The sequence below is a fragment of the Dromaius novaehollandiae genome, chromosome 14 (genome assembly GCF_036370855.1).
Source record: "Dromaius novaehollandiae isolate bDroNov1 chromosome 14, bDroNov1.hap1, whole genome shotgun sequence".
Taxonomy (NCBI): Eukaryota; Metazoa; Chordata; class Aves; order Casuariiformes; family Dromaiidae; genus Dromaius; species Dromaius novaehollandiae.
In genome coordinates, this window is record NC_088111.1 from 7,986,093 (window position 1) to 8,274,450 (window position 288,358).

General features: G+C 40.9%; 3 protein-coding genes and 1 long non-coding RNA gene across 11 annotated transcripts; 2 read left to right on the forward strand and 2 right to left on the reverse strand.

The window, feature by feature from the left end:
• Nucleotides 1-10,675: 10,675 nt before the first annotated feature.
• TRRAP (transformation/transcription domain associated protein) lies at nucleotides 10,676-113,012 on the reverse strand. 5 transcript variants are annotated; one of them, XM_064520235.1, is made up of 71 exons: nucleotides 112,852-113,012; nucleotides 112,360-112,509; nucleotides 111,954-112,003; nucleotides 108,278-108,388; nucleotides 107,617-107,721; nucleotides 106,807-106,890; nucleotides 106,013-106,069; nucleotides 105,208-105,333; nucleotides 104,813-104,890; nucleotides 104,489-104,577; nucleotides 103,453-103,549; nucleotides 102,938-103,076; nucleotides 99,703-99,781; nucleotides 98,632-98,866; nucleotides 96,829-97,156; nucleotides 96,615-96,712; nucleotides 95,775-95,969; nucleotides 94,991-95,182; nucleotides 93,054-93,219; nucleotides 91,568-91,824; nucleotides 90,329-90,529; nucleotides 88,128-88,279; nucleotides 86,790-86,989; nucleotides 85,799-86,016; nucleotides 85,478-85,675; nucleotides 84,541-84,801; nucleotides 83,396-83,557; nucleotides 81,981-82,077; nucleotides 81,423-81,544; nucleotides 79,830-80,000; nucleotides 78,530-78,598; nucleotides 74,550-74,669; nucleotides 74,107-74,226; nucleotides 73,627-73,791; nucleotides 73,038-73,219; nucleotides 72,578-72,776; nucleotides 72,040-72,168; nucleotides 71,149-71,415; nucleotides 70,381-70,587; nucleotides 68,610-68,768; nucleotides 68,392-68,526; nucleotides 68,080-68,190; nucleotides 66,668-66,814; nucleotides 63,794-64,007; nucleotides 62,940-63,065; nucleotides 60,936-61,082; nucleotides 59,588-59,790; nucleotides 58,757-58,878; nucleotides 57,672-57,885; nucleotides 56,518-56,697; nucleotides 55,976-56,122; nucleotides 54,781-54,900; nucleotides 54,120-54,407; nucleotides 53,134-53,271; nucleotides 52,643-52,755; nucleotides 51,979-52,114; nucleotides 44,987-45,178; nucleotides 40,873-41,068; nucleotides 40,349-40,614; nucleotides 39,511-39,611; nucleotides 35,991-36,192; nucleotides 34,279-34,443; nucleotides 31,693-31,783; nucleotides 29,800-29,999; nucleotides 28,786-29,047; nucleotides 21,265-21,490; nucleotides 20,452-20,669; nucleotides 17,679-17,863; nucleotides 15,232-15,435; nucleotides 13,908-14,102; nucleotides 10,676-11,946 (listed from the first exon to the last, which is right to left on the reverse strand). In XM_064520235.1, the coding sequence occupies exons 2-71, from the start codon at nucleotides 112,457-112,459 to the stop codon at nucleotides 11,662-11,664; spliced, it is 11,514 nt and encodes a 3,837-aa protein (XP_064376305.1). In that variant the 5' UTR covers nucleotides 112,460-112,509; nucleotides 112,852-113,012; the 3' UTR covers nucleotides 10,676-11,661. The 5 variants fall into 5 exon arrangements, with proteins under 5 accessions (XP_064376305.1, XP_064376302.1, XP_064376303.1 ...); XM_064520232.1 differs by having other exon boundaries at nucleotides 40,840-41,068; XM_064520233.1 differs by having other exon boundaries at nucleotides 88,101-88,279.
• Nucleotides 113,013-113,054: 42 nt separating this feature from the next.
• On the forward strand, nucleotides 113,055-124,545 carry TMEM130 (transmembrane protein 130). Of its 2 annotated transcripts, none has more exons than XM_064520237.1 (8): nucleotides 113,055-113,410; nucleotides 115,584-115,874; nucleotides 117,645-117,813; nucleotides 118,957-119,126; nucleotides 119,832-119,916; nucleotides 122,065-122,267; nucleotides 122,990-123,102; nucleotides 123,858-124,545. In XM_064520237.1, exons 1-8 carry the CDS (start codon nucleotides 113,341-113,343, stop codon nucleotides 124,032-124,034), a joined length of 1,278 nt encoding a protein of 425 aa, XP_064376307.1. In that variant the 5' UTR covers nucleotides 113,055-113,340; the 3' UTR covers nucleotides 124,035-124,545. The 2 variants fall into 2 exon arrangements, with proteins under 2 accessions (XP_064376307.1, XP_025971969.2); XM_026116184.2 differs by lacking the exon at nucleotides 113,055-113,410 and adding an exon at nucleotides 113,509-114,341.
• Nucleotides 124,546-222,339: 97,794 nt separating this feature from the next.
• Nucleotides 222,340-233,663, reverse strand: NPTX2 (neuronal pentraxin 2). Its single transcript, XM_026116211.2, has 5 exons — nucleotides 233,059-233,663; nucleotides 231,438-231,654; nucleotides 227,628-227,872; nucleotides 225,771-225,950; nucleotides 222,340-223,985 (listed from the first exon to the last, which is right to left on the reverse strand). The coding sequence occupies exons 1-5, from the start codon at nucleotides 233,509-233,511 to the stop codon at nucleotides 223,758-223,760; spliced, it is 1,323 nt and encodes a 440-aa protein (XP_025971996.2). The 5' UTR covers nucleotides 233,512-233,663; the 3' UTR covers nucleotides 222,340-223,757.
• Nucleotides 233,664-233,828: 165 nt separating this feature from the next.
• On the forward strand, nucleotides 233,829-249,176 carry LOC112992833 (uncharacterized). 3 transcript variants are annotated; one of them, XR_010391598.1, is made up of 4 exons: nucleotides 233,829-234,256; nucleotides 235,306-235,529; nucleotides 236,128-236,230; nucleotides 247,612-249,176. It is a non-coding gene; the product is annotated as an uncharacterized LOC112992833 (long non-coding RNA). The 3 variants fall into 3 exon arrangements; XR_010391599.1 differs by having other exon boundaries at nucleotides 233,831-233,974; XR_003261619.2 differs by having other exon boundaries at nucleotides 233,830-235,529.
• The last annotated feature ends 39,182 nt before the right edge of the window (nucleotides 249,177-288,358 follow it).

Sequence of the window (288,358 nt, forward strand, 5' to 3'; positions counted from 1 at the left end):
AGTTCACAATACTGACATATATGCATATATTAAAAAAAAAATACTTTTCCTATCACAAAAAGATACATCCATGTATCTCCTTTTCCCACTAAGTTTGTTTACAGTTCTCTGAAGCTCTTGCTTCAGGAAATGTTGACTTAGTATAAGCAAATATGGTAAGCTAATTTATTATTATTGCCAACTGATCATGAATGAAGAAAATTAATAGAAGTCCCTATTTGTTTTAATCATCATTTTATATTTTACAGGGCATGCGTTGGTGTGTTGCTGTTGTTGTTCAGGATTATGATGCCTTTAAGGATTATTTTGTATCTTCAGGCTTCAGCTTTTTTGTGATTAAATTCACAAAAGCTAGTGGAATAATAATTACGTAATTTACGTTGATATACTTCCTCCCACTGGCATGCTGCTTCTTGACTGAAATTGTATTTGATTCATGAACAGCTACCTATTAAAGATGGCGGGGACAGATACTGCAAATCCCCATGAGCAATCATGAAATAATATTTCAGCTACACCACTGATGTCAGGTCCATTTGCACATTTTTATCACTGATTCATGTTCTGTAATCTACTCCTTTAACTGTCAGCATTTATCCCTGCTACTTTTGAATAATATTTAAAGCACGTATGGAGGTGAATCATAGCACTCTAAATATACAGTTCCTACATTGATTCAGGCAAAACAGGAAGATAATTATTATCCAAATCTACAGAGAGAAAAATTTTCTAACAAAGGCAATTAACTTTTGTGTTTGTATGATCTTCCATCCAGGGAAAATTGTGCTACCTCAAAAGCACTAAAATAACATGTATAAATTAAACAGAAAGAATTCTGTTAAAGATACAAAGTGCAATGTTTTTCTTCTACATCTGTGTCTAGTTCCTGGTTGATGAAACTAACCATAACTGAATAGCAACATACTATTCCCATAGCAAGGTTGCCTTATGATCTGATCTTGCCTTGGGTTTCCTATTGTGCCAAGCATTGTTCAGGCTTTTCCCTTTACAGAAAAGGCAAAAGAGCGACAGGGAAAACAAAAGCAGTTGAGGAGCTGGAGGGGAAGCAACTTCACCAAGATAATAAAGCTCGTCAATGGCAGAGTCAGTAATAGAAGCCCGATCTTGAAATTTTACAGCCTGTGTCCTAACTCTTGGACACCAGTTTCTCCTTAGATGTAGGCACTATAAACTACGTTCCAATTCATTCAGCTGCATTCCTCTAAGGGTGACCTGCAATTGATGGATAATACCTTATGCAAGTCTTGATTTAATCCACACTTAATTCTGCATCAATAAAAAGGAGATTTTAAGGCCAAGATCTGACAAAGCTACTTCATTCTTCAGCAAATTCATGACCTTCTTTGCTTAAATGACATTTAAAAGTGAGCAAAACACTGGCAACTTGAAGGTAGTATTTCTCATTGCAGAGGAAACATACCAGTTCTGTATCTAATTGGGATCTGGGTTGATGGGTTATGGGATGAACCCCTGGATGAAGGGTTATGCCATTAAGTTGTGTGTATTGCTTTTAACTAGAAGACTGGAATCTGTGGTTCTGTTATTTTATACAGAGCAGGTCTGAAAATTGGTGTGAACCTCCTTCTGCAGCATTGCTTCATTATGCTATGATAAAATACAAAGAGCTACACAAACAAACAGATCTCAACCAAGTATCCAGCCTTATTCAGCATCACTCTAAGAATTACAAATGGATTTCTAGAATAAAGCCTTCAGTCAAGAACTGGGTTTTTAGACACTAAATTGATTTCCTTAAGCCCCAACAAAAGGATGACTATTGCATCACCCCATGAATGTGCCTCCTCTAAAAAATACATCAGTGGGGGTAAAAGCACAGTTACCAAAGCTGAGATCATGTTCTGGGTGGATTTTCAAGAGCGTGACATACTGAGCTGAGCTGCATGTAAACAGCAATTCAGCAAATCACCGTATTAAGGACCTCATTCAGGTCACAGAAAAGAACGATGATGAATCACATAGCACATGAAACCCCTAGACTGAAGGCTAAACTGGACCTACTGATAGCTTTCCCTGGATGAAAAACAGCTTTCTCTGAGAGCTGAGCACAATTCATATCTGGCCTGAACTAGCCCACAGCCTCTACAGTAACATATCTGCCACAAAAAGAATGAAACAAGCACTTCTGCATAATTTTCAATAGTTACCTCATCCACAGCCTACCTGCTTGGTGAAATAGCCAAAGTGCAGGCAAATGAGGCATCATTTTACCCAAACTAAAGCTTATCTTTTCACAAAGGGGTGAAAGGCCCAGGAGATCAGTAGAGGAATAACTTCTTATTCCAGAATCACCAGAACAAAACTAGGCAGCTGATGGTCAGAAGGGGGATCCCCACTATCGACAGTCCCCTAGTGGCTCTGTTTAATGAGCCTTCAGAGTACAAAAGATCACAGCTCATATTTTGACAGGCCTATTAGGAAGTTTAGCTGAAAGAACTGAACAGTCAGAGGTGTGGAAGACCGGACCAGTTTGCATAGTAACTCTTGTGCTATACTGTCTTTCATTCACAGATTAAGGATTAAATTATTGCCCCCCTGCAGTCAATTAAGTACCTCTCATGAGCCGTACATGTTTCAAAGGTCACTCATTTCGTATTTGTAACTACATTCAGCAGCTAAATCTACATCTTCACAGCAGGGTTGGTTGAAGCTCCCTATTGTCAAATTAGCTCCTCTAAAACTAGCACAGTTCAGGTAACTGCCATGTAATTCTGAAGCAGGACAGTGAGATTCTGTGCTTGGGTGAAACTGTGCCAATGATACTTAAGAGTTAGCCAGCTTGAATTCAAACTGCCTCTGCAAGAGAAAAGCATGTTTCCTTAAAGTAGAAACATGAATCTGGGAAACACTTAAATTCAAGCGAAGAAAGTCATGGAGACAAACTCTTTGCACAGAGCAATATGTAAATCCTTTACCAAGGTATCATTCATACATTTCTCTTTCCTCCAGGCACAGCTGTCTTGAGAACAGCGTCACAGTTGCAAACCACAATCAGCAACATGCAATAACCACATATTGCTTTCTAGAAAGTCAGACTTCCATGCACACACTCAGCACTTCCACCAAGAGTTTAGATGCAATACTAAAAAAATTTTAGTCTCTCTGGAAATATCCAAAAGGCAAGAGCAATATATCTCACACAGTATGCATCTAGCTACACATCTGGAAAGCAAATGCAGCCTGCAAAGCAACTTCATCTGTCCCACTTTCTTTTTAGCAGGATCTTGCCATCCCCTATGTACCTGTGCACATGCATATATTTTGGCTCTGCCCACTGTTGCTGAGTATGTGTAGGAAAAGGGAGGGAGGCAGCAAGGGGCTAAGAGAGATCACAGGATACTAGATACAGTCCCACAAAGGTGTCTCAAAACTCATTTAATTCCAACAAAATTGAGGTTGGGCCATCCAGAGTGTAGTACCTGAATAAGAAAGAAAAATATTTTAACTGAAAGCAAAGCCTTTCACCTATGGACTAGAATGTAAACATATTTTACATCCCCTGCATTCTTTTATTATCTGATCAGTTTTTTTTCACTTACTTCATATCAGGAGAGCGTATCACTGAGGAGCTAGACAAGGAACCCAGGAGCTCTAACCATCAGTCCTCTATGGAACCTCACAAAGACGAAGGGTGGTCCCTCCACATTTTCGGGCTGAAGAAAGGAAGGACAGTATAACATTCACTGGACGAGAGGTTAACAAAACACAGTCTTTAAATTTATGCATGCGTTTAATTTACAGCATCTTAATATAGCATCTTTCTTTTCGCAATGATTGGTATTTTCTTTAAAGAAAGGAATGGGGACAGCTATTACACAATGAAACAAGATTTCAGTGACACTACTAGACCTCAATTAAAAGTTCTGTGCCATTTGTATTGCTTCAAGTGATTGTTAAGCAATGCTGACCCATTCTAAAGTGGTTTATGAATTGCTACTGATGAGAATTCTTGCTGAATAAGCAGAATAGATTCTTTAATGCCAATTTCTTACAAACAGCAGCAAGAAGTAAAGGGAGACAATAATTAATGTGTTAGTATCAAGAGAAACAAAGAGCCTGCAAAGGTCTCTGTCCTTTCTCAGATAACAGACTGAAAAGGCTTCTTTAATATAGCCAGCAAAGTAATGGCTCATGGAGGCTAGACTGAGGACAAGCAGCTGTTGATTGATTAAGGTACAATTCTGACAGCATCATAGAGACTAGTTAAATATCCTTTCCTTAAAAAAAAATAGAATTAGGCAGCAGACAGCAAGGGAGACCTGGTCATTAGTGCCTAGGGCACACCAAATTTTAAAAGCCAAAGCTAGTATCATATCAAAAAATCATATATGTCTGTACCATATCCAGGAACACAAAGAATCAGGTGGATTGGAAAAGGGCTCTTACCAGCTGACTTCCCTGGACAGCTAAAAGCATTCCTCTGAGAAACCCAACCACCACCAATTAAACAGCAAGTTATGTATTTGCACAAAGTGCTGAAGATGTTCACATTGTTGAACATGACAAGAAAGAAACAGCTTCTGCCCAAAGGACCTCATAAATCCAGGACGACACTGCTGGAATACAGGACAGGGAAGAAAGCACATACCCTAGCTATTGCTTCTGCCTTGGAAACACAGCCATAGAAGAACATCACGAACCGACTGAAACTTCATCATGACAGTAGGGTTAGCACCTCATTTCTTATGAGAAGCATGTGATCCTTCAGCACTATACAAGGTCAGGACAAGTTTTACAGCTTACCAAAAAAAAGAAAAAACAAAACTTTTCAAGAGCATATTAACTATATTCAGTGCTTCAATAGTGTCAGAGGGGGAAAAAAATCACCTAATGGAAAAATCAGTATTGTCTTTTGCAGAACCCAGATCTCCCTTGCTGAGCCTCCACGACGGTGTCTTCAAAGTCCTGGCTGTGCAGGATCCAGTCATCAGAGTAAATTACCGTGGCTAAAGACATTTGCCAGAATGCTTGCTGTTGCAGGCAAAACAGTCTCGACTCCGGGAATTTCACTTAATTTAACTTATTGCTAATTAACGTAAACTTTTAATTACTGATTTGGGTATTGAGGGAAAAAACACAAACAATTAAACTCGTAGGGAAGCACCTCTCCTGCCCTTGCCAGAGCTCAGCTTCAGCCTAACACCTCTCCTGCCCTTCCCTAACCTCGGCACCCCTCGTTCCGCCGCGCAGGCATTCAGCCCCTTCGCGGAGGGCATAAATAAAGTAAAAGATCTATTAAGTAAAACACTGGATTATAAGAACTAAGAGATAAGTTTAAAAACAGAAAGAGAACACAGTGTGGTTGAACCAATAATAGCGTTTCCTCTGAACTTGTCTTGAAATTCTCAGGGAAAGGAAATACTAATCTACAGCAAATGAAAAGGCCACAGTCAAGATAGGAAATTCTAAGCTAGCAGGTCCAAAGACTATTTTTTTCCAGATTTCACCACCTCGACTCCTCCTTTGAAAGAAATTCCCGGTAACACACCACCGCTGCATTATCGCTCCTGGCTAAAGTCACTGCACACGTGTGCATGCAGGACACAGGCATATTGCATGAATAGCAATAAATCACATATAATACACCAGTTGTTTTACACGTGCTCTCTTGAACCTTTTGAATGTAAAATGCACCCACACTGAGCTGATTAAAAGCTTCTGCAAGTGTGAATTCTTCTGTCTGAATAGGTTTCTACACTACAAAAGAACATTTCACGCATCATATTTGAAACAGATTGGAGCCTTAAAAGCAACTTTATTCTACTGCCATCACAAAACAGAGCTTTCATTGTCTGCTGCTGAAATGCTTTGAGTCATCTTCTTCCAGTAATAACTAATCTCTCTCTCTCTCTCTCTTTGTATCTGACAACTCACGGACAGCCCAATTACAGGAGAGTAAAGCAACATAGCGGTTTTCCAGGGCGGACTCAAACACCCAACTAGTGCTAAATGATTTTGGTTTGGACTATAGCTTATGTAAGCAAATTGATTCTGATAATCTACTTGAGGGTCAACAATAAATGGTTAAATTGCATCGTTATTGCCTAATAAAGGCAGAGCCAAACACGGTTACAAAGAACAGGAGACAAAAAACACCATATAATTCGACAAATCTGACAGCTGTTTATTGACCATGTAAATTCCCCAGGTTACAATTTTGTTTATGGTATTTCATGACAAAAGTTCTCTTTAGCTACTAATATTTCTGTCACTAGAGCAACCTACGATGAAGCCGACTTCATACCAGCTCACAGGTAATTCCGCCCTGCTGAAGTGCTTCGGGCCCGCCGTGCCTGGGGCTCGTAGCTCCCCGCGAGCTGAACAGCAGGAGGTCTACAGTCCCCTGAGCACAGGGGCAAAGATTTCACCCAGCAAAACCTGGAACTCATGAAAACGGAGGATAACTGAGCTCTGTCTTTAGCAGGCTTGGATTGCACCTAGCAGAGTCTACAGAGCAGCAGCAAAACAAACCAATTATTCATATCTACTGCAAAGTGGTTTTTTTTTTTAAGCATATACATGAGGCATTATTTGTTCAAAGTGTTAAGTACAATTTCACCCACCTACCAGCGGCTTTAGCTCAAGAACACTCCTGGGGTTGGCAAAGTAGAATCCATAATATCCTTGGCAATTCATGTATCTGACAACACCTGGACAGCCCATTTGCAGGAAAATGAAGCTTATATTCACTTGCATCCATTGCAAATATTGTTTAATATGAAAATGACTAATTATCGTTTGCAGTTATAGTGACATATGTTTCCTCAGTGGTTGAAGCAAGATTTCTCATATATATTATAGATGGCTCTGGTAATAATAAAACTGCCCGATTCCTTCCCCTGTCAGAATCTAATTAAAATTGCTTGGACTTTGCTAAACTTCAAACTATTTGACATAGCTTTTCTTACACTAAGCGACTGCGTGAAGCTGAGATTCTCTGACATTGTTATTTTTGTTTTGTTTCTTTTGTTAGATGGCATTAGAATACACACACACACAGGCTAGCTAAAACGGGCTGCTTCAGGTATGTTAAAAAAAGTCAAGACCTTTTATTTGGAAAGTATACATATCCCTATGCATTTCATGCAGACTTGAAATATGGCTGGCACAATTTTGGTTTGAAGGACTTGTCATTAGTTACTGTCATGAAGATCCAACATAGCCTGTCCAGAAATCTACAGGGGAAAAAAAACCCAACAGGATGAATTTAAAGAATATTCCATGCCCATGCATACTGTTTCAGAGACTATTTTAATTTTCATCTCTCTTAATTCTCATTTTGAAGAGTAGTAATTCTTTTATAACGTAGGTTTTTGTATAACGTCTAATCTGAGAGAAGAAACCTTGAAGGGAATATTTAGAGCGAATTGGCAATGTATTTCACTTTTATGTATCTACTCAGCAAGATCTATGTTGAGCATATATCTGAGATAAAGGGCCAAAGAGAACCCCTATCTACAATCATGAAAAATTAAATGCGGCTAATAGATATGTAACTTGTTCTTAAACATAATCAGAAACTCCATTTACTGTGCTGTATCAAACAGGTTACCTGCTAATGGACAACTGCTGATCATACAAGATATGTCAGAAGATTTCTTCTAGACTCTGAAGAATATTCATATATAATTAAAACCTTTCATTACTTACCTCTTTGGGGCCAGTCGTAAAACTCTGGGTGAAGGCTGTATAAGCCTTCTCACAAAATAAGGTAAATGCATAGCAAACATTTATGAAAAAAATCCAAGTGCTTGCATGTTAACACTACCAGAGACCTTACTGGAATAATTGTCTTTTCCATATTAGTCCTATTCCTTTGCACCTCATCTTTTCTTTTAGAAGTATAATTGAATAAACAGGAGATAGGTCACACAAAGGGAACAAATGTGGTTGTCCATATAATTTCTATTCTCACTTTTCCATCATAAGTTCCATCATGAACAGAAAAGTGGCTGAATTATCTGATGATTTCCTTTCAGAGAATGTTGTTTTCTTTCTTAGACATATCTAAGATATGCAAACGATTAAGAAAAATACTTAAACTCCTCTGATGTAGCATGTGCCATATTTCACAGCTATAATCATTACAATCTTGAATAAGTAGTAGTCAACAATTCCCTTCAAGTCATAAAAGCACTCAGCTTAGTTGTGAATGACTGCATATAGAGTATGTCGTGACACATGCACGAAGCCTTGTTTTATAAGAAGAAAGGTCAGATTCTTCTCGCCAACACGATTTTGATGAGGAAGCAAGTCTTTGCCAAAAAGGATACATTTTCCAAATTCTTATACAGTCCTCACCACTCTGGTATTGGAGCTTCCACTTTTAAATAACGACGAACAGCATGACTCAATCTATTGCTGCTGTCTTAGATGTGTAACAAGGAGCACACAAACTAAGTGTGGGAATAATTGGGCCAGCTTTATCCATCATACAAGCATACAGAACAATAATCTAGAATAAAAAGCATCTGGTGAGACAGAATAGATTCTCCCTCCCAGCCAAAATCCACCCCAGCTGGGGCCACAGTAGATCTTTTTATCCAGATGAGAACTACGTTAAACAGAAAGACTTGATCCCCTTGATATAAATGCCTGCATCTCAACTCCACAAACTGACCAGCCTATCTGTCATCACCTGCCTATGGCGCAAGGTGAACAAGTTGGCTACCACTCTTTTTTTAAACCTTGGAGGACTGGATGCTTACCACCTGATTCTGCTGGGCCTTATCTGCTGCTGATTCTTCTGCAGTTAGGGAACAAGCAGGTAAACAGCTGGGAAAGTCATGACTCGCTAAGAGTCCCTTTGCCCTTGCCAAGGTCCTCAATTCAACTAACAGGAAAGGTGGTAGCAACTCAGCTGGGAAAAGCTCTGGTCCATCTCTCTCACCTAGGAAAGAATCAAAAATAAACTTGTATGAGAAATATCCTCCAAGTGAAATGATTTTAAAGAAAATGTAGCACATTACTACTGTTGCAGTTTAAGCTAGCAAACAATTATTTCCAACTAGCTTTTGATTCCAAAACTTCAAGGATTAAATTATTACTATTCTGCATAGAATAAGCTAAATTTGTTGCTGTTCCTTAATATTGTGTTGTACTGTATTTTGTAGAGAAAATGGAATGTTCATTTATTTTTGCAGGCTTTTTCCTCTAAAAATATGACATTTTTCTATAAATGCTTTATTAGGGCTTTACTTGTCATTTCTGAGAGCTAAGGGTAAAGCCTTCCTTTTCATTTACAAGTCAATAATGTTTCAATTTCCATTTTCAAAATGGCATTTTATTTTTCCTGCTATATTATAGTTATATCCTGAAGCAAAAAAAAAAAAAAAAAAAAAGTGCATTGAAATGCAATGTAGCTTCATTTCTAATACTATCTATATTTGTTACTATTCGAAAATAGTAAATTCATAAATTAACCTGGCAAAACTATACATGATCCTATATATTATGTTTAGTTGACACATATTGTAATACTTACGCATAATTGACATATAGCAAAGGATTGCATACTGAGTATCAAAGGTTTCATGCCCAGTACAGCAAACTGCCGCATCCCACCTGAAAGGCAATGAAGACTGAGCAGCTGATACCAGGTCGCTGCCTGAAAGGACAACGTGAACTCTCCCAGCCAAGCATACAGGAGGAACCCATTAACACCTAGCCTTCAGATGGGTTGCAAGTCATCACCTCAGCTAAACAATTTTGAGTTCATATTATACTCATGGCTGCAAATTATGTCCGTGTGTGTATTTGTGTGTGTGCATGAGCGTAATGTATGTATGTATATATAGAGAGCACGCAGTACGCTTTTATAAGATAAACAATAGAGAGATGCATGACCTGCATCTTGCTGGCACTCAGGTCCGTATCCCTTAGCTGGTTCTCCTAATGGCTGCAAAGGTGAAAGGAACAGATCTTTCTGTGACTCTGTAAGTAAGATACTTAGGGGAAGCACATGTTGCTTTGCTTTTAGTCGTGACTTGACTATATTCATACCCACTGCAAGCCTTGATCTGCAGGTAGTGCAGATCTTAAAGTGGCTCTTAGAAATTCCCCCTACCTCGTGGATAGACAGGCTCACTACTGAATGGTGATGATTAACTAAGATCATGCCTCGTGTTATTTTGAAATCTCTAAAGAACCTGTTGACTATGCTAAAAAGAGAAAACAAAACCAAAAAACCCCAAAAAACAAATCTCCCAAAACCAAGCTCTCCTTTTCCTATGGGCAGAAATTCCCTAATAGAGTTCACCTCCAGCTATAGCCTTGACCACCGAACAATTTCTTGAAAATTGTGTTTCTAGCAGACATGAAATAGACTATTCTGATTAAAGACAGACTTTTAGGAGACAGATGGTTAACACATTAATTGACTGGCTAGCAAGAAAGACTGTACATTGTGTATGACAAGAATTTCTTTCAACATAGTTCCTGTTTGCAAGTCTTAGAAACAAAAAGTTCAACAGCATAAATGAGTACATCACAGAAAATACACATGTCTATTAACATAGTCATCACCTTGTAGTATTCAGGCTGTTTTCATTTATCAAAGAGTACACCTGCTTGTGGGTCTTTATTTTATTGCCATAGTATTATGCAAATTTTTTCTAAATAAAATGAATACCATAAAGCATTTTACAAAATATTTATTTTGAAAAAATCACTCTGTACAAATTTAACATTCTCAACACTGAAGTTTTATAAAAATGCTAACACAACAAAAAGACTCAAGTGAAACAATAAACCGATCTTTTCTTAAATTACAAAGATACAGATTCATTCTGAAGAAGCTATTGTAATAACAGAAGTCTAAACATAAAAAAAAATCAGAGATAACTTTATAAGTTTTTGCTTTCATATCTGTTACAGTCAAATACATGTATCAATGGATGACTTTTCCCATCCTTTCTATAAACTCCCCCCCCCAACACTGTCCACAACTAAACCAAATACCCTAAATGGCTTACACTTTCACTGTACATAGCTTGTGCTCCACGAAAAGCTAGCACAACTTGATCATCATTTTCTCGGTGCCTAACAAAAAGTTACCTCTATACATTTGGTACAAAATTCTCTGTACAAACCAACTTTGCTCATGTAAATTTCTGAAAGCAAACATAAAGGAAGAGTATTTATTTGTGCCTTCAATCTGGTATAATGAAGGGACAGTGATTAAGTAAAATTTCACCAAGTAAAATTCAGTAACTGGGAATACTGTTTTTTTTTTAATATATAATTATCATTGTATAAAAACTTTATATACTGTAGATTATTAGGAATGGCAAATCCTAAATCTAACAGTGTTAGTTTTATAGTCCCTATCATAAAATAAGATTTTTCTGTACATTATTTAAGTCTCCTCCCTTCATTTTAAGCTACTTGTGAAGCTGTTGTTGCATATTAAACAACCTTTTCTGAAACATGAGATATCTCCTCATGAGATTAATTAAAAACAGTAAAACTGTTATATTCCTGTAAACACGATTAAAATGAAGACTGAAAAAATGCAGTGTGACAGGTAAGCCATGGTTTGAAAAGATTTCTTCACATTTTCCTAACACAATATATGGCTCACAGCACAAACAGCAGCAAAAAAAAGCTATTGAAAATTTCAAGTTACAGCCAGGGGTGCCAGGCAGGATCCATACGACAGAGATTATCCAAGCTATTTGCAGCTGCTACGAGAGTGTTGACTTTGCTTTCCCCTCCTTCAAACTGAGCAAGATTATGAAGTCGAGTCATGATAGCAGTAACAGCTTTCTGAACTAGTGAAACCAGCTGCTGGCTGTCCATATTTTCGGGTTGCCCAGCTGCTGAGAGCGGAGAGGAAGTATCCTCTTGTGTTTTTTTGTGCCAAGCAATTATTTCATCCCGTAGCACAGTTTTTAGGATGCCATCAACCTATATGGAAAAAAAATCAGACAATTACGTTTAATCCAAAGAACCATCAGGAATTATAGATTTAACTAAATTGTAATCAACAGCATTTTGACACTTTCGGTCCTGCTTTGCAATCTCAGCCTTTTCACAATGATTGTAGCTTCCAGTTGTGTTTATTATTTCCTCTCAAGGTTTTTCTTTTCAGAAGAAGTTCTCATTATGAAAACACAACACAATATCCCCTACAGAAATGAAAAATCAAATGAACTATAAAGTATACTAAGATCTTCATAGACAAATACAGTCATATATGTTCCATTTTTAAGTGACTCCATTAAAAATGACACATACACACACCCCCGAGCGCACGTGCACACACACACACACACACGTCATTGTGCAAAGATTAAGAGTACTTTGCAAAGTGGTTTTTTACACAATGATTCTGCTCTCAGGGAATACTGTTTTCTGCCAAAGAGAGAAAGAAAGCTGACTACAAAGTACATATACCAACATACACACATATATACACACACACGTTGTTCTATGATAGAAATGTGTTCAATGATTTACACATTGTTAGCTTGCAGTCATCGAGTTTAGTGAGCTCTGAATCTTACCACTGAATTCTGTGAAGTTCCACACCCTTGTCCATCTAAATAACTGCAGCATATTTTAATGTAATGTAAGGAGTCGTTATCTGCAAGAGTCAGTTTCTTTGGGAAGGGGAACGAGGGATGGCACAGCTAATTCTAGGGAGTTTTTTAGATAATGGATGTTCAAAAAGATATTTTTAAGATTTCAAGCTGAAAGAAATCCCAAGGCTAGCTCTATCACTGGATTGAAAAGAAAAAAGTCCACAAGAAACAGTTTCCTATTTTTTCTCATCACTAAGTTGAGTTACTGACATTAATCTATCAACTCTAACAGTCTTGAACGTCTAAAATAAATTTTTGTGTGTCTAGTCTGAGTTAAATTTACTGTTTGCCCACAAAGAAGCATTTCATAACATACACAGAAATTAGGCCAATATTAAAAAAAAAGAAAAAAAAAAGAAAAGAAAAGAAGAAAAAAGATTTACGAAGAAAATGTTCAAAGTCCAGAAGCCAGAATCGTCTAAAGCAATAATGTCCACATGTCTGAATTGAGTGCTGGGCAGTCATAACCCCCAAAAGAATAAATGGGACACCTGTGCTCTGATCTGCAACAAATCAGTGTGGCAAATCTAATCGGGTATACATAATTCAGATGTTGAAATTACATGCTACATCTGAAAACTCGTTTGCATGTATAGACATGGCTTAGAAAGGTAAGCTGACGAATTATGAAAAAAATCTAACACAGCTTTCTGTATTATGGATAAAGAAAAATTTCATTTCAGGATATTTTTCCATTTTTAAAAAAGTAACTAGCTCACGCTATAGCTACTGTGTGTTCCATGCAATGTCTTTCTGGTGCAAATTGCTGCCTAAGTGCAAGATGCCTCATTTCTGGAAAGCATTAGAATTTAAAAGGAAGTTAGACAATTTCTTTAGAAAACTACACCCTGCTAAGAGCTAGAATCCATCAAAGTAACAATATATCTTTAGCATTCTGTTCTTAACAAAGGGCCAAGACACATTTCTACTCACAGTATATTATGAAGATTATAAATGATGTTGCATTTGTCATTTTACCATTTACCACTGCCAGAATTTGTAAGGATTTATAAGGCTAAAGCATTGAAACAATCAGCCTGAATTAATATGCTTGGACAAAAAATGAAATTAAGAATAGAATTATACCTATTTTCCTCCTATTCTTTCCAAAAAAAGAGGCAAATTACAAAGATTTCAGCTGGCCTTTTTAATGACCTTGGGGTAAGATTTTAAAACTTAAATATGGATTGTTCAGTTTCTAGCTTAACCAATAAAATGCTGTTTAGTTTTATGAACTGCTGAATATAATGTGCATGCAAACAACCTTTCAAAAAGTATACAGACCTTAAAGTTTGGCTGTGCAAAGCAGCGAGCTACTGCAATCATTGATGCAGTCAGTGGACCCGATACTCCAATGGTGGTAAGAAATTCAGAAATGTTTGGTGTGAGCCGGAATGGAACTGGACGATTGGCATCCAAATCACCAGTAGCATCATTAATGTCAAAGCGAAAGTAAGCTACGTTTAGCTTGCCAGTATCCTGGATTTAAAAGCAAGATGCACAAAAGAAATTAAAGGAACAGATTTTCATTAATGAAGCCAAAAGAGAATGGATTTTTGTTTACTATTAATACTTAGAGCACAAATAGTTACAAGTGGTTCTTTAAGATGAATGAATGTATGATTTATTATTTTCATTTTGCTTATATTGTCTTTTTAAAAAAATTAAATATGGAAGCTACCTAAGATAGAGAAATGATTCTTTTTGAAGTCTAATTTAATGCAATAGCTTTTTACTCTTTTCCTTAAACAGTCTTTGAGCAAAAAAGAAAGAAATTAAATGCAAGTAGAAGGTCAGGTACGTATTGCTCTCAAAACATGTGTCCAAAAACCTTATTAAATATAGGCTATCATAATATCAAGCTTAAGGAAGAGATTATTTTGTAGCAACAATCTATAAGGAGTCACAAAGAAACACAAAACTTCATTCTGTATGCATCCCAGCAAAGCACTGCATTGTTCACTCTGGGTAAGCATCTGAAAGCCATGGCTGCAGAATGGAGATTAAAGAATCTTAATTGCTATACACAATATAGCCCTCCCTGCATTAACATGGCATCAAGACTTTAATATATACCACCTTTACTCTACTAAAGTGGCAAGCCTCATTTTAAATGTTCATTTAAAACAGAAAAAAAAAAATCACCACTAATAGGAGTTGTAGCTTGACAGGATGCCAAAGCCCAAGAGATGACAAAGAAAAAAAGAGTAGTTGAAAATGAAAATTCCCCTTTTGGAAAAGGAAACTCAAAATTATTTTTTAAATGCAACTGTTTTACAGTCAGATATATCCAAAGTAACACATTTGAAGAAAGGCTAAAGAGAGGCTTCTCAGTTATTTACATGAACAGTTCCAGTGTCTAAAAATGATTTTACAAACAAAGTTCGCAATTCTCGTATTTTGACCAGAGAAGTTAGAGCTGACATCCACTGATGGCAGTTTAAATTACTATCTACATGCTGTGCAATCATATAATTAACTGAAAAACCTACTGAAATGCATTGTTAATTATATTTGTCAAATTACGTACATTTTGACTCATTTCAAAAGTCCAAATTTCCATTTGATCAAAGACGACAGCATGCATCTAGAACAAACTAAAGCATACCTGGGCAATCTGCAACATTTCAGGGTTGAGTCTATTTAAGTGAAAGATGAATTCTGCAAAGCCAATTAGGGCTAACTGAATAGTAAACATCTTTCGAAATGTCCAGTAATCTGTAGCATTTGGGAAGGTATGTAAAGCCCACTCCTTAAGCATACTACGTGGCACCATGTTACTCTGTACTTCTTTAAGTATATCTCGAAGAACCTACATAAGAAAAATATTAGTTAAAAGAGGTAATTTTTAATAATACACTGCTCAGCAATAGGCAAATATGCCAAAATCCAGCTACGAAACTTTCTCTCTCAACCGCTGTATGCTATTTTAGAAAAACATCATGATTCTGAACTTGGACACATTCAATTCAACACTGTTTTCTGACCTATTTGCCAATATACACCCAAATATTTTGTAAGTCTATTCTTTGCATAGCTACAAAGTATTTGAAAATTTATCTCGAGACTATTTTAATGAAGACAGCTCATTTGATTTTATAAGGGCATCAGAGATCCGCAAACAAGCATGAGACAAAACCTGAGACTGAAAAGTTGTATAACCTGATTGAAGTGTCTTCAAGTCTCTCAAGAAAATAAGCGTACTAAAGTGATGTTCAGCACACTACCCTGCTGCACTTCCTTATGGCAAACTAATGCAACAAACTTCATTATTTTCTAGCTTCAATGCAAGCTGGATATGCATTTCACAGCAATAAATTAAAATCCTCTATTTTAAGTCTTAATATTTATACATGTTACTCATAAAACTTATTTCCACCAACCCCAACACTGGTCACAATGTCAATATACCGAACATTGTATATGAGGTTATGAGCAGCCCAATTCACATTTTTCCACTTTAAAGTACATAGTGTCTCCTCATTGAAAAATCTCCCTTCCTTATTGAAGGATGTAAATATCATTCATAAATCCAATGTTAAAAAGGTTGTCTGGGGGCCAGCTTAACTCCTACCTGTTTCAAAGGGCTTTGGATTAAGCCCTTACTTAAGATGAAATCAAAAAGGTTGCTCAGACTAACACGTTATTCAGGAAAATACAGATCAACAACAGCGATATAAATTCTTTTCATAGCTGTCTCCCCCCCCGAAAAAATGATTCATAGCAGCCTCAGTTTGCTAATCATTATCAGGTGGAAGCAGTCTGTAAGTAGCACAAGGAAACAAGAAGCATAAGAAAAAAATATGCAGACAGATATGGCAGCAATTTGACAGATTTCACTGGAAGGTGTTCCACAAAAAAAAAAAAAAAAAAAAAAAAAAAAAGCAGCAGCATGGCAAGTTTTGAAATTATATATGGGACCTACACAGACAGGAACCAAAAGATGCATTTTTTTGTGGTTTCTTTGTGTACAGGCTAGTTTAACGGAAGAAGGTGGAGGATATTTTTCTTACAGGAGATAGGGAAACACTCTGGGTAAAACAATTCATTTAATGTATTATTACAGCAAAGTTACCTCAAAAAACAGACAGACAAAAGCTGAGAGATGCCTTTGTCTGCTTCTGTAAATGAATACTGTGCTATAGTTTTTCCCTGGGTTTCAAGATCTGCAATCTACCATGATATTTAGATACTGTAGTATATACTAGCCTAATTAATTAGAAAAAGAAATAAAGTTAGGATCTGTTCTATTGTACCAGAAAGAATGATCATCATACTGACTTCAATTAAATGTCTGTTAAAGACAGTTTCATAACCTGAAGGAAAAATTCTCAAAATAGAAACAGATGTTACGTAACACTTCATTTTATTTTGCAACAGTGAAAGCCCGAAAAGATTGTTTCTCTAAATGATGCCTATGATATACATAAACTGTGTATTTCTAATAGCTGTATTTTAAATAGGACTGGCATTTGTATGAGAATTTGCATTAACCTTAAGATAAAAAATGTAAAATAAATTTATCAGAATTGGATATTTCATGGAGGTTACAGTGAGAAGGAGCTTTGTACTTTCCCAGAAGTATTATTTATTAGCATGAGATTAGTGGACTCTTTCTACTTGACTTAGGCGAAACGAATGCATTGCGAGTTTTCAGGGATCTGTTAGAGGAACATGGGGAAGCCTCCATCGCATACCCAACTGTACCCGCTCACGTAAAATTAGGAATGCCGTTTCCAACATTATCAACTGATTATTTTCACAGGCACTACACAAAAAGGGCCAAAAAGCAATCAAATCCTTGTCTTTTCTCAGTTGCAGTTACCCTTAACAACCTAAGTATATCAGATACACCTTTTTGATGATTTTCAAGATTATCTAAAATACCAATTAGATGAGAGTTCCCAGGAATCTATGAAGCAAAAAACAAAACAACAAAAAATCAAAATACCACCTCTGTAAAATATATTTGCCTTATATCTGATGGGGAACACGACAATATAGTAGAGTTCTTAAGAAGAAAGGCTGAATAAAAATCATTTTACATTCTAATACCTGATGGCTAGCTTGCGTCCCCCGTGCTTGGACCGTTGCCAGCCTGTCATAGTAACGAGAAATAGGGTTGTCATGCTCAATGCCTTTCTTGGCACAGCGTTGCTTATAGATCTCCACCAGGGAAAGAGAAGAGGGATTGTCTTCAACCAAACGCATCTGTGGAGAAACTGCGACAACACGAGGAACTAGGGAAAATTTGAGAGGGGGAAGGGAGGACCAGGAGGAGGGGTAGAGAGAGCAAAACAAAGCAGTTAATCCATAATCCAAATACTAAGAGAAGAATTATCATGCAAGTATCAGTCCTTAAAACACTCCTGTGATAATCAACTGAAGTGTATTAAGTGAAGACTATTATTACTACGCTCATAACGAATTCACAAGCTCAGTTAACATGAAAATGAGAGCAGAATTTTTATTTTAACTAAATAGAAACATCTCAACTATCTTAACAAAAAATTGAGCATTCATTATTCTTTCCACAGAGGCTTGTAGCATCTGATTACATAACACTGGTGTCATTTCAATAAAAATGACTCTGAAGAACAAAACTACTGAGGTTAGGATATGTAAAGTGATCCACAAAAACTAGAGGGAAACTTGAACATATTTGAGGGATAGGTGTTTAAATGACGCTACTTAAAAATAACAGAAGGAAGATGCAGCAAAATGTTCAGGAGGAAGAAAATTTAGAGCCACTGAGCTTTCACTTGAGGAGTAATAGGTTACCTTGCAAAAACCCAATTTATACTTTCAGTGATGCAGATGTTGTGCATCTCCCCAATGTCAGCTCTTCCAGTGCCACTACTTCTATTGCTCGACAGTGATCTCTGGTTACCAACAAACCTGTTCCCTCATCATTTCCTTCAGAAGTTGTAAAAATTAGCCTCAGGAATACAGGAAGAAATTGTTTAAATGCATTTAAATAGTTTGATGTAGTTTCTTCAGTCTTAAAGAAGAAAATGCATTTGGAGAAAGAAATGGCCTTAATGAGCTACTTCTTCTGGACTGCTTCCATTAACCTTTGGCAGAAGTGAAATGAATGATCTGCAAGTTGTTTTAAATAGTATCAAGTAACAAGGTACAGAATCTTTTCCAAAAAAACTACAGTTTAAAACCAGCTCTTTGAAGGACATGTTACTTGATTAATCACGTTATAGATGATATATGTAAGTGCCAGCGGCCTTTTCTATAGTATCTTTCAAGGCTTTATCTACTGTATTTCTGTTATTCTGGACTGAGAATGATGTAAAATGGTTGGCACACATATAGAGATACTATATTTGCTTTTTGTTACAACCAATACTTTGGCTTGTACGTTTTTGTCTTTTTAAAATCAGATGTCGATTTTGCATTTCTAGCTCTCTAAGTGCAGCTTACATCACCTAGCCACCTAAGCTCATGACAGCAACTTCATGTCAATAGATACTATGAGCACAAAAAGGAGAAACTGATAAAACTGCGCATTTTTTTAATGAGATTGCAGCACTTTTTAAAAGGACAACAACAGAAAAGCAGCAGCTTTGTCTTAGTGTCTTCACTTAACGCTTCCCTTACCCACTCACCAGCCAAGGCTTATTAGAAGTGACTAGCGCAACGTACAAAGCTCGTTTATTTGAAGTTGGTAAGTGATTCAATGACCTTCTGAAATGAACAGTATTTATATATTAATATGAAGTTATAAGCCATAAGCTGGAACTTGCCAACAACTTAAGTAACTGGAAAACACCAGAAATTAACTGTTCAAAATCATTCTATTTACATTAGTATTTGAATCACAAGCAGACCAAGTATGTTGCCAAGTGAAGACTGATATTTCTTGTATTTCTCACAAGTTAATCTCATGAGTGAATTATTTATAATCCACACATGAAATGGTCACGATGCACAAACAAAGAGAAAGAATTAAGACTGTATGTTCAGTTAATTCACCATTTCTGTTTTGAAATGTTTAAATATGTGACCTTTTTATTACATTAGTATTTTGGCAATTTATACACAAAAACCATATTGGAACCATCCTTACCTCTCCTCATTAAGGCCTCTCTAGCATTATGTTTGTTAATCATGTTTTGTTCAAGCATTGCCAGGTGGTGCTCTTGGCAAAGTGCACTCTCCAAAACAAGTAACCTTTTACAGGATCATAAAAGTACACTCAACAGAAGGCCTGTGTCCAATATCTAGATTATGAATGGATTTTATTTGGCAACAACTAACTAGTCAGTATATATTCCTGAAAGTAAACATCATCACAGATTTCTATATAAAGTTACTTTAAAAATTTCAGAGATATGTTCTCACTTGGATAATTCAGAAATCATCTATCAAATTCAAAGCTCTGAAAAGGAAAAAAAAAATCTTTCTTCTGGTTTATGTAGAAAAGGTAAAAGAAATTAAATATTCACATATTGGGGGAAAACAGTTTTGTTCTCCCCTCCCCAGTTCGCTCTAAGTGTTTATTCTAAAGTATATGCATCCACTTCTATAGTAACAGATCAAATGTGCATGCCTCTGCCTTATATATTGTCATTCATGACTGAACTTCAAACCATGAATGATGTTTGTAACCTCTTCTAAAAACACCATAGATCACATACATCAACTTTCCTTCTTTAGAGTGGAGCCAGAAAAGCCCAAATCACCTAGACACGTGAATTTACTTTCTGAATCAAAAATTTCAGTATCAGTGATTGGTAGCCCTCAAACAAATATAGCAATTATAATCTTTGAGTATAACGTATATTTTAAAACTGCATGAAACCTCTCTTTGCAGTACCTGTAAAAAATAAGTGTCTTTTCGTGGTTTCCTTCCTTTTCTCTAAACAGGGGTTCAGAAGGCGAAGGAGTTGTAATACCCGCTCTTCTCTACGAGACTCCGTCAGGCAAGCATCATTCATTACCAGATATGGGTAAATCTTTCCATTATGGCCTCGGATATAGAGTCTTCTGGCTGCAGTGTTGTGCTTTTGAACTATCTCCACTCTGGGCATAAACCTATTAGGAAGAAAGAGGGATTAAAGCACCTGAACTGATCCACTGTGACATTAAATTAGGACTTAATATATAAAAAAACAAACAAAAAAAATCTACAAATACATAAGGTAGGGTAACTGAATTACAATGTACAACTCTATTATCCAAATAACCCAAGGTTTCCATTTTGTAGTCAAAAATCCTCTCTTCTATGTGTTCTCTTTTTTTTTTTTTTTTTTTTTTTTTTTTTTGAAAAGCATGGTTCCTGAGCAAAATTAATCATTAGATCAGCTCTTGATCACTATTTTGAAGAACAGTCTCTCTCTTGGCTACAATAGAGGAAATACTCTCAATTTACAACATAAAAGAAATCCAACTATAATCTTCACATAAGAAACAGTACGGTTGCCTAGTGAGACAATGTAAAATTACCAAAAGAGAATTAAGTAAAAACTAAAGGTACTAAAATGTCACAATGAAATATGAGTTTAGATACGTAATTTAAATACAACGAAATATTTAGTATATCTACTTTTGCACAGAGTAGATAGAGGAGGCTTTGATTTTCTTCTCCATTTTCAGAATTACAACTATTCTTTCCCCAGTCATAGTTTACCTTGCTATCTTGATGTAATAATGTGTTGGCTTTGGCATAAGGAATTCTCCAGGTATCTCTACTTCTGCAGTTTGAGCTGAAAAATTACTTAGAAAACGACACTTTTCCTCTATGAGGAAGAATTTTGGAAGCTGTTTAGTTTTTGCCTCCAGAATTTTGATCCATTTCTTCAGTTTAGAAATAAGATTGTGAAGTTTCATAGAACCTGGTACACTGAAGTCAAAGTCTAAAAGAAAAAAAATATATATATAAAATATATATATATCCTTAGAATGTCAAATTCCATATGGGATATTTAACTATCAGCTGTTTGAAGTTGGCATTTTAAAAGAGGTTCTTTCAGCCACATGCCCTTAAGCAAAATACTTTAAGGAGCCCCAAATACAGCACACGTACCTATTATGTATTAAACATTTTTTAAAGTATCACACTGGTCTTGAATACTATAGTAAAGTGGAAAGCTAACTACTACAATCATCAGCTTAGCACAAGGGAAAAAAGAAAAAATAGCGTACTACCAAGCAAGTCCATTACAGGGACATGTCTATCTATGAATCCTGGACACAAAGAAAAGGTAGCTGGTTCAGACTAACATAGAAGAGATACAAGAATCATAAAAGAAGAATCAGAGCATAATTGGTATGGGATCACACAAGAGCAATAATGCTAGCACTGTAGGTGCTGAAGGAGAACAAATCATACAATCCAATGGTGCAAACCAAACATACGCACAGAGCTGTACTACCTTTATTAATCAGACTGTTAGATATTTCATTTCATTTAAAAGAAATCTTTTAGTAATATCCTAAAGTTATATACAACTTAAACCTATCAGAATATGCCACCTCTTCTCTGTACACAGCTCTAAAATATTCTCTATTAACTGGTAACTCATGGAATTTCCAAAGAGTTTCCTACTTCACAGTCACATGGGCACTCGAAAAATATGCTGTGAAAATTCTGAATTGTATTTAACTGCCAGACAGACAGCACAGAAAGAATGCAGTAATAAACCAATGGATTAGATTAGATCAGATCATTTAGTGAAAGAGGAAAGTAACTTATTTTACAGCCTAGCACTATAATTTTTTGCCTGTTTCATTAGAAGTGATTTATTTATTTAAACCCAGCAGAGGCTTCTCACTTCTAAGAGATGAAAGAACCTCAACAGAGGATATAATGTGCAATCTGTGAGCAACTCCAGGACAAGCAGTAAAATTGCTGTTACTATTCTTCTTCTATTCGGAGCTGCAAGAATATTCTCTTTCTTCTTTCCTTGCTCAGATAACAATTGCACGCCACCACAGGGAGAACAGATATGACAGCCAAAGCAAAAATGACAACATTATGCAAACAGCCTGCTCTCTCCTTTGCGACATAGCAGCATTCCGGCGTGGCACTCCACTTGAGCACACGTGTCAGCGAGGTAAGAACTTTCTCAAGGTCAGTCTTCCACACTATGCAGATAAATCTGTAAAAATAATCCCTGCAACATCCACCATTTTCTGGGCAAACATCAATGCAATCTTCTCAACATTGCTCTCATTACAGTTTCAGAACACAGCAAATAAATAGATTAAATTTTCCCACAGATCTTTCCCAAAAGAGTGAAAATGAATAAACCACATAAACAAATGCAATCATGGTTTAGCACTTCAATACCACAACAGTGATAGATGAAATACAATCTGCAGGAAGATAAAATGCTGTCTGCGTAAACCTCATTAGTTATGACACCCAAAATTGTGCAAGTTAACTAACAGACTTGATTTCTTAAAATACATTTCTGTAAAAGAGCCTAAAATGATGCCATTTTAAGTTCAACATGCTACAAGTGAAAAAGCAAGAGCAAGAAAGAGACAGAGAACACTGACTCAGTATTTCCAAGTTTTACAGCTAAAGCGGAACAATCACAATCTTCATCATGGTTCAATACAATAGAAAATTAACTCTGAGATGAGCTTGAACCTTATTACAGAAGCTACTGTTCAGCATGTCACATAAATACAGTATTTTCCTAAGCTGACAAAAGTAAAATAAAACAATCCTGAGCACTACTCAGAGGTGAAATAGATTTAACCACACAAATATGCTATGACATCTATCTGCAAATGTGCTAGTAATTAAGTATATGCACACAGCAATTACTGGATATAAAAGATTTTTTCAGCTACAACTAAAACCACACAGAACTGATCATCCACAAGACTTACTTCTACAAACAAATACTTTTGTCCTTTTAGCTATAAGAATTCATATGCTTCTTTGTTCATCCTCTCTTTCTCTTAGATTTCTCCATTTTTCATGTTCAGGATGCTATTACTGAATAAAATAACTTGACGTAGGATTCCTTTTATTTTGCTATTCTGTTACTTAAACCAGAAGTCAGAACACGTAACCTAATATATCTAGAGCAGTGCTAGTACCCATAATACTCATGTTAAATGCTTTCAGGGAAAATCTTAAATCTATCAACCAAAAACTGATCCAAAAAGCCAACACATACAAAAACCTTTCCACTTATACATGGAAAAGAGTCTTTAATGAAAAATGCAGTTCCTTATGATGGATTTTAGAAATTATCATCACTCAGCAATATTCTCTTTTCTTTTTCTACATGGTACGGGCAGTGCATCTATTGCAATATCACTGTAAAACATTTATTATAATCCCAAGCCTACCCTCTAGTGAGCAGCGGGAGTAAATCACTTCATGAAAGTGACAAAGTTATTGAATCATTTATCTCCTGACTCCCTGGAGTGTACAAAAGTACCCTCAAATTGTAACTAGTTTTTGTGCTAATATGGGAATCACCAAAGTAGTAAAAATATGCATCAATATCATGCATTTCTTCAAAAAAAAGTCATTTAGCTCACCATGGGAATACCTCCAGTTTGTTGACATATCTATTTTAGGATTTTTGTTTTGTTTCCTAGTGGCAGATGGGAATAACAGAAAGAGTTCAATTAGTCTTTTCGTTCACGTCACACAGAGTCCATGTGAGGAGAAAAATAAAAAAATCAGCTATGAGAAAATAAAATGTGATACCAGACATTCCCTGTTGTACAAAGCTCCTCTGCTTTGCAGACAGATAAATAATGGCTTTGTTTCAAACAAATCCAGTTTTTCAGTACTTCCTACTGGAGAATACCTTCACAAGATAACATATGTTGGTCTAAAACACCTTACTATTTATACCATCTTTACTTAAAAGGAATAGGAAGTTCACCTCCTCATTTTAATGGCGATGGTCACAGAAGACCATGATACTTTTCAGACTGCATTTCAGCTGAGGAGGCTTGCTTTCCCTGTCCCCAGGGCTGCTATAGATTTTAGGGTGGTATGTGTATTTCAAATGAACACGTTCATTCAAAGCCTTGAATGCCTGAAAAATGACTACCTGAATCTATCCAGCCGAGTACAATTTAGAAACCTCGAGTTCTCACTGCTTTCAACAAAAGGACAAACAGGGAGCATCATTTTCCTGCCAGCGAGACAGACGTGACCTGAAGAAACCTTGATGGTTCTTTAAATAATTAGATAAAACTACAGCTTTTCTGTACAAGCCTAATTCTTTTTGAATAAGTGCTGTAACATCACCTCTCATGAAGCACCACAAAAAAGGAACTGACTTTTCTCAGCAAGATTGGAGGAAAAAGCTCCTCTGTCCCCTCCAAAACCCTTGACCTACAGAACAGAAGCAGACCATTTTAAACAAACAAACAAAACAAAACAAAACAAAAAGCAAACACTTGAGAACACTCAAGACCAAGGATCTCCAACTAAAGGACACCCATCATGTCAGATGCCAGGTAAGACTGAAAAGTAAGTTTAGCTCTGCAGAGTAGTTCAAATCCCTTGTACATACAATACTGAAGAGCAGCCAAGCATTCCCCAAGGCAGAAGAGCTGTCCTGCTCTGTACTTTTCTGAAGTTCTTTTTAATGTCACAGGAACTGTTAAAAAGCACTAGAAAAATATGAAAAATCTCAGTGACAGTTAAGAAAATAGTTCAGAGAAATATGAAGCAAGACTTCTGGCTTATCAGTCAATTCTAGAAACTCAAGACTACAAAGACCAGACCAAGGTCAATTATCATGACAATAATTCCAGTCTCTTGATCTGGATTTTCTGGATGACACCCTGTTATCTAAAAATTAGAACAGAAGTATGGAAAGACCTACCCAAGTAATACTATACTTTTCACCTGAGAGAAGAAAAGTTCCTTTGAAAAGTTGGAAATGAATAACGGCTCTTTCTCCTGCCCTCTCCCCCCACTTCAGAGAGAGACAAAGACTTGAAAAAGATATTTAACTTCTTTCTGATTGCAAAGCTGCTATTCATAGAAAAGAATTCATTGTACTGGGTGCCAAAACTTTCAAGAGACTTACCTTGCCCTTTCAAAAGTATATTGTGGAAGGTTCCGCCAGAATTCAATCTGGGCGGAGAGAAGGTTAGAAAGAAGCACTGATCCAAACTCTAAACTCTATCATCTGCCCAAAAAAGAACAATAGGGGCAGTTTTTCTCCTCTGTTCACTGCTGAGCGAGTTCTCTAAAAGGGAGCAATTCTCAGTATTTGCCTGTTCTTTGATGTCAAAGGTTTAGCAGAAAAGCAGAGAAGGAACAAAGAACTATGTATCTGAAGTTCCAAAAAACCATTCCTTTCAAAGTAAAATTTGTTTTTAAAATATATAATGTTAGGATAGAAAAAGATGACCGAGCAAAGCTCTGGTGGTCCAGTGTGCTTCAGACAAAGAATTTAGAAACTAAGTAATGGTGTGACAGTCCCCAATGGCTCCAAACTTTCCTGCCTGTAATTTGCAGGAACCAAGATGCATCTCAGATGTTGGTGGAAGAGGTTATGAAACTAAACATAGCTGAAAGTGTCTATAAAACAATCCTGTCAACATTAATCTGGAAATAACTGAAGAAAACATTTTACTCTAAAACAGCTCTGAGCTTGGATACTGTTGCAACAGAAGGCAACCACTGCAATTATCTCTCCATCATCTCAGTATAACTGATACTGCGTATCAGAGCACAAAGATTAAAGTTCTGGTGTGACAAAAGGGCAGAGTGAGCATGATTTAAAAATTGTTTCACATAATGTTAACACAGTCTTTGTTATGTTCAGTAAGGTAATTACAGTTCTCTTTATTTAGTTATGCACTTTTTACCATTATTGTAAAATTAATCAAAAACTTGTTTATTTTCTGCATAATGAATTATAAAACTGCACAAGAAGAAGATCAGCTTAATTTCATCTCTTTTCCCACACCTCATTTGTGAATTAAACACTGAGTTTAATAGATTAAAATAAAATCTAATCTAGTACTAAGTAAAATAATTATTTTAATCTGGTAGCCATTCATATTTCATCATAATTGAAAAATAAAATGTGGAATCTTCAGCGAAAGAAGCAGAGAATAAATTATGTATTATTATATTGAAGTTTACAAGGAAATGCTTTGCAATGATTTTACATTATTTTTCTTTGTTATTTTATATGCTGATCCACATAATCCTTTATAAGTGTTGTGATTAGATACCAAACCTGGAAACTTTAAATGCCATTTATAAAGACATGCAGAAAGTAAACAACAGCATGTGGAAATTGAAAAACCTATCAGTGCCTTTTTTTTTTTTAAGGAAAAATTAGAATAGGGTTGTAATTAAGTTTTTAAAATTGGTTCGCTAGAAATGTTTTGAAACCTTACTCTAAATTTTGCAGATTTGAGCCTAGTGTTTTATTTCATTTTCTTTTACAACTCATGAGATCCCAGATCTCCCTAACACTCCTACCTTGAAGGAAAAAAAACAGAGGGAAACCATAGCAGACCAAAATAACTCAAAACCAACCAAAAACCCAGCACACCAACAACATGTATAGCAATGAAAAAGTGCCTAGACTGTTACTGCAATGCACGGACATGTAAACCACTAGTACAAATGAAAAACAAGTCCAGATGTATTTTGTTTCTCTATAATCTTCAGGCAAAGGCACACAAAATGTTTCAACTACCATCTCCTTCCCTAGTAGCCTTCATCCATTAAATTTAATCATATGGTCCAGGACTTTCATTATCCACTGTCATGCAGCTGCTGTGCCTCAAAAAGGACATCATGCAATACACAACGTGCACAAGATATGTAGGTCATATCTACGACTGAGTTACTTTCACAAGATTCCCATCAGTTCACTTTTTTCACAATATTCTCAGTAAATTGCTTGAACAGAGAAACCACACACACACAAAAAACACGCACACGAAAAAACCAAACACACACACACACACACACACCACATACACGCTGAAAGTCTACTTGTCAAACTCCATGAACGCTCAGGAGCTCTGTTGACCTCAAAAATTTTAAGTTAAGGCAACCTTAAGTAAACTTGGAATTCTGAAAAGAATAACTTTTCAATGCAAGATTCACTTTTGCAAAGGAATGACCTTGATGTGGAAAGGGTATGTTTTTCATCAGCTGTGAAAGCTAAGATGAGGGAGTTTAACTCTTGCTAGGATCATCCAGGTGAGACTCCCAGGAGGATAAAGAGAAAAATAGATTCAGAAAAAGATGAAAACCCAGGTTTTCACTGAAATTTTATCTTTCCAGTTGTGAACTACTAATTAGCTTGAATTCTTCTGTTTAGAAAAATTTAACTAGTCCTTTTTATCTAATTTTACAGTCATCTTTAAGGAAAAACTGTTGAGTGTAGACAGGAATCCACTGATGCCAATAAATGTCAGCTCCTGCCATGTATAGCTGACGTGGTCTTAACACTTTTCAGCAAGTATATCAAGCCACATGGTATTGTACAGAGGCTTTTCTTATATTAAATCAACATCAGATATTCATCAAATATGTCACTCCTCTGATAAACAGAAGCTGAATGAAGTAAACAAGCTACTTCTCTAAAGTGTCTTTTTTATTGCAGCTGATTAAAGTTATTGATTCAATTTACCTAACAATTATGTGAACTTCTGTAATGAGATCTTTATAATCTAGCTATCCAAAACACTAAAGTAATCTTACTCATCAGAAGTAGCCTGTTTTGAAAGACTTCACACAATACTGTTAGTTTGGAGTTCTGGGGTGAAAAATTTCATTAAATTCTGTCATCCACCATAAAGTAAAAACCATTATTATCCTCATCTATGGCAGGTAATTCTAGGCAAATTGCAGAAATATTATAATGAACTACTCTAATATAACTTTAAACACATATGTAATTTGATCACAGCTAGGGTAATGAGTATACAACAATATACCACTAAAGTTTAAACTCATTCTCTATATTGTGGTCTTTCTTTCATTGGTTACTCCACAGAAGAAAGTAATAGACAAAATATTCCAGGTTTTGTTGAATGGCAGAAAGCTGCTCTCTCAAGGGAAAAAAATTGGAGGAAGCGTAAAAAAACAAAATGCTTTTCACAGGTAAACTTTGGGGGTGGGGGGAAGAGTGAATTTTCTCTGGAGAGTAAAAGTAAAATTCAAGAATATGTTTTAAAAATTTACCTGTTGTAAATTGTCCTTTTAACTTCTGAAACACAGGATCTTGAGCTGTCGCCTGTGCTCTCCTGGCTAGCGACTCTGAGGCCGCACTGGAAAACATCGTGGACACATTAGACACATTCTCAAGACCTACTCCAAAAGTGCTGACTAACTTCTTGACAAAATTGAGCGTATGAGGAGTGATTTTGGCATCCGAAACTGCTCCACTTTTCTCAAAGGCAACTGAATAGCACTTTGCCAAGCCCTGCTGCAGTTGTCTAAGAACCTACAGATAAAAAAAAAAAATACATATATATATATATATATATATATATATAAATATATAAAAATATATATAGCAAAGATACCCTCTCAGAAACATTTACTTAAAGCTAGCTTACTAAATTGGATCAGAGGGTCGATCAGAATGACAGCACTGATTCTTATTAGAACTGCAAATTAGTAAACTGAACAGCAGAAATACTGCATCACAAAGTGAGCCTCGCTCTTTTAACAGCAGCTAGGTTTTAGATTTTGTGTTTTCTGATAGATTAGAAAAGAATGTGGTACAAAGAAACCTTCTTCCAACAAGTTCTATAAAGTCTGTGCTAGGTAGACAGAACACAACAGCCTGCCACTCAGAGGCAAATAATAAAAACACAGTAGGATGTCCATCTGCTTTCTGGTATCATTCAAACTTTGGACAATAGTTACCATCTATCACAGACCACCAGATCAAGAAGAAACACAGTATCTCCAAAACTTAGCATAAGAATAAAAATTTTTGGTTAATGCCAGCAACAGCTGAAAACCTAAAGTTAGAGGCATTTATCGTACTAATACTTTTGGGAAGCCTCTGTACTGCTTCCAGAAATAAGTTCCTTAAAACCCCAATAAGGACTGTCAGTTATAGGAATACATCAGTTTACTAATCAAAACAAATACTTTTTTTTTTTAAACATAATTCTAGAGAAATATGTCACAACTAACTTTTCCTTAGATAATACATAAATATGAAGTCATATTAAAGCCAAATACCTCTTCATGCCAATTTTCTCTGAACCAGACCATCTGATCTACAATGCCTTCCAGAGAAGACAAAAGTGTTGGATGCAGTTCTCGCTGCATGTGCATAATTCTGCTGCACCGCCACATTGGTGCAGTGGCTCTGATCGGCCCAGGATCGGAGGCAGAGTGGGACTGATTTCCAACTGAACTTGGCTGTTGCTGCCCAGAGTCTGGAAAGTGCAAAAAAAAAAAAATCAAAACAAAAATAAATAATAAAAAACCTTTGATAAACTTGACATATGTCTGCATGAAATAAAAAATTGTTCCAAAAGTTTGCTTTATATTTACTCTAAATGTTAATCATATGTTACCTAATGAGTCACAGAAAATTTAGCTTTTTTGAAAGAAAACTCTGCTTCAAATGGTGTTCAGTGGTACAGACTTCCTGAAGTCAGAGCAAAATAAGCACTCTTCAAAAACACAAGAGGTGTAGCTTTAGCTTTTACACTACTGAACTGAGCTCTTGAAGCAATTGACATCTTTTCATATAGGATTCAATTACTTAAATTATGCTCATTTTGCCACTCCTCCCTTTTCTTGGTGAGTTCTCACATGTAACTGGAGGAATAAACATGCTGACGCCAACAACATGCAAATTATCTTAGAGTGCATCTTTTAGTACAACTCTCTCTTGCATAACAACTATATCATACAGTGATTACACACAGAGTTTTGGCTGACCAAATTATGACCCACTACTTCAAACAACATCAGATTTCAATGATCAGAGACCTCATTTAACCCACCAACACAGCAATAGTCTGTGGCACAATCAAGAGAAAAATATTTTATCAGCTATCACTGTACATCTGGCAATCTGAAGAATTTGGCACAGAACAGCTCTGTTGCTGGATATGAATGTAGCGAAGGAATCAAAAAGAAAACATTTTTAATGAAAATATCTTGTTTTAGTCTTACAGTATGTCAGCATCTCTTCCTACTCTAAAGGGGCACCCAAAAAAAAAAAGACATTCTTTAAATAGTGCCATTTAAATTTTTATGCAGAAATTTAATGGACCGATTCACAAGTGAAACGGGCAATTAACTAAACAATGCACTTTGTAACAATGAACACAGAAGAGAAAGGAAAGTTTTTCAAGTCTCTTTCCTGGGATTCCTAAGAGATTATATGCGACAAAAGAACAAGTAAATTTGTGGAATTGCTTGACATAGTGATTCTGAATAGGATTTATTCTTGAAAAAGTGGTGCGCAAATCCCTCAAAACGTTCTCCCCACTTCCCATACCTTTGCTCAAAACAGAAATTGCTTTTATTTTGTGTTAACTTAGATGCTCATTTTACTTGAAAGTTCCCCATAAAAAGTAATTTTGGAAATGTTAAAGTACAGATTATTCACAGAAAGCAGTTTATCTCACTTGAGCTACATGAACTAGTCTTTGGTTAAATTATTTTTGATGTTTGACTCATTCAAAAGGAAACAGAATGCCACGTGGTTCATGTTTCTGAACAAAATTAGACAAGAACAGCTTACATAGAAAACAATGACTCTCTTCTGTATTTATAATCTAACAATTTTCTGCCTCTACAGGTAGAAAAAGTAAAGAATGTGTGATTCTCAATAATTAACGTGACACGAGACTGAAGCAGATGGAACTCTTCTTGGTGAATATTTTATTCAAGAAATTTCAAGACAGCCCAAGCCATCTGTAGACTTAACTTCACAGAAACAAAAAGAACCCAAACAAAGTTTATCAAGAATTTTTTCCTTAGATTCTCTACAAAACATATCAACTTCATCAAGGCTATTTCCCCAGTAAAGTCAGGGAGAACACACAGTAGTGACCAAGCTACAAAATGGGAACTCCAAAAGAGACCAAACAATGTTATTGTTATCAAGCTCACCGCTTTTGTAGCGCTCTCGTTGCTCTATCTTCAAGGTCAAATAAAGGGTCCTGATAGGGAAGTAGACAGCTTGGGGATATACTCTTCCCACCTATTTAAAGATATACATACATTTGCTATTTTCTTAGTTAACAAAAATGGACTATAGATCAAGTCAACAAGTACAGGTTCTCCTTGTAAATGAGTGCATCAGAAATAATTATTTGCTTGTTTTAAATAATATGGAAAACTAGGAAATTAAAGACCGTTTCAGGAACAGAAACCCAAAGAGGATTAAATGGTGACTCTCTCCACACACAGTTAAGGCACACCTAATTAGGGCTTTCATATCATATTGCCTAATAAATCTGGAAACAACATAATGCTAGAGTACCCAGGCCAGCTCAAAGATCTTACTCACACACATAACAGAAGAAAAACAGATATAATGACACTGTCTTGTGTTTAAATTAGGCCACAATTCCCAGCGCCCAATACTACAGGATAAGCAGGCACATTAGAGAGCAACTATATTCCACCTAATTGCAGCAGTTAATGTAAGGGGATACCAATTTAACAAAAAAAAGCTTCCATTAAAAAAGAAAAAAACTAAACCCTCAGCATTCCCTTTAAAACTCTACAAATCTCAGTATCTATTAAAGGAAAAAAAACAATGTATCTAAGTACTACTGATGATAAGAGCACATCTCAAGACATGATAAGAGGCTTCTCTAGCCACAATTTTATTAAATCATGTATTGTTCATACATCCAAATGCGTATGGTAAACGGTAGAAATTTTGTAATGGCAATTCATTGTTCAGTAATATGATACTGATGACAGACTACTAATATGACATATTATGGTTCATGCTGTCAATCAAGAATAAATTAAAGAGAATTGTAAAGGCCAGGTTCTACTACTTCTGCAAATTTATGGTTTCAAATCAGTAAAACAGTTTCACACCAGTAAAACACAAAACCTGTTTTTTTAATTGTATATTCCTTCTATGAACCCAAAGATTAAAGGCAAGATTATCAAAACTATCTGCAATATTTATAGCCTCAGATCAACCTACAGTAGGACTCACTTATGAAAATTTTACACAGAAGAGCTTATCAAATAAGAAGCCTCTACAACTCACTGAAATAGGTTTTATCTGTCTGCTGTCAGGAAACATTTGAGCACACTGGTGTCGCAAGACGATACCAAGTTATATCAATCAGATGTCTTGCTTTAATTACTTTGCTTTCTCAAGCTGCTTGGGTGCATGGCCTCTTCAAAATTTCACTTTGATTTTACAGAGAGAGGGGTAAAGAGAAAATATATATACATACATATACACACACACATATATATATTGTGTGCAGCAGCAGCAATGCACATGCAAGCACACAAGGGCATATTCTCTCTCTATGAGAATACACATTCTCTTCCCAGAGCTCTGAAACAGAGTATGGGTAAGGGAGAAGTATGAAGGGAGCTGGACATCTCAAAAATCCATCCAGGGTGGAGGAAGGGAAAGAATAATACTGGGTGAGAAATCCAGAACAACAGTTTTCCTTTGCCAGTTTCCAGGAACTGTGGAGCGCTGTAGACAGAAGCAGCCTAGGTTAAAGGCTGTCGGGAGAATTTCGTATGTTCACCTGTGCGTTAACAGGAGAGCTTCATGTGCTCACCTGCATGTTAGTAGGACTTCACAATTGTTTTAGACTAACCTGAGTGAACAATCATATCAAAATGCTTCCAGGGTTTGTGCAAGCTAAAATGGAGCTTAAGCTAGTCAGTGAACAGGTAACATCTCTAAAAACATGATGTTGAGCCCTGTTCACACCAAGCAATAACAAAACTACCTAGAAAACAAATCAACAGAAAAACGTCGCAGATTTTCCATCAGTCTAGGCAAGTCCTAACTAGCAACTTTATACTGAAATACAGGTACACTTTCTTTCTGTTCCGCTGACTCTGCTTCAGAGCAGACAGGAGAAGGCAGTAAAATCTTAAAACCGAAAGCAAGATTAATCAAAGCTCATCTGTCAGTATGGAGGTACAAATCCAGGAAGCCAGATTCTTCATCTAACTCCCTAAACCTTATCCTTATTCTTCTACTCGCTTGACACATTACACTCAGCATGGAAGTGTACGGAGCCTCCGTAAAGCTTCCCGATGGTGACAGCCGGAACACGCTTTTTTAAAATCACGTCTAATAAAAAACAAAGCGCTAACAAAACAGTTTCTCCATCTAATCACTAAAGCAAAAAATTCTTTATTCCTGCTCTTACATTACAAGCATTTAACTATACATTTTCAAATGCATATGTGTACCATAATGTTCACAACATATCGTAAAAAAATTTCAGACGGAAAGCTATAACGTTTCACACAGATATGGCATACAGTTTCACCGGATTTAATCTCATTAAGTAACACTCACTTTGAAAGTAACAACATTCTGCTTACAGAGAGAAAACAACACATACATTTGTTCATTCAACAACCATTACAAATAATAGCATTTTTAAAGCTTGGCATTCTCTTAATTCACTTTTAAAAATATTTATATCTCACCTTGAGAACAAAGAACTAGTAATGATCTTTTGTACCTACCTGACTAATGAGGTTGAGCAGGAGTTTGCCCTCAGAGCCAACCAGGCACGTCAACAGCTGGGGAATCCAGGCCAGCCACTGAATAGGCGGGACACCGATACAGTACTTGTCTACTGCATCTGCTAATGTGTTCTTATCATCATCGAAGCTCAGGAGCCAAAGAACCTAAAAAACAGTTTCAAGAGGACATCTCAGGGCTTAAACAAATTCAGAATGTGTCATTTGGATTATGCAGGAAAAAAAAAATGACATTTTATTAATATGATACTGTTTTATCTGGAATCCTTGCAAGTGTCAAAGCTTACTTGGACACAAGAAGTTGCACTCATTATACCTTGCCAATGTCATTTTTTCTCCTAGAAAGGATGTTAAAGGATATTAAAAATATATGCAAGCGTACTGCAAAGCTAAGAAACAAGAAAGAAAAAAAGCCAGTGAAGTTGACTGCATTCCACAAATTCTTTGGTTTTTTGGAAAACAAAGAATGTATATAGAACACGAACTTTTCAGGTAAATTAACTCTGATGCAAAAACTTGAATATTTGTTTGTTTTTTATTATTATTATTTTAACTGTGCAAGCCTAATGAAACTTTTTCACATGTGAATTTAAATTCAAACATATTACGCACTGACTATTTGGCTTAAGCACCCAAAAATAACTGAAGTAAAACTTGGAGATTTGACAACACAACACTAATAGTTAACAGGAGGACACAAAGGTAGTAACTGTGCTTGTCTAATGTACTAAAAATAAAAATAGTACAGGAAATTTCAGAAAATTAAGCATTCATTTTGTCAGAAGATTGCTTGGGAGAATAAAGATTAAATTAATTACAGCTGACATTGCAGCTGTAGCAATCCATGGTTCCTATCACTGATGGAGACAGAAAGGACACCTCTTTAAGCCGACCCCAGGTAAGTAGCTGGAAAAGGTGTCTATACAGAGCTGAAATGCAAAAATAGAACAAGAGAGTGCTGTTAATTCTGTGGTTTTGACTTTGCTAAATATTTGACTAAATTAAAAAGCAAAAGTAAAGAACACCAGAAGGTTTATATGAAGTTAAAAATCACTTACAATTATGTAACCAGATAAGGAGAATAATAAACTTCAGAGTGCTAAGTAGGCACTAAAAATATTTTCTCTGTTTGTTTCATGTTCAAAACAGAATGACTTCCAGTCCGTTAACAGTTTTAAAATTTTCTTCATGAGGGATATTAAATACAGCCAGACTGAGACACATATAACAGAAAGAACTTTCAGTGAAATTTTGTGGAAATAGAGTAAAAACTTACAGAAAAAGCCTGTTTTGAGTAAAATGCAGTATTGAAGTAAAAGTTAATATGATCATCCATTCCAGTGATAAACAGACACCAACTCATGACACTTTTGAAAGCACCATACCATGCTTTTTTCAGATTTCTCACTGCATCATATAGTAGAAATGCTGAACATGATGAATTTTCTCCCTTTCTCCCACAGAGAAAAAGGATCCACATTTAAAAAACCAGATATCCTGATGAAGCAGAAAAATCCATGATACATGTAATGATCCTCTACGGTAAGCATCTGTAAACTGTCAGCCTAAATTAAAGCTTTCAGGCAGTAACTGAGCCTCCTCTAATTGCACAGTTTGGGGCATATCAACATAATTCCAGTCTCTTATGAAGAGGTGGAGCTCCATTTTTTTTTTTTTTAACATCTAGATCTTACCTTTGCTAAGTATTTTCTTGATTTGCTCTCGTTCTGATGACGGCATGCATGCAGGTAGCAAGTGATAGCAGACACACCCAGGTGGAGCTGACGTTCTTTCACAAAGATATTCTCCAAGTAATCGCCCCACATGGCCCACGCTTTCACTAGCACATCATGCATCTGCACAGCTGCAGAAAAAGCTTTGTTTGCTTCTTCAGACCTGCATTGTGACAAGTATGAATATTCGCTTTGTATCAATACAAAATTATTACATTATCTAAGAGGCAGAAATCTAATAGGGTAACTCAACCACTTTTTTAATACTGAATGACATCTTTCCACTAAGTTCTCTAGCAAGCTCTTATGACTGCTTTCTCTTAGCTCTCCTTAACATTCAGAACCTATGAAAGTAAATGTTTCATAATGGGAACAATTACATAAATGTTTAAGATATCCAGATACACCCTAAAAAACTAAAAAACTTCCATTGTTTAGAAATGATAAAAAATAAATATAGTTTGAAGTGCTCAGCTCCTACCAATCAAGAATAGATATGATATCCAAGCTTAGTAATGAATCTTATCCTGCCACTTATCCTCTTATTCCTTGATCCCATGAGCATCTAGTATACCCCAGACTAAGTCATATTGTAATAATATCCTGCATGCTTGAATTAGTCACTACAGGAAAGAACGCAGACAGTGTTGGAGTATCAAAAAAATGTTGCTTTTCCCTTTCATTCACCTGAGAAGTTCTTTCATTTAATAGCAGCTATATTACAGCTTATATCTATTATCTGAATTACTATAACTGACTCAACCTAAGTCTGTTTCAGTTACATAGGTCAAAGAGAAATAACAACACTTTGGAATTAATAAGCAACATTTCCCCCACCAAAAAAACCCGTCAGCTATAATAGGGCCCTTTTCCATATCCTGGCACTGACCGATTTTGCTGTGTATCAGCATCAGCAGCATCAACTGCCTAGGACTGCATTGCAATTGCAACCCAAACAAGAGAATAAGATACTGGGAGAGAAAGAAGAATAAATGATAACACAAGAGCAGCAAAAGCAAATGCATTAAAAATACTTGAGTAAAACTGGAGGTGAGAAAAAGGCAAAATTGGGAAGATGTCATATTAGCTATTCTTTGGTGGACTACATCTTACTTAACTGTTTACCCACACCAGTCATGAAAAATTTACAATCAAAGTTATCTAGAAAAGGTCAGTTTCTGATCTAAAATGTTTATCTTTCAACAGCAAAAACTGAAGGAATGTGAAGGCTAATCACACAGCTCTTGGATTCAGAAAAATCTGTTTTGGTAACCAAAAGATTATTAGTTTGATAATTCTAAAGTCTTCTCTAGGCTTCCTCAAAAGCTCCTAGTTTAAGGTTTAGCATGATTCATCCCAATGTAAATACATCCCAATGTAAATACAGCCCTTGAATCCATATAATCCCATGGAATATGCATTAACATTTCAGGCACAAAAATAAAAGGATGAGAAAACTCACATATGCATTACTGAATTGAAGGAGCTTTTAAAGCATTCTGGGATCCTTTAATACAGAAATGCTCCACTTTTCTCTTACAGAATAAGCATTTAGATAAACAGCACAAGAGTAAGCAAGGCTTGTCTGTCTCATTCTTAAAAATATAAAAATATTATTAGCTTGGAGGATCATAGCCTGCAGTGACAAACAAATTAAAATGACTACCTATTGGGTTAAAATGATAAAAAGGAAAGTGACTTGACCTGTCAAAGTGCAGATTAGTTTCTAGGTTCCACAAGTACTTTACTTTCTTTCGGTGGCTTTCTGCACCTTCCTTTGAGGTCCTGAAGCACACTACTGCAGGAGCAGCCTGATAAATGACTTGCTATCACTACTTCCCTTTTACAACAACAGGATTTTCCACCAGATTTTCTTTTCTCCCTCTCTACTACCTATCATTCCTGACACTTGAGATGACTTTTTTAATATGGTTTCTATCACCTTGCTCAGAGAAGGGGCAGCTCGGGGAGCTGCAATGCCGCAGGTGACCTTTAACTCCTGGTTTGGCTGGAACACGGGGGAGCACATGCCCAAGGGCTGCACTTAGACCCTTGGCTGTTCTTCCTAACCATATGCAACTGCAGTGTTAAAGAATGCCTGTATTTATTTTTGGCAAGGTTAAGAAACTGTAAATAAATCATAACTGTGTTTTAAATAAAACCCATTACCCACCCTATCCTGAAAAAATGAACAGACAGTTTTAGCTATTTACTTTTTCTGCCTGCACTTAAAAAAAAAAAAAAAAAAAGCGGGGAGGAGGAAAGAGTAGACTTTCTTCTCTTTACACCTCAACTACAACTAAGCTCATTTGTCGTCATAAAAGAGCCCATTGCACTTTTCATCAAAGTAATTACATTCTGCCTATTTAAAATTCTCTCTTGTATCCACAGAAGAAGATATTCATCACTTCCTGACTTAAATTGCTATGTGGAGCTGAAGTGTACAGCTTAAAAGCTGATGGATTTCATTCAGTGTCTACCATGTGAGTGGTAAAGGAGTGATTCCACCCATATGTTGCATGTAGTAATACTGCTATTAAAAATCAGGCATACAAAAAGCCACTGAAATCTGACGGGGTTTTAAGGTATTACCAGGCAAAATCTGACTACTGAGATATTTGTTTATTGGATTAAAGAGAGATCTTCCTCAAAGTAATAAGATGCTTGTCAGCATAAAGCAAAACATTAGAAAGGTAGTTGTGTAAAAGCAATGTTTGCACTTAGGTGTTTTTTAATTGCTGTAATGCAAGATGTCTCCAACACACACCACATCAATCTTTCCAATCCAATTATCTGAAATCAGTTTGTGTCACATTTCCATATTGGATGATACAGCAGATTTGTCTAAGCACTCTGAATTATGCCACATCACCACCTTATGCCTTGAAGAGTTATAGCTTACAAGAGGGACATATACAATATACAAAGAAACAGAAACAAAGACAGAGGTACGCTTGTTTTGTTTAGACAGCTCTAAGCTTAAAGACTGAACAGAATTTTTTCCTTAGTTTTGTATATGTTGTTTACATTGAGAACACAGTTAAAGCCACCTCCTTTTGTCAGCTACACTAAGAAATTACTCAAGTCTTCATCAGTTTGAGTAACAAAGCACTCACGGAATCAGGGAAAAAGTATATTAAGCTGTTAAGCTTTGGGGAGATCCTTTCTCCCTGCTCCTTCCCTTCACCCCACACTCTTCTCCCAAAACAAAACATTAAAAAAAAAAAAAAAGAAAGAAAAGCTGATGCAATGTTTGCTTTAGCTAGTCTTCCTATAATACTTAGAAATATTACCAGTCATTACATCTTTAAACTGCACAGCAGCCAAGTGTCATCTGTACTTTTACTTTCTTCAACAGTTGTGCCAATTTTAGTCTGTATAAACATATGGAGCAACTTTCTTGCTTAAATATTGTGTTAAAGTATGTCAGCTGCATTTTTCTTAAATGTGTGCTAGTGCCTCTTCCAGCCAACACACTTACTTGTTAATCTGTGCCAAGAACATTCCCTTCAATGCATAGAACTCAGCAGTCATCTCCTTGGTGAAGTACTTCAGATTAGTTGATTCAATAACTTCAAGACCCTGTTAAATAAGCCTTAATGAAAAAAAGCCTTCTAAAATGGAACTTTCTATCAAAATGAAAGTGCCATAAAAACCAGCCAAACTATCCCCCTGAAATTTAAACAGCATGAATTTTTACTGTTTTTAACTTATTTTCTGTTTAATTATCCTTTAAAAAAAATGTGGACTGAAACCAACCTTAAGTTCCCATTGGCCTATGCAAAACTACTAGACATTATAGCCAAAGCTCACCAGATGGTAGATTATCATTTCTACCTCAAAGTTGGCTGACCTTGTGTCAGGGTTTTTTGCTTAGTCACAGTTCTTTTTTCCTACCCATTTAAGTCACTCAGCTTCACTTCAGTATGCCAGTATTCATCACCCATACAGTGCAAGTCACTCAAAACCTTTATTTAGATCTTCACTTAGTCCTGTGATAGTATGGTTTCTTTTGCAAATCACACTTAGGAATTCTGTTCCATTTACCTCTTAAAAGATTTTAAAAGTCTGTTTCTCCTTTACTCTTATTTGGATAATTTTTAAAATAATCACAGTATTCAGTTCAAAGAGGACAGTGACTGTTTGCTTTTAACTCTAACAGTCTTTAAGACAACTTTATGCATTTACCCCTAACATGACCAACCAGATTCAGACCCTGTTCTGTATATGGGTCACCTATTCAAATCACTGCAAGCTGCACATGGTGGTCCTGGAAACCCCCCCGAGTTACAACATTTTCAGAGATAAAGCTAACGTACCTGCATACATTCATTTTTGCCCATGACTCCTGCCAGTTGAAGGTAACATTTAACTTGCTGGCGGATCTTCTGAAAGCAGTCCACAATGGGCACAGTGGGAATGGTGTGAATGCGGCTCAGGATATCCAGAGCTACGTTGACCAGCCCTTGCTTTCGCGCTATCTTTCCATACTGGATAATTGCTGATGCAGAAGCATGAACTCCCAACATAGCATTATTGGAACTAGGATCGTGCTGAGAGCTATTCTCATACGCAGTTACAATGGCTAGAGACGAAACATGAAACATTTGTCATTATAAATGAAACTGTATATGCAGCAAAATCTGACATAACAATAAACACACATGAAGTGATGATTGAAGAAAATGGAACATATAAATGGAAATTCAACAAAAACAATCACTTGTTGAAAATCAACAGAAATCTTGCACGGTTAAATAAAAAGAATACAAAGAACTTATTTCAAACAATGTGTTGTCTGGAAAATTACATGATGAATGCATGCTGGACCAGGCAGTTTTACCCTGGTAATGATGTTGTCTCCACATGAAAATGCTGCTCCAATGGGATAAGTCATCTGACACAATAGGTAACCTGTTCCTCCAAGTCTTTACGACAGTCTTCATATCATGGAGGCTGTTGTTCCTCCCTAGATTAGTTGGCTGTAATCCTGCATTTATTTGGGCTGCTTCTTGAAGTTCAATTATTTGTTGTGCTGCCTAGAAGACATTAAACAATATAAATCATCATAAAGGACAGTACAATCTGCTGGCTGATTTCATTGCTGGAAAAAGATCTCAACTAACAACTTCACCTTTAAATCATCATAAACCAGTTTAATCATTAAGCAAAAACAGCAAAAAAACTCCATGAGATTGATTCAACAATTCAGTCATGAAATGTGAAATTCAGCCATGGAGCCACCCGCATAGGATTTCTATCAACAGTGGCCAGTCTTTAAAAATAAAAATAAAAATAAAAATATCAAGGCCATAAAGCACCTTCCTATCTACTTGCAAAGGTCACTGTGTAACTTCAGGCGTCCTCTCCAGGGAGGCAGAAGTAGTATCAAGCCATTACTCCATGCACACCGCTTTCTGAGCCAACTTAACACGCTAACATTACCCAGTTGTGAACAAACATTCCTGATCCATAGTTAATGTCTTCTTCCCATAATACCATGCATTTGACTGAAAGTTTTAACTTTAGCCAACTATGACATGTCTTTCCTTGATAGAATGAAGGTAAGAATTCCCGCATACTCTCTTCTATTTTGAACTGCACATGCTTTCACAAATTATTTCACAAATGGCAGTGTCATATTTATAGGCAGCTTTCCCCCCCCCCCCCACACACACACACCAAACAAAACAGTTTGTTTGAATTTGCACTCGCTCTTCCCCCAACCCCCTTTCCTCCCACATCTAAATAAAACCGATGAGAGCCCCGCACGCTTTGCTGGATATTACAATGCCACAGTCACAGGAAAGATCTCAAAACACAGGATAAAAAAAAATAGCATTACATTGTTATTACTGCCTAGAAATGTAAGCATTTAGGTTAGAATTAAATCCTAGCCCACAGTTTGAATTTACTATATCAACCCCAATCACAGAAAAGCACAAGTGAGGGCGCACACAATCTGCTGAAGTAGCAGGCTGAGGTAGAAATACTGGTTTTAAATATTCCCTTGATTAAAACAAAACTTTTAATAGCATAAATTCCCGGGTCCTTCTCAACAGAAATCTAAGCATACCGAAATACCACCTGATGCCTTCCTGACACTGTTACCTTAAGGCATGCTGCAATGGCCTGAGATTTGGGAATTCACGTGGTTTGAGAATGGCTTTTCACAGACTCACAATATTCCCAAATTACTGAAAGGAACAAACGGAAGATGGCAGCAGCCTCTAACTTACTACCGACACTGCATTAAACTTCAACAACCTGAAGAAAAGGCCCACAAACTTTCAGGGAATTTAATTACCTGTAGTACAATAAAACCGACACAGTATTCTCTGAGCTACCTCTCGGTAGATAACAGCTGTATTCACTGCTAATCAAGCAAATAAGATAAGTTCTTTCTTTTTTTTTAAAAAAAAAAAAAAGGAAAAAAAAGTCACTCCAAATTTACCGAGTCAAATCTCTTGAAACAAACTAAATTAAGGAAGGTAATATTTTCCTACAATCATCTCAGTATCAGCTCTCACAATAGCTTAACCTTCATCCTACACCCATTCATCACATAAATTTAATTTTCTCACAGGTATTTAATCACATGCTATCTGATATTAAAAAAAAAAAAAAAGTAATTACTGCAGTGCAAATTCACTGCTGCATTTGTACCTCTGTCATTCACTGCCTATTTTATCATTTCTTCAAGGGAGATATATACATACATACAAGATTATTTTTAAAAATTGCCTTAATTGATATTTGAAAGCATTTAAATTCTTTATACAGCAATGCTAATCCTTTGACGCTGCAGATACCGCCAATCTTTGGGAAGAAAAAACTTAAAACATAACCGAAAACTTAGCAGGAAGGAATTAATGCCGACATGAAATCCGCCGGCTGCGAGCGAGCGGCTCAAGCAAAGGCCGCTCCCTCTCACTGCTGCTACCCGAGCTGCTCATGCAGCCGCCGGCTCCCGCTCCCTTGCTCCATCCGACGCCGCGGCTCTCCTGGCAGCCCGGGAAAGGTGCGGGCTGCGGCGTGAGCCCTCGCCACCGGCTTTCAGCAGGACGCCGCAGGGCACATGGATGCGGGCACCTGCGAATGGCGCCGTGCACGACACCGGCTGGAAGCACTCATCTCGTACGGCATCACAGAAACCGCTAGGCAGACCAGAACTTGGAAAAGGCAGGGTCTCCCACGTTTCTACCGTAAGGTTTCTGAGCGCTGCTCCACCTAGCAATGCATCCCCGTTATCCAAGTCCCAGGCTGTATCGTGCGGAAATGCTCCCGAGCTTCCCCTTGGAGCCAAACGCACCGCTATCAGCGAAGCTAGAGCGGGGCACAGCCAGCCCTCCAAAGGGTGGCAGATCAGCAGCACGTTCAGTCGAGGTCACGTCCCGCGTGACGAGCCGAACCCAAGCCTCCCCCAGCCTGACTGCCTGCTCCGGCCGCCACCACGCAACGACGCCAGCGGGCACACGGACGCCTCCTCGGAGCTTCTGGACGCGTCTCGAGGCCAAGTCCCATTTTTCTCCAGAAGGCACATAGATCTCTGGCAGATCCCAAAGCCGTGAGGCCAGAGGGATCTATCCTCTTCCGATTCAAGCCGTCCATCCCTTATCAGTTCAGCAAACGGCCTCTGACGGAGGTTACCCTGTCTCAAATTTTCCAGCTGACCTACTCACATGAGCACTCCACTACCTATCGCAATGAAAATGAGGCGATTAGTTGGAAGCAGTAACCTTTCCAACCAGCACCGCTACATTTGGCGGATGTGCACCCACACGTGCGCACGGAGCATTATTGAAATATGGTTTCCCGTGCACAGCAAAGAGATTTTCCTTCCTGTAGCTGGCGTCAAATCACATGGGGGAAGCAGAGATGCCTCTTTTCCAACCTGCAAGACCCCTCCGTCTCTGAAACTGTGGTTCGGCATGGCACTTCTTTTTACAACAGCACTGCAAGAACACAATGTAATGTTGATCCAAGTAACCTACCAGGACAACTGATAAAACTGACGACCACAGCATGAAGCTTCAAGGTACACACATTAGTTTATCTAATACAATCCAGTCTCCTTTATGGCAGTTAAGAAATGTTTCCCGACAATCAGAACTTGTGGAAGTAAATCCCTGTCCATCAGAAATATCATCTACTTAAAAGATTAGACTCTTTCCTGCTTCCTTTCCCCAATGTTCTTGATGACTTCGGCCATACTCCCAAGCCTAACTAAAAACAAAAATAAACCTAAGAGCAATCCTATAAGGTATGCACCAAACAGGGCATTTTATTTACAATAAAAGCTTTCTTGCTACCATTATGTTTAGCGCAAATATGCTCCCAGAACGAGACAGTGAACCCATAAGGGCACGCACGTGGCTGCTCTACCAGTCCAGCTTGAGCACCCGTGAAGGAGCTCGCACCAGCCCAGCCCAGCTGGCCTGCCATAGGAAAGCACTTACGGCCCAACCAGGGTCAAATCGTACTTAGAGAAGGGCAAATCAAACATTTGGTTATATATATATATTTAAATAATACATATAGTTACCTCTGTAGGCCACAAACAGAATGGATACAGGTATAAAAGAAATCCCAATCAAAATGCACATTCTGCAATTTTTAACAAAAAAAAATATATATATATGTGTGTGTGTATATATATGTGTGTATATATATATGTATATATACACATACACATATATATAATTAATATATAAATTAATAATATATATAATATACATATAATATATATATTATATGTACATTATAATATATAATATATAGCAATTATATATATATTATATAATATATAATAATATATAATTAATATATAAATAATTATATTTATATAATTAAGAGAAACCAAACAGTATTGTGCAGTAAAACATATTTTATAAATGTTAAAAATCCCAAAAGCTCCTACTGGAAAATAACCGATAATAAAAAGCTTTTGTTCTTACCTGGAGAAGGGGAGTATGAACATGCGACACCACGTGGGGAAGCCTTCGCCATTCCCGAATAGCTAAGCTGCTCGCCATCTCTACCAGACGCTCGATGAAGTTAAGCTGCTGCTCTTCAGGATGGCAGATTGCTAAATATCCTCTGTACATGTTCACTTTCCAAGCCATCTCTTTTGGACAACTCAGCTCCACCTGGTAATGAAATGGAAAAAGCTCTAGTAAGGATTATTTATGCTTAAATGCAGAAAATTTTGAAAAGAAAAAAAACCCTCTTAAATAAATACTCAATTTTTTTTTAACAAAAATCAGCTCTATATCTAAAAATATCAGACTAAAATATCAAAATCTCTGACATTAGAGGAGTTTCTGCTCTCTTGAAGTTTTTGGTAAGAGTGGGCTAGCAAATAAATTGCAAATTCAGCATAAGAGCAGAAGTGCCTGCACACAATATGCTGGTAGGGTATTTTTATACTGGCAACTATAGTACAGTTCAGAGACAGCTGATCAAGCTGAAAGCTTTCTTGCAACAGGAGCATGAAGCTCACTGTAAACCAATTCACCCTGTACAGAGAAAAAAAGATGTCTCTCAGCAGATGAAGAATTACTACCGTCTGAAACGCTCCAGGGCCCTACGAACAAGTAACGTCAAATTCTCACTTACGAGAGTTTCCTCCGTATCCACAAACACTTTGTGCCAACATTACACTTCCTAGCTGCCTGCTCCAGGCCATTCCTAAGTTTGAGATAATTTATGATTATGATAATTTATGATAATTTTAAAATCATCTAAAACTATTGCATTTGGGTCAAAATAATTTCTGAGAACAGGTGCTAGATTAGGTGAAAGTGCTAAAAAATGATTTAAAAAATTAATTTAGAACCATTTTCTTAAAATCCAGGAACAGTAGAAATATGCCAGTTAAAAGCAGCACTGCACAATTCACTTGATTTGTGTAACCATATGTATGTGTTTTAGAGTAAAAAAGTTACAAAATAAGATTTTTCAAAACAAGTGCATCCTTTGAAACTATGCCCCAGACACTTAATCACCCACTAGCTGATAGTGCAGGCCTGAAATCCAGTCTTTGACCTTTCTTTTTCCCCTTCACAACAAACCCTTCTTGTCTTGATATGCGACACAGAAATCCCTCTGCATTATCTTCTTGTTGATATACTGTATCTTAACCATTTCAAGTGTTATTTTTGCTTATCCTCAACTGACTATTATCTGAGCCAGCAAAGAGGAACTCTCAGGTAGCAACCCTACACTTACACAGTGAAAATAATCTCTTTTTTTATTACATTATCTACTGGATCATTAAACACAATGGCAATGTGAGCAAATGGAAATGAGTCTTGGGTCCTATCAAAGGCCACTTGGTATTTTAATGGCTTAACTTTAACAGGTAGATTATTAAAAATGCTTCACAAGGATTTAGGAAACTGATATATAGCTGCCATCTTTTCTGACCTCTCCTGTTGATCAGCCATGGAACTTCATAAAACAACACATTTAATAGAAGCTTTTGAAAGTCAGCTTTTAAAAAAGCAGCATGAAAGAATATCAATAAAACTGGAGTAGCGAGTATAGCAGCATAGAAGCAGTTATTCTTTCCCATCCTAGTATTTATGCAAACGTGTCCTGACACTTTACAAGAACATGAATAGAGCTACAGAAGCTCCATTCATGGCTTCAGTATCTTCTCCTTAGTCCATTAGTAAATGCCTCATTACTGAAAATATCTCATTTACTATAACTGCAGCTAAAGTGTATCAGCACTTACTCGTGGTTGTCACTTCTACTCTACTTGCAAGCCACCAATACCAGAACCTGTCAGACATGATAAACTTCGCTCCATTATAACTCTAGGCTTAAAATATACTGTACAAAATAGTTCTTATTTTAGGCTTTAAGGCTTTCTCAAAACTGTTATTTGTATAATTAACCAATAAAGATGTATATTTAAATAGTGCACAAAATAGTGATTTTTAAAACAGAAAAATATTAATTAAAACATATATATCACATATTAGATAATTTCTGTATCTGTAGCCCATACAGCTCACTACTTATAGATTTGCTTTCACAATGACTGATAGATGATAAAATCCATCCTTAGAGACAACTACTTAATTTGAATCATCAGTACTACAAACATGGAAAAATTCAATTTCAAGTGTTGCAATGGTTGGACACCCCTAATTTAAGTTCTATCAAAAGACAACACTGCCTTTATTTAATTGAACTACTTTTACTGTTTTCATAGTTTAGCCCTTAAAGTAAAACATATCGATCGCACCTACCTATTTTGCTTTCTGACAAAAGAAATTGTTACAGAAGAATAAACACACTACATTAAAAAGTAATATTCAGCCTGATCTTGAAGAAATTGAGACAGACATACAATTCAGCATATTTATCATGCGAGAATAAGTTGTCACAATGAAACACAGTGTTGGGATATTTTGTATGCAGGAACTTAATCCTGCAAGATACGGGAATTAAAGGATGCTCAGCATTTTTTATAATCATGTTTATCTTTTGCAAATATTATGAAACTAGACAGTCAGCTCTTAATTTGATATGTAATATTTTTTACTGATGAACACTGGTTCAAAACTTGATTCAAAACAGTAATGATGAAACAACAAAACCCAATTATGTGAGGGACTAATTCTTCTGGCTAAATCTCTAAAGCATAAAAATACCGCTGCCAAGGGCTCTGCTCAGAGCTTTATCAGTAAAATTATATTTTAAACATGCAATTCACTCCCCTGTAAACTCTGGCCTCTTTAGCAGAGTAATTCCAGTAATGCCACACTCCATAGCAAAGGAGCACTGCAGACCAGCAACCTCCTTTCCACTCGGGATTTAACACAATACTCTCACCTTTAAGGTGCCACTTCCACATCTGGTTTATGGTTCTACATTGACTAATCACAGATAAACAACTCCACTTACTATGATAAGAGGGTATCTTTTCTTAAAATAATAATTAAAAAGCTTCCACCAATCTATAAAAGAGTGATTCCACTTACAAAAAAAGGAAGAGAAAAAAAAAACCACTCAAAAGCTATTCATTCAAAAATTTCTACTAACACATGATACACAAATATCCCCCCGCCCGACCACCCCCCAAATCTACTGGTGACTCCAACAGAAGAATCTGTCACTAGTCCCGGGAAGGCCGAGATACTGTACAGATTGCCATTTTTATAGCAACCTCACAAATACAATAATCATCGCTGATTCACATGAGAGCATTCTTTAAAAACATGTAATTGGGGAAGAAGATGCTTAAGAGGGGATAAGGAAGAAGTTACCTAAATATGGCCAGTCTTTTGCATGCTAAAGAATTCTTCAAAACTTGCTCTGAGGTAAAAGTGTTTACCTATGTATTTTCTGTTGTATTTTCTCAGAAAATGGAGAGTAACTTTAAGGATGTTTTTCTAGCCATTTAAACTTTACTCACAAAACAAACAAGCAAAAAGACAAAAACCTTCATGAACACTTGGAAAGAAAAAAGACCTAGATTTTAGTCTTGCAAAATGTTATTTTCAGTATGTAGTATGCCCCTGCCTTTAAATTGTTTTATAAGGGTCAAAACGTTATGGCAGATACATTCACCAAGCGCACAGAGAGCGCAGAGCACACCGTCACAAATAAAGCCCAGGAAAGGACAAAAGGAAGGTTAAATGTTTTACAAGTGCTTTTACACGTTGTTCAGCAATATGGGTTAAAAGCAGAACACGATGATGAACTCCATATTGAACCAGGAAGGTCAAGAGCAGGGAGGCGCAAACAATACGTTTTACCCGCTACTAAATGAAGATGACAACCACCTCAGCTGCTGTACCCAAGTTCCTTAGCTCCTAACACAAGAAACAGAATACCGTGCTGCCCTCTAAAACCACAGATAATGGACTAGACACATCTCTACTATTTTAGGTTTCTAAAAGTCGCATATCTAACATAAGCCCAGAAATGCCCTGGCACCTCCATCCTTGGAGATACTCAAAACTCTGCTGGACAAGGAACCTGACCTACCTGGCCCTGCTCTGAGTGCAGCACTGGCATGGAGGACCTGCACAAGTCCCTTCCGACCCCAACTATTCTGTGATCCTATAAGCCTTACGTTAAACTCTAGAAGTATTATCACCAATGCATTAAACGTTGAGGAAACTTTGTAACGTCAAAATTCCACACTCTTATTTTATATGCTGTGGAATGAGAAACCATAAGGAACTTACAGGAGACAACTCCTACCAGCAAAACTTACTCAAGGCCTCAGCACTCTCCATCATAAACTTGCACGTCTAGAACTCTGTATAATCACTCCGATAATCACTTCCAGAAAAAAATTTACCACAGTATGCTGTGATTTCAGAGGAGAGAATAATATTTGTTGTTTTCTTCTCTTTCTTTGGTAAAGACTGTAGATTCAAACAGCTTCACTTCATGAAAGCCTACTCTTCTTTGAAGGTGGTTTAGGTACTTTTACTTGTATGCTTTCTAATATAAAGACTATACACACAAAAAATTGTCCAGGGAATACATTTGAAAGTCAATCATCTCAAAGTTAAACATGCCCTTGTGCTTATGCATTATGATTCAATTTACTTCATTATCTTATTTATGCAAAATATAGTATAAAGTATATTTTCTCCCAGAAGTCACCTACCCCTTCCTAGTAATCCTCATCATTTTATTCAAGTCCAGTCCCCACCTCTCTCACTGCCAAGCAGTTCAAGCCCCATCTCCTGCACAGCCAATCTCACTGATGTCCCTTGCAACATTTCATTCAATGCCTCTTTCTTCTCTGCTAGTTTTACAAAATTCTTTTACATTTCAGAGGAAATCACTTTCCTCAACTTCTTGCTTCAGTCTATTTGCCCAGCTACCCCTGCCCCCCCTTATCAACTTGTTCTCCTCCAACCTCCTTCATCCTCACCTCGTCCTCTTCTCGTTCGCTTCCCAGTATCAGTCTCATTGCGTGAAGTCCTTTGCCGGGTCTTACTGTCCCTCATCTCTTGGACTCCAATCACATCTCCACACTCCAGCCTTAACCACACTTGCTCCAACCCCTGGTGCTTCCAAGTTACTTAAAAATTATGCATAACAGATATGCTATAAAAATCAAAGGAGCCTCATTTTGAATGGAACTAAAGTAGACTCAAAATGAGAATAAAATCAGAAATCTAACAGTTACTTTACAGTAATAAAGCCCTCAGAAAGCAAAATAAGATGGGTACAAGAAGCAATCCCTAGATGTACTGTCCAGGGCGTACCACAGGAAAACATCGTTACTGAAAGAACAGCAAACCTTCTATTACACCTCCACTAGGCAAAGCCATGAAGGTAAGAAAATAAGAAAAAGAAAAATGGCTTGGGCCAATTACGTAATCCCAATACATTTCCCATCATATATAAACGACCTCTAATTTGTCACTGTCTTCATTCAAATAATAACCACTGGCATAATCTGCAACGTACACAAGCCTCTCCAACCAATCAATGTTGAAACTCAAGAGATTTCATGTGCTGCTTTTGCAGGGCGGGGGTTTGCTCTTAACTGCCTAGCAACATTTTGCCAGCCTTAAAAGTCTGCATATTAATGATGCCTACAGAGCAGACTGCTTCCATTTAAGTAACACATGAATGTAAAGCTTCATTTGAAATTATGATTGCTTTAAGTTTTAAACCATTTTTAATTTTTTGTCTGACGCCTGGAAATTTTTTGTCTGATGCCTGGAAGCTGCCTTCAAGTTCTACAAATGCAAAATAGTTCAATAGGGTAGAGAAAGAAGGAAAAAAAAAAAAAAAAAGAGGCGGGGGGGAAGCCCTCACACAATTCTATGGCATTTCACCAATGCCCTTGCCATAAATCCACAGACTTAGAACTCTGTGACTGAAAAGACAGACCAGTTCAGGCAAGAAAGGCAAAACAGCTGCCCTCTGCAATGTTATTTGCCTTTTCACAGCCTGGAAAACATTGTGGTATGATCAGCATCGTGTTCAGCTAAAGAGAACGATGCAACCTAGTATACGCATGTTCAAAGAAAAATTGCCACAGCTGGATCTCTGAAAACCAATCTGAGAGATGTTCAGGAAGGCACAACATACTAACAAAAGACAGGCAAGAGCCATCCATGAATAGCCTGAACTGTCTTAACAAGGATCCCGAAACAGTGGATTACCTGTGGGCAAGCATTCCTCAGATACAAAAAGGCAATTAATGTAAACCAAATTTAGTTGACAATTCCCTGACCTTCACATTTTTATACATTTGTCTTACTCCTCCCTCAACGATAGTGGGGGTGAACAGAATAAATTGTGTGCAACTATTTTAACTTTGAACAGTAAAAGCTGGGAGCACTTTGGCTTTGCCTTCCAGGTGCTGAAACAAACACAGACACCAGAGGCAATAGGCTTTTTCATTTTAGACCTGGAAGCATAGTTATTCTGTCCACTGAGACTGTAACAGATGTATTAAGGAACTTCTGTTCCTGCAAAGGCTTAAAATACAAAAGTGTTCTCCTCACCCTTCTCTAAATTGCATACCTGTAAGTTCAGTTTATCTAATACCTTATATCTGCAAGGGTCCATCATAAGTTCCTCCAGATATCACTGCTGGCACACACCTCTGAGACAAGCACTTGTTGCTTTTTAAAGCTCCATTCCATGCACCACATCTTTTACCTGCCCTGACTATGAAACTGCTATCTAGTTAAGAAATGGAAATTTCTTACATAGCACAGCTTTATAAAGCGACAGAAAAGAGAACCAAGTCTGTCTGTTGAAATAATATGCTTTGCTTGCCAAAATACCCAGCTGCGTGCTGGGACACCAAAGAAAACTCCCAAAGAGCAGTTTACTGTTTCTGTGAAATGAACTGCAATGCTGACTTGCTAGAAATATAATCAGTAAAATGAATAAGGAAACTAAACATTAGCAGAACACATTTTCAGAGTCATAAAAACCCCTCACTCACTTGCACCAGAGCTTCCTTCATAGCAGTCCAATTTGAGACCCTCCACGCACATTCCAGTACTAGGTAGGGATTTATATGTCCTTTTGATTGGCCATATTCTGTCAAAGGTTCCCACTGGTTCAGTTCTTTTGAGCAACTAAGAAAACCAAAAAGAGTGTCAATTCAGTTACCAAAAAAAAAATTAAAAAGGTATCAATAACAGTGACTATCAATGATTTGTACCAGGGTACTATAAGTATCTGAGTTTGTCTGTGAAGTGCTTTGAAGGCACTGCAGAAGTTTTATCCAGACAGGAGGGGGGGGGGGTTTGTTTTTTTTTTGTTTTGTTTTTTACTTTAATTTATTACCAGCTATAATACAAAAATCTATGAAAAGGGAAGAGTTGCATTTGGTGTCTCCCAGGACACCCATTAAAAACAGGAAAAACAAATTCTCACTCAGTCCATCCTGAACAACAGCAAATTACATTTTCACAATGCTTCAGATATATCAGTTCCGAGGGTCTGTTAAGGGAATGACAGTATAACTTTTTTTATTCCCTTAAGTTGCCCCTGTATATTAAAAGTCCTGAGCTAAGTTTATTCTAGTAACTGATGTTTTAAACCAGCAGGGTATTTTACTTCTATTGCAAGGTATCATTCTGCAACAGCTTTTAAAGTCTTACCGAATCCAATGGTCTTCCCAGAGCTGATACTCAGGAAAGATGGAAGGGGAAGCATTGTTCCGTTCATGTTCTTTTTTAGCCTTTTCCATTGCTTTTTCATAAGTTTCTTGTGCCTAAAAAAAACTCAAATAGTCTTATTTTTCCATCTGCTACATACAGGTGAACTCAACATTCTATTCTTTAAAAAAAAGTGGTAAACTTTTATAATTGTAAGTTAAAAAGAAATTCTGTGAAGTGACATTATTTGGCAGCTTTACAAATGTGGTAAAGAACCAAGAGACTTCTGACTGCCAGAAGAACTGCTCAAAAGTCTTACTTTATCTAGGTTTTACACAGCCTTAAACTACTACTTCAGTCAGAAGAGAAACTGTGGCATTTTCTACTTTAGAAGACTGAAGTCAATTATCGATACACAGAATATTTTCGTACTGACCTGAATACTCATCCTGGCAGTAGAACTACTCAGATTGTTTCTAATATCAAGTCTGTACCTGTTCAAAAAAGCCATGCTGTTCATAGGCAATAGCTGTTGCTGTCTCCGGGAATTTGCAGCGTTTCTGCCATAGACCAGCCCACATATCCTCCTCTTGTAACAAAGAGTAGAGCTCAGCAAGGGAATCCAGTATTTCCTAGAATGGTAACCACACATATTCCTCTGCAGTCAAACAGTCATCATAAAGCACAGTGGAGAGCAAAACCACATCTTCTGCACTAAGGCAAGTTCGGAAAGACAGGAAAATAAATGTGTATTATAAAAGCTCTTTTTAAAGATTTAGAAGTTAAGCAGTAAATAACAGCCAAGTACTAAGAGCAACAACTGCACTACATGAGAAAAAGAAACCTATGGTTTGTGTGTGGATTCTGGCTTGCCCTCCCTAATATCTCAGATCAAATCATAGCAAATGAAATTACTTAACACAACTCAGCTTTCAGTGCAGAAAGAATCTGTAATGTTTAACTTCCTCAGATGATCACAAACACAGAGTTGATCATAACTATCTGTTAGACTACTAAACACAACAGCACCTGCTTAACTCAGTTTTCGTTAGCCAACAATTCTTCAAGATCATAAACCAACAAACTTGATTTGTTAGGGAAAGCATCCTTCCTTCAAGAGAAATAGAGACAGTACAGACTTCAATTTGTGGCTTAAAATTAGAGGCAGAAATGGCTTGATTTGGTTTTACAGTGCTGCAGAGAATTGGCGTCAAAAACAAGATTGAAAAGAGAAAAACAGGAATGTATTGGTGACAGGTGAAGAAAAGGCATGAGAAGTAGGTAAGACAGAAAGCGATGTTTTAAGTCTCTGTATTCAAAAACATGCAAGGACAGGAATTTCTTCTGTGAATTCAAAAGGGGCTCAACTTTAACAAGTCCCTAACAACAAAGGCTGAGGAAGCAGTACTACTGTACTACACTGCTACTGTGTTTTTCTCTCCCCATTTCATAAGATACTTCAATAAATATAACACCATACCTGTTGAGGAGGAGTTATGCTTTCCTGCTCATAAAATTCTGTTGTCTGTTTAGGCTTGATTTGTAGGCTCAGTCCTTTTTCAAAGGCTTGATGTTCTAGCATCAGTGTAGAACGGAACCAGAGATTGTGAGTTTTACCCAAGTATTTCAGGACACAAGGTCTGATGGGAATGGGAGGAACACACTGCGACATCGCTTCCACGAAGCAATTCAGGGCACTCGGCTGGCAGTCTCGCTGGACTTGATGGCTACCACTGCACAAGAAAGGGCTTATTTCACCTGCTAGAGCCTGGAAGAAAAGCATAAGGATAGTAGTTATCTATTCACTCAGATTCTTCTATAACTCATTCTGGATTCAAAATGTTGCTAATACAGTATATATCACAGCACAATCATTTGATAAGGGTAATTCTCTTAATAAATTGAAAGGCACTATTTCTTTCAAAAGATGTATGCATGGAGATACACACCATTCGAGAGTCACAAAAAATGGCAAACTTCTCAAAGTGAACAAATTGTTTATCACATAGTTACAATTTACAAAAAAGCAGTCATTAAACAAAGAGAAATTTACTGAGGGAGAGAGAGAGAGAGAGAGAGAGAGAGAGAGAGAGAGAGAGAGAGGGAGGGAGGGAGGGAGAGAGAGAGAGGGAGATTCTCACATGTTGCTGTCTGTCAGACAAGATTTTCCACAATCGTGAAAAAAGCTGGATCCAAGTCTTCTCTGCTAATGGTGTAGAAATATGACATAATTGAACAAAGGCACTCAGCAATGCTCCAGTCTAGAAACAAAAAAGAAATGTATATAAATGGGAAAAGTATAATTCATACTATGGAAGAACAGTTCATCAGTTATACAGCTGTTTAAGCAGTAATGTTAATGTCTTTTCCAACTAGCACGTCAAAAATACATTTCTTTTAGCAATGAAAACTACTGTGAAATGAATTTAGTCCTATTTACATGTTGATCAGGACTGATTCACTACTGTGACTGTTTAAAAAAGAGAGAGAGAGAGAGAGAGAGAGGGAGAGAGAGAGAGAGAGAGAGAAAAGAAGTTGATGACTACTTGGTAACAAGATTGAACAATCAAGTTAATTAGATAGACCTGTTATTATTTTTAGAATTATTTTCAAAATAGCTTTCAGCTAACATTATCTTCTTAGAAATTATTTAAATACAAGATGCTGATATGCTATTGATTCTGTGCCCTGTCTTTGCCATCACTGCTTTCTTAAACAGCTTCTTTAAAGTTAAAATGCACTTCAAATAGAAAATATCTGTCAAAACTTAAGTTAAAAAACTTACTGACATTGTGATTACAACTGTACTGCTCCACACAAGATACAAAAATTAATGCCAGCAAGAATGACACAAGTTTCCACATGCAAAAGCACTTGGAAATCCACAGTAGTTTTCAAATGCCTACATAACAAAACAATTCATAGCACAGCCTTCATTCTAAATACTGAAGTGAAGAGTACTCACTTGGCCTTAACTTGGCTTAACTTCTTATTTACAATTTAACTACCGCTTATTTCAACTTAAGACTATTCAAATGCAGCAGCAGTGACTGCCATAAGACCAACTACTATTAGAAGAAAGATGTCCTCCAAGCAAAATAGATCAAAAAAATAATCTCATCACTTTTTAAGCTCCACTGTTCACTAACACTTTGGAAAGTTTGGGAGAATATTTTTCCCACTAAGTAATAGAGAGGTGGAGGCATGAAGGTGGAGGAGAAAAGTGTAAGAGAGAGCTCCATAAAAAGAGAAAGAAAAAATGGGAAAAAAGAAAGTGTCAGTTTGAACATTTCAGTATTAAAATGAATTGCCAGGAAACCAATCATCTGTACCAACCTTCACTTCCCGAAGAGAATCAAGAAATTTGTCATGCCGGTTGGTCAGCATGTGCAGCTGATTGCCAATGTCCTTCTCTGAGAGCTCCTTGGTTTTCGGGGTGCTCGTCTGGTCTCCCGGCGCCAGTTCAATATCAATTTCAACATCCTGAACAACAGCAAACAACTTCAAGCACGCAGACATTTTAAAGTACATTTATTTTATTTTCATCCAAATAAATAATTTTTAAAAATTAAATCAATTTATTTTGGGTCTCAGTATTTCTTTGTTAGTTTTTCAGGTTCAGAAATGGCATTTCTAGAGCTCTGTAGTACAGAAAGGGCTAAATACAGAATGAATGCAAGTTCTCAGAATCCAACACATGGTTAAAAGGCAATGTTATTAATAGTGATACAAACTCTATTAATAAACAAACACAAGTATGCTAAACCACCTCTGCACATCATCCTCAAGGCATATCCTCCAAACTCGTTTGATGAGAAAATAGGAAAGGCATTTTCATCCAAAAGATTTCTTTTTCTACAGTATTTTCTGAAAGTTACCTCTTCTTTGGATTCACTATTTTCCCTTTCTCGAGGCTCCTGTTTGACATGGGTTACCATAGCAAACGCCGCTCTATCGTGACTGTCAGCAAGGTTGATAACGTTAGTGATAGAAGGCAGCATAGCACCCTGACAGCTCGTCCCAATGGTAGTATTTCTCTCGCACACTGCCAACAGGAGCTAGGTATTAAAAAACAAGGAGAGTTTTTAAATATATGTTTTATTGTAGTATTTCTAAAAAGACACATCCATAGTTTAAATTTATCAACATGAGAAAAAAATTACACTAACATGGCTAAGGTATACTTGTCACCTTTATTTAATAAATGATAATAAATTTTAACCTGATCACATTTTGTCATCATTTTGAAGTCTGTGACTATACTTTCAAGACTGCCTTTCAAGCCTCTCCTGAAAATGCACAAGGAATAGGGATCTTCTATGCCTAAACTCTGTATTTCATACTTTTTAATATATATATTTAATGTCCTCAATCAGTTGAATATACAAAATCTCCCCAATAAAATCAAAGTTCTACCAAAAAGGATGGGGAGAATTAATGCTCTCCCTCATCTCTCTAGAGCAAGGAGTTCTAATACTTTCAAGAGCACAAAGCTATCTGCCAAGGTACTTTACAAACATGTTTTTAATATGTAAATTGTTTAAAAAAAGAAAAAAGTTAGACTTATCTTTTCTTAAATAAACCAACCAAAAAGATTTCATTTCAATGCAATCCCACCTAACACTTATACCATCAGTGTAGACACACAATCCTTAAAGGTTTTTTGAATTCATTTACTGTAATAATTCTTGAATTTTTTTCTAACCACCATCATTTATAAGATATAGGTTTTCCTAAGATGTAGTAATGTGTTCATTAAGCTTTTCCTGGAGGAAATAGATTGTAAAGATTGATATGAAATCCACAAAGATTTATTTTCCAAGCATCAGCTTCTCGTGGTTTAAACACCCTGTATTTATTTTTAAGTGCCATGGGAAGTATCCGAAGCAGCAGACTTGCTATTTTTAGTTATGATACAGAAAATACATATTCCAAGACACACATAGCATAACACTTGCACATAGCCAAGAAGAATGGGGAATATATCATATTTCTAGAATTATAATTGCATTTCTGATAAGAGTATCCCCACCTCTATGCACTGTTTGATCCAAAAGTGATTTCCCATCGCTTCCCAGTTTTGAGAACAGGTCACATAAAGTAGGCGCTCATAAACACGACGTTTCATAGAGTTGTCAAAGACCTCAAAAAATTTGGCTCGTATGAGCGGCTGAGCACAACGCAGACCCGAAAGAAATGCAGGCTCGAGTTTTGCAGTAAGTTCACTACCAGAAAGATTCTCATCCCTAAAACGAATAGAGAAATAATGACATACATATTAGAAGCTATCTAGTCTTTGCGTATAAAACACTGAAATTAAGGGAGGTGATATTTTGAGGGAGCTCTAGTACATCCAGGTGCGTCATTTTGAGAGAAACAGCAAATAAAATATTGCTGCTTGGTAGAAAACTGCCTTAGAGCTATCGCAAATTTGTTAAATTAGGACAAAAGCTCATCCCAATTGTGAAACAAAAATATCAGTTTCAGCCACAACTGTATCCCTATTTGAAATGCCACAGTAACCTTCATTGACGAAAACCGCTGAGTGCCATGTCCACTCCAGGGCTTTGCACAGTTAACCAGCAAACAGAATGGCAGCAGTAGCTGAAAATAATGTGAATCATTAGCACAAAATAAAGCATCTGATACTTTTGATAAGGGAACTATTTTTAGCTATTTTATCATGTTACAAAACCTGCCAGTTAAGCTAACAAAGTAACTCTCCTCAAATTATATTATACAACAAATTTTCAATAAATAATCTTTATACCCTATGGATGAAAGGAGAGAGAGATTTTAGCCACCATCACTGTATCTAAAATATGATCAACTGTTAAGACGCCCTGGTACCTTGGGAGAGTGGGAGATTAGGACAGAGGGATATTTTCACAGAGCCAAAAAGAAAATCCTTTTTGAGGGACTTCTATTTTCACATTTTATCTTCAGATATAGTAAATATATACTGTGGTTTCAATGAAATGAACAGATTCTGGGTTTAAGAGGGGAAAAAAATTATTTAATTCAGAACTAAAAAGAATGATGGCATGTTATAAAGGTCATATATAGTACAAATTATGAACCAATAAACTGCAATAAATGATTAATTGCTATAATTACCTATAGACATAGTTAACAAGGTCTAAGAACTGGGCATTTAATTCAAGGTCTTCTGGAAAACGCTTTTCAATGTAAGTCATCATTTTCACTAGTAAAATGGACTTCTCTCGGAGAGTAGGTGTCTGTGTTAAAAGAAGACATGATTAATTTTTTCAATTCATCTTAAAGCACACAGAACTGGTACATTCAAAGTATGTCTCAGCCATCCTTTACATCACTTTTTCACTCCTGAAGTATTGAAAAATAGCTTGGTGGAAGGTCACAGTTCTTAAGAAGAAAAATAACTCAAGCATTTATACTTCTAATATACAGCTACAGAAATTTAAAATCATGACTAATAACAAGCTTAAATTGCTTAATGATTACAAAAGTCTAATGTATATTTAAAAAGTAGGTCCTTTTATAGAGCACTAGATTGTCAAGTACTCAACTCTCGTACAAAATACTGTAAATTAAGGAGGCCGCACAATGTTACAAGAAAAATATGATTTAAACTAGTATTACTCACTCCCCTCCTGAAGAAACTCTCTATCCAAGTTAACATATACAGTGTGAAATATATTTTATAACTTTTATTTTAAAGCAAGTACTAGGCAAAACAGCCTTTGAGATCAAAAAATAATATAAATCTATAAATTGCGAAGCATCTTCAACTCCAATTACTCTCACAGGGGATGCAAAATATTCAAAACCTTACGAATAGCATCTAAACTTATACACCAGATCCTTGCAAACCTCATCATCAAAAGCTGACAAATTATAATAGTGGCTTAGCTTGTATTTATTTAGTATTTGAATGCAATAATGATTTTATTTATCTTCTCAGTTTACCTGATTAGCTGCCATTGGGGAATTGTTTTTCACCCACTCCTCCACTATTTTTACCACTGCACGAAGAATTTTGGCATCAGTAGATTTTTCAATGAGAGACGTTAGAATAGCTTGTATAAAATTCTTCCTCATTTCCATGCTCATCACAGCCAGGCGAGTTTTCACAAGATCCAAGCTTAGCATTACCAATTCACTTGTACCTGCTACAGATAAAAACAAACAAACAAAAACCAGATTTTATAAACACCTATAAAATGCCTGGCAGAATAATTTTCCAAGATAAACCACTGAAATTTTAAAAACAGCAGCAATAAAAAATGTTACATGGAAAAAAAATCCGTATAGAAAAAAATACTTTCAGAATTACTGCCTTTCAATCTTAAACAACTGGGACAGAGACCTTCCAAAAAAAAAAAAAAAAAAAAAAAAAATCCATTCAGAATCCTATAAGCAAGCCTTTGAGGTTTCCTTTTAGTAAAGCTTTGGTCACTACAGAACACCAATACTAAAAAATTGCAACTCGACATATGAAAGAAGAAATATTTGAAATATTTTACAATGCAGCCTGTTCAATTCTGTTCATTTCCCGACTTGCTTATCTGTCAAGTTTAATAATTTTCCAGTTGTTTCTCAGCATTAGTAAAATTTGCTAGATTCTAATCTACCTAATTGAAATAGGGGCTGGAAATTTAAGATCAGTAGCATTTCTTTCAAAATATTTTCTTCAGTAGCTTATTCACTAGTAAGGTACAGTGCTCTTTAGTAGCACTGACTTTTCTTCTAGGAAAATATCTGAATTTTTCAGTGACTCATGACCTAATTCGTTTGATGACAGAATTCTACTAACTGCAAAAGATGCTATTTTAAGATAAAAACAAATGCATCAGGTCCGACAGGTTAATTTCACAAGCAGTTGCTCTTCTATTATCATATAGGAAGGAGTAAAAAAGTGAAAGCATAAGACAAAAGTTAAAAAAAAGTCAAGCCCCTTCCCCCAACACAATAAATTCTTGACAGATTTCAGTATTTCTACATATGCTGTAGTTCAGCAAGTATTCACTAACCATTCACTAAAATGCTTAGGTTAATACTGAAATTCATGTATTAAGCATGTATTAGGAACTCAAAGTGCATTTTTATCCTTTAATACTTCAGTAATATTTCTCACTAATACTGAACTAATTTTCAATATTTAGTAATGCCCACAGAACTCTATGAAATCATTTTAATCCCTTTGGAATGAAGGGAATTTAATACACAATTATAAGACTTTTAATCATTAACATCATTAGGCTATATAATATAAAGTATATAAATAATATATATAAATGTATATAAAATTTAATACCTGTATTTGCTTCTGCTGTTCCTGCTGTAGCCTGGGGATTTAAGTGTTCCCTGACCATCTTCTGCAGGGATCGCATAAAAACTGAAATCAATCTGTCAATGTAGCTGGGGTTGTTACTGCATGCAGACTTCAGAATCATTAAAGTACCTGCAGATAAAAACAATACTTCACATAGCAAAACTTTTATTGAGCATAATAAAATAGAGGACTTCCATGCAGATGTTCTTGTTCTGTGGAAGAACACAGGAAACTTCTAGCCGTACAGAGGCTTTTGTCCTGCCAGGAAAGAAGCATGGGACTACCCAAGTTAAAGACTTGAAATCTGGATAGAATTTGAAGAAAAGACTAGAAAACTAATACTGTATAGTATTTTTCTTTATACATTAGTTCAAACTTTTGGAAATTTTGCATATAAATGTATGATTTGAAGAGGAAGGAGGCAAGAAGGAGATGGATTGAGAGCAGATACTTCTCCAAGACATTAAAAAAAAGAACAGAAACATATTTAACCAGCTATAAATATTTTAGTAGTAAAAAGTGAACTTTTACATGAACAGGCCTGTTTTTAGTAATGTAAAAATAAAAATATTGCATAATCTTTGGTTTCTAATCTAGAAACTTCCTAGAGATTCATAAAACAGTTACTGCAGATGGAAAATGGCAACACTATTGAAACAGCCAGTTTATGCACATGTAATGCCTACAACGTCACAGTCCAAATTACACAGCTGTTATCAGTGCCTATCCAGTATGAACTTATTCATGTTCATGCAAACCAATCAGTTTTAACAGTACCTACCCTTTAAAATACTTGCCCTTTAAGAGTACATTCTGTCAAAATGTACCCCCTAAAAACCTACAGCAATCCTTTTCCTTACTGCAACTTCACAATTCAAAAAGAGCCCACAAAAATATTCATAGAATTATGCTTCGCTCATTGAATGACTGCTTTGAAAGTTTTCACTTCTTTCCCTGCTCAGACATGCACGAAATTTGGCACACAAAGTTCAGCCTCTTAAACACAAAATTAGTAAGATTTGCCCCACCTAGAAGAAACAACGCAGTCTAACCTTCACGTGAACTCTGCAGAGAAGGCAAGAAGTATCCTTCTTAGTTAGTTTGCTGTACAGCACATCCTGACACATGACAAATAGGCAATTTCCAAAGTGGAATTACAACTACCTACACAGATCACAGGATAGAATAGTGATGGACATCTGCCATTTAAATAAGCAAGCTTCCCAAAACTGTGCGATTTCAGGTCTGCTTTACCAACACAACCAGTTCTGGGCCAAACTTTGTATTATTCCAATATCTCTCTGTCATTGCCACGTGTAGCCTGAGCTCCCTACCAGTTAAATAAGTATGAAAAACATAAAAAAGAAAAACATTTCAGCCCTTGAGAATGGTACATACTAAAAATTCAGATTTGCTCATTCAACAGAAAAACGTAGTATTCTTGTGATTCTTCATTTCGTGAGAATTCAAAATCTATAAATGAATAAATAAATCATTTGACATAATTTAAATCAGTTGATGAGGCTTTAAAAGCAACTGAAAAATAAAGTATGAGGCAATAGCAAGTAGGAATGTTTACATAGATTCCTCGAAATATTCTATCATCTCTCAAAATAGTAACCACAGGATTTCGGCTGTTCAATATAACAACGTTCCAGCAATTTTTATTTTATATTTTGGTTTAGCTGAATGCTGCATCTTTTTCCTATGCACTCTGAATACAGAAGGCTTCTATCCAGCAAAGCAGCAGGTCTCCACTTCCAAGAAGTGCTTCCAAAGCAGGTGCTGCGGGAGGACAGAACGCAACAAACCACCGTCCTGCTCTTCACGGCAGACAGACTTCAACCCAAGCTCACATCTCGAGCTGGGCTCCAAACACTTCCCACAGTTTCTTCTGCATGATTATCAGATTTCAGCTTCCTTATGGAAGATGAAGCTAACGGCCACAATCATACTAATTAACTTCTAGAGATGTGGGAAACTTACCAAAGAGCTGGGAAGGGTTCGCGTTAGTAGCTTTTTCATAATTAGTAAGTCCTTCATAAATAACCTTTCCAACTGCGGCATAAAGGCACTCCAGCTCTTCGTACTTTGAAGCTACATTTGAGGTACCTGCAGAGTTGACAGTTGTATTTACTTGTGGTAATATCAGCCACAGAACAGGCAAGGAACAATTCCACTGTGCATGTCCAGTCACCCATACCATCAGTGGAACTTTAGCTGGGTAATAAACCATAAAAAGGCAGCACAAATAGATCCCTCACTTACATAACCTATTTATTATACAATCAGTGCGTCTTCCATATTAGGGTACCACTACCTCTAAATAACTTGTTTTGGTGAGAATCCTTAGATCACTGAGGTTTTTCTAAGAAAAAAATATTATCTAAATTAGTTTATATCACAACATGGCAGAATATAACTGTCAGCTGTTCCATATTACCTATCTTTTTTTTTTTTTTTTTTTAAAACATCTAATCTCCCTTCCTTGTTTTAACAAAACAGCAAAGCTGAACAACTAAAAAACTGTATTTCTAAAGCAGAAAAATTACAATTGCAAAATACATTAAATTTATAGTATGCATTTCCTGAACCAAAGTTATGACAGCTACAGCTTATTAAGTTTTTATGTCAGTGGATAATGATGTATTCCAAAGGATTACTCATTTCAGCTTTTCTTTTTTTAAACAGAGGTTGAAAGTGCAAGCTATAATGGATCATTAAATGCAGAAATCATAAAACAGAATATTAGCACATTCCAAAACTTTTCATCACCCCTCCCTTAATCACTTAAGGTATGCAGCAGTGAAAGATAAGAGGAGGAAGAAAATACCACATACTTGGTTCTGTAGGAAAAATACCCATTAAGCGAGAAAGCAAACTATGGACTGCTCTCAAAACCTTGGTGTTTCCACAGGTCATGCAAGCTGCTACGCCTCGTTGCAGGGGTTTGAAGCTACTGAGGATTGCAGGGGGCTGTAGTATGGTTAACAGGAAACTCAGGACCTCTAAGCCAGTGCAAATGTTGGCAAAGTTGGCCTGGTTGGGCTGTTCCTAAAGAGAGCACATACAATGAGGCAGTGAGATAGCAGAAAAAATACAAGTATTACACAGTTTATTAAGTCCACACCAAATCTGTTGAAAACCTATAACAAGGTTGAGCTTTCTATATTAGGCATGTTTCACATTTATCTTTCTAGATAAGTCATGCAATTAAAAAAAACTGTAAAATACATGGCTCTATAAAGTCTTCAACCATAACACTCTTACTTCAGCATTTACAGGTATGTTTTTTCTGATGCTTTTTGCGGACCTCAGTTTAGAAACCTGCTTGAAACCTTGCTGATTAGAAATGCTTCTAACAGAAGTTTCTGTTTACCTACTTGTCAACATCTTTCAGAGATAAGAGTGAAGGGCTAAGACAACATATTATAAGACAAGTTAGGACTTGAAGTATAGAAAAAAGGGATAATTGGAACTAAAGGAAAAAAATAAAAAGAAATGAAAATATTCCTAGCACTTTTGTTGTAAACCTACAACATGATCATTTAAACCGTAAATTAGTGTGTTTGCTGCAGAAGTCTTAATCTTGTTTCTGACCCTCTTTTATAATTCATGCTACATATCACAAACTTCAGATACAAAATTCCTATTCCAAAGAGCTTATGTCCCTGTGGTGTGTAAACATGAAGCACATCTGCCTTCCTCAGGGTTGAGGGGTAGTGTGGTGGCTGTTTTGGGATGGAAGGAGGAGGAGTGGAGTGCATTAGATTTAGATTTTGGATCTTCCTTAGATTCAGTTCACTTTGATCACCTTACCCAAACCCTTCATTTACAGAACAAAGCTGAGCAAGGAGAAAATTCATCAAAACTTGGAAAAGTGAATTTTCTTGTAATCTTGGACATATTTCAAAACTCCCAGAAGTAGGCTATATTACTGCTTTATTCAAAGAGGGAAAAAAGTGACTTAAGAGAGCTCCTAAAAATTTAGCACAGTAAGAATTACTAATCTATTAAATAGCATGATGCAAATAAAACAAGTGTAGAAAAACATCATATTGTACAGCAAAGAGCATACAGATAGCACATAGGTGCTATACAGCTAAACCTAAATAGGTTGTACCATCAAATGCAGCAAGCTAGCCTTTGAGTGATCTTCAAAATTACCATAACGTAATCACAAAACCAGTGATCAGTAGAATAATCTATTTATGTTTGCAGGAATTTTTATAATACCTTCAAAAAACAGTAGGTCATCCAAATAAGCAAACTACAACTTATTTCAAAAATTGAAGTAATACTGGAAGCTAATCCACCTGCTCCTAACCTCACTTTAATATCTGCAGGTACTGCAGCGATACAAATTACAGAACGGATGCAGTTCACACACTTCACATAGTCTATGTATTTCACTACAGAGCAGAAAAGATTAAGACTGTAAAAATTAATACCCAGATTAAAATTCTGTCCAACTGGCTTTGTCCCCAGGAAGCCCAACTCAGGTTACGGCAGCAGCAGGAGGCCTGTAGCCTCCCAGCCCCTGTCCCTGGCTGGCACCCTCCCTCTGAAGCTGGCCTTCAGTTTTTCATGCAAGTTCTCTCCTCGGGAAGGTAGGGAGAGGAAAAGGTAGGGACTGTATTGTAGTAATCTTTTGCTCCAAATTCTGCAAAAGGAGGCAGCTTTTCCACAAGAAAACACTTAATTCCCCCACAGTTCTAACGGCAATTTTAATGAAACCTGCAGAAACGCAGAGACTAAGAAATCCTGGATTTTAATTGAGAATATAAGCTAAACATATTTTAATGGTAGCAAACACAAAGAAACCAAATCCCACCTGTCTGATCCTTCCTCATGACTAACTCCTCATCTGCTATTTTGCCTTCCCCACCCTCTAGCCTTGCCTCCTCTCCAGGCCCAGCCTGCCTTCTCACGTCAGCCCTGGGCCCACTGATCCGTAATTACCACACTCCAAGCCCTAGTCCTGCCTCCTCATTTCTCTCCTTGGCAGAGAAGCAGCCTGCTGCTCTTCTGCTGTGCTGCCTGGGATTCAGCAAAGGCAGCATAAGAGCAAAGAGTTGCAGCCTCTGGCCTCTGAATTTAGATTTCTGAAGCTCCAGATGTCACAAGCAACAATTGCTCCAGCCACACAGCCAGACACAGGACAAATGGCATCTTCAGAGAAATCAGTTGTTAAACTAATGCCCTCACTCAGCAAACGCATCAGATTTTCAGAACCTGCTTTTTTATTTGCATCTATCAAGTGCAGCCTAAGAAATTAAAACTTACTTCACAGATACCAGATAATAGAATGATTACAGACATTCAATTTGAAAACTCTTAACATTCATGGTCAAATGTCTATTCTTGGTCGCTGGCTTTACCCTACTCCACTTGGCAGTATAAAGCCACAAATGACTAGTAAAACACATTCCATCAATTTAGTTCCAGATTTTCCAAGAAATGGCAGTGAATGAAATTAGTAATTAAACGGCTTGACATTTTATTTCAAACTCAAAACTATGCTATGTTATAAATTCAATCTAAAAATCAAAGTTGAAATCCCCACAGTAGAAACCAAAGCGAATGCTTACAACCCACACTAGTCAAGAAATATTTAATTGTGAAAGACACCATAAACATTGTGTTTCACAAGTATTCAACCAACATCTGTGCTAAAGAATCCTGAAACCCTACAAGACTAAAAAGTTACCTACCACAGTCATTAGCAGCTTATCGAACCACTGCAGTTTGAGTTCTGATTTTGGCCACATGTCTGGTCGTAAAGCTGTTTTCAGGAGGTTGACACAGCGGCGAGACAACAATTCCCCAGGAGATCCAGCCGTGTTTGAGTTGTCATTTACCTAGCAATTAATCAGATTAACAAAATGACATCTTTTTGTAACCAACTCATTAATTTTTATGAATTCCAAGCAAGCATATAATTTCTTATTTCTGAAATGGATGAGCTTAAATAATTATATCAGTATAGTTGCACAGTATTTTACTGCATAAAAAGGTGACAACTAATAGTAAATATCAAAAATTGCGTCTAGACTGTTAGTTAAATACTTGAAATCACCCAGAGATATATAAAAAAGTTTAATCTGATACATCGTTACTACAACTCTGGACGTACTCAAGTCTGATTAATCTTTTCTATTTGCAAAGTATCCATAAACATATGTAATTCTTTACTCAATCCATATTTATTCTTCTGTCTAGTCTGTGCAAGGGACTGTGGTGTGTGAAATCCCACGTTACTTGCCAACAGATCCTGCTGCAGAAACATAAGCCACAGAATTTGTCAACTTCGAACTATATCTTGCTAATTTCCTCCACTTTGGAAAAATTAATCCTCAAAATATTGGCAAAAAGCTTCAGATTTACAGATTACAGGAAAGGAAGCAATTCCATGTATTTGATGTTGAAACCACAATTATGATGATCATCCTTAGATATATAATGATATGGTATTTTTCTATTATTCTCACTAAATGTTCTGCAGTTCTTGGGTACAATAGAACAAACCTATATTGTAGCATCAAGCAAATACATCTATGAATTAAAAACGATATTTGGGGAAACTTCTTGAAGTCTGCCTGGTTCCAGCCAAATTCTACTAGTCAAGTTTATTTCAATCATGTCACTCCTCACATAGTACATAGTACCTCCCCCCACCACCACCCCAAAAGTAAAGAATGAACAAAATGCTATGGGAGTGATCAACAGCACAGTAAAATATAGACTACTTCAACTTCAAGATCTGTATTACAATCATTCACATTTATGGTTGATTTTCAAAGCTCATGCTCCTTGCATCAAGCCACAAACATACAATGCCATGTAGGTGGCTAAAGCATACTTCTCACATGAATAATATCCATGGTTTGTGAAATGAAAAATTCACAGAAACTGGTTATGAAATTTAAATTTTTTCTTGATTAAAATAAAAATATTTTACTTTTTGTACAATTTCACATTAAAATTTCTAACCTTTCAAAGGTAGAAAGCAAATATATGAAAAGTAGAGTAATTCCAGCACAAAAATACTCCTATGAAAAGAGTTTTTTGTAGCTTTGGCTACTAATGCTATACCAGTATTTGTATATCAGAATAAGCACGCTACCTGGCAAGCGATCCTAATCAGGAAGTTGACCACTGTATCTGTATGCTGCTTGTCAATTGGCTTGGAAAGAAGCGCATCAGCTCCTGGCAATGACTGGCTACGTCCAAATACCTGCACGTATACAAAACACAAAACCCATAACCAACATTGTAAGAAGGACAACAACAAGCAGAAAACATTTAAAATACTTTCTAAGAGTGCAAATTTGAATTCAGGGAGTTACAAGCTATGTAGAAAAATGAGTAAACTAAATTGCTTAGTCAATGCAGGTTATAACTTCAGAGTCTCTGAAAAAAACTGAACTTTTCTTACAGCGCTTATTGCTCCAGTAGCTGTCCTGAATCGTTTCACTTCTTGGCCAGAATCAACGGACAATCCTCTTTTAACAGCCGATGAGGTAGAACTTGCTCCTTCTCCACTTGCACTTGGGTCCATATCTGAATCTGGCTGAAATATCAGCAATGTGCACGTTAAAAAAGCATTTAACAGTATAACAGTTCATTCTTCACCAGTTTATTTAGACTTCCTACCTGCTGGTCTTTAATTCTTTGCAATTCCCATTTAATAACTACTTCAGCAAGATCCACAGCTAATTTTCTCTGCTCAATCGTAACACTGGGAGTGAAGCCTAGTCTCTGCATGGCACTAACCATATGCTGAACCAAGTGATGTCTCACCGGATAATAAACCTGAAAAGAGGGTTTCACAACTGTGTTAGCCAAAAGCAAATAATACTCTATATATACATACATATATATATATATACACACATATATATACACACACACACACACATTATTGAAATAAAGTTAAAACACAGTAGTAAAATAGTCTTTAATCCTAGAATGTGCTATATCTGTAGCATGTTCACTGTTTTGCAATTAGGAAAAGTAGTTGGTGCTTTGAAAATAAAATTTTGGCTGCAATTTTCACTAGTAACCACTGGTTTCATGTACCTGAATGAGAATTTTTTTTGTAGATATGTTTTTCTCAAGAACCAGTAATTCCCATCTTTTGCTCATCTTCTTAGAATGCTAGAACTCGCATTTGAAAACACCCAGTAATTTTTTCAATATTTTTTCCTAAAAGTGACTTTAAGGTGTGTTAATATTTTTATTAAAAAAAAAGTCAAGAAGAAAATAAAATTCATATGAAAGAAAGCTACCTATGACTTTGAGGCATATTTTGCTAATGATTTTAATTTGTATTTTCAAATAATGTTCCTATTTTGAAATTTTTCAGTATTCCCCAATCTGTTTAATGTTTCCCAACATACATCAGCTGGAAATAAAAATTCCATAGTTAACCCCACAGAATGTACAAAGTCAAACAAACAACTCAAGAACTGCTGGAAGATGTCATCAGAGGCTGAAGACGAATAGAGGTGGTTTTTTTTTTTTTTAATCACTTATTTTTAAAGAGCCTTCACGGCTCTGTTAATGAGCACTGTTAAAGAGCATGCATTGAATTGGTCTTGCAGAGTTTCATCTGACCTCTTGAGCGCCAAGTTCACTCACTATAAAACTAAACAAGCAGAAATGCAATGGAATGGCAAACTCAAAGTCACAACTGTGACTAGCGGAAAAAGGAATGGCATACACTTAGGGAAGTTATACTGCAGCAAGACAGTATTCTACTCAAGACTTTTAGCAATCAGAACAATAAAGCTCATTCTTCCACTATTTAAGAAAAAGTCTCCCATCTAGGTTTAAACAAGTAAAATAAGATCTTTCTAAACTAAATAAAGCATTTCAATTTTTAAGAAACAATGTATATATTGCTTGCTTGACCTAGATCCAGTCTGAACAAGCAAGCCACCCCCAGCTTCAGTCCTTAACTTCACACTGTTCCACTAGTACACAGGCAGCTCCCAATTACACAGTTGTGTTACACACGCAAGCTCATTTTTAGGCTTATTTGGGGTAAGGCCAGGTTGATCTTTCACTTAAATTGAACTGACATCTCAAAAACACGTGCTCTTCGGGGAGCTTGTTTGGCAGCTTACAAAGCCATACCAAGGAAGCTTGTACAAATACCAAAGTGATACAAAAGACATTTGAGCTAAAAAGGGGACCGACAAACAATGTAATCAAAACTGAGAAAAAAAGAATACTTCAGAATTTGTCAAATAACATTGTTCGTAACAGGGATTTTCAGTTTTAATCAAATGCGTTTGCAGACAGCTGGTGCCTTTTGAAACTAAGCCACATAATCTGGATTACATTATTTTTTTAATTAAAGTGCAGTTTACCTCCTTAATACTTACGATATAGTGACTACCAGAATAAATAGTACAAGTACCTTGAAATGTTGTACTATCAAGTGCAAAATGTGTACTAATTGTGGAACTGTATGACCCTCTTCTACAATGATTTTTCGTGTCCAGTGAGTCAGCATCTGATGTCCATCCTCCATTCGAGCAGGCACAGCCGGAGTCAGAATAGCCATTGCTTGCCTGACGATAGCTCGAGCCTCCATGGCATGAGCTTTTAGAAGACTGTGAAAAACCTAAGAGGGAACGTTTCTGATCAACCTTATATATATTTATAAAAATTAAGCATTTTTAAAAAGAAGAAACTACACCATATGTCTTCTTCTAAACATAGATTTTTTTTCTAAAGACCCATAGTTTGGTATATATACAATGATATTTTGTTGAACATATGCTTCCATCTCCTTTACCTTCCCTTTTCTTTGTTTTTCTCCACTGACCAAATTGAATTTTTTCTTTGGTCCCCACTCCCTGTCTCAGGTGAAATATCTGTCTCTCTCAAATGAAGAAACACTGCCAATTCCATTAATTCAAAGACTACTTTTTATTGTCTCCTTCCTCTCTCTTTATTCACCTGGCTTCAAAAGCCTTTCCATATTCTCCTATCCCCAAAGAAATCCATATTAATTTTAGGCTTGCTGCTTCTGCACTTACTTGTTGAGTATGAGTTTACTTCTTACTTATATATTAAGTATCCAAAACTACTCCACACCCCCTCCTCTGCATTATAAAATAAAAGAAACTACAAAAGTTATCAACATTCCTTAGGTGTATGAATACAAGCACATAGTCAGTACCTGCAGCACTATCTTCTTATGTATGGCAAATTTTGCAATGATGTGTGCTAAAAGCAAATGGCCACTGTATTTGCACGCTGGGTCCACACATGCCTTTGACAGAAGGCATGGCCAAGCGAAAGTCATCAGGCGTCGGAGTTTGCTGTTGCGGTTTTTGTTATTGTCGTGAATGTGATGTGGGGCATGCTCAACCAGAAGCGTGGCAAACTGCAGGAGATATATCCTGAGAGAATCCAGCATGTCTGCCTGTTTTTCTGGATCAAGTACCTAGTCCCAGGGATGATGAAAGGAGAAAAGAGCAGAAAAAATTATCATATATAAGAACAGTCTGTTTTTTTATTTTTTTAATTTGGGGGTTTTCTTTGTTTTGTTTTTTGCTTTAAGACGACTAATACTTAAAATTACTTTCTCAGTGCAGGTCAAGATCCATAAAACCACCTCCTGAGGTGAGAACATTTTAATACCAACACATACAGGAACTTCCAAAGAGCAAACCTATAAAAAAAACAAACCTCATCTGCAACGACATCCATTTTATAATTGCTGACTGGTTCAAGGAAACCCAAATAAGTTACAAAGATACTCATGTTCAATCATGGAAAACTGTGCTTATTGAAAGGCTGGGATTACAACCATATAAACTCCAATTCTAAAGAAAGAAATTCAAATGCTAGGAATATCACAAGTACATTGAGTGTTGTAGTTTAACCCTACTGATGATTGACGGATCTCACAACAGTTCAAAGTTTTATGATACGATTTCATAGTATTGATCACAATACACTGAAATTGCAGAAGTCACTCAAATCAGGATTGAAAAGACAAATGAGAGGAACAATTTTCAATTTCAACTTATTTTTCAAATGTTTTAGCATAAACAAGGATTGTTACCTTTGTTATAAAAACACTTGTGATGCTTTCTGGATTATCCCCTTCTGGATTTGGGGGTCCCAAAAGCTGTTCGCCTTCTCCCTTTTCGAAACTGTGCAAGAATGCAGGATTCAGGATATGCTGCAACACCTACAGAACAGAAATACAAGACAGTCATACTAGACTACTGCATTCTCTAAATGACAGTCAGCATTCAACTTATTTTGCAAGCAGACCTGCACGTTAGACACGTTCATTTGATTCCAAAAAGAAGCTACAAGTAAAACCTTAAGAAACAGACATATACAGATGTTTTTTTCTCCCTTTCCAAGGGCAAAGATTCTTAGAAAGTGTAAACTAAAAGAGCCAGTGTTGAAAGCAAGATGAATTGCCGTCTCTGTTTATTATTGCTCTTCCTCAGGTATGATATTTTCACTTAAATGGCTCTGCCAATTATCTAACTCGTTGACATTTAAGCAAGTGAGTTTTGTTGCCCTAGTTCCCAAGAAGAAAATTAAACTTAAATACCAGACTACTTTGATTTAATTGCTTTAGTTACCTTGGCTTTGAGCTCATCTCCAAAGTTTGGGTCATTGAAGTCTACAAACCGGAAGAACAAAGCCCGTTTTTGGGATATACTGTAGTTTTTGGGGATCTCCTCTTCCATGTATTCCTTCAAGAAAGTCATATTGCAGAGAAAACGACCCGTAAAAGCCCGAAGCAACTGGAAGAGCAACTCTATATCGCCATAATTCCTTCTGTAAAAACACATAAAAGCCTTCTGTGAAAAACCATCTACCAAACTTTTGACGAAGAAACTAATATTAGCTTAAAGAAGCAGACAGCCAATAGGTGAGTGCAAAAGGTATGGTTTTAGAGCTAATGGCAATTATAACCTTAGATTAAACCTTATCTGCAGTAACTGCAGTCCCTTTTTAGCACATCTTTATATCTTTACAATACTTTCAAAATAACTTTAAAAAGTACACAAGCTATAGGAAATAAACAGTTCTACATACTTGCAGTAATTCAATAAGCAATATGCCAAAAGCTTAGGTTCTTTCCAATTTGTTGCAGCCATATTCTCCTTACGATGTCTCTCCTGAAAAGCTTCGCTCACCCATACACGTTTCAACTGATTCACCAAGGAATGCTGATTTGCTAACCAACATTCATCATTCTTAACAATAATACTTATGATCTGTCAAAAGCAAAACAAGACAAATGCACTGTCAACATGCAACAGATCTGTTAGTAGCAGCAATGAAAAAAAAGCATGTGTCAAGTCGATTTAGGTTTCTAAAATCATCCAAAGAAAAGTCAAACAAAAACTAGTTTAGAATCATTTTAAAAGGAGCTTTTTAAAAGAAAGTTTCTCTTGCCATCGGTTTACTTCTTGAACATTAGTTGATTAAACAAAAAGTACAGCTCATTGGATTCTCTTTTCCTTTCCTAGCATAAAACTCTGACTACAAACATACTGTACAAGTATTTTTCTATGAGCTATAATACAAAAAAATACATATACATCTGAAAGCATATACACCTCACCCATTCTAAAGAAATTTTAACTATCCAGTGCAAACACAAAAAAGAAAAATTGAATACCTTGATAGCCTGAAATTGAAGATCAAGACGCATTGTGGTAGTGCTTGGAGAACCAGGTCTAACGGCTGCTTGGGTTCCAACAGGTAACAGTAGGGTAATAAATCGGTTTGGATTAGCTGCCAGTACATCTCGTAGAGGTTTGGCATCTTTATGTTTTAAGAAACTCTGAAGAAGGGGAAGAAATAATTTTAATAACTTTTAAAAGTAAATCATACCACAAGGCTGTTTCATCCTGTAGTTTTTATATTCATCACTGTAGTTGTATGGCTTATATTTTATTTATTTATATATAAAAATAGCCTATACAACTTCAGTGATAATCCTACCTGATCCAGAAAGGCATAAAATCTGTTCAGGACTATAAGGTCATATGGGAGGAAAAACAAAAAAAAGATAGAAAAAAGGTAAATCAAAAACTGCTGATTCATCAGATTTGTGAAGATTTAGGTATTTACTTCTTCCCCTTCCCATACGGCTTACCATAAACATTCTGCTCCACTGTGGATCGTTTAAAGTGGCTTCCATCATGAACAGCTCAACAGTCTGGGATGGATGACGTGTCAGAAATTTTATCAGTGGTTCCCTGAATGGACTGCCAGCCTGAAAGATGCATAATGCTTAAATGAAAAATGCAGAGCACTGAGTGTTTTTATTTGTCTATTAATTTACTAGCACTCATTAATTTGGCATTTACAAAGATACTAAATGCTCAGAACTTCCATGCTGAGAATTTATTGACAATTTCAACAGTCGCTTTTCGAAGTCTGATAAAGCATTAATTCCACCTAAGAGGTCTGGACAGGATTGTTTTTTAAAAACCAATTTTTATATCAAACATTCCCATACCAGTACGTCAAAAATTCAAAATAAACTTAAAAATATTAGAAAGCAAAAAAATTATCAGTGTTAACTTCCACTCTTACCTCGATCAACATTGCTCGTTCTGTTTTCATCACAACTTCTAGCAGAGGTTTAACCAAAGTCTGTGGAGCGGCTGGGATAAGATGAAATAAATTTATGATTGCTGAACAAATCTTCATTTCCTACAGGTAAAAAGAAACGAGCAATTTAATATTGCCAGTGAAATATATGAACATAGTATCACCTCTCCTACCATTTTTTTCCTCTCTATATCAGCATAGCCAGCCACCAAGAGCAAGGGGTAAACATCTACTTACCATGACGCACGGAGTAAATTTGTCTGGTGGAATTTGTCTCCCCTTCTCCCCCCATGTAATGTCATGCTTTAATTTTATTTACTGTGTCAGGATAGCGGTGTTTTACAGCCAGAGGTGGGCTCCGCGCCCTGGGAGGGGTGCCGAGGGGAGTCACGGGGTGCTCCCTGCCGCCCTACGGCCAGGGCCTGCTGCAGCGACAGGTCCGAGCTCCCTTTCTAAGCCACCTCCCACAAACGGCCCGCGACCACCGGCTCGCAGCAAAGCGCCAGGCACGTAGCGCTCTCCCGGCACTGCTCGAGAGACCTTGCAAACAGCCGGCTGCTTTAAAGAAAAGTCAGCTCTGTTCTCCCCCCAGATACTAAGTTCTCCCAAACACTTCTTTTTTCTTTCGTTGTGCAATTTTAAATGTGAACTATATTTCGGTTAACCAGACTGTGGCTTTTCTTTAGTAGAAAGAGGGAAGAAAACAAACCAACCAACCCACAACACCCTCGACATCCCTCTAAAACCCATTTCTAATATACAGGATACAATGGAGTATTTTCAGATGGATTGTGCTTCCTCAGCTGAATTCAGACAATTATTAAGCCCCACTCCTTTAATGCGATCTGCCTAGAGAGACCCCAAGGACTACTCTGTCAGACTGAAGTGCAGGACTGAGAACAACACACACAAAATCCATTAAGACATAAGTGCTTTTAAAGAAAAAAAAAAAAAAATCCTGCTCTTCCTAGTACAAACATGCTTAACATCCTTAACAGCAACGTTATCAAAACACCTCTGCCACAGACGAACAGGGGACACTGCACAGCACTGCACTCAAAGGCACAATGCACTCTGCCCAAACACAACAACAAAACTAACGAGGCACGGTAAAAAAAAACCAAAACACAACAACAAAGAACCTCCTGGCACCTCCACTGAGTTTCTCACCTCTACCCCTTCTGCGGCAGGCTGAACCAAAACAGAAGTCACAGCATGAAAAGAAAAACCCCACAAAAGCATGAAATAAATGAACACATCAGTATAGGCTACTCTTCAGACTGCAGCCAGAAGTGACTTTAGTGGGGTGGGACTTCCAGCTCAGGCTGAACAAACGGACACACAACCATCTCCCACTCTCGAAAGTGCTCTCCTAAGAACAGGTATGAAAAGCAGTCTTTTTTCTACCTGTATGTTGCTTATACATAACTTCCCAAATATTTGTACAGAATAAAGAGATATTAGAGATGATTAAAACAGGGGAAACAATATAATATTATCTTCAAAGACAAAGCTGTCCAATACCAATTATGAAACCACTTCCAGTATTTGAACTACCAAGCTCCAAAAGTCCTTCTTATAAACGTCAGTGGAGATTTTCCACTGGGGCACCACTGCTCATTAGAGTGAGAGTTCGTGGCACACATCTGCTCAAAACTTATTTTTCTACTACTGAATATGACCTAAAAACAGGCCTTTCATTGGGGAGCTAGGGAAGAGAAGAAGGGATTTAAATCAAAGATTTCAATTATTGTGCCAATGAATTAAATCTTCATTTCTACCTAAAATATTATTTATGTGCTCATTTATTAAAACAGGCAAGTCAATTCAAGAACACACTACGACTATTGTAAAACGATTTAGGTGAAACAACCATTTAGTTGTTCTGGCATCAAGGTGGATCTTCACAAAAGTTGTTTATTATTATGCATCAGTTTTAACCGAGAGGTCTGCAGTATTCACTCGGTTTAGAACTGCTGTGTCTTTACAGTAGAAAGCTCATTCTCTAGACATTTGGAGCACAGCGTGCTTCTTTAGGAGGCCTTGCCGACTAGCCACTAGGTGCAGGATGCCAGAGAACTGCATGACAACACTACCACCAAAGCTAGAGTGTTCAAAAATGGCACCTTCAAAATGTGCAGCTGAAAAAGAGATGAAAATTATTTAGGTCAAAAAATTTACAGTAATACTACTCTGTATCAGTTCACCTAGCAAACATAAGGGTTTCCTGACCGCTTCCATCCTCCACTGAGTTTACCAGCTCCTAGACCAAACCACTCAGTCTGAATGATACAATCCACCTGAGCAGCACTCCCCAGCAGTGCTTTTATGTGAACACAGGAGATTTTGGGATCTTCCTATGATCAAGAAGAACCCGGAATAAGTGAAAGGCCAGCTACAACTAACCAACCACTTCACCATCCTAGTCTTTTCCACAGTTTGAAGATGTAATTACAATTACAGCACGTTGCCAGTATGGACCTGGGAACACACACTGCCCTAACCCATGTATCTAAATCATACCATCTGTGCCCTCCTTCAGTTTCCTATAGTTTTTATTTTTAAGGAAAATTTAGGAACGACAGGAAAAAAAGTAGTAGTATTTCAATCAGCTTTGTAGTCACACAATTCTGTTTGAAAGTGTTTTCCACAGACTTCTCCCTCAAGATTTGTCAGTAGATTTGCTCTCAAGTTTCTGATGCGTACCTCCCCCCAACATAAGACTTTAAACCAACAGTAAGAAAAGTACGTTTGGGAGACTAAACACAGAACTACATAGAAAACATTAACTATGACAGAAGACATTAACAGCAAAAGAATTCACAATTAAATGCAATTCATGCCTATGATTCAAGGGCAACTAAAAACTGCTATAGTGGTGCCCCACTGTGGTTTGAAAGACTATTGCTCTATATAGATCTGTACAATAAATGTAATTTTCATGTTTGAGAAAAAGCGAATCCCAGAAGAATACGAAGGCCTTAGAACTAAGCTGAGTTGAACAAAACATTAGTGTTTAACTGAAAAATGAGCAGACAGTAACCATTTCTAAGTTTAAATATAAGAAACAAATTCTACTCCATTAGAGAATATCTAGGTCAAATACAAAGCAATGACTAAATTTAGATGTAAAAGCTCTTTGCAATGACAGGAAAGAGTAATGAAAAGCCATTAAACAATTTCTGTTTTGAGGGAAATAAAAAGCCAATCTAATTTCATTCTAATCTGAAAAACAAAGAAATTAATACAACTCCCCTCCAACTCTTTCCTAGTTCATGTAATAATAAATCTCAACACTTAACATAAATTATTAATGGTCTCTTAATAGAATTATGGAACTTCTGGCAATCTACATGTGCACCGCTGAAGCGGGAATTCCCTTAAGTGCAGTATCATTGAAGAACACACACTGGTGTCATCAAGCTATGCAATTTCCATTTACCAAAAGACTGATCAGGTTCCCATAGCTCAACATTCAGACCACTAGTCTGACTAGGGCATGGAGATTTTTATGCAATCTCAACTAGTAAATACGGAATTAGTTTTCACAGATCAGATTTAAAATGAACTGGGATGATGTTGTTATTTTGTATAATTGTCACAAGAATATGGTATGAACATCAAACATATTAATGAAAAAAAGAGGGATTATGCTGCTGAGGTCATCAGCCATTCCAATGAAGAACAGATTTCTAAGCAGAAACATCTGCAAAATCAATAGGCTTTCCCTACACAAACCTGTGTAGAGTAGGCTCTAAAGTAAACATACCCCGAGGGTAAGAAGCTTCTTTTACTAAGATTTGTTACAAATATTCAATAAATAATTTCATTTACTTGTAACAAAACATCAGTGTGTAATGAGTTATGGTAACATTTACAATTGAATGAGTTCTGTATTTCCTAAACATTTATACAGTTGATTTCTGTGTTGTCTTCCCCCATAAAAGCATTCATTAACTTACATTTCCATCACTCCGCTGTCCTCCTTTGTGTGTAATAACTACCACTTCCATCCATTTACGCAGGTGTTGCTATTAAAAAATAATTTTAAAAAATTTTAAAGTTAATTTGCATTATTCTTTTACTATTCCATTTTAGCAAGTGACAGCAAATACTTCAAGAAAAGAAAAAGTAGAGGCAGGAATGATTATTTGCGGGAAACAAAGAAAAATCGGAGTTATTTTTGTTCCCTCAACTGAAAAAGTTCATTTACTGTTTGAAATAATATGGTTCACAATGTGCAAGGTGTTAAACACTTTCCAAACTGAAGAGGTAGCAACGCCACCTAAGAAAGTTGTCATTAATCTATTAGAAGACCGCAACTTTTATTTTGGATGTGAAATCTATCTGTATCATTTCAGGATCAGGGTGTTATCATACTGCTATGTGGGGTTGTAAGAGGAGACTGCGAGGGATTGTTATTAAAAAGCATTTTTTATATATATAAATAAAATGTAAAGTATTGTGCAGGAACAGCAAACCCTGAAGTTGCCACCAACTTGATTTTTACACAGAACAAGCAACTATGGCATTTAATGATTTAAGAAGCCTTCATTTCCTGAACTACTTTTAACACTTGCAACTTAAGCTTCATCTGTTGACTTCTACAGTTTGCTAAGAGTTCTTTCCCTATTCAAGAAAGCAAGGGATATGAGACTATATACATAGATCAGAAGGCATAAAAAAAATGAAGTTTGATATGCAATGGTGATAGGTTCATACTCGTTTAATATTTTGCATGATACATATTCATTTTCATACTTAAACTGTATAAATGGACAAAGAATTCCACCCATTTTAAAAATTCTAACTACAGTAAGAAAGGCAATACCTTCCATCATTTTATAAATCAAAAAAGTGCCAAAACAGACTTAGCCTACCAGAGAATAAAATATGTTTTTAAGAGTTTCCTTAATATACAATCTGCTGGCACCTTGTTGAAAGAGCAATTTGGTCCAAGCAGACCTTAGCATAATTAGGTATGACTTCACTTGAAGAAAACATCTCCTAACTTCTTGCTTTTGTAGGTCTTTAGAAATTACTTCACATTTTAACAATGCAAATGTTTAAAGATATTTGGTATTTTTTTTTAATTGGGAAACAAAAATCTTCTATTTTAATACATAAATCACTTCTGCATTTTTCTTTGACTTTTCAATAGTACAAACATTAGTTATGAGAATTCCTTTTCTAGAAGAGCTTAAAAAAAAAAAAAAAAAAAAAAAAAAAAAAAAAGGCAGCCTTGAACATGAATAGGCTTACCATCATCTGATCACAGAATTTATCATTGAAAGAGTTTGGAAAAAGTCTAGTGACAGATGTCAGACGATTCACAACATTCAGTGTCAGGCTTCGATAGTCTCCCAACATCATAAGCAATGGTCTCATGTGTGTATGAATTTGATCTACTTCTATTGTAGCTCCTTCCAAGAACTGCAAGAAAGTAAAGAATTAAAATGGGGGGGGGGGGGGGGAACATGGCTATTTTTGTGCAAGTACATTACTTAAAACTAATTCTGCTGGCTTATTTTATTTTGTACTTTTAGAATGCAACAGTTTAAATGCCATTTATTACTGGAAATATATATGATGACAGGATGGATTCAGGAAGTACTCAGGTGTTCCTGACACATAGTAGGATATTCTGTAAAATAATTAAGCAGAACTTAATTACAGACAAGGATTAAAAAACATGCCATAATTATAAATAAAATATAAAACTACGGACAAACTACTTAGAAACCACTTTATTAAGATTTGGCTATGAAGCTGGCTGAAGGCAACACGGCAAATTTCTCTGTTAAAACCTGCATCCATCCCGAGTAACACAAAAGGTCAGGAGAATCTAGCTGCAAGCAACCAGACAGGGTATTTGCTGTTACAATCAAAAGCTGTGTGGGCACAGATTCATCACAGGAAAAGGTGATGGAAATGATCCAGAAATCTTATACCACAGCCACAGGTCAGAGCAGCCCTTAGTTGCTCTCTTGTACCCCTCCCAGACCAAACTGTCAGCAAACCACGGTCAGTGAGTACATTCCCTCTCATGGCCAGAGTGAAATGAAGATATTTGACTTCTAACCACCCAGTGGCATAAACAAATGTAGACCGCCAGCATTACTATACCTACCTTCCCTGTGACATGGCACCCCACCTACATCTCCTTGCAAAAAGGCTGCTAATATTTTTAATTTCATTTTCTTCTTTTTGTCTAAAGGTATTAAAATCTTGCCAAATTAGAATCAAGCATATCTATCAGGCCACAGATCATGATGAGGGGACATCCTTTTCCCCTGTCCCTACAACTGCTTTACGCTATAAGTTGGCACCCACAGGACAGACACAGTTTAGGACCCCAAACAGCAGGGCTGCAGCCTTGTGCCCTACTGCAAGGCTGGGCCTCTCTGCTGCAGTGCTGCCTCCTCCAAAACCAGCCACAGTGTCTCTACACCACACTTCTTTTAGGAACAGAAGCACGAGAAAAGCTTTTAAAATAAAGCCATACATGCACATTTTTGAGACTGCTGGGAAAGACTGACACTTTTTATTGAGAAAATATATTTACCATTTAAAAATAAATAAATAAAATAGAGGGAGAAACAGAGAGAGAATGCACCATGGGACTTGGGCAAGAGCTTATAATGTTAATTTCAACCAGAAGAAAATTGTTATGGCTAAGTTCAAACTCCCTCAAAAAACATGTCTGACAGAAACTTAATTATAGTGATGCCACTAATGAAACTTAGGAGAGCAGCCATCAATCCCTATAAAGACATTTCCCACGAAGCTTTGTAACAAGGAAGTAAAGCAGAAAGAACAACAGCCTCAAAGCAGCATTGTTTTAAATGCACTAACCTTTCTCATGCATGCTTCTCCTGCCTCCTGCAGTTCATTATTTGTTGAGTTAAGTGCCTTGAAGAGTGCAGCAATGATCTTCTCTCTCGACTGAGGCAAGTAATTGCAGGCAGCTAGAGCATCTGCAAAAATCAAAGTAAATTTGTTCTCTTGGTTAACTCATTTTCAAAAGAGAGGGAAAAAAATCCTAATTCTTCACTTATTCTCGTCAAACTTAAACTTATTTCATCTTAAATTACTGACAGCTAAAGTTTAGCATGCTTTGCCAAAAGCAACAGACATCATAAAATTAAAAAAAAAAAGAATGGAAATTCTATTAATAGTATTTTAAAGTTTTCCTAGTGCTATATTATATAAGTATTCTAAAATTACTTTGGGTTAACTTCAGGAACCAAATCCTATTCATTAAGACATAAGGGACACTTTCCCACTAAACAGTGACCTCTAGAGAACAGCCATCAGTTTTCATGCTCTCAAGTTTTCAGCCAATCCAGGACAGAAGACTACCTGTTGCTCACAAGAACACTTATCTACATCAAATTTTGTCTAGGAACTTACTTAAGGCTGCAATCCGAAGAGGTACGAGCGATGGCAGACTTTTGTAACATGGCAGCTTCATTAAGGCAGCATCTTCAGCCTCACACAAATTCAACAGCTGCCGGGGGACAGAGCGGAAAGGGCACAAAAACAATAAACAAAAAAACCGTTTTAGCCTAGCATTGTGAATGATGTTGGAAACAGTCTTATCAACTACCTTTTTGGCCTGGTTTCCCCGAAGATCTGGTTTCATTTACTCTAACTGATCCCCAAATTTGTCTGAGGGGCAAAAACCTTATTAGAAATGAAACTACTGGTTTCCATGAAATGTGGTGGTAAGCCAGAGGCAAGAGAACCGATTAATACTGCCACTGAAGGAAAGTCAGGCAAAAATGAGCCATTTTATATTTTGCTTGCCAATGTCCAGCTGGTCAATTTGCAAACACACAGCTTGTGCAATACAGGTTGTGAAAGAATAGGTCTACAGCAAAGATTGCTCCTGAATGGCAATGACAACACTGACGATTTAGAAGAAAGGGGTAAAAGAGCAGAAGGAGATTAATACAAGAAAAATCTGCTCAGAATGACTCCAGTAATTCTACCAGTCTGGGCTACTGCCTAGAGGGTCGATTTTTTCCTGCAGAGCTCTCCTCTTTGCAATAGAGTTTTTTCAATATACATGTATGTTTTTGTTAGAAAATACTGAACATGTGAAACAGAAATTGCAAGTTTCTTATTAACTTCAATTTAACTTGCAAGAATATGCAAGTTAACACTTTCCAGGTTGCAACTACATTGAAGAATCCTATTAAGGTTCAGATCTTCACAATACCAATACATCGCTCTCATTTACAGCCATTTTCTGATCTACAGCACTTTAGTTTTATCGTAAGGAAAAAAATACAGGGTCCTTTGCCTCAACAATTGCACTCCCTACCTGCAATTACCAACAGTAATTGCAATTAAGGGGCAAAGTCCCTCTGAACTTTTATGTGTACAATACTGTAGAGTCGTGAGATCAAGGAACTAGACAGTTTAAGCGAAATCTACGCACCAGTTTTATATGCGATTTTATACAAACTGTAAGGGACTCAAAAGCCTTAACAAGCAATATTTACGTTTTGGTGGCACAACAATTTAATAAGCACACTGTGCATAAAATAAGGCCTAAATAAGAAAGCTGTGGCTATCAGACTATCACATCAAGGTTCATTTAACCTATTTCACAGGCATGAAAACATTCTGCTCAGCCCAGAGGTATTTAGTTGCAAGTAAGGGCAGATAGCTTTATCAGTTCATGTTTCAAAAGGTAAATTCTTATATTGCAGTGGAAGTTTAAAATGCGCAGAGAAATGTGTATTTTTACCATAGGCAATTATAACACCAAGACTACTTAAGTATCTACATTCAAACACGAGACTAGAGAAAGAACGTACCTCTGTGTAGAAAACCTTGTGTTCCACAACATTCAGATCCATGGTAAACAATCGAGGCTGCAAGGTTGTGCAAAACGTATTCCCTTCCATCAGCCCAATCTGGGCATTTGCAGGTTGATGCCTAAGTAAGTGCTTTTTAGGAGGAACCATGTCTTGGAGGACCTACACAATATAATTTAAATTACTGAATCAGCAGCCTATTCAAATGACCCCACAGACCTAGCAACAAAGACATCATCAGCCACGGCCCTGTGTTTTTATCCATTTGCTACTCTGGCTCCGAATGTGTCTCTTCAGATATCACTAAGCAAGAAAAGTACTTCTCTGAACTAATTTAATGCACAGTTAGTTATTGAATCAAATCAGTATCTGTAATTATTATATATATCTGTTCACAGAGAATCTAATGTTTAATAACTTCACATAATAGTATAAACAATGTCAAAAAAGCCCATGGACTTGAGCTTTAAAAACACGGAAGTAAAAAAAACAGCATATTCTCAGCTCCTAAAATATCAGAAAAATGAAAACATTCATGCAAGGTTTTTCCATTACAACAGTTTATCACTCTCCTCCATAAACACCTTTATCAAAAGAAGATCTTAACTAGAGGCCATCTCTGTAAATGCACAAATTACAACAATAACATCTACAGTTTTATATGCTGTGGTGGCCCTAGGGCTTATGTATTTTCACTAGAGTTGCAAGAGAATGAATGCTGTATTAGATTTGAGGCGTATGCAGCAAAATCTGATTAGGAAAAACTGATAGGGAAAGGCACAGCAGGGTCTCTTATTTTGAGATACAAAATTATGGTACAAAATACAGTAGCTACCTGGCCTAGCCTATGTCTGACTGGTGGGAACATGTGCAGTCCATAATTTCAGGAAGTAAATCAATTTGAACAGAAGACATTACCAATACTGGCTAAAAAAACCTCAGGCACAATTTGTATGAATCTCTGTAATATCCCAGCTACAGTATATTCAGAACAATGAAACCTAGCAAATGACAAACAGAGGCTATCAAACCACTAAGAGCTTAATTCACTAATATGGGAAAATGCAGTCAAAAAAGCATTTTGCAAACACAACTAGTAGACAACTTTAAACTCACTTGGACTCTCAGTAAGTATTTCTTCTCACCTCTTTATGTGGCTCCATAATCACAGTGACACTTTTTCCAGTGACCTGCGCAAGCACCTGCAGCGAATGCATGGCCTGTTTTCTCACAGTAGAGTTTGGAGACGTTACCTCTCGAACCAAGTCATGCGTCACATGATGGAAAGACTTTTCCTGGGCTGCTAGGATTTCTTCTGTTTTTTCTTCATCTTTTAAGGGAGTTGCGCATCTAATCAAAAGCTGTTCTAATGTTGTCTTTGCCATAGCAACTGCTCCATTGGAAACCTAAGGTATCATGGATTTTTTGTTTTTAAATACAGAACACAAAGATCAGAAATCTACATGCTACTCAACAACAAACTTTTGCAGAGGATTCATCAAAATCAAATGCAAAGACTAAAAATATATAAAGCTTAACATATTCAACTAGTATTCTGACCAATCGTTCAAAAATTATGAGCTGCAATGGAACATAATTTTATAAATGAATTTTCAGAGCTGGAACACCTAAGCAATGTTGTCTCCACATGACTCACAACTGAGAAAAGGTCAAGCAGACAATTCTGTAGGTACCTCTAAGTAAAGCTACATGCAGCTTTCTGATAAGATGAACATCTTTTAAACAAACACAAAAGGAAGAAAAAATATTATTTTTCACGCAAGTTACAGCAAATCTTATGTTCTTTCACTGATCTGAACACAACTTGTATATTTCTACTCTGAAATAAATAAACGCAATTCCAACAACTTCAACAAAAGTTACTTGGAAAAAAACAGACCTGATTCCTTATCTCAGGATTTGCTTAAGTTAAAATGACTAAAATTCACTCACAATTGTTATAGACATGATACATTTTTAAGTTAAGCAAAATCAAAACTAGCAAGAGTTCAATTTGTGTGAATTTAGGAACAAAAGTTATAGTTCCTCCACGCTAGTCAATATAATCCATTAATTAAATACCTCTCCAGTTAGATCCATCATAACAAAGAGAAGTGCCTTCAGGAAAGTCTGCTGGTTCTGGAGGACCCAAATTAGGGGCAGCCGTTCCATAAGGAATTTAATCGACACCACACCTCCTAGCTTAGCATACCAAGCTTGTTCGTAACAGCAAGCACATAAACGTTCCACGATGTACGAGAACAAAGGAAGCTGACAAGCCTGGAGACAAAGAATTGTATCAGTGCTTTAGTTTTTTCCAATTCACTGACAGCCTCCAAAAGTTCAGAAGCAGAATTAAAGAGGATGAAACAAGAGGAATAAAAAAAAAAAAGGCTCTATTACCCTTTCCTTTGAACCCAAGATAATGCTTGCAACATCAAATATCACCGCTAGTGCCACCTCTCCTATTTTGCAGAGCTCCTTCTCCTCATACGCCATGCAGATTGCGATGGCATCAATAAGCACCAAGGGATCCATGCCTTTCGACCCATTTTCTTCACTATGAAACATGGCTGTGCTAGGCTGACTTCCAACCTGATAGCACTGCAGTAAGAAAGGACCTATAATTTATTGGGGGGGGGGGGGGGGGGGAGGAAAAAAGACAAAACAATGGATATTTCAGTATGAATAGTCTTTCAATTAGGTTTTACTACTCCTCTGATGAGCTGATGGCAAAACCAGTAAGCACTGTGCCCATTTGCATATAAATGGGTTGTAAGGCATTTTTCAGTCTTAGAAGAAAAACGATTACATCTACTTGAGTATTTTTTTCTCTCTCATTCAGTGACTATGCACTGCAGAGGTCTGCTAAGGAGATTTAATTAAACTAAGAATCTTATGAAAGTCGAGTTACATTAAAGCAACAGTGAGGAGTGAAATGCTTATAATATGTCTTTTCCCCAAATCACTTGTCATACAGTCCAGCTCCACACAATTTACTTCGTAGATACAGGACACTGCCATACTCTACATTGTTTACTTAGTTCCTCTGATGGTCCTTCAAAAGTGTAAGTGGAAACAACCCAATTAAAAACCATACATAAAAATAAATATGTGTATCGAATTATACAAATGCTCTGAAAGTAGACACTGTTCCAAACATTACTGCATCTACTTTTGGTATTTTAGAACTATCATTAGTTGATGTTTTTGAAAGTGCGCTTAATAATTCTTCTCTGCTCAAAGGAATTGAAACATAATTCAGCCATACAACAAGAACAAAAAAACGTATAGCCCATTGCAATATCACGACTTTCTTAAAACAAATGACTACAACAGAAAGTATGAACTTCTCCACCCCCTCGTGACAAGATCGCTGTTCCACGCTACTCACCGCACTGCTGAGCTACTGCCACCATAGTGTAATGGCGGATTAAGCTGGCTACAAAGGGCAGAGCACTAGGTCTCAGGTCTTTGATGACTGCCGACATGAACGCCCCTGTCAGTGCCTGTTCAAACGTCTTACGGGCAGGAGTATCCTGCGCTTTGTACCGATGTGAAATAATTACACTGGGTATAGACTTCTCAGTAAAGCTGAAAGACAAAATTAAATTCATTATAATCCTAAACTGCAGTACCGGCAGCTCAACCATGAACATCCTCAAGGATAATTTACAGTTTGCTCTCCCTAACTCCTCCGCCTTCCACTTTTCCCCTTGTTTTGATAGGGCTAGACCAGTTCACTTAGTCCATATTAATTTTGGCAACCACTGGTCTCAAACATGATGGATAGCTCAATTTCATCACGAACATTTAAAGCCAGTGGTTCAGAAGAAGCCACATATATTACAAATAATAGGTATATGGGCATCACACTGCAACTCAATTACAGAATGTCATTTTCAGTATTTTGACATTTTTCCCTATTTTAAAATGACATTTGATTTTAATCTTTCAAGATTGAAACATTATTTATCAAATCGCTGCCCCAAAAAAAGTATTCATTCCAAAGTTATATTTATGTCAAGTTTAAGAAGTCCAAATTATAAAAGCTACTCTGCTCTTTATTTACACTTACTACACTGCAAGACTCAAGAAGTCAGCACACACTTAGTGGGTAAAGATGTCAAAAGTTATCTAAAAGCAATAAACATTATATATCAGTGGCTAAAGTTTTAAAATGTCTATAAAAAATTTAAAAAGCCACATACTCTAAAACAAACATCAAGCCATATATTAAACTGATCACTCTATAAACACAGCCACACATGTAGCCTATGCTCCAGTTTGGCCATTCGATAAAACTGAATTTTATGTCTCTTTCACTTTGGTAAAAATAAGTTACAACAACATAAAGAATATCACAGTCAAATTTAACTTTTCAAATGTAGTTAAGTACCAGAATACATCAACTATTTAAATATAATATTAAACTATAATTCAAAATTTGGTCTCTTCACATATAACAGATTATACATTGGACTATGAGTAGAGGAAGAAAATTAAGGTACGAAACATCAAAACATATCATTTGCACTAAATAATGTGCTGAGAAAATTCCAAAACTTTCTCCCAATAACAGGAAAGTCCAGCATTAATTTAAAGTGAAGCAGGATAAACCACTAGGTAAAAATTCCATACATTGCCCAGGCTACCCATTGCCTCTAAGTTAGACTACTCTCAAGACACTATAAATTTTACATACACATTTATGTTTAAACAATTGTCATACTTGGGATGTGCAAGAAGTTGGTATAATGCATGTTTATTATCATCCAGGCTCATCATAGCTACTAAGAAACACTTGATTACTTCCCAAGCCTGCCTCCGATAATACGGTTCGGTGTTGGCACTCTTCAAACAGTCCAGAGCAGTCTCAATTGCCTACAATGAGAAAAAGATGACAATAACAGAACATTTTATTCTTAATATTTTTAATAAGGTGATTAATCAAGAGAACGTTATATCTTTAACGCATTCTAAAGTCACTTAAACAGCATTTACAGTTTGGACTGCTCAAGTTAAGAAACACAATGCCTAGCATGAGTGGACCTGAAACCCTTATGGCATTTGCTCTGCTTTAATATAAGTGGAAAGTTTCATGGCAGGTACATTTATTTCCATAGCCAGAAAGCACTTGACTTTGAATGATGTATTCCTTCATTCTCTCTCTCCATGAAAGCTTTCCTCCACCTTCCTTCCAGCAGCAATTGCTGTTCACAATTCCTGTATATTGTAAATATAAAAATGCACTTATGCATACATGCATGCACACACACATAAGTAATTGGCACAAAAAAATGCTCTACCTTACAAATTTTTTTTCACATTTTACGCATAAATCAAGACTTACATCATATGAATTCAATGTCTCTGTACAAGTCTTCTCACAAAGGAAGAGAAGAATGGTTCTAATATATTTAAGGATCATTCCAATTTTCTCATAAGACTTGAGATTGATGAAAAAGGAGTACTTTTTTCTGAAAATTTTCACTTTCACACATATATAACACATACAAAGTTACCCTCTATCCTTCCCCCAAAAGAACGGGACAAATAACCAAATAAGAGAGAGACACCAAATAAAAACCCATGTAAAAATTAATTTTGGGTGCATGAAAAACAATTTTAATGCCTGATCAATCGTAAAATGAAATCTAACCATCCATGCTTAACAGTTAACACAGGATTGGGCAGAAAGAGTGACCTTTCAAGGCCTCTGCTACAGAGAAGTGGGCATTTTTCTTTTCTGAAAGGAGAACTATCTATCCACTTCCTGACTTAACCAGCTGCCCTCCCATCATCTTTTGAATAAACTTATTAACATCCCAATGAAAAGAGCAATGAGTTTTCCACAGACGACCACCAAAGCACTAAAAAGGAAAGATGAATTTCTCATTTTCAATTTATTCCACTTTTTTTTCTTTTTAATTTGACATTTCTTTTTTTTTTTTAACAGATATAAAGTGTGCAACAAACAATATTGTTTCCTGGTGAACACCCAAGAAGCTGAACATTCTTCCATGTCATTAAACAAACAGGCTAGATGCATAAATACTTTAGAAAACTTGGTTCAAATTAAACCTAGTGGATAGAAAAATGTCAGCAACTACAGTATTTATACACATTCAACTCGCATCAGTTTTAGTATAAAGGAGTAAAGCTATCTGCATTTTAAGAAACATTTTTCCAAGCTATTTTTAATCCTGTTGGCTATATAGAGCCAGAGAGCCAGTTGCCTCCAAAGAAAATTGTTTACTATATTCAGATCGCACCTACTCATGGAAGTGTAATTGAAAAGATAAGTATCAAAACTCTACAGGTCAAACTAACTCGGAATTCAGCTTGATTCTCAGATCCCAAGACATAAACACAGATTAGGTTGCTGCAATTAGTGTGAACTAAACATCTGTGATACATTGAGATTGCTGTATGAAAGCTACCACAAGTACAAAGTGCTTTTGCAAGAATTAGAAGTACGATACCCAGCCTAGAGAAAACAAACAAACCCAAACCATTAGAGTGATTAGAATAATCATTGGAGAACTTCTACAATCAAAGAACAAATTCCTGGTAGACTTCAAAGAAAACAGAGAGGTTTTAGAGTAGACTCCTGCTCCTAACCTAACCAGCACAGAAGAAGTTAGGAAAAAAAACCGTATGTGCAACAGAGAACATATACTTGTGCCAACTTAGCTTCCTACTGTATGACTTAATATATACACAGAACATGTGCATCTCCCACAAAATATGCAATTTAAAACACAGTTCAAGGAAAAATAAAGAAAGAACAGGTTGGTGAGCTCCAGCTAATTTTGCACAACAAAACTAAGCAAGAAGTTTGTTACGTCAACCTGTCTTATATGGAGACTCTCAACTGATTTTTATTTTTTTTTTTTTTTTTAACTATAAGTAGAAAACTTAAGCCCTTACCTTTTCCATTGGGAGCTGAATAGAGGCTTTACAGTCTGAAAACTCTATTGTAATACTGGGTCCTTGAATTTCTGTGACTATATATTGTAGTTTCTGTGATTCCTTTAACATTTTCCTGTTACTTCCACCAAATTTACCAAGTACGCGATAAGCCACGTGAGAAATGCTGTCGGCAGGATTGCGCAATGTACGCCACAAAGCCTAGAGGGATTTTAAAGGTGAGACGGTCAGAGCTGTCTCATTTCTAAATTGTTCAAGTTATTATGGGAAAAAAAACCATCAAGGTAAACACTTATTCTTGTATTTGGGTATGCGACCCAGCATAACTTCCAGAAAATACGTTCCTGGTTGGAATAAAAGCAGTCTGCCTTCCCAGCAGTTCAACCGATTTGTAACAAGGTTGTTCTAAGCACAGTTTTAGATTAATGTGTTCAATAACAAAAGCTTTGTACACTGAAACACAACTTCATAGCCATAGCTATATGACACTATGCACTGGGAAACACCAAAAAAGAACCAAAAAAGAACCAAAAAAGAACCAAAAAAGAACCAAAAAAGAACCAAAAAAGAACCAAAAAAGAACCAAAAAAGAACCAAAAAAGAACCAAAAAAGAACCAAAAAAGAACCAAAAAAGAACCAAAAAAGAACCAAAAAAGAACCAAAAAAGAACCAAACCATATTTGGACCAGTTAAGGCCGAAGTAAATTCACTTCAAAAAAGCTAGTTTCTACATTAAAAAAAAAAGAAAAAAAAATCAAGGTAAGTGTTAAATGTAAAGGGTAAAGTACAGGCAAGCACTGTGTTAGAAGATATAGCTGCATTTAAAAGGTTTTGTTCAGAATTTCATCCAAATCATCTTCATTGTATATACAATAGTGTATATAGCTCCCAATCATGATATGCTGAAGGTAATTAGTTTTCCTTCCTTTGTTTTCAATCAGTTACCAAAATTTAATTATTTTCTGTATCAACTCATCTTAAGCATAGTAATAATCTTGCTACTGAGTCTCAAAGTCTTCACTCTCCAAGCAGAAGGAGAAAAGATTAATTCAATTTTTAATTTTTCAGAGTTTTCAATTTAATAGCAGGACAGCACTAGCCTTCTGCATACAAATTAGACAGCCATGGTTCATATGACAGATTTTTCACATTTTTACATCCCAAGTTTCACAGTAAGCTCTAATAATACTTAGAGAATGAATGACCTCTAGTGGTTGAAGAGGAAACAACATATTTACCTGCATAAGCTCAGCTCGAACTGGCTGAATATGATCATACAGAAAGTCTGGTTGCAGGTTATCCACGCATAGCTCAAGAGTCCTCAAGCCTTGGCTAACCAGGGTCTGGGATCCATTGAGAGCCGACACCAATGGATCCATCAACATGGGCAGATAAGGGAGCAACGAGCTCAAGCGAACTGGCACAGTGAGACACAGCTCTACAAACAGATCTTTCATGTGTTGCTTATGAAGGCCACTTTGCAACATATTAAGTCCTGAAAATCATTGATAAATTATACATTTGAAGGAAGAGAGTCAATAATTTACTGTTTAAGAGCTATTTCCTAAATTCAGAATAACACTAAGTTTTAAAAATTCTGTAAAGCTTGTATCTGTTAATAACATGATTAAAATTATAATGCATTTATAACTAATTTACATTAAGCCTTTTTTTATAATTTCTAACTGTGCATCTAAGGATTTTATGCAGTGATTATTTATGCATGTACATGCATATATGAAAAGAACAGTGCATACACTAAAATTTAATAGCAGACACAATAAAGTAGCACTTTAGAAAACTGCGAAAAGTCAGTTTGACCCAAACCTCAACCTTGTATCAATAAAAGCAAATATACATAGAGCAAATTGTTTTTAACACAGCTGGACTCCTGAAAAAAAAAAAAATCATATTCAAATACATCCACTGTCCCATACAGACTAAATATATTCCCCAAATTATTTTCTTCACCAGCAAGATTTCAAGGATTCCATAAACCTAGCTAGCAGCTCTACACGGACATGTATTTTACATAATGATTTATATATATTTGCTAACTACAATAAAAGTTATGCCTACAGCTGAAGATGGGTACCATTCGATTTCACTTTCCTGAATTTTTTCTGATTAGCCTTTCCTTAAGTTTAAGTAGTTCTCCATTTTGCTTGCTCATCCTCAGTATGCCTGGGAGATAGTCCTTGCAAACACATATGCTCATTTAATCAAACCGATTTTTTTATTTCCCTTTCTTTTTGGAAACTGATACGTTTTGCATTTGCATCCATCATGCATTGGCAGGTGCACACACCTGCCCTCAGTTGCAGAACAGCCTCAGCTTCCTGGAAAGTTCTCCCCACAAAACCTGTGATCGCCTGGCAATTTTGCTTCTTCCACTAGTCTTACACCTCAGTGCTTTATGCCAACAAAGCTATACATAGCAAATAACTAACTAAATAAAACCCAAACAAATAATAAAAAAACCACAATGGAAAACAGAACACAGAGAGCAGAAATTGTGAAGCAGCCAAAACTATGAAGCCTGAAGCAGCTGACAGTAAATGAAAACAAGCCACATTCATGTTATTTAATCAACTGCTAAACTTAAAATCAGCAGCTACTTATCAGAGTTAGCATTTTTTTTAAATTATATAGCATAATTTTATTAGTATTTTATTTAGACAGAAAGATCACAAACTGGGAGGGTGAAAGGAAGTATTATTCTACCTTGCAGTAAGTTTGGTAACAGCGGCAAGAACTCTTGATACAAGAGATCGTGACTGCCTCCTCCAATAGACCTGAACAGCGCTCTGAGCAGCAGGAAGTAGTTGTACGGCTCTTTGGCAGTCTGTGCAAGTTCCATAGAGCTATTCACAATCTTGTGCAAATGTGGCTATAATAAATAAGTAAATAAAGCTTTATGATTAATAATACATCAATATTACCATCATTGTACAAGAGTTCAGCATGAGACAAGTTTTTCAGACCAAAACCTTCAAGTACCTTCAACCTTATTCAAAGCACTTTAAGCTGACACCCTGCTAATTTGATACTGCTGTTGACGAACTGTTAAAAAGTAAATATTTATCCGAAGAGCACCAATAGCCCAGAGCACTCTTTAATTAATTAAACACAGCTTTCATCTTAGACAAATGAGTCAGCTCACTACTCCAAGCAGTCACTGTATTAAAAAAAAAAAAAAAAAAAAAAAAAAAAAAAAAAAAAAAAAAAAAAAAAACACACCACCCTGCAAATTTGACATAATGAAAAGCATTTCCTCCAAAGTGCATCAGGATGAATAGCAGAAATGTCAGAAGCAAGTGAAAAGAGAAGACACTTCACAACATTCATTTGCTCTAGATCTAACTTTATCATTCGATCTTAATTTTTGAGTGCTAAATATTCACTTTAAAAGTCTACTTTTACAAGTGAAAAACTAGTTGTGAAACTGAAAGATTTAAGGCTCTGTCAATGGCCTTTTTAGAAGAGTGGGAATTAACAGTTTGCAGGAATCATTAAAAATAGCTGATAAATACAAGGATTCTCCCAAATCAGGTACAAACAGTGACACAATTCTGGATTTTATTAACATCTGAGAGTGCTCTATGTTGCTATGCAAATGCTGCAAATGACCTTCATCATTCAATTAAATTGCCTACCCAAGGCCCATATCATCAATCCTGTTGAAACAAAAACGTAACAGAAGCATGAAACTGTTAAGGTAGTAAATCATTCTTTAAATTGGCTCTCCAGTTTATAAAATACAAACGACCTTGATTTTGATGATAAAAAAGAAGAATTCAACTATTGTTTTATATTACTTTCATCTTTCAAAGAATCGGGAAAATTAGTAGTCCAATTCTGTTCGACCCAGAAACAAGTACTGAACTAACCCTGCTATAACAAATACTTAAGCGCAGAAACCATTAACATGCAGTTACCTGTATTAGATATTTTATTTATTTCAAGGTAGAGGCAGGAGGAATGGAGAGAACTAGCGACACAAAGACCAGTGTTGCATTAATATTTTAATTTTTTCTATATATAGGCAGCTGTTAATTTTATGAAGAAGTATTGTCTTGCTTCAAGCCCAGAACACAGTATTTCTGAACTCACTGAATAATGAGACGGTCTCTTGACAACATAAAAGAAAAGATCCTTTGAATAATTACACAATATGTTGTCAATGGAAAAAACTAGCATCCCTCAAACCAAACCTCAACAGGACAAAAATATACATCTAACTGAAGAGGTACATGTAATTTAATATAAATTAATTAAAAAGAAAAAAAAAATCACACAGAAAAAAATCCATATTCCTTCCTAAGTAAAACCATAGTGAGTTAATATGGCAACAAATAAAAAAAATATGCAAGAAGGTACCCAGGTTTATGGCAATCCTAATGAGATCACAAACACAGATTAGTCACTTAGGATTTTCTCATCGCTTCAGTTTCAAATATGAAGCACACAGTCACAGAAACCATCTCCTGTAAGTAAGGCAATGTATTTGGTGCTTGAATAACGGAGACGTATCATTAGCAGCAGTTCAAACATGGGAAGATTATCAAATGTTAGAGTAAAACCATAAGTTTTCTCAGACTCCTGAAGAATACTTTAAAAGCCAAAGCATATATATATTTTTTGAACAAGATGATCTTTACCTTCAGCATTTGTTCATTTTCAGCTGCAAACAGTGAAACTGAGCCAAAGACTAACTTGAACAGCTTGAGATACAGATTGGAGAGTTCCACATTAGAGCCCATTTCTGGCAGCCGATCTAGAAGGTACTCCACCAAGATCGTTGCGAAGAGGGCAGAGGTAGTAGGGTTTGCCAAGAAGGAATTGGCAACAATCTATAAAAAGAAACCACAAGGGAATTACTTTTGCTGTAATGAAAGGAACAGAAGGATAAACGCACTAGCCATTTAAAACAAAAACAAGAACCAATTTCTTCCTCCATCTCCACCGCCAGGCAAGCAATTCAGGTTATCCTCAATGGGAAACAATCACGCTGGGCAACAAAAATCAGAGCTTTCACTTAACTGCCTGAGAATATAACTTAATATATATTTAAAATTGAATTTAAATTTAAATCCTTACTGGAATTGTGTTCTGTAAAACAGTAGATCAGAAAAGTAACAGGACAACCTTCTGAACAAAATGAGGACTCCACAACGTTTAATACTTTTAAAGAATAAAGTCCACTTATATCATCATTATTAATCTGAAACATTCATATTTGTATTGCAGCACTTAGTTTGAAAAGTCTTTTAAAATCTATCTTTACAAAGTATTTTTAAATGGTTACAAACCCTGCATGCTAATTTCATTATTATTTACAAGTCCTCTTTAGCCTGATGTACTTTAAGGCATACGGTATTTTCCGCAGGCTAATTATTATAAATTGGGAGAGGGGAAAAAAAGAAAAAAAAGAAAACGTAATACCTGAAGAGCATAGTTTTTTGAGATTCTCTCCACCATATACGGAACAGTAGTTTGAAAGATTTCTTTAAAAGTTAAAGGGTTCATCATAGTGAATACACCAGCAAAATGTTCCAGAACTTCCTTTTCCTCTTTCATTCTGACTGTCTGACAATTTGCTACTCGAACATATGTTTGTCCATTTCCTGCTATTTGGACCTACAGTAGTTTAGAAAATGCACATATTGGTTATACAACTTGAATAACTTCCCAGAATAATATTGTTCTTTTTACAAAATATTGACATTTTGCAGGTTTCTAATTATGTATGCAAGCCATATATAATTAGAAGGGTCAACAGCAACAAAAAGTATTAAAATAGAGTATGTTCAGTGCAGACTTTAAACCCGTGAAGTCAGGAGTGGAAAAAGACAACAGAAGGAGATACCATAGTGTATTTGTAAACTTAATTCCAAATGTGTACAGTCACATTTCACTACTACTTTGTAACTAAAGAAGATAAACATATGCCAAGTGGATGCTTCAATTAATTACTAAGCTAAAACACTCTTGGAAGAAATTATTTAAGCCACTAAATAAAACACAACAATAGATTTTTAAGGTCTGACCTGCCTACATAAACACAAACAATAATAACTGTTAAGAAAACAGTGTTTCTTGCAAGTCCTTAAATACTTTTAAATTGATGAAGTTTCACACTAGATGTGGTCATGAAATTAAAGACTTCATGAAAATATACTACTCCTGAAATTAGTTTTGTAGCTGACAAAGAAATCCCAGTTCAAAGATCTGAAACACACAAAGACCATATAAATAGAAGTGTTATGTGGTCAAGTTACATACCTGATAAATATCCAAGGCTTGCATTGCATATTTTACCAGTTTTATATAGATTTGAGTCTCTTTAGGTTGCAACTGCTTATTAGGAATGAATTGTGCTTCTGAAAGAGGACAAACAACAAGATGGTAGTTATTAAAAATATCATTTGCTTTTATGCTATAATTTTAACAGTAGAATTACAAAAGAGCAATATAATTAAATATTATGCATTTTTACCACCAGGAGCTTTGCATGATGTTATGCCCCACGTGATTGTCTTGACACCACAGACCAAAGTTTTTACTAGGCTTCGGCAATCTGTGACCTGAAACGTCTGTTTATCTTCTTTTTCTTTCTCTGCTTGTTTCTCAAACACGGGCACTGGCGCAGGGGCCACTGGAGTGGCTGGGGCGGGAGATGGAACAGGCACGGGCGCTGCATTTGCTGCTGTCGGTACTCCAGGTAATGCCGCTTCAGCGGCCCCAAGTTCAGACTGTGGCTTGCATTTTTTAAAGATGACAGAAAGCTGGTATCGTGCTATAGTGTGAAATTTCAGAACAAAAACCTAAGGCACAAGGAGAAAAGGCAAATGGAAGAGCAAGGAAAAGGGGTGAGGGGAAGGGGGAGAGAAAAATAAATTTCTTCTTTCAAAGATGATTCTACATTTAAAAACACTAATACTTCAAGCCAACATATTTAGATCAATAAAAACTGCAGCTAGGTATTTCTGGAATCATTCAAATGACTACAAACATTTTTTTTAAAGGTATCAACCAACTAGTCTGTCTTAAACGCATTCTAAAAGTAAAAATATTTGCTGCAAACTAGTAAAACCATCAGCTAAGAACAGATCTCTCTATGATTAAACTTAATTTAAAATGAAAAGCACTGCTTGTCATTTGAATTCATTTTAAAAGAAAAACTTAATATTTCAGGCTATAAATACTGACTATTACTTATAAAAGCCTAGAATTTATCAGTTAAGAAAACGCATAAAGCTAGAATTTAAACCCATAATGTATAAACTAGATCAGATTTAGAAAGTAATAATCAATTCTGTAGGATGGTGATCCCCAAAATTTCTGTCCCTTGGTTGATACTAAACAAGACTCATGTTGTATATGGTCTTAGTTTAAAATTATCTGATCAAGCCAAGTAGATCTAGACTTGAAAATCTGGGAGGCACAGAAGTTTTTCCCCATTTAACACAGTTCTGTATGTTCTTCTCTTCCCTAGATGCGTCTCCTTTGAATTCACATATTATTACAAATTTTTTGTTTAATAAACAAACAAATGACTAAACACTTGTGCTATATAATGTTCCAGCTGTAAAAACAAACAGGAGTAGATAAAAAGTAAAAGTTTATTTTTAAAATCAACTCTATCTTCAAATTATTGGAAACCAACTTTGCTTGGAGAAGACTGGAATAGAGGATCCACTACAATTGGCATTACACAGTCGCAGAGAGCTTTTAGTATGCATGTCTGATTTTTAAAAAAAAACAAGAGCCCCTCCACACAAAGAAAGGTCCTTAAAAAGGATCCCTAGTTTTCAGAAGTGTGGATATTACACATCTTACAGACTGCACCAATCTACGCCAAGGACCTACAAGATAATCCTCTTTCAGGATTTCACCATCCAGGAAGAATTAAAAAAAAAAAAAAGAAAAGAAAAGAAAAAAAAAGAAAGTATGTATCATTCTTGTTTCCTCCATTGGAGAAAAAAAATAGACTGCAACTAAAATTCAGAAAAAAGAAGTTAAGCTACCCCTGGCAGCACAGACATTCAGTTTCTCTTGCTTTGGAACAAATCACTGAGTGAATAAGCTGAGTTGGCAAAGCATCTCCACTATATTCAAAATATCATCCCAGAGCATTTTAAGAAATCTTTCTCTGAAGTACTAAAATGAACCACAGTAAGCAGACTGTTTCCGTATATTCCCATTTCTGAAGAAAGGAGAAAGCAAAATGTGATTACAAATACAGTATAAAAGAAGAGAATATTTAACTTGTTATCAAATGTTTTAAACAAATCAGTACCTCCAGCATTCTCATAAGAATATCTCTACCATTTCCATTTTCCTGTTCACTTTTAGACCGGATACAGTCCACCAAATTTAGCAGAAGCTTGCAAGACATGGTCTGGATACTGCTAGGCAATGACTCATCATCTATGTTCTTGGCAAATAACTGGACAGCAAGGGAGAGATCATTGAGTGGTAAATGCTGACGGACATGATGCACCAGGTCTGCCAGTGTACTATATGCAAGTGGTCTATCAGTAAAAACAAGAAAAGAAGAAAGTACATTAAGGTCAATTATAATTGCTATTCATTGTACTTAACCAGTAGTTACTGCCTAGAGATATTTTCAAAATACTAAATTCGGATTTTTCTAGTTTCATATGCAAAATGCAGATGGAGTTCACAATACTTTTTCAATTACACAAGAGAATTATAGTCTGCATAACTTTACCAAAGACACATAAATCACGCTAACAAAACTAATATTTCCTCTCTGATTTTCTTCCCCCACTGTTGAACATCCCCACATATCTTCATCTACATACACTTAGGAGCAAATTAGCAGGTTTAAAACATGTTTTTAAAGTGCTGGTAAACTCTTTCACGATTAATCCTTGATGATTCATGATTTCTAAAGTCTTTATGAAAACTGATAAATTTTAGTATCTTTTGAATACCAGGTTTAAGCATCCAGTAGAGCAAACACTTCTGTATTGAGTAATTGTCTTTAAATAAGGAACATTTGATATTTAGGCAAGGGGAAATATTTCCCCCAATTCACGTTTCTAAACTCGGTTAGCAAAAGCACCTAAAACTTAACAGATTATCAAAGTCAAATCCAGCAAGTTAGTACTCTGCCTAATTTTTTTCAATTGCAAGTAAGTAACTTTTAAGCTACTATTGACCAAATGATTTAAATCCGATTCAGATTTTGCACTGCACACAAAATTTAAGAGTTTGGCAGTTTCATGAAATTTTGGGAACATGACAGTGAATCTATATGGACATTACTGTAAATAGCAGCAGACCTTGAAAGAAACCAGCTCTGATAGGCACTCAGACAGATATCTCAACCTTTCTTTCATACCTCAGGGTCTCTCGGGCAGTGTATCCAGAGCCAATCAGTATAGATTCATCAAACAGCTTGTCCATGCATGGAATAAATTCTATAATTAAAAAAAAAAAAAAAAGAAAAAAGTGAGAGAGAGAGAGAGAGAGACAGAGAGACAGAGAGAGAGAGATCGCTATACATAATGCTTGGCAACAGAAATAGACAAAAACCAGTTAAGCATTAAACCATTTAACACAGATATTTAAACCACAGTCAGAAAGTGGGTTTATTAGAAAATTCATTCCTGAAGCTTATAAAAGGCAGTGTCATTTCTAAGGAAACTTTTAACTAACTTCTTACAACTACGAACTCTACAGGCACTTGCCCCTTGACTAACATCATAGTACACAGTCAAAGCCACAACACTGGTAACAGTTACGGCTGGAAAGAGAAAACACGTTCATAATATTATTTTGACCTTTGCAATACTACTTAAGCATAACTAATGAGTTATTGGCAAGGCTGAGTTTGGACAACACTGTCCAACACAACTCTATTTTGTCTAGCATCTATCTTACAAAATCCATCCCAAAAGATACAGAAGAATATATGGAAGTTGAGATTCAAGTAATAAAGGGGAGTTTTCAGCAAAAATTCAAACAAAGGAGCAAAACCAAAGCATTTTCTTTTTCCTTTTAAATACAGAATTTAACAAGTTTACAGAATTGATTAGCTCTCTCCACCTTAAAGGCAGCAGTTGGAAACAGCAGGAAGAGTTGATTGCTCTTACCTCCAAATAATGCAACAAGTTAAAATGTATTAACAAATAAGCAAAAGGTCAAGTAAAGAGAAAAACGAGCAGCTAGCAACCTTCATTCTTTATGAATCTCCAGTTGATATTCAGGAATAAGATCAGCATTTTTTGAACCAAATCAGAACAGGATAAGGAATCAGCAAGGTCTACTTAAGTGAAAGGGACAATGTGGTAGGCTGTCTTTGCTTATAAGACAATGCTATATCCTGCAGAAATATGTAGGAAGAGAAAAGAAGAGCATCAGCATTGTTTAGGAGAGGGGTGGGGTTTTCTGGAGATCCAGAAGACTGAAAAAGCAAATAAACAATGGGAATAAAGATTTCAGATGTGAAGACAATTCATTATTTTACAGGGCAACCACTACAGCAGACACGATGCACGAAAAAGCTCAGTCAGAGCCGACAAGTAATACCACAAAGAGAAAAACTGAGTCAAAAAGAGTTTTCTGAGCAACTGTGGGTTGAACATCATTCCAACCCGCTCTGGCTCAGAAAACGCACTCGTCTTAGACGTGCTAGTGTTAGCAGGGCAAAGAGATTAATACACAAATCCTGACAGTGAAGGCAAGCAAAGAAAATGCAAACTCAAAGACAGTTAGCAGTTTTTGTGCATAAAACACGTTTAACATGAGTTTCCTAGCGTTATGCTATTACTCTTAATAGGAACTAGTAACTGAACTTTAAACCAAGTAAAGTTATTAATGGTTCACATTGAGCAACTACTGGGCCTGCCTCTCTCTCTCTCTCTCTCTCTCTCTCTCTCTCTCTCTCTCTCTCTCTCTCTCCATTACATAAGATTTTAGGTTGAAATTACGAAACGTTCACAATGTGAAGTCCTTAGAACTTCAGAAATGCCACCCAGACCATGACAGCCTTCTGAAGCGGACATCCCCTTAATAGGGATGAAAAGGGTTACATTTCTAAATCCCACTTGATTTCTTATCTTCTAGGCCAGGTTTTAAAACACCTATATCTAATACTCACGTGTCTACCACATTTTGCTGGTACGAAGTATTCTCAGACAGAGACTTCTTTACACTGATAACACTGGAGAACGCAACTCTACTTCTCCCCCGCCCTCTCTTTCAGGAGTCAGAAACAAAGTTCCACAAGGACAAAATACACCACAGTAAGACATTTGCTATGATTTGTCAACCCTCAATCAACAAAAGAGACTCAGTCTGAAAGAGTCTTTCACCAAGAAGTATTATGATGCCAATGCTATGCCCCACAAACATGAAACAATCCCTCGCGACATCTTTCCACATAAATTCCTCTGCACCAGTGCGATGACTGAAGCCTGATTTTCTACAAAACGACGTATACATTCTCCATGCCACCTTGGCTCCTCCTCGCACTCCTCATCACAGCTACGATGCCAGGCTCTCATTTCTCCTCAACATTTCTACACCCCGTGGCTGCCTGGTAGCCACGAGCAGGGCTCGAGGGAGGTGCTGCCAACAGGGATGCCAACACGCCAGCCAGCTCACCAGGCCAACAAACCACTGAGCTCGCGCTGCTCTTTTCTGCTCCCACAAGGACACTAACTCAGGTTTTCTCCGCTACCGAAAGGCTAAGGATCACAAAGGATGCAGAACAACATTTCTTTAAGAGCACTTTCCTTTGTTGATTTTTGTTGAAACTGGTCAAGTTCAGAAGTTATTACGGAGAGGCTGAGAAAGCAATTAAAGCTAATTTCCTTAGAACATGAGGCAAAAAAACCAAATAACAGCTTCCCACGTGACCACAATACTAGAAATCAAGAACTAGTAAACTTACACTATTTTTTTTGGCAAGCTAAAAACCTGTAAGACCTCACACCCCCCATAACTCTTAAAGGAGAAGGAAAAAGGGTGATGACCGCACAGTAAAGATAAAAAGACAGAATTTAGTGTTTTGTGAAGTACACTCCTCACAAAATTTGTAATTCTGCCGAAACAGAACACATCAATCAAGTCTAAGTTAAATCAGGCAGACCAAAAATAGCCTTCCTCTGCTACAGACGATTTTTATGAGGTGAATCAAACATATAATACCGGTTTTCACACAGCTATTTCCACTCAGGTTATCAGATTAATGTTTTTAAGTACCCATACAACTGCAGGCACAATTACAAACCAACACAAATGTGCATCATCGCCTAGTAATTACTTAGAACAACAGAGATCTGGAAAGCTGAAAAAGCCATTTGTTCAATTCGCTCTCTTATTCTATAATACAGGACAAGATTCCCAGTCTGGGACAAAAGAAAGCTGTCAAGGAAGGCAAAGATTTGTTCATTTTTTCCCCTCAAAAAAAAAAAAAGAAAAAAAAAGAAACGATAACCCCTGCAAAAACACAATCTCCAAATAATCAGAAGTATATATAGCCCAAAACAAATACGGAGTGTTATAGCACTGATACACAAAGTTGGAATCTTTCCAGATTTTAGATATATTTTTAAAAAAATAGTACATACGGCTCCTCAAGTCTGTTGTTAGGATGTGCTTTGCAGCGATGAGAAGCTCTTTCCGGAGGTGTGCAGTTTCTGCCGGACAATTGGACAGTAGCTGCAACATTCCTTTCACCATTTGCTGAGAATATTTAGCCACTAACTCCTATAAAAGAAAAATTAAGAAAATTCAATTAGTATGGCAGACTACTTTAAAGCTTTGCTCTACATTTGTAAAATAATATCTGATTAAAATTCACTGATGTCTCTTAAAAAAGTCTACCTGTAAAAATAAAATACCACAGTTATTCCGTAAATGTTTTGGGGAAAAACCAAACAGAAAAGTGAAGGGCTTATTTACTTTGAGTTCATATCAGAATACTCTTGAAACCACAGCCAAACACAGCTATATCTTCAGATTTGGTACACACATTCTTTCTCTCTTCAACCCCCCATTCACCTCAGTCATTTTGCTAGCTTGCCATGAAGTAACCAGAGAGCTGTTGCACGAAGAGTAACAAAACAACAAAAACACAACCTACCTGGTAAATTCTTATGATGTAAGCCAAGAATGACAATGTTTTAATTTGAGCAGCAATAAAATCAGCATACAATTCCTTGTTATAAAGTTTATGTTGCCTGAAATCAAATTGAACAGTGGTTACTATATTTTTCCTCCTTCTCTCTTTAATACCTCGCTTCAGAAAGCTCATGTAAGTATCAATTCAAATCATGCTTAGGTAGAGGTTCTCGCTTCATAAGGGAATAAACTCATCTTAGGAAAGCCAGCTTTCATCAGTTCAAGCTCTCCGCCACTCAATTTTCCAACATCGAAGGCTCCAAGCAGAAACACACACACCTGAGGCTGACATACAATTTTCAACTTCCTAGAGAAAGCCAAGCCAACGCGTTAGCATCAAACACTTGGCTTCATTCCCCTAGCTGGGCAGTTTCCTCCAGGCAACATTCCCTCACAAAGACTTGTCTCTCAAGTTTTAACCACTTATCTCATCCAGGTCTTCTTGGCAGACCAGGAAAGAGAGAGGTCTTACTCCTGCCACCCTTCACAGTACCGCCTGCTGCTTGTTAGAAACATCCCTCTCTGGAGGAGACAATGCAGTGCCCAGATCTGCAATAGCACAATGCTTCACCTAAACTAGAACTTGGAAGTGAAAAAAATGCATCACCTGTGGCCTGATAAAGATTAAACAACTCTAACATCCTCGCTAACATGGGCTCCATCGCATACTCTCTGCGGTAATCTGAATTTCTGTCAGAAACTCAATTAAAAAATAACAAAATCCATCATCAAGTAATAACTTGAGATCAGCTGGACCAGCATGAATTTTCTCAGTTACACGTAACAGAAATACTCAAATTTGCTATTATTTCAATTACAAAAATGTCAATGCAGGACAGTTTTAAGTCGAATAATCATTGCTACTTTACAGATTAAAAAGCAACAGCACTAGAAGCCAAAAGATTGAATGTAAGACAAAAATATTTGGGGCAATCTTGAATAAGAGGTTTAGGTAGTTTATGCCAAATACTGTCAACATATTATTAAAATCCTGTTACCTCGCTTGAGCAGAAACTTGTATTATAATAGTGTTCATAATCAAGGGCACAAATTCAGCTACCACATTATGAATGTTCAGTTTGTAGAGCTTAAAAAAAGAAAAAAATGTTATTAAAGAAATTTACAACTCACACTTCCAGTGAAACTTACTTGAGAGCTTATCAGAAAAAACAAAGACATCTCATTAGATTATTATTACATCACATTCTATTTCAAAAAAAAAAAAGTTATATTCATTTTTACCAACATACTAGGTCAGCAGACACAAGTAATTCAGTAATAAAAAGCATCTGCATGCAAAATACTCTATGTACTATACTAACCTGATACATAAGAACAACAATAATAGGCAGTTCAGCCAAGACCTTTAGGGATAAAGATCCTCTGGGAATTATAGAATGCTGAAAAGAGAGAATAATTTTAATTATTAATTCAAAAAGCATGTAAAATACATTTTTTTAAAAAATTCCTTATTAAAATAACACTATATTCACAGTCAATAATATTTAAAGTGCACAAAACCACTTGGTACTACTAAGTAGAAATATTGTAAGTACAGTTGCATAGCAAATACCTGAAAAGTCTAAATCAGCTTCTACAAATAAATCTTGATAAGCAAAACAAACAAAAAGGAAGACTATTGTATTTAATTGCCTTCATAATTCAGGATATTCTGACACAGACCATCTTGTAGTTAACGAGCAGTTAGAATACTCACTGTTCTTGTTTCACTGTCTTCTCGTTCAGGGTTTACTTTCACCACAATTGTTGTAATCATGCCAACCATTTCAGGAGAAGGAACAGTGTTCTCTGGAATCACCTGCGGATTCTCAAAATACCGATTCTACAAGCAGAAAAAGAGCAGAAGAAAGAATATAATAATGCTACTAACAGTCTCAAGGTCATTTATCTCACTGGAATTCGTAAATATACTTTTTCCAACATTTTACTGCAGATATTTGCCTTCTCTGCTATCATGTTTACAGAACAGGACTGCGACTGCACACATATCCTGTAATCTTTCACCCCCACTAAGCAAGAAGGGAAAACCATCCCCAAACAAGGTGGTTCTTTTGCTAAAGCAAAGCATCCAAGCAGATACTCTGTAGCAACAAGGAAGAAAAGCAGGCAATGGCCTCTGCACAATCAGGCATGTTGAAAAACACTCTTTACTGGAAAGTAAGTCATGTAACTCTTTCCTCAAAAAAAACAAACAAAAAAAAAAATTGGCTACATTGATAACACTAAGGCCAACAAACTAACCTTTTATTATATAAATGTACCTTGATCTGTTGATACTAGTGATACTGTGCTGCAAACAGAAGGTTTTCTAATTCAGTCTGAATTTCTCTATTTTTAGAAGTATTTTGTGTTGTTTAAACATTTTCCTTATAATTGTATTTACTCCATATCACATAGCCCATGTTAAAGTAATTATGTTCATATCTTTCTGAGGTAAAGTTAAGAAATAAAAATGAGCTTTCTGACCATATCAAGGGCAACTAAGGAAATAAAGAGCTCACCACTACTTTTGGAAGTTCCTTGTAAATCTGTTTCACAAAATCCAAAAAATGATGGATCTAGGAAACAAAAAGAGTCAGTTTACCATAAACAAAAAGGATCATTATTTTAGAATCTCTACAGTAACAGTACACTTACATGAAATCTCTACTCAAGACTAAAATACAACTTTCATAATGTTTAAAAGAAATTGGAAAGTATTCTCCTTCTGTTCTACTAATACTATCTTGAACTGCAGTTGGAAAGACTCCAATTTAACTATCATCTCAACATTGTTCCAATATGATATCATTACAAAAATTATCACAAGAGAACTAAGTCTTCCTAAGAGAAAAAAGATCAAGGAAAGAGAGGAGAAAAAAAAAGAAAGAAAAAAAACAGACTTCCAAATACTCCTTTGTAAGTTACAGGAGTAACAAAACAGTGTGGGAAACCCATAATTATCATAACATTCCCTTTTCCAGGTTTTTCCCTTCTCAAACTAAAAAGGCACCAATTCCCTTCTCTTCTTGGGAAATCTCACTCTTTTTGGAGACTCTCCTAAGTCTAATCATATTACCCACAGACACTTAAAGCAAACCCAACCAAGCTTCAACAGCTTTGTCCCAGGAGTACTACTACTGCGCAGTCCTCTTTAAACAAGGTAATTTTTTTTTTTTTTTTTTAATGTAAGGTCACCACAATATGTCAGCCAACATAAAATGACAACAGCAAAAAAAATTTGAATAAATAAATAACAATTCAGGAAAGCTCATGGAAGTAAGTTCTATGCCACATAATAAAATGAATGGCTTACTTCCTGAGTGATTGCTGGTCGGAACTGTTTGTGCAATTCAATAATTATTCTCAAGCAAATCAGTACATTTTCTTCATTCTCCGTCTAAAAGAAAAAAAAAGAATATTTAGTGAGCCGACTGCTGCATTTTTTGACTACTCCAAGATTAATTTAAAACTCTTTAAAGGTATACTTATCTCAGCAACTTAGAAGTGCTCTATTAACACAAATGTACGCAAGAAGGATGTCTTTCACTTGACGTAACTTTACCTTGCAGCCATAGAGTATGGCTAAAATTAAATTCATCCCTAATGGGACAAAGCTCAAAAGCTTCAATTGCTCTATATCATCAGACCTGTTTGCAATAGCCTACAGATAGACAGACATTAATGGAACTACTTACACACAGAGATGCTTCCACACAGATCAGATTATTTTCTGTGGGCTTCAAATGGCAACACTTTCAATTCCACATAAGAAACATAATAAAAGCTTTTAAAATAAGGTATCTGCACTTACATAACCTAGAAAAGTACTTATGAATGAAATCTTGTCCGGAATACAGAACACTTCCCTGCATCTGTAAAGATAAAGTTTCTAATGGGCAAAAAGCCCACAAAAATCCTGTATATAACAAGATGCTATCTTCATACTGGTGAAGACTAAACAGAACGCCCTTCCTTTCTTGCTCTGGAAGCACAGCCAACATCGCTATTTAAAAACGTACCCCTAGCAAGTTTTTGAGGTAAAGAAAGAGAAAAAAATCTTTCTGGAAATCTGAAATAGTTTTAAGAGAGAGAGAGAGAGGAAAAAAAAAAAAAAAACCAATACCTCTAGAAATCTAAACATCACAGACAGAATATTTTTGGTATGAAGACGAAGATGTTCATTTGTTGGTATTCTGTGAATTATTTCAAGCACTAACTTTCGGAGTTGCTGCAAACAAAGGAAAAAAAATTGAAAACTGCTAGAACTTTTTAAAAGCCCATAAAGCACAACAATTGGCTGTAACATTTTTTCAGTTCAATGTGTGCTTAAAAAGAAAAAGCCATTTACTTTGCTCAGACATACACTTATATGCAAACATAATGCTTCCTGGTATCCACATACAGAAATATAGAAAATAAGGCAAATTTAACAAATTTACAGCTGGTGGGGGAAAAAAGAAAACATTATCACACTTTATGAACTCAATTTTCAGTATTTAATGATGCAGATTCAAATTTTGCCTTTCATTCCACAGCGAAGTCACTATTTCACAACAATTTGTAGTTTTACAGTGAGACAGCCAATGCTATCATACCTGCTTTTTTTGCAAAGTTTATAAATAACTTAGAAACAGGTCTTTTTTAATTCTACTCTAAGTGACAGATCTGTTTTTAACTACAAAGCCTATACACAAGTCAGTTCACTAGACTAATCAAGTACTTCACTGAATGACTAGCTTATTATATATATTGCAAAAATGTAGCAGGTGCTTTGTGCAGTTTACCTGTGCTGGCTTCTCCTGCAGAAACTGAACTTCTCCATCCTGCAAAAAGGTGAGAAACCTAGGGATGATGTGTTCCAGGAAGGTCGAGTACTGAGGGGACGATGTCACATTCTAATTGTAGAGAGAAAAAAACACCACTGAAATTCAGGGAGACCAACGTAATATGCATTACACACACTATCTCAAGCTACATTCAAAACTTGCATTAAAAATTTTCAATTGCTTTTTAATAGGTTTAGTGACTAAGCATCTGCTGACGTACAACAGAGTTAGCAACCTTACTGAAACATAAAGAAGTGAATGGCAATTATCTCTTTCCTCCAACCCCAAAGGACAGTAACGTTTTTTTCTTTTCTTTTCTTTTTTTTTTTTTTGCTGTTTTAATACCTTAACCTCACATAGAAAAACATTGGAATAATAAACAGCCATTTCAAATGCAAAAAAAAAATCTGATATGTTTTTGGACAAGAAAGACTTAAATACACACAGTTTATTCCAGTAGGATACTCATAACTTTTCTCAGACACAGTTAAACTGAGATTTTAGTTATATCTGCAAAGATATGTACATACATACATCATCTAAACTGAGTACTTCTTTCCTTTCACTCCTGTCCACTTGCTGTGAAGTCAGAAACAACATTAGAGGAGCAAGCTTCCTCCATCTGCAATTGCTGCATCTGTTTTAAAAACCTAACTTGGCCACTCTGATGTAATTGGAAACTCGACTGTAGTTCATACAAGTGCTGTTGGGCAATTCTCTGAAGTATCTGTGATACAGAAGCATACTAGCATGTTTAGAAAAGGTATAGATAAAAATACAGCATTCTTTTGAAGCCATAAATAAGCATTTTAGAGGTTTACTCACATCATTCCTTGCATAATGTAAAAGTTGCACAGAGCCATCTCCTTTGATAGGCTTCTACTATTATTCTCTGCTTTGCAGTAAGATTTCATAACACGTTCATAAATCTTATTATACTAGGCACTGTGCAAACAAAGTTTTTTATCTCAAGAGCTTTCAAGAAAGCAGAAAGATATCATAAGAAGGGCAAAAAAACATTTTAAACATAAGACAGGATATTATAAACAGTAGATTTATCCTCATCTTCTCTTCGCCTCAAAGATCTTCCAAAGAAAGTCTGTCTATATCTTCTCCTCCTCCATCTCCCCTATTGTCTTTCCAATTTTGACAGCTCCCTCCTAGCCTCGCCAGCTTTATGCCATGAGGATGTTCCCACTTTTCTCTTGTATTCTCATTTGGAGGAAGAGCGTAAGGAAAGATTCACACAGGAAGTCATACAGGTATTGCCACATGCTTGGGAAGTGGTTCATGAATCCATTCAAGGAAAAGTACACTTGAACCCAGCTTACGCTTGTGAAAACACCTTCTCAATGTCTCTGCCCAACAGCGAAGAGCAGACAATTAACAGCACTCTTGTCACCTACGAACCGCTGTTCTGAGCCATACAAGAAACTAGAAGTTCCACTGCTCTAATGAAGTTCAGAATTACACTGCTGGAAGCAAACAGCAGCAATGGAGGCTGATTGTGGAAATTTTTAAAGGAAGGCAAATGCCAAAACAGAGACTGGAAATACAGGGAAGACTCTCCTCTCTCTCCCCATTTAGAATCCAGAATCTCTGTGAAGAATTGGAGAGAAGAAAAAACTTCCCTTGAAACAGGTCATTTCTAAGGAACAAGATTCAAGATTATCAAACGTTACCATCCAGAAACTAGAACGAAAGAGCAATATCCACTGCTAGTCCCAGAAGAACACCCTTACACAGCTAGCACGGAAACTGTCAAGGTCAAGCGGATAACGTTATGGTGAAGCACCTCAGTCCTAAACCCACTTCAAATCCCTCCATACTCATCAATTCACATCCAGTTCAATCCCTGTCTAGAGGGACAACAAGATGAATTATGCAGCCAACAGACTTCGAACACTGTAACTTCCAACAAACATCTAAGAAGTGCAAAATATTTCTTCACTTAAAGAAGTTAAAAAATGAAACCTAATAAAATTCATAGTTATTGGAAACTGAAGTAGGTGACAGAAAAGTGTTAAAACTATGACTATGGAAACAGAAGATGAAAGGAGTCCATCTAACAGCTAACAGAACAACGTGCAACAATAACTTCTGCGCCCTTCCAAAAAAAACAAAACAAAAAGTAAAGAAAAACATCACTGTATCAGTGGTTTCTCTTGCTCCTTTGTAGTTTCATATAAACAAAACTGTACTTGAGCACAAGTCAATTCATCGTCTTTATCGGTAGGGCCGCGCTACAGAACCAAGCAAGTTCTGAGAGAAGAAAACTGCTCTATCTTGAACATTATCAAAACAAATACTGAACAAGCTCTTCTCCACTGACGACAAGAGCAAAGAGAACCAATTCAGCTTTCAGATTTCAGACAAACCACTAGACTAAGCCATTACAACTATTCTTTTACTCAGATATCAAATTAGGCTGGCCTGCCATCTTTGAAACAAACATATACTGAAACTCCAAAAGGACATTTTTGACAGTCACTTACAGTAACATTAAGCTCTGCCCACCCTGACCACAAATGGACGCCAACCACAGATGTCTACTTATTTGCTCATACAAGCTAAACAAGCATTCAGCCTTTTAATTTTCTTTATCATACAGTTACACTAGCTCAATTTGCATTCCTCTGCATTAACCTGAACTAAATCAAACAATTTGCTGGACAGCAAATTCCATTAACAGCACAGGAACAACGAAAATTGGTACAACCTTGCACAAACAGCACTGGAATGCAACAACTTGTTGGACCTAACTTTACGCAAAGCTCACAGAAAAATATCTGAAGACATTAAACATCACTGGAACAGGTATCTTTGTCTCAGTATCTCAGACTAACAGAGATCACTTCAAATGAAGCTTATAAGGACAGTATATTACAGTAGGGCATTATTATCACAAGCACGTTTTCAAGGCAGCGTAACTAACTAGATACAGAGAATTACAGTGATTCAGAGATCTTAAACTTGCACTACAAAATAACAAGTTCTCTATAATTTCTAAATAGACATACAGTAACTCAGTATTTAATAAATGTATAATTTCTATTAACACACAGCTGGTTTAACTTGTACCTCAGTTTTCGTTGCTGCTCATCTACACTTGATGGTCTATTACGAAGCAAAAAAGGTCACTGGAGCTGTCTCCACTTCTAATGTCAGATTCTGCATCGGACAGCTCCCCCCTTGCTTCTGTGCTATGAAACTATTCAGAAAAGTCACAGAAGGCCTGTCTAGTCCTCTGCTTCGTGAGGACTAAATATACATCCGAATTAAGTAAAAGAAAGTTCCAAATACATAGGTTTCAGATTGCTGAGCAAAATGGAAAAAAAAAAAAAGATCTATTACATCACCTTTACTTAAACATTTACCAAGAAAAGATTAGAGAATGAAATAGTTCTCTAAGTCCAAAAGCCATAAATCTTCAATGATCTTGCTAATTCTAAACAAGTCAGAAGCATAAAGATTTTCATATATTAATATACACCTAGCATTGATGACTTGCAACCAGATAAATCATAAGATACTAATATTAAAGCTTTTAGCCACATATGATGAGAAATCAAGTGGACATACATTAAGCACAAGAAGGACTGTCATTCAGGAAGCAATTCTTTTTTTGAATTACCTCAAAATTCTCACTGACTTCTTGCATCATTTTCAATTTGGTTTCATCAGCTGAAAATGGAAATTGAAGGAAAAGAAATTAAATGTAAAACTATGTTGTAAAAAGCCACCAGGTCCATTGACCAAAGAAGCAATCAGATCTTATCAGTCCAGCTATCACCGCCCAGTTATAAGGCACACGACCCTCACAGACATCCCTCTGTCATACAACTGCACACGCACACAGCTCTCTCGCATCGGCTCACACAAATATTACTCATCACTTTGCTTCTTCAAAAACCAAAACTCAAACAAAACCCAAAGTGAAGCCAGCACGCCTTTACCCCGCTAGCCTAGCCAACGCCGCCCCGCTCGCAGACCAAACCACGGAAGCACCGCAACCCGCCACGCAAAAAAACGCCTCTTACGCGTGTTGACATCCGTGAGCGCGGCCACGAACTGCAGGTACTTCTTCATCAGGGTGGTCTGGTCCACCACGGTGGGCCCCTGCGCCGAGACGAACGCCATGGCGGGGCGGCGCGGCCGGGCGTCCGCGCGGGAAGTCAAGCTCGGCGCGCCTGGGGGCAACGCAAAGCGCGCGTGAGTCTGCGGGAGCGGCGACAGCGGCGGACGCCCTGCCCAAAGCCGCAGTTTGGGTTCACTGCGGAGGGCGCGTCTCCCCCGGCACCGCGGCTGTCGCGGTCAGCGAGCCACGCACCAGGCCCGGGGCACGGGAAGGCGCCGCAGACCCCGGGCCGCCCCGCGCGGAGCCCCCGCCCCTGCGGCCCGCAGCGGCCTCAGGCCGCCGCCCGCCCCCTCCTGCCGCCCGCGGCGCCCGGTTCCGCCCCGCTGGCCGGGCCGGGCCGGGCCGGGCCTCGCCTCACGCCGGGCCTAGGCCCCGCCGAGCCGCCGCTCCTCACCGCGCGCCCGGCCGGCCCCGGCCCCGGCCCCGGCTCCCTCCTTTGTTGCTCCCGGAGCGGAGGCCGGCGGCGGCGCATGGGCGCAGCGGAAGCGCCCGAGCCCAGTTCCGGCCGCCGCCTCCCGCGCGCCGCCGCCGCCGCCCCCTGGGCCGCCGCGCCCGGCCCCGCCCGCGCCGCCGCTCACGGCCGCGGGGGGCGGGCGCGGCGCTGCCGGCGCGGGGGCAGGGCGGGCGCGGCGCCCCGCTGCGCTGCCCCGACCCGACCCTCAGGGGCGGCCGCGGCCGGGCCGGGCTCCCCCGCCACGGACGGGGCAGGGCCGGGTCTCGCCTCTCAGCCGGTGTCGGGCCGCGGCGGTTGGGCAGAGCCGGCCGCGCTGCGGGGCTGCCCCGCGGGGCGGGGGCGAGGGGAGGGGAGGGGCGGGCCGCGCCGCAGGCTGCGAGCGCCCGCGCGGAGGAGCCGCAGCGGCCGCGGCGCCGTCGGAGCGCGCCCATGGCGGCGGCCGGCCTCGTGCGGCTGGGCTGCCTGGCGCTGCTGCTGCGCCGCGCCGGCTCGGCGGCAGGTAAGGCGGGGCGGGCGCCGCCGCAGCGGGCAGCACCCCCAGCCCCTCCCCAGCCCCGCGGCCGCTGCCCGGCGCCGCGGTGAGGGCCGGGGGCAGCGCGGGGTCGCCGGCCGGTTGTGCGGGCTTTGCCGCAGCACGGCGGCGGGCGGCCGGATCCTGCAGAGCCCGGAGAGCTGCCCGTGTCGGGCCTCGTTACGTCCCCGCGTTTCTCTGCTAGCTCGGTATCTGCGAGCGCGGCACCTGCCTTCTGCTGTGCGAGGTGACAGTGCGGGTCTCACTCAGAAATAACGCTGGTTGTTGTTCACCGTCCTTTTGCATCCGGCTTTACCCAGCCCTGGAATCTGTGCAGTGAAATTAGGGGCCTATGTTTGGGGTCCCTTTCTCTGCACCCCAGCTCGAAGGGGGGCACGAAGGGCAGTGCGGGGGCTGGCTGGCCCCGGTGCTCCCCCCCGCTTGCAGGCTGCACTAGAGGCCATAGGCGAGAGGGAAGTGCAGCTTGTGCGGTTCGGAGGTTTCTGCTTTCTGCCGTCGTCCAGCAACTGCTGGAAGACAGACGGGAGCCGAGTCCCCGGCACGATGAGCCCTGGAGCTGCAGCGCTGGGCGCAGCGATGCCCCGTTGGGCTCCTGCGAGACAACAGCGAGGCAGACGCTGGCGGGAGGAGGCCGCGTACGCCGCGGGGGAGGCGGAAAACAGGCTGTTCCCAGCTCTCCCCCAGTTCACAGCTTTCAGCGGTTGTTGCATTTTGTTTTGCTTTCTAACATGTGCAAGTCATCTAATCTCGCAGTGCCAGAAGTGCTGCAAAGTAGTACAGAAAAAGAAGTACAGAAGTGCTTTCCCAGCATGAAACCAGGGGATGCAACCTGTGGAAGAGCTGAATTTAACATCCTTTCCGTAAAACCAAACCTCACCCAGCTCTGCCTGTTGTAGCTGTAAGAGCCTAAGTAACTAGCCTGTGTATGTGCAGCCGGGAAGATAAGGGCGAGCGAGGCAGGGCAGCAGTGCTGTTTCCCAGGGCCGCGAGCTCGGCACCCCCTCGCCGTTCCAGTCGCGAAAGCCGTGAAGCGAGAGCCCTTGTTGTGCCCTTGTGGACTGAACTGATCAAACACTAGGACGTGGTAGCACCTAACAGCTTCAAATGTACAAGTTTCCTTTATGCTGACATCTTTGGTTCTTTCCTAGGAAGGGAAGTTAGCAGTAGACCGTAGATAAGAAGCAGCTGGTGCCGAGTTTTTGTACTTGGGCAGAAGCAGGGGGGGGAACTTGTGGGTCAGCAGAGCTGACAGAGGAGACCATTGCATGAAATCCTGCCTGGGTCTGAAAGTTCATTTTCAGTCCAAGGCTTTGCCCAACGAGAGATTTCTTAAGGCAAGTTGGTAATTTGTCCTTTCGGTAGCTGCAGGGAGTTTTGCTGTGTCCTCACCTTTGACTTCCTCACTGCGGCCCTGGCTTTGAGGAGGAAAAAAAACAATAAACAGAAATGGAACTGCACCAACTGCTTTTATTTTGTTGTGTTTAAGTTATTTCCATGCTGAATGCAATTTTCATAATGGACCCAAGTGCCAAACAGTGGAAATGGGTATAGGATGCCAAAATATTTTCGAAAACACTAGTGAACACGCGTCCACATCTGCGGATGCCCATACACTGGATCTTAGTCTATGTAAGCGAGGTTGGCATGGCCTGCCTTTTCCTTTGCAAAGGATCTTCCTCTGCCCTACAAATCCGTTTCACCACGTGACTCTTCCTTATTGTTTTGAGTGAGAATTGAAACAACACAGATTAGGTTTGAACCTGAAGTTTTTCAAGTGGCTGAAAGTTCAGTGAGTATGGTGTTAGATCATTCCGGATCATAATGTTAGGTTATAGCCCAGCTCTGGCTACAAAACTTCTTCAAAGTTTTTGGGATGTTCTAATTAACATTTTTGTTTAGGCTGCCCCTTATTATTAACATTTCTAGGACCAATTCTAACATGTTCTTTAATGCTGCCAATTTGAGCTCAAATATATACACGCGTAACAGTTTCTGTTCCAGGCCTTTACGTGGTAATAAAGGTGGTTAAGTCTTAGTTGGCGTTAGTGTCCCTGTGAATCACGTAACTACAGCTGACCAGTAAAAATGTGAAGAAAATAAAAATTGCAATACAAAGGTTTTTTTCTTCTGATTTTTACAGAGGAATATGATCTAGAAATCACCAACAATGGTCCCATCACAACGGGAGCTCAAGCTACTGTTCGTGCCAGTCTAAGTATGAAGAATGACAGTATCACCTCAAACTTGTATCATTTTAACTGGATTTATGCTCCTCTGATTCTCATTGAGAAGTCAGAGCAGCAATTTCACTCCCTGATCAATGTGACCGGTGAATTTCCTGGCATTTTTCCTGTATCTGTCTGGGTGACTCACAGAAACTGCTGGTTGTGTCGGCCTGTTGCTAGAAATGTCACCATACTGCACATCACAGGTAAAATGGCTTTACAACTTCTACAGCTTCTTTACAACTCCTTAAATTCTTTAGGAGTTCAAGGCACATCAGAGCGGTTGCTACCTTTGCTAGCATCTGAATGAGCAAAGCTGTCTTGGGCAGGCAGCGTGCCAGCCAGGCCACGCTGTCTCCCTGCGTCCGGGAAGCGAGCGTGGTGCTGCCCGTGTCCTGCCTCTCTTGCTTAGGGGAGCCAAGCTAGAAACCAGGCGCTCTGTAGCTGCAGTTCACACATCGGTGCTGTTCGGTGGTACCCAGACCTGTAAAACGGTGCTGCCTGCACTGCTGCCCAGCATTTCTAGTCCTAGTACTAGGATGACCAGAAGGACTTACAATCTTCTATTTTGGAACCTTTTGCACGATGTAGAAAATATGTAACAGAGTCGTTACACTTTCTTTTAAAGTTCAGAGTGATCATCCTGAAACGAGATGTGGAGTCACGGCTGCGTTTCCAAATATTGCTCTGTGAAACTGCATCTTACTGTGAATATTCATAACTATAAATACGCACTTTTTGACAGCTTGACCAATGGGGCAGCGTGGTGACCTAGGCTCTGCAGCAGGGATGGACATGAAGCATCCCTGGAGAGCTTCCCACAATCCCTTCCTGCAGGGACAGTCAGCTGCATCCCTCCAGCCATGTATCCCAGCTGCTCTCCTTGTGCTCTCCAAAACAGAGCAATCCCATGTTCTGCAGCAGCGGCAAAGGACATGAGTGATGACAAAAGAGCTAACCATAGGGCATACCTGACATTTTGGGGAATAGCTATCACAATTTTTCTTTGAGAAACACCAAGCTTACTGGATGAGCCTTTATAAAAGTATACATAAGATCTCTCTCTCAAAAATTGCTGCCTTGCTGAATATCTGCTTATTCCTTTTTCTTTTTGCACTGATTTATATTCTCACGTCACTAGCAAAAGGGATAGAAACTTTTTATAGCAATGAAAGGTAAGATCCCATTGTGTCTTTCTGCCTTCCCCAAACAAGAGAATGATTTAAAAACTTTCTAACCTATGAATAAAGAGGTATGATGGTATGCTGATCAGTTCATTGTAATATTAATAAGATAGAAGTTGCCAGTAAGACACTTACCCTGGGCACAAGGGTGGTTGCCAATAACAAATATACATAGGGGCACAAAGATAGTTACCAGTAAAAAATATAAATTACAATTCCAGTTAGGTCTGCATTATCAACCCTATTCTGCAGCAGTAATTGTGATTCTTTTATTTGTGCATCATCAAGATAATGGTTAACCAGATATACGGAATTGTTAACAGGGTAAGAGTTTTACTGGTAACTTAGAGCCTATTAATTTTTAAATGAGCTGATCAGCATATCATCATGATACCTCTTTATTCATAGGTAAGAAAGCTTTTAGCTCAATTTCTGCTAATCCTTAGAACATCTCTTTACTTATAAGCTAAACAAACTTGAGCATAGAATTGCTGGCAGACATGAAAATCAACATTTCACAATTTCTTTATTATCAATGTATAGCACACCTGTTATTCATATTAGCCAGTCTGTCATTTCCAATTATATAATCTCAAGGAAATCATTTAATCTCTGTGCCTCACTAGCACATATAACAGCACTGAGTAATAGATAGACAGTACATTTAACCACTTGCACTGTGGCACAGGAAAACTTCAGCAGTACATTTTAAATAACGCCTTGATATTCACCCAGCACATGCTAGGAAAGCGATATACGCTGTCATTGTTTCTCTACCTTATCATTCCACAGAATTTATCACGGGGAGTCTTACCATTGCCCAGATAGAAGGCAGTGCGTTTATCAAGCAAGGTTCGAGCTCGTCCACGGACACTGTGACCCGGATTTCTTTCTGGCTTCATGACCCAAGTGATTACTTCAAGTCAGCATCATTTGTCTACAACTGGGACTTTGGGGAAGGGTAGGTATGGTTACGTTGTTTTCTTTAATGAATATTCAAGATGACTCTGATTCAGACGCACATGCAGAGAGAAATCCCAATAAATCACAGCACAAAGCACACACCTTTTTCAGTTAGTGCACTCAGCATAACGTCCAGGTGGATTATGAAACCTTGGGGGCAGAAATGATGTGTATTCACAGAATGGTGATGTTTGAAAGACCTAAATTTCTTCTTCAAGCAGGTGCTTAGGTGTATTACGTTGTGTGCCATGAGCTGAACAAATAACTGAAGAAGTTACTTAGTGCAGACTGTTGCTTTAGCCTGTCGCTGTGCCCGCGGAATCTCCAGCAGCAGGTTGTTGTTGAATGCGAGAATAATTTGTCCATTAAGGAAAATGGAAACTGTATTCCTCCTTGTGGTCGGCCAGTGAGTGGTTATTACCACAATTAACTGCCCACAAATAGACCTCATCTTGGGCAAGGAACTTCTGAAGGTTGATAGGTCTCTCAAAGAATACAGATCTGTACATTAACACACCCTGAATGCTGACCTAACAGCAAAATGAAAAAGTGAGCAACCCATCCAGCGTAGCTCTGAGCTGTCTGAAAGAAAACTGCGGGTAGTAGGGTAGTATCCAGCCCTCACGCCACTCTGCAGTAAAGAGGAGGAAAAGACATTCAGTTAGTTTTCTTCTCTGAATGCAAAAATATATCCAACAGGAGTGTGTGTATGCGAGTAGAAACATCAGGTTTGGTTGAATACTAAACTGTTTTTTCCCTTTTTTTTTTCCCTTTCAAGTGCTTCAGTTAGCTTATAGCCCACCTGCTATAAAGGTAGTTTTTATATTTTACAATCTCTTCCTATTCCATTCCATGAATAACTGTAGCAGTATCCTGAGTTTCATTAACAAAAATGCATCACGTTAAACACGCTCTGGGCCTGATACTGACTGTAACTTCCTTGGTTTTGTACCAGTGTAATGCCGCAATCATTAATCCCGATTGATATGGACATAAAGTAGAATTAGAATCACAGCCGACTGTAGCACTGTCTATAAAGAAAAAATATTAGAGCTTATCCCTTTTTTAATTTTACATCAGAAGTATACAAGTACTTGATAAGAGGTGATTTTGATTATAAGCCTTTTTATGTTGCACCTAGGCTGTATCAGATTACCAAGGAGCCCTTTGTCTACTATAACCATTCTGCCGTGGGGAACCGCACGGTCCATCTCAAAGTGATAGCTGAATGGGAGCAAATTGGAAACATCATACATGAAAGGGAAACTGTGCAGAAAACTGGCGATTTTACCACTGCTCTGGAGCTGTTAGGTAATTGTGAAACATTTTGCATACTCAAAACAGAATTTGCTCTATACGTAGCAATACAGTCTAAGACTTTAATGTGGAAACACAACTCAGGCGTTCCTTCATGTGCGTGAACCGGTCAACATTTTTCAATTAAGTGTTACCATTGCAAAATGGACTTTGCACTTTTCTAGTCCAGGAAAAGTGGGGAGGGAAATATAAAATCCTCTCTCTGTTTCTCTATTCTTTTCATAAAAAGTCTATTTTTGTGCAAAACTTCTGTTAACTATTATCAGCATTTTTCATTTATCAAAAACTTCATGGTCTTTTGCAAAAATCCCACACACACTTAAAATCTGCAATAAAATGTTTATAATAACTTATTTTGTTCATTTAATTTACACTGACTCTCCCTGAAAAAATAAATTAGATCAAATTAATGAGACTTTCCTAATGCTTATTTTATCTGCTTCAAGAGTAAATAGTCATGTATGTAAACACGTAAAAGATTAACAAAATGGTCAATTGTATATTAAAAAGAAATCACAGAACATTCGGATAACTTACAGCAACCCTGCTAATACCTTTCTTTTGGGGGACGAAATAGTATTATTATTTATGTCAGTGATACAGCTAAAACCAACAAAGTCCACGAAAATAAACTCTCTTTGAAAAACCAGTGAATTTCAGTTTGTGTGTTGAATGTGATATGTTTTTTTCTTCTCTCAGATGCTGTAAAAAGTATTAATGTAGTTGGCTCCAGAGAGACTCACGTAATGGAAAACTTGAATTTATCTCTTCATATCAATGGCAGGTAAGTAGCTAACATAACTGTCTTTTACCAAAAAGCATTATATGCTTGTTTTAGGTTTTTTCCCTGCTTCCCTAAAATATTGTCACTTGCACCCTGCAGAACTGTTTCTTAAAAAAAGAAGTTTTCTTGTGAACAAAATACGATTGAATATAACTTGTTCTTGTTTAGAAATACCTTGAACCTTGAGCTCTAACAGCCTGAAAGAGACCACATCTTTACAGAAATGTAGGATGTTCAAATGTATATCTCTTCAGAGAATCCTTATGCATAAAGCAAATGTTATTTTTATATCTTCGTAAAGAAAAGGTGAAGAGAGAACTAGCCAGAGAAAGATAGTGGAAAAAATGACATTTTAAAGCTCTCTTTTGGACTTCTTTCCATGACTGATTCCCCGTCATTACATTAAACTGTATTCAGAATCGTGCTGAACAGCAGCCGTCCTCAGCTGGCACCAGGGAGTGGTAGGTTTGGGGAATTATTTTTGCAAAGTAAAGGTTGCCACAAGATGAATAGGGCAGGGAGACTCCAAGCAGAAGAAGAAATTGAAAAAGGTAGTCTGGATAAGGAGAAGGCAGGAGAAAAATAAAGTTGCCAGAGAGAGCTGAATCTGGGAATGAGGAGAAGAGGGAAATATTACCATACTGATGTTTGCTTTTAACCAGTGCATCACTTGGGAGACTATTCATGTATAGTCACAGGTATGTAGGAGAGTCACGAACACCTTGATCCTAGCACAGGCTCTCTCAAGCTGCGATATTGAGAACACAGGAGATCTTTTCATATGGCAGAAGCATTTTTAAATGCCATTGAATGATTTGGAAAAGCTCCTTTACCATAAAAATTCTTCATGATTGTGGAATCATTCATTCCCCAAAAGAGAGACACTTTGCATTCTGCTTTTGGAAGCTGTTTGGCCTGATGGTGGATTTCCAAAAAAAGAACCCCAAGAAGCAGAGGACTGTTGGCAGAGAGGAGGACAAAGGGAGCAGCACCCAACACTGAGTCATTTGCCAAGACATAGCTAACCCCACTAGACAAAACAGCACCATTTGTACTCAAAAAGTGAATGGTACGTTGGCAGGAATTGGGTCTCAGAGATGGCATACAAGTAGATATGAATAGCCAGAAACCATTACAGGCAAACTCTAGATTCACAAATGCCAGCTTGGTTCAGAATGGACAATACTTACCAGACCTAACCACTAGCAGCAAGGCTGGAGCTGATGTGATGGGAGTTCGTGTGATACAAAAGCAACGCCAAAGGCTTGAGAGATCTTTTATCAAAAATAAAGCTAGAAAATGAGCTAAACATGTAAACATGCTGCTTTCTTCAGCAGAAAATGTCCTGGGAGATAAGGAGCAAAATACTACGTGGATGAGATAAAGAAAAGCTCTACCTGTTGTCAGAATCAAAATCTGTAGTGCAGAAGATGAGCCCAGGCAGAACCATTTGGAGCAAGGGTCTGAAAATGTAAATAAAAGACAGCAACTAAACACGGTGAGAAGACATAAGGCCGTAAAGTGGATTGCACCTAGATTGCTTGGTAGCAAATAAAAGCCTTTCTATTAGTGCAGGGGAATCCTGTGATCCTTGCAAGCTATTTACCTTTCTAAGCTATTAGTCCAAATGATTGCGCTGAGCTCATCTGGCACTCTTTCCCGTTCTTTCTTTTTATCAGAAAAGTGTTGGGTGTACTTCAGCAACACAGACACTGACCTCCACAGTGTGAGAAGAACAAAGAAAAAACAACCTATACCCTCTTGGAAAAAAACCATAAAAGATTTCCTTTATCTTTATTAGAGAAGGGCTAAGGGGTTTTTTTTCTGCACACAATGGCCTGCCTATGACCCACGCAGGTATTTAACTGTCAGCTGAAAGATTTGTTTTATAGAAGCATTATGAAGGTCTTTTTCAACTGTCAAATGCTAGAAACCAAACGATTGTGCAGTTAATTGCTTCTCTATTTGTACTTGGATTAGCTTCAGTGGTTTTCAGAATTATTACGCTATTTTATCCGAGTGCTTCATCAGTTCTTAACTGCAATTTTTGCAAGGTTTTCATGTAATTTTATATATATATGTGTTTATATATGTACACTGTATGTAATATATATATATCTATTTTATGGGTTTTTTTATTCATTTCAGCCCACCGCTGGCATTATGCTGGCTTATAAAGGCCGAGTGCATTCCGCTTGAAGGTGAAAAATGCCATCTGGTGGAGATTAACGGTTCGTGCTACAATCTGAGCCATACCTTCCGCGCCGCCGGCCAGTACTGCCTCAGCGTCAGGGTGCAGAACGGCGTGACCATGTTGCAGACATACCATGAAATAAAAGTGTGGCCAACAGGTGAGGTGCAGCTAGCCTGAGCAGCACGGAGGTTCCTCCAGGTCTGGGAATCCGACAGTCTCAAAAATGTCAGGGATAATTATGGAATAACTGGCCTGGAGATGAGGTTTCTGAAAATTAGTATAGATCCTCAAAAACCTAGAAAACATGAACCAAAAGGAGAGGCTGTCACGTGCCTTCTGTAATTGCTCTGAGCTTCTTGTATCCTGCTGAACTCTTAGTCTCAAAAGTGTCTTGAAGCTAATGAGTTGCGTGGGAAGACTGAATTAACATACATATTTTTCAGCTTAAATAGCCCCTTGCTCTTGTAGTTGGAGTGGATAACTAGGAAAAGACATGCGCCTGTCACCCTCCCTTAATTAAGCAGTCTCAATTCTTTTTTTTTTTTTTTTTTTTTAGGGATAGCTTTACTAGGCCTCCATTTCTTTTTTTGTCCCCCCAGCCAGGAATCCCCGCTGGCTCCCCCACGCACGCGCACACATGCCCCTCTCGGGTCTCTGAAACATCTTACAACCTCCCAGTGCCCCAGCCGCACATCCCCACTTCTGTGCGTTCAGAAAGACCAGAAGTGGTCTGGGCTGAACAATTTGTTTCCTGTTGTGCACAGGTCTTTTTTTCTAAAAAGTGTGGAAGTTTCTCCTGAAACATGGTTTCATTCTCACCATTACCTCTTCTGAGTGTATTGTACTGCTCCAGGAGGGTCCCTTTGTGCTTTTTCTCAGGGATCCAGCCGGCTTTCTTCATCCTGCTCTGCATCGCCCTGGTTTCAGTGGTGCTAGGACTGGTGCTGTACACGACTTTCCGAAGTAACACACAGCAGAAAGATCTCGTGGAGGTACCTGTTCACTCTTGCTTGGAGATGGAATAAGTGACTGGATACCTTTCAGTCCTGTCCCATCTTTAATCCCCAGGCACACGTGGGGGAGGTGGGAGTGTTCCCCTGGTATCTCTCCGATCAGTCTATCCCACATGAAAACCTGAACAGCGCAGGCAAACGTTTTAAGTAACATGCCTGTTTCTGGCTCCCTGTGGGAGAAAGACATCTCTAATGCAAGTTGCCAGGGCAGTTAGGTGGTGTTCCCAAGCATGTGCTTGCACTGACGTATGCCTTCCAGGTGGTCTACCTCAGAGCGTTTACCTGGAAGAAAGAACTGGGATAGTAGGAGGGTTTGCTGGGTAGTAAGGAAGGGTGAATATTTACCTAAAGTGGCACTAAGTTGTCACCCAACTTTACCATGCAAATTTTATCTACCCAACTCCCTCCTATCTCCCTGGTGTAGCTTTCACTTGTTGCATTGTCATATTTATAATAACCATGAGCTCCTAAATTAAAGATCATGTTTTTGAACCTTTGGAAAGCACCTAATACACTTTAAATTATGCCACAGTATGAATAATATACCTATAGAGAGTACCTGTGAGCCGTATGTGCAGCTGGTTCACATCAGAAGAGTCTATTTGAAGTAGGTGACTGACTAGAACTGGTTAAGGACCAGGTTCCCTTTCTGGCCCAAAGTATCTTGCTCGTCTCTCACTTGAGCCAGACTAGGCCTAGACTTCAAACTGATCTTTTTGATGTTCCTTTTCCAGGTAGCTGACTTTGACTTCTCTCCACTGTCTGACAAAAACCTGCCTTCTGCTTCGGAGTCAGGCTGTGGCCAAGTATGTTGCAGATCATGTTGTCTTCGGTCATCTCAAGAAACCGCCAGGGAGAGTCATGAACTTCTACTGTCTTTTTACAAGCCAGTCAAAACTTACACAGTGTGAAGAATACAGTTTCACTTTGGTTGCACTAACTGCTGAATTTAACTATCCCACTTATGATGAGTTAAAAGCTCAGGGCTGCATGGATGGTTTCTTTCTGCCAATGCAATGAGGTTAACCACTTTACTAGGTCAAGCACATGAGTGTTTCATTGTGTGATCTGAGAAAGAAAGAAAGAACCTGAAACACAGTAAAAGTAGCTTCATATTTTTAAATTATATGGGTGTATACATTTACAGCTGTAAATGCAACATTTTATTATTATGAAAGATTATTTTATGCGCAGGTTTGCTAACTCACTACCTTTGTAATTTGTCTGGTCCTTCTGCTGTTTGTTTCAAAGAGGAAAATGCTTAAGACAAACATACCTCTCTTTCTTATGTTACAACAATATTACCGGAAATACAAGTCAGCCAAAACGCTGTTGAATGTATATTTGTTCCAAAAAGGAACTGACTTTTCCGGGTTGAGAAGAGCTTTAGCCTACATGCTTCCAATGAACCAGACTATCCAATTATGTTGTGTTTTGCCCCTTGTCTTAAAAGATCTCTTTTTTAAGTTCATGGGATTCTGTGACACTATAACAGCCGATGAGCTGCTGATGGCAACCCAGCTGCTCACGGGAGCTTTGCAGAGTGGCAGCATCTGCTGTGGACACCTACACAGCCCCGATACTTCCCTGCAGTAGTAAGCGACGCTAACCTCTATAGTAGCAATTTTTTTCGGGCTATCCATTCCTCCTTTCTCTTTCCTATATCGCTACCCATTGAGGCACCAAAGCTTTCTCTTTGTAAATGCAACAAACAGTAGCTTAAAGCTGCTCAGCAAAACAGATTTCAATATTCAAGGCTGTAGAAAGAAGACTGTCTTCTCCTACCAGCACCCTGCCTTGCCTCCTGCTATATAGCTTTCCACAGCACCTTAAAGGCTTTTACACAAAACTACCTTGGGAGCCATTTCTTTTCTTGAACTTCCCACTGACACCTTCCTCACCTCTGACTTAAACCCTGTGGGTATTGGGGGTTTGGGGGTTTTCACATATGACATCATTTCTCAGATACGCTGAATGGGAGATGCTTGCCTGCACATGAAGGAATTACCATTAGGATTTCGGGGTACTTGTTTGCTACGCTTCCTCAGAGAGGCCAGAACTGCCGTTCCTCTGCCTGGGAATGAAATGCCATGACCTCAGAGGGGCTCGGTTCTGTGGTTAATTAATCTGATACATTCAAAATGAATTAGGATCACCTAAAGTAACAAATGAACCAGTAAATCCAAGTTTTTGTCAAAAACAACTTTCCAAGGTAGGACTTCTTTCAGTTTTGTTTTTTTAAAGCAATGATGCTTTTATAAGTGAGCTTGTTGATTAGGAGTGGTGTCCTTTGTATTCCTGCTCGGTGCCCTGGTGTCAAACCCCTATCTTCAGCCATGTTCAGTCATGTTTACAATGTGCCTCTCCTTAGTCTAGCAAAGAAGCTGTTGTTCTCAGAAGCTGCAGTTTTATTGCTTATTCCTGAGATACCAGCCACGTGAGCAACTGTCAAAGGTATGTGACTAGCTCTGGGATGTCCATGTGCTCTGTATATGGTCCTGGGGCACTGGAAATGCCAGATATCCAATGTGAAAAACACAGTTCTGAGCAATGGTGGCCCTGCAAAGACTGCCCAGTGGCTCTCTGCAGGCAGAAGTTTAGTTTGGGCTTAGTCTTAAGTTTGACAGAGATACGTGACCCTTCCTGGGATAATACACCTAAAGGTATTACTGTCTTTGGCCATTGGCATGCTAACGAAGGCGTAAAATGTCCTTCCTTCTCCATATTGCCCTCCTAATGAAGGTAACAACTGTGAGAGAAGGACTCACAGGTACCTTGAAGCAGGGATCATTTGGGTAGGGCAAAGATCATATCAGCGGATTAAGATCCATGCTCTGCCTCCTCTGTCATTAATACCCGAAGGATTCAAAGGGTATCGTGATGTTAGGCCACGAGCGTTACTCCTTTGGCGTTGTGCCTCCTTGCCCTCCCCGGTATGTCTCAGCTGATAAGACTGACCATGCCAAGCCTGGTGAAAGTGGATGTCCTCCCCCAGTGAAAGAGAGGGCGACATGCAATTAGGGATATCAAAGGGTGAAAGGCTGGTCTAAGAAAAACATTTTGAGGAAAACAGCACAAACCCCTTTCAGAAGAAAGTTGGTTCTCATTCTCTTCCTAAACTGAACAAGGCATGGCAAAGGAGCCAAATAATTCAGAAGGGTAGAAAAGGTAAATGGCAGCAAAGTAGAAAGTCAAAGCTATCAAATAGTGGAAGACACAGTTCAAGAGCAGATGGGAAAGAATAGAGGTTAGAAAGAGAGACATCTCTTGCAAAAATAGGCACTGGGAGAACTACATTTAAAAAGCATGTCAAGAAGCAAATTATCTAAGAAAATTTAAGCAACCTTAGCAAATTGAGAGATAAGTATAAGAAATAATCTCACGAACATGTTCCTGAATCCAGTATGAAACTGCTTCCTGCACAAAGGACTGATCTGTGGGGTCAATAAATGCCTCTGCAGTTGAAGACAAAAGGTAATTGAGCAGCTCGGGATAGAGCGAGGAGACTAGCGGAACGTAACGAGGACCAGCAGGAGGATTCATTTTGTTAACCTCAGAATTCAGCGACCTGGAAAAAGGAATGTTCAGCAAAACGATGAAAGTCACCGATTCAAAACGGGAGTTCAGGGAGTGCAACGCCAAAGAGCAATTAAATTCAGATGATAAGCAAGAGTGGGAGCAGATAAGAAGTTTATGCAACTTAGAATTATTTCAAGGAAACAAGTCTAGGGACAAAAATGTCCTTGAAGGACATGGTAAAGCAAAAAACCCCGCTGTTACTCTCTAATTTGTCGTATAAGCAATGGTACCAGCTTGCACAGAAGATGTGGGGACAATTAAGCCCTTTATCTTAACAGCACAGCATAAGGCGCAGTGACTGAATGGGTCAGGGCTGAAATCTGTCTCTCCTCTCGGGCAAGTGGGTTGCACAGCCCAGGCTGCAACAGCGGTTTGCATTCACAGGGCCTCTGTAGCATTTTCTGGATGCTGTAGGAATGGAAATCATCTCAGCTGAAGGAAGGTGAAGAACTTCATATTCAAATGCTCAGCATTATTATTAGATAATCAGCCAACACTTTACCTTGATTTTGGAGAGCCAGTGCCAGTTTCCTTGGAAACAGGAGCGATACCCTGCAGCTGTCACCGAGAGGTTTAAATTCTGCCCATCTCGGCTCTGACAGCTCGCCGAGCGCTGGAAACTTGGAGTTTTCAACTGCGGCCGCTGACACGGGGAACACGCTTCTTCGAGAAGCTTCTGGAGCTCCTCATCAGCACCTGTAATTCCCGCAGCAGCACGTGTGAGCGGAGCGATCGCAAATACGTAGTGTTTTGTGTGCAAACTACCGCACAGCAACTAACGGCTAAGAGCAAATTATACCGGGGGAAGGACCCGTCTGGCCCCACCACTGCCCCACCAAAGAAGTGTCTTACACATTTACTTGCAGCAGTCCTGGGAGCCACAGAAGTGATATTACCACCGTCTACAGGAGGCAAAACGGAGCCATGGGGAGATACGGTGCATGATTCAGAGTGGCGAGTAAGGCAGATGTGGACGCCTGCATAAAATTCAAGATTAAAAAGACGAGGGAACAGTTCAGGCCACCTGCCTAACCCTGGCCCTTTCCGCAGCCCCCGGAGTGAGGCTGGCGCTGGGCTGCCCGTTGCCTTTTGCAGACTTGGCAGCTTAGGTGTGGGCGCAGCGCGGGCAGCCTGAGCTTGCAGTTGGTGAACGGCACGGCAGGTGTCTCCCAAGGCATGGGAATATCTCCCGGTCCCCACGCTCCCGGGATGGCAGGCAGCGGCTGCCGTCAAGCCTTTCTGGTGGTGATTCCTCTGCGCTCATCGCTGCGGCATGCAAGCGAAGTGCGCAACCAGAGTCAATAAAAAACACATACTGTTCACAGTGCAAATATTGTCGTTTTGGGAACCACCCCAACCAGCTATGGGAAATGAGTCAGCGGCAGCCACGGAGCACAGACGCTCTCGGCCCGCGGCAGGCGAGCCCCACGGCACACGGGTGGCCGGCCGGAGCGAGCGGGGCCGGCAGCAAGCTCCCAGGAGGCCCCCGGCGCTGTTCAACACCCGTGACACGAGAGCAGCCAGTCCTGCAGGCCCCTGCTTCAGCGGCACGAGTGCTGGGCGAGTTGGCAGGATCAGGCACATTACTGGGGATGAACACTCTTAGTCCTTCCCGGTTACATAAATTAGGACTTTTTGTCGTCTTTTCAGCTACAGTTTAGATACAAAATGAGAACAGATGGCAGCAACAAAATCTCTCTTTATCAGATCAATAGCAGGTACTTAATAGCAAAACAACACTTACACCATAGGTCTTTACTGTCACTCCGGTTTCCTATCCTTAATCTAGTCTCTAATTATATGTGACTCTCTTTATGTAATCTAGTAAAATGCAACCGACACAAGTATATTTATCTTACACTAAAATAAAGTGCTTGTTGTACTATTTTGAATTAAGCCATGAGGAAAAAACATCTAAAAATCCATGAGAGTCACCTAATTACATAGCAACACCCTTACCTTCAGCCATATAATCTTGATAAATTACTATTACAACCCCTAGCTATGTAGTAGAGCGGATCGTGCTCAATTTAACAAAAATAAGCCAATATCGAAACAGAGGAGCAGCTCCTCGGGTGGTGGGAACGGTCTGGCGTCAGGATGAGAGCCCACGTTTCAGCAGGAGATCACAGCGCTCACGAGCATGTAACATGGTCTGCAGTGAGCACGAGATCTAGATAACCAACACCAATGCTATAACCGGTTCTTGGCCCACTATTGAATTTCTGCCACGTCGCACACTGAAGTCGGAGCCTTTTCCCGCATGCTGGGGACCGAACAGGCCGCTGTTTTGTGATGGATGGCACGACACGTTCTCCGCCACCGAGGAGCGTGCCCAGGGCAGGAGTGCCACAGTCCTAAAGCCACTTCTTCCTTCCTAAACTGATCCCCACAACACCTAGAGCAATTCCTGGGAGGCTCTATATTTGCATGTTAAAGTGTTTGATAGTATTTAATTAGACTATTAAAAATAAGGGGTTTCTATTACTAGATAATTTATATATCTGTGGAGTTGATCAAGGTGGTAAGTAAAATGGAGATGGAGTGAAAATCGGAGAGCTGCAAGTGCAGCCAGTGCTCGACGGCGGGTGGCAGCTGCCCGGCCCCGGGGTGAGCGATGGGTCGGCACAATCTCTGCCGAGCAGCCAAGGGGACACTCGGATTTTTGTTACAGCTTGAGTTTTGAATCTGAAATGACTGCAGGTAACTCTCCCTGTGGTATTTTGAGTCCTTACTCATGATTTTCCTCTCTTCAAGGGCTGTAGGATAGTATTGCTGCACCCTGTCAAACAGCTGCAGGGTTTCACTTACGGGTAAAATTATTCATGCTGAGGAAGAGGAGTGCTGCACATCACAGGTCCACCTCCGCAGAGGGAGTCAGGCCTCCGCTTCCCATCCACAGCAATAGGAGCTGCATTCTTAAGTATCCGTAAGACGCATCCAAGCCATGCAGCCTGAGAAAAAGGGGGGGTGGACATTTTCAGAGGCAAGCAAATTTGCAAATACCTTTCAGTTTATTCTGGTTTTATTCCCTTTTCTCTGTGTTGTTCTTTCCTTTCCTTTAGCCTGGTAACGAGGAATGGGGAAAACCTGCTTGCAGCCAGGAAGACACCCTGTAATTAAAGGCAAAGTATTCTATTCTAAAGGAATTACATCCTTTTTCCTAATACAGTATATGAAAAATCAGGTAAGCAGTGCATACATTTTTTATGACCAGGAGGACCCTCAAGTACTACTAATGAAGTACAGAAAGAAAAGACAGGACTCTCAGTAGGGAAATATCATCCATTAAACGCCTCCCTGGGGATCAAATGACACTTACAATTGAGAGACACTAACTGCCTCCTACTTCTCAGTTGGTACCAGCAGGATGCCTATTTGTAAAGATTTGTGCTGCCTGTATTCTGTTAGTGTTGGATGCCACACAAATATTCTCTGACCTTTGCAGTAGATATTTAGCATTTTTTTTCACGCCCAATTTTACTTTTTAAAACCTTGATCCTGCTCAAGAATGAGCTTAAGAGCAACTGTGTAAGCGCACATAGTCTCACGGAAATCAACGGACCCACTGAACATGTGTTTTCAATGTTTTCTGATCAGGGCTTTAAATACATCGTCCTTTACAACAAGACTTCTGCGGTTCTTTTTGTAGAAGTGTACTTGCCTTTTACTAAGCAGCTATCACTAAAGATCAAAAGGCTTTTGAAATATATCCCGTAAAAAACCTAAGAACGAGAACCCGAAATTTGTTGACATTGCCGAGCTGATTAATGAAAGCCAGCGCTTTGATCCGGCGAAGAAAGCCTGCGGTTCCAAACCGGTGAGCACTTCCGCAGGAGTGGCCACCTCTCCCGGGGCAGGCTGTGCCCGCTCCGCTCGGGCCTCTCCGGAGGCCGCCCCGGAGTCAGAGGCACCTCTGCTTTTGAGTGCTGTCCCACTTGAACACCGAACGGCTCCATCCCAGGTACTCGCTGGAGGGTCCATTTGGCTTTCCAGAGTACACACAACTTCTGCACTAGTGCTCCCTGTATTTTTATATATATACACACACATATACATATATATACACACAAATATATATGTATGTATGTATTTGTGCTATATCCACTACCATTCAAACAAGAAATGCGCAGTGATTCCTCCCGCTGCGGATTTTACATATGACTCAAATAGCACAGATAAACTAGCAGAGAGAGATTACAGATCCTGTGTCAGCAGATGTTTACAGCCACCGAAAAGTCCTGCTATTTAAAGAGCTGTTCCTCCTTCAGGAGCATCCCACGTCCTTACAGCACAGACGTGCTTCCACTGCAGACGACCAGCACCGGATCCTGCCCCGCCTGGAGAGCCTCATCAGGAGCATCGTGGCCTGTTCAAAACTTGCCCTGCCCAGTTGCAGAGGTGGCTGCAGTTCAGTGACGGATGGACTGAAACCATCCTCCAGACGTCCAGAACTCGCCAGGCGCAAAGCCCTTACCAGCCACGCTAGGACGGTAGGCGCTTACCTGTTACGCACTTGTTGTTACGAGCTGCTACAAGAAAGTGAATTCTCCCTGAGTTTGGGAGAGTCACAACGACAATAGAAAAGCGATGGGTTTACTGTTATTAACAACTACCACTTTGCTGTTTTGCACATCACAGAAAGAACTTATAAGTGCAAATTATGTAAAAACCTGAACAAAGTAGTTTCAGGGGACACATTGTCACAGAAGAAGAAACAACTCCAAAGCAAACTCTTAAATTAAAAAAAAAAAAAATCAGGAACAATATCAGGACATTACGAAGAGACTTTCTGTCCAGAAGGAAGCAGATGAAGGCATAGCATCCTTCAGGGAGCAAAGTGAAGCAAGAAAGCATAAAATATAGGAGGCAATTCTATAACTTTGGAATTTCCTGGGTAGCAGCTGTGCTTCTGTGAAACGTGCTCCTGAGAGCCAGGGAGAAGGACACTGGTAATCAAGGCGTGTATACGTTACAGAGCGTTTCAGAAAAGGAGGGTTCAGTCCCTCACTGGCCTTGACATGCAGCAATCTAACCATCTCATAAAGTGAGAAAGGCACAGTAAGGCAGCATGTGAATTCAGCGCTCATTAGTTCCTCTTCACTCGTTTGTCAGGTAGACCCTCTGCCATGCACGGTGCCATCAGCCTCAGGGAGCTGCCCTCTTCCCGATCCAGCTGTGCCCGCGGAAGTACCTACCAGCCTTGTTCCTGCCCTGTCGCTGGATCTGCCCCGCTGAGCAACCACACGAGTGTTTCCTAATTCACGTCACCTGCATCAGTGGGGCCAGCTCACAGCAACCACCAACCGCCAGTTTGCATGAACCCCGCTGATACGGTCTGACCTGAAGCACACACACTTACGCAAGCCCTTTCTGCCAGCAAATAGGCAAGGAGAGCAACCTCTGGCAGGGAAGCACTGAGAAGCGCCTGGATCAATAGCTCCTTCCACTTCCCCCAGCAAACCTTGCAAACGTGTGGCCTTCTGCTGTGCTGTTTAGTGCAAGAGCATGTCGTAGGGTCAGAGCCAGCACAGCAACTTGAAAGCAGAGACATAGGTGGCCTTGCTAGAGTCACTCAACAAATGTACAGCAGCCATCATGTTAGACAGAGCTGCAGCTCTCTGCTGTTCTGTCCCAGATGCTTTCGAACACTTGAAATACCAAATCCTGCAGTTGTATAAATTGCTTTTGCTCCACTGGTTTACAGTACCTGGGAGCATGATCTAAAAAATGCTTGATGCCAAAATGTTAAACACTCAGAAATATTAGAGGTCACAGAGTCACAGGATAACTCAGGCTGGAGGGGAGCTTGGGAGGTCTCTAGTCCAACCTCCTGCTCCAAGCAGGGTCACCTTGACGTCAGGCCAGGCTGCTCAGGGCTTTCTCCAGTCGGGTCTTGAAAACCTCCAAGGACGGAGACAGCACAGCCTCTCTGGGCAACCTGCTCCACTGCTTGCATGTCCTCATGGGGAAAAAGGGTTTCCCTACGTTGAGTCTGAGCCTTTCTTGTTCCAGCTTGTGCTCTTGTCGCTCCCCCTCCCACCATGCACCACAGTGAAGAGCCCAGGCCAGTCTCCTTGAAAACCTCCTCGTAGGTCCTGGGTGGCTGCGCTCTGGTGCCCCCGAACCTTCCCTGCACCAAGCTGAATGAGCCCAGGTCCCTCAGCCTCATCTCTCCTGTTTATCAATGTCTTTCTTGTGCTGGGGGACCCAAACTGGGCACAGCATCTTGATGTGGTCTAACAAGTGCTGAGTAGAGGGGGATAATCCCTTCGCTTGATCTACTGGCTATGTTCCTGTTGATACAGCCCAGCGTGGTTTTGGCATTCTTTGCTGCCAGGGCACACAGGTGGCTGAAGTTCAGCTCGCTGCCTGCCAAGATCCCCAGGTCCCTTTCTGCAGAGCTGCTGCCCAGCCAGTCAGTCAGTGCCCAGCCTGTATTGCTGCAAGGGGGGTTTTCTTCCCAGGTACAAGACTTTGCTAAATTTCATAAAATCCCTGGCATCCCATTCCTCCAGCCTGTCCAAGTCCCTCTGGATGGTAGGTCAGCCCTTGAGCTACTGACTGGTCCCCCTCAATTTGGTGTCCTCTGCAAACTTGACGAGAGTGGACTCCATCACCTGCTCCAGGTCGCTGATAAAGATGTTAAAGAGGACAGGCCCAAGACAGACCCCAGAGTACTCCACTTGCTACCTGCTTCTGAGATAACCCATTAACCACAACCCTATTAGCCCAATCATCTAACCAATTTTTCACCCATCTAGCTGTCTGTCCATCCAGACTGTAATGTCCCAATCTCGATACAAGAGCCTTATCAGAAAGTGTCAAAAGACGTTCTAAAGTCAATTAAATGACATCCACACCCATTCCCTTGTCCACAAAACCTGTCATTTTATTGTAGGAGTCAATCAGATTGGTCAGGCACGTTTACTCTTGATCAATCTATGCTGACTGTTCCCAGTGGCCTTCTCCTCCTTCCTCTGCCCAGAAATGTGTTCCCAGAGGAACTATCACTAGATGCAAAGGCTATGGAAAATTCAGATAGTATCAGACATTCTTGTTTAGCAGCACCAAACGCAACCAAGGTTTACAAGTATCTAAAGTCAAAACATCTTTGTTTCAAATATGAATATTATTCAGGGGATGGGACATGAGTTGGACCTAGTGCCAGAGTTAGCCCTCTCCTGGGTAAATAGGACCTTCCAATTAATACAGTTGAGGCTCAAGATGAGGGGAAATGCTTCCGTCAGAAAACTGGACTTATAAATAGTTCAGTATTAGCACTAAAAACAGTAGATTATGCTACGAGTACTCCTAACTAACTGCTTCTAGACACCTAACTAACTGCTTCTAGACATACAAAAGCACCTTCTGAAAATATTCCCGTTACCTGTGAAGTCAAAAGCTATCCAAAATTTTGATGTATACTGGGGCACATTCTTAGCACTGTATAATTTTTAAAGCAGATGGGGCTTGTTTACTTCCAAAGCTCTTGAGTATTTCAATTTTTAAATACAAATATGGAAAATTTCCACCTAATTTATGCCTCAAAATTAGCATGATTTCACAGCAGCTGGATCTGTTTCTCTAACTCACACACTCATCTCCATATAGACACATACCCCAACGAGGGATGCAGACCCATGGAATGCAAATGCTTCCTCAGTGTGCACTGGGGAGAGGATTGCTCCTTGCATGAGTTTTTACTTGGGGTTCATAGGCAGCCTATGCCATTAAGGATTTACGTATGCTTCTTTATCTGTTCTGCACATGCCACATACTTTCGTAGAACTGTTCTAGAATTTTTCTGAAATTGGCTTTCAGATTTTAAGCAAGACCATTTTTCATATTCCTTCAGCAGCATAACCAAGTGCCTTAGTTACCATCTGTCGAATTACTCACATGGAGCCATAAAAACATTCTAAAATAATCTAATACGCCTTTTATTTGCTGGTGAATGCCACAATTTAAAATATATCTAATTCTGATTTGACAGGGCTACTAATCAGTGCTCTAACCCAGAGGGCAAACAAGTATTTTCTCTTTCCAATGATATGCAGCATTGTAACTTTTTAAAAAAATGCAAAACGTGTGTTACTGGCCCAACACTGAATCTTACAAGTCATGAAGTTTTGGAGCATGACATCTCATAGTTTGTGTGTGGGAGAGCCTGCACAGCCGTAGTCACAACATTTTGAATGCGATACGTTTTTTAGCCCAGAAATGCCGCAGAGTATGCGGCTGTATATTTTTTAAATTGCCTTCCTTTCTCCTGAAACAGAGGAAAGATTGTTAAGTGGTTTTATTGTGGCACAGAGTGAATCACATTGGCTCTGAGAGGAAATAACATTGCAATCAAAAAGGCTTGGAGAGTGCATCGAGGACCCTGTAAGCTGCAGTGCAGCTACTCCTCAGCTTCCCTCCTGCGTGATCCAGGAGGAGTTTTGGTGCTCCGGAGGAGCTGGGGACACCGAGGAGGGGACAGAAGAAAACAAGGATCCTCACATTTCAACATCTTAAATAAGTCCACAGTTTGCCTGCAAACAAAAGCGTTCTGAAAGCTAAAGCCTAGCTAGCTACAGTTTACATTATTCTCCTTTCTCTAATTCCTTAAAACAGCATTTAATGCCGCGTTCACTGTCAGAGCCTAAGGAGCACTGTCACGCAGCAGCCTGACAAGGAACCAAATCAGTGGCTTTATTTTAGGTGGTCAAGAACAAAACACACTTGCACATAGTACCCTGTTTCTAGCCTTTCTCACCAAAGCGTGCCAATGGCACGTGGACGTTTTCGGGCACACGGAGGGCGAGCGAGGCCGCTGCCGCTACTGGAAGCTGGTGGAAGCAGGAGGGTTCGGCCCAAGCTCTGCTTTTGAAAATTGTGCTTCTAGGTTCCCGCTTATCAAGGTGACTTTCATGAGGAAAGTAACCCAGCACCAGAGCACTGTCGGGATTTCACTTAGCTTCAAGCTGCCTTGGCTGTTCTTGGTCCTTGCTGGGACCGTTATTACAACCGGGTTTTAAATAAAGCTGCTAGAATAGTGTGCTAGCCCAAATCTTCTCAGGCATCTGGATGCACTGCAAGCCTACCATCAACTCAGGACAAGTAGCACAGCGGCTCGGAGATCGCCACGCCCTGCAGACCTACAGGAGCTGGATGTGTGCGTTCAGACATGCCCAGGAGCGGGCGGCGCTGCGCGGCCACCTGACAGAGCGCGCGCGCCACACACCTCAGGTGACCCCGCGGGCACCGCAGAGCAATTCTCCCAGTCTCCGTCTCAGCGTTCAAAGGAACTGAGAGATTTGTCTGCAGTACTGTAAACGATACAGGCCTCTAAGCAAGGCTATGAGTTCCCAGCTTCCTGGATGCTCTTTGCCAAGTCTCCATCCAAGCAGCCCCCAGGCCCCCGTCTCGCCGCCGGCTCAGGCAGCCCCGCGGGCCGGGCCGGGAACCCGCGGAGGGAGGCGGCGGCTCCAGACGCTGCAGACGGAAGCGGCAGCGAAGCAGAGCGCTTCAGCTCGAAACCTGCCTCACTGCGCAGGAAGGTCCCGCGCAGACAACCCTTCGTTACTGTCGTCTCAAAACGAAGCAGGGGGCTTTCACACGCCTCCTCCTGTCTCCCCCATACGCGCTCTGCTTCACGGCCCAAACCACACAACACTCACAGATTTAACAAGTCCCTGTAGTCACGCTTTCTAAATATTCTCGCACGTTTTGGGCAAAATTAAATTTTCAAAGCTCTCATTCATGTCGGAGGACTCGGAAGGCAGGAGGGTGGGCGGTCAGCAAGGTAAGCTGGGGTGGCAAGGAGGACGAAGCTGGCATTTCGAGCAGCAAGCTGCTGGGCCACGCGGCAGGGAGCTACATCCTCGCGAGAGGCACTCGGGCCAGCGAAAAGCACAGCCCCCAGCCCCGGTTCCCTTCTATGCAGTCCCTCGGGCACCGGGAACCACAACCTGCCGCCTCGCCGGAGGCGAGATGCTGATGAGCAGCAGCGGCACGTTGCCTTTTGAGTGGAAGCATCTCCCATTCATACCGGGTTTGCCCTGGCATGCTTAACATCCAGCTTGCAAAAAATATATATATATTCTGAAAGCCTGTCCTTGACAGGTTGCTAGCTCTTGTGCTGAGGGATGCATTCCCAAAATGAGGAGTTGCTAGGCTCTGTGTGGCTCTCAGAGAAAAAAAATGTATTTCTCTTAAGAATAGAGGGTTTCTACTGAGACCTTCTCCGGCCTGGAAACCTGCAGCCTCTCCTAAGGGAGCCTTACGGGGAGCCGCGGCCTTGGTCTGCACGCGGCCAGGTCGCAGCATCCAGGGATATGCGACCCACATCCAAAGGGGCTAATGGGAGCTGGCGACAGACGCCTCCCCCGAGGAGGATCTGCTCCCTCCTCAGGCCCCGTGGAAGGACGGGAGCCAGCGGCTCGACGCGTACAAGCGTCAGCCTGTGCTCTGAGCACAGGCAGAAATCCCAGCAGCTCAAAGGCAGCGGCAGGTTTTTGCCTAGGTATTAAGGACGTGACAGCGGGCTGGTCCGCGTTGGCACACTTTACACCAGACAGGATATTTCATAAGCGAGATGGCCATAGAGTAAATAAGCGCAGGCTGCAAAGCCCTCCCCTGTTTATTATCTGGAGGCTTCCCCCCACTCCGTACCTAGAAAAAGGGAAGATTTTCCACTGTTTAAACCCAGTCACGGAGACCCTCCTGCCACCCTAAATCTTTGCCTACCTCCAGCACAGCACTGACTTTTATTTTTAAGGCTCAGAAACGGCTTGGTGTGCCTTTGCAGTTCTGCTCTCCTGTGGGAGCCTGGAAAGCTGAAGCACTGCCGCCGAGCCTGTCCTCGCGGGGCTGCAGCCCGGGTTCGCAGACTCATGACATCCTAACGGATGACACGAGCTCCGGAGAAGTGTCTGAACTTTGGGCTCCTCCTCTGAATTGCATTCAGACTCCAGCCCCTGAGGAGTTCGCCCATCATTTTTAGAACCTTATTAACTGGAGCCTAAGGGAAACAGCTATAGATTTTATTCAGCAGGGACGTTCGGCTGTGTGGAGTGATGCTCTCTGCATTCGCTTCCTTTTCCGCAGTGTTTCAGTGCTGCGCATTATTTAGCCATCAGATACAAACACAAATAATTGTACAATAAAAAACAGTGACTCAACAGGTTATTGCCACAATAACTCCTACATCTCCGCTGTGTACAGAGTTAAGCTTGGTTGCTTACCCCACTTAGGAGGCAGATGCAGGTAGTGCCATTGCTTGTCACCATGCTCCGTTTATCACCCCCTGGACAGGAATACGTGTAGCTGAGGCAGTGCATCATGGAGACCATACGGCACGCTCCAAACCGAAGGAGGGGAGAGGGAAGGGGGAGCTCTGGGTGTATCTACCAGCAAATCCTTCACAACCTTTTCTCTAATGTTGCTTCTCTCATTCTTTAATTTGTAACTAAAAAAATGCAGGACCTACCCGGGGCAGGAGCAGCAAATGGAGGCAGGAGGTGCTTCCCTCTTGGCATGCTCTTCACTGCTGCGTCTTCTTCCAATGCACTCTTCCAGTGGACTTTGCATCAGACCTACCTAGCCACAGGGTGGGGAGGCATCATTCCCTAGTCTACTGTATTAACATTTGATTCATGAACTTAAAAATGAGAAAAGGGAGAAGGAAGGTAAGCATTTGTTGACATAGACCCTCAGCTTGCACCTGCAAGCTTGCCATACCACATACGGGAGAAGGCAGAACCCCGTCCTCCCAGAAGAAACTGCTTGCAGAAGTCAGCAGAACCACAGAGCCCAGCAGCCCCCACAAATTTGTGCCACATAACGCCAAATCCCATTGCTCTGCGTTACACCCTCAGTTAGCTAGGGCAGCCTGCAAAGGGCTGCTGTAAGACTAGGCAACCTGACGGCTTTCCAGGAGAGCACCCGTCCTACCTCTCCTCTCCCGTCACCGTATCGAAGTCTTTGCAGTTTATGTTTCAAAGAAAAAGAAGAAATAACAACCAGCGAGGCAAGGAAGCGCCCTGCACGCAGAGCAGACCTGTACGGCACGGTGATCCCCTCCGCGCAGAGACCCCGGGAACCGCCCCAAAAGCTCGAGGGCATTACACGACCCTGCAAAGGAGCGGGCCGGGCACGCGGCACCCGCGGGCGCTGCCGAAGGCCATCGGAACCCAGCCGTTTTGGCTCATTTGACTTTCTTGCACTTGTGCCTCCCTTACGGGCGCTCATTACAGCTCACCGCGGCAGCAGCCATGCGCCCCGGCAGCCCTCTCTGCGCGCCGGGGGAAGCTGCCCTTTTATCTTTTAGCTGCCTTTTTTTTTAAGCTAAGCTTTATCACACAGGGGAGGAGCAGCTTTGAAATCTTCCCCGATTCCCGCTGGAAAGGGCGCCAAGGGAAAGGGCCCTTTCCCACGGCGTGCCCCTGCCCCTCGCTCGCCGGCCGGGCCGGGCGACGGAGCCAGTCGTCCCGCCGCAAGTCTCTGCTGCGCTTCTTGAAGCAGTGCCGGGAAGAAACACTCGGCTTCAGTGAGGAGCCTCAGCTCATTATCTGCGTGGCCTTTTTGATGAATTATAAAGAGCTCATGCTGCTTGCTAAGCATGTTGCAGATGCCAGGCCACAGGCAGATCTTTTTGTAATTTTTTTTTTTTTTTAAGTGAAAGGATTATTTTCCAGAGGTTTGCTCTAAGTTACAGAACGAACTTTGTGCAAGATGGAGCCTGGGTGCTCTTGCCAGCTTGGAAACACTTGCACAACGCTCGTGCCAAGCATGTACTCTGAAATTCGCTTTAGGGAACGCATGATGGTTCTCTCTGTCACTCCTACACAGCCCCATAGTCAAATCTTTAATTTCTTCACAATATTCAATTTCTCCTCAAAGCATCCATCTGAGGCAAGAACATTTTATGATCCCTTTTCTTTCAAAGAGAAACTTTAAGCCTAAATCCCTCTGAAATGGAGCCACGAGAAGCTGCCCTGACAGGGCTGAAATGCTTCAGCACTTTGCTGAATTTCTGCCTAAGTGATTGGCTCAAGGTCACGCAGGGTATTTGGGGAAAACAGCTCCAAATGCCGAGGTGTGCTCGGTAACTACGCTCACTGTGGACCCGAAGGAGGGAAACCCTGCAGCTCTGCAAGGCCGGGCAGGGCAGGACGTCCCTCCGGTGCCGCAGCGGGCAGCGGGCGGCTTTGCCTGGACGCAGCCCATCAATGCAGCCGTTCTGCGCCGGGCTGCCCGGGAGGTCTCCGCACAGACCCGCGTTGTCCCAGGCCGGCGCAGCCTCGACGGGGCCGGGCGCGAGCCCAAACCCCCGAGATCCAGCCGCAAGGACGGTCCTCCCCGCGCCTCCCCCCCGCGGCGTTAGCACGAACAAGCAGCGCCTTTCCCAGCGCCGCAGGGACCGTTTGATGCGGTGGGGCCTGAATTGCATCTTTCAGAGCCCCTGAGCCTCTTCCACCCGCACAGAAAAATAAAAAGCTTCAGACTTTTTGCTTTAAATTCAGATGTAGTTACTGCTGAGCTCGAGAAGCAGCATGTACACACAGGAAGCTTTATGCCTCCTTGACTGGTGTCAGACAGAAAGTAAATTATTTATGAAAGTGCCTCATGTGATATTTTATTTTGGATTTAAAGGGGCAGGACCGAAGTGAAGGATAGTTTAAAAACCAAGTTAAAAATGCAGTCAAACCTGCATCTCCTAGTTTTGCTCAGCATCTGCTCCCTGCTAAGAAGGGTCACACATCAGCACCACCGAGATCTCATCTGTATTTACATGGCTAGTCCCATTCCCTCGAGCAGTGTCACTCCTAATTTCCACTGCTTTTTGCAGGCTGGGAATCAGGATTTGTGCAATAGGATTTCTGGTGCCAGAGCTTTTTCAGTGCAGAGCTGAGCGGGTGACTGCAGATGCAAATGCTTTCCCCCCCACAACCGATCCACATGTAGCTTTTTGCTTTCCACGCACAAGATTCAATTCATTTCTGAAGTTACCAGGAGTCAGACAGCTCCAGACAGCTATTATTACACAAGATAAAATTACCCCATGGGAAAGGCTGCAATAAACTTTTACAGTCCACATAAAGTTTTAGGAACTTTTGTTAGGTGGATTCAATCAATCAATCAGCTGGTTTGAATTTCCACATTTTAGCACTCCTAAGTGCCCGACGCGATAATCAGCCCGAGGCCGCCGTCCTCAGCAGCCCAGAGCGTTTTGGGCAGTCAGGCAGACGTTAGCACTTCCGATCTTTCGGGCTGTGCGCCCCGTCCGGGTGGGGACGGCACCCCGTGCCAGCCCATCCCCGCAGCCGGCACAGCCCGAGGCTCTTCCCCACCTACAGCTCACCCGGCTGCCGTAGGTGAGATTTGGGCATGCCGGTAAAAATAGGAAGTTTCTACTGTTAAGATAATATTTTGTAACTAAACAACATCTTTTCCTGTAGAAGCATGGTGTGAATTCAGTAAGCAATAATAACATTTTAATTTAAAAAATCACTAGCATAACAAGATTCCTCCAGCTGATGTGTTCAGATTTTTCCTCCTAATTTCTTAATTTACTTCAGTAAATGGGTGTTTTTCTCTGCTGATGTGTTCAGATCCTGGATACGAAGGTTGAGGCATGTTTGTTTCTTCTTCTTCTTTCCAAGCTGCATAGCAAATAGTGCTGTCATGTGCATCCCTGCGGCTCAGCAAGAAGGTCACGTGGTTTCACGACAGCATAAAAAGAAAAAAGGAAAACCAGAGAGAAACTTTTCTGCAACATTTCTGCAATTGTTACCATAGTAATCATTCATTTCACCAAGCCCTGGAACATCATTTCAAGGATTTTTCCAAATGCCCATAGAAAAAGTAGCAGGCATCAAATAACCTTTTCCTTGAAGACCTCCAAAACCTGTCATGGACCTTTCTCCTCGGTTATTTGCTGGAAGCAGAAACAAAACAACAAGGACTAGAAATAACATCGCTGTTCAGATGGATGGAGGGGGAGAGAGGTAGGCATGGGGAAAAAGCGCTGTTTCTCTGTGTGCCCAGGGCCTAAGCTTCCCAAACAGTCGGTGACGCTCACTGTCAGCTTGAGATATGTCAGCGCGGAGGCATCCAGGATCTGAAACAGCAAAGCTCTGCAGATCAAAGCCAGCTCTTCTGACTGAGTGAAGGGTGTCGCCTGCGGGGCAGCGTCTCGTCTCGTAAAACCAAGCGATGTAACCAGATAACTGGTTTTCGGGGCTGGCGGTTCCTGGGCAGGGTCGGGGCGCAGGGCAGGAGGCTTCTGCCGGTCGGCCCGTTTCGCTGGCGTCCCAGCGCGCAGCCCTGGGCGGCTCGAATCCCCGCGACGCGCAGAGCTCCTCCTCGTAAGCACTTCCTCGGACGAAGGTTTTCAAAGGGGGATTGTAACCTCTCAGTTTAAAAAATACCATACGTGGAAACTCCTTCTCAAATACCGGTTTTGTAACGTTCAGAGGAGCTGTTTTCCTGTGACTGTCTCCTTCGCGCGAGTTCCTGGGCAGAGACACGTAGAGCTAAGTCCACTCCTGCCACATTCCCCAAATACAAAGCGCTCTCGGTGTTTTCTTTATGTTCAAACAGCACCAGCACAATAGATCCCAGACTGCAACTAGAGCACCTAGCAACTAGCACGCTACACATGATAAATGGAAATATTCAACAAAGCTCTGACCTCAGCAAGAGCTCAAAGAGAAACGCTGCTGAACCCCAACCACGCTCCAAACCCATATCCTCCCGACCCGCGTCGGGAAAGTGCTGCTTCAAGCTCCCCCCTACCATAGGAGTTTGCTGTATTCTGGAACTTGCCACATTAGTCATTTTTCTACATCACTTGAGGCAGAGCTTCCAGCAAGCTGTCTCAGTGATCTGGATACGACTGTCCAAGTCTCTTTTTACATCACTTGCGACTCACCCTCCAGAAAGCGTGGGAGCGCAGCGGCACGCAGTCGCCGAGATCGTGCACGCGGAGAAGGGCAGCAGTGCCAGCAAATGGCTAATTCCACCATATGCGCCTCGAGCTGCCTGCTGTGCGCGAGCAGTCCCAGAAACCGAGCGCAGAATTAGACCTCCTGTTACATGGCAGCCTCTACTGAAAATCTGTAATTACACTGATACAATGCTAATGAATAGGAGACTTCAAAAGCAGATTGAAGAATTGCAGAGACTTAGGGACAGGCTCAATTATGTGAGTTTTCCCACTGCGTATTACAAAACAACTTCCCCTGGCTGCGTCCAAACCGACAGAGCCGAGGTGGTTCAGATCCACAAGTCTGGGATCATCCTGGCTCCATCCCAGCTTTGTAGCGTGGGACCGGGGCTCTGGAGACCTTCCTACCCTCTGCCTGGCTTCGTACAGACCAAAAACCCAGGCTCACGGGGGCTGCAGGGGAGCAGGCACAGCCATAGCAAACCCCACATTTGCGTAAAACTTTCCGTAGGACCAGGGCCTTGCTGTCTTCTCCGTCCTCGTAGCGGGGCTCCTTTGGCCAACACACAGGACGAGAAAGGGTCATGAAAGCAGTCAATGAAACAGCAAAATCGCCAAACTATTGGGTTTTAGTTTGACTAAGTATTCATTCAGTGGATAGTAAAATATTCATTTTGTGCCTGGGAAGGTTTTGCATCTTTGTAAGAGTGCATTTTTCTAGCTTTCTAAAAGACAACATTATTTCAAAGCCAGAAATGAGAACATTTCATGCAGAACACATAAAAATTACTCAGTTCTTAAGGGGCAGCGAGGGGGCGCAATTGGACTCAGATAAGTTTTCAGTCCACCCAAAACTTCATTTTTTCTGTCAGACAAATTTTTGGCAAAAATAATTATTGCCCAGATCTGAATTTAGGCAAAGGTCTCCAAAACCGCAAGCACGAGAAGCAACAGCCAGGCTGTAGAGCTGCGAGCTGGGACAGACTCGCATTCTCTGCGGAAATGAAGCAGCTAGAGAACCTAAAATCCACGGGAACCAATAGGTCACACTATATCAAGTGCAGGTTAATTAGTCACAAGCACATCGGTCCCAATGCAACATTAATACTGCGAGATATCTCTGATTCCATGCTATTTTAAAGGTATCATATTAAACAGCAAGAAATAGTATTTGTAAACCTCAAGGAAACCTGTATGCAATACTATTTTGCCAAAAGCTCTTTCTCGCTGTCAGTCACACTGCTTCAGCATAAGGGATAAGAAAGTTTTTACATATTCATTAATTAGTGCTTAGTTTTATTTGAAAAATGCATCCTTCACAATATGTCAAGTTAATATGCCATAGCATTGTGAACATTATTGTTTTTATGCTTATTAGGCACATCCTGCTAGAAGAAAGCATTTTAAATTAGATTAAATCTTATACATGTTTAATGCGGTGTTCTCACAATTTAAAATGCTACTCTATTAAAATAGCAGAGAGAGGAATTGACTCACAGAGCAAGAATGTGAAAAGAATAGATCATGAGTGAAATGAATAATAGATTAACTGAATAATCATATTACTTCCTATATGAAGAGTATAAATCACAATAATCCAATGCTGTCAGCAGAAGGAGAGAGGGCAGGCTTTCTAGTACATAACTACGTTAATTAGCTAATAAGAAAAGGAAAGACCTAAGTCTGATTAGCATCGAGGAGAGACCATTTCATTGCAGCTGATGGCAGGTATCGACCCCAGCGCATACGGGACAAGAACCCTGTTCTGGGGAACCCTTCCTAACCTGTGGAAAGTCCTTCCCCACCCATCCTGAACCAGCCCTAGCTCTGCCCCTCGGGAAGGCTCCAGAAGCAATTTTGCGTGCCTCAGGGCAGCACTAGCGGAGCCGGTACCCATCAGTCCGACACGGGGGGACATCAGCAGACATGCTCTTTGCAACCCCGGTACTGAAGCCCATTCATCAAGGAGCCCACCCAAAGACTACTGACAGCAGTGGAAAGATTCCCTATGATTTAAAAGGGTTACGACTCAAACTGTGAGTCTCCATCTCTGCTAATGATGCAACTTTAAATCAGTATATTTATGTATATTATATATACATTTGATATCATTAGCTTTTATAATTGCTCTGAGTGCATATATGTATCCATGCCTGCAGCATGAGGTTAGAGATTACAGTGATAATTAGATGAGAACAGCCAGCATTTAAGGCACAATAGAGCAGGGCTCTTAGTCCTCCAGCTTTTTACCCAAACGCAATACCCTGGGGCGTTTGCTCTGCTACCGCGCGGGACACACGCCTCAGATATTTGGCTGAGCCGGAGCCCTCAGCAAACTTCAGCGGCCCTGAAGTCAGCCGGTGCGGGATTAGCGGAGGATCCCCTCAAATGCTGAAGGCGCAACGTGGGAAAACAGGGTTCGAATACTAATCGCTGTGAAAAGACACGGCAAACCAAACCGCACGTGCAGAGAGACCCGCTGGTCCAGCACCGCTCACTGCTCCAGCACGCCCCGCCACGGGAACGCAAAGCTTACGGTGGAGAAAGCTGTGTAAAACGGCAACTGGTAGACACGAAACAGGAGCTGCCACCCAACGGGCTGTCTGTTAACAAGAAAGCAACATTTGGTAAAAGTTTCTAAACTTGACCTTGTCGACATCAGATTGCAGGGAGAGGATAAGAACCGGGAATAGCTGCTGGCACCAGGAGCTGACTGTGGGCAGCCTGCGCCGCGCTCGCCGAGCGCTCCCAGGAGCATGGGTTCAGAGAGCTAGGGACACGTGCTTCGAGGGAGGGGAGAAAGCAGGGACGGATATTGCACAAATGCCAACCAGGAGACCATTCCAGCAGATGCAAGAAGGGCCAGATGCTGCCTTCCAAGCCATGGCCGTGGTGTAGGAAAAGGGGAGAAGAGAAGAATGATTGCGGTGTTCAGCCAGACCATGCTCAACCAGTAAAGCGTCCCTTAACATGCCAGGCCGGGTGCAGGAGTGAGGGAGTCAGTTTGTCTCTCCGTAGGTGAGTTTGACGCGAGGAGCGTGCCTGGTCTGGCGCCTGGCGTTAGGTCTCGCTCACCAGGCCCCCCGCGCAACGCCTGGCAGCTGTTGCATGAAGCAGCATCTCCATCAATTAAGTGTCAGTGATTCAGAGCCATGATATGGCAAAGTGACTCAGCAACGGATTGATTAAAAATGCAAAATAAAACAATATTATTGCAAAAACATTTTTAGCTTTACAGTTTGCTGCATAGCTCACTGGACACACATGCAATAGGAACGGGACCATTCTGGCAGCCACTACCCAAAACTGCTGCCACAGCAGGAGCAGACTGTTTCATGGCAATTGGTACAGCAGTGGCTTTGGATGCAGACCTGAGAGCATATGGTGCATCCACGCCTGCTCTCTTCGCATCTCACAGCAACAGGTCTCATAGCTCATTACCCAGACAAGAAGTTTTGGAGATAAGCTTTCCACATACAAAATCACCATCGCAGAAGTATATTCCCAGTGTCAGGAAACTCTGCTTAGTGTAGTCATCTCCTAAATAGGATTATAACCAAATCCGATTTTCCAACAGTGTAGCTGTAAGAATCTAGGGATCTCTGCAGGGCAAGGTTTGTAGAAGGGGATAATATCCTTTATTATACCAATTAATATATTCAGAAAAAGCAGGTATAGTCTGAAGAACATAGGTATTTCTTCAGGACTGAAATGAAAGCAACAAACTGATACCAGTTGCTCAGAGTTCAACTTATTATGTTAATTGAGGAAAGGATGACTGCCTCTATGGAACAGGCAAGAGTCTTTGCCGGGACTCTGGACCACAAAGACATAGGACACTATTTTCCAGGTGATACTCAAAGATGTCCGTAAGACAGTTGCTCATTCAGACCTTGCAGTTTAACATCATAATGTGCAAAAATTGAAGAAACGTGTATAGAAAATGAGAACAGAACAGAAAGAACAAGGGTGAATGTACCACATGTAATCTTATACCTGAGGCTTCAAAAGGTTTCCCCAAACCTGAAGAATATAAAGAATATAAGAATATAAAATGAGTGAAATTAACTGAAAAGAAGCAGCAGACAGGATGAGAATTGAGAGTCCTTTAAGAAAAATTCTTTAGATGGCCAAAAGCCACAATTCCACAATTAAGAAAAAAGAACAAGTTTGGCTAAAAGCACATTCTCATTTGGCGCAAAGTGAAGGAGGCAATTAGAAAGAAAAAGCCAATATAAAATGACTAAGAAGGAGGAAATCAATAGGAATTACTATAAACTAAAAGTTAGGAAAGATGAAATATTTATAAGGGAAGCTAAAGAGGACAGAGCAAAAGCCATCGCAGGCCAGGCTAAGGACAAAGAGTTTAGACAGACAAAGAGCAAACAAATCTCAGCAGCGCTGCAGCTCTACGGTTGGCAGAGTTTTCAGCAGCGACGCAGAAGAGGCAAAATTGTTTAATGCATATTTCTATTCCATATATGAAAAGGCCAGTGAAGGAAATTAAATGCCTTCAAAGCCTTGAGTAACTACGAAGGATGTTAAAGATCTAGGAATAAACATTTTAAAGCAGTTAAGGAGAGCCTGCACAGAGGAGCTGGAGCACAGTTAGATGAGATCATTTTAATTTTTAATAAACTTTGATATCCCAGGGAAACTCATTCATTTTCACCAAATTCATTTAAAGCTAAATTTGTAGTTATACATCTAGGAACAAGAGGTGTTGCTAGGATCTAGACACAGCTACAGAACAAGGGACTACAGCCTAAAAAAAGTGATCCTTAGCTGTACACACAAGTAAGTAAAGAGGGAGGTAAATTTACTTCCATTCGTAGCATTTGGGAGACTAATGATGAAATACTCTATACCCTTCTGGCACCCCAATTTTAAAAAAGAACATTGCAAAAGCGGGGAAGATGCAAAAACACAGAATTTCTTAGATCAGAGAAAATGCCTGGCGGTGTAAGTCAAAGAGCTCAAAATGGAGACTGAGAGCTGACAGGCTTGCAAACATACGGAGACCGCCGAGAAGGGGGGTCAAAGGCAGAAAGGGAATAGTTGTTACAGAGAAGTTCTTTAATCTAGACGAGAAAGAGCTAAACCTCGCACTAGACATTCAAAACGGCTGCCAGGCAGGACATTTAATATAGCGGATGATTAAACATCTGAGCAAACACCAGGCAAGCGGTAGATCGTCTCAGGGCAATGCAGTCTCAGCACGACCGTGACAGCGATCGGGTCTTCTCCCTCCCTCACGCGGGAGAGGAGCCGGAGGTGCCGGGCGCCAATCAGCACGAGCCCTGCGGCAGCTCCCCGCACCCGCGGGGGCACGCGAAGGCAGGAGACAAGCCGTGGAGCTGCTTCATGAGCATGGTGCTCTCAGCAGTATGGTGGGGAACGGGATGCAGGGTCTAGGGAGGGCTGGTTAAATGTTCGTCTCTCCAGGAAATCCTTATCTGGATTACCCACCTCTTCCGACCAAAGGCCGGATGCCCTTCTGGAAGATGTCCTCCAGCCACACTCGAGCTATATAGTCTATGCAGAGGTGACCTCAAGGACTTGCAGGGGGTTGAGAGTCTGGCCAGAAGAGCTGGTCTTTGGCTCTGTGGCAGACATAAGGCCAGACTACGGTTACGCCCGGTCGGAAATGAAACGCCCGGCCCATCTACCACCTTTAAGCTCGCCAGAGTATGGGAAAGCTCGGAGCAGTCCTGTCTGCCTCAACAGGCCCTCGTTTGAACAGTTGCAGAAGATTTGTCAAGGGCAGTACCAAAGCATGATGAAGTCCATCAACACCTTTGTACTTGGCATCAGAAATGTCTCTCAAAACAAACCAGAGCCTGGAAACTCCCTGAGCCCAAGACTACCGCTTAGCCTGGTTTGTAGCGCAGGAAAGCCCGGCCCACCCGGGGGCACTGCTATTGCACATGCCCGCACCAGAAATTGGGGGGGGGGGGCGATTACAGGCGCTCTTCAGAGACGACGAGCTGGGAGCCCGGTCGTGGGTCTCTGCCGAAAGCAACCTCGAAGGCAGCCAGTGGCAGACGATTCGAGCACTGGAAAACAAATCAAACCTGGTCAGAGGCACAGAATTAGCAATTCGCTGCCCCCTGAACGACGACTTAGCAGCACAGGGAGCAAACAGCCCTTGCCAGACCGGAGCGCTGGCACCGCGGCGTGCTGAGCGTTTATTCCTTCCCTGGCACTCGGGCCCAGCCGTCGCGCGGGCCCCGGCGTCCTGCAGCAGCGCTCCCCTCCTCGCAGGCGCCGGGCCACGACATTGCTCTGCCCGACATCTGCGTCGCTTCGGAGCAACCGCGTTTACGCCAGCGCTGCTTGCTGCGAGACGCGGGCAGTAAAACGCCGCCGGCGTCACACGAGCTTAACAGCGTGTGCAATTGGTTGCAGGAAGGCGCAGGACCCCAGTCGTTCGCCCTTACAAATGGGAAAATAACTAGGCATGACTGAGTTTGTCGTCAGTGCGTAAGCGCTCGGTTCAGCGAAGATGATGTGCAGCCCGACGCCGGAGCCATCGAGCCCGGGCAGCAGCGCGGAGCATTGGGCTGTCTGGGATGGAGCAATAAAAAGCGAGGAGAAAGCACGCCCTCTGTGCATGTAAAACTGCATTTCAAGTTTCATTATTTATAGCAAAACTTTCTCCCGTCCTGACAAATCAGCGGGGCATTTCTCACGGCAGTTTTTTTGCATGAGCTGGCAGGGCTCTGCCTTATTAACGCTGATGCAATTACTCCCCGCGCAGACATCTCCCCACCAAACCTGGTCCAAGGATGAAAGACACCGCAGCTTTCAAGTGCTCTACCTTGTAAAATTAAAGTTATTAGAAAATGCAATCACTCTCTATCTAGTCTGCACCTACTGGATAGGTTTATGTTCCCGAGAGGGGTTAAAACAACATTTTTAGCAGCTGCCTCAAAACTCAAATCAGATCTCTGTGAAACACTACATCGATTTGCATGTTATTAACGGCGACGCGTCCCCTCCGCTGCCGCTTCGCCTCGTGGTTCTGCCGCCGCGCGGAGGTTGCCGCGAGCCGCACGCGGGCCGAGGACGCGGCGGGGTGACAGGCTGCACGCTGGCTGCTGACGCCTCCCCGGCGGCAGAGGAATCGAGGGCTCGGGGCAGAGCGGAGAGCGGGCGCTGCGGCGAGGCGGCTTCGCGAGCTGGCCTGGCAGCTCTCTTCCCCGCCGCTGGCGCGGCCCCGAGGGGGCCTTGGACCCGCACCTGAGCTGCAGCGGCCGTTAATGCTATTTACCTGGCAAGGCTGGGTAAGGCTTAATGAACACCTGCACCGCCAAACGCTCCCAGCCCGTCGGATGCCCGGCACCGCAGAGGGCAGAGCGCTGCCCGCCGCTGGCACGGCTCCGCTTGGGCAAGCTGCAGTGCTGCCGACCCAACCTTTAGTATTGCAATTTTGCTGCAATTAGGAGCAATGAGACACATCGCTCATATGCACATAGAAGAGGACTGTAAACTCAACTTTCCTTCCCTGCTTGCAGGCTGGTGCCCTGTCCCTCGTGCTTCTGCAAGTGCTTCCACGGTGTGGCCTCACAGACAGCGGCTTTCGCTCGTGGCACGGCCTGGCGCGAAGCCCTGGAGCTGCCGAGCGGAGCACGGCTGGGCCTTCTGCTGCCCGCAGCACCCAACCCCGAACCTGCTGCAGAAGTCAAAAGCTGCTCAGTGGAGACCAGACAGACACAAAACTGATTCAGATCTGGAAAAGCGTATAGCTCCCCTTCTCCTGTGTTACAAAGGACGGCACCAAATGTTGAAAAGCATCTCCAGATATCACTAAAACGCCCATTGTAAACTTCCAATGGAAGTAATCTCTCACAGCGCAGAGACAGAGACTTAAATATTTCTTTTCCCTTTCCCATGAGACTGGCGAACAGGAGCGTTTACAGCAGCAGTCCCTTCCATGCCATCATATAACATTTCACCTGAGAAAAGCAAGTATTAGCATAGGCCCCAAACCTGGGATCCGTACAAAGTCTGACGTGTTTATAGTTCAAACAGAAGCAAGCTTAAGAGCACAGAGATGGATTCAGGTGAATCATCCATCTGTACACAGCACTGACGTGCAAAGCTGAGCTTCTTTTCATGTTGCAGCTTTGTATTATCTTTCTTTCCAATCAGTCTTTTAGGGGGAAAGATGAGGAGCCGAAAGAAAAATGTGATTCATTTTTACTACAGCGAAGCAATAAAGCCCTTGTAAAGCGTGGTCACCCCGGTGCTCCATTTCAATAACAGCAATCACATCTAACCTGCTGCTCCTGCTGCCGCTCTCTTACCCTTCACATGCTAAGCTCCTTATTTTTAATCACAGGCTCCTATCGCATTTATAAGGCTATGGAAATTATATTTCTTCTCCTCTTTTTTTGATCGTTTGCTGTGATAAAGTGAAAAGCGTTCAGTGAGTCACTGATAGATCATCGGCTCTTCCATATGCAAGAGGAAGCTGCTGCTGGGAGAGGCGCCCCGGCGGGAGCGGCAGCCTGGCGAGGCTGCTTCGGGAACCGGCTGCACGATCCTCTTCTTCCTGTTCCTTATCTTCTTCCTATCAACTACCCATTTGCAAAATGTAAAAAAGAAGAGTTATAACAATGCTGTCCCCATATATGTCAGGGATAATGGTGTTTCTGTGTGGCAGGCTGGATGCAGCGGTGACAGACAGCTGCAGCATGGCAATGCACCAAGCTCCCCCTGCCCTACCCGCGCCTCGCTCTTGCCCTGCTCCGGCCACCAAGCAGGACTCCAGCAAAGCGAGCGTGCTGCTGCCGGCCGGCCCTGCCCGGGGGCTCCTCCCCACCACAGCCAGCATCCCGCGGCTCAGCTTCACCGTGTGATTAACCCTGTCTCATCCCCGAAGAGCTGACGAGGACGAGAAGCGGGCTCAGCGATGGTGTTGCATCTCTGCATCTGCACCAGCTGGCCGCAGCACGGCTGGCAACCGGCCCTCGCTACGCACCGCAACTGCGACTCCCAGCAAGGCCACGGCGACGCCGAGCCCAGGCTCAGGAACATCGCCAAAACCGGGAGAAACCTGGAAGACTGAGAACCCACCGCTGGAAAATGTTCTTATTCTGTATTTTGCTATCCCCTCCTGCCTGCCATAACACTGAAGTTTTAAGACGCTGTATTACTCCTCTGTAAAATCCCTCTCTCAGAGTTGCTCGAGCTCACAGAGTCTGGCATTACACGGTTTGCCAAAAGCACTGTGCGAAAGCATTAATCCTAGAGCTGAGTCACCCCGAGCGAGTGCCCTGAGGAACGGCACTGCTTGCGGCGAGGACGGCTGAGCTTCGGGCTAAGAAAGCAGCTGCTTTGGAAGCCACGGGGCACCAAGCAATCTTTCCGAATTTGTCGTTTCAGCACTTTTTGTTTCATTTCCTCATGTAACTTTACCTACTTCTCTCATCTATTTTGATTTTAAGGTCTCTAGAGACAAGATTTCCTTTCAAATATTTACAGCATGAAAAAAACTCAGCATTGGGAGAATTCTCCATTGCGTCTTGTTTTATGGCTATTAAATGCAAACATTAATATGATTTGATTTCTAGTAATGAATATTAACTTTTGAAAGCTAATTACTCTTTTTTTTTAATCAGTGCCTACTTGCTTTCTGCTGAATCAGCCCATTGGTTTACGAGCCTGAGAAGTTGGTAGTTTCATTCTCCTTTGGCAAAATCAGTGGATCCTCAAAGTAAATGGAATTGATCTTGTCACCATCTTAAAAGTATTCTCCCACTGTTCTCTCACAGCCTATATCTTATTGCTAAAAATGCCTTCACTTCCTCAGGCATGGTACATGCATTTGCTTTAACCTTGAACTTTGAATTTGATTCTAGCGCTGTCAAGAGACTTGTCTTCTGAGGTGGAAAGAGGTTCACCGGCACGTCTAGGCAAAGGCGAACGCACGTATCCATCCTCAGCGAGGTGATGAAGCTCCACTGATGCCTCCCACCAAAAATACGCTTTCTCTTTTTGCACTGTGCTGAGAGTTTCCTTCATCACGAGGTGTTCAGCAGCAGCCATCGGAGATCATTAGCGGTTATTTTAGATTCATGCTTCTAGGGATTCTGCACTAAGACACAGAAGAGGAAGTATCCTTCTTTTTCCTGTCAGTTTACAACGTACCGCAATTTATTTTTTTTTCCTTTATCTTATCTAATCAATATCTTACATAACTGATATTTATGCATTTTTCAACCCGCTCTAGTTCTGCGTACGCTGCTATCAATTCTGCACCATCCCGGAGAGATTCCCTCCCCACTGCCACCGCCGCCACCTGTCCCCTCCAATTAGTGTCGACGGCAGCAAAGATCTTTGTGATATTGAAACTATATTAAGACACATGTACATCTGTTTAGAAAGAAGGATTTTCTTTCCACAGGAAACGCTGCCATTTCAAAATCTGTTTTTCTTTTGATCTGGAACAAAAAGTCATAATTTTTATTTACCTGCAGAATGAGAATGCTAATAAAATAGATCTGTGACCAGCTGGAAATATTTTGTTTCAAAACTGTCGAAACTTTATAAGATAATATTACTACTATTTAAAGGTTGAAAGTATATAATATATTATTTAATATACAAATTGAGAAAGATGTATGAAATCAAGAAAATCAAAACTATTAATTCTGGTTTTTCCTTATCAGACTTCTGGGTCAAAAATCACCATGTTCCAATTAATACTTCATTGCCCTCCCAGTTATATTTCCTGGTGGAAAACTGTTCCACCAAAACCTCTCCAGCTAGCCCTGGTTGTGTGTATCCTGTTAGCAAATTCTCCCATTCTTCATTCTCCCCAGCACAACCTACTAGCAACATGAGCTATATTTCATATCTTTCCAAAAAACCTACTAGAACTAAAGGTTAAAATGAAAAAGGCGGGAATTAATTAGATTCTAGTTACTGCCAGTGTGAGCGAGACCCTGGATCTGCGGACAACCGTGAAATAATAATTATTTGAGCGATCCCCAGAGTCCTGCGTGTTGCACAGACTGAGCGAAACGCGGCCGCCTGCTCCCGAACCTGCTTGATGAGATTTCTCTCATCAGTGCGCGGGGCCTTAAACACGAGCAGGTTCAAGAACCACTGGGATAAGAATATTCACTTTTAGTCTAGTCTCCTCTGAAACGTTCCTGGGTTTCATAATAGCACTTCAGCTGCTACATACATCTGAAAGCAGATCTAATGGAAATATTTACTTTGATATAATTGGAACAGAAAAAGAGGCAGTTAAGATACTGCTTAAATAGTGTATAAAACTTTTAAAAGTGTTTAATAGATTTGTGTTTAAATCAGCTGCTGCAGAGTCTAAGGAGTTTCTTTAACCTGTACTTAATAGCCCTCTACAACATCTGCACATGCTGCTTGCACCTCGCAAACATACCTGCCATGCAGTTAGACTTGTAGTATCTCTAAATAATTTATTAACCCCCACATGACACATATGAAATGCTAATAAAAATATGACAGAAATGATCTTCAGGTACATTTTCTGACTACTTTCATATTGAACTCATTGATCAACAATGAACATGGCTCTTAAGGTCTGAAATGAGCTGGCGTCATGGTGACCTAAGAAATATAGATCACAATATTTTCAGTTACAAGAAAATTTTTGTATTTCATTCTTCTTAGGAGCAAAATCAACTGGAAATTCTCTGTATCAGCCTGTTTCCTAACCAGGGAGCGCTTGCGTAGGAGACGGAGTGGCCATTAATATTTCATCCACTGCTTATTGCTTTCCAGACTTTCTACAGATATTTTAGCATCCTAAAGTTTAGGTGAGTGAATTCCTGTCTGTTCAGATTTATTCCTTCACTAAGAAATTAAAGTAGTATAATTAGAGAAAGTGAGAAAAGTTTTTAAAAATGGCTAATTGAAAAGCTAGTTAACACCACAATGAATTGCCTAATTAAAACATTACCATGCACAGAACTAAGGAAATCAGTTCATGCCAACCTACAAAGATACTTTCATCTTTGATAGAGAATCCTGCTGAGCAGAAGGGAAAAAAAGATGCCGCCACTATTATCAGTGCGGCATGAGAAGTGTAAATCTCCTCTTAAAAGCACTAGGCCTGAGGAAGTCTTGTTGGCATACACCAGTTCCTACCCATCTATCCCCAGTTAATATTTTGACTGTGCCCATGTTCTGCCCATAGTTTCCTCCTCCTACATAAAGGACTAATTTAAGGTGATATTTTCTGCCATCCGTTTCTTCGGGGCCCTGCGATGAACCGGTTGCTCGGTGCTGGGAACTCTGGTCAGCAGGCGACTCCAGAAACGTTTGCAAGCCGCGCAAATTGCTACAATGTGAAATCTCCTGGGTTGCTTACTTGTACCAGGCGACAACACATCTTATGGAAGTCACTGGGATTTTTCTTTTGTGTTTTTCTTCTACTAATCAGGAACGAGGAGCCCAGCATCTGAACTCAAACACTTCTTCTTGTCTTCGAAGTTTTCATGCAACTGGCTCAGGTTTTAAAAACTCTTATTCCAGACAGAAGGGCTTTAAATATTTGCAGCTCTATTTAAGCTTCATACTAAAGCTGTAGAAACTCCCATTTAGGGAAAGAGGAGGAAATAAATATTATCCTTCTGTAGCTTTTTGTCAGCTGGATGGTTAATTCTTTCCTGTTATTCCCCCCCACCCCCTTTAAGCCAGATCTTACCTGTGCTCAGGGTGAGAAGCAGTCCAGTAGTTACCTAAAGGGTATGTACAATCTATTCGAAAGCACACATCAGAGCAGGAGATTACACAGTTTTTCTACCAGTTACTATATATGTCATATGATTAGCTCTTTTAAAGCCCCTCTAGTCTTCCTTCCCATGCAAACCTGAGCAAGGCTTGCAGCTGCTGCCATGGCTGATGTAGGCAGATAACTCCTTTTTCACCACCAAAAACACTTTGAACTTTTGATAAGTGATTCTAAGAATAATTGGAAAAGCAAAAGAGTATCGGAAATACCAAAAAGGAAAGCTGAGCTGTAAAGGAGCTGTAAAATTTTCAAATGCAGCCAGTTGTTTAGTTGCATTTATCAAAGAGTCTCAAGCAAAGAAACCGTGTCGGTAAATGAGCTTGTCATTAAATGTGTTAAATGCTGCAGCAGTCACGGTTCAGATTGGCTCTAGCCCGCACAAATGTTTTTTATAGGTACCTGCCCTATTTTACAATTTTACGCAGCCTCCTGTGATTTTCTATGTTGCCAATTACTGCTTATTCTCACAGGCACGCTGCCTGGGGAGGGACAGAGCCACCACGGTTTTGCACCACTTGTTTCTGGATCGTTACACTCAGAATTAGCAGGCTGGTTAAACCGCCTAAATCGCACCCCTGAAATCCTTGCCCTCAGCAGCCGGGCTTCACAGCGGCACGGCTCCCGCCACGCTCTGCACGCTCCCACCGGCATCAGCTCCGTGTGGCACTCACGTTGCTTTAGTTATTAATTGGGGTTTTTTAAGCTTAAGCCCACCATCGAGCTGGGCTGCTTCTAGCTGGCAAAACATCTCTGTTCTGAACTCTTCCACTAATTTGTTTACAACAGCAGAAATCCGAGAGGTGAGAAACTGGGTGAAGGTGGTTCAGGCAGGAGAACACGCGCAGACCACGCGATTACGGACCATTAAGTTGTACAATGTGTGTTTTGCAAAGGATAAATACAAAACAATGGAAAGCCAAGGAGGAAGAGAATATCTAAAGGAGAATACCTCTGTAGCTGAATAGTGCACATAAAATCCCTAGGGCTCCCTCTCGTTACAGATCTCCGAAAATAAGATCAGACTGAAAAGGAAAAAAAGCCTTTAAGCCTCAATATAGCAGAGACTTGCATCTGCAGAGGAGCTTGTAAATGAGTAATGGGAACCATCAACTGGTCTTGGCCTTCCCGTGCAAACAGATGTATTGCTACTTAAAAAGCTGCAGCACGACGTACCTCAAGCACAGGTCACATCCTTCACAGGAAAGATCACCAGTCCTTCAGCACCAAGATTTTCCAATTATCGCCTAGCATTCTAGTGCACAGCAATATGACACTAGGAAATGACTGACCCTTCTATTTTAAAGTGATAGAAAATACTTATTCTCAGTGCTGATGACTGCAGACCTGCTGTGCAAACTGGTGTAGCGTCCGTATTATTCTTGCACTAGCCAAGAAGTCAACGTTTCAGCTGCTACATGAATCTCTGCCAAGTACTTCATCCCATCTCCTACAGTAACTCATGAATATGCGGCAGCCAAATCTCTTTTCCCTTTGACATTACAAGACGCTAGCAAAGGAAAACAAGGTTTTGCTCTTATCATAACGCTCTTCAAAGTAAAATAGAACAAAACTAGAGATGTCCTTGCACAGGGTTGAAAATTTCATGAAATTTCATTTACATTACAATTTCGTTTCTACTAAATGGAAAAGAAATGAAGAAAGAAGTTTGGTTTCTGCTAAAATGGAAATGAAGAATATTCTTGTGTGTGATGTGTGCAAAGACATGCAGAAGAAGAATGATCTGGTGAAGGCACTAGACTGCATTTGCAGAAAGAAAATTCCTTCTCTGCCCTGTAAAATACCACATACATCATACTGGGTCTGATCCAGAATCCTCCATGCCTTTTCTCCTTGCCAAGGTGCAAGTCCTTTTATTAGGAGGAAATGAAAGCATGAAAATATTTTTAAAAAATAAAAAAATACAGTACAAATAAAAATATGCTCTTTTTTGCCTGAATAATTATAAGTAAATGATGAGATCATTCTCACTTGCTAATTGGTTTAAAAAAAAAATCTAATTACAATGGCCCCTCAATAATGCAGATAATGTTCAGGATACCCATTACAAATTACTTGCTAATTTGCAAAATTCAGCAAGGAGACAACCACAGGGGAAAAAAAAGCACCAGAAAATGTACTTGCTTCATTTGGATTGTCAACTGTAGTTTATGGTTTCTTCAATTATTTACAGTGCGATAATACTTCCTATTATACAAATTAATGTATCACATTACGTTTTACAAGAATAATGAACTCTTAATATAAGTAATTCAGCAAGAAATTTCTGCTACAAAGGCACGCTGATAGGTAAAAGAGAAGGAATTGTGTGCCTGTCGCAGAGTTTACGGGCGGTTATCGTGATTGCACTGTAGCTCATCTTCAGAGAACTCCAAGAGCAAATGCAGACCCCAGAGCAGTGATCCCAAAGTACCCCTGTGCTGAAGAGAGGGCGATCGTGGGCTTTCCCATATGGGCACCATAATTCCCATGTGCAGGTATTTGCAAGAATGGTACCTATCACTCCCTATTCTCCCCGCATGAAAAAAACCCTAAATGTCAGTAAACAGTATGCGATCCAGCAAAGACTTCTTTTTGGTCATCGTTTTATTTACATGGAGGATTTTTAGAAAGTTTTCATAAATGGAACATATTTGCAGATTCTCATCTTCCAAGAACCAGGGAGCGTGCAATCTGACTTGATCCTGGCAAATTTAATTATTGAGAAGGACGAAAAGCACAAGACTCTTGAGAGCAGCCATTAACTTGTGAATCTACTCAAGTGCAGGAGGTTGGTGGGTTTTTTTACTGCATTCTTCCTGTAAAAAAAAACTCTAAGTATTACAGAAAGTCGTTTTCTTGAAAAGACCCATTTGAGGTGGAAGTTGTTCATAGTGAAGTTAATTTAAAACTTTTGTCCTGAGAAGCCAGTACACAGTTATAGATGGGACCACAAGGCAGATTAAATCCCTGAAGGATAACGGACATATTCCCTTCATAATACCCTCATAAAAATCTCACTCACTGAGGAGCCAGAGCAAACCCAAGATAAAGAAACTGATGTTTAATCCTGAGTTGCAGAAATTTATATCCATTGCAGCTGATCCACAGCTCTCACACATTTTATTGGAGACATTTCTTTTACAGCTAATTCCTTACACATCTAACCACGTGTTTGCCCAGAGGAAATATCAGCTATGCGGTTTCAGTGAGGAGATATCGTCTGGACTGGTGGACTGCAAGATGAGTGCAAAACTGCCTGGACTGCCAGGCCTAAAATGTGGGGCCAGCAAAACAACCGGGGGCGGCAGGCTGTGCTTTGTAATTTATCAAAGAACATCATACTTGATCTCAAAGTGGCATTAAAATGTAGAAAATAAAAACAGCATTTTGAAATATCAAAAGAAAACATTTAGACTTTCCCCCCCCCTTTTCTCTCCAGTCAAAACTATTACCAAATGTTTCAAACAATCTGAATCCTGCATTTTGCAGGAAAGACAATATTGGTAGGTGGCATTTTGCCAAACAGGCTTCTGAAGTTGCTTTGGATTCACCTCCTCTGCTATTGCCCAGGGGGAAGCGAAGGCAAGAAAAGCAGAGGCTTCTTGGCCACCGCAGCGGTACAGTGATGGTGTGATGACACAGGGAGAAAACGTGACCCGACTTTGCTGTTTTTACAAAGGTTAGGACGTAGAAATGGAAATTATTCAAAGCAGCAGAACTATATTTCTCTCATTTTTCAAGACCTGATTTGCATTAAGCAGTGACGGCTGGAGGAACGCACAGAGCACGCGTTTCGCTGACCGCGTTTAGCCGGTGAGCAGCGGCGTGGTGGCTCAGTACGAAAAGACTCGGCTAAAAGTTATGGCACCGCAGAATCGTCATCTGCTTCCCTGGAGTAAAACCAGAGAAGTTCAGATCCGTAACGCTGGAATCAGAACAACGGACCAGACAGATACACAGCTACGGCTGATTTACTGGCAAAAATAGTGCTATAATAACTCTTTGCTACTCTGCTATTCCAGTGCAGTCCAAGATACCGACAGTTATTCTGGAAAAAGAGTGCTTCTATTTTAATTTATATCAGTAAAATAATAATTACTCCAGCTGAATCTGAATATTAAACCTTTGCTGCTAAAAAACAGCTCCGTCAGCGGGGCCAGGCACACACCTTGGGCCCGTTGGGCCCCGTCGACGGCGCCCGTCCGCCCTGCGCCCTCTTCCAGGGCTGCTCCCTGCTGCGGAAGGAACCGTGGCCAGGAACTGAACTATAAAGGGCAGCAAAAGTTTATTAAATATTCTTGTAAAGAATATAAAGCAACGGTTCGTCTTTAAGGACCTCTCAGCCGATTGCTGGCCCGATTCCTCTCAATATCGCCATCTTCTTTGGAAGAAAACGCTTCGTACAAGGTTAAGTGACCTACACAAGGGCCAAATTATAGCAAGATCTCCAAATGCAATTCTCCAGTACTCACATAAATTACCTGCACGCTTTAGAGCACTTAGTACCAGATATTTCCGTCTGCAAGCCTCGCCGTGCCCCTAAGCCACCGCAACGCCCCTACCGCCGAAGCACCTCCCTCCCCACCCGCCCCAGTACAGCATCTCGCCACCTCTCATTTCTCACCGCAGGTCCCTGTGACACGGGGAAGAAAACCACTTTCATGTTATTAACAGCTCAAAGAGACACAACCAAACCTCGGATGCTTAAGTGCTTACACAAATATGCTTCTTTGCAGTCCAAGAGCAAGTAGGAAAGGTCCGAGGGTGTACACCGGCACGCGGCAGGAACGGGGGCTGCAGGTCTGGATCCGATGCCAAGAGCACAGGGGCCCCAACGCCAGGCGCCCGCAGCGCCTACGCCGCGGCCACCTTGGGCTGTGCTCCCGCACGGCTGCGGGGGCCTTGCCTGCCCCGGCCTTTCCGTCTCTCTGTTTGGTTGTCTCCTGCTTTTTCAGTCCTTCTTATGTTACATATACACACACACCCCTACATCCCCCCCTCCAAGACTGCGCGGAGTTGAGGAAAAGCCCTGCTCCCTTGCATGACACTTTTTACCTTCATGCACTTCACCGCTGCAGGTCTGCAGCATGTTTCTTACTCTTCTTTCTCTAGTATAAATCTTTCAAAACCAGCAGAAGACTGTTGAGAGTGTGACAAATATTACTCTCCGGCCTCTTTGCTCTTGGTGTGGTTTTTTTGTTTTTTTTTAATCACTTATTTCACTCTGCTGCAAACAGAGCCTTTGTACCTCGGACGAGTTCAATAACCATGACTCAAGCTACAGCCCATACCGAGCCGTCTTCCGTTTCATCTTACCTATTAAAACCAGCACCTAGCGTTTGACGGGCGGCGAAGGGACTGCTTCCGAGCGGCACAACCCCTAATGAAGAGGAGGGGCGCGCGAGAAAGAGCTGCTGTATTGCTTAGGGCCGCGCGCGCTGGCCCGGGCACCTTTCAACGCGAGCGCTTTCATCGCCACTCTTTCCACCCCGGGTCTGTAAGGAGCCTTTTCTGTAATTACGCATCGCCTTTTAACTTCCCTTTCATCAGACGGGAAGGACGGCTCTCGCTGCCTAGCGCTTTCGCAGCCCGCTGTCCTCCAGCCCCGGTCGCCTCCCCTGCTTTGGTGACAAGAGTGATATTTTGCCACGGCGCAGGTCGTGTTCTGCTCATTAAATGTCAGCAGTGGGGTGTTAACAGGAGGGGGGAAGGAGCACTGGGATCTTTATTACCCAACGCCATCATCCTTTCAGCAGCAGTCGATAGGGTACCTGAAGGCTCTCTTTTTCACGGAGGTGATTATTACGGCTGGATTCAGTCCTAGATTTTTTTTTTCTGTTTTTTTTTTTTTTTTTTTTTTGACAGGGTCAAATCCACCAGTCTGGGTGAAGATGTCAGTTGAGGCCTGGCATGCTCTCAGGCCCAGACCGCACGGGACCTCGAGGGGGTCCCTCTGAACACACCTGTGCGGACAGCAAGGGCAGGCTGGGCAATAATGCTCCATGCCCACATTCATATCCAACATCTCTTTCTAAAAGCAACTATGTGCAAAACGACCAGCATTGCAATTTAGCATTTTAACCATGCAGACACTGACAGGTCTTCTGGTGCTTCTCCACAACCTTCCCCTCACTCAGCCCCTCTTTCCACTCTTCGGGCCCAGGGAGGCTGATGCACGCAGCGCCCTGCAAGGAGACCACCTGCGAGCAGAGGCCACGGCAGAGACACGCCGCAGCCCGGAGCCGGTGGCCGCACCACCACGTTTACAGCCCTGCTGGAGCACGCTTCAAGCTGCGGCACTAATTACACAGTCACATACCATCATGTCTTCGGCTGATGCCAATATAGCTAATTTAAATGGGTTAGTCAGCCTTCCTGTTTAACAGCATAATTTAGTCGTCAGTATTTACAAAGACAAACCACGCACTTACTGGAAAAAACAGATGTTGTTTCAGTTCTTGGGTGATGATAACAGAGTAAGTCTGAACTTCACATCAGTACCACCTGCAAATAACACCTTAATGTTTAAAAAGCCCTATAGAAGATTTAATCCAAAAAGTATCTATGGTCTTATAGCACCATAAAGAACCTGAAGCACATTGTTGAAGGGAAGTTGCATTTCAATAAACATCAGCACTTTATGTACCAAGAACCTCACCAAAAATTTTCCATCTAAGGGGCAGACATGGTGTAGCAAAGAAACACTGTTGAGTTGAGGGGTTCGGGGTTCCCAGCAGGGCAGTGAAAAGCAAGCAAAGTCTTTGCAACCTGAGTCAGAGGCAGCTTTCCATTGTGGCTCTACAGTGCTTATTACAGAAACAAAATAGTGGTTGTACACAATGTTTTAAGTAGTTTTTTCAAGGATAACACTAATGTAAAGCAAGGATCAAAAATGGGACAAAATATCAAATCTTCTAAAATCTACCCATCAGATCTGTCAGAAAAGGCTGACAGGTAGGATGTTTTTAAGTAAGCCTAAAATATGTTCAGATGGAATATGTCTCTATTTCGAATTACAGATACAAATAATTTAGAAACCCAGGAAAGGGCATTTTCTTTAGTGGTCTAACAAGTAATTGTTATGGTACCCTATACATTACAGTAATATTCAACGAGAGAGTAATCAAATACTACTTGATGCTCTGCTTATTATTCTTTTTATATATTAGTGCATGAGATTTTTCAGCAGACTACGGCAAAAGCTGCAGCTGGAGTATTTCTAGAGCTCTGCAAAGACTTCGAGTCCTTTCAAGAGGCATCAGAAAACCTACAATTTACTCATCTAATTTCTAAGAGTGAGCCTAAGAGAGCTGCTGCAGCATGTAAAGAAGAGAACAAAAAGACAAAGACCCAGCTAACAAGGCACAAAATGTAACACAAAAACAGTCTATATTAGTAGGAAGAGGAAGGTCAAAGAAAGTCAATCTGTGACTCGACAGGAAAGAATGTCTCAAAAAATGATGTTGAGCAGGCCAAAATGTTTACTCCCTTTTCTACCTCAGTCCTTACTGAAGAGGTTAATTGTGCTTAAATGGGTAGCAAAATTGACCCAGGCTCACAGAGATGAATGTATGAACTAAGATAAAATCAGACCTGGTTAGAGATTATTTGGCTAAGCTGGAGATTTTGATACCTGTTGGTGAGACAAAAATTCAAAGGAGTATTTAGGGAACTAGTTGTACAGTTTTCGGAGCAGAAAACAGTTTTCCTGAGAAGTTCTGGCTAGGTGAGAATCCAGATTGCTAAAAAGGAGGAAAGGACTTCCAGGGATTTATAGACCATTCAGTATGCAGAGAAATACTGGAATAAATAATCTCTGAGAAACTAGAAGATGACATGAAGACGAGCGATAGCCAACACGGATTCGTGAAGAACAAACCTGTAAGACAAATGTAATTTCCTTCCCTGACATTTTTTAATGATGTTCTAGCTGACATCTCATAAGCAACCTTGGGAAATACAGTCCAGATAAACCAATTGTGGTCTGGACCAGAAAACGTGCTCCAGGAGAAGCTGTCAGTGCTCCACAGTCCAAGCGGGAGGACGCACGGAGCAGCTTTCCAGCACACGCGGCCACTCAGGGCTTTCGTTGCAATCAAATACTGGGGAGCAAGCAATACTTTGCGATGTAGATTCTCTGTCTGTGCTCAAGAACGCAGGAACACTTCATTAACTAGCAAACGTGCTTTCCAGTTAATTCCCCATCTTGTTTTAGTTGCTTGGCTTCTCTCAAGACCTGCATTTATGTCTTCATTTGTGGGTTTATTAGTCACATGCCAAGGAGTTACCGGGAAATCTCTCAGTCCAAGTTCATACAAGGAAATAACGTTCATCGTCTTTAAAAAAAACAGGCAACATTTCAATGGCACGTACATGGATGTTTTCAAAGGCGATGTCACATGATGTTTTGGTGTAGGCTTCCTAACTGCAGGAATTTCCTAGGGAGGGCAGAGCAGGCAGCAAAAGTTGGGAAACTATCACCGAAATCTGCCACGCGGCAACTCCCCTAAAATAAATTCCCTTCATCTGATATCATCCTGCCGTGATCTCAGGGGCTGTCGAGGAGTCTCAATTCCCAGCAAATTTAGTATCGGTTCAGGCTGCTCAGCAGCCCCCGGGCCCGCGGGTCTGTGACTCACAGGGCTCGGTGAGCGCGTTCCCGGTCCGGCGTTAACCCGGGTGCAGCGCTGCTGAGCTACCTGCAAAGCGCATCATCCCGCGAGGCGCGCGGAGCACGTAGCCGCCAGACAAAGCGTGCCACGACTTGACGCGGCTGTTTGTGCCTTACAAAACACGTCCGCCGAGCGGGAGGCAGTTGCGCCCGTTTGCTGAAACCCCCTTTTGAGGGGCGTTTTCAGAGGGCTCTGCCGGTTGCCCTCTGGCTTCCTCTGGAAACTGATTAAAAGCACTTTGGAAAATTAAGCTCCATTGATTTGTCTATGGTATTTAGGATTACCAGAGATTTACAGGCTTTTGAAAAACCCATCTGCTAGCCATACTTTTCACAGTGGAAACTGCTCCTGAGGTTTTTTTTGAAAATCCAGCTTCTTACATGAAATGGCATTTTCTCCATTAAAAAAATTAATTGTATACAGTTTAAAAGAAATTTGGAATATTTATACTTTGGTTTCCCTATAGTATAATTTAGCACACAAATACATAATTTAGCCACCCACTAGACTCACTTCAGGAAGTTTTTCTGTTCCCCACATATTTTACAGCCCTTAATATATTCTCCATTGTTGTACTGGTATTTAATATTAATATTCTTTTCCCTTCAGTTGGGAGGAAAACAGTAACTCAAAGTGTCATTTCATCATATCGCTGTGGCTTCTTTAGGCTAAGTGCACTTAATTCTTTCAGCTTGTTCTTGCAAAATATGGCCCTAACCAGGTTCTTCCAGATTGGTGCAGTTCTTCTTGAACTTTTGAAGACAAATTTTATGTGCCCTCAAGTCTCAGACTCCTTTTCTTTTTCACAGATTTTCACATCAAACATCTCAGAAATATGGAGTGAGCAGAACTTCCAGTCTGCATTATAACACCTTGCAAAATATGAACAGGTTTCCTCTAAAACATTGCTAGAACTAGTGACACAGTTGAGCACAGATAGGCAAGTGAAGCGAGGTGGCAGGTAGAAGTAGCCCATATGGTTACCGTGTAGTTTGAAAGCAAAAAATATTTCCAGTACATATTAAAATAAATTCAAACAGATGCTTCGGAATACTGATCTCTTTCATTTGTAGTAAGACATGAGAAACCATTTCTATTTTATTATACAGCAAGGCTTTTCACATAATTAGATTAGCTTTTTCTCTGTATTCAAAATTCCTACTAATTGGTAGTGCTGGTTCTTCCTAAATGAATGGCATCACTTTTTTCATATTTATCAGGACACGGTCATATTTTTATGCTGGGAACATGCCATTTGCAAAATAAATGAAGTCCCAGACACAGGTTAATGGAGGCTTCACCACCGGCTTCAAAGGCACCAGAATGTTCCCCACAGATCTAATGCAAAACCCTCAGAGGTTAACGAGAGTCTGCCCACCGACATCAGCGTGATTTGAACGAGGGTAAGAGTTGCTCTAATTCGCTGCTTTAGACCCTGATGCAGGAAAACACTTAAGCGTTCCTCTAATTTGGCCCATATTTATCAGTGATGGGGAAGTGAACCAGATGCTTGCTTTCAGCAGTCTTCACTTTGCTCTATGGGCTGAATATGAAAACAGATTCTGGTCATATTATATTTTCATAAGGTTAGCTAGAAAGACGTCTGGGAACTTTCACTCCCAAACGCTTTCATTTTATAAGAAATTCCTCTCAACTAAGTTATCTAGGTTCTAACACCCCAACTCTCAGAATGCATCATTATATATGCTGAAATAATAACTTATCCCCTGATTATTTCTTTTAAAGGGAATCCTTGCAGAATTGTCAAGGCCATGTAAAATTTAGCATTAATTACCCTAACACATTTCAGACCAACACTTGTTAAGTAGATCTATTAAAATCAGTGATGAGTTTTGAGCAAAACCTATGAGACATATATGGTCCAATAGCTATTTCAGTATAAAAATTTAAAAACCCTTTTCCTATTTTTCCTCCCCCAATGAGTATGGTTTTGAGATTCAGGTAGGGCAGTACTGACTCAGAAAAGTTATCATGCTTAATAGCACGACTAGCATGTGATAAATAGAATTCATCCCCAAAATGTTTTCTTACGAAAATTATGAGAGGGATCTCATCATAGTCATAATAGCAGAAATTGTCATCCTGTTATTTATTCGTATGACAGCAGCAAGCAGAAGTCCCAGTCATGACTGGGAAATCTGTATTGCCTGGTATTTTGCACACACGTAAGTTCCTGTCCATATTATATATGATTTATACAGAGAAGACAAAGAAATGGTAGGGGAAAGAACGGATTATCATCTGTATTCTACAAAGGTGCACCAAGGCACAGAGAGATCAAGTGACCGTATCTGGTTTGCATGGGAACACCCCAGCTGAAATGAGAATTCAAAGCTTCAAACCCAATCCTATATCTCTGAAACCTCTTAATCATAACAGTCTCCATCTTCAGCCATTGCGTTCCCAGAAGCTCGCAGGGGTGAGTCTACTCAATAGCTGTAAAAGGCTAAACATCTGAAGCCCTGCTGAAGGGGCAGAGCCACGTCAGGAAGCGTGTGCAGAGCGGTACCGTGCTAGCAGTAGCAGCTTGCTGTGGTGGTAGACTCTAATTCTTCCTATAATTTCTGCTTATTTATAGGTCTCCAGTGTTCTAGGCATCATTCATAAGCGTATTGCTGAGAAACGCTAGAACCTCAATAGCTTGATTAAACAAGGCAGAAGCAAGGACTCTGCAAAGGTAGTACGGCACAAAATATCTATTCTTTCCCAAATGAGGCGAGAAATGCAATGGGAGAAACTCAGCTGGGCCTGGAGATGCTGCTTCTCTTTGAATGAAAAGCCTTCTCTTAGCCAGGACATGTCATTTTGTCCCGAGGCCGGGGACAATTCCCGGCTCCAAGCTCCAGCTGGGTTCTGAAACCAGCAGAAACTCAAGGCACCAAGGCCCCGTTTCTGCCCTGCTGTTCGAACCCGCCCCACACACCCTCCGCCAGAGGCTGCTGACTCCTGAGACAAGTTTTATCTACCGGTAATACCACAACGTTATTGCAATTGTCCTTTGGATTCCCCGCAGCAAAAGGATTTAAATGGCAGCAGTAACAAATCCCACAAAGAGCATGTCTGAAGCATTTTGGGACTTCTCAAGGTAAGACTAGAGCCAAGACATTTCAGTAAGGAGAAAAACGGAACAAAATTTTAGAGTAGACATCATCCTTGCCATCTCCCTGGTTCTGCCACCCAGCGTGGCAGACAAGGGACTGGCAGCAGTGGGAAGAGCTTTGCTACAAGAAGAGAGACCTCAATCCCAGGCAACAGCAACGTACTGAAAACTCAACACAATTTTAGCAAGAGTTGGGGTGACCGGTTTCCATCTTGCAAAGGCATGCCTCGTCCTGCGCGCTGAGACATCTCATCTTTGGTGGGAGCTTCTAGACACTCCTGAGCTACAAATGGAGACAGAGATGCAAGTCACAGTCAGCAGCTGCGCAACACGCTGAAGTCAAAGAATCCAGTACTCCGCTGGCAGATCTTATAAGTCACTCGGGTTATAATGCATTAGTCACGCTCCTAACGTAAGTTGTTTTTGTTTTAATTTAGCACAATTATCACACTTAGTCCATTGAGCAGGAGGGGGAAGCGTTTCTGCCCTACTCTAACCTTATATAGTGATATGCAAAAAACAGAGCCATATGTCTGGGGGAGGCAGTTGGTAGGACGTGGGCTGTGCTGAGTATTCGACTGGATTTGTGAAGTCCGCGGGACACTAGGCACTTTGGGCCTCCATCCAGTAAGAGATAACTGGAGAAGAATCCGAGTGTAACTCAGAAGCTATTTTTTGGAGCTTCAGTGGTACAGAAGCTCTGTTTGGGGGATTTGTGTTTGCTTTTCCAAGTCCAGGTCTGTCCAGAGATCTGTGCAGAACTCCAAAGGACTTGGAGACAAGCAGTTCAAATGCTAGAACATGACAACCCAGTTTCTAAAAATAATGCCAATTATGATAGATGTAGCAACATTTGAACAGAGATATGGTCATAGAAGTATTTTCCAGAAGCTGGAGAAACAGTGAGTTTCAGAATAGTGATATTTATCTCCATGCAACCAAAAATAATCTTTTGTGGTTTTTGGACTCCAGCTAGAAACTAGATACTTTCGAGTGTCTGGCCTCAGCCCTGGCTAAAGGAAGCATAGATGAAGGTAGCATGGGGGTTCCCATGCGTGCTGCCACTGGTACTGGTCCACAGGCCTCTTTAAATGGCATCTAAAGAGCTACACACAGCTTAGCACTGAGTTTGGAGCTACTGCATACACCACTGCTGGTGATTCCCAAGCAAGCTGAGCTGGGAACCCCAGATGTAGGAAATCAAACACTGAGCACTCTACGCATTGGCAGAAGAGCGGTGCTTGGCATGCCAATGAACACATTTCCATCCTGAACTTCTGGGATTCTTTGCTTTGCAAGCACAGATTACACATATGGGGAAAGCATTATTCTTCCATTCAAAGTTATTTTCATTAATTAATAAATTAAGCTAAACCCCCTGTGCCTAGTGAAATGCAAGTGTCATTTAAGCAGAAAGCTAATTATTTTGCAGACTCGTTAGCAAGCTCTTCTTTCTATCCACCACATCCTGATTTCAGGAATATTTTCTGGTCAATACATTTATTTATTTTTCTGATAATACAACTCTGCAAAGATTTACATAATAGCACAATGTTTGCTCGTAACGTAAGCCCTGTTTCACTGCAATACCTCAAGCAATTTGCTGACAATATTTTTCTGCAAAATTAGATATGGAATTTGGAGCAAAACGCTGCTGCCTTGACAGACACCAGAATTCCCTTGCTGCTGAACAAAGGGTTCCACTTTATTTCATGGCCAATAACGAATCAAGAAGCTTTAAGGGAGGGAAAAAACACAGAAAGATTAATGATGATGAACTGATTTGGAAAAACTCCAGAAGAATTCAAACTTCCTTCCCCCCCCCCCAAACCCCCTTCCATTATTGTTAATGCAAAACAAAATGAAAAATGCATCCACAGAAAAAGGCAAAGAATTCCCCCGGGAGGATCCGAAACAACGAGACCGAAACCGCGGATCTGAGAGCGCGCAGCCGGGAGGAGGAGGGAAATGCCCAGGTGCATTTCAAGGCTCAGAGAGATCTCCCGACAGCCAGGAGAGCATTTCAAGCAGAGGACTCGGACACCTCAGCATGCCACAAAGCGCCTTCCCTTCCTTTCCCTCTCCTCTTTCAAAGGTGCCGGAGAGTCCATGCAAAGGTGGCAGAGCAGGATGGGGCACGGGAGCCCATCCCAGCTCCCTGGGGTGTTTGAGCTGCTACTTTCAAAAGGGAAAAGGGGGTTCCTGAAAATCTGGGCAACATTTTCCCTTCAAAGCAGAAATAGTCCAGCACAGTTTTAAATGTAAACTCACTGTAACGATGCAAAGGTGACTTTTTTCTTTCTTTTTTTTTTTTAAACAAGGGCACAAAGTAACCTGAAGGTACTTTATCTCTACTTGCACAGAGACATACACAAGATAAGCCCAAGCGTAAGTGGCACGTGAGAGTGGCATCATTGCACCAGAATCCAAAGAGGACTGAAAATGAATTACAGTCTATCATGTGACTCGTGTGAAAATGAATTACGGGCCTATCCCTTGTCCCTTGCTCTCCGCACGTGTCCCACAGAAAGCAAGCTGCCATGAAGGAGATTGGTACAAAGGAAACCACAGAACAACTTTCTTCTCTCCTATTTTTCCACCATAGCATACACTTTCCTATCATTTACAGTTTTTTTTCTTGCTCTCTTCTTTCCATCCCTCGAAAAGCCTGATGATCCCTGCGGCTCCTCAGCAGACCCCGCTGCCTCTTGGTAGACCCACAGCTTGGTAACTTTGCTAAGACCAAATCCACCCATCGCTTCCCCTCCAGCCTCCTTGCAGGCTGGTTTTGCACCCATCGCTACAGCTTCTTTCCGTGTCCCTCTCCCATCTCCGGGCCGCTGCTCCCCGATCCAGCAGCCTTTCTCTGACTAAATCCTGGGGTCAGCAATCCCTTGCTGTCTCTCACAAGCTGGTTCCTGACACTGCCCTCCCCAGTGAAGAAGTCCCTGTGGTTAAAGCATGTCAGAGATCACAGACCTCTTCCCCAGCCCCTTGTGAGCTTTGTACCAGCTCCCACAGGACTTGAGTCTCCCCTCTGACCATGGAGAGCCTCCCGGATACGGGCAGCTTTCCCAGCCTTTCCTTCATTTCCATAGCCCATCCTTATGCTTTGCTCCCAAGTCCAAGAGCTCAAAATTCAAATTTGTGATGAAGTAAAGCAATCAACAAAAATGGCATAACTCTGTTTTTTTCCTCTGTCCTTCAGTTTACTTTTACACTTCTCGCCAGCTTTGACCCTCAGAGCCCCTCGAGCCGACCTGCTCGCTTCTACAGGATCGATGCTCTTCTCACCCTCTCTGGTCTCTATGAATTGATGTGGCATTTGCTACATCTCCAGCCAAACCAGACCTGTTTACAGCTGCATCACTGAACTGCACAGACAACTTAAGGATGCCTTTTGGAGCTTCAGTTTCATCCTCCCATGATACTTCCCCCATCTCTTTATTAGTACATCAGGACAATCACATTTTATCTTGGTGTTCAAGCAGCTTCAGCCCAGACAAGGCACTGCCAGCTGCAGCACAAAGGGGACAGGACGTTCCCTTGATCTCAGAGCTACAGCAAAACTTCACGGCTGACGTAATCCTCCATAAAAGAATTTGCAGGGCCCTGTGGGAGATCCCGGCTCTCTGCTTGGATTTACTTCTTGAGAGCAGCTATTCCCCATGCTTTTAAAGCTTAGTTTTCAATTATGGAAGGTTATTTGAACATCGCCTGTCCTCTTTTGTCTGCAGCTTTTACAGCAGACAGGAAAGCTGTTTAGGATAATGCATTCCTGAGCCCCCACGTACCAGGGCACGAGTACCTTCCTTGCAAGCCATCCTGATGAGTGCCGGTATCGCAGTGATGTTCCCCCTCCTCCTACTCGCTGTTTCTTCCTCCTTCAACATTTAACTCGTTTGTCCTGTATCCAGAATTAACTGCCTTGGCATCATGTCAGACAGCACTGTGGAGCTCACTGGGTGACGAGAGCCCTCTGCTCTGCTCCCAGCCCAAGGCTCCCCAGCAAAACCGAACATTGTCGTCCCACCAACAGAGCTGGGGCCGCGCCAGGTCTCCCGAGGAGAGAGGGAAGGCACCGGTCTGGGACGAGGAGCCAAGACTGAAGGCTCCTGCAGCCCCCAGGGAAATGAAAGGTGGGGAGAGGAGACTGCTTCCTCAGGGAGACCCTGCCAACCCTTTCTCCAGAGACCACACAACTCACAACTCATCCTCAGCTGGAGCAGCTGCTCTGTATGGGCAGCGGCGGCAGAGCAGGGCGCCTTTGTCATCGCAGGAACCTGCTGTCCTAAACCAGTGGCTGCTGTGGCGATACCTGCAGCCGCCTTTTCTTTGGGAGTCTTTAGCAAACCTGGGCATTTCATTTTCGACAGCATATGTCCAAAGACATTGCAATTTACTGAAAGGTTCTGCAACGCACTCCTGCCGTCAGCAGCGAGCTCTCCTTGGTTGGAAAGAGTTTCTAGCTTATTTCTAGTACAATTTCTAGCTCCTTCCTGGCATCCCCTTTGTCAAGTGGAGCTGGTCAAAGCTGAAAAACTCAGTTTTGCAGAAAAGGCCTGAAAATTCAAAGATCTAATTTTTTCTAATGGATGAAATGAAAACAATATATTTTCAAAAATTCCTACAAAACAGAATAGCAAAAATACAGAAAGTTGGATGCCCTAATTTCAACATTAAATTTATTTTCCATTTTTGTGAAGTGTCTTTTTTTAACTTTTGTTATTGCATTATGCTTAAGACAACCTGCATTGTCATGTCACATTATAATAGAATGAAGATAAGTCATCCTTTTCTTATTTATATATATTTTAAATAAATAGTTCCTTAGTGCTGCTTGGAACCTCTTAGGTAGCTTCCAGTAATAATTTTTAAATATTTTGACTTGTACATCTGAATGATGTATCATACAAATGGTGTATCATCAAGTATTACAGTATTCACAGAACATCGCAGTAATATAGAACATCAGATGTAATACTTAATTCCACGAGAGCCAGAACTAATGAAAATTGGTTTCTAACAAACTTTAAAAACTGAGTTACTTCAAGAGTGCAGCATAGCTCAACCCTTATACACTGGAGAATATGTACAAAGAGAGAACCTTTGACTGCAGCCTGCAGTTGCACAATGAATCCTCTTCTTATCTGTGGGAAGTAATTTGGGTCTTGTTTTTCTCCTCAAAGATCTATTTTAATAGAATTCAGAGCTATCTCATACCTTTGAGATCTCAGCCCTTCTGCCACACACGGCTGTGACTGACCAACGGTTCAAGAGTTGTCAGTGATGCAGTGAGAAAGCTAGCAGAAGCTGGCCATCACGCACACACGCACACACACACACACCGGGTGTGATTGCATGGATCTCATTCCCTTCGGAAAGCAAGCTGAAATGTTCAAACCGGAATTTAATATCTCAAAGCAGATCTGTTAGGTCTGGATAATTTTCTCCCCTCAGGAAAATATGTCGAAATAGCTAAGCTTGTGAAGAAAATCCCACAATTTGGGTTTCAGTGAAACAGTATTTTTCAGGTTAGCTCTGCTGCTAAGACCGTCCTTACTCCCATCGCCTTCTGGAATAGGCACTTTTCCGATTCCACATGAAACTATCCATGACGGATGCAGAAAACTCACACCAGACTAAAGCTACTTTGCTCTTATCTGCCTCCCAAAGCTCCTCTCCTTATACCTTTAAAATCCTTAGTCCAAGTTTCTTCAAGCGTTCACAAGACCAGCCAGCCCTGGATAGACGCTGCTGCGACGTTGTCGAAAGACGGGATTTCATTCAAGGCGCTTGTTCCTCAAAGCCCGCTCTCATTCACGCCTTCGCACGCCTCTCAGCAGCACAAATACTACCTGGAATGATTATCCCTTCGTTTAGCAATAACCCTAGCAATACCTGTACATTTTTGTGTTCTTTCCAACATACAGATGCTGCTCAAAAAGCAGTAACTGTTTGCAGCTGAGGATTCATTGGGATGCTTTCTAGGGAAACAGGGGATAGAGATGGGGGCGGGGGGATAAAAAAAGCTTAACCTTCTCAAGATGCCTCTGCAGAGTCATTGCCATATCACTCTACCAATGCCAGGACTGTGCATTTGCTTTTCTAATTGCTGTCGCTATTGATGGCAATATCTGAATTAATTATGTCCTAAAATTGAAGGTGACTGCCGCATCACCTGAGTACACTCCTCCTATTTTTGGTTTCACCATGATCATTCATTTATGCTGTAACTTCAGCAAATCCACCTAGTTTGTGGGAGGATATTAAAAACACCTGAAGCATATGATAATGGAACATTTTCTATTATCAGAGGCTTTTCCCTGAACATGTTATAAATTGCAAATATATATTGCACTTGCTGTAAAATGCATTAGCTAAAAAGAACAAACAGACCAATAATTACACAAATGATTTAGCACAAAGTCACCTGTTATGCTATTAGTGCTAGCAGCGCTGAGCTGTTCTGTGTAATTCCAAGAAGGGCCTTCCTAACCTCATTTAACTACTTACCGCTGTTGCTCAGGGTCATGGATATTTAAATGAGATTATGTAACTGCATGGCTATATTTCCTTTTATCAATTGTGACCACACATGTGTTACAGATTCCAATATACACAGCTAACTAGCCAAAGACTAATTAAACCCTTGCTATCTAATTGTACAGCCGTGGTGGAATAAGCAGAAGAACGTGAACAGTGCAAAGCATTTTGATGAGCAAGCAACTGAAAGCAAAAGCTACGTGAATATGAAATACATGCTAAACCAGCAAATTAATACTACCGGGGATCACATGAATCTACCACATAGCACAGAAATAAGAAAAATGCCTCAGCCAATTGCTGGCTAGCAAACAAGGAGAAAAAACAAAAGTGAAGTCAATGACCTGTCCCAAGCACGTGAAAACTCTGAAAGAGTGTCTTGAGAGATGGATTGGAAGAACACCACTCAACCCAATGCACAGTACCTCCACTAGCCTTTCTGCTCCCGTCTGACCTGAGAACAGGATGGTCCAAAGAACAAGGCACTAGATTAGACTAGGAGAAGCCAGTTTCTGCTCCTAATTCTGCCACTGCGTGGTTTTGTGTCCCTGGAGAAGATATAACTTCAACTCTCTACTGGTTTTCTTTCCATAGTGACTGCTCGGACTGCAAATGATTTGAAACAGGGACCAGCTCATGCAACCTTGATCTCCCTGAGCACTCCTGAAATACAAACACAAATAATGCACAGGGAGTTTTTGCAGGACAGCCCCAAAGTTTTGGTTTTGGAAGCAAGGAGTAGGATCTGACTTTCTCTAAGCAAATCGCTACACTTTTTGCCTACAAAAGCAATAAGCTTGAGCTGATCCCTAAGGCGAGGACAGCTCCAGACATACGGGTAAGTCCCTCACCCGTTCAGAACTGCCCAGGGTGGAAAACTCGGGTGGTTAATTCAGGTCTGTCGGGACAGGATTGCTTCGACATAAGGGTTTCTACTAAGGAATTACAGAAACTCGACTTCTTCCTGACGCCCTGTATACCAAGACAGCTGGAGTGGTGGCTCCAGCAGCTGGGCTCACAGGTGCCAGCGCTTCCCCCCAAAGCGCTAGCCCCGACGTTGCCAAGTGCCCTTTAGTTGGCAGAGGGGGAGAGCACTGCTCAAACTCCCAACAAATATCGCAGCTCTGTTTCTGGATAGAAACGAGAGGGCAATTTTCTGTGCTCATCCCTGTCTTTGCCTATCCTTGTTCCAGAGCTCTGCTTCCTCCCGCACTGCTCAGGGAAGCCGGGAAAAGAGAAGAAAACATGCAGAGCTGCAGATATCACAAGATACACCGACTCATCTGTTTTGGTTATCAGGGAAGTCTCACAACAGTAGCAGAGGAGGATTAAGATAGGGAAAGGCTTGGCATAAACCACAGCTAATTAGACACATGGCAGGGAGTGCTGGTCATACATAATTAACTTGCTGAAATTCATTCAGCATAGTAGCACCAGAGGGCCACGAGCCAGGAGTCACAGTCCTGCAGGCCCCTCGGTTTACACCAGATTAGAGCGAGAGGGCCTGATCCTACTGCAGTTCCTGCCTTTCCTCCTGGTGCTTCAATGGCACCACCGATGAAGAATAGCTCAGGAATAGCACGTCCTGTGCAAGGCTGCTAACCCAAGAGCTGTTCTCCGAGAGGTGTTACCAACCCAAATTAACAATGAGAGAACTTCCAACTTCTGTAAAAAAGACTGACAGAGTTGAGCGGCTTTGAGGCAGCAACAGATTTTGAACTGTGACAATTCTGGGCAAAGGCAGGGATGAATGAAAATTGCACTTTGAAGTTACAGCCATCAACAAGTGAATTTTTCTCATCCTCCATAACCTTTTTCCAGGACAGTCTAAAAAATTCAGCACAAATTCTTTGACTCTATTCTTTGCCCAGCTCCAATCGAACTGCCAGGATTAAGAAGAAACTTTCAAATTCTGTATTGAATAATCTTATTTAAAAAGAAAAAGCACTTCAGGAACAGCTGAGTGCATACAGTGAATGGGAAAGAGATAACCAACCAAAGAGACAGATGTCTTACAAGAGGTCAAGGAGTGGAGAGATCCACGAGAGAAATGCAAAAAGTCAAGCTGAATCAGATCTTGCCAAAGATGTTAAAACAAGTAACTAAAAGTTCTTCTGACATGCAACTAAAAAGGCAAGAGGGGGGGAACAGGGATATTAGGCAGCAAAGATAGAGATGGGAGATAATTCATCCATAGCCACTCGCTCCTTCCTCCTGCCTTGCCTGGGGGCTGAGGAGGGACGTGGGTGGTTGTACCTGTGTAGCCAACCCAAGTGACCACAACGTGCTGCGGCACTCGTGAAGGGGCCCCATTCCCACTGAACTGGCTCGCGCTGGGCTGAACTGTCCCACTGCGAGTTCTCAGAAAAGTGAGAAACACCTCAAATTTGAGGGCAATTTACATTCAGACAAACACAGAACATACAGCGTGGTTGCTTGCAAGAGCAGCATGCCCAGCTCCTTCACCCAGGAGTCCTCTCCAGCCTCAAGCTCCCAACTTTGAAAAGCGACACCTACGCTTTTAAAGGAAAGGAAAAGAAACAAAACCTCATGACAGCAGAAGTTTCATCTTCACACAAGATTACTGGTGTGCTTTATGTATATACTTAATTCAGATATAAGTCTGCCAGGTGTCAGATGACTGAATCAGAGAGACCCCCAGGACTGCAAATAAAAGCTCTCTGTGGCTACGTTGGCGAGAGGAGTGCTGGTACTGACCATTCACGTCTTGGCGTGGTTCACACGCAGACTTGCGCCGTACAGGCTACATAGTGCCGAATAAAAGCATCTCAACTCTTTTACTTACCAAAGAACTTCTAAAGTAACCTGGGCTAAAGGCAGGGCAATAGCAATTTCAAATTCTCTGTTATGTTCTGCTTTTAATGCTAATCCTTCAGCAAATTTTCTTTAGCTGCATCCGCTGTAAAATGCATGGCATGTTCTTGAGAGTCTTTCAGCTCAGCTGTGTGTGCTCCTACTGCATCAAAAATAGAACCTGAAGTAACAGAATCTAAAAAGATATAAACCTCCTTTATTGTGTCTGGGTGACTATATTAGCAGATGGCCGTGCCTGAGACTATAAAACGCATAACAAATATTCTCTTTACCGGGGGGAGGGTGCCTTCCAAGATACATAGCGTTAAAATAAATAGCCTTCGTGCACCACCAGCACAAGCGCCTTTGGTGGGGACATTAGCTCAAAGAGCTTTGAAGCGGTGGATGTCCCTGGACCCCCGGCCGCCCCGGCCTGCAGCACCACCGGGCACCCCTGGGTCCCGGAGCATCGGGTCCCGTCTAGCAGAGAGACCTTGTTGTCTCGTCACGGCGCGCACACGAGCTGCGGGCCACACACGGACAGGGACACGGCTCTGTTGGCCTGCAGGAAAAACAAACCCCCCCGGGAAGAACGGCGGTGACGTTTCTGGTGGCACGCAAAGGTGGGCTCGTACTGCAGTACCCCCGAGGGCTCACTCAACCGCACGGCAAAGCTGGGCTCTTGCCAAGTGCCAACGCAGAGAGAAGTACGTGGGCACCGGCACCCGTGCGTCCCTGCCCCTCGCCTCCGGGCGCAGGGGACGGCCCCTGCCGCGTCCGTGCTGGCAGCTAAGGCACCAGGAGGAAGCGGGGAGCTGCTGGGGCACAGCCTGCGAGTTTCCTTCCCACTGCTTTTCGGTTCATGACCAGCTTTCCCTGCTGCCGTGCAGGGTATGCCCCTGGGGGGAAAGAGGGGCCCTCACTTGGGTGTGGAAACATGGTCCGAATTAGACACGACATAAGTGTTTCTACTAATACAGACTTCCCCCAGCTCACGGCCAGAGGCAGGATCCTCTCGGCTTCGTTTTCCAGAGGCAGGATCCTCTCGGCTTCGTTTTCCAGAGGCACGATCCTCTCGGCTTCGTTTTCAGCACCCGCAACATCACACCCCTGGGCCACAGCAGCAGCAAGTACCGACTTCGAGCCCGCTGGGTCTCAATGAAGGAGATGCCACAAGATCTTTGTCAGCAAGGGCCACAGCAGGGCTGGAGGCCATTTGTGCCCAAGCAGCAGCCGAGGGGATGCGGAGAACGGGCAGAGCGGTGCAGCTTGCACATATGTCATGGTTCTCGGTGAGAGAGGTGCAAACCGAGTTCCTCCCAGCTACGTACAGACCACCAGTGAAAATCCCTTGCTTCCACTGCTGTGGCTACACAAATATTTCAGCTATCAGATCACATTTGTTTGCAAAGGCTGTTGCAGCATTTAGTGGTGGTGGTCTGTGCTTCATCCACCAGTTCTACCCTAAATGCGCCGCTCCTTCCCGACGACATCTCCCATAGCGCGTGGTGCTGCCATCGGTGCAGAGAAAGCACGCCGAGGGCAGGCGAGAAGTGGGGCCGGGAGTGCAGACACAGAAATCACAGCCCCTTTGAGGGATTTCAGGTTTCTGCCAAAATATTCTGGGGGTTGTTTTATGTATTTTGATTTTTTTTATTTTTATACAAACGCAACAACAGCATTTTTTGCTGGGGGAAAAAAATCTTTCATAAGAACTGAGCAAGCTTATTTCTGATGAAAAACAACAATAAAAACTCCACTGGAAATGGAGAATTTGTATGATCCTACAGACTGGAGGGACACGGCCAGACCTCCCCAGTCCCTCAGTAACACACAACTGCACCAGTGAGCTCTTTGCTACCAGGCTTTTCAGCACCAGGTTCGGGTACCATCTTACCATCAAAAGCATAAGTACCAGCTTTGCAAGATGGATTATTTCAAGCAGATATCAATGCCTAAGTATTTCTCTATTTATCGGCACTTTGCAAGAGCCCAGCTTCCCCATGCAGCTGAGTAAGCCCTTAGGGGTATTATATTATGAACTGACCTTTGAGTGCCATGAGAAACGTTACTGTCAGTCTTTCCAGGGGTGTTTTTCTCCAGAAGGGATGAGGGAGGGAGAAAAGTTCATTCTGAAACAGTAAGCTGTTTTCACAATATAAATGCACTGCGATGAATGCAATTTTCATCACAAATGTGCCTGACCTTTTGTAAATAGACCTGCTCCTTTAAAAGCCTGCTCCAATATCTATTAAAGACAAGAGAAGGGCTCACAGAGACTTCGGCTGTAGCTGCGTGAGGAAAAAAAACTAAACAGTGTTGAGACTTCAGATTGCTATTTAAGACATTTTCATTAAGTTTTTATATATTCTTATACTTTAATATTATACAATCAGTGCAAGCCATGTAGTAACTCAATGTCTTTGAAAAAATTAAGTGTCAGTAAAAACTATAGTTGGCACATAATTTTCCAGATTAATTTCCTTCTTATCTTTTTCACAGGCTTTATTAAACCTGTATTCCTCAGCTATTTTTATGGTAAGTGGGGTAAAAAAGGAGCGAAGACAAAATCAGTTCTTGCCACTCTTGCTATGTTGGCAGATCCAGATTTTTTGCAGAAACACTGTCTCTTTATCTGAGGTGTTTGCATGCAAGATGGATTTATGCATGCAAATGCAGTGGGCAGCTGTCAGTCAGTAGGAAGGAAATGGGATCTTTTGCATAAACATTTGTAATTGTAACTGTCAGGTTTGGCAAATGGGGAAGGTTCAGTGTCACCAGAGCTCCGTGATATATATGATGGCAAGATCAGCAGTCGCCCTCCCTAGCTCTTGGGTTTTATTCAGTAGGCATGCCCGAGCTCTGTTACCATTAGCTGAATTAGCTGCATGCACTGAAGACACACTGAACCCCTAAATGTTTAATCTCAATTACCAGATATTCTCAAGTGATGTTCCAATTTTGTAGACAAATTCTTTGTCACTACTAAAGTATCATTAACTAACACATTCTGCCTCCTCCCAAAGCACAGATTTGGCGAATGAGTAATTCTACCACTTTATGGCATCTACGGATTTTGTTCAAAACATTGACAGCTTTCACATAGTCATTGCCACTGAATTGCAATGTATTGCTCTTTAAACAGCATTTCCTTACCACCAAGAAGTATTCACTAAGATACGCTACCCACATAAATATTTAAGTTGGTATTTTATATCTTCGTTCCTGTATTAACCAACAAAGAAAAATTATTCACAAATTACAACTGTAGGTAGCACTAAAGGTATCTGAAATCCTCCATCGACCCACTATTGCTGACAACCAGCCTCTACTCACAAAGGGGGCAAGATGTTGGCATCAGCTTTCATTATAAACCCCAAGGCAGCAGAAGTAAACAAGTAGCCAATATATGTTTCGTATAAGGATACCTCAAACCAGAAACGGCAGAAGGTTTCTGATGAGGCTTTTTCCTAAGTTAGAACATGTCAACTTGTTAAAAATTTTCAAAGGGACCAATTGCAGGTTTTATAAATTTCTATTAGGAAATATTTATTTCATTTTGGGTGATTCAATAATTAAAGTGGGATGGCGAATCCTGAGCAACCAATCCTGGGATATCAAACAGGCTCAAACATCAGAGAGGGGCAAGGCACAGGCTTGGACTGAGGTCTCCAGTCCTCTCACTCCTATGGTCACCCTGCTTGCCCATGACTTGTTCTTCTTCCACTGCCCTCTAGCACTCCCCCCTGCTCCCCAAAAACACTTAAGAGGTTTAACCAAAGCAGGATATTGGGGGGGGGGGGAGGGTGGAGGCAGGAGGGGAAGAAATGAGTTTTTGGGGCAGGAAAACCCTTTGCTACCCAGCTCTGTATTAAACTCTTAAAATTAACCACTACATCCAATATGTTCTTTTATAGGTGGTAATAGTGATCCTACTTTGGACTCAATTATTCTGCCAATTATATCGAAGTAATTCCAAATTAATTCCACTAAACTTAGCAGAGTTGTTCTGGCTCTAGGATAGCGCAGGTAACACAGTTTCACGCTCCGCGGTACCACCAACTTGGAAGCACAGCAGACCCAAGGCTGAGAGACTCAGGAGAAGACCATGGCAGAGCAGTGCTCTGCACAGCATGTGCTCTCCCGGCCTCAGTAATCAGGGCACGATATTTATAAGGAATGCAGTAAAACACCACCCCCCCCAACGTGTTTCTTGCCAGCTGCCTGAGCCGCCTCTTCACCTCCGCACAATCCCTTTGCCTACACACCTGGGCTAGGAGCTGGACACTGACGGGAAGAGACATTGCAAGGCCTCCTGCATCACCCAGTCCCCAGGTCTCCTCACCGGGCTCACTGGGAGCAGGACAGAGGGGAGCCTGGCTTGAACACTGGGTCATCGGAGGGGTGGCAGCCTAGTCGTTTTGGAACTGCTAGGTGGTGCCCAGCAGAAGCTTTTCACCTTGGAGAGCTGCTTTGCTCCCGGACTCCAACAGCTCCCCTCGCGCGAGCAGATCCGCTCACCTCCCAAACACCCCCACTGCCGAAGGGCGAGAAAAACTACCCTGCTCTCCTGCCAGAGCTGAAACCGCGCCGGTGCGAAAGCCACTCTCCAAGCCCTTAAATTCTCCAAGCCCTGAAAACTTTATCACGGTCTTCAACAGTACCTTTTCCCTTTGAATATTCTCTTTCTCTGGCTGACTTGCCTGCTCCAGCCAAGCGCCCCTGCAGAATGATAATAAGGGAGCACAAAGAGAAGAGCAAAGAAGCGGGTAGGTCTGTCCCGCCCTGGAAAGAATGAGAAATGAATCCGTGCGCCCAAGTCAAGCTGGATGTCGTTGGCATGACTTCCCTCTTAACTTGTTTTTCCAGCCTGCAGCTTGTCAGATGAGATGAGATGAGATGAGAAGCCCTAGCACCGAGTCCCCTCCTCAGCCGCAGATACCCCGGGAAGGCACCAGCGACTGTCTGCACTAGCGAACAGGATGCAGAGATTTCTTTGTGAAACAGGGACTTGTTTTCTCTGCCAACTGAAGTACGGTGTATCATGGAAACAGCTCGGATATTTTTAGATGTGAAAAAGCATCCATACAGTAAACTGGGGCACGGAAAAGGAAAGAAAACTAAGCCAGTGTCCAGTAGCATAGTGCCATGATTTATCATTTTACTACAAGTACTTAATAACTGTGTTCAAGTAAAGTGCCATTAACTCTGCTCTAGCTGACATTGGCAGACACATTCCTGAAAAGGTTCATCCTCTTTACAATGGCTTGATGGTTTCTCTATGCCCCAGGAAAAGCAACCCAACTTAATTCAAATAAGGGCAAAACTCTAACAACATATTGCCTATAAAATCTGATTTTACTCCAGAGCAAAATGTAAAGTGCTCAAGCGTCAAACCACACCAGAGCCATCCTCAAAATGGCATTTCGAAGAACAGCCGTCAATCAAAAAAGCACTTGTGTTTTTAAACTGTAACTGACCATGTCTAAGAGAAAAGCAGTCAACAATAAAGTACAAACTTACTGTGCTAATTTTAACCACACTTATTACTGTACAGGACAGCATTGTTACTTATTTGTATACAATCAAGATTTAGCAATCAACTGTGAAATGCTTTGCAAATCTTGTTAAGCACAGCCCAGCATAGCAAACTGTACTTCAGTGTTAGGTAAGTGCTCTGCGATGCATTTGGCTCCAGGCACACGAGGACTCCGTTCAGCTCCTCCCGCGCTTGGCGTGATGACTTCCAAGGGAGCTGGAGCCCATCAGGACGGTGGCAGTCAATAAACAAGCAAGAGACCTCAAGGAAGAAGGGAAAATACTCACGGTTTGCTTTTCCGAGATACTCGCTAGCCTCACATCAGCTCCCACTGACACTGCTGAGGTCAGGAGGAGCTGCCAGTACTCAGTAACTCTGAAAAACCAGGAGTTTAATGGACACACAGGTTCCCAAAGGGTTGGGGAGCCCTTGTTCGGCACATGATCTCTGCAGCCCGTGAGTTAACACCAGTTTAGGGAGAAGCAGAGTGCTGATGGGATCAATACTTGCCTGTGCAGCCTTTGCCTAGTGAAATCCGTAGCAGACCGTGACTACGCTGTATGCTCAGGTAAAATCCTGGGCCGTGAGCCCAATGAGGACCTTGATTTGAGTTTAGTGCTCACAGGATTTTACTTCAGGGTCCCTGAGCGAGCATGTTTGACTGCAGATAACTACACACACAGGAGATCCCAACGTACAGGTAATGACAAAATAAGTACATAACTCACTTTAATTATACCATGTACAGCACGAACAGAGCAAAGAAGCAAACACAATACTACGCTATTAAAACATACAGACAGAGGGCAGAAAAAGAGAGAGAATGGAAGAAGAGTGGTGAATACAAGGCAAACCTCAATTTCTGCAAGATAACGTGGGTTTAGACTTCCCTATACTTAAGGGCAGAGCACTAAGGAAGCCGAGACCTTTCCCCCCTCCGTGCCCCTTGCACCACGGCACTGTGAAGTCTCACCACAGCCAGGACCTGTATTTCTATTCACAATAATAAGAGAATTTAGACTATAATTTCATCACCCAGGAGCAAAGCACTCATAAAGCCTTCTCTTTAATTTCCAAATGTACAAACCCGGCTCCCCAACTTGTTCCTTCGAGCCATTAAAACGAGCAATTACGTGATAACAGCTTTGGTTGACAGTTTGTTTTCCAATAGTTTTTAAAGCCCTAAATCAAAATTCTTCCAACAGCAAACGATCCCATCTCTGACTCCCTTCAGCTTTCCCACAGCCTTGAAACGCTACGGGTCACTTTGGAGCAGACGGGCTGCTCTGGCAACCATCTCACTGGCCACGACGGAGGTTTCCCCGAGGGATCGGCAGCAGCTGGGATGTTCACGACGGAGGAGCAGCCCATGGAAGCGCAGCCCAGGCGATGCCCTCTGGTCTCCCCGGTCTCGTGGCCGCAAGAGTGATGCCAGCACAGCGCGGCCGCCGAGCACCCAAGCCCGCCGCCCGGCCAGGCACCGAGCGGCTTCCCCCCGGAGAGCCTCCAGCGACGCTCCCGAAATTAAACCTGCTTTCAAACTGAAATTTTAGTTCAAACTTTGCTACATCCATAAATATCTCCTAGAGGCAGGAAAAGACAACTACTCCCATGCCCTCACGGCCCTTTTTTCTCCAGCTCAGTGCATCTAGAATGTGATTTTTAGATGTTGCTGTTTCTTTTTTTTTTTCCCCCCACTGTAAATATTTTTGTTTCGTTATCACTGCTTCTTGCCCCTTGTCTTTAGTGTCATATAAATAGAAACCTGCACAGTTTCTCCATTTACAAATACATCAAGATTAATTTGCATGCTGAAAGCTTAAATCAAATATTTTAAGACCGGACATGGATAAAACATTAATCCACTGCTGGGCTGAATTCCAGACAAATAAATAAAATAAATTTGACATCAGAGCAATAAACAACGGCATCGCCAATCGCTCATTAGAATTCCTGCTCTGCAAACATGACTGACAAATACTTTAATAAGAGCACCAAAAACACCAACAAAAATCCCAAGCCCCCAAAAGATCGTTATTCTTCCAACTTTGCCCCTTGTTTCGGCTACGTTGGTGGCTGTTTCTCAAATACTCGGAGCCCTAAAGTGCCTAAGGGTTCCAGTTCTCTTGAACATGGTGATCGGCATGCAACGGGAAGGGGGTGTAAGCATTTCCATTTAACTTGCAATTCACCTGCAAGACAGCAAAATGATGCGGCTCATTCATTTCCCGAGCCGTGACTGTTTTTAGAGTTGTATCTGTTGCAAACGCCAGCCTTTCTGTGGGGACGGACTGTGAGATTGTCAGTGCTGCCCTAAGGCAGCTACTACCAACGCCACAGTCCCGGTGACTCACGCCCGTCCCCACGCCTGAGTCACAGCTCCTCCTCTGCTCTACTACTTGCTTCCAAGACTCGAGGGAGGCGATTCACTCTCCAACAGCAATTACTTACTGCCTGCCGGAAAACAGGGACGCCCAGCATAGCCAATCTGTAGTATTCAAATACTATGAGTCAGCCCCCCCAAAGTCATGTGGCTGGCTTAAAAAGTCACGTAGTTTTAAAAATATTAAGTTTGTGGGAATATTTTTATTCACCTTCTGATTTGGGGATTTTTTTAAGCCTTTTTTTTTTTTTTTTTTTTTGCATGCTGGCTTAAAAGCATGCTTTCCTCTATCTACCACCTCCTGTTTTTCCTACTCTCCTGCAAAATGAAAGTTGAGATTCTCATGTACTGACTTGATTCCAGGCTTCAAAAAAGGCATTTCATAACATACCGAGCAGAGTCAGAGCACGTGAGGTGGCAGCACTGGGAGCACTGGTCCAACAGAGACGGTTCAAGCTAGGATGCTGAAAAACATCCCCAATTTCACATCTTTTGATCCCATCCTTGACCCCTCTCCTTGCTCTGCTGAAGGAATAATGCTTAGCTGTAACAGCAGGGAGCATCTATCTCTGTCAAAGTATTGTAGTGGGTTGAAGAATTTATTTCAAGTCTGCAGAAGCTGGAAAACATCCTGAGCCAACGACTCTTATTCCTACCTGCAAAATCTCACCCGAACCTTAGAGCTCACAGAGGTGTGACATAACCTTCAGCAACGATTCCCCTTCGTGCCTTCTGCTCGGGATGGCCCCAGTGGAGCCAACAGGCACTAAAACGATACCAGTATCTCTAGCAAACTTGCTGTAGGAAGAGCTCCAGGCGCTGGGCAGAGCCAGCCGGGAACGAGTGACCGTTTCAGGAGGCAGAGCCGGAGCCGCAGCCCTGGCGGGCGCAGAGCCACGGTCCAACCCCGAGAAGCCCCGCGCCCTCCCGTGCTGCTGCTCGGGCCGCCGAGAGATGCTGCTAACGAACCTGCAGTGACACCAGCCGAGACCGGCCGCTGCTCCGCGCTCCCGTGAAATCCCGGCAGCCTGCGGACCGGCACAAAACAGCCTTGCCAGCCCCTCGCTGCAGCCCGGCGACGGTTGAGCGGCCAGATGGAGCTTTTGGCCTAAGGCCTTGCCTTCATCTCCAGCCTAGCAAAGTCAGACCTAAACACTGCACATTACGGGGGGGGGGGTATTCTGAATTTATATGCACACAAGGGGAATTAGTACCCAAAAGAGCATCTCAGCAGTAGGTGACTGCCTTTTTAAGTGCCTGGCTTTAGGGCTTTTCTTCTTGAAGACAGGCATAAGGCTTCTGGTAGCCTAGTAATGAAAATCCCTTCCCTCGCTGCTCTGTGCTCATCACGCTACGTGGCAGAGCTCAAAGCGAACCAGCACTGCCCAGGGCTTCATGAATACCGCAGCCTTGATCTCCTCGTAGGCCAATGTGCATGTCAAAGAGGCTCCGCGCAAGCGTGAGGATCTGTCCCTGTAGCCTGCAGGGCTGGGACACGTGGGGATCAGGGAAGGAAGCTGCAGTGCGACTTGATATGGAAAATAAAGGCAAATGCAATCAAAGAAACGGAGACAGGACATGCTGATGCTGCTGCAATTAAAAGAGAAGAAACAGGGTATTTTCCTGAAGTGGCATTTGTTTGCTTTTTCAACAAACCCAGGAACCGCAAAAATCACTGCTTTTGTTCTGTCTGCAAGCTCCTGCCAGCGCCCTGGAGCCGTTTGTCCAGAAATCCTGTTTGTGTCAGTGGATTGAAACCTTTGGTCTGATTAATTTTCTGGCATTTAAACAGTGTGTACAGGGGCTATGTAAGCACTCAGCACCAGTTTCTTCTCCTCTCCATTCACAAAAGGGGTACAAAAAAGTCCACAGGAAGATTGCCATATTCTACATCCCCTTCTGCTGGGAAAGCCGACAAGGTGCCTTTGGGCGCAACACCATCTTCCTTATGCTACAGGAAAGTCTTTACCAATTGCCAGATGGAAGTAGCTCTTTCCGTGTTTCATTGTTGGGATCACAAGACAACATATTCTTGGGAGAGTTTTACCCCAGCTTTACGCTTATCCAGCTTGTGCAGCCTAAGTTAGGATGAACAGGTAGGAAAGACTTGCCGTGCGATGCTCCGTATACTCTCATCCTGTCGTTATGTGATTAATACACACCAGCGGGGACCGACCGCTGCATGGATAAGTAAAACATTACACATTTCGGCTAAACAGCATTTTTCCACCAATGTCATTTTTGAAGGAACGAATTAGAAAGCCCTAATACTCCTAAGTGTTGAGAACCTCGTAACAATGAAGTTCTACTATAAAAATCACGTGGCAATGTGGATACGTAGATACAGACACCAGCTCTTCCAGCCGGGCTTTTGTGGTTGTTACACCAGGACACATCTGCGACTAAGTTGTAGTGAACAAGATGTTCCCAAACATATGAGCAAACAAGAAAGTCTTACGCTAAGGTAAACGGTAAACCTATTTGGTGGGCAGTGATGCATTGCTGTCTGAAAAGGACGACTGCTCGCTCCTACGCGGTCCCACTGACTCACGCGCTCCGCTGCCGTCCGAGGAACCAAGAGCACGTCGGCAATTTGGAGGGCACCTGCCCGAGGCCTTGCCCTGCTGCCAGGAGGTTGCCGCAGAGCCCCAGCGGCCAACTTGCTCCCATCAACGCCAGCAAAGGTCCCTCAGGACTTCGCACTCTCCCTGCAGAAAATCCTTCGCATCCTCATCCTAGAAATCCTTGCATCTATTTTCCAGCAGTATTGATAAGATAACAACGTTGAAATGCTGCAGTCCACCGTTTTTAGCGTTCCTGCTGTGCCCTGCTCGCCCCAGCCGCACCCCGGCTCCGCACCCGGCGCCCGCGTCAGCGCTGCCGGTCCCTGCCCTAGACCAGCCAAACGAGCAGCTTTGCTTGCCAGCCTTTAAATCCGGCCGTAAACGCTCGCACCACTGATGCTTCCTCCCAGCACGCCTCTCACGGAGGCCCAGTCTAGGCTGCGACATCTGGAAATACAAGGAAAAAACATGTCTCGGTTGAGCGTGTTGCTGCTGTTTTTCCTCCCCCAGGGGCTGTACGAGGAGGGGGAGGTCGTGCTCGCTCACTTCCCGACGGGAAGAACCGGGCTCGGATAAGTCAGGTATTTCTTTGGTGCCCTTCTGCTTATTTACCAAAAAATGGAGGAAGAGGGAAACCGCACGTGCAGTCCTGCTTCCTGAACACAGGAGAGGAAAAACATGGGAAGCCGTTTTCTGCCCAGAAATCCAAGCTGTTTTCCCAGTAACTGCTATTCCCGTTAGCAGTCCTGGCTCTTCGCCTTCTCCCAGGCGGAGCGCTGCTTCTTGCCCTTTGCACAGCATTTTTCCTCCATTTTTGCTCCGCAGAAATAGGGAAGGATACAGCATCAGCCAGCCAGGCCCCTACCCCCTGCGCTTGCAATTAATCTGAAGGAATACCCTTGCCGACGCAGCTCATTTTCTCCTCGGTTTTGTGTAGCTCATTGCCTTGGGTACCAGCTTGCTGTTGTTTCATCTGTCACCACGCAAAGAAGCACTTAATTGCTTTTTCTATTTATCGTAAATGAAAGAGGTTAGTATATCCATCAACTTTAACCAGCATTGCAAATGAACAAAAAACACACCCGACATAATAGCAGCCTTCAAGCATAGCAATATTAAGCCCTTTTTTATTTTGAAAGCTGCGTAAACAACACAATCACTAATTTTTCATTATTAATGTTTCAGTCCCACAAGGCTCACACAGCAGCATAAGATTTTACAGCAGAGTTATGGTGATGTGTAAAATCTTTGAAGGATCAGGCTCCAGGACACCAGAAGATGCGAGATTGGGCAGCGACAGCAGCAAACACCGCAACAGTTTTAACGCTGTGCAGCGCTCCATAATTGCAATCCAAATGTCAGTTGACTAGTTGGCTTTGTATACGACGCTTCTAAAGGATAAAATATTCAGGAACATGCAATTTGTTTTTCCAGGAAAATATACCACTAAATCTGCACGAGATTATTTCAAGTTTTAAATAATTTGAATAAAGTTTTGCTACTTTTTCAAGGCAGTCTGTACTTCTTAGCATTTTGTGCAACAATATATGATATGAAATAAATTCAAGTACTGTAGAAACTTAGGCTCAGAAGCACAGTTCAACAACAAGAAATATAAATTTTAAAGAAAGCTTATGGTCTGGAGCACCTGCAAACAGCTTGCAGACTCAAGGGTAAGTTCCTCATATATCATGGAGGAAAACGTGGCCCAGTGTTGACAGTGTGTTTTTTGCCATTTTAATTGCCAGTTTTACCTGGGCTACTTGTAAGTTTAATGAACAACACAGGCAGCAGGGACTTGGTTTTCTTCGGATTCCCAGCGCTCTCCGGGAGCGACGCTGGCCCCCGCCAGTGCTGAAGAGAGAGCACGGCTTGTTTTTATGCAAGCCTCTGCTTTTAAGGGTTTAAGGATTTGTGGATCTCCAGGCCTACGATCACGTATGTGTGTGTGCTTTTCTTTATTTGCAGGTCTAAAGAAAGTACACCCGAGTTTGCATATTCTGGACTCTTCTGGCAAATTCCTAGATGAAAATAAATAGCCATGAGCCACCGTGCTGTTTGCAAATCCTGGCACCTGGGCAGCTCATTTGCTCCCATCCAGCTAGCAAAGGGAAAGCTGGGCTTTCAGGGATGAGCTTGCCATCGGCTGTAGCTTTTCGATAAGGAAATGATCCATCTCTAGATTTCTTGGAAGAAACTCACAAAGCAGCAAATTACACAGCTGGTTTTCAGGACACGACACAGATGACAGCAATGAGTTGAGTGACTGATCTTCTATCCAGACTGCATGGGGGTAGAAGACGGGCCCTATCCCAGAAGATGCGAGGATGAGGAGTGGCAGACTAGCACAGCTGCACTGCAGGTCAGTTCAAAGCGCCTTGAAAGACTAGTGGTGACATTTAGCTTGGTTCCCATTCTGGTCCCAGGCAGACCTGGGACACGTAAGGGACGACAGCAGGTCATGGAGTAAGGTGGACCACAATGTGGTCTGATGCCAGCCCCGGAGCACCTTTCTCCACTATGTTCTACCTCAAGCCCTTATTTATCTCAGTTAAAAAAAAGGGTGCAAGGGGTTCCTGGAAAGGGAACCCTGTCTGGATAAGGAAAGACAATCCCAGCATTTTAAATCTCTTGCAAATCCATTCCTTTTTTCCTCCCTGCTCTTTTTAATAAGAGAAAATACGTTTAAAAAAAATCTTCATAAATTAATCAAAAACCAAAGCAGCTGGAAAAATCAGAGGAGCAGTGGGATCTTCTTGAAAGAAAGGGGCTAAAAAGATCTGGAACTCCACATGGACAGGGACAAGTTTTTAACCCTTAACAGAGCTAAACTTAATTAGCCATCCCCTCCACCTTCGGTCTTCAGTCCCTTGTTACTCTTAGCGATTGCTATTGCAAGAAAGTATTGTGGATACACAGAACATTAATCTATATTGATTTTTCCTCTCAATAGCAAGAGTATTCTGTCTAGTAGAACATAAAGACACATATAATACCAAAAATGGGTTATCTGGGATTTGAATAAGAGACATCAAAACCAAAGGCCAGATCTTCAGCTGTCAAAAATTAAAGCCAACAGATCCATGCTGATTCACAGCAGCCAACAGTCTGGCCCTACGCAATTAGTCCTAACAGGGCCTTTATAAATATTGATTTTTAATTGAAATTGCCATAACCTGTATTCTAGCTTCAACCACCCACATATATATACCTTAGAATATTTTATCTTTAATTGTTCCTTCTTATTCTAAGTCAAGCCCCTAAAATTATCACATGCAAAATATTTTTACTGCAGAGAAATTTGAAAGCCAAAGCATTATTTAGGTTCATTTGTCAATGCAAAATGAACATAAATCAAAGCTTCGTTATCGGGGCAGTATTCTTTTCAAGAAAGCCTCCTTTTAGCTTAAGGTTATACTCGTTTCTATGCTTGCGGCACAGGAAGGTTGTCAGCTGAATTACTGGCCTCTGCATTGCCTTTTATAAATTTCAACTGACTTTATGGGTGATCTCCTGGGCAACTAGCAGTCCCTCTTCCAACAGCAAAAAAAAATCTGGTGTTTTGATCTATCATGCATATCACTCACAGTTTATCTATCTTCATTCAGTCATTTACTTTAGGAAAAAGTTAGAGAATGGCTGTTCAGGGAAGACAATTTCTGCTAACGCCTCCTCGGTTTTTCTTTTACAACAGATACATTAGTACTATGTCATATTTAACAAAGCACTTTGTAAGCATTCATTAATCATGTAGTGCCCCTGAGAGCAGCATTATGTAATGTTTAATCTGCTCAGCAGAGGCTGCAAGTACAAGAAACCTCTCAAAATTTTATCAGCTTTACAATAAGAGAAGACGTATTTTTAAGTACAACCAGCGTAAGCAAGCAGTCGCTCTCCGCGCTCAGGCAGAGCTGCCATGTCCAAGCCCCTCCATCACCACTGAGTTTTCCCCACCGACTGCAACACAGGAACATCTGCTTACTGCTTTCAAAAGCCACCGCAGACCTTTTGTGCACAGCTCCTGGCTGCGCGGGGGGGATTCGCAGAGACCCTGCTCTCCCGCAGCTCTGGCACGTTTCCCCCCAGCTCCCCGCTCCCGCGAGCCAAGGCGGCAGCACCACGAAGCATCGGGTCAGGAGGAGCCTCCCGGAGCTCCCCAGAGCCCGGCTGGACATCACCAGCTCAGCCCCAGCGCTGCTCTGCGGCCGGGTTTCACGAGAAACAAGGCCACTGGTGAGCTCTGCCAGCCAGCTGGCCACAGGGTCCGTGAACAGCAGCCGTGCTTCTGCTCCACTGGCCCCCAAACCCTTTCTTCTACGCAACCTCCTTGCCTCTTTCCACACCACCGATACAAACAACCCCATGGTACTTGGGCCCCCCACACTCTGCAGCAACCCCCTTATTCCCCACCACGGCCAACGGGGACTGAGACACCCCGTCCGGCTCCTCGTGCCAACATCAGAGCAAGCCTCGGAGAAAATCCATCCTTGGAAAACCTCAGAGGGGAAAAGGAGGTGGCTTTGCACCGCCTGTATCAAATGGAGTCCAATAAAGGTGATCTATTGCCTAATATTTTGTTTTAAGACTGGTTATTTAGTATTCAATTATAATAGCTGAAACAGTAAAGGCAGAGGAGCAGAATTCCCTGAACAATTCATATGAAAGGTCTCCTTTGTGTCCTCTTTTTTACATCATTCTTTTAAATCTGCAGCACAAGTACAGGAAGCGTTCTACACAATGTTATAATAAACCTTCACACTTATTGATAATTTGGGCATGAAATCCTTCTTCCTTTTCCTACTTTCTCTCAACAGACAATTTCCAAATTCAAAAAATCCTTCGTTCCCTCATAGCTAACAGACAGACTTTGAAGTCGCCTTGACAGAGGAATATAAATGATGTTTGCGCGTGAACCTGAAGAAAGTCAACCTCTGTCACCACCTTTGGGGCTGAATCGTTTGTACCATTACGGTCACCCGCACCCACTGGCCTAGGACATGCTGAGCTGTTGTCAGTCACATTTAAATGTGTTCCTTTTCTTCCTAAAATGAATACAATAAATACAAAGGTGATCTTGCCTTTTTTCCCCCCTCATAGAATCTACAGAGCTATTGAAGCATAAAAATTAGCATTTTCTAGTACATAGGCCAGCTCTATCCAGTTTCTGTCAGCAAGTATCAGTGAATGAGGGTCCAACTCTAAAGCCACAGTAGATCCAATGGAACCACTCTACCTTTAGCTGGTGTTTTTAGATAAACAAATAAATAAATAAAATTATCACAATTTAGGATGGGTATAAGACCACTTGGTCCCTCCAGCCCGTCCTTCTTGGTGGCAACACCCATTGCCTGCCCCCGAGGATGACGCCCCAGAGCTGCAGCTCCTTTGCGACGTTCCTCCTTCCTCCTCTCCTTTTATAAAACCTCCAAACCAAGGTGGCAGGTAAACCCCACCGCACCCAAGCACCTCCTTCAAGATGAAGCCTAAAGGTTTCCCCTTGCCTGATCAAATGGGCCCCGCCGGCCTCCCAGGGTGCCAGTTTCAGTGCTTGTTAATGACTACAGAGCAACAAAGTACACAAACTGCTGATCTGAGGTGGAAATAGGGGATCCGGGACACAAATTGAGTTCCTCACTGTGGGCAGAGCAAATGAGGAGCTGCCGCGGAGCTGCTCTGTGACGCCTGGCGCTCCTGCATGGAAGATGCTTTACTCCAAAGCCACCCCATGGAGAAGGAGCCGAGCAGGGCTTGGGCCCGTTCGCTCTTTCTCTGCCAAGAACCAGCATGACAGCCTGCTTCAGAAGTAGAGCCGCTCCACTTTTCGGATAAGCTCCATCTACGCTATATGATCTGTCAGCAGGCTCCACCAGAGGCTTTGAGACAGCTGCTGAAAGCACTAACCATCTCCAGCCTTTGAAGGACACGAGGGTTAGGGAGAGCGCTTCTCTGGAGACCAGCTAGCTCTGGCCAGGACTTCAATTAGAGGAGCTGGACCAGTAAAAAGCACTTTGTCACAGTGATGACAAGCAGCATTTGAGGGAGGAAAGTGAAAATTAAGTATAGAAATAGCCCAGGCATGCGGTAGAAGTTCAGCAGCAATGGAAGCACAGCGAGGAACAGGGCAACACGTTCACACAGACACGCTGGCAGAGGTGAAGAGCCCAGTCAGTCATCTGAGACCCCATGAAGGCCCCAGAGAACAAGCAGGTCCCAAGAGCAGGGCGGGCCACCAAGGGCAGCAGATCTTCTGGGTCAGCACCCGGCACCGCCAGAGCAAAGAGCGTCTCCACAGCAGAGCTGCCCTCGGGGCTCACGGAGGCAGAGAGCTTGCAGAGGCGGCTGCAGCAGCGGTAGGACGGAGATGGCACGGGGAAGCTAGACGGAGAGTTACAGCCAGTTCCTTCCCTCCTGCTACTCACTTGCCTCATGTTTTCTGCAGGAAATGGAGAGGGAGCCTGGCTCAAGAGAGCTACGTTTCAAAAAATATGCACACTTGTCTGAAGATCGGGGGATCCTTTTAGTTGTATTACTCCATCATTTAGTTGGTACATACTGATCTGCCTCCTGATACAGACAGGTCAAATTTAAATCAATTTGGCTTGAGAAGTAGCCGACTGCACTCATTCCAGAGTGCCTTTAGCTCTCTGTGAAAGAAATCGCCACTTCTAGGCTTTCTTTTAATTTCACATAGTCCATTCCCAAATTCCAATTATTAGTATTTCAGTTCTGCTACTTAAAGTTTCATTGCCACTTGCACTTTCTGTGCTGGCAAGAATCCCTACGTAGTCTTTAAAAACCCCCATTTTAACTAGTGCTCCATTTAGAAATGTCTTGCTTTGTAGAATACAAAGATTTTTAAAAAATACCTTATGTAGGCATGGACCTGCTTCCTTGTATTGCTTTTATTAGCTGGTACAGTCAGGCAAAAGCTGAACCACAGAATTAAACTATGAAGACAACAGAGCTGTATATTTAAAGCGTGCTATCCATCCTACCAGCTCAAAAAAAAAAAAAAAAAAAAAAAAAAAAGTAGGTTCACACTTATGAGCTACTTATAAGGGTTTCTGCAGCTCTCCTTCTTGAAAGAGTCTATTTAAATGTTCTATGACATATATTTTCTCTTTGGGAATATCTTTGTAGTGTTTCATCTTTCTCTGCCATCAAAAGAGTGCTGGATATATTGCAATCCACTGGAGATGATATATTCTAGGGCTCCCCAGCAGCTGCTGGCTGGTTTCATATTTTCTGATGTCACCACTGAATCTAGTGCCTCATTTATACCCTTCTTCAGCAAAAGCTCAGGCAAATACCTTCATTTTTGCTCGGCTTCTTGAATTCTCATTGTTCATCCATCACTGTACAAACGCATCCCAGCATTCGCACAAAACATCGGGGAGGTGCTGCCAATGAGCAGGAGCAGCAAACGAAGGCACCCGCGTGCTAATCTCAGCCCTGACACAGGCATGTAGCAGCTGCACACTCCTCAGGGCAGGACTGCAGGGCTGGGGAAGTGTTCCTACAGTGCTAATGGAGGAGCTGGGGTTTGTTTTTTTTTTTTTTTCTTTTTTCTTTTTTTTTTAAGACACAGTACAGCGTGGTTTTTTTTTTGTTTTTTGCTTTTGGAAAAGGTAAGTCACAGGAACTGTGGCAAGACATGAATGTGGAGTGTCCTCCTTTCAGATCCTGGGGGGTCCTTGAGACCAGACCTATCACAGCACTGAGTCACAATTGCATCACCTCTTCAGGGGAAAAGGAGAAAAAGAAAAAAAAAAACCTCATAGCAATGTGCAACACACCTCAGGAAGTTCTGAATGGCGCATCTATTCCTCTAGCATAAACAGCACTTGCCCACGTTGCAGTTCAAGCTGCCTGCTTATTTAAATAATTTATAACAAGTGGGAAACACAAGATGACTTGGGGAACTGAGGTTGACCCAAGTTTGAAGCAAGATACCATTCTTCAACGCCAGGTAGCCGAGAGGCAGGGTGCCCATGCCCACGGGCGCGGCAGCAGACGCAGGGGCGCAGATCCAGACGCACAGTCCAGCGTCACCGAGCGGGTTCTGCCCTGGGCAGAGCTACTCGCCTACGGGAGCTACAGGAGCACCAGGGCTATCGGAGGCAGAGCAGCAGCCGCTGCCCGTTTTCCACCTGCTTTTGCTCTCTGCCCAGCCAGGCAGGGCTGGACGCAGCCGCGGAGAGGCAGGCTACGCGCCGGGGAGGCATCTCCGGGGTGACGCAGCCTGGAGCGAGCCCTCCCGGGGGTCTCCACAACCAGCACACCTCCCTGCCCTGAGCCCACCCTCGCCCCTCGTGGGCACGAAGCACAGGCGAAGCCCCTCCGAGGCAGCCCAAGGCGTTGTGCCGGTACGAGCACGGTGTGGAGGGAGCACGGGGGATGCACTGGGAGGTGAGAACCAGCTGCACCCGCAGCCGCCCCGGGCTGCACCCGCTTTGGGATACTGGTGGCAGAGAGCCCTGATGATGGCATCAGTCGTTTGTTTCTGTGATCATGGGTTTTTGTTTCAGAAACACCTTTTCCTTCAACATGCTATACTGCAAGTTTTTATAAACTGGAGCTCTGGGAGCAGGGGATCTCTTTTTTTTTTCTCCTTCCTTCCTGCTACCATGACCAAAATCATAACAATTGCATCAGCTTGCCTGAGAGCAATTCAGGTACCAGCAAAGGAAAATTTCTGCTGGCGTCTCTGCTTATTCATCCCCCTGCTCTCCCCATTTTCTGTTTGCACAACGGAACAGAGAGCGTTGTTGAGCAGAATACTGTTATACGATATAACATGCTACAATAAGAAGTCTGCAAAGAAAAGCAGCTTTACTTTAGAAGATCACTTCCAAATTTTACAAAACATGGCAGTGGATGCGCAGGAGCAGATTATTCACTTGGAGAGAAGAACAACCCACTTCACTTATAGACTCAGATTGCAAATATACCTTTCATTATTTCATCTGATGTTTTCATAAATGTACACACACATATATACACACACACGAAAGCCTCGCATGCATGCAAAACCTTCCATTAAATATAGCAGGACATGGCACAAAACAGAAGATTAGCAGGTAGAATGAGGAGAGACAAGCCCAGCTCCCTAGCGCCTGCCTCGTTTCAGCCTTCCCCAAGCGCGGCAGGGGCCGGCTCCATCCCCGCCTCGGGGAACCCGCTGGGCTCGGCAAGGCCGCTCGCGGGAGCGCCGCTGCCCTCGTTCGGGTCACGTCAGTCCCTAAGGAAACAGCCGAGCCCTGCCGCGTGCCATCGGCAACACGACCAGGTTGGTCTGCGACAGCGAAGGGAATGAAGCGCTGAAAGGCTGCTGATGTCCCCAGAAAGCACCCCATCGCCAGCCGTCCCAGCTGCAGCAGAGCTCGCCAGCTGTGAGCTCTGTCCCCAGTTGTACAAACAGCAGAAAAAGGTGGCCGAAGTTGAGCAAAGCTGACCTGCAAACACATGGCAGACCTCGAAGAGCTGATGGGTCTGTTGATGGGCTGCACCAGGGATTTGCCATTTGTGCTCATCCTGAATTTCTTTTTCTGCTCAACACCACTTACTCTCACATAATGAACAGGGGGATACGTGAAAACCTTCTCTGTGTTGAAGGTAACCAGGCCCCCAGCTAATCGGGCTGGCCCTCGCTCTGGAATTAATGCCGCTGAGCGCGGGCTGGGTTGAAAGAAGGCCTAAAAGAGATTTGCTCAGGTCAAGATTTAAGCTTTGCCAGACTTGTTCAACCTGGCTCAGAGCTGCCCGGACAAGTCACAGCCAGCAGGTAGCTGTGGTGATTGAGAGAGGGAAGAGAAAGAAGAAAACAAATGGGGTTTGACAGCAACAGCCTGCAGCCGACGACACGTCCCCACTGCTCCCAGCGAGCAGCCGCGGCACGCAGCGACGGCTGCCGGCCCCACGTCTCGCCCTTCCCAGGCCCACGGAGGCCTCTCCTGCCCGACCGCGGCGATGCCCTCGGAAAGGGACCGTGCCAAGGCAGCGGGGGAAGGTGTGGGTTTCTCCCTGGCCAGCTCGGGTTGCAGGTCTCCCCTTTTCAGCAGCGGAAGAGGGCAGGCAGCAAGACAGCTGTGCAACGCTGTGCGTTTCCAGGGCGTATCTTCTCCCTCACGTGAGGAGGGGCTGCAGGACAGAGCCTCCATCTCGGCCGCAGTCACTGGTTTTAACATGGGAAATTCGCAGCAGCGTTGTTTTTGATAGGTGAGCTGAGGTTCAGAGCCACAACAGCCCTGAACGCAGGTGACCCTCACCGCCAGCCGTGCCCAGGCAAGCCTTGGGGTCCTCCGCTGCTTTCCGTTGGCCTACGACCAGCCACGCGTGGCTTACAGCGGCTGACGGGTTCTGCAGGGAGGTGCGTGACCCAGCTCCTGCTGAACCCACTGCGGAGGCTCCAGCCTGGAGTTCCCACCGGATTTCTTCATCACGAGGGTTATTTCAGCTGCTTCGCTGCTAGAGCCGGCAGCAGAAGCTACCGCCGGGCGAGGCGGGGAGTGACTCAGAGAGACACACGGCAGCCGCTCGCAGCCCGCGGCGGGCCGAGACGTCCCTGGCAGCATGGCAAGCGCGGCAGGAGGGGATGCCTCCTCCTCCTCCTCGGCAACGTTTCAGCGCTCTCCTTGCGATCAGCCCCGCTGCCCGTGGGGAGCCTGACGCCCGCCGGTCCCCGCCCGCGGGGCTGCATCGCGCCCCTCCTAATCGCGACGAGCACACCCGCATCCCCGATGGCTTAACCCTCACAAGGCTACGTTTTAATTACGGCGGCGGTGCAGCAGAACCGCTTGTCTAATCAAGTCTAAATTAAATGCATATTTAGCGATTTTAATTCTAGCATTCCCAGAAATGTGATACTTGCGCAATGAATTATTTATTTTGTATATATCTCCAGTATTTTTTAAGAACAGCAGCAGCAAACCAACACTCCAGGAAGGTAGGTAAATAAATTAACAGCTTTTTTTCTGAATTACTCTCTTCCATACCGTCTCGGCGGCCATCCATTTAGAGCTCTCACAGTAAAATGAGCAAAGAGCACTCAAAGCACATCAGCCAAATTAAAATGTGCTTTTCCAGACTAAACACGTGTGGAAGGTTTCTTTTATTAACAACAGCCCACAGGCAATATTTACTTTGTTTGTAAGGTCGGAGCCCCAGAGGCAGACCTCCTGCAGCAACTCCACTAGATAGGCTAAAAATGGATATTTCCCTGTTAGAGGGTAAGTTTAAAGCTCATGAAAGTTGCCAGCTAAAATTACAGGGCAATGGTAGTAGCCAGATATTCTGCTCAATGCACTTAAGCTGCTTTCAAGGACACGTCCTCATGTGTGCACTGATTAGTGCCCCAATCCAGCAAAGCAGTTAACCAGGAGTCCAACAATAAGCAGGTATATAAATCCCATTGATTTCTAGTGGATTTTAGTAAGGACGATCTGAAAGTTAATTACCTTTACCAGGAACCTTGGTTACACGGGCCCAGACCTGGCAAAACATCTAAGTGAAAAAACAGAGCTGGAATTAAGCTTCGAGTTTTGCATGTGGATAATGTTTTGTAAGACTCGATATTTATTTTACGTCCGCGTGCAAATCTCCCTGCTTGTCTGTGCTCCAGCTCACCTGTCAGTTAAGCAGGTACGAGAGCACTTGCTAGGGTGTGACAAAGCACAAGTAATACTGCGATGCTTCAAGATCCCAGAATAAAACGTGATATGAGCACAAGTACTGCTATAAAAAAATAGCATTATGCTATAAAAGTAATTAGTGTCATCAGAGTTGTACACAGGAATTTATTTTAGTGTAGCATAGTTTTCTACTGAGTCCACTACCGATCAGTCACTAGTGGCAATAAGTTACCTGTTACACAGCTTAAGTTTTGACTACCGCTTATAAAAATGCAACACTTAACAGAAGCAACAGGTTGAATTCCCAGTGACATCTGAGTTTTGTTCTTCAGCTGCTTTTGACAAATAGCAACATGGGGCGGGCGGGAATCAACGTAGTAAAGCTTTCCCTGGAAATAGAATGATCTTATTTCAGTTATCCATCATAATCCCTACCGAAATCGTTAAGGATGAGGGGAACAGAAACGTTTAACAGGATCCTGGCATAAGCACAAGGAAATACTTTCTACAGTCCCTTAAAGCTATATAGCCCTTGCTGGAAATTGTTAAGTTCTGTTTTAATACTTAGATGTTGATGTCAACAAACTCAATTCTCTGTGATTAGAAGTCTGTGTCCAAAGATATACTTTCCCCTAACATTCCAAATTATTAGCCAAATTCTACTGCTTAAATTTTTTTTAACATTTTGAGTTGGTTTCAGACAAATATGATTCAGATTTTGAAGATCTTCACTGAAACAAAACCCACACACATACATGACAGATGGTGTTATACGCAGAACACGTAGACTATAGTAGTGTAGCTATATATGTATTTCATATCTTTGCACGGTTTTCAAGATAAGAATAGGTTGCATCTCTTGAACAGTTAGCCACAAATCTGGCAGGGGATCCGAAAGCTAGAGACGCGGACTGACTGCTCAAAAGTGGGCTGGAGATTCCCAGACATCCGTGCTTTGTAGCCAGCTTGTTCCCTTCTTCATATCCCAAGTTTTTGGGAGACAGTTTCAAAAAAGTCACAATAATAATCCTTTAGAGTTATAATGCAATTGCCAGCTGACAGTCTCCAAGCACACTGCAGAGACCAGCTACGCTCCTTGGCGAGGTCTGGGATTTTTTAGAAAGGACATGGGATATTGGGCTGGTTTCCATGCCTCATTTAGATCCTACTGAAGACCTAAACGTGCCCTCTCCTGATTAACAGTCACCTGGAGTTTTTCCTAGTGAGTCTCCAGGTCACACACCGACCAAACAGTGCTGGAGACCTGGCAACAGCCCAGCGTGGAGGGAGGCGCAACTCAGAGCACGGGTTCGGATAGCGGAGCAAAGATCCCGTGCTCCGGTAAACGGAAGCAGCTGAAATCATGGTCCAACCTAACTTCCAGTCTCAGAGCTATTACTCACTTACACTGTCTGACCTTATATTCCTCACGTCAAGAGCTAAATAATGCACATTTCTGAAGACCGACATGCATGTTTTTCTTTCAGCTTTGTCATTTGTTTGTCTGAAAAAAAAAAAAAAAAGAAAAATCAAGTAATACCAAAAGACCTTGTTCCACAGAGCAGAAAGTCAAGCTACACCACCTCTAGGTGATTTTGGTTCTTTGTAATTGGATAAGCTTGGCCCATTTAAAAAAAAAAAAAAAAAAAAAGAGAGAGAGAGAGAAAAGAAGAAGAAAAAAACCTGCTTAAAGGGAGTTCAAAGGAAACAGAAGAATACACTCGTCCTGGATAAGTGCAGCTCTGGGGACAGGGTGGAAGACGGCCAACTCCACTGTTAACAAACTAAAAGAGATAAAAGAAGATTCATGAAAAAGGGGCTTTCACTAATTTAGTACATCTAATCTGCCGGACGGTTGGTAAACACCTAAAGGAAATTTGGAATTTAATATTAAATAAGACTGCTATTCCCAGAGTAAATAATAGATAAGTCTCCAAATGCATTAGAAAACTCATTTCAGCCTTGTGCAGCTGTGTCCTTTGCTAGGGGCAAACAACAAGCACACTGGGACAAAACTCTCTCTAGTGCCTCTCTGCTGGCACCAATGTGACCCACAGCGTTTAAATGAGGGTTACCCTACCATAAGCTCACCCATAAGGACACCAAGCCCGATTCTGATCCCTCTCCAAGGAATGACAGCTCTGAAACAGATGTCCCTGATATTAGCAATTCAGTCACCAAGCCTGATGCTATATTCGATACAGGTAGGATTTAAGTAGCTCCTGAGATTAACTAGAACATGTGGTTACCTGTCAGATGGATTTTGTTACACAACTAGTCATGCCTTGCAAAGTATAGAAGGCGGATATGCCACCTCCATCATCTGGAAAAGTCAAATTGACATCTGCAGCATTAGAACCAGCATTAAAATCAGCATTAAATGAAAGCAAGGTTTAAACTACATCTTTTTCATCCTGGAAAATTGACTCCTCCACATGTTCCCGAAACAAATTCGGTGCAAAGCAGTAATTAAGAGAGCATAGAGATTAACATGAATGCTTGCTAATATTTGCTTTCACCAAAGGATATCTTGTCTGCACAATGCAGCCAGATTCTTTAAATATTGGAAAAATAGAAAAGCCTCTGGAAGTGTTAGAACAAGGCTGGACAAGGTTTTGGCAAGTATATTGTGCTATTCTACACTCGCCTCATCCTAGAACACAATTTAGGAGTTTTTTTTCCTTATCTAAGCAGTAATCTAGGGGCCAGATTAGCTATCAGGGAGCTGGAGTAGAGCTTTGCTCTACCCTGTGTGTTCACGCACCTGTAGCAAGGTCCTTAGAGAAGGCTCAGATTTACCCTTACCCATCACAAGGTTGTTCCTTGTAGATCTGCTTCCCCCGAGACCACACTGTGCTAATAAATCATTTTGTTGGATCACTAAGAAGCAGGCAGTCACGTCCTATGACAGAGGGCGAAACGAGTCACTTGGCAATGCAAATAATCTCCTTACTTCTGAAGGGATGGAGGGAGCAAAGCACTGAAGCTTTTGAAACGTAATTAAAAACAAGCATTATCTTCCAAATGACTGCTTGATCTTAGAAGGGTTCCAGGAGCATTTGCAATAAGCTGTGTCCCATAAAAAACAAGACAAAAAAGATAAAAAGACTTGAAGAAATATTAATGCAGTATTGTCTAAATAAAGTTAATTAGTCTGGATTAGTTAATGCACCATTAGATACCATTTGTGAAGCTCCATAGATATGAGACATCTTCAGTGCTGACTGCTGTTGTTCATTCAGTTATTATTGAAACAAATCCTGAAATGCTTAAGCAGGACTAGAGCTCAACAGGTGAATGCGATTATACAAAAATCTCCAATTTCCTTGAGAGAAAAATGCGAGTTTCTAGCTCTGCTCACTGGGAAGAGGCCAAGGATAATACCCAAATGCTGAAAAACATGAAAAAAGAAACTCTGTAAAATCCCAATATATATGACCTATATATTTAGGTTTTAAACCAAGCTTGCGAATTTTCAAGAGCACATAACGCTGAGAACACCAAAATTGTATATAATCCAAAAGTGTTCAATAACCTGAATAGCTTCTCAACAGGTACTGAAAGCTGTTGCTCAGGGATGCATACCAGCATCGCAGACCACTGGACACAGATCTGTTGTGCTTCTCTCACACAGCACTTTGGATCAGATCTTAGTGAAAGAGCATAGACAGGGGCATAGTATGCTAGATTTGCTGCAAACACGGAGTCCTACCTCTTTAAAAACTGATTATTTTACTGCACTCCCCAAAGATGACTCCAACTTGTTTGCATCAAAGAAAAGGCATGATTACCACCACTGCAATGCTACTTTTGAGCAGACAAACATGACTGTCACTCGCATTGCTTTAAGTCCAGGCTGTTTTAACATCACTTGAAAGTGTTTATTCATGTTCCTAAAAAGCTTTAGAAGAATCTGGATTTCATTTGTATTACTGGCTAAGTAACTGCATTAAGTATCCCTGTTTTCAATGACAGCCCAATCAGCAGAGCCTGAACTTGAGGAAACAAGCTCAAACGCACTTCCACTCAAAGGGCTCACTTTTGCAGGGGATTAAGCTCCATCAGTGTAGCCTTAACTCAGTACCTTATATGATTAAAGGACAATAAGGAGGACTGGATTTGGCCCCAGTGAAGCAACTTCACACCACAAGAGGCAAAAAAGCAACTGTAAACATCTGCTTTGAAAGTCCCTAAACACAGGACAGCTCTTGCAGCACAAGGAAGAAGAGTATGTTTTAGGTGCTACTGAGCTTCAGAAGACTCAGAGCTGCCACAGTGGCCTCTCTGGAATTCTTTCCACATGACAAAAAGAGTAGCACTTAATTATCCTTCTGGATTACACTCATATTTGGCAGACTAAAAAAAAAAAAAAAATACGCCGGTTAGGGCAAAAGGTTAGGACAAAAATAGTAACCAAAGGTTTCCTTGGATAATTGATTGAGTGAGCATGAGTTGGATGGTTGCACCTTCCCCTACAGACAATAATTCAGACCATCCACTATACATTTTAGATTTTGAGGTTGTTAAATGCATATGAAGACATTTGGAAATTGCTGCTAACATGGTTCTTGGTACCTTTGTAAAAGGCACCGTCAGGTGTCCACAACAGCACAGATTGATCACAAAGACCTTCCCTTCTCATTTTATGATCCTACAAAAGAGTCCCGAATTCCACCTGGAAGTTAGAGGAACTTGTCTAAGCAGGGACAAAGCTTCTGGGAAGGTTTCTGGTGGGACAAGGAGAAATTAAGTTAGGAAAAACTACTCTACATAGCTCATCATCAGGACACAATCCAGATGCAAATCTAGCTAGGTACCTTTGACCTGTTCAACATGTGCAGTTCAAATATGCACCAGAATATCTCCAGTTTTGATTATCTGGTTCTCCAGAACCAGATAATCAGAATTGTCCATCTTCTTTCTGGTCATCATTCTGAAGGTCAGATTTGGTGTTCCAGCAAAATCAGTGTGCCTATGCACAGGCATATGGACCATGCTGGAAAGATCCCTCCTGCCCTCCTGAACCCATGACATGGGTAATGAATGGATAAAATAAAGGACTTCCTCCCTCCCAACAATCTGATGCCTTTCACCCTAGAAGAAAGGGACATGCATAGCAGTTGTTCATCTCAATGCGCTTACAAACTCTTCGGCAGCTTTCCTTCCATTGCCTTTAATGCCAAAGGCCTCAGATGTTTCCAGGTGAAGAAGCTGTCAATGTCTTATCCAGTGTTCAGAACCATGCACTCTTTGCCCTAAATATCCATCTTTCTGCAATTAGGTTTTCTTATAAACTCTGAAGGTATTTCATCTTTAGTCCAGGAGAGCTTGTCATAAACTTCTGTCCATTCCTATGTAGATCTTTCTAAAAAGAAGCATTTAAGACACAAGAAAGCAGACCATTGAGCTACACTTAGATTCTCCTGTTAGCTCATAAGAAACTCTTGCACACTTCCTCTTGCCTTCCAGTCATTTCAATAAGCCCATTTTTTGTGATTTTCACAGAGAAGCTGGGACATGAGCTAATCAATACTATGCTCAGGGTAAAGGTATTGTGATTACATAAGAACATGCCACATATACACTCTTTTTTCTAATCAATTCCGCATTCATTCCTCCTTCCCATCACCTTCAGCTTTCTAAGAAGAAACTTCAGTTCTCCTACACAAAGTCTTGAGTGACACAAGAGTCTACAGCTGGTGCACAAGAGACCAAACCCATATAAACTTACTGAAAACAGCACAGGCACTTCCCAAGATTTATGGCAATGAGCTTTTTGGAGGATTTCACATAGCGGGAGGGGGAACTTTACCATTAAGGCTTTATCCAGGGCCAAGACAGCCGTCTCTGGATACGAAGCCGTGGTCAGTGCCCACGGAAGCCAAAGGAAAAGTTTGTGTGAACTGTGGAGAAGATGCTGGGGGTTCCAAATTTAGAGTCACGGCCTTAACTACAAAGGACATTTTTATCGCAGTCCCGTAGCTGATCTTGCCATGGTGCAGCTGCAGTCCCAGCAGGGCAGAAGTTGCTCCTCAGCAAGGTGCACGGGAGCAGAGCCGCAGCAAAGGCCATGCGCGTAAACAGCCACTAACCAGGACAACGGAGGGAGCCACAGACTGTCCCGCAAGAGCTAACTTATCCAGGAAGGCTCACACACCCTCAAGGTAGGGAACAGCTTTTCTACACAGATTCCTCCATTAGTCTTAAACCAACAGCAGAACTGCTGGAAATACCGTGATGGGCTCTCATGGCATACGGCCAATAACCTGCTGTAACCTCAGTCCTGTAACCTCAGTCCTGCCCTTAAAGCTGTGTTCACAGCTTCCCAAAATAGAGCGCGTGAGCAGATGTTTGGGAGAAAAGAAAGGAAACATCTGCCCTGTTTGAAGTGTAAATCCTCTACACGCCTACCCCCGCCGACCCCCAGCTGGGCACCAACCCACCCTTGATTCCTGCAGCACGGGGGCAGAAACAGGCACAGCAATCATCACACTGCATTTCAAATAACACATAGCATGATGCACAGCCCGATGTCACTAATGCAAACCTCAGGCGGGTGTCTGTATTACAGCATATAAGCAGACAGGCTTGGCGTTATCTGCATGGCCTAAAAACATTCACCGAAGGGAACATTGCACGTGGCAGGAGATAAACTGCTGGATCATATGATGCTGCGGGCACATGTGAGCCATGCGTGTACATGGGATTATGCTAAGCCACTTGCCCCACGCAATACAGAGGGACCAGTGCAAGAAGTCATGCAAGTGCCAGAAGGCAAGTGCTAGCTGCTGCTTTAATTGAAAGTGTGCTTGTTTTCTATGTTCTCTGCTGGCAGCTCGAGCTTTTTAAATAAAACATGACCAGTAATTTATTTAGCAAGCAAGCCTTTGAAAGATTCTTTTGCACAGCTCTTACTAATTTATGTCACACCAGATTAACCCTGCTTTTGCTCCACGTGCTCGAAACGGCTGGTGGCAAGCGTGGCATTAAGTGTTGCTCCAGAATGCAACTCTTGGGCATGTTCCTAGTTCCACTCCAGCCAGCTGCATGCTTCAAAACTTCTGAAACTTTGATTCAACCCAGGATTCATTCCCATCTTCCCAGGCTTCCTCTCCCTTCACTCTTATCCCAGTGCTTTTTCTTCAGAATTATCCAATATATTATTCATTCTGCATACTACAGTGCTGACCAAGTGACCATAGTTTATAGGCATAGGTGGGGAAGTGTGTGCACATCTATGTGTAAACAGTTTTGTGTTTATATATATAGTACATACATATACCTGTACCTGTATATGTGTAAATACACACATATACAAACACACAGTGTTTAAATGCATATACTTAGAAGATATTGTCTTGGAAGAACTGTAAAGAATAAAAAGACTTTCCTGTAAGTCCAAAAAAAAGTTGGTTTATCTTTACTCAAAATTGATATTGGCTAGGAATTCTTCAGCATTTACAGCCTGGCTGTTTTCCATTTTTATTTTCTCTCTTACCTACACTGTTATCTAAATATATTCAGAAGTTCCTGTTTTCTTTGACCAAAGCAGCAGCTCCAAGTGTCAAAGGGGGATTTAAAAAAAAATGATAATAAAACAACATAAAACTGATTATAAACTGTATCTCATTTTTGGTAGCATCTGCTTTCAGGTCATGTTTTGGAAATGTATAAAAGAGACCTGATTATTGACAATTTGTGGGGGGGTCCCCTAGTATATTTAATAGAGCTTTTAGGAGCAGGTTGTAAATACACTGCAAGTAGCAATTTAAAGTCATGAACAATAATATGGTTGAAAGTCAAAACTGCCACCAAGCAAAGCTCTTCAAGACTAGAACTCCCCTCCCACCCCCCAAATCTCACTTCAATGAGGACCACAGTGTTCATGTCAAGCAGACCAGCTCTGTAAACACTTAAATTTTTGGCGGAGAGGTAATTGAGTAGAGAACTGTAAAGACTTGAGCAAACAGAAATCCATTGAGCCATAAATCTTGTTGCAAGAAAACCCTCTCTCATATAGAGCACCCTTTTTTGCTGGGAAAAGTCAATTTGTTTAAACCAGTTTCAAAAGAACGTGCACCTCATTGAAAGTTTTCTTCTGCAAACACTCTGAGCACTTCAAACTTTGTGTAAAATACCAGTGACTGGAAAGGGTTCCTCAAACAAGGATCGTTCCCAAGGTCCAACTTAAGTTTCCCAATTACAGCTACTGAGGACAGGCCTCTGAAGATGCACAGCTGCAGATCCTGCGTTTCGTCTTAACACCACCTTTTCCTGATACTTCCCTTTACGAACAGAGATGCAGTTTGTGTATAAATACCCCAAGATCATCTAAAACTACAACTGATTGCTTCTAAAAAACATCTCAGTATACGATAGTTAGCTGGGGGAAATCAGCTCTAGGGATGCTCAAGCAAACTGTGAAACCCAGAAAGTAACTGGTAAGAAAAGCACGCAGATGCCTACTAGAACGTGATCCAAATTAAAATTATTCTTAAGAAGGGAATCACATTTAAAAACAAAACAAAAACCACCACAGTTAGAGAGCCAGAAGAGACTAAGGGCACTTAAAATTTCTTGAACGAAGATCTCGCTCAAATCAAGCCCCAATAAAACCTAGAGGCAGTTTCAGAACCTAAACCAGCTGAAGGCAAGGGCACTTCTCACATCCCCAAATGCAGGGATGCTTTTGGGCTTCCCCACGACGCAGACAAAGGGCACGCAGCCGTCTAGCTGGAAATACGTAAGATGGGTCCGTTCTTCGTGAACGGCAGCTGCTAACAAGCAGCTCGGAGACTGCTTCGCCGTTGAGTGGACGGCAACAGCACCAACAGCCCCACCTGAACTGAGGCACCTCTTCAAAAGCTTTGTTATCTCCTTCCATACGGGGAGGTGTTAATCCTTCCCAAGAGAGGGATCACCTCTCGCCCTGCAGCCCTTGCTGGACAACGTCTACCTGTGTCCAGTTGCTCCCCTGGCTCCAAGCGTGCCCCAGACCAGCACAGTTGGAGCTCTGTCTTTAAACTCCGCAGTTTAAAGACAGAAACAGTAGCGCCGAGCCCTAGTGAGACAAGTTCTCAAGCGGCCGCACTTGATTATTAGCCAGGGTGTCAACGTGAAACATTACGTCTTCTAAAATTGTTTGTTAGCAAGCACAGGCACACTAAATATTGAAGGCAGCGTTACATGATCTATTGCTTAACGTAAATTGCTGGGAGAGAGCAGTACACTCATCTGTTGAACGTATAGCTTGGTTCAGCTTAAAGGATCATTGAATAACAAATCAAGATATAGCAGTATTAGGCACTGTTTATTCCACAGCACAGTAGAGAACGCATTTAATGATAATAAAACAACAAGGAGACCCATGATTTCTGTAGCAGTTGTCTTGAAGCCACTTATGCAGCAGCGTGTGTAGAGAACAAGGCTCAACCCTACATAAAAGAAGTTGTGCACAATGTGGTTTTGGAGAGATTGAATCCAATTCTAATCTTGCTGGTGTAGTCAGGTGCAAATACATTGAAGGCTTTGGGGCATCACTAGCCTAAGACTAACGCAGGAAAGATCAGCAGTAAGGAACACGCTTAAAAGTTATCATGGAAAGAGATAAGAAAAACATCATCCATTTCTTCTGAAGCCTCCTTTTCCTAAAACCAGCTGGTTTTCTATGCTGTGGAAATAGGTATCAGCTCAAAATGCTATATTTAAAGTGTAGTGTTAGTTTAGATATATTTTATTTGTGAAGTGGAGGGGAGAAGATAAGAGGGGAGACATTCTTGGATCCATCTCTCTCCCAACTTCTGAGTTCCCAAAACACACACCACTTTGTGACTTGATTCCATTGCTACTATTTCTTTTCCACAGTTACCGTGTCCAAGGGCAGCAAAATCCCTTGGTTCCCTCCAAGAGGCCACCCTCAACCCTTGTACTGTTGATACCTAGAAAATAAACCTACTTCATTGTGTCCATATCGATTTTTGTAGAGCTGGAACATCTTTGGGAAACAGAGTTTACAACTCGAATAAAGATGATCTGATTAACTCTGCAATTGTACTTATTGCTACTATATCCCTTTTTTCTCCTTAAACGGATTATTGATTTAGAATTTATAGCAACTTAAATGTAACAACAAGATGTGCTGTGCACAGAGATAAAGCAAAGAAAGAAACATTCGCTTTTAACAGGGAGGACAAGATAATACCTATCTGAGCATATAAATGAAGATGAGCAGAGCTATTAAAATAACTGATTTAGAAGTATCTTCTTGTAAAATCCAGGGATCCATATGCTTGATGGTGGTCTGAGGGCTGGGTACCAGCCTTCACCTGGTAGAGCATAACCACCCTCCCTGGACACGCTTCCGTCCCCAAAATGAGTGACCAGTCCTGGTTAGACACAGGCACAGAGACAGGCTGAGCAGGGAGGAAAAATATGAGAATTACCAGAGGTCAAAGGGTTCAGGCACTCAGTTTGGAGTGATGACGGCAGAGTCATCCCCAATTTACATCAGCACAAAGAAAACAGATCAGGCCAGTCACTTTTCCTACCTCATAAATTAGATTCTTAGAAAAGCTGGGACTTTACAATACTTGCATATGTAAAAAAAGCATACTCATATTTAACACTTGCCATTATTACTCACCCCTGAAGTATTATTATTACCATTTTTTAATACTGGAATACAACTGCCTCTGGAGCAAGGAGCAGCAACCAGGTAGCACGCATTGTGGGGTAGGAAGCAGCAGAAAACCACAGCACAAGCTGTCCTCCTTAGTGGAGCTGCTCTGCAGAACCGATTCCTCTACCCGGAATTTGCATTAATTTGCAGGGGGGGTAGGAAAAAAAACACACACACACACACACACACGCACACACCCCTGGCTGGTCCTTCAGGAAGGATGGGAAAGAGGGAGGACACAAACAGAAGAAACGGCAACACTGGAATTGATTCGCTTTCTTTTCCCCATATACTGGTGCGATTCAGATATAACAAAACTTGGAATTAATGCACGTACTTTAACAAAATACCAGTCTCAAGTCCAATTCTACAGTTAATCACATGCTGAAACATTTCCCTGAATTAGGCTGGGGGTATTTATTAATGATGCAAAGTGATCCTTCTATTTCAATTCCCATGAGACACAAAGTTTATAACATGCACATCACCAAAGTTAAAAAAAATTTCAAAGAGAAATACTGAACAGGAATTCAATGCTAAACCTGGGCTTTCTGTAGAAATCTCAACAGAATGTTAATGGAGAGAACTACCTATGTATAGGGAAACAGCATACGCTTTATTGAACAGTCTGGGAGATCCAGCTCCTAAGGAAAGGAGGAGGAGAGGAAAAAAAAAGTAAAAGGGAACAGCTATTGATCAGCTCTAGGGGAAGTGCTGCAAAAAAAAAAAAAAAAAAGTACACACTGGTTAGGTAGCTGAAGACTACTAGGTTTTGAATTTTAAGATATTTATTATGTTAAAGTCAATGCTAAATGAATTAAAAGTGGGGAAACCGACAGATCTTCAAAAAAAGACATTTACAGGGAAGTATCAAATGATTGTACGTTCCACAGGGATCCATCCTAGGCCTGGCATACTCACCACTGTCATTCGTGATTTTGAAATAAATACATTTTTGACCAGCAGTGAACTCACAGACTACAGAAATGTCTGGACAGTAGTAAATAATGGTGGAGGGAGGCCAAGAGAGTGGCCTAGATGGCTTAATAGATTGGGCTCTTTCCAATAAAATAGGTTTTAATAGAGCCAACACAAAGCTATATGTCCAGGAACAACAAGCATGCAGCATGGGAAACTGCATCCTGGAAAGCAGACCGAATAAAGGCTTTGGACAGCATAAAGAACAAGCAATTTGTTAGGCATTCCCAGTGGCAAAGCAGTCTAATGCAATCCTTGAATATATGAATCCAAGAATAGTGTCTAAGAGCAGAGGTTATTTGCCTTCTCTGTAGGGCACTGGCAATAACCAATTCCTGCTTCAGATCTCATGTCGAAGAAAGACTCATGATAGCACAGGAAAAAGCCACAGAAGTGACATAAGGGCTGCAGAAGATGCTCAGAAATGCTTGTAATTGCTGATATGACAGACAGAAGACAGCCACAGTTGACTCACAAGGAAGGTGTCCAAGAAACAAGTGTGACAGAGGCCAACGACTGAAAACTGAAGCCAGACAAATTCAAATTTAGAAAAAAGGCATGCTGTTTTAATGGTACCCTGAGAGGACTGACTGCTGGGACACACTGCAGAGGGAAAAGGGGGTTCGGTGTCTACTGACAGCTTCAGACCAGGTCACTTTCTAGGAGATCCATTTTACAGAACAGATTGCAATGCTCAATAGAGAAATAACTGGGACCTGTGAGGATCTACAGAGCTTATTACTGGAGAGATATTTCAAGCTGAGAACTACAGTTTGCTTTTCTTTGGCTACTGTTGGGACCAAGGAGTTCTTATATTTCTATGCTAGTGTTTTTAGGAGTAGACAGTGTTCAACAAGGAACATAACTCTTCAAAACCCCCTCCTCTGTGCATAAGGGCGCAAATCCAGCCCACCTAACATTCAACAGCTTGCTGTAGCACCAAAGTTACGAGCACACTCATAATTGCCAGTCACGGAAAGAGAAGAAGGCATTTCCAAACAAAAGCAGCTCAAATCTTGAGAGCTTCTTCAGTACATCTCTCTTTTCCACCAGCTATGGAGAGATCCTACAAGGACTATATATTCTTAAGTCCCTTAAGAAGAACTGGTTCTAATGCTAGATATGTGCATGGGGTCTAAACGGATGCTTCACAGTGCCACGAGGTTTTGGGCAGCCACACCTGGCCCAGGCTGGTGACCTTGGTAGGATTTTTGCAGCTACAGCTTTCTCCTAAGCCAGGTTCTACTCAAATCAAATGCTTCCGTTTCACTTTTAACACTTGTGTAATGACATTTTTTTCCCCTCCATTGTGCACTGCTTGGCATTATTAATTTCAACACAATAGTGCCTTCTATTAAAAAATTCATAATCAATATCATTGCCAAGTGCTGATGAGCAGATGCTAAGCAGCATTTAAAGATTACAGGACCAAGGTAGGTCAAGTTATTTTAGTTCTCCTCTCTGGAATCTAGAAAGCTCTTTTAAGCTGATTTTATGACATGAACCCGATTGCCTGCTTTCATTACTAGAAATTCACCATATATAATCCCCTTGTTTCACGTGACAGTGTGCCGAATGACACATGAGTGTTTCTCTTGCTTCATTTTAATCAACCAGCTGTGGCTGTATTCAGTCACCTTTACCAGAGAAAGGGCCTTCTCTCCCTATGACTTCATCTAGATAATAAATTAATATGCAGAAGGAGATCAGACCTGTAGACAGTTGTACTGCAGTGTTGATTCAGTTCTATAATAACAACAGTCTGTGTTTGCATCAGTGACCCAGAATGCACGTAAAGAGTTTGGATAAGTCCAAAAAATAATGGACAATAAAGCAAACTGCACTTGAAGTTGAACGGAGCAGCACACCATCTGCATGCCAGTTCCAGAAAGTACCCAGGACAGAAGGGCTTTCTGGGTGGAGCATCTAGCTAAATCTAGCAAGAGAGCAGAGCCTTCACAAGAGCTCACTTCAGCTTTACGAGGCTGTTTGCACCTCTCCAAAGGAGGACTGAGAAAAGCAGCCAACAGACTCACGGCATAGCTCTCCGGAGGATCGTCTCTCCATAGGCAGCCCAAGCACACATCCCTCCCGGGCTAAAGCTAACTTTTGTGACCTGTCCCAAAATCTCAGCTTCAGGGTGGACCTGCATATGTCATGTCCAGCTCGAGAAGTGACATTTCAGCTGTCAGGCAGAGGACAGCATCTCAACTCCGAGGTGCTGCCTTAGCAATCAGACCCAGAGGAGCCCCTCTACTTCTCAAGAGTTAAAATAACTTGAGCCAGCAGAGTTAGGCCTGATCCAAAGTCTGTTGAGATCTGGACATACTTTGTCATCTTCCAAAGGTCTCGGGTCAGTCAAACTAGCCTGGTACTGTTTTACTCTCCAATTAGCTTGGCTGCTCCTCTTAATAACTTTTCCTTCCTGCTTTTATTCTGCATCTGGCTTTCTCCTACTTCACGTTCTTACCACGTGCAGCAGTTAAAGCTTATGATGGTACAACTAGCTCGAATGGGGAGGGAAGGAAAGAGCAGCAACGGGTGCCATTCTCATCATTTTTGTACCAGTAGGAAGTGCTGGGTAACAAAGTCTGCCAAGAGACACAAAACCTCTGGACGGATAGATTGGTCTTTTAGGAGCTATTACATTGAGATTTGGGAAACCTCACCCAATTGCTTTTATGGAACAAATCAGTAGTCACAATGAAGTTTACATTTCCTTTCCCCCATGCTTTTTAGAGGGAGATAGAGATGAAACCAGAATTACACACATTGAAGTATGGCCTCTGCAACAGTTATAATAGCAAAATATAGAGCAGACATGAGTTTAATGGTTCTATTCAAGCAGTTTTAGCTCCTAGGGGATGCTTCAGAAACTCAGCTGAACTCAGCAGCATAGGCTTTGATTTCTTTTTTTTCTTCTTTTTTTTTTCCCCCCCCCCTCCTCCTCTTCAAATTCAGGAAACAATTTAAATTCCAGGAGTGCTAAATTGACCTTGTATTCTCCTCTGCTTGCCTGCTAATTAGAGTTTAACAAGTTGTACTTCTAACCCTTCATAATGGGTCCTGAACAGAAAGTGATGCAAATGTGAACTGATCGGATCAGAGAGCTTTGCCCTACCATCAATTTTTACATAAATCCAGATGGGACATCAACAGGAGTTTTGCAGACAGGGGATGGCCTAAAGCCAAGAAGAAAACAGCACTAATAAATCTTACTGTGGTCATGTTGTTCTGTTATACTTCCATCCTTTTTGATGTTTAAAATATTACAGCAATCCCCATCGGGGGCGAGGCCCAGGATGTAATTTCATTCTGTCCTAACGCCTTCAGCTGACAAGATTGTGAACAGGCAAGTTCTACTCAGAGAAAGCAGCACAGCCTCAGCGAACCAGGAGTGTTTGCACCCTCAGAGATAAACTATGTGTTAGCAAATACAGCATATAGTAGCATAGACCTTAATTAAAATCAAGTTGAAGTTTCCATTTAAGCACTGACAATGCAACGTATCAGTGATTTTTTTGCAGGGACAAAGCAAGGTTGTCTTAAAAAGCAAAAAACAAAAACAAAAAAAAAATCACACACACACAAAGAAACACCACCCCACACTTAGTCTTGATTTTATTTCTGTAGCTGGATTTCTTAAGTTATACTTGGAATTCATGCACCTTCTTATGCAGCACCAAACTAGACTCTTCTTAGGAGTGTAAATTGATTAAACAAAGGTTTGCAGGGGTCTTCTCTTGAATTTATATTTTTCAAAGCCAAAAAGCACATAGCAATGTTTTAATAATTTCTGAAATTCTGCTCTGAATACAGTTAAATAACAAAAGAGCTGGTGCAATAGATTTGTTGCCAGCCACTATCATGGCACGGCTAACCCAAGATACAGAGGTGTCAAAGGGACACTGAGTGGTGTCCGTAGCAGGGCGTCTCATTAGTGACCTCGGTGGGGTCACACAGCATAATCAGGCAGCTCTGAAAGTGCCACAAATTTTTTTCTCCCCTCAAAAGAAAAGAAGAAACCAGCTCACCACCCCTTGCACGCTGCTTGCTTTCGGAATCACGATTATCCATCAGCTCTTCAAGACACTCAATATACCTACACTGGTGACCAACAGGCTTTTATGCTTAACTTTGGGGAAGAACAAGGTAGGGTTTTGACCAGCTTTTCCTTGGAGTTTTCCACATGAACAAGTCCTCATTAGGAGTGAAAAACATCCGAGATTCGGTATGCTACATATTGCATAGGATGTGGGGAACAGGGGGGTCTACACCCAAAGTCCATTGAAGCAGAGGGACCGCTTGCAAAGTTTCAACAGATTCCCGATCAGCCCATCACGCAGTTGATTCCCTGTGTTTCATGAACAGCTGGAACTGCCAGATGTATGCTAAGCGGTGAACAAACATTTCTTGATACCACTGGAAAAGAGCTAGCTGAAGCGTCCTTCCTGCTGGCATCGCCCTAGAACAGCACAAGAACCATTTGCAAGCCTGACACAGGTTTCTACAGCAACCCGCTTTCCCCTGGGCGTTTAACCGCTCTAGAGCTTCTGCTCTGCGTCTGGAAAAGCAGCTGACTCCTCCCGGCAGCAGAAAGGGCTTTCTCACTCGTGCACCCACAGGCAGCGGGACGAGAACAAGCACCGCTGAAGGCAGCTGCCGCGGCGCAGCCTCCCCAAGCACCAACTTGACCTTCAGGCAAAGTCGGGGTGGGAGACGGTGCTTTCTGTACCCGCAGCGATCACATCATCTTAGCTGTCCTGAAAGGACAGTCAAGCAGACATCATTTCCAATTTCTACTGCTGAATTCAGAGACAGCTTTTCCCTTATCACACACATTGCTTTGGGCACAGGTTTTCTCTTTTTCCCCGCCTCTCCTCCAAATGGGTTATGCTGTTTCACCCTCCTTCCCCATCCTTCAAGTGTAAAAAGGCTGCTACAATGAACGGGGGAAAATAGCTACATGAGAGAAGCGACACTTCTTAGCTCCATGAACGTCACTGAAATCAGCATCCCTCCTGTGGGGAGCAAGGGTACGAATGACCAGCAAGGGTACGAATGACCAGCAAGGGTACGAATGACCAGCAAGGGTACGAATGACCAGCATCGGACTTCAAGCAGTTAACAGAAAACCAGGACCCAATTCATGAGATATTAATATGAACATTGCTATTACTTATTGCAATGAAAGTAGATTATTTTTTAGTCCCTACCCTAAGTGGGGACTAACCAAATTCCTCCCCTCCCCCCCCCTTTTTTGGTGGGGGGGGACAACAAACAAACAAAAATCCCACAGCCCACCCGCCAACCAAAATGTTGCCCTGAGATTTACTAAGCAAATGTCAAGTATCATCCAGCTCCCCACAAAAACAATCAAGAGGGGGAAGGAAAGTTAATTCTTTAATTAAAAAAAATATATCAACTGCCTTCTCTTGCTTCTATAATTCTTATTTATAATTTTTTGCCATATCATAATAGGGACCCAACAATTATAGTACAAAGCAGACAGGAGCACATTCCCCCTCTAGCACATATAGCCCATCTTGAAAGACTCCTCTGCTCGCAGTCTCCTCAAAGTTACTGTATAGAAATAAAAATATTAAATAAAAAAGGACATAGATGCCAGTGATTCAGAGTAACCCTCTCCAGCCTGTGTTTTTAGAAAATAATTTTAAAGTCACACCAGATTTTTGTTTCATTTCTACCAGCATGTTCAGACTCGTCTCAAACAGAGTCTCACTGAAACCTATGGCAGTTTTGCCTTCAGCATAACCAGAAGAGGAAGCTCAGTCCTGGTTATTTACCCTAGAGACATTAGTATGCCTGAACCAGAAGGGTGTTAGAGGGTATACCCTCACATTGGCACCACTAGGCATATCTCAAGTTAGCTTAGAGCTGTCCCTTTCCAAGCCCTACCCACGCTGTGGTATGGACCGGATCTTGCTACGCTTCTGGGACTTGGACACCACCAAGTGCCAGCTCAGCTCACAGACCAGTTCGGGATGGGCCCTCCAAAACCTCGGCCTTGGTCGGCAGCGGTGGGACCGGGAACTGTCAGGTAGCAAGAGGAGGTCCGAGAATCCCCGCCGGTCCCTATGGCTTCCCAAGGACCAGGAAATCCCTTGCCCAGGCGTGCTGCTGCGCGCAGACCCGCGGCCGGCCCCACTCCCATCGCCGGCGTTGCTCTCCGTTTGCACTGACACAGCCCGGGAGGCCTCTGCTCTTCAGTCGGTTGCTCTGCTTTGCACATCCTACCTCCACTTGTGCATACAAAGCCCTGCCAGCCTGCAGCCAATTCCCAGAACAAATAGGCTGGTTTCTATTTTCAGCAAGAGCCACTGTCATTGCTTGGGCTGGCGTCAAGGCAATGTATTTTTTTTCCCCTTACAAACCCCAAGTGCAGGGAAAGAGAAAAAGACACTACTCTCACGTAACTTGTTAATTTAAAACCTGGCACGCTGGCTTTAACAAGCACGAGTTGTGTTCAGTCCTGAACACTGTTTAAAGCTCTCCCAGGCTGACCTGCGCAGTCAATGGTGCCTGAGTAACCATAGCAGCACGTTCGAGCAACACCAAATACTTGTGGAACAAAACACAAAAATCCAGAAGTGGAGCGCACACACCGTGGATCTCGGGAAAAAGCGGCACAGCCACTAGCCAAAGCAGCGGGCTTGCCGATGGGCACGAGAGCGGAGTTACGGCTCCTCTTCACTGCGACAGAAATGGGAGGGCTGAATCCAGAGGTCACGATGGGTAAGCAGGAGTGCTAGCACAGCCACCACATTAAAATGATAATACAGAACTATGTGAGTAAATCTGGCAACCAAGCCAGGTCTGGAAGCCCCCAGGATTGTTTGGCTATCAGTGACCACCACGTTTACTCAACTGGCAAGTTACAATTATCTTGTAAATGCCATTTTTCCATTTGGCCCCCAGCAGGCCAGAAGCCCTGAACTCATCACATTAACAACTGTTTTCCAGCTGTATTGGATTATACTTGCAGCATGGAGGTATTTACCTACTGCAATTATCCCTGGAGCTAGAAGTAGCTCCAAGACCTTAGAAGCCTTGAAAAAGCTAATTAATGCACTGCCATAAATAATTTGCTCTCTTAGGAAGATATGCACTCTCTAAACAGTAAGCAACAGCTTTCTTTAATGGAAAAAAGAATGATTTGCCAATGCACATCTGTATTTTATTATAGGTGTTTATCAGCCACTTATAATTGGTCATAAAGAAAGCGATCTGACTTGTTAGAAGAGGCAACAAAAAAACACCCTAGTCTAAAACACAGCATATTCCTGCCAGCTCCACCATCCCTGGAAAGCAAATATAGGTCTGCTCCATTTTGTCAGTCACAAGCCATCTCCTCTAGAGAAATCGCACACTAAATTAAGAGCCAGCGCAGATCGTCTCTCACAAGACCCCTTTGCAGCTAGCTGCAGGGATAGAAAAAGGTGGAACTGAAAAACCTCTTTCCAGCTTGGAGGCAACTGCCTTCTCTGTCCCTGCTGAAACAGGGGAGGAAGCCAATTGCATCCTGTTACAGAAAAAAAAATAGCTACGTCCAGGACCACAGCTCAAAGGCATGGCAGGATTCCCACTGCGGACTGGCAGCAATGCACCAAGCATAACCACAAAATGCAAAGTTGTTATAAATCACCTGCCTAGCTAGTGCTGTTACTCATGAGGTTTCAGCCTATTCTTTTAGGCATAAGGCCACCCCGTTTAAGTGGGCTCCCTTTTGTCCATGGGGCTCAGGAAGGCGGGCTTTTGTTTTTGACATAAGCCTAAACTACCAACTCCATTGCAATAGCATGAGGATTTTAAGTTAATCGTGAAGCTGGTTCCAGGCCCTTTGAAAGATAATGTGAAAGAACTTCTGCTAACTTAAAAGCCTCATAAGCCCTTCTAAGAAGCATTCACTCAGTTACCTTTCTGAATACTTACGCATTAATTATTAGGATTATTATTAATCCATATTAATAAGATAAGCACCCCAACAGCCCTTTAGGGGCCTCAGTGCTCCAAAAAACAGTGGAAAACATCTGCAAGCATATTTTATTCAGAATAAGACCAGATTATGTGCCACAGATGCTAGAGACCGTCCTTTTCAAGATAAGGTCTGTTCTCAGTGAACTAGTAGAAGCTGACCAGTAGCAAGCAAAGGAGCAGGCAGCTTTTAGAAACACTGCTCTTCATCCTTCACATGGACAAAGTGCAGCTCCTGGGGTGCCTCAGCCCACGGCAGGCACCTGGGAACAGCGTCGTTCAGAGCTGGACTGCTGGGAGACACTGCAGGTGACATGCCAAAGGGGGTTTGGTTTATTTATTTAAAAAAAGAAAAAAGAAAACAAGAAAACCACAAGTAAAAATTCCTCCCAGTTGTATCAAGCCACAAGGGAGCTTCTGTATTTGAAACCTTGCCAGAATATCTGCCTTTACCCATCCCAGCCCCCCCCCCCCACGGAAGAGGAAACTGACCTTTGAACTTCTTGTCCAAATTTATATCTTGCTAAGTGCAGACTTTTAAAATAGCTATAGCCGGGGTGCAATTAATTCAGTTCTTCCCAGGAGAGTTTTAGCTCTGTAAAACTTAAGCAAACACTCCTATATTATTTAAGCCTTATAGCTAAACCGCAAACACATTAGTAGTGTCCAGTTTATCTCTCTGTGACACGCCTCTCCCCTCCCAAAAAGGTGGCGTTTTGGTGAAAGTTCTCCAGAAAAGTCCTTTTATACCTCCAGGTCCCAAAGCCCACAGACTCCCTGGCTACCGACTGAGACCTTTCATTTCAACAGGGACTTGGACGCTAGCCGGCTCTCTCCATCAGCAGAGCTCTTCTTCAGCAGGGATCCTTGCTGTGCCTGTCCCCAGACTCCCACAGCAGCACCCAGGGAACATCATCTGCAATAAGAGCCTCAACTGGGCCTTTTTCTCCCGTAACTGGACTCCCCAGCAAAACTCAGGGTCTCCTGGGGGATGACACAGCAGAGGAAGGCTCACCTTCCTTCCCAGCCTGGATAACTGATACCAACAGGTTGAGGAATCCTTGTATGTAGAGACAGCTGTCATTAGCAAAGGAGAAATAAAAGTCTAATCCGCAGTTATATAAACTCTTTTCGAGAGCAATGACTATTCTGACTGAGAAAAAGCCAGCTTTTAAAAAAAAAAAGAAAGCAAATACAATGCACCAGCTTTGCACTTCAGCTTTAGGAAAGACCTGTGAAAAACAGCTCTCCAGAACAAAACAGAATCAGTTACTCTTGCAGTCTCACATATTTGAACACCAAGAACCTGCATGTAACAACAAGGGTAGAACTCAATTGAAAGGAATTACTGTGGTCTTCACCGCATTTCTGAGACCTGAATATTGCCGTTACTTCAGGCTTATATGAGCCTAAGAAAAGACTCTTGCCTCCTGTTGGGTCCAGCAGCCACCACGAAGAGGGCTTCAGTTAGGATGAAGAGAACCCAAAATATTCTCACGAAAATTGTCTTTTCCAGGTAACTCCTGGCCAAAACTAACAAGCAAGTGTGACCTACCAGAAAGTCTGAGCAAGGGAGTAGGCCTGTTCACAACGGGATCCTAGGGGCACAGGGGTGGTCCTTTTACACACAGGAGTAGTCAGCTCTACTTAGACCGCAGGTTTATAGCTAAAGCCCTCAGACAAGTAACAAGCATACGTTGGTATGATCTACACTTTTCTAATGGTCAGCCAGCTAGCCAAAAATATCTACACATATTTGAAGGAATATCACCTGCATTCAGACATACCCATCAAATGCCAGACCCTGTTTGTTGCTCAACAGCCATTAAATGCATGAAATATATATGAACAGAACAGTGCAGCACAGAAACCAAACAGTGCTCCCATCCAAGGGAGTCAACTGGAGACTTAGCCAGATCACAGCTCAAGGTTGGTTCATTAGGATCATGGATACTGGTCTTAAGAGCCCTAGCTCTATCTATGTTTAAACAGATTTTCTAAAAATTCCCATTATTGCATGTTCCAAGTGTTGTAGCTGTAAGCCAGTTCCCCGTAAGTTATTACTTCTGTGTATTCAGAGCATTTTGGGAACTGAAGGTTATCTCATCACTTCCACACTCCATAAACAATATAGATGCTGGAATATGGTAGTTTTTACTCCTGTTTTGCCATCTGCTTCTATATGCACATAAAACCTACAACTCCCAGAATCTGGAGCAGCAGAATAACAGCCATAACTTTTCATTGCAAGATAAAGGTACCACCAAAAAAATAATAATAATAATAATAATCTATTTCAATGAAAAAGGTAGCATTGCATAAAAGAAAGAAGAAAATAGTAAAATACAGAAAAAAACTTCTCAATGGAACACATACTGCTTAGCTTTAGCTTTCACTAAAGAGCATCTTTAAGAAAATAGCAACAATAAAACAAGCCACACAGCAACAACAACCCAGTTTGGTTATGTAACCAGTCAAAAACAAAACAAAACAAAACCCTCCAGAGGACTAAGCTGTTTATCTTTAGCAGAGACATAGCCATCCCAGGTCTAAGGCAGATTATAACAGGACAGATGTCCCCAAACACCCTCTCACCTGAGCATCTTGACATACCTTGGAAAAAAGCAACTATTTCTAGTATTGATTTCTGCGCTGAAAAGAAGATCCATCACACTCCTCTGTGGTTTAGCCTTTTCATGTCGTCCTTTGCACAACCAGAGCAGAGCCCGAGGACAGCAGCCAACCACTCACCAGCAACAGCCCAACTAACAGCAGTCCCACCAGATCAGCCCTACCCAGGAGCACCAAAGCAATCAGCACCCCCACCCACAAACACCTCCTCCCACATGTGCAGCCTCTTACTCAGGTGTTTAGTGTTAAAGTCAGAGCTAAAGACAGACCTAAGAGTGAGAGCATCTTTAAATAACTCTCCAGCTAAGGATCAGCATGGCCAATTGAAACGTAAAGACCCTTTGCTTCTCTCAAACAAGGAACAAATACAAACACTGAGCTAGTGTTTAATGATGGATAAAGCACAGTGTCCTAGCATACAAGAAAACAGCCAGGACAATTTCACCATTGCAGATTTCAGCCTGTTCTGGAAGTGCAAAAGCTGTTTGCTAAGAGGGCAGACCTCAGCACAAAGAAATCCAGACTTCAGTTCCTAATAGCTTATTTAGGAAAAAACTGATAAAGAAAGGTGGATTGAGGAACAGCTTGATGCCTCCGTTGCTTTCCTGCCCACATGAGATAAGAATGAGATCTTGCACTGAAGGCTTGTTTTGTTGGGACTTTAAGATCCTTTTTTGGGGGTGGGTGGGGGAAATCACTGTTGTGGGGTTTTTTTCAAACAACCAGAATGAGAACGTTTGGAATTTAGCCCATAACCCAGCACTGCATAATGCTGTTTCTTACAAACGTCAAACCCTCCCTGTCTGGAGGAGGGTATGTTAGGGCTGGAACAATGGCTCTGCCCCAGCTGGCGGATCTCTTGCAGAGAGGGAGCCATGAACCTTTCAGTTTATGAAGCAGAGCATTCGGTTTATTGTCAGACCCTGTGGACACCAGACTATACAACTTGCACAGCTGTAATGACTTTGCTAGCACCTTTCAACAACTGTTTTCATTTTGCTTGCTGAACTGTTCTTTTTACACTGGTTGGAGACCCAGTCACCTACAACCACTACATTCACCCAGAAGCAGATCATACTTTGTTTCTCACTACTGTAAAAAATATATATATATATATGTGTGTATATATATACACATATATATGAACATAGGTCCCATCCCACTCCAATGAAACTGTCACATCTCATGCCACCCCATCAGAGTAGTGCCACGGGATTGGGTCCATCAGAGCACAGTGGTAGGAGACAGGTCAACTTCTTGTATAACTGCACTTCTATCAGTCTAGAAAGATATTAGCAAAACTCATAGCAACTGTGAAAAAGAACATTCAGTGTCTTGTGTGACTACAAAGGAATTAAAGACTCATTTTACAGTGCATTTTAATTAAAAGTTCATTATAAGAATTTTCTTTTAAGAACAGCGTACTACATATTAATGGAAATATGTAACTTTATCCTACAAATGGGACTTTCACCATATTGTTCTTACAATTCAAAACATATGAAAAATAAAATATGATATTTAGCTTTATAAATTACCCCCACCCCTTTTTAAATCCTTCTTCTTTAAAATAACAAAAGTATTAACTCTTTCCCGGTACAGTGCATTTGCTATCTGCGAGCCACAAACCAAGTAGTCACATCAATGCCAAGAAAACAGCAACATTGTTTGCAAAATATTGAGAGAAAATGGTAAAAAACAGAGTAGTCAGCCCAGTGCTTACAGAAGAGACAATCAACAAGAATTGAAAAACAGCACATTTTCATATTACATAGGACCATTATAACATAGAAAACATTGTAGAAGACTTAGGTTGGAAAAAGATATAGTGATTCTCAGCAAGCAGAAACTGAACTTTGGCACTTGCTCATAAAAAGGCCTTTCAAAGCAAAACAAAACTGAAATTCACTTAATCACAGCTTGTATACTTAAGAAAATAAAGACATGGACTAAAGCAAGAGAAACAATAGAGAAAAGTTTACAGGTCAGGTCACCACAAATTCAGTACATTCAGCCTACAGAAAATACAAATAAAATCATTCATCCAGCCAGCTATATGGAGATCCAGGCTAGGGAAAGACAGGCTTTGGGACTGAGCCTCACCTGAAGCATCTCTTGATTTCAATGGAGCTATGCTGATTACACAGGCAGGGAATCCAGCCCTTTCTTTGAATTTAACTACAATAGCATTTACATCAAATATACCACCTCTCTGTCATAGAACAAGGATTTCTAATTTATAAATTAAAAAGCAAGACCATTGCACTCCAGATAGCAGCTGTTCTGCTCTACCCATGGTTGAGTCATCATCACTGTAGTCTAAGGATTACATAATTTCTTTAAAAAGGGCTAAAAAAAGTATTGCTTGAATTCGAAGGGGGGAGGATAGAAGGGAGGGAGAGATCCAATTTAGCCTGTCAGTGCTTTGTCAGCACTGCATGTTATCAAAAGGTGTACTACAGTTAACATGTACAAGGCTGCTCCCCCTCCCTGCCAGAAGAACTGATGTGCTAAACTAGGGCCTAACCCAAAAGGCTATCGCAGACCAAAGCACGTTTTGGACAATGCTGTAAGTAAGGGCTGCTCTAGCCAAGAGGTGCTTCTTTCATTGTCAGGCTCACTGCCCCAAACCACCAGCTTTCTTTGCACCCAGGCGGTTTACTCAACTTTTTATTCTTCGGAGCAGTTAGGAAAGGGCAGAGAGAGGAAAAATAAGTGCTTTAGATTGCACAAAAGATTGTCCTACTAAAATGGGGCACTTAAATGGGAAACGATTGCAGCTATAAATCTAGCAGGCGCTCTTCACACGTCTCCACAGGCCACTTGGTTGCACCTCCAAACACATCAACATTATTATCAACCCAAGGTATGATGTTGCCAGGCATGTTGGTAGAGCAGTTGGCAATATTCATGATGTCTTCAGCTTTTAAGACCCTGTCCCATATATTGAATTGGCTCATCTCCCCGACGAAGGCTTGAGTTGCATCAAATCTTCCTCCTACTGTGTCCTTTAGGCACATAAGAATTAGGATTAGATAAGCAGGTTATATCAGCATTTTCTTCTTCAAACTTGAAGGTCTCTCCCCCCCCCACCACCACTCTGCTAGAAGCAGATGAAAAGAACACAGCTAGATCACATAGCTGAGCAACTCCAAGCTTCTAGAAGGGCCACTTTGAACACGACATTTAAAAGCTCAGGTCTGAAATATGCATGTCAAAACAATTCCACAGGACAACTTCAGGGAGAACTACATCAATGAAGAGGATTACTCCAAAAGTTTTATGGTTATAGATTAAACTGCAGACCTGGACCAACTGTCTGTAGGGGCTGAAGACAAGACCTTTGGATCTAAATATACAGGCTTCTGCTGTCCATACCAGATCAGTTACTCCAACTGTAACTGCATAAGCCTCAAATGTTTATTTGCTCCACCCACTACTCAAGGACAGATCACATACCTTGTGTGATCACACTAACATGAAATTGATAGCACAGGACAGGTCAAGCATAGTACAGGCAGGCTGCATGGGGAGAGTTACAGAAAAGCTCTATCAGCCCTTTAAAGTTGAGCTGGAGCATCTGCTATGTAAATTCAGAAGCCTAATGCCCTTTGTCAAATGTCACTTATGTTGGGGATAAGGATCTACTGAAATAAGGATCAGGACAAAATTAGTTTTTCATTGCCTCACCCAGTTGTTAATCTGGGAATGTATGTTTCCTGCTATTCATTATGATCAATGATTTTTGGTAAAAGAACAAATATCAAGGTATGTAATCAAATGCAAGAATAGGAAGATAAAACAATGAAGATAAACAGAGCCACACAATTTATAGACAGTAGTTTAATGAAACATTTATTAAACAAGAGCAAGATTCAAAATCCCTTATTTCTCCTTATTCAGAAAGGATTCATCCTCAGCCTCATGAATGCTTTGTATTGGCTATACCAATATTCAGACATCAACATTTGCACTGGGAGAGTTTACATACCTTAATCAGAAACCAAACGTAATGCAGACTTCACTCCTTTGACTTCAGACTTGCCTTTAAAGTAGGTATCAACTTTTGAATTAGTGGCATAGACTCCACTACTGTAAAGCTTTTCAGGTATGTCAGACAATTCTCCCTAGCAGACACATCTATAGAAGATGGTGATACACCCACAAGCACTCCAGTGCCCATGGTTGTTGCTTCCCCCACTCTCATACACACAGTTTCTTTGGTCTATTCTGGGGCTCTAAGAATAACATTTGGCTATGCTTGGGATAAAGGGGGGCGGGGGGAGGGTGAGCAGAAGAAAAAAAAAAAAAAGAAAACAAAAGCCCACAGCAACCTGCGAAGAGGGATGGGCGATTCGGCTTAAACAACCACCAAGCAAGTATTGTACTTGGTCCACTTTCAGGCACCTCCTTTTTGACTGCACTCAAATACACATAACAGGTATGGCCAATTCTGTCCTTTTCTTAACAGCTTGTTATCAGTAATCTAGTTCAAGGACTTCATTTAAGGTATGTCAGATCACTGATGAAGTTTCACTGTAGCATGAAGACTGGGAGCAGCTGCAACATGAATATTCAGGATATTCATTAAATGAAACAAAGCATACAAGTGTGCAATTGCACCAAGTATTTGCTGCTTTGTAAGATTTTCCAGATACTAGATATGCAGCAAGACCAAGGGTTTACTATAAATGGGAGAAATAACTTTCATGTAACTCTTTGTTTGGGAACTTTGATTTTTCTTTTGGAGAGTTTTTTTTAAACCCTTGGAACACACTGTGTCTTTCACTCACCTGCTCCTGACCAAGGATCAGGACACCTCCAGGTTTGATTGGGTGCCACGGAGCTAGATTCTCTCCGGTGCCAAGCTTCTCTCCATCCTGAAAAGCCTCCCACATGCCATCTCTGGTTGTCCACGTTACACAGATATGATGCCATTTTCCATCACTAACAAAGAGAGGGAGCTGGGCAACCTACCAAAAAAACACACACATGCTGAAGACTGAGTCTAGCAGTTCAAGCACAGCATTTATCTACTCTGTTCTCAGAGCCATAAACTGCAGAGGCAGAAGTTAGTTCCCATTCAAATCTTTACTTTGTCCCAGCTGATAGTGACTAGGAATCATCTCCACAATTCTGTATATGAATGCACTGGAAATTCAGGAATACAGGCATGCTTTTTATTCCAGCTGTGAGCCACTTCAGCACTTTTATCATTTGATCACAGCTGGAACAGTCTAAGCTGCTATCAATCCACTGACACTGCAAATTAATCTGCAGCATCTGTTGTTACATAAGTTTCAGAGCTTAGCCCTAACTTTCCATCCAGTTTTCATGCTAAGTTTCCCTTCGGTCTGGGGTTTGCCCACACCATTTGTGTTAAGGACTTGACAAGTAGCTCTGTCTGCTTCCAGTAAAGCTTGTGGGAGCTGCATGTAGGGCTCCAAATGAAGAGGGATTAAACTCCTTTAGGAACTCGATCTAAAACTTACTGAAGGCAGCAGACAAACACAGTGAGTGGGCTACACAGCAGCTCTATAATATGGGAGATAAATAAGGAAAACCATTTAGCCTCACACAGAATATTAAGACAACTGACAAAATATTGAGAAAGTTACAGCTAAGGAAGGATAAGCAGACTCAATTTTCCTTTCCTTCCACAAATCATTAAAAATAACCAGTCTTTCACTGTTACTGATTTGAGAGGATGGTAGGACTGTTAAGAGCCCTTAACTAGCCACGTGACTGAACCACCCAAGTTTGTGCTATAGCTTTGTAAACACCTGATCCCTAAGAGAGCAGTGAGTTACTAGGAAACCTATCAGACCAAGGAAAACAAGGGATGGTGCCTGAAGGCAAGTTATGCTGCAATGCTGCCTGGCTAGGCTAAGAATCTAGTTTTGCTCATATTGATTCAAAACAAGTAATTTAACTATCATCAGCTATTTACATTTCACAACTAGCCCAAATTGAAGGTGAGGAAAATAAAAGTATTTATAATCTGTTTTAATGACAAGCTTCAACGGTTCTGTTTTTCCTCAGGTTTAATTCTGAAGCTTGTCAGAAGCCACCAGTGGTGTGAAGTAGTGAGGGACAATTGTTACTTTTTGCATCTACACAAACTCTGAAAAAGTTGCATTTAAATTTAGGTCTGAGAGTCAGACATATCGAAACCAACCTCGGCTGTCTTTTGCTCTGCTTTGTGCCACGTTAATTCTAAAATTTAGATGTTAAAATTAGAAAGAAAAATACTGCAACTGGCTGAGATCCCACAGGTTTTGTAATAATGTGGCTTCAAAAAAGAATTACTCCTTTGTTTTTCTGAAACAGAAGGGATTCAAACACAGGAAGCCAACATCTGCTTGTTATTTTAGAGGACAAGCATAGGTTTGTGCTCACCTAAATATGTTGTCTTGTCTCAAGCAACACAAATCTATGTGCCACTTGACTTTGAGTGTACTTTTATGAACTTGCAACAAACATATACATAGTCAAAAAAGGACACGCACACACTTTCATCTCAAAAGCCCTGAACTGGCTTCTCTCAGGGAGAATAAGAGAGTTGCCAGAGAGGTACCAAGGGTTTGGGCCTTGAAACATCCACTGTTTTTCTGACCATGTAGACTAAAAAGCAGGTTGTTGGTTCTCACCTTATCATTAATTAGAAGTTCAATTGGATTATTCCCCCATTCTATGAGGACAATTTCATTAGCCTGCCCAGGAACAGCATATGAGAATGGAGTGCCAATTCCAGGAGAAGCACTTGATCTCAACCACAAACACACAGTGAAAGCATACAGCTCTGGCAGAGTCTTCTTGATCTTCCCATATAAATAGTTTGTGCGAAGCGGAAGAGACACTTTGAATTCATCAGGCGATTTAAATGCACTGTTACCTAGAATTACATTGAGGAAGAAAGAACATTTTGTTTAACATGTATGTAATTCAGGTTAAGAACATGTTTGATATTGGTTATCTTTCTAACTTTATTCAATTTACAGAAGGTACACAAAAGCTACACTCAAGAAATAGTTGAATGTTGTTTTTCCAGAACATTTAAAAATACAAGAGTTTGTATATTCATCATGCTAATTACTTAGTTTATTTTTTCCTGCTCATCCAGAGCAATGGCATGCCACTAACAAGAGGCTGTTAAATATTTTCCTTTTTCATTGCTCAGTTTATGGCTGGAGGCCTTCTTATTTCACACCATTCAAACCATTTTAAAGATACGCACTGTTATTAAACAGATTCTCTGGTAGGCTCATTATTAAAACAGAGTTCAAAAATATAACATTTCCTCCTACTACTCCTACACAATGCGCTAGCAGCATTATTCTGACTTTACAGATAGCTGGCTGAGAATCAGGTTGACTCTCATTTTGGATGGCCAATCTGGAATAACTAAAAGTTGATGCACTCCAGAACACTTAGTAGAGCTAAATTCAGTAGAATGAATCTCCATTCCATAGACAACTCAGGAGACCCGAATCAGAACAAAGTTCAAAATGACATCAACAAAAAATGCAATATAAAGTTGTGAACTATCTAAATATTAGATATCTGCTTTACTATAAAAGCAGAAATTAATACTATTTTTTTCTAGAAGATGTGATAGAAAGCCAGAAAAATCCCTAAAAGATTTATGAAATTAAGAACTCTTACATCAAGACTTTATAGTAAGCTGCACCACTCTGCATTATATAGTAGTTTATATACATGCAGACAACTATATCAGAAGCACAATTTTCTAGATTTAAAAAAAAAAGAAAAATCTCACATTGTGGCACAATATAAAACCCCATGTTTCTGCAGTAGAGTTAGCGCATCTCCTTCAACGTTTTTTTGTTCTTCCGTTTCTTATCCATTTCCTTTACTCACATTCCTGAAACAAATTCAATCCCCTTGCCATATTTCACACTACGATCCTAATGAAGAGCTGTTGTCACAAAAGGTTGCCACAATTTTCATATGTAATTAACTGTTGGCATTCTCTCAGCTCCCGTTCTCAGAATCGGCTGAAGTGTTTTGACTGCATTTTTCACAGAAAGAGGAGGTGGAAAAAAAAAAAGCTTGTCTGATGCTTGCATCTGTCTTGATGAACTTGTAAACCAAAGACTGAAATATTCTAAACTTACAAGCAAATGAAAGTAGGATCTTAGTTATTTCAGGAACCTCCACTAGGCTGGCACAACCAATCTCAAATATAATGAAAGGAAATAAATATACTCCATTAAGAACATTAGTCACTGTACAAAAAAGTTCTTCTTGTTATACTTTAAGTTTGTTCTCATGACTTTAAAACATCCAAAACTCCAAATGATAACAAGATCTTCCTATTCTGGGCAATGTGCGCATGCAGTGAGACAGTTATTTGCCCAAAGGATGTGAATTATTTTTAGACAAGACAGGCAAGAAATACTGTTATTCCCTTCCAGAGAAAAGCAGAACAGATTTAAGAGATAGCTGGAGGCTTGTCCATGACTCCAGCAAAGTGAGGAAGCAAGCTGAAGCCCAGGCAACATCAACCACAGGATCATTCTTCCATTTCAGTCCTGCTTTTTAATGCACCATTCACCACACTAGTTGGAGACAACTGGTGAAGTTACCAGAGACTTTGGGAATCATGACAGCTGTACAAACTTCAAGCTCTTCCACACCCACTAGGGACAGACGGGCCAACTGTCACAGCTACAGAAAGAAAGCACACACACACTTCCCCACCCCACCCCCCCAAGAAAAACCCACACACAAGACAACTTCCTCCCAGAGCTCACACTTCAGCCACCTTATAGAAAGGTTACTTCTTCCTCTTACTTATATAGTCTCAGGACAACCATGAGGCCATGGCACTCCAATGTGTTGACAAGAATAGATGCTAAATGATAGAGTACTTGAAATAAGAGCACAATAGCAATGCTGACTGCTTTCAAAGGATGGAAAAATCACTTCAAATATTACTGATTTATTGAACTTTGTAATCTACAAAATCATTAAGTTCTTTGATTATTATTACCCTCACCTTGATTTGTCTGAGGAACCAAAGGCACAGAACAGCTAAGCAAACTATATTTAAATAGACAGCAAATTACACAACCAAAAAAAAGCCCATGTCTCAGTTCCTGGCCCAAGTTCTTCCCATCTTTGGAGACTAGTAGGAAGACAGCCCTCTCCCCCCACACAAAAAAAATATAGGTGGGAAGGGGCTATTTTTTCCTAGGTAAATTACGCATTCTTGTTCTGATTCTCCCACCACTGCCTTTCTCTTTCTGATGACTTACTGATATGAGTCACTTCTTTCAGAGATGAGGACTAGCAATACTTGCCACATAAGGCATATTAACACACTACCAGTTCACCAGAATTTTAGTTGCAGTCTGGGTTTCATCTTAGCTCTCAGGAAAGCAATAAATGACAGAGCCATTAGAAGATTTCTTCTTCCTCCTTCCCTTTCCCCATCCTTCACACTTTTAAAATGAAAATAATACATACTGTATTATACAAATGGATCCATTAGGCTGCACTTTAAAATTCATGAGCTATGTATGTCTGCACCATTTTGAAAGCATGTTCATTAAGTTGCTTTTAAGCAGTGAGCCCATTCACCTTGGGAGATCATTTAAGAGCAGTAAGACTGGGCAGCAATGTTTAGCAGTACTCTAGTTACCACAATCCACTACACGCTCCACTCTGCATGAGTATATTGTCAATACAGAAAGACAGTCCTGTTCAACAGCTCATTTCCACGGGCATTTGTGATTCAAATAAACTGACTCTACTCAAGCATACAGATCTCAGTAATTAATCTACATATCCAATTAAATAGCTAGAACTAAGAATGTCCCCCACTGGCACCATGTGTAACCTACTGTAAACTCCAAAGGCTGTATATTTGGGACAGGACAACTCAAGGGTCTGCAGTAACTCAAAGGCATGGCCAACGACGAAAAGGAAAGATTTTTATCCCACTTGCTTCTAAAACAGCAGACAAGGGTTCCAGTATAAGATCCTATTCATTACTTCAAAGGCAGTTGTGCTCATTAAGCTTAGCCCATGTGATTTTCAGTTCACATGATGCAAGGCAGCTCTACTCACAGGTATACATGACATTATCTAGGTATTCAGGACACCACTACCACTACCATACTTCCCTCCATTCCCACCCACACCTTATATACACCTTTTCATCCCACAAGTGGGAAGACATTCACCTTAACAACCCACACAATTACACATGCCAAGGGAAGAGACAGGAAAACCAAGCCATGCAGAGGCCTGTCAAACAGGAGGTCTGTGACAAAAGCAAAAATAGAATCCAGGTATTCGTACTGTCACCTACTATTTAGTCCAGCACCTTAATCAGAAGGGTGCTATATTTCCCTCAAGGCACACATTTAGACTGCCGTACTGGAAGGAGCATTAATCAGTCTAGGGAAGCATTTAGATCCTGTACAGATTACCTTTTTCTAATTCAGACACTCTTTCTAGCAATGCATTCAAGGCTGTCTCCGTCTTTTGCCGGTGGGCTGACGTCTCATTGTGAAGCAAAGACTTTTCATCCTCGAGCTCGGCCACTTTGCTCAGGAGTTGGCGCTCCAGGTCCCCAAGCCTCCGCTGTAGCATCTCTCGAAGCTCAGTAGGCAGCGCTGCATATGACACGTTGGCTCGGAGTTGGTGCTTTGGGAAAAGTTTACAAAGTTTACAGTTTCTGGTTTAGAAATAGCATAAAGCATGAATACATTCATGTCTCAAGAAGAAGAAAGGTCACCAAGATCTCCAGCAACTACAAAAGAGGCATGGCTTTTTAGCCCTTGTCATGTTCAGTGCTTTTATCAGCACTGTAACTAAACAGCTCCTGAAGCAAAAAGACATGTTTATTAAATGTTTCCAGTGTCTCATATCAAAGAGTCTTCGTACATTAATGTTCAATAAAATCAATGTAGGAAGCCAGTTGCAAATGCATCCCATTCATATGGGGACTAATGTGCAACACAAGTTTTAGCTTTACTTACTGCAAATGATATAGTCAGCCTAAGTAAACAGAAACTCTTATTCTTTTTATTTAAAAAGCTGAACTACTTCTAAAGCAAATTGCTAAGTTTAGCTAAAAAGCTAAATTACTTTTATTTAAACTGAAAAAACCCCACTCTCTCAAGTAACACCAGTACCTTTAAGGAGCACTATCTACCATATTATTCTGGTCAAGTTTTCCTTCCTCAGTCCTAAAAAGCAATGCCAATACGAGATGCTTCAAAAAGACAGCAGCAGTATTAAGAGGATATTACACATCCAGTTCCTTCAAAACGGTACTTGAAAAGGAAGTCCAGCATCCAGATCTTCCCACAGAAGAACCTTTAGGAAGTTCTTCTAAATCCTCACAGACACCAGGGAATGCTTGGAGGCTCTCAGGACACACACAGAGCTGCCATGGTCTGGAAAGTGAAGCAACATCCAGCACCATTCCTGTCAGGACACCTTCTACCTGAAATTTTCTCCTCCCCATGAGTGCCACTCAGCCACGGACACCATCCAAAGGCTCCTGGAAATCATTTATCAGCAGGCTTGGACCAAAGCCCCTTTATATTCACACAATTATTCCGCACCACACTCGTGCTGTTGGAGGCCAGCTCTAAATAAAGCATCTCATCTTCACAAGCTGTCCAACAGTCTCCTCGTGACCGCTGCCACTTGTTTGTCCAGCACCATATGCCAAGGTCCTGGTGCCCAGGATGTCAGCGTTACACCTGAAACCCTAGGAAGCCACATTCCCAGAAACAGAGACTCAGACACATCAACACAGACACCGAGCCGGTGATGCTGAGGGAAGCCGCACATCCTTCCCCAGCCGAGGGGGGACACAGGGAAGAGCCGTCCGGTGCCCCCACCCTCCTTAAAAAAAGCGATAAGCATCAAGGAAGCAGGACAGACCAACCACACAACCCCCCCCCGTGCCTCAGCCCGGTTCAGCTCAGCTCCGCGGGAGCAGGCGCTCGGGCTGCACCCGCCCCGCGGCCCCGCACCGGGCAGGTGCCGCCACCGGCGCCTCCAGCCGCCCGAGCCCCCGGGCCGCCCCCGCCCTACCTCCAGGCTCTCCAGGCGGTCCTTGAGCGCCTGCATGGTGCGGCTCAGCTGGTCGATGACCCGCGCCGGGTCCCGCGGCAGGTCGCCCATGGTGTCCTTGCCCTTGCCCTGCTCCTTGCGCCACGCCGCCGTGGCGGCCTTGCCGTCGGGGCCGGCGGCGCCCTCGCAGCGGCTCAGCTTGCCCGTGAGCTCGCGGATGGCGTCGCGCTGGCTCCCGATGGTCTCCTTCTGCTGCAGGACGGTCTCCCGCAGCTGCAGCACCGTGGCCCGCAGCTCCTCCTCGGGGGGCAGCGCGCCGCCCTGCATGGGCACCGGGCAGCCCGCGCCCGCGGCGTCCAGCGGCAGCGAGGTGCACACGAAGCGGCTGCCCGCCGGGCTCTCCGCGCCCCCCGCCGCCGCCGCCCGGCCGCCCGCGGCCACGGCCAGCAGCAGCCCGGCTACCACAGGCAACATCCCGGCCGCCGCGGGGGGCAACGGCTCATAGGGGGCGGAGGGGACGCCGGGGCAGCGCGCTCCGCCCGCCGCCGCCCTGACCGGGGTCCCGGCGCGCTGCCGCCGCCCTGACGGGAGCCTCCGCACTGCCCCGCCGCCTCGCGCCGCACCACACTCCCGCGCTCCGACCCGGCCCGCCCCTTTTATAGCCCGCGCGGGCGGCGGGCGGGGGCGCCCGGCTCGCGCTGCGCGCGCTGATTGGCTGCAGCCGCCGCTGACGCCGCGCGGTCCCCGCGGCCGCGCTGGGGCGGGAGCGGGAGCTGGCGCCGGCCCGGCCGGGACGGGACGAAGCGGATCGGACCGGACCGGACCGGACCGGACCGGGGGCGGCGCGGGTGGCGGCCCGGAGGCGGGTGCCCGCTCCCTCCGCCGCCGACGGAGCCCCCGGGACGGGCAGGGCACGGCGGGGTTCCGCGGCGCCGAGGTGGTGGCAGCGGCCGCTGGTGCGAGGAGCGCCGCGTCCAGGCGCTGGGAGTGGGCGCTCGCTGCCGCCGGGGCGGGGAGCGTCGCCTTGCGCAGCCCTCTCAGCGCGCGGCGGGGAGACCCGAGGGCGCAGACGCGAGTGAGGCGGTGGCGGGAGGTGCCGCACCCCGGGGGCCCCGGCAGCCCGCCCGCACCCCCCACCGAAGGCCGGTGTCCGTCCGCGGCGGAAGGCGCGCGCTCACCCGCCTCGCTGGTGGCGAGGGGTGGCGGGGGCGATCGCAGGGTAACTCGGGCTGGAGGGCAGCTCCGGAGGTCTCCCGTCCAACCTCCTGCCCCAAGCAGGGTCACCTTGGCGTCAGGCCGGGCTGCTCAGGGCTTTCTCCAGTCGGGTCTTGAAAACCTCCAAGGATGGAGACGGCAGCCTGCTCCACTGCTTGTGTGTCCTCATGGGGAAAAAGGGTTCCCCACACTCAGTCTGAGCCTCTCTTGTTCCAGCCTGTGCCTCTTCTCTCCCCCTCCCACCATGCACCACAGTGAAGAGCCCAGGCCAGTCTTGAAAACCTCCTCGTAGGTCCTGGGTGGCTGCTCTCTGGTGCCCCTGAACCTTCCCTCCTCCAGGTTGAATGAGCCCAGGTCCCTCAGCCTCATCTCGCAGGGAGGTGCTCCAAACCTGACCATCTCGGTGGTCCTCCGCTGACTCGCTGCAGTTGTCAATGGCTTCGTTGTACTGGGGGACCCAAACTGGGCACAATGATGTCTAGACGTTGTCTAACGAGTGCTGAGTAAAGGCAATAATCCCGTCCCTCGAGCTACTGGCTGTGTTCCTGTTGATACAGCCCAGGGCGGTGTTGGCCTGAGGACGAGCTGTTTGAGCTAAAAGAAGATGTCACAAAAACCAGACACGGTTCAAATTACACATCAGTATTTGAATTTAATGGTGGAAGGGAAAGGGACAGGGACGTTTCAAGAAGAAGCTTCAGAAACTTACACAAAACTTAAGCAAAAACTTATGACCATGAGACCACTGTAGTTTTATTCAAAATATGAATTGCTTTATGTTACAGAATGAGTTAGCATGTTTCAAGAAGTGTGTATCTGAGATAGTTAAATCTGATTGTTTCGTGAAGTCCATGCAGTTTATTTGTTCGATCCCTCCAGCAATGTACTGTTTGAAAGTCGTATTAGTCAAAGCTGACTAGAGTCACTGTTAAGTCACACAAGTGAGAGATGTAGCTGGTATTGCTTATTCAAGGGGTGAGAATACAGGACTGAGTCCAGCAAGCAACCAGAAGCTCCAATTTCTGTCTGAGCTCCTTTTTTTCTGGAAACCAGGTCTCGTGAGACTATACTGCTTCCTGGCTGAATGGAAAAGAAGTAGCCATTGAAGTACAGAGCCTAAGGCTAATTCCTGCTCTAACTCCCATTGAAACCAACAGGATATCATTGCTTAAATAATTTAGACAATTAAGCTTTTGGATGCTACAATGAGGAGGACCATGCAAGTGCACTGAGAACATCCCACCCGTCAACTCAGTATCTTTCCAGCCCACATCAGTGTGAGTATTAAGACATATATAAAATAATTTACCAATTTTTTGCTCTACATCTAAGATTAGATTCAGCCTGTAACACATTACAGCTTATTTCTTTTGAGACTGTCATATGAAACAGTATGAAAAGCCTTAATAAAATCATCATAAATGATTACTTTCCCTACTGTAGGACAAAAGTAGACTATTGTTTTTATACAGCTTGATTCCATACTTTACGGTAAGAACTGTGATAGTACCCTACCAAAATAACTTCACTGAACCTAAAGATAAACTGACTTTAAAGCTCTGTTCCAGATTTTAAATCCCACTTTACAACTCAGGAGTGTTCACAAAAAAGATTTTGACTCAAGCCATGACATTGATAAAGGCATTGCTCCTTTTGAGGTTCAAGCAATGTATAGCTTGAAGGTTTTGTTTCAGAATCATTCTTAACTATAGCTGGATTTTGTCACAATCTCTTATTCAGGTAAACTGGGAAATACTACTAGCAGCAGTAAGTAATGCACCTCTGACTTCCACAGTTCTGTACAGTATGTGGTGGTAAATTGCTTATGATGACAAAAATATTGGTCCTCATTACTGTACTCCTTCTTTTTGACAGGTGAGGTCAGTAGGACAGGAGAGAATCCCGACAAAGAGACAGAACCATCAGTTACCGCAGTGAGAGCGAAGCATGGAGGGAGGCAGGACAGACATGGAGAGAGGTAGATCCTATCCATTGTCCTTTTTAACATCCTCGGTATTTTTCTGTGGCATTTCAGTGCTTTCCAAAAAAAACCAAAATTACCTCACTTCCAGATTCTGAGACCTACATTTAATGCATGTAGTAATTTGTTAAAACACTGCTTGTGACTGTGGCCAGTGCTTTTAATGTTGAAAGCCACGTCTTCATTTTGAGAGACTAACATGCATCAGTACATTATGAGACTGCAATCATAAAAAAACAAATGGAGAAAGTTTGCCATTTTTACACCAATATATTACATGTTAAGGTATATGCAAGTCAAATACTTTATAATTTGAGATGTTTTAAAAAAACAGTTGCAGGGAGGAGTTTTTTGCTTTTGACTGATGAACATTTTGTAGGCAAAGTGACTATATTTCACGATGGCTTAAAAGTTGATTGGGGTGGAGGATGAAGCACAGCAAGTACAGATAACTCACTATTGCATTTGAGAGGTTTTAAAACTTCTTGATGCTGTGGCTGTCAGGCAGCCTAGCATCTCTGCAGCCCATAGAATGGATTTTTAATTTTTAATTTAACTTTGACAGTTTCTACTGCCTTCAAAAGGGCTTTATTCTCTTTGGATACAGCATTTGCATGCTAGCTGCTATCTTTCTTTATCTTTGATGCACAACTGTAATATCTAATACTGGAACTTTAATATTTAAAATGCAGTCAGACTCTCAATAATAGAAAGTTTTTAATGTTTAGGATACTGGTCTTGAATTCAGGAGATTTGACGTAAAATTTTTCTGACGCATCTCTACCTATAATACTGGTCAAATCACTACAAGAATCTTGCAAAAATCTCTACGTGACTTAGGAAACTGTGCCTCGTTTTTAAAGTGTGGTTTAGGCTTATAAAAGACAGTGTACAACTGACTTTCAGTGAAACATAGGTATCTTAATCTTTGGATCCTTAGGGTTTGTTCCACTCATCAATGTCCAGAAGTTCAAAGGAAATACTGGGCTAATTATCTTGAAGGCTCTAAGCTCAACTTAGCCTACAGCTATAGATGCAGGTTGAGATCATTTTTATAGGTGACTTAGAAACTCAGGTCTTATTGTAAGTTAATGAAGTTAAGCATTTAACTGCCTAGTGAAATTTTCAAACATGCTGAATGTCTAAGTGTGTCAGTAGGTACCTAAATACATTACACAGGCTGGCTCTAGGGGCTTTTGAAAAAATTAACTTTCATTTTTCTGGGCCTCATATCTCTGTGAAGTGAGCATATTCCTTTTTTCTCACTACCCTTTCTCAGATTATAAACTCTCTCACAAGGCAGGAACTGTCTATTTCTGTATGTCTCTGCATCGCCATGGGATGTAGTCTCACTTGATGCTCATTATCTGTATCAGAGTTGTGTTTATATTAGTTTATTTAGTCCATGCACTTAAAAGAAGATCCTACTTGGCTACCATTTATAACTCCCAGAATTAAAAAAAATAAAAAGACTAAAGAAAAACTGAAAAAAAACCCAAATGAAAAATGTGAACATAATTATTGGGAAATACAGATTTCTCTGTCTTCAGAAGTCAAAATTTATGGATGGAAAAGCTGATATTGAATGTTAATGCTGAGTTATCCCAAGTAAAGAAAGGAGATTCACAGACTTAAATGGCATAGAAGCTTACAGAGAGAAAAAAGTATTTTCGTCACTAAACTGATTCATGAATTTCTGACAAGTGGCCAGGATTTCGGAGGTGTTCAATGTAACAATAATTGCTGCAGAGTGATAACCACTTTGAAATGAAGAAGTCATTTCAGTGCCTGAATGGGGAATAAACTCTTTTGAAACTCTTTGAAAAATATGGTCATCTCTCTAGAATAGTCAAAGTTAAAAAAATTATAGACATATTGCTTATATTAAAACAATCTGTTTCTTTGGAAGAAAAACAGAAGTCTATATTACTACTGTACATTTATTGTAACATTCTGTAGGTTACAGGCAGTATCTCAAAGAAAATAATTAACAAAGAAATCTGTCCTTTGAAACTTGCATAATTTGAGTCATCCCTAGAGAATGCATCACTGTCAAAAAAGACCAATTTAATTCATATCATAACTCTAGCAAAACTATAGAATTATTCACCAGCAAAGCCTGAAATTATGAATTCAGTTCCGTGTCCTTCTTAACATGTTTGCTAAGGTAATCAGAGCTATAAACTCTACTTAATCTTTATGATCTGCTTCTGACTGCATAAAGGTTTCCTGGCTAATGATTAGAGATCTGCTACAAAACTGAACTCAGAAACTTTTAAGTATCTTTTAAGAAACTTTTGGTATCTGGAAGGGGGAATTATTAACCAGTTACAGGAAAAGAAATACGAAACTTGGGTTTGGTTACAGAACTAAAATTTCACACCAATGAGGGGAACTGCCACATGAAGATTTTGTTTAACATACTTCAGATGTTTGTATTATTCCTGTCTTATATAGCTTTTATGGATAAAATACAGATAGAATATTAGAAGAAGAAACCAGTAGTTAAGGGATATATTCCCTTATTATTTCCATGTCCTAGGCTGTTCTCTGAAAAGCACAAATTAAAACATATCCCCTTTTAAGTCAACAGGATTTTTGCCATTGATCCGAATAGATTCAGGCTTTCTCTAGATGACCAAAATGATATATTCGTTTTCTGAGAATCATTAATTAGGATGATCTTCCTCCTAGCAGAAGGGAAGCAGAACTTACTGTAGAGGAAATCAATGTAAATACTAACTTTGTCAGAGAGAATCACTACAGGAACTTTCAAAGACCATAAGATACTCGGATCTTGCTGCCTCCAGTGTGCCCATATCCTGCTGGTGATTAAAGAATAGAAATAGGAGACTTTTCCCAGAACATAACCTGTCTGTCACACAGTGATAGTAATCACCAGCCAAAGAAACAGTGGGTCAGCTACTGCAGGACCTTATTATCTTCCTGATACTCTACAGACATTTAGCCCAAAATGCCAAGCTTAGAAATACATTTGAGAAGTGAAATAGGTTAGCTGCATGGAGAACAAATCCTGAGACCTTCGCTGGCCTTTACTACTTAATTCTTGCTAAAGCAAGTCCCACTGAAATAGAAAGAATCTTGCCCAACTCCAACTGCAGTATAAAACACAGAATTTGGTAAGAGATATCCAAAATACATGTTAATATATTTTAAAGTCTGCAGAAATATGTAATATGTTGTAATGCATCAAATGCTTTTACATATTCAGAACTGGCTGTTTATTGTTCAAGGTTCCTTTCAAAGCTCTTGCTCCACTTAGCTCCACTTAGATTTGGGGGTTTTGCAAAATATGATGCTACTGTGCAAAGACCTAATATTGTACTTCTTTCCGTAACAAGTGCTGAGATTATCCCTTGTCTATTAAGTCCATTAGCACCATTTTCTGCATGGATTATAGCTTGCAGTGCAGTAGGTATGACACATGGTTATTAAACTCAGTTGAAGGTGCCTCAGTGCTTTGTACAGGAGCAGGATAAATTACCTCTGGTTACATCTCTAAATACTGTCATAGGAATAGTTATTACAGACCAACTACTTGGCCTGCTTCGGTGGGTTTTTCAGGTCAATAAGCTTATGCTAGCCCCTTGAAATCCTTTTAGTCCTACAAACTTAAAGTTCAGCAGCAGTTGAGCAGTTTCCCTGTTGCTGGCAGTGAAATTTTGTTCTTTGTCCAGATGGTTCATTGTCATTGTGATATGAGAAAGTCTTCATTTCTTTCTGTAATGCAGAGTTACATAGACTACAAATACATGTTTATATAGTCATATAGTTTATATTACTATGTGTGTATCAGATGTACACACACTCACTCACAAATATGTGTTAAACTGAATTTATTTTTGAAATCACTGCTGCAGGAATACACACTTGGATTTAGAGCTAGAATTCACAGCATAGTAAGTATGTAACCCATCTCGTGACAAAGAATGAAGGAAGGGAATACATGAGAGATTAGAAAATCCAGGACAAAAGGCAGAACAACTTTCTGTGCCTTTCCATTAGAGAACATTACTATAGAAGCAGCTAAGGCTTTCATGTAGTTAGTTTTTCAATTCTTTCAGAAACGGAGTGATAACCTTGAGTTCTATCTACAGGGATTTCCCTCCTCCTTTCACTATTTTTACTATGTCTGTGGCTGACAATTAGAGATGCTATTATGACTTGACCCATACGGCATTTGAAATGCTAAAGCCCCTGGCGCTCTGAGATGATGTTAAGTCTCCTCAATAGGTTTCATCTCAAGTTCTAATGAGTGTGACAAAGTAATGATCCATAGAGGGTTTCTGTGGAGCCTCTGTAGGAAAGAAAAAAAAAAAAGAAGAAGAAGAAGAAGAAGGCATTGTCTGTGAAGGTACATTTACAAGAGACTGGAATGTGCCCATGGAAGAAGACTCACACAAGAAAATGACAAAATACAGGTTTTTCTCAGTTTTTAGCTAAGGATTCTGCACCAAGTTTTGTTTCATGAGTCAGATAAAACACTTGGGGCCAGGATATAGATTTTGTAGTGAATCTAGTGATTATTTTATTTACATTGACAGTAAGATTGTGCAGAATTTGGGCTTTACTGTAATCAATGGGGGCTCTACTATTGACCTGTGTAGGGTCAGTATTTCATCCACTGGCTCTGGTAAGGTTATTTTTACTAAATGGTGCTTGTCTGTACAAAGAAGGGTTAACCAGTTCATATTTTTTTAGATTGTATTTGTCAAAAATGGTTTTGTTTGTCATTGCATTAACTCTGGCCAGACTGCAATCATATTTTCAGAGGAGAAGATCCAAATAAACTATCATTTAAGATGGTAAGATCTTTGGCGAAGTGATTGTCCATTTTATATGTATTTTTATAGTACCCAGCTAATTCGTCACTGAGATCACAGTACAAATAATGTCTATATAATGGTGTTACCCCATATATTATCATTATATGAGATCTAAATTCATCAGTAATTTTATATTCACCCTTAATTGCTTTGTTCAGTATCTTTCACATGGTATGCCATCATAAAATGATGCAACAGACTAAATTTGTTTTTTAGTAGATTAATATATATTCATTAGAAAACATATACCAAAACACCAGTAATGCAATTTAAAAATTCTCAATATTTTGTATTTAATTTAAATTGGTTGGCAATATTCTATGTATTATGAAATGAATGCCATTGCACTAATGCATTTGTGAAACAGCTCCAGCTTCAATGTTTTCATTATGTAATGCATGTAGAAAATTTGCAGTTGCAAGTTCAATAGATTTCATTTTCAAATGAAATGAAAAATATTTTGTCAATAAATTCATATTCTTCAGCCCATGAAAAATACCCCAGACTATGAAAGAGCACGTTCTGAATCCTTGCTGTGCCTCAGCCAGTCTGAACAAAGGCCTAAATGAGTTTGAGAACAGTGTGAAAAAATCACTGATCATCTGACTATCTGTCTGTAGGACAGGAAAAAAAATCCTATTCGTCTACGTTTGATTGAAACTTGAGTTAACCGTCAGTGCCCACACAAACCGGAAAAATAGGATTAAAGGCCAGAGAGATATTAACAGTAGACATCTTGTACATCTGTTTTGACAGATGATTTTCACACTTCACAGGTTTAACTAAAGATCACTTTCACAGCAGCTCTTACAAAGCTATACCCTTTCTAAATGAAATGATTAAAAAACAACTGAGAATTAAAGCATCAAAGTCTAAGCTCTCATAAAACTGTGTGAAACATTGATAGTAATGATGAATACAGATAAAGCAGAACACTTGCCTACAAAATCTTAAATTAAGGAGATGTCTGTACATTAAAATCCAATTAATTTGTTTGTACAATACTAAGAGCCTTAGTCATCTATTTATTTCACTAACACGGTGAAGCATTAAACACGTACCGACCCCGTTTTTATCCATGATTATGGAAGTACAATATGATGGCAGAGGTTGTTAAAATTCTAGAGAGGAGACTGAGAGAATCACTTACTCTTTCTGCTTGTGAAGTGACTGCAGCCAGATGCCTTCCAAAAATTATGGCTTGAAGTTACCCAATATATATATACATATGATGCCATTTTAGTCTGGATCAATGGCAAATAATGCAATACATAGCAGTAAAGATACAGTAGTCAATTAGACAAAGAATTTCTTTTCTGTTGCCTTATCTGGTAAAAGGGCTTATTGTCAGAGCTGTTCAAGCAAGTGCTACAAATCCAAAAGTGTAAGTTCAAATCCTGCTCCTGGGTTGTGTGCCAAAGACCTCACTCAGACAGAACAGCGGTAAAAGAGTGTTTAGCTGTTCGAGCTGGGAAGTCAAAGGCAGCCAGGCACAGTTGTGTGCCACGAGTTACAGATGTGCCTAGTTTGATGTGCCGCTAGCACGCTGTGAAGAGATGTGTGAAATTCTTAAAACCAGGAGGGGGTTTTGGAATCTTTCCCTTAATATAGGAAAAAATGGTAAATATTTATTTTTCTGCAAGAACATTTTAAACATTTTTAAAAGTGCAAGAAACGTTAGGCTGCAAAAAGGTTTGCATCCTAATTTGCATCCATGCTTTATTTTTTCAATATTGTCCAGTTGTACTTACATAACTATTGTTTATGAAGGAAAGCCCCTACTTGAAAGAGAATATTATTAAATTCTTGTCTGACTGACTTGCCTCTGTGCTACAGTTCAGAGTTGTGAGAGGAACTCTTGTTATAAGTCATAATATTTTTTTCTTAATCAGAAAGATAGTTCAGGTATGGAATTAGTTATTGGTAACTCGTTTTTTTTCTAGATAGACTAGGTACTAGTACATCAGTTCTTGATGCTTAGGAGCTACAAAGATAAAAACAAAATAAAATGAGAACAAGTGCAAACACTGCTATAGAGTAAGACAGAGAGAGGGAGCTCCTGTGAATGAGTTTCACTACACAGTCAGATATTTTCCACAGTCTCCCTTCAATTTCAGTAAGGCCAAGATTTGTACGAGTTCATCATTGCTGACTGCAGCACTGGGGCTCCTGAATAAATAGCTTGATCCTTATAGTGAGTGTACATAAATGCAACTTAAATACAAAAAAAGACTGCTGAGCAGCAACCAGAAGGCTTCAGATTATGACAAGGAGATTATTTCAATAAGAACCAGTTAACAGGCTACTGTCACGTTCAAGAATTTTTATCTACAGCACAGTTCATTGGGGCCGCTAAGGAGGGTAGGCAAAGTTAATGCAGTATTTTAGTAACAGAAAAATTTTATGCCTTATAATTCAGAGTCTTAACAGGTAGATGTTCTCCCTTCAACACTATTCTCCTGAGTCAGTTTTCATTATTCTGCAGATACCTATTTTCAGTTCAGTCCAAAATCCTGCATACTGCCAAAAGTGATGCCAATGTCTACAGTACCTAAGGAACAGCATGAAGAGTGGGGGTGTATCTGTCTCCGAACTGTACTTGCTCAAAGTCAGTGAGTGCTCACAGGGGCCTGAATCCCTGGGTGAGCGTGCTTTAAGTTACTGCCCCGCAGGACAGAGCTACCTAGTCTAAGGGCCACTCAACAACCCATGCTCCTAAGCTGAAATCACAATGCAGATCTTTTAGTAAGGGACATTGTTGTATAACATGGTTTATTTACTCATTGCTATTCATTCAGAAGTATTCAAATCTTCTAAAAATAACTCAGCATATTGTATACATTGCTAAATAGATATCGAATGAACTTAAGCACACATCCTAAGAAAAGCAGAGTAGCTCCAAACTCCAGTAAGCAGGAGGCCCTAACTTGTCTGACGCTAATCTGGTGTATGAAAGCGTTCTTTGAAAGAGATTTAAAAATTCAAGTGTTACTTAAACATCACACATGAGAAAATTACTCTGGGATACTCTGTTTCACAGAATACAAGCTGATATATCCTAGGTGCATTACTGAGCTGTCAGAAAGTACTGACTGTACTGCAGTGGCAGCCTCTAATTAATCCATTGAGTACCATGAATCCAACTGTCAGCGTGTGTGGATTGTTTGTGTGACTAATACTTTGGAAATAGCATCTTGCATCTGAGCCTATTGATGTGACTGAATGAGATGCCTGGTATAACTTTAAAAGGGCATAATGTTTTCGTTTGAAAACAAATATTTATAATTTTAAGGGAGTATATTCTTTGCATGTTAACTTTCTTGATAACAGTTTTCCATGTTTAATTGAAATGCCTTTATCTTTATTTGTTACCTCTTCTTTACACAGTTCTTATCTGTAATTCATGCTCTACTTGTGTTTTCTTTCTTCTTGAGTGTTCACCAGTCTCGCAGTATCGTTCATCAGCGAGCTGTACCCCTCCCCACTAACTTTTTCATGGGTTATTTTTAGAATTTTCTTCCAAGCATTTAGTATCTGAAATTTGACTCATCTTACTTAATTCTTCAAAGATATATTTTTTTCTTTTTCTCATTGAAGGAGTAGTGTAATTTGTCAAACCAACTCTGCCATGTGGATACTGTATCTTATGGAGCGTACTGTTCTGCTTACAGATATTCTGAGACGTTTTCTGTGAACATTCCCACTCATAATTCCTGTTGTCTAGAATATTTTTAGAAAGTAAATGCAAGGGGCACCAATATGGCTAAAATAAATTCAGCGCCACGTTCAAACAGTCTCAAAACACATCTGTTTTAAAGCCAACCCAGATGCACGTGAAATTGCTGAAGCATGTCAGATTTCCTTGTAGGGAAGTTAATACATTTCATTGGTTAAGTCAGTGCCAGGCTTAAATTATCTCCCTTGTTAAAGCTGTATTTCAATAACCTCAACAGTTTGAGCATGTCTCTTGTTAAAGGGGTACTTCGGTAACCTTACCTGTGCATGCTGTATTTGAATAATCTGTAAGCATATTAGAACTTAGTACTTTATGTAGCATCTGTAATTATTAATTAATTCTCAAGTCAATTGCTGTAGGGTTAGAGTGCATTCAGGAAATCATTTCCTGAACCAGAAGTAAAGGGCCATGAATAAGATATATCAAGGAGTCCTTGTTTTGGTTCAAGAATATATTTTATCCTATAATTTCAATCAAAACCATGTCTTTAAGAACCCTGTCTTAAGGGGGACATGCAAAACGTCAGATACTTGTTACTTCCTAAAACCAGTTATACAAGTGAAGAAAATTAAATGTTTGAAAAAATGAGCTAGAAGAACAAGAAATGTGTGTCATTTACGGAAGAACAGATTCTCTTTATCATTTACACTTGTGTCCAGAGGAGAAATTCTACTTTGTCAGTGGAATTATATCAGTTTTTGGTGATGTCAAGAGTGAAACTGAAAACAGTGCACTAAATTTCAGTTAAAAAGATACCCCTCTTTGCCTAGAAAACTTTTGTGATTCCACATCATTTGCAAGATTTTGTAGCTAAATGAATTGATCCGTACTTAATTATCTTGCAGTAACTCTTGACATAATAAAATTCTGCTTCAGCCTTTAGTAAGCGCAGCTCCGTTGACTTTGCTTTCAGCAATCAGTTACTAACTTCCCTCTGTAAAATGAATGGATGGTTTTATTTAGGTTGGTTTGGTCTGCAGAGGTACATAATAAGATCCTTATACCCCTGTAGATAATATCAAAGTCCTCCCTAGTCAACGAGAAGGTGATTAGGGCATGCAGATAAGCTTATTACAGCAGACATGGAATCTGTTCCCAGCAACAGTCGTAGGATCTGCTCGTGCACTTACAACACTTGGTAGGTGTTTAATCTGCTGCCAGTGACTGAAATCAAATACTTTATACACATATTAATAATCTAATTAATATCCACATAACGGCACTGGGACAGACTACTAGTCTATGCAAAAGGTGTGTGTAAAGGGACCATGAAAATCTTGCAGGTTTCTTCAAAAAAATATTTCAAGGAATTAAATTCTTCAGTCGCCAAACATGGCTGATCTCCAAAGGCCAGTGAGAATCTTGGTTCTGCCCATGGCTCTGTACCACATGAGTAACATGTTCCTGCAGCTCCATCCCAAGTCCAATAAAGGTTGCTCAATAGTTTCTCTTTCACAGACTCACTTTGACAGCTTTCAAAAATATTTATGGTTTTAGGTATTTAGTAAAAGTATTTTTAAAAAATCTCTAAATTGGAAAGAAAGTAAAAAGACAATGTACATAAAAACTGTCCTTGATGGTGCCTCTCTTTCAGTGTGAAGAATGGGTACAGTTATAATTCCACATGAAGCTACAGAATACTAATGATTGAGTGGCATAAAACTGTATTTTAAAAGTATCCAGAGTGTGAAGCAAATCCAAAAAAGGGAAAGGATAGAAAATTTGGGACTGAACTGCCTAGCATACAAGCACATCATCAAGCAGTTAAGTAACTCCTAGTTGGTCAGATGGTAGGAACTCACAGAAAGCCAGCAAATAATTCAGTTACCTAGAGAACTAGTCTTAATATAGAGTGGCACATGCTATCCTGAAGGAGAACTGGGAGGCAGCTCAACTACATTTCTCTACTATTAGTTCTTCATTCTCCAAATATCATATCACCAGATATAATAAAGACCATGATGTCCAGATTACAGGCCTCACGAAGAAAGAACATCCATACAATAGAGGCAAAAAGATTGCCAAGTGCTACTGAGATACGTGTGGTGAACAGAGTAGTATAGTCCCTAATGCACATGAATTTTCAAGCCATGTTTGGGCTGTACAGGATATCCTATTACATGCCCTGTACAGTCACTGTAGAGCTAAAGAATATCTAATCCTCAGTAAACCAGTGTATTCCCTCCATAGAAAAGCTGTTACAGAAAGAAAACAACAAAATTATATGGAACCACTGAGAGAAATTCTTGTATAGGGAAATATTCGCAGGCTTAACATCCCCATTTTTAAGCTAAACTCCCACAACTATAAGCATTCACTGATATCTATATTGTACTGATGTAAATAAAGATTTAGAGGTCCTGTTTTCCATTCCAGATATGCCTCTGAGATATCATGGTAGCATTTAAAAGGTATTTTTTTCATTGTACACATATTAGCATTTTATGAAAGAAATAATTAGCATATCAAATGCTGCAGATCAATTAGCTGCCAAAGCACCAGTCTAGACACAAGCAACTGACACTTGTAATAAAATCAAAGCCAAGCTGGCCAAATGCTGCTGCTAACCCAGGACAGCTTCTCAGAACAGAAGCAGTAAAGGTTCATTCATTACCCTCTGCACCACCAATGCAGGAGCTGATTAGTATCTGCTTCCATTTGCTCCTATTGTTAAGCTAAATCCTAAATGAGTTCCCAGACTCAGTGACTACTCTTTATTTTCTATGTCTATTGATTGTGTGCTTTTATTCCATGATTGCCACTTGGTTCCAGTAACTCCTGCATTTACTCCTCAGCTCTCTTCAGATTCAGCTCAGGAACTGTCTAATTCTCCAGACCTGCCCATGCTGGAAAACCAAAAGCTTCTGTGCAGGAGGAGGGATGTGCTTCTGGTGCACAGTACAGTTCAGCTGCCAAAGTTGTGCTGTGTCAAGACTCTTTGAGGCTGTGAAGGAGTCTGAAGAGGATTTAACTCATGATGATGAAACAGGACCAGAACACTGCACTGCACAAAGCAGAGATCAAACACATTTGCCCTCAAAAGAAGTGTAAGAAATTGTGAGAGAGCTGCAATGCCTTGGTGAGCTGAGAATGAGCAGCCTGAGGCAATACATATCCAGAGAGCAGCAAATTCAGCAAAGCAGCAGCTAAACACCTCATTCTGCAGCCTAAGTATAACCCGTTTCTTGTGAGATTTCCCTATACCTAAGAGAGAAGGAAGCTTTTATTTTGGGGGGGGGAAGAAAATGTAATCAAATTGGAGATCGAATCTCTGCTCTGAATTCACCATACGATTGTATGCTAAATACATTCTGACAACTGCGATTCTCCATTCATCACTGAAGCTTTGCCTTCATTGCAAAACTTCTTGCACTTATGCCTTAATCACACTTCTAGTGATATAGATGGCTCAAGTATCCATTGACTGCAGTGGGACAATAATCTTTAATGTGCAATTATCAAATTTCTGTCTGCAGACACTATTTAAAACTGAGTCATGTTATATGATCGTGCATTCAGGAAATGAAGGCGACAGTCTCTGACTGGAATTTCATCTATTTTAAAGCAGAGACAATTCAGGAAAGAAACTGTAGACTGTGGGTCAGCAATAGACTGATTCACATTAAAAAGAGAAAACTATGCAAAAGCTATAGCTTGCTATGATTTGGTTACTTTATGAATCTCACAAAGTATTCACCAACACGTAGCATTTTTCTTTTACCTCTTTTCAATTCATGCAAAGAATAAACAGCATGCATCTTTCAACATAGAAGCATATCATTGGTTTAATATGCATTGCTTTGAACTATATTTCAACAGGATGCTGCCAAACAGACAATAAATACTAGTTTCCAGTCCTCAATTGCAACTCCTTTCTGAAAAAACTAGTCATGCAAATTGACTATTTTGGGAAAATAATTCTGTTTTCACCCTTTTTTTAAATGTGTAATGTCCATGTTTTTATTTTTAAATGCTGCAGACCCACCATACAATCCTAATCCAAATGCACTATATGTTTATTCAGTATTAGTACTAATAACAATGAATTACTTCTGCAGCTGACTAACTCTCAGATCCATGCAGGAGAAGAATAATGTAACAGTTGCCAAAGAAAATCCAAGGCCAGCCCAGTCCCTGTTCCTAAGATTTCACTTTGCGGTTTTCTGACAGGAGTTGCCTTTTTTGCTATTGGAAAAGTGTTTGGCTATTGAGTAATAACTGGTACCTTATTCATACTGCACTTTTCAAAGGAAGTTACAAAGGTTAGCTAATTTATCTTGTGCCTAGGATATACTGACATGCACCTTATACATTAAAGAAGCCAAATTGGAGGCAATAAAGAACTCCTAAAACCATAGAAGTCAGTGTCACTGACTGTCAATGAAAAACTTAGTATACAACATGTCTTCAATTATTTTTATGGTTAGAAATGCTGTAGAGGGAAAAAAAAGGCATGCATTTTGCTTGCATTTACTATTGACAATAGTGGGAATTTAATGTCATAAAGGCAAATTATACCTAGGTACAACTCAGATATCACAAGTACACAAACATTACCCTAGTAATAAAACACCTAAGTATATTTGTAATTTAGACATTTTGAAGAAAAACATGTATTACTTGTCAAGAGCACAGAAATTCCTAAACATTTACATTGAGCTCATACAGAATACTACAAATTGCTCAGAATTCCCTGAATATTCATTCCATTTGTGTTTAATTTGCAGCATATGACGTTTTATGCTAGCAATTATATAAAACAAACAGTTACGAACACAGATAAAGACCTAGTACAGAGCATAGTGCAATGTAACTATGTAATCCATTTAAAAGCAAAAATACTGGCATGATTTCAAAAAAATGTAAAGCTCTTCATGCAGCTGCAATAAGCATTTATTATTTACACTCTGCAGGCTTTTCATTCACTTCTACCAACAAGTTTACGATTTGGAATGAAGATGAATTAGCAAGGCAACAGTCGCAGATGATTTTTTTTTCTCCAGTGAACTTGAAATTTGATTATACTCAAGCTAGCCATTCACATACTTCCTCTTCAGTTGTTTAGTGACAGAGATATGAGTGGCTTATTAAGATATGCTTAGATGAGACTGGTAGAGGCTATGTCACACTGTAATTTGTAGGTTTGGATCTGGATACATACCTGAGGTTAAACACCATACCTTTAGCTTGCCGAGGCAGGTTGCTGTCATGAATGATGTAAAGCATTCTACAACAGGAAAAAACATTTTATATCTATCCATTTAACTGCTGGTCCAACGCACAGAGCATGGGTTTTTCACACAAAAGCCTGCCTGGGGTTTTTGACTGTCAAACACATGGCAAATGACTGTTCAGAGGATTGTTCTGTCTAGGTCAATAGTACAAGAAGTTGACAAACTTGCGGAAAACCATGCAGTTGCTTTAAAATCTGCCTGCATAATTTGTATTATATTTTTAATCAGAAACAGTATTAAAATACAGGCATTGCAATTATGGATGTACTCAAATGTGCAGACAATAATGTTTTAACATATTTTTCAGAACCATTAGACTATTTCTCAAAGGAGATAATTGCTGCTGAAAAGCACATGGCATATAAAAGAGTCTTCACTTTAAAATGTCATATTGCAAAAATCTATATTCTCCTGTGGCCCTTACTACTACTGTTGGAATAGCCCAAATTGTAAAAATGAAAGTTTGTATGAAAATACAGTTTTTATAACAAGCAAATTGATCTTTCATCTCTCAAAAACATTTGGAAAAAAATTCTGTGGGTTTCTAAAAACTCTCAAGGTCTATAAAACAGAGGTACCGCAAGCAAGATTTGGGCAAAATTTCCACATCTAAATCTCAAAACAGTCTTGGCACAGTTGCTTTCTAATCAACGAGGAACTTCTACTCCACAGGCACTTCACTTCTGATGTTAAAGCTCTCTAAACACTTAGAGCTTCTCCTCTGCGCCCAGCTCTTATCACCCAATCTGAGCAGTTCAGCTCTCTTCTTCCAACCCAGTTTTAAAACCTAGGCTGCTGAGGGGTCGAATCTCAGGGTAGTTTAAGACACAGATAATACATGGATAGTGAGTTTTTCTTTTATGATAATTTACTTTTCTGATAAGGAGCTTATTTTGTTATGTCTATTTTAATAATTGCCTGGAGATCAGAAAATTTATCCAAGTAGTAGGAGACTCAGGTTCAATGTCCTCATTAGCCGGAAAGGCTGCAGCCCTCCTTTCCCACCGTCCAAGGAAAAGCAGCTTCCAGGCTACGGCTGCTGGAGGAGAAGGCAGCCTCCTCCTGACCTATATAGTCGTTTTTCTACTGTGCAGAAAAGAATTCACAGATGAAAGTGAGAAAGCAATCCTAAGACTATTATTCACACAAATTATTGAACAGAAATCTAAGACTATTTTACCATTGACTATTTCTCGTGTACAGCCAAACTATGTGCCAGTGCATGTCAGCAGGAGGAACAAAGCAAATATCTGAGAACTAATTTGCTGTCAGAGCCAATACTCAATCCCAGCTTCAGCTAACTCTATATGATCAAATTCCTGTGAACAGAGACTAATTAAGAGATCCTACTAATGGTGTTGGAGCTCCTAACTTGACAGCAATCTGCCTCCACAGAAACAAAACGCATTTACAAAACACGCTGAGTGGGTATGAGAAAGTATTTGTTTACTGATTACTATTGAATAAATGAAAAAAAAAGTAATGGCCCTGACATGTTCCAGTTTTGATGTACCGCAGAAAAATACTTCTAAACCTTCAGGCAGGGGGGAAAAAAAAAAAAAAAAAAAAAAAACACATAAAAACCACATAATAAGGCATGGTTTCCCAGAATCTGATAGACAAAGTCCCAGAGCATCTCTTAAAAAAGTCAGAGCCTGTACTTTACAGATATCTATGCTCCTGGCAAAATACCAAATTATACTTAGCTGGAAAGCAAAATCTACACTGGGCATCAGGGACTAACTTAAAGATGTAACTGAAATCCTTCCTTAGGAAAAAAAAGGCAAGATTTCTTATAAAGAGAGAGCAGTGTTTGGCTTCATTAGTGCTCCCAAACAATCCCCCCGCCGCCAGCACACGACCGATGGAGGAAAAAGCCTTTGCCTCCAAATATGACATTACGCCGTTTGCTTTTTCACCTGCAAGCTCGCTGCACTCAGGGGCACCGGGAGGAGGAGAAGGGGGCTGTAGCTCTCCCCATCTCTCTGGAAGGGCTCGGGCTGCAGAAAAGGGGGTCTCTCTCCACAGAGCCGTTTCTCCTGCATTGATGCAGGCAAGTAGCAAAAAGCCTGGGGAAAAGCGTCCGTGAACCCTGACTCCCTTAGCATCGCCCCATTACCAGCAGGCGAGCCGCAGGGAAGGAGCAGCCTGTAACACAGCGGAAAATGATGAGCCAGAAAACAAAGGCGATTGTGGGAGACAAGGTTTCACCTTCAGCCTGCTACGGACTTGCAGTGGTCCAGTCTGGTGCACTGCTCAGATTCCCTCCCGTGACCACGGACTCCCTTCTTTACACGCTGCGTTTATTGTATATACAGGCAGAGATTTGCATCCACTAGAACACAAAGTTAGCCTAAACAGATGCTCTTCGGGTAAAAATGGTTCAGTGCGGTTAACTGAACAACGAGCTTCACAGCAGCTCTGTTCATAGCTCTCAGCACAGAGGCGAGCGCAGCCCCAGCACGAAGAGCACAGTTCAATGTACTTAATCCACCCTAGCAGTGAACGGTCACCGAAAAGGGGGTCCCAAGCTGCCCCCAGCCCCCAAGCCAACCGCTCCCCTCCTGCGGCGAGGGATGCAGCCGGCCGCGGAGAACGCGGGAGAAGCGCTTTGGTGCCAGCTTGCAGCTCCATCACGTTACATGTGTGCCTAGAGACCTGGTGAACCCTTGGAAATACTTTACATACTTTTTAGCATTTACTTTATTAATACATAATAAAATATTGTATTTAAAAAGGAAAATTGCAATAGACGTGACTTCTTTCCAAATTCCTTATAAATGCTAGCCTTAGAACCAGAAGGGTCAACTCAGTAAATATCACTCAGAGTAAGATTTATGATCTCACAAGCTAAGCAGGAGCATCCTTGAAAAGTTTCATAGCAGTGTAGAAGACCACAGAGATAAAAAATCACAGGGCTGTAAGAACTGACCGTGACAGAAATGAAAGTAGTTCTCTTCCCTCTTTCAGTTCCACACCAATCACCTGCTCAAACAGTTTCTTTCAAACTGGAAATCGAATTCAAGTCATTATAAATACCATAGCACTTTCTGCTGGACCAGGAACTAGCAAATTATGTTATGCTTATAATCTTTATGCAGTTCTTAGATGAGTTGTTAGGGGAAAACAACAGACATCTCTTACTTCTGGTTTAAAACGCTTTATAATTCACAAAACAGGACGCCAGTGTAGTTCCACCTACAGCTCTACCCTGTTCCTGATGTCAACACGGAACATGGGTGTCCAGGGAGTACTGAGAATCTCGATTATAGAAAATACTTCTGAAAGTTTTATTCTGTTCTGTAACCTTTCCTTAATGATCAGGATTGCTCTTCAAATGCAAATCCGATTTGAAAGAAAGCTGCTGTGTTTTGAAATAGACATTGATACTACTGGGCAAGACAGAAGCTGCATTTCTCTAACTTCTTCTACACACAAATAGATATTATATATATATATGTACATGGACATATGTGTGTGTGCGTGTGTGAAAATAGGCTTCTTTTACTGATAAATAAACTGAAAAATCAACTCTGGCATTGAAGGTGGTTCCCTAGTCTCTAGTCCAGGACAGATGAAGACAAGGAAAGAACTGAATATTCTGGACATCCTCTGTATAAATGGAAGGTGTGCATTCACATTAGGGTGGATTTAAGCGTGCTGATAGATGCTGAATGATTAAAGCACCAATATCTAGCGGGGTTCAGTATCCCACGGGTGGAGGGAAGGAGGCAGCAGCTGGCTGGCTGGCTGTGGAGCTCTTAGAAGTTAACTTCTAACCCCGGAATACGTTATGGGCCGACGTTCTCTATAATACAGACAACAGAGGGAAATACCCTGGCTAGGACATTACAGACAGATTAAAGTTAGATTGCCTAAAATCTTTAGAAACAACTGTATAAAAACAGGACAATGACAAGCCAAAACATGGACGGCAATATTTTAAAATATGTTAAAAGTTTAATAAAGCTGAAATAGTAAACAAAAAATAAGAATTAATTTAAATTCCCCTATCTGATTTTAGTACTGCAAGTTTTTTACAGTGCATTACGTAAACCTCTTTCTACTGATCTCACAAATCACATTAAAAGTTTCCAAGCACTCCCCAAGCAGAAACTGAGGTCAAACCCAAGGGGATTATTCTCTATGAGTCCAATGAACATCACATTTCAATAAGTCACCAGTAAAGCAGTGGTGGTGTGAATAAGGATATGTATTCATTAATGGTGGATGAAAATATTAATGCTGGGATGGATGCTGATTACAGGTTGCCAGAAGTCCAGTTTTATTTTAGCTTCGTGAAAAACACTGGGCCTCAAACCTTAGTGAGTTCTGTACAAAACAAACTCAATCTAGAGCCAGCAAGACTTTGCAGAGGAAAATTTCTTTGATATTAGCTGTCTCCTTCACCCTCTGTCTAGGTCTCGGTGCAGGAGGTAGACGTGGAAAGGAGAACAGGGAAAAGTATTCCTGCCTGCAATCCCTGCATGGGACTTCGGACACTGCATACAAATTACAACAGGAACCTATTTTCTTACACATGTTAAAACATAGAGAACGGGAGATCTAGGGAAGCTGGATAGCCTAGGGAAGCCAAAGAGGACTGACATACAAAGGGAAGTATATATGTCCGCATGTTTGGCATCAAACTCTGTCAACAATCCAGAAGCACAGGCAGATAACACCAGTTTTCTTCCCCCTTCTTCTCCAGATCACGTTTCCATCGCCCTTAAAAAGCACCCTGACAATTAAGACAACATAAACCTCCGACAGCATTAACATGCAAACGATGAAGAAACAGCTCACGTTGTCCTGCGAGCCCAATCAAACAGGTGTGTTTTGCAGCATTACGAAGAAGTCCCAAGACTGCTGCTGCACCTGCACAGAAGCAACAAGCGCCAAGCACCGGCGCCCGGCCGGCGCACGCCCTGCCGCCGGTCCTGCCCCTTCCGCACTCGCTGGTGCCGCAGCCCGTCCGGGTCTCTGCCGCTGCAGCTGCTGCAGGATGCCAGCAGGACACGGACCGTGTCTTAGTTAGACGTGTCTCAGGACTTCTTTTTTAACCTGCTTATTGAATTTCAGAAAAGTGATACACTTTCCTTAGAATAAATCTAGCTTGGAAAAATCTATGCGAGCAAAAGAATTTCATTGTTCTGTCAATATTTCAAGAGTAAATAGTGTAACATACACTGCTGTGAGTCACCCACCTCAGTACTGATTTCAGGCAAAATCATGCAGCATCTGATTAAGGATTATTACTTACTCTTCAAGGACTAAATATAATTTCTAGCAATCAACAGGTTTGGGGGGAAAATAAGTCTTGTCAGATCAAATACTCTTGCCAACAAGTGACAGCAACTGTTAAAAACATACATCTGAACATGTTTAAAGCTTTTAACTCAGTACCACACAAGTTTCTGATTCTGAAAGACTGCAATACCCAAACATGATATAGCAATATCAAATCCAAAAATAGTTCTTTGATACTAGATTTCTTAATAAATAATTATCAATTATTTAGGGTGAAGGGCTACCGAGAGGATTGGGCTACTCAGCCAGTGGCATAATGCATTCTTTTACTCTAAATAGAAAGATAAAGCTGATAAAATTTGCAAAAAGAACAAGACTCAAAAAGAGTAAAGACAGGTCAGGTCCCTAAGAACAGCACAGTTTGCTTGGAAAACTGGACATGACTAAGCAAGGGTTTTTCAAAACAGCCAAATACCAGGCTTAGAGTATTGAAATTAAACATTGTAATCCCTGACCCTTGGAAGGACCTAAAGAATCATCAACAGTAAGTATCTGAATCTGAGCTCCAATGCATGCGCTGAACCACTGGCTAAAATTTATCATCTGCATTTTTGTGGGGAAACATACTAGACGGTCATCGTTCTAAATCTACTGGTTACAAAATCTATGAGTAATAAGAAGTGCTACAAAAAATCATTTGTGTTGAGTCTCCTCCATGTAATCTTATAATACGTTACATCAATCATAATGCTGCTGCTGCCACTACTGACAGATTTGTAATTTGGAGTTTTTTCTGTGATGTTTCTGCAGTTCGAACTCGCATATCTGGAGAAGATCACAAAAGAAGCTAGAGTGAACGGCTATGGGGTTTGTCGAATATCTCACGTCTGATTTAAGACAAAGCCGCGGTGAGTCTGATCAGTGATACACTATGTTCATCCTGAACACAATTCTTAATAACATCTCTGGCATTTATATAAATACACTTTAGCAGTTTTCCAAATAAAATTACAAACCTGTAATAACAGAAACTTCTAGGAACCAAGTTAATGCCAGTTACTTCACTGTATATATAGAGCTTATATATCACTTCCGTGTAAACTCTCTGTTGGCCTTGATGCAATGTGGCTTCCAATAGTACAAAAATAAAAACCTTTTTAATTATCACAATGCAAAGCAGAAGTAAGCAAAAATAATGCTATTCGTTAAACCTGCCCTCAATAATTTGTATACATTATTTTATCACACAAAGTATAACATAAAACCTGAGTATAACTATTATCCAGTTTTAAGATTATCAAACAAGAAAATCTTGCATTATTTATATCAGATTGAAGAAAGGACACGTGGCTGTTTTCTTACTCAGATACAGAATAAATAGAAAGAAACACAGATTCAGAGACCAAGCTACTGCAGTTTGCAATTGTAAAACACAGAGGGACTGAAGAATTGGGAGTAAAAGAGTTGAACCCTGAAGACTGTGGTTTGGAAGCATCCTTCCAGTAATATTTCATATTGTAGAAGGTATCTGGAAGACAGCAGAACAAGTCTGTCCTCTTTCCGGGACACAGGATACCCTGCACAGCGGTAGTGGTCAGAAGGCAGCTCACAGTATTGTCATCTCCCATTTCAGGAAAAGGCTAAAGGGATTTGTTTGGCTCTGATGGAGTCTCCACTTTTTCTAATCCTGTTAACTGAGCTCTGCCAGAAATGATTTATAACATAAGCTCACTTATGAGGAGCAAACATTTGTCTTTGTAATAATGCAGCATACACAATGTGTCAGGTATTTTCAAAGCAATTTCCCCAGCACATCGCTTCCACCCAGTTCCACCTCACCCTCCTCTTCTCTTATTCTCTGTGTGTCTCGAGATCAAAGGCAAACCGGGACTATTTTCTGCATAGTACACAAAACGGTTTGCTAAGCAGTGTTGCCTAAGTATATGACAAAGTGTCATCTTTAAGTGGAAAAACAAATAGGTTTTTCAGTTCCCTTCTTTTCTCTGTAACCTGATTATAATGTTTAATTTCATTAAGAACTGATTTCTAAAAGAGTGGCATTATCATCACCACTGCTGAACACAGCTGGCGCAAGGCAGAGTGGACAGGACAGGACAGGACAACGTCGGTAAGGCTAGACTGTGCTCTGAAGCGCTTTGAAAAACGATATGTTTTGATGAACGCTTTCCTGGACAGAGCAAAATGTTTATTCCAATAGCTGCAGTCACTGGGGTTTTGCAACGCGTTTCACACGCCCATTTCTGTTGAAGGATATTCGAGAGCTACTCCTACTAAGTGCTGAAAATAAATATTCTAAACTCTGAGTTTACAGCAAAAAAGGATGGAAAAGAGAACCACAGCACGCTTCACATTGCTATTAGACAGTTCTTAAGATCCTGCAAAATTTCAGAAAATACTGAAGCATATATATTCATTTAAACTACTAAAATGAAAGAAAACAGGCACGTAAAAAGCAAAGAGGAGGAGATTCTTAAATGGTTTCCTGATAAATGAAATGAACTTCAAACCAGAAATAAAAGACACATTCCAGGACAGGTTACAGACTGACTGTGAAAGTCTAACCTCAAAGAGAAACCATCTTCCTCCTGTAAAGGGAAAATGGATCCAATCCAATTACAGAGCATTAAAAAAAGATCAGGAAGGACAATAAGCAATACAAAGCTCAAAAGGAAGCAATGACCACAAGAACCACTTGTCTGAGGGTATTCACATGCACAGAGAAGCAATATTTCGAGGCAGATAAACAAAACCATAATGAGGTTTTATTAAATCGAGTATGCCGAACACTAACTCCTAGCAACAAAATTACACAACGGCATCCTGTAACTCGTATATTTTGCCTGTGGTCAGTTGGGATCTGCCAAGCGGCTTCGTGCCGTTATGCTTACCTGCACCCGGGTAAACCGAGGCGCAGGGGACGAGGGGCCAGGCCTAACCCCGCGGGAGCACCAGGCCCGGGCTGCAGACGAGAGGCCCAGCACCAAATTACGCTGCCTCCCTGCCAGTGTCACGGGGCAGGAGCCAAGGGCGCTGAGGGCTTGTGACGCACTGGCGCTCCGAACTGAGTTCATTAACTTGATAGCTTGTATAACGAGAAGTGTGAACACCTGGTAGCAAGTTTAATAGTACAAAGGATGTCACAAAATTACTGTATCTTTCTTGCATATTGGTTACCAGTGCTTACGCTGCTATTATGAAATGTTCCTCCTTTACATACTGTTTTTTTTTTCCTTGTATTTACACTTCTTCCTCATCACAGTGTAACATATTTCTAGAAGGCATCAATTCCTAAACTAAAAACGATATCAAAATGTAGCTAATAAAAAGTCTCTGGCAACTGAGGAAAAATTGAGTTTTAACAGTCTACATTAAAATTAGTATGGGACAATTTAATTCCTACAAAATAATAACCTTATGGATTTTCTCACTTTCCAAACCTTGTAATTAGAATACGGTCAGTTGATTATTTTGACTGATAGGCAAACTCTAACCCATGATTAGTTTCATGATCTAAAAAAAAAGCCCATCGTATGGCATTATGCAATATTAATCTCAAGAAGAGATTCTACATTATAGGTTTTATTATCCTGCAGAGATTTATACTCCCATTATCTCTTACACCCACATAAGATAAAGGAAGTGTAAATCTGCCTTTCTCCGTGCAGGGAATTTCATAACACTGTATTAAAGGGGTGATTATTTTATCTTTGCCTTTCATAATACTGCTATCTTAACAACCGAAAGAACTTTTATTTAATACTAAGACAGATGTTTTGACTGAGAGCAATTACAGAATCATATAGCTCTTACAATTAACAGTTGAAGTACATGAGTTTTAACAGGTGATTCACAGCATTGCCACTCGACTAGGACCCTAAGAAGTCTACGTATTCTTGCCTTTAGGCTCATCACTACTGTTGGTCATTATGGGATTTAAGAGCACTCAAAACGGAAGCTGGTATTCCCGCACAAGCTGCTAAGCCAAACTGATTTTCTTTGCCCTTTGTCTTTGTAACTGAATGCCTAGCAGAGAGCAAAATAATCACTTTCCAGTCAAAACATCTAAAACATTATGAAAACATGTTAACCTCTCTGGGCTCCCATAGGCAGAACTGATGCAGGGCAGTGCTGCTCCTCAGAGGGTCGTCCTTGGCCTTAAACTCAAGAGATGAATTAAAACATACTTTCTTTATTTTTAAATTAGGACTGTATATTTAAGTCCATGACTCATTTTTTTACCTTCTTCTCTGTCTTTTCCTTTAGATTTCCTCTTGCTGCCCGTGACTCATATGAATCATGATGCCGCGATTCCAGTTCATTCCCATTGCTTGTCCATACAGCTGCCGACTACTTGTGAGGTGCAAGCACACAAGCAGAAAGTGCAGTACAGTAATTTATCTTCCCTATAGGCAGTACTTCGATGTAATGGGAAGTTCTTTGTGTCCAAACAATTCCCAGAACTGTAGAGAAGGAAGTATCTTTTTCACAGCTCATCCGATGTAGACAACTAAATGGGCAGGGACCAGATAAAAATAATCCATTAATCCTTTATATATATATATGTATGTATGTATGTATGTATGTATGTATGTATATCAGCAATAAATCAAAAATCTATTGCTGAAGAAAAAATTAAATTTATGCATGCTAAGCAAGAGAATTGCTCTGGCAAATAGCGATACAGGTGCAAATAGCAGAATCTTGTTCACAACTCGGTGACATCTGAAAATTAGAGAATTCAAATTCAGACTTATTGAAATCAAGTTAATAGCAGCTTTTAAAGTGAATGATGTCAACAGCTTTACAATGTGAAATAACCATATATGAACTCAAAAAATCTGAACAAAAAAAGGACACAATTCTCCACACAGAATTTCTGTATATAGAAACTCTATCTCCATAAGACTTGTTTTGTTGTCATCAAAAAGAACAAAGCAAAAAAAGTAAATATAAATTACAAGAAGAAAACAGGGAAATTCAGGCCAAATATTTGAATTACTGACTGCCTCATACTCTACACAATTACGGCAGTGGTGCAAAAGAGGTACAAAAGTAACGGCAAACAGGGCCTTTCCTTAGGCAGGAGCATTACAGAGGTGATTGCTAGGTGATTACAGAGCATCCAAGTCTGCTGTTACTGGAGACAACCATCTCAAGCCTGAAACTAAATACAAGTTTGCTTTGTCTTCTCCAGTAACACTAGGCTTGGTTTCTCTAAAGACAGATACTTTGACAAAAGAAACACCGGTAAGACATGCTGAATTCTTTCAAAACCTGTTGCTTTCCTTTTAAATAAAAGACAATGAGGCCACCACAACTAAAGGCAATTGGGTGTTACGTTTTCAAAAATAACATGGATGCTGGATGTTTAACTCAGTGGGTATGTGTGCACAATTTAAATGGTACTTCATAGGAGATGGAGATGATAAAATTGGCTTGTTGCCAACGCATGTGCTTGTATTTTGCAAGACACAAGAATAAATACTTTCTAAGGGTTAGTCATTAAACACCCTTGAAAAAAAAGGAGCAAAAATAGCTTTTGATATTTCAGGTAGCTTCTTTTAACCCAAGTACCAGTATGGGCACAGGAATGAGAGCTTGCGAACTGAGCAGAACTATTCCTTAGGTATTATTCCCTGTCCGTAGCAAGGGAATCCTTACCCGGCTTTCACCATCGTTCCTAGGCAAAGGTCCCCAAAGCTATGCCAACAGCAGTAGTCTTCAGAGAAAGCTAAAAAATACTGCCCCAAGAGATACGCAGCATCTAGATGTGCATCATGTTATGCTCTGGGAAAAAAAACGATTTAGATGTGACAAATGTGTGCTGAAACTAAAAATGAAAAACCCGTATGAATAAATATTGACATTAATCCTTATTCTAAGGCTGATTTTCCAGCACCAAATAAGATGTTCGGCCAAGATTTCCTTTAAGTATTTGCAGCAGCCTAAGGGATTCCATTTTTATGCAACTTTTGTAAATTACATTTACTCAATTTACAAAACATCCAATTCTTTCTTCTTCTGTTAAATGTACATAGCGTAGGGGCATCACATTTGTACCAATTTACACACATATAAACAACAGAAATACAGGCTGACTGAGACTAAATTTAGGCACAGTTTTTAACAACACAAATGGTAAGAGCGGAAATTCTTGTAAATGTATCAAACTTTGTGGGATATATTTTCCTATAGCATCCCACAATATGACATCCATCCTCAATTCAGCTGTGATTGGCTTCTGACTGCAAAGTTAGCTGCCATCCATTTGAATGTTGCAAGTACAGCTCTAACTATTAGAAAATTACAGCTGTCACAACATTCCCTGGAGAGAAAGATATTGTCTCCGAGAGGTACAGTCAAGACCTTGGGGGATTATAGACTTAATTCACACTGTGACTTAGACACAGATTTAATGGTAAGCCAGTTTAACCATTAGAAAATAATATGAAGGACTCCTAAAAAATATCTTTATTGGTCTTGGAAATACATGTAGGAATATTATAATACAATAGCAATACTCATAATGCAAAACATCCTAGGTTTCTTTGAATGACACTAAAGGGACATTCTTTGTTCTGTAACACTCATTAGGTTCACAAATTGCATAGTAACTGGAATATAACTAACAGAAATGTACTCCATCATGGTTATATATGTCATTTTATAGACTTACATTACAGATTTTTACATGAATAACATTTTCATGCCGGAGAGAAGAGCTTAATGAATTGCAAAACCATGTACATGAAGCGGTAGTAATACACCTCAGAGAATATTCTCATCTGGATGCTTGAGAAGGTTTGCATACAAAACTGTACTCCTCAAAATGAACATACGACTCTGACTTCTCAAGTAAAAATTGTAACTCACAGGACTCAGTTTTGCATTTTAGCCGAGATCACCCCATACAAGCAGGAGCAGAGGGGGCACGTTCCCTCCTCTAACCCCACCGCCCTCTCAGCCCCCGCGTGCTGAAGGAGAGCTTTAGGGATGCCCGATATCGTGCCAGCCCCTCCGCTCGTTCTGGCAGTCTGTGATCGTCTGGGCACACTACCACTCCAGCCAAATTTGGGGTTGTTTCTCAGCACCCCCCCAGCCAAGTAATCCCCTGCTCCGGTTCTGCATCCCCCCAGACGGCCTTCCACAGGGAAATCCCCAGCCATCTGGTTAGCTCGGCTTTCAACTAGCTTTGATCCGACAAAGTGGCTCAAAGCAGTAAGAAAAAAAGAACGATATGCCTCTCAGTATTTTGAATATATTATGCCAGATTCCTATCCCAATTTGATTAATGTAAATGCAAGGAAATCCAATGAGAACAGGGCCGGGGTTGGGGAACATTATTTTGCTGTTCTGTTCAATATTAAGCACAGCTGGTGTTTAAATAAATAACAATAACACCACCACCATGAAAAAATATTCAGCTCCTGTAAATCAGTGTAGCTTCACTGAAGTCAACTGAGCTATACTAATTCACATCAGCCACAGATTTTCCTCATTATAGACTGGAGAGCGTTCTGCTTGCTCCCCCGGGTCTCAGCTCAGGCTCTATATGAATACAATAGATTTTTTTTCAAAATGAGTATCAACCAATTTTCGCTTGAGTCACATATTCTTAACTTGTATACACCACACATTGCCAAAATGACTAAAAAAGCTTTAAAAAGTAATTAAGTGTCTTTTCAATAAAACACCAATGAACTGGGCTTATTAGAAAAACTTAGAGTACTCACCTCATTTTATTGTCATTTAATATAGCAAAATACTAAAAAAATATTTTCTATAGAAAATAGATCTCAGGCATATATAAAATACTGAATAATAGGGAAAAGGAAACTTTGACACCAGACATAAACAACAGCTCTTAAAAGACCATACCAAATGCAGTGGTACAGCTGAATTGAGCCAGGAATTACAAGGCACACGATGTCAATAAAGTTATGATAAAAATATTACGAAACTGAATGCATATAACTAACTGTAATCTTGAAAGCAGAAGGTGTTCTTATATTAATTTTATGGATTGAAATTTATGTACAAATATTCAGATTTCAGAAGAGAGAACAGACTAAGATCTCTGCCATTAGGATGTAGGACACACTACATCAATTTTCATGGAGTCCCATGAAAATTCTGGTTTTCACAGAAAGTAAAGGTCATATTTAGATCACAAAAAACTTCAGGCTATTATTTTTTCTTGGGAAAATTTAACATTAATAGTTGCAAAACACACACAACATACAATCAAAACCAGAGCCTGGTATCTGTTGTAAAACAACAGTTTTGCAAATTTCAGCCAAAATTGTAAATTTTAACTAGTCCAGACACTTCTGTGTATGCAATTGCATTGTCTCATGAAAATTAAACCTTCTAAGCAGACAAGGAAAGGCATCTATTCAGTTTAAGACCATATTGTACACACAGCCCATCTTGGCTTGCAAAGTCAAGTATCCCACACGTTAGTAAACATCAGAATTAGACTTGTGTTTATTCAGCTTAGGTCTCCTCACATATATGCAGAAATGCGCTGTTGTTACCCTGCCTTCCACACTCTCTCTTCTTCTCTCAGTGCACAAGACAAGCATTGCTCATTGTCAGGCTTGTCACAGCAATATGAAAGGTATCTATTTAAATACAGAAAATGTTTGACCCTTAAAGGCTTGTATCTGCTGCATTACCATTAACAAAATGTCAGCCAATTCCAATGGGAGCATGATTAGTCATATGAAATTCTGCTTGGAAGTCTACAAAAATCTGCGGTTTACTAATTCTGCTTGTAATAGCTGAGTGGTCAGCACAGAGGGACAAGCTCACCTTGTTGCTGGTAGAGTTAAGTTTCCTGCAAATCCATTACGACTTACTACTCCTGGGTCACAGTGACACAGCCGAGCGGCTTCAGTTAACCTAGAAACTAAGAGACTAGCTAAAAGACAAGAAGTTACCAGCTCTGTTAGACACATGAAAATGACTGGTTAAAAATTTCTCAGCCAGTTCTAACGAGCAACGTTTCCATTAGAAGGCTTAAAATATAAATACAATTTTTGTTATTGACCCTGCAAGAACAGCATCATCTTGAGCAAACAGACTTTGCAAAGCCAAGGTTTATAACCACAGTACTATGAATTCAACAAGGAGTAGAGTATCCTTTGTTGAAATAAACTGAGTAGCCTCATGTATAATCAAGAATTATCAGGAAAAGTAACTCTTTTATATATAACTTAAATAATGCTCTTATTCACATTCAAGATAAAGTCTAGATTCATCATAACTTTATCGGTATCCTGCTCCTTATAATCCCTGGCTAAAATCAGCCATACCACAACATTTGGAGGTGGTCTTTTAAGAGCTGTTGTTTATCTCCTGTATCAAAGTTATTTAATGTGAAGCCTGTGGTCTGATTTTGCTTTTGCTACAATTTCTATGTATGCAATATCTATGTATATCTATCTATAGATATACTATACTATCTAGATAATATATACACTTCTATGTATATATTATCTGTTATTAATATTTATGTATACCTATATGTGTATATATAATTTCTATGTTAATGAGCTATATTGTAGTGAGAAGTGTTTCCCTTTCTAAAGACGGAACATCAGAAATTCTGATGCAGAAAATTTGTGCTAAACTGCTTTCATTTATATCAGCAAAAATATACAATAATTCAATTAATTTCAAAAAACAACATTGGAATTACAGTGGTATCAGATACAAAAAAAAAATATTGACTCAAATGTTGCTGTAATATTTGAGCCAAATGCTGTAATGTTGCTGGAATCAAACAATAAAACTAGAAATTCATGGAAGTAACATGGAAGTGGAATTAACAGTTTTCTCTGACTGCTTACCAGATTCTGGTAGGAAACTATGGTGGGGATAACTTTGTTTTCCTAGGAAACTAGGAACATTTGGAAGAAAAAACGGTGGTACAACACATGGACAGCAAACCTGACCTCTGCATACACTGGTCTTCTTTCCAGCTGTACCATTAGCTTTCTAGGTGACCTTGAATCAACTGCTTCTTGTCTCTCTGTTTTCAATCTGTGCATCTGCGAACAGGTGTGACGATCCTTTGAAAAAGCCCCTTGAAATCTGCAGACAGAAAGCACTGTGAGAATTACGTCTTATCCTTTCCCACCACTAACAACAGGTACAGTTTGTTCACAGTGGAACGGAGTCTGCAAGATCTTCTAAGCAATGTTTTCATGCACCTAATTCATATTTAAGGTTCATTTAAGTTTCTTAACACATTTCTGAGGTGTAAACATGTGTGTTATCTTATAAGATACACTATCACAATTTATGATACTTTATGACTTAGGAATGCTAATAGGGTTCTGCGAAACTATATGCAAAGTACCTCAGTGGTCCCTGGCACACCTAGGTCTCTACGTTTGATTGCAAAACAGCCACAAAAACATTAAGTAATTAAAGCAAAATGGCAGTTATCTGATAAAACATTACATAAATATTTGGAACACATACCACAACCACAAGCACGTTGTACTTCATCCGCCATGTAATGATCAAATATACACCATTTCAACTACTGAGCAATGAATTCAGCTACCACTACCAGAATATACTCTTATATTTGAAAATCTATGTTATATGACGCGTTACAGAAAAAAACAAAGTACAAAGTGCAGAATCTGGCTTCTAAATGCGGATGTTCAAATAGGGTATCCAAATATTGGCCCTTCATAGCAGTCTACTAGCAAATTTCTTCATGCAGTCTCTAAGGCAGCTCGTTTCAGAGCGAGGAGTGATCAATACCTTCCTGCGCGGTGCAGCAGCCCTGCCGGCATGCGTACGACCTGTGGTTGGCAAGAGAAGTGGAGCTCCCCTTGAAGTTCCCACGCCACCGGAGCTCAGCACACGCGGTCACCCTCCGCAATGCCCGCGGCCATCTCCACAGTAAAACAGAGACAAAAAAATTATTTGTTCCTTTTTTGAACCTGCCTCCCTTGTTGTTCAGTCTCTCATGCTCTACTTTTAGTGTTTCTGATGATAAAAAACAGATTCTGGTCACGTATGCCTATATTCTAATCTGTTTAGCTATTTGTTTTAAAAATTGAGTCTATTACTCCATTTGAAAGGTATTCATTCTTAATACTGGTATTTGCCCCCTTTTAATTTTTCTGAGAAAAAAGATGTGTGTAGCAAGCAATAGTAGCTGAAATACCAAAGCTGCAAAATGATTCAGTGATTTCTCTTACACTGCAGTGAAAACAAACAAGAAACATTACCAAAAACAAAACACCCAAAGAAGACTGAAAAGTAATTTTAAGCTGCTTAAGTTTTGTAAGCACCCAGTAGGCTGTAGCAGCAGAAACTGTGTAAAGCAGTTAGGTATCTGCTGAGATGCTTAATATCTGAAAACAAAAAGCTTTCCCATTTCATCAGCATACAAAGGTAAAAATATTCCGTGTTCACTCCTTAATGATTTGGCAGTTTTTGCAAATTAATTAGCAACCTGGGAGTTTATGGGGCAGAATGAGAAAGCAGATCAGTGTCTGACACTCATTTTTCAGTAGTTTGTTTCAAAATAAAAATGTATTTTATTATGACGGAAGTAAACAACAAAAGCTTACTGATACATCCGTTTCTGAACTTTGGGGAAGTTTTGCTTAGGATATCCTGCTTTGAGCCCCTCTCTAGATATTTTATTCGGTGTACATTTCTTCAGAACTGGGGTCTACAGCATTAATTTCAGTTCTATGATCATAATTTTGAATATTGCATAGAGTATCCTCATGGAAAGCCAGACCTTCTAAAAATCTTAGGCTTGCAGCAATTGCTAAAGACCCAAGAAATCAGGGTTGTAACTCATTACCTGACCCAAATACCATACCAGCATTTGTTTTTGTAGAAACAAGGAGGAGATAAGGTCAGGCTCCAGAAATGTCCAGTTAGGATTTCCACCTATATTGGAAGAGATTATGGGATCATTTCCTTAGGTGAACTATCATTACTGAACATCTAACATCACAACTATATATGATGCAGTCTTATTTGCTTGTAAATCCAATTAAGATGCTAGTGTTAATTTGTAAAGTCTAGGCAGAAAGTTGCAGACGGTGTTTTTGGCACAGAGCCCTCAAACTTGGCACATTCTCTGGGCTAAATTCATAATTTCCTCTTTGCAGAGCCAAGCCTATCTCTTCCTCATAATTTTGCATGAAATGGAGTTGGACTGAAGGCAGAGTCATGACAGCTGATGGTAGTTAAGTCACCTTATTGCACTTGTTAAAATAGAGCTGAGGAGTATCTGTTCTCCCAACTAACAGCTGATATTTTGCCATAACGCTTTTTATTATGTGAAAACAGTCATAGAATTGGGCAACACATTTTTCATTCTTAGTAAGTATAGAAGCAAGAGATACTCTTTACTTTCTTTAATCTCTTCTTTAAAAGGATTAAAAGTTCAAAGTATTTTTAAAAAGCACTACGAAGTCATTTTATTCTCTTTTAAAAGTGATTTCAAATAGGGTGTTAACAGCTCATTTATTTTCTTCCTCCTACGTTCGCCTGTTTGTCTTCACCATTACGCTTTAAGAAAAAGCTGTTCCACTGTTTTAACTTGTGGGCTCTTATTTTTTTTAGACTGACTAGTGTTGTCACATCCAGCTTCTCTGTAAATCACTCCATAAGGCTCTGCACCTTTCATTAGTTTTACTGGCTCTGCTATTCTTATCTGCAAAGCCTGTACCACAACAATGATTCTGCCTGTCGCAGTTAAACTGCTGTGCCATATGTCAGTGATACGGTTCCAGAACGCTTTTAAGCTTTGGCACGCCACACACAGATTTTCACATGTGGTTGCTCACAGCAGCAGCTGGTTCAAGAGGTACTATCATGTTGGGCAGCTACAAGTATTTAGCTTCAGCCAGAAGCACCAGTGATACATAGGCATTTCCCAACTGTTTCCATGCAAAATTTGCTGTCACTTCTACCATCGATCCTTTTAAGGCACAAGGTGAGCTAAGCATTTTTAAAAGATCCACTTCCACACGCCCTCCTACCTGCTATAAGGGATTGCCTCCACGAGGAATCATTATCAGCCTTTTGTTAGGCAAAAGAAAACAGTGCAGAAGTCGGGGGAGCCACGTGGCCTGGAAATGGAAGCTATTAAGTTAAATGGCGAAGCCCAGAGCAGCACTTCATTTATGAGAATATCTTTTCAATGATACACTGTCTGCACCAAGTTAAAGAAAAATCTGATTTTAGTCGGCTTTACAAGTACCTCGGTATTGCTGTGAAGAGCACCCTATTTAGAAGTGCAGTTTTCATTGCGTTGTTTCATTTGATTCAGTTCTGCCTCTGAAATAAGACGATGTTGTCAACATGTACTTTTATCTCAAATCTGTCAGTGATTTTACTGCCTCTAAGCATTATAAAAAGCTATTAGTTCCAAGAGGAGTGGAGGACAGTGGCAGGCATTAATAATTTGGATTCACTTCCTGGCTGTAACACAAAAATTTTATGCTACATTCAAGCATCTTTGCCTTAGTTTTCCAGCTGTGAAAGAAACATAGTACCACATAGTACCACTGTGAGGCTTTATTAAGCCAGACCTTGTTTTTTCATTCCTTACATTAAGTATCATCCCTGCAACCGGTCCCCTTAATTCCAACGAAAATTCTCGAGTGGACTTCTGTTGCTCTGCGTAAAGGACCCACAAACTGTATTAAGATACAGAATTGGCTTCCCCCTTCAATAGAAATAGAGTACCCTTTCTCCAATCAGAAGTACAACATTTGCTAGTCAACAGATGCTGAAATAAAACAAAGTTCTTCTCATGTTGTATTTCCTACCTGATTTTCTTAAAGGGGAAAAAACTACCTTGCCACTAAATCAGCTGAAGCCCTGACAGCAGAAACAGTAATTTTCCTTTCTGCATTATACTTACCAACATATACAAGTTCCCTGTTCTTTTTGCTTTAGCCTGGGGCTTCCAATATGTAGAAATCCACTGCCTAAGATGAAACTTATACATTTAATAAGAATTCAAGGCTGTCAGAAGAGAATTGGCTCTTTTATTAACTACATAAGTCTGAAACTCAGTTAGACATTGTTCAGAGTTCTGTAAATATAGGTATATATTTCACCACGGACATGTTCAGAGACTTAACAGCAATATAAACAGGGTAATTCCCAAATGAACATGGCATCTTTTTCTCAATGCAGTCATTTCCATCCCAGTTACTGGATACTTTACTTTATTATACCTTATTTCTTACAGTGTTCTAGCAGGTTGTTATATGGGAAAAGAAACTTGCAAAGAATAAGCAGTGTAAAAGGTGCTGCTTATGGTTTTAAACAACATCCAGAATTACACTTAGTATATAGACAATGTTGGTACAACAGAGGTAGGCATTGTTTTGGATACAAATAGAGCTACATTTCCCATATAAGCAGGAAGAAAAAATCGAAAGAGACTCCAAAGGGAAAGAAATTCCCTTCCTGCCTAAATTGTACTGCAATAATGGCTCAGCAGCAGGATACTATATGCCATATCTTATTACAGCAGTCCTATCTTCATTAAAAAAGTAAAGGAAAGAGAAACTTGTCAAGTATAATGCTTCAGACCACTGTTGCCATTGGCAAAAAACGGCCATGTACATAATGTTGAGCAATTCTTAAATCTACAAAACCCCTCACAAGGTTCTCCTCGGAAACTCGGGGAAAAACAAGTATTTTGTCTAGGCACATTTAACCGGCAATACTTCCCTACAGAAAACCCCTCAATCTGTTTATAAGGCACAAGGGAGCAGAGCATCGACTTCAGCGCCCCGTCCCCGTGCCTGCATACAGCAGAGTCACCCGGCAGCTGCCCCGAGCGCTCTGTCGTGAGCGGCGAGACGCAGGCCTCGCTCCACGGCGAGAGGCTGCGTGCCGGGGAACCAACGGCGGGAAAGCGCCGTGCCGGCAGGCTGAACGGGCAGCGCCGGGCACCGGCACGCTCTGCCAGCCTCCTCGCCGCCGCCCTCACCGCTCCCTTAACGCTAAAACACTGCAACGCCAGGAGAAAATGCAGCACCTCTCCACCGCCAGCACTCACTTCCATCCCCGCGCCTCCCCGGCAGCCTGAGCTGCCTCAGACACCCGCCGGCCATGCAGCAAAGCAGAGCCGCAGGACACGTCACGAGCCACGGGCTGAGTCTGCTCCCGGACCCAGCGTCCTGCCTGAGCATCGTGCCCGGCCCCCGCGGAGGCGTGCAGCCGGGAGGAACGCGGTGCAGCACCTTGCCACCCTTCAGTTCGTAGCGCTGCAGTTAGGAGGAACAGGAACTGAAGCGTGACGCTGATCTGACCCTTCAAACAGGCAAAAAAACACTTATTGTAAAGTCTAAAGATAAACAGGATGCAACATGAGACCTATGCAGCAAACAAAAAGGGCACAAACGGGGCCCACAACATGGAGAACATCTGTAGGCCACAAGAAGGATTCACAGTGTTCAAGGACAAGCACCGTAACCGCTTCCTACTGAACGCAGACCACCCTCAAGAGTGGTGACAGAGGATTCCAGTTAGAGATAGAAAAGATTTATTGTTTCTGTAATTTTACCACGGAGTTATCAGAGACCATTATAAGGACTGAAACTGTAAAACATTTTAATGCTTCTGAAAACATAGAGGAATTTTTTCCCCAGATGGTATTAAATAACATAACAGCAAGCAGTCTATACTAATCCCCTGTGTTGCAAAGCAAGCTGGTCATGTATTATTAGGGAAAGAATGACAGAGATTTAGCTGTACCAGTGAAACAAAGTACAAAAGCAAAGAATTCCACTAAAATTATGTGAACATTTGGACAAGGCAACCAATGTCCTTCAAGATGGCATCAAAACCTTACATTAAAAACTGTTCCTAGTTTTTTCAAATATCCAGAGACAACCAAAAATAGGGACCAAAATTCATCATAATAAGCCTCTGGAACCACAGCCAAAATTAACTGCAGTGACTAAGCACACCTCTCATGCCAGCTATGAAAAAATTTGGGACATCCTTTATCTATGATGATTTGAAAATAGTTATTATTAACACAGAATTCAAGTGACCAGTGTCCTCCCTCTAAAATACAGAATTTGTCATATTAGCTGGTGACAAGCACTTGACAAGGAAAAATCTCACCAGAGCCCAAGGATAAGTGGACACCCACAAGGAATATTTCACGCTGAGCTCGAGCAGGACGAGGAGAACTCGGTGCAGACTGCTGAGGAGCCATAGCGAGCAGATGTCCTCTCTCGGCGTCCTCCACAGCAGCTCGGTATTGATAAACCAACAGAGAAAACAGCAATGGTGTCAAAACCATCGACAGACACAACAGGCACTCTATCACTGCTTTAGCAGAGAGCAAATCAATGTATATATGATTTAAAGGTCACAGTTTTGCTACTGTCATGTGAATGACATTATGAGAAGTGCCGAGATTCTTGTTTAAAGGATTGGAAGTTTTGGAATAGATTGTGGTGAATTACATGAACAATTATAGGCAACTTTCCAATATTTGTTCATAACTACATATTTTAGTCTTGCATTTTAATACCATTGTTATCTAACTATGATTGTTTCCCTCTTTAATTAATCTCTTATGCTTAGATGAAATATACTCTATTGCTTAAAATGTATAGGATCACATGTACTAAGTCCATCAACAGATAAAATCCATAAAGAGAGTTTCTACAAAAATTGTCACATATTCCATATTCCATTCAGAATTGCAGCTACACGTACCCTACAGCATACATAGTCTAAGGCTTCAACAAATGTTTCTCATGTCTACAGACGAGTCTGAACCTGATACTGACTCTGAGAAACCTTTTTGCCTGGGTTTAAATCCAAACTCTGCAACTTCTAAAAATGAACCAAACCAAAATGCTTATCCTTCTCATAGGAGTCCAGAAGTAAAATTCAACTTCTTGTCCCGCCTTAGCATTGTTACTAATCTCTCTTCCGAGCTTCAGTTTAAAAATCTGAAGTAAAATAACCCCACACAATTTTAAAATTCATTTTTACTCTAAGTGATTCCTACAGTTTTGGGAGGCCTCTCTTGCTTCAGAAAGCCTGAGACTGGTGCTACTCTAATTGGAACTTGCATCAGTGATTTGAGAACAAAAACTACCAGAATATGCACTACGTATTATCCAAATGATATTGCATCAGATGGAAGAACTGAGCTGGCAGTGGAATCTTTTGCTTAATGCCAGAAAAGAGTTATAGCTCCTGTCCTAGATTTTGCAAACACAGACTATAATTTCTCCTCAGCCAAATTTCTCCAAATGTTAAAAAATTTCCTTCTGAATGTATGATTTTGCACTAGCATTTTTTTTCAACAGATCATTTTTCCGTTTATTGTAGAAACATCAAAATCTGATCCTCCATCTTGGAGCTGTTGCTTCTGTAAGATAATATTTAAAAGTACTGTTATTTTCATTAATTTCCTCTGCCCTCTTATGTTGTCTATTGATGAATCAGGTCAGCAGCGTAGCTTCTTCCCACTCTAGTTACAATTTGGAAAGCCCTTCTTTCCCTGGAATTTTGGATTCAAAGATTCCAAAAAAAAAAAATACTTCTTGAAATCACTGTTCTTCATTGGCAGTATAGTATACACAGTTTTCTTGGATAGAAATATCTTCAAAGACCTCAGAAGAATCAAAAATTTCATTTCTGTATTATTTTAACCACTGTAGGTTAAATATTATTAATTCCTAGACTAACAGTCCTTTCATTTCTCTTATCATGGAATCACAGAACGGTTGGGGTTGGGAGGGACCTCTGGAGACCACCTCGTCCCACCACCCCTGCTCACGCGGGGTCACCTAGAGCACGTTGCCCAGGATCGTATCCAGATGGCTTTTGAGTATCTCCAAGGAAGGAGACTCCACAACCTCTCTGGGTAACCTGTGCCAGTGCTCAGTCACCCTCATCAAGCCTTTTTTTTCCCCTGCTGTCACTGTGGTATCAGCCCTGCATTATTTTTATATTCTGTGTTTGATATTAACAGATTCAATTTATTGAATATGAAAGAATGGAATAAAAAGGGGGCAATAACATGAAGAGTGTCCATGCTTTGCAGGTTTTAGGCTTACGATGAATTATTTTCATATAAATAAATGACAGGTAGGGAACAACCTAGAAGAGATCTATATCCCTGCAAGTGCAAATGAGAAATCAAAGGGAATACATAAGCAACTGTCTGATGTTTTTTTCACAAGATTATATTGCTTCATTATTTATGTTTGGCTGTGGTACATTTTCCAATTCTACAACTTTCACCCCATTTAAAGATAAATTAAAAAGCTGGGAAGAGCCAAATGGCAAATAACCACATATAATCGCCCACGTACATATACAATACCAAGATTTCCATGTGAAATCTGAAGTGACAGTCTAGTCCAGTCAAACTTATGTTTTGGCTCACTTAAAAACACTTCCTTATTTATATAAATACCTTATGTAGCAAGCAGCAACAGGTTCCACAAATGAGTAAGCACAAGGCTATCTAAATATTTATACTATTTTTTTAAAAGACAGTATCATTCTGCAGACAGGATCACGTAGCCATTTTAAATTGGATTTGCCTTCGCTCTCCAGAGGCGCTACTCCATAAACTAGCCTAAAATTCATGAAAGACAGGGTCACATCTGCAACCAATTTAGTTACAAGCGCTCTTACTGCAGTTATTTGACAGCAGCTACAACAGATAGGTTATGTCAGACTTTTCATTATAACACACAGGTTTCTGAAACTTGCAGGCTACCCCGTGCTTAGCATCTGCAGCAGAATTTCCTGCAGTTCTAGGGAAGGAGTAGAATTAAACAAGGTTGAAAAATACCAGTTTTTATCACTTGGGCTGCAATTTCCCACTTTTAGTTTTGGTTTAGAGCTGTTACTTCTAAACAATGAGGGATATGAACTCAGCCATCTTTTCATTATGGGAAGCGGAAAATGGTGCTTATAGTATTACAGCATATTTATAAGGTTATTTCCTGCTCATGTAACTTTGACATGTTAAAGCTTTCAGGTATTTATGAAAATAACCTCCTCAAGCTTGGTTAAATCCAATTCAGAAAGCAGTTCTCCAAGAACACCTGAAAATATAAGCATCTATATTCAATCAACATCCATGTTTTGAACACCAAAATCACAGCAGGTTCAGCAGCATTTTGGGGGCTGCTCCTAGCTAACTGGGATTCAGAAATGACGTGGAAAGCTGCTGCCACTCTGCCTAAAACCCAGCAGAAGCCAGGTCAGTGGGTGTCCTCCTCGTTCTGGCGCTCAACTAGGTTGTGTTCCCAGATCTCGAGATTATTCCCAGTTTCTGACGAATGACTCCAGCATACAGTCTGTTTATATGTTTATACATACTGTATAAACAGTCCTCAGTTCAAGGACCCTCTGTTTCCAGATAACTGCCCTAATAAATAGATTGCAGAATAAGGCACTGCTATTCACGCTTTCCTTCTGGACTCCCATTTTCCTGGTTTCACAGTGGCCCGGGTTCAAGAGGACTGGGGAGGACAACCCCCGCCGCTCAGCCCACAGCCAGCGATGAGGACATGCCTGATCCGAAGCAACAGGGCTGGCAAGGGAACTGAATCCCCATCCGCTTTTCCTCGACAAGGAGCCTGAACAGACAACTCCATTAGCAAAGGTATGTGGCACTGCTATCTTTCAAAAAGATTAGCGTGAAGTAGCCCCTCACTCCCCAGAAGATGGATGCTGGGAGGACAGAAGCACCAGCTACAGACACATGCCTGACCTCCGAGGAGCACTTAATAGCACTCATCTATCTCACGTCAGCTAGCGCCAGACACCTCCCTGCTCAACATGTAGGCAAGCTGCAATATCCATCAAAGGTTCCTAACTCTCCTCATCTCTTTGAGAAGAGTAGGTATTTGCTTTTTTTTCTCTTCTATATCAAAAATATTTATTATTTTTGCAACTTCATGGAAGTAAATTTTGCTGATTCGGGCAAGTGTGAAGCAGTCTATTAATGTAACTAGTTAGCATCACAGAAAACATCTGCCTAGATAGCTTTCACCACAAATGTATTTTTCTAGTTCAAAGATTATGACAAGCTGTGCATTTAAAGCTTTTACCAGTGAGGTGATACATTTTCTCTCTTGCTTTGAAAGTCTGCAGGAATAATGTCTAACATCCCACTGTCCTCTCAGGAGCCACAGCGCGGAGTCCACGTCCGGAAGGAGACACCTCCCCAGATCTCATAGAGCAAGTTCGGGAAACTCTATGGCTTCAGTACAGTTAGGATTTTTTAATTTTTTTTCTTCTTGGAGGAAAAAAAGACCAAAAATTTACGTTAACATCTGAACATTTATTTTTAAATCTGTAAGGCACATACCAGCTTGCCGAGGTGCCCACAGTGAAGAGACTTCTGTGGTTTGAGCCCCATAAATCTGACAGGGTCTCATCCACTTGGAATACTTCATAGAATCAGCATAATTAATGATCAATAATTGAGAAGAATACAGAAAATCCAATTTTAAAACTCTCTTCCCCTTTATTATATTGTTTTCCTATAATCCTTAGTTACATAACAACAACATTGTTTCTCAAATAGTCCAATATACTGTCGCACATGTTTCTTAAGGACTAATTTAGAACCGAGCATGCTGAAGTGATTTATATTTTAATTCCCATGCGCTCATCTAAATTGAATTTGACATCTTATTACTAAGTCCTGTTACATTTTCCTGGAGCCTGTAATAATCCTCTCTAATATTGCCTAAGTCAAATAATTTTATGCGATCAGCAACTATTGACATCCTGCTTTTCACCCTTGCTCTAGACAGATAACATGGTGATGTTTCAGTTGGTGTACAAAGCCCCGAATAATCCCAATATTTGACTTCTTTCTAGAGCTTTTCAGCCAGAGAATTAGCTCTTTATGTTTTCTACCTCTTCATGCATTTTGCATGATGGACAGAACTTTCCCCCTGCCTTAGTAGTTCTCAATTTTCTTCAATAAATTTGTGTGAGTTATTTTAGCAAAAGCCCTTTCAATGTCTAAATATCTTATGGTTCTCAGTTCTCCTTAATTCTGTGTTCCATGAAATCCTTCAAGAATCTGCAGCAGTTGAAAAGACGTAATTTAACTTTATAGAAGCTAAGCCAATCTATCCGTTGAATTGTTTTATATAATTAACACTCACATATATATATCTCTATACATACGTGTGTGTGTGTGCGTGCGCATGTGTAGATATAGATATATAAAAACATTTTTGTTATCTTTTATGGTCTTCTCCTCTCCTGGCTCTGAACTAAGGTTCTTCATATTCTGCTAATATAAATTGTTTTCTTTTTAAAAGATAACTACAAACTTGAATACTCTTCATTCTCTGGCATAGATGTAATTGGAAATAATAAGTTACGGTCTTGCTATTTCTGCTATTCTGAAAACTTCCGTAAAATTTCCACTGAAACTGCCACTGGAAATTTACTACAACATAATTTTGAAGCCTAATTTCTTTACTTTTTTCCCTCCTTTCTCTTTTCTCGGTTTCAGCAAAGGAACCACTATCCTCTTGGGTCACAACAAATGAATAAAATGTCAACTAATATTTCTGTTATGTTTTGAACATCTTTATTTTTCTCTTTCACATGCTTCTTCCATACTTTCTATGACACGATGAACAAACACTCCCGATACCATGATTGAGTTGGGGTCCTGCTGACCACCCTTGAAACAGACACAAAGTTAAATACAGCTACTGGGCACAACTATGAAACAACTAAAATCGGTGGAGTTACTCTAAAATTACAGAGTCAGAATGGACTCTGCCTTCTCCTGCCATTTTTTGTTAACATATCTTAAAGTTATTGTATAAACAACAAATTTTCCTTACCTAAAACACAACTTACACCAACATCATAAAAAAAGCCTCAAAAGCATATCACTGGTATAGCTATTACTGTGATTATTGGTTAACACTTTCATGAACAGAATAACGATGCTACGGAGCTTTAAATATAAAGAATAACTATTTATTTGCAGAGTCTTGAGGCAAAAAACATTTTATACTCATCTGGAAAAAATCTTGTTTAAAAACTATCTGCTTGAGAAGGATAAAACTATTAGCAATTCAGAGGCAAGCTGTGGGTAATACTATGGTATGCAAAATGCTATTTTATTCTGCTAGACTTTAGATGGCTCAATGAAAGCAAAAATATTGCAGGACAATAAAGAAAAAAATGACAATAGTAGAGAAGGATAGCAACCCAAAATATATGCAGTTTCTTCTAACCTATACGTAACAATAAAAAGAGTTTCTCTTGTGAATTAAATTACTGTAAAGTTTTTACCATTATTAAGCTCAGGAGACAATTCCACATTATTAAAACAATTATAAAAGACTCAAGACTTACAAGTTCCTTTCCCTGTTCTTGACTTCGCACTAAACTTTGCATGAGTCATGCAAGTTGTTTAAAATAAGCTTAAATTTCATATCTTCAGAGATCTGAACAACCTAAGAAAGGTTTTCATTGAAAACCCCTACATTTGTGCCTAAAAGATACTATTGGACTGTAAAGAATTACTTTACCATTTCCATCAGCGATATCAGAGTGTTTCTAAATTAATACAAATAAATAGATCGGGAACAAAGCTATGCTACAAATTCCAATGAGACAGAATAACAATTTCTTACCTAAAATGCAGACTTGTAATGAACTACAATATCTGCCTCTCACCAGCAGCAATAACTAGCAGGCAACTGTATTACCTGCCTCAAAAGATTTCCGTTGTTGTGGCAACATACTGTCATTAACTGAAACACAAAACTGTTGTCAAATAAATCTCAGACTGCTGTTATAAATCACACTAAAGTACTACTTTTTAAAACTTTTAAATGAAACTGCAAATAAGTATGATAAGACATAACACTATCTTCCTAGCAAACAACGTGCCCTGCAGCACAGATAATATTCTTCTGCAGCACAGATAATATTCTTCCGCAGCACAAGATAGATGCCTACACATGCTGGTCAGCACCGAAAACGCACCCACTTAGCAAAGGCTTTAGACACTATAAAAGCCTGTCAGAGGAACATTTCCTCGAGACAACAACGATGACAGATTCTATACAAATTATTCTAGGACTGACTAAGTAGAAAACATAAAAGGATTTTTAAGATCCTGTTCCACTATAAAGGCTACAATAAAGGAGAAAGGATGCAATAAAGGACTTGGAAACATAGAAGTTATGCACAATAGCAGTGAACTTCTGGGTGTCTGTGCACTCATGTCCAAGTCCTCCATTCAAAGTGAGATCCCTCCAAATGCCACGCAGAACAGCAGCATGCTAAGGGGAGAGAGGCCTAAAGGCAACACTTGGAACAGTTGTCTAGAACAAAAAATTGGAATAGGTAAGGATAGGTACAAGCCCTGTCTAAGTAAGAGGGGCTGGAAAACACTACAGCTGCAACCATATTTATAACAGGAACATCACACCACACGGATTAATGAAAGGTTATAGATACTCAGGTGCTTCTCTCATATTTTCAAAGAGCCTCCATTAACTTAGAACTGTCGCCTAAATCCTGCTTTCAACAACAACAACCAAAAAGGCTGGTTTCACAATGACAGCTCTGACCCAACATACAACAGATCCAGGTTCAAATCCTGCCTCAAGCTGAACTCAAAGCTGCAGCTCACATTTCCCATGAGAAAACATGATTATACTCTATTAAAGCATCCACTGTTTTTGTATTTCCTGTAAAAAAAAGGCAATGAATAAGCAGTAACTGGTTAAACAGAAACAGCTCGAGGACTGGGGCCTGGATTTGAAGGGTCTCCACTCCCAGCTGACTTCACGATCACTAGAATATTATGACCTAGTTCCTCCCACCCTTACACTCAGTTATAATGAGCCTCAAACAGTTCTCATGCATAGCAGTACACTTCGGACCAAAACAATTGCAACTTCAGGTGTCCTAAAGTTCGGCTCTCAGAATTTCCAAGAGCACAATTTTAGGCAGGAGAGCCGGCGCCAGAGCTCAATTCACTCAGCTTAGAGTCTTTCTTGGATCTTACCTTACAGTCCTGAATAACTGAAAAGCGTTAACTGCCGTTCTACAACACATTCAAAATAAATGCCATACTTGGATGTCATTTGAAGGGTAGAGTCCTTCAAAGTTAAAGAGGTTTGTGAAGTTTGGCACACTTTAATAGATGTCTCGTAAATGGGAACTGAAATCACACACTTATTCACCTCCCCTGTTCTCCCTGTGAAAATACTCAGGGTCAAAGGCGATGCTTGAGCTTATTGTAAAGAAAACAGATGTCTGTAGAGAAATGTTCCCCTTAGAGTTCTTAAAAATCCATAATAAAGAAAACAACAATGAACATGGTTTGAATATAAATTGAAAAATATATTTCAGCTCTGTAAGTTAATCAGACTTAAAACTCCAGGGGAGACTTGCAAGACTTCTCAATTTAAATGCTTCCCAACAATTTACAGCTTCATTTTGCAAAGTTCTCCCCAAACCAAATTTGACTGAATTTACACCATGTAGAAGGCTATTCATACAATAGCTGTGCAAAGCATGCAAAAAAGAGGTTTAATATGCTGATGAGGAATAGTGCAGAAAAAGGAAGCAGCAGTTCCTGAAGAAATTAAAGATAATGTATTATTATAAGTATATTGAGGGAGCTTAAATGCCACCTAGGTTCCTGTGCCTAGACACTTCTGAAAAGCAATGCAGAGCCTGGGGGGAGCTCTGAGTAGGAGCTGCCTTGAGCCACCTTGCGCCAGCCAGTAGGAAAGAGCAAGCACTGAGACTCAGGTGAAATTCAGACCCTCCAAATACAGCAACTACCCAGCAGATACTCACCGTGTTATTTTCTTGCACTATAAAAGATGCTAGCTCACCCTCAAATGCCACCTACACATTTTAGTCTACATCCTGCCACTATTTATGCATGTATATATACTTACACTTATATATATTTACACTTAACTTTACAATACGGTAGAGAGACTGCAAAATAAGCACAAGGGATGGAGGCAGGTGACAGTATATGTGATGTCCCACCGGGATACAGGCCTGAGCCCCTTTCTGCCACCCTCCCGTCATAACGCTGGGAAGGTGCGAGTCTCCAGGCCTGGGGGGGTACAGCAGACAAAACTCCAAATCCTGGACAAAACAGCAAGACGAAATAGCATCCTGAAGAGAGTCTCCAGGAGACCATGACTCAGAGCCATATTAAATGCCTATCCTCACCACAACAAAGCAGCTACTCACGTACAAGCTCGAGTAGCTGAAAACACAGATAAGCTCATCGGCAAGTACTGGTGAAAGCTGGCTACGGTGTGAGACTGTCCTTCTGATCATCACCACATTCTGTCTTCACCACTACGATTAATTGGCTTCTGCTCTAAAAACATACTATGCTTTTTTCCTCTTTTGTCCTGAAATATAACCAGAAGGGAAAAAAATTTCAATCTGAAATTTGCCTCCGACTTCATACTTGATCCCATCCATGTGGACTGCGCTTCACTATATGAGCAGAAAAACACTAATGTAAGCATTGCAAAAGAGTAAGTGGGAGCAGAGGTTAAGGACCTCCTAGTTAAGTAGCTGAGCAATTGTCAGCTTGGGCAAACAACAGAAAATATATTATCATATTTTTTAAAGTTATCGAAATGTATTTTTGTTCTACTGTAATATTCTTACAAGCACTGAAATGTTTTGAATTTCTATTCCAAAAATACTAGCCCATCTCTTTTATTTTACACAAATAACATTCAAGTTTACACGAATATTCAAGTTGTATACTAGTTTTAAACTGCACTTCCTGATGCCAAAAGGTCTAACCACTTCAGTTCTAGATTAAATTAAAGGCCCTCCTTTATAGTCCGATGAAAGATGCCTCAGTAATGCATCCCTAATGTCTACATTTTAGATCACTGGCATATCAATTTTCTTCTCACATTTGCACATCCCTCCATGACCAGAAACATTAATTAGCACTAGATTTCTCTGACCTAAAGCCAATCATCTGCATCAATGTGAGAAAAGTATTTGGGAGGGGGATGGACAGAATGACGCAAAAGCTACTTCAAAGATGAACAAAACGCATTAGTTTCTCGCACTCTGGGTAGATCTGCTAAATTGATTCTAGCTGGGAAGCTGACGGAGTGCAGGATCTGTTCAAAATCACTGTTAGATGGAGATGAGGCATAAGAGGAAGTGTGAATCAACAATATACTATAGCTTCATCTATTTATGAGCCGAAGCATAAACATGGAAGTTGCTGGAGCAAATGCCAACATTAAGTTCATTGCATTTTATTTATAAAGCATACAGGGCTCTATGACCACCACGGCAGGGGGAGGCTGCCAGTGGATCGGCAAGCTTTGATGATCTCTCTTCCTTCCCAGTTAGCATTAGAAACAAACAGAGCCATTATATGTTGGACTTCCTTAGCATGCTCAAAAAGGAAAGTTAATGCGAAAAGATGAGTTTGGCACTTAGACTTTTTTTCCAGAAGAATGGTACATGTATAGATTTCATAGTCCAGATGCCCTCTTCCGTCGTGGGATTCACTCAGCACTAATGGTTTAGCTCAATTCTTCCTAATTTCATGAACTGAAATAGTATCTTTCTCCTTTTTTTTTTTGTGTCCCTCTCTCATAAGTGGGCAGAGCTTAAGTTTCAGTACAGCACACTTGTCATATAAATGTCTAAATACAGAAGGAAAAGGATTTAGCAGGAAACAGGGACAGTCGCATGAAGGTAGATTAGTATTAGGATGAGGTCCTTGAAGTCAATTTTGTGTTCAGTGACAGCTTATTTTAATATAATCAGAAGATATGTACATAATATATACTTAATTAATATTACAGCTGCAATACAAAGAGTTTCAGCTGCATTTCCAATACAAAGTTTGGGGCTTAAGATACCTGCTTCCATAGTGAATTAAGACAAAAAGGCAAAAATCTAAATAAATAAATAAATAAATAAATAAAAATCAGGAAATGAAAGTTCTGTTCCAAACTATCCAGCAAAAAGATTTTGACGGGGGTAAAACAAAATGCCTCAAAATATTTATTTGAGATTTTGATCTTCTTTTAAACAATATGGAGAAATCTAAACTTAGAAGAGATTTTCATTTTTAGAAATGACATTTAAACAATCTCAGGATTAAAAAAAGGATTTTTTTCAAAAATTAAACCCTTTCTCATGAAAAGGTTCAACTTCAATTCATTAGACCTTCTAAAAAAATTCAGAAAAAAAATCAACTGCTCTAGCTATCAGCAGCTTGTATACCACTGGCATTTATTTGATAGCTTTCTTGGCTGAGACATTGGGAACTTCATAAACATCCACTAGCTGCTGACTGTCACATGCAGATCTTCTGAAACTGCACTTTCAAGCTTGTTCCCTCAAAGAAAGAATGAATTCTCCTACCTGCTTCATCACTGGCTGTATTCACTTCCTTTGCAATAGCTGTACTTAAGCCGGACTAACATGCCTTCCCCAGGAGCAAAGCCTGCTGTTGAGTCAGTCAGTAGACTAGGTTCCTGCCTTATTTTAGAAACCTGGTAAGACAGCACAGTACTTGTAATTGCAGTCCAGAAGTCTGCATTTATATATAGTAGTAACACTATTGCACTGACTTCTGACTATTAATTTATATACAAATAAGACCTTTTTCACAATATGGGCTTGTTTAAGAATGTATCACAGCACCCTTCACAAGACTGGAATCAACCATTAATTAGTATCCCATTTAACAAGAGATGAAAGCCAAAGCATTCTGACTAAGAGGATACTGCACAAAGCATTCTGACTAAGAGGATACTGCACTCTTATTTTCGTCTGATAAAAATTACATTAAGCTATGTATAACTGCATCAAATGGAATATTTAAGCATTTTAACTCAAGCATTTTATGCTTTAGTAATTCATTTAATTATTTTCTCTAGAGAACAAATAGTATAATATCATGATGATGCATGGGGAGTTATATGAATAAATCTTCAGGCATCAAGATAGAATCAGATACCCAAGAGCCTGACTTAAACAAATAAAAGCAAGAGGAAGCAGTGGGAAGGATGCTGCTTCAGGCTTATTTCACATCACTGTATGCGCAGCAGGTGTACAAAGCATCCTGGAGACCTAGTTGCCTTAACTTACAGTTAATCAAAAACATCACTCAGATTTTCACACCTTCATAAAAAATAAAGAGCTATATATCCACATTTCATACTCATTTAATATGCATCTGTGAGCCCTCTTGCCTCATGGCAATCATGCTCTAATGAATCTGAGTTATTTAGGTCACATTATGTTTCTACATGGTCACTACAATCCCAGAAATCAGGTGAGAATGAATCAGTAAAAAGAGCGAAGTGGCATAAACAAGAAACTTCACTAACAATTCCCTGCAGATAAATAAATTCACGTGACACTACTCTCATTTCCAATACTACTAAGTCAACTAAAGCAGCCCTTCTCTTTAAAATATTTTCCGCACTGCAGCCTACTTTTATTGCTCTGAATTTGATATGGGGAATATTACATCTGTAATCAAAGAGTACAGAGAGAAATGGAGGTAGGAAAGAGCCACAAAAAAAGCAGAAAAGGCATGGAGAAAGGGAGCATAATAATATTAGAGATCTGAAAACAGGGAACCAGGTTTCTGTTAATTTGTGTGTGCGTGTTTTATTTTATACAATATTATCATTTTCTTATAATGCTAAATAGTAGCTGGAGGCAGGATAAGAATTTGCAAGCTATCGAAGAAGAGACAGACTCAAAACTACCAAAGGAAAAGGAGCTCAAAATCTGAGGTGAACCTGATCCAAGCTGCCCCTGAGCCAAGGGGCTGGGTGGCAGCCAGGTAGCTCCATCTTCAGCCCTCAAACTTTAGGGCAGCTATGGTAAAATCTAGATCACAGCGTGAGTCAGAGCAGTATTAACATCAAACAAAATTCAAGCAACAGCCTTGCTCTAGTTCCCGTGCTGCTACCCACTTTCTTGGAGGACTGTGCTGACAGCTAGGACTCACGCAGAAGCAGAAACAAACGTTCCTGCTCTCATTTTGCTCAGGAATTTCCCCACGTTGGACTTGGAGAAAAGTTTGCCGTCGGTATGTGAGTTGTCTGTTATCTAGGGATTCCTCCTGTACAGGTGCAGCTAGCTGACCACCTCGTCTGTCTTCTCAACTACTCTGTGCTGCTGCTGGAGAAAAGACCTGAAAGAGCTAACAAAATATTACACGTCTTAACATTAACCCATTAACATTATCCAAACTGCACAAATTTTTGGCTGCACTCAGCAAGCTGAATATTTCTGAATATTTTGAGAAAAATATCCAGCTGCTAGTTAGTGAATCACCATAACAAAATGTTCATTTCTCTCTAAAGCTATCCATCAACGCAGGCAGTGCATGGTTTTAAATTCCCAGTCACGTGGCCCATCTGACTTGGTCATTTTGACGTAATTCCTGACTTGATGCTAGGTAGTTGTCACAGTTCTCTCTAAGTCTTGGAAAATTCCCCACTCTGAAGAAAAAATCAAAATAAATTAACTATCTTTTTTGCCCCTTATTGCCTGTAATTATTCCAGTACCTGTTTGCACTTCTGCTACTAATCAAGGTGTTCAAAATCTCCTCGTCCATTTGCTAATATGCTGCCCATGTTTCACCTTTTTCTGTTTGCTGTGAGTACAGATTTTGGTCCTTGATTGTCAAGGATGCTTTTATTCTTTTCATAACCATCACTCTATTACGAACACATAGGCAACCATAATAAATACAAATTTCAGCCCTCCCCTTAGCCAGTCCTTGTAATGTTGCCATTTTTGCACTGACTGTTATAGCTCTTATCTCACCTTTTTCATTTACGATATCCCTTTCTGCCTAAAGAGCAATCCATAGGAAATAGACAGACCTAAACTGGTCACACTCCCCAGAACGCAGTAAAGATCTCACAGTAAAGCAGTGCTGCTGATGACAGGCTATGAGCTTGTATAATAAAGCTCGAGCAAAAAGAGATCGTAGACACTCTCCATGTCCAATTCTCCTGCAGTCTTCAAGCAATACTAATTGTACTGATATTTTCATTAGCAATATTAATTCTGCATACCATCTCATCCCTTAGAAAAGTTGTCAGAAAAATCAACAAAGCAGCATTATTCTCATGCAGACAAAGTAGAGACCTGAAAAGGACCAGAGGTAGGTAGAAAAGATGCATCCCCAGTTCCTTACAGAGCAGTGTGGATTTTGAAGAATTCGGAAATTTTATGAGATAGAGTAACCATCTGTTCTGTAAACCGGGGGAGGAAGGGGACTTAGTACACTGATCCAGAATAAATTCCTAGCAAAACATGCCATCTTCTCTGGGTCTTCCCAGAAATGGAGGAATCAGAATCATCTTTTTTATATTCATTACTATGTATGGTAACACTTTTGTTTCATCCTTGTGTCTTGGTCTGTAAATGATATACACAGAATACCCCAAAGAAGAACTGGGTCACTTTCATGACTTTTCACGCTTAACATATAAAACCAATATCAGATCCACGAACTTCTGGAAATTTCAAATCTAAAATCAAATCTGAATTTTGCAGCTTAAGTCTTTTTCTCTATTGTAAAGAGGGGGGTTGGGTCTTTGGGGGTTTTTTTGATTTATTTTAGTTGCTAAGCAGTATTACAATAGTAACAATGTGGGCAGAGAGAGAACTTTACATAAGGCTTCAACGGGAAAATACGCGTATTCCTTGATACTAATGGAAAACGGCTTTGCAAAGAAATTCCAGCTCATACACAGCACAACCAACTGACACATGCACAGCAGGTAATGAAAATGTGACGTGTTCAATAGCTATCTGCTGACATTTCAGAGTGAAAGAAGGAAGAAATAGTATCAAAGTATGTTTCACAGATGCTTTTCTGCTTAGTATTTAGGAGTTTCTGGAGAACTGTTTTCTCTTTAAAAACTTCATGTTACTCCAAACTTAATGCAAATCAAAAGAGTAAAAATGAAAGATGGACTTCACTGAAATAAATGGAAAACTCTCATTGATTCTAGTTAAACCAAAATTTTGTCCTAAATTTAACAAAAGCCAGGAGCTTCATAAAACAAGATTGGTCAAAGGAGGTCTACTCCATGCATTCTTTGCTGGTTTGGACGAACAGCATTGTATGGGCTTTCCATACGTAAAAGAGCTTCAAAATTTAACATATCATCCATTTAGAAACCATTGAAGTTAATGAGAATTTTCATATTTGCTTCAGTGAGTTTTAGGTTGCAGCGGCAGTAAAAAGCAGCATAAAACTAATTCCATTTATCTCCTGCAGTCAGATTCAAGGTCCTCTGGTTCCAGGACACATGGTTAGCGCTAAAAAATCCCTAGGAATCCCTGGGGCTGAATCTGTAGTCTTTACGTGAAAAGGACAAAAAAACCTGCTAAATGTTTCTTCCTCTGAGGCAATACAACCAAGCAATGGTGATGTTCAATTGTAACACAATAGAAAACAATTCCTACCTGATATCAATCAGATACAGCTCTGATCACTCCCTGGCAAAGTATTACGGAAGAATTACGCCTTAGGACTGCACTGAAGTCACTGGCTCGGCTCACAGTTCTCAGAAGCCAGGTGCTTTCCTCTCCTGGTGTGCCAGGTGAGGGTGACAACTAAGCAAGCTCCTTAGTTCCCTCCTAGATCCCAGTCCTAGGATCATCCACATAAGACACATTAGATCACATGCAGGATCTCTTCTGGCACAAACTTACCTTTAAAATGAAATCTAAGGGGCACCCCGAGAAAAACTCATTCCAAGAAAGGCCACGTGCATGACCACGTCGGATTTGGCTCTGCTCCCTCAGCACACTCCTCCCGCGGAGCTGGAGACTCTTGAGGCAACCCGAGCGCAGACTCCCACACCCCATGCCATGCCCCAGGGCACGCAGCACGTACCTGCACCGTCATCCACATAAACTCTGCTCCGGCAAGCTGCAACACAGCCCTCGCATGGGTTCAGACACTTTGAACTGAAAAACACAAAACAAAGTAACAGTTACATCTTACAGCCCTAGGGCTGGAGCCCAGAGGTGCCCCAAACCAAGTGCTGCCCAGTGTGGACCTGTTACAAGACAACCCTGAGAAGCTCAGAAAGAATGTTTGAAGTAGGTAAATTTGGATAATTTCTATCTTAGATAGAATTTGCTTAGCATGAGTAGCCGCACACTTGCTTAGCATAAGTAGCTAAATTTGCTGAAGCCTTAGGCCGCGCTCCTAGTTCGTTAAGAAAAGGCCTCAGAGCTGGTGCAGGCTGGAAAGATAAGGGAGTTACAAGCAGTCTGCATTCCTGTGCCCCACTCTCCAGAAGGGAGGATGCCAAGGCTGAGAAATAAGGCCTGTTTGGGCGCCAAGACCTTGGGAAGTAAAAAGCTTCCTCTCACTGTTAAAACAGTGATGATTAAGGGGTCTGGATTATGTCTTCTTCCTCAGGGCCTTGGAAGATAACACCTACTGACCCAGCTGGGGCAGTGTTAATTAATTGATCAGGACCTTGAGAAGTAGGGGTGGGACCCAGGGAAATGTGAAGAAATCATTAACCAATCAGTGTGAAAGAGGAAGGAAGTCACAAATATGGCAATAAGAGGAAGGAAGTCACAAATATGGCAAATTTGATTGTATAAATGCTACCTGAAAAGTTAGGGGGGTGTGCTTGATTTGTGGGAGACCACCAAGCACCCAGGCTTGCGCAACTCTGAAATAAATAAATAAATGTCTCTCCTGAGTGTGTAATTATTGGCTCATTGCACACCGGGCAACGAATCCGCTTTTCGGACAACAGTTTTCTGGCACCCCAGATGGGACTTCGCTGTAAAGCCTTGCCCGGATCGTCTTGCCAGTTCCGGCGGGGAGACACTGCTCATCGGACTCCAGCGCGCACCGACCGTTTTGTTCGGGGACTCCGTGAGCACCCTCCCCGGTCGGAACAGGTAAGCAACTCAAAGGTGCAACGCAGTAATTATTAAGAGACA

Coding starts and splice junctions, on each gene's coding strand:
- TRRAP (XM_064520231.1), bottom strand. CDS start 112,459: ATGGCGTTCGTCTCGGCGCAGGGGCCCACCGTGGTGGACCAGACCACC. Junction 103,550..104,488: donor CAAGTTTCTGCTCAAGCGAG/GTAACAGGATTT, acceptor ATTTGATTTCAG/GCAACATAAACTTTATAACA. Junction 40,615..40,839: donor GTCCAGCATGCATTCATCAT/GTAATTTTCCAG, acceptor TTTCGTCTCTAG/CCATTGTAACTGCGTATGAG.
- TMEM130 (XM_064520237.1), top strand. CDS start 113,341: ATGGCGGCGGCCGGCCTCGTGCGGCTGGGCTGCCTGGCGCTGCTGCTG. Junction 113,411..115,583: donor CCGCGCCGGCTCGGCGGCAG/GTAAGGCGGGGC, acceptor TGATTTTTACAG/AGGAATATGATCTAGAAATC. Junction 115,875..117,644: donor CACCATACTGCACATCACAG/GTAAAATGGCTT, acceptor ATCATTCCACAG/AATTTATCACGGGGAGTCTT.
- NPTX2 (XM_026116211.2), bottom strand. CDS start 233,511: ATGTTGCCTGTGGTAGCCGGGCTGCTGCTGGCCGTGGCCGCGGGCGGC. Junction 227,873..231,437: donor AGTGTCTGAATTAGAAAAAG/GTAATCTGTACA, acceptor ATGTAATTCTAG/GTAACAGTGCATTTAAATCG. Junction 225,951..227,627: donor AACTTCTAATTAATGATAAG/GTGAGAACCAAC, acceptor TTTTTTTGGTAG/GTTGCCCAGCTCCCTCTCTT.